Source organism: Gopherus flavomarginatus, chromosome 4, assembly GCF_025201925.1.
Source record: "Gopherus flavomarginatus isolate rGopFla2 chromosome 4, rGopFla2.mat.asm, whole genome shotgun sequence".
NCBI classification, from domain to species: Eukaryota; Metazoa; Chordata; order Testudines; family Testudinidae; genus Gopherus; species Gopherus flavomarginatus.
In genome coordinates, this window is record NC_066620.1 from 213,433,973 (window position 1) to 213,660,898 (window position 226,926).

The following is a 226,926-nucleotide window of genomic DNA, read 5'->3' on the forward strand; positions in this document are numbered from 1 at the left end:
ATGCTGTCGTTCTCCCTATTTTATTTGTTGTTTGTAGCCCTGTTATTATTCTTTCTTTTAATGCATCAGTGCTGAGGGGTAGTTATTGCCTCAAGGAAAATTGTATTAAGTCCGGACATAGAGAAAATATTTATTATTAGACAAGATGCATCTAGATGTAATGTATGTATGTAAATAGGTGTGCATAAATAGATAAAAGGGGGTTTAGTCAAAAAGCCCACCCTCCTTCTTAAATTGGTAGTGAAATAATGCCTGTGCCCATGGAAAAAATAATACAGCAGGAAAAAAGGATTGGGCCCAAACAAACGGCAACCGCAGTTTGAGGAAGTTAGAGAAAAAAAAAAGGTGTTATAAAAGTTAACTCTGTAGTTATTGGAGAAAATTAAGCAGTAAAACTAAGTACAAATGTTAAAAAAAAAGGTGTTATAAAAAATCTTGTTTTCTTTAGAATGTCTGTAAATAATCAGCACTCTTGTTGTGTATAATTTTTGTTTTATAATAATTGGTGTTTTCGGTTGTAAAAAAAAAACTTTTACCAGAACACAAAACTAAACAAGAAAACAATCCAAAGTTGTGGCTGCAACAGGGCAGTCAAGGCCAGGAGAATGGCAAAAGACTTAAATCTGTTTTGGTAATGAATAGCAGATAGAAACTGTAGTGAGTACCCCACACTAAGCCTTAAGGTGGCTCTGTGTAATCAACGGTCATGTTGCCAAAGGGAAGCCAAAATGAATTGTGTTTGCCATTTTAAATCAACGTGTTCAGAGGCAGAAGTTAAAAGAATTAAACCATTAAAACTTGACCTGCCTATAAAACAAATACAGGAAAATATGGGGAGTAATTTAAGTAATTCCTCAGTTTTGCCTACAATCAGCAAAAATATTTGTAAAAATGATTTTATTCAAATGTTTAAATGTTGTAATTGCAAGACTTGACCTTAGACAAGGTCACAGACCCCATCCCTTGGACATCAGAGACTAATGAGGCTTTCTCTCAGGTTAAGCATGTTCTGGCCCGAGCATTAGCACTGGGCCTCCCTGATTATAAGAAACCCTTTACTCTCTAAAAGCAGCAAAGAATCCTGTGGCACCAGTCTATAAGGTGCCACAGGATTCTTTGCTGCTTTTACAGATCCAGACTAACACGGCTACCCCTCTGATCCTTTACTCTCTATTGTCATGAAAAGGAGGGGATGGCCCTAGGGGTCCTCACGCAAACCCATGGAAATAAGCAGAGACCCGTTGCATATTTTAGTTCCTCTTTGGACCCAGTAGCTGATGGTTTCCCTCCTTATCTTAGGTCTGTGGCTGCTGCGGCGGCCCATGTAGAATCTTCCGCTACCCTTGTGCTGGGCAGCCCCTCGACTGCCACGGTTCCCCATGCTGTTACTGCTCTCCTCACTAAGGGGAAAACTCAACATCTCTCTAACTCCAGGCTCACTAAATACGAGATGCTTCTTTTGAATGCATCTAATGTTACCTTAACTAGGTGTCCTGTGCTTAACCCAGCCTTTTTTTTTGTTGCCCGGGGGGGGGGGGGGGGAATGGTAAACCCCATGACTCATAGACTCGATGTGACGAACTGGGAATGTTCTTAATGTTTCTCTGAATACTGTGTTGGTGCCTCAGTGTCCCCATGGCAGTTCTTAAGTATCTGGCAGAGCAAAGGGACAGTGCACCTAAATGCCTGACCCTCTGTCTCCTAGCAACTGATGGCCTGGGCCCCTCCTCTGCAAAGGTGCCAGCTGAAAGTGTTGGAGACAAAGGGATCAGGTGACCTCCTGGCCCGGGAAAGGGGCTGAGCAGAGAGGAGGGGCTGGGAGGGGTTGTTAGTCTGGAGCTGGCTGGGGTCAAGGGTGGAGGGCAGACCTGGGGGTCTGGCACACTGCCCCCCAGAATGGACCCAGCCGAGGGGTCCGGTTCGCTGTATCTACAAGCTCTGTTTTAGACCCTGTTCCTGTCATCGAATAAACCTCTGTTTTACTGGCTGGCTGAGAGTCACATCTGACTGCAAAGTGGGGGTGCAGAACCCGGTGGCTTCCCCAGGACCCCGCTGGGGTGGACTCGCTGTGGGAAGCACACGGAGGGGCAGAGGATGCTGAATGCTCCAAGGAGAGACCCAGGAGGTGAAGCCGTGTGAGCTTCTTGCCCTGAACAAGTCTGCTCCAAGGGAGAGGAGGCTCCCCAAAGTCCTGCCTGGCTTGGTGGGGAGCAGTTCCAGAGCATCGCCCGGTGACTCCGTGACACTCATAGACTCTAGGACTGGAAGGGACCTCGAGAGGTCATCGAGTCCAGTCCCCTGCCCTCATGGCAGGACCAAATACTGTCTAGACCATCCCTAATAGACATTTATCTAACCTACTCTTAAATATCTCCAGAGATGGAGATTCCACAACTTCCCTAGGCAATCTATTCCAGTGTTTAACTACCCTGACAGTTAGGAACTTTTTCCTAATGTCCAACCTAAATCTCCCTTGCTGCAGTTTAAGCCCATTGCTTCTTGTTCTATCATTGGAGGCTAAGGTGAACAAGTTTTCTCCTTCCTCCTGATGATACCCTTTTAGATACCTGAAAACTGCTATCATGTCCCCTCTCAGTCTTCTCTTTTCCAAACTAAACAAACCCAATCCCTTCAGCCTTCCTTCATAGGTCATGTTCTTAAGACCTTTAATCATTCTTGTTGCTCTTCTCTGGACCCTCTCCAATTTCTCCACATCTTTCTTGAAATGCGGTGCCCAGAACTAGACACAATACTCCAGTTGAGGCCTATCCAGCGCAGAGTAAAGCGGAAGAATGACTTCTCGTGTCTTGTTTACAACACACCTGTTAATGCATCCCAGAATCACGTTTGCTTTTTTTGCAACAGTATCACACTGTTGACTCATATTAAGCTTGTGGTCTACTATGACCCCCTAGATCTCTTTCTGCCATACTCCTTCCTAGACAGTCTCTTCCCATTCTGTATGTGTGAAACTGATTGTTCCTTCCTAAGTGGAGCACTTTGCATTTATCTTTATTGAACTTCATCCTGTTTACCTCAGACCATTTCTCCAATTTGTCCAGATCATTTTGAATTTTGACCCTGTCCTCCAAAGCAGTTGCAATCCCTCCCAGTTTGGTATCGTCCACAAACTTAATAAGCGTACTTTCTATGCCAACATCTAAATCGTTGATGAAGATATTGAACAGAGCCAGTCCCAAAACAGACCCCTGCGGAACCCCACTTGTTATACCTTTCCAGCAGGATTGGGAGCCATTAACAACTACTCTCTGAGTACGGTTATCCAGCCAGTTATGCACCCACCTTATAGTAGCCCCATCTAAATTGTACTTTCCTAGTTTAGCTATAAGAATATCATGCCAGACCGTATCAAATGCCTTACTAAAGTCTAGGTATATCACATCCACTGCTTCTCCCTTATCCACAAGGCTCGTTATCCTATCAAAGAACGTTATCAGATTAGTTTGACACAATTTGTTCTTTACAAATCCATGCTGGCTATTCCCTATCACCTTACCACCTTCCAAGTGTTTGCAGATGATTTCTTTAATTACCTGCTCCATTATGTTCCCTGGCACAGAAGTTAAACTAACTGGTCTGTAGTTTCCTGGGTTGTTTTTATTTCCCTTTTTATAGATGGGCACTATATTTGCCCCCTTCCAGTCTTCTGGGATCTCCCCCGTCTCCCATGATTTCCCAAAGATAATAGCTAGAGGCTCAGATACCTCCTCTATTAACTCCTTGAGTATTCTAGGATGCATTTCATCAGGCCCTGGTGACTTGCAGGCATCTAACTTTTCTAAGTGATTTTTTACTTGCTCTTTTTTTATTTTATCTTCTAAACCTACCCTCTTCCCGTAAGCGTTCACTATACTAGACATTCCTTCACACTTCTCAGTGAAGACCGAAACAAAGAAGTCATTAAGCATCTCTGCCATTTCCAAGTCTCCCGTTACTGTTTCCCCCTCCTCACTGAGCAGTGGGCCTATCCTGTCCTTGGTCTTCCTCTTGCTTCTAATGTATTGATAAAAAGTCTTCTTGTTTCCCTTTATTCCCATAGCTAGTTTGAGCTCATTTTGTGCCTTTGCCTTTCTAATCTTGCCCCTGCATTCCTGTGTTATTTGCCTATATTCGTCCTTTGTGATCTGACCTAGTTTCCATTTTTTATATGACGCCTTTTTATTTTGTAGGTCACACAAGATCTCGTGGTTAAGCCAAGGTGGTCTTTTGCCACATTTTCTATCTTTCCTAACCATCGGAATAGCTTGCTTTTGGGCCCTTAATAGCGTCCCTTTGAAAAACTGCCAACTCTGCTCAGTTGTTTTTCCCCTCAGTCTTGATTCCCAGGGGACCTTACCTATCAGCTCTCTGAGCTTACCAAAATCCGCCTTCCTGAAATCCATTGTCTCTATTTTGCTGTACTCCCTTCTACCCTTCCTTAGAATTGCAAACTCTATGATTTCATGATCACTTTCACCCAAGCTTCCTTCTACTTTCAAATTCTCAACGAGTTCCTCCCTATTTGTTAAAATCAAGTCTAGAACAGCTTCCCCTCTAGTAGCTTTTTCAACTTTCTGAAATAAAAAGTTGTCTGCAATGCAGTCCAAGAACTTATTGGATAATCTGTGCCCTGCGGTGTTATTTTTCCAACATATATCTGGATAGTTGAAGTCCCCAATCACCACCAAATCTTGGGCTTTGGATGATTTTGTTAGTTGTTCGAAAAAAGCCTCATCCACCTCTTGCACCTGATTAGGTGGCCTGTAGTAGACTCCCAGCACGACATCCCCCGTGTTTTTTACCCCTTTTGCCTAACCCAGAGACTCTCAACACTTCCATCTCCTATGTCCATCTCCACCTCAGTCCAAGTGTGTACATTTTTAATATATAAGGCAACACCTCCTCCCTTTTTCCCCTGTCTATCCTTGCTGAGCAAACTATACCCATCCACACCAACATTCCAGTCGTGTGTATTATCCCACCAAGTTTCAGTAATGCCAACAATGTCATAGTTGTATTTATATATTAGCACTTCCAGTTCTTCCTGCTTATTGCCCATACTTCTTGCATTTGTATATAGGTATCTAAGATACTGGTTTGATCTTGCCTCCCAGCTTTGCCCTGATCCTCCTTTCTCTCTGCCATTATAGCCCGTGCTCCCTCCTGTTTCCAACCCATCTCCCAGGTCTTGTTCCCCACTTACCTGTGGGGTTTGCTCACCTGTCCCCGTCGAACCTAGTTTAAAACCCTCCTTACTAGGTTAGCCAGTCTGTAACTTGCTGTCTGGTCACCCTACTCCTGGCCATCCTATCCCATGAGTGTCCAGTGCTCCCACTGCCTGACCAAGAAGCTGAACAAGTAAGCAAATAATGCTATAAAAAGGGGATTCACTTCACCTAGAGGTACAGGCTGTCCCGGAACAGCAGGAACCAGCCAGCTAGAGAAGGAGAAGTAGGGAAATAAGGAGAGAATGGCAGAGAAGGGTTGTGCAGTTATTGCCAGAACTGCTCAAACAGAGCGGTGACCTGTAAGCAGGCAGACTGATTGATTGATATCATGCGAGCCGGCAGGCCAGCACACAGCTTAGCCTGCATTGAGGATCTATAGCCAGCAGAGAGAGCCCACATACAACCAAAGGCGTGTGGAAGCACACAGCCAGCAGAGTGTGATCAATCCCAGGCACAGCCATAACAAAACAATTCCCCGTGGAAAAGGCGTCCAGGAGGCGTGAAGTCCAGCAGGACAGCAGTGAAATGGCACCGTTTGTGGGCACTGTTGGGGAGTTCAACAGCACCTGTGAATGAGGGGTGATTTACTGCCAGCATTTTCAGCAATTGGTAACCTGCAGCACTGTTCCAGACAGTGAGTTTCAGCCTCGCTGTCAGCAATGGGTCCCAAGGCTAGCAGACTGCTGCCTGACCTCTGGTCTCCAACTGTCCATGGCATAAGTGCCGACTTTCTAATGTGTCAGGTGGGGGGAGGGGCACCAGGCCATGCCCCCACTCCACCCCTTCCCCCAAGGCCCCACCCTGCCTCATCCCACCTCTGCTCCACCGCCACCCCACTTCTTCCTCCAATTTCCACCACCAGGCCATGCCCCCACTCCACCCCTTCCCCCAAGGCCCCACCCTGCCTCATCCCACCTCTGCTCCACCGCCACCCCACTTCTTCCTCCAATTTCCACCCCCTCTCCTGAGCATGTCCTGTCTTCATGCCTCCCACCCCAGCACCTCCTGCATGCCGCGGTACAGCTGATCCATAACGGGTGGGAGGCATTGGGGGAGGGGGAGGTTCTGATGTGCTGCCAGCGGGTGCCAAGCACCCACCATTTTTTTTCAGCACCTATTGTCCTTGGATCTGCCATGTATGCCACACTTAGTGCAGTGATACAGGGACATTTTTCTCCTATTCCATCGACGACAGCAGAACGATATCCGATTCATCGGTGACTTCAGAGAAGAAGAGAGTTGGTAGCACAGTCTGTTGCCACTTTAAGGAATTTGTAAGAGCATCGTCAGTTCAGACAAACATTAAGTGATGCCCTGCACAGCCAGTTAGTCTCTGGATTACCCAATGACCAGGTCCAGAAGAAGGCATTGACTGTATCAGCGCTTACATTCAAGAAGACTGTTGAAGTAGCAGTTGCAATGGAGACCACAGAGAAGGATTCTCTGAAATTTAGTGTGAACCAAGAAGTTCACCTCTCGTATCAGCAAGACAGAGGACCACGGGAACATAAGGAATTTCCATGTGACCATTGTGAGCAAACTACGCACTCTGAGAAGGATTGCTGGGCTCATCGGGCTATTTGCTGAAAATGCCAGAAGAAAGGACATGTCACCGTGACCTATCACACAGTTTAATGTCCAGCAATACAGGTAACCATATATCCAAGAAGACACCTCTGGGGACTAAAACTAAGAAATGATAGAAGTCAGAATTTCATAATGTGGGAAAAGATAAGAGCTCTCGTGATGCTGACCAAGACCTCACACTACACGTATTATCAGAAGCGGGAGTCAGAGATAGCATCTGGGGCAGAGATGGCAGTCGGATCTCCAGTCAGAGCTGGAGTCAGTGATGGCATCTCCTTGATTATCTTTGGAATTTGAACCTCCCATACCTATTGGTATTGTAGGCATTTTACCTTGGTGATGGCTCGTTGCCCATTACTTTCAGATTTTGGACCACATCACAAAATTCTGTCATTAGCTGCTACTTGTGTGTTGCTAGGAGACGGTAAGGTTAGGGTAGCTGCAGACTGCTCGATAAAGGGCCCTGGACTGGACCACAGAGTAGAGAGCCAGCCTGGGTCCCCTACCAACCCTTGCTGAGTGGTGCTGTTTGGGGCAGTGAACTAGAAGACTGCCTGGGTCACTGGAGGAGTGACAGGGTCAGGGCAGCAGGTGTGAGAAATGCCTGATGCCTCTTGAAGAGATGAGTCCCTGCTCCAGAAGGGAAAACCACTTAGTGACCTGGCCAGAGGGCCGAGTTACAAAGGGCCAGCAGAAGCTCCTGGAGCAAGAGAGAGGCTGCAGACTGAGAGACAGAGAGCTGGCTTGCAAACTCAGGAAGGGACGTCAGCCTCCCAGAGTTAATTCCCCAAACCACCCGGAGGTGGCACCATCCAGCAGTGAGTAGGGCACCCTCTCCCAGCATGTAAACAATAATGTCTTTGTGTTTGGAAAGCTTTTCAAAGTAGGGTGGAGGAATGTGATATCCTGTCCCTTTAAATGTTCAGGTGGCTGTGTGCTCTCCCCTGCTCCTCAGTGCAAAACCTCACTCTCCTGTTAGTGTCTGTTGTGCAACCAGAACAATAAAAGTTGGCACAGCAGACAGCTGTGTCCATTACCTCCCTCTGCGTCCATCTGTCTGCCTATCTCCTTCTCCAGTGGCTCCAGCAATAGCACTGCTCTAAACAGAAAATGTTTTCGTTATATTCTTGGGGGCAGCCAGTTTAGGAAGAAATCACTTGAGGCCAGAGAGCAGACAGCTAACAAAACTACCATTTATTTACAGACACAGAGCTCACCTAACCGGCCGAAGCTGGCTAGGCTATCCCCTAATAATCTAACTCAGTTGCCATGGGAACAAAAACCATGACCCCAAATACACAATGTATTTCTCGCCCCCTAATAAGAACATCCCCTAAATAAAACACACACTAGACTAGACAACGAGGGTAGACTGCCTCCATTCCTGGCTAAACCCTGGGGATTATTTTGCCCCATAACCGTGGGTTCGCCCTAGCGAAAGATCCAGCCGATGAGGAGGCCTTCTGTCTCTAGGTGGATTACGGAAAACTCCTGGTGTTGTTGCACCCGAAAATACCATGGGCTCAGGGTCTGCAGCATGAACAGGTGAGGAGGTGGTATCAGCTCGTGCTGGGCAAAGGGGTATCTCAGCTGCCGGCAGTAATGGAGGAGAACAGTCAGGAACAGGTGATTGGTGATTCGGTGTCTCACCAGAAGAGGTGATGTCAGACCACTCAACTGCAGATGTGTCCTGAGGACTGGCATGACCTGGCAACAGCTGATCTATATGTCGCCGCCAGGTAAGATTCTCTGCAGTCCGGACTGTGTAGGAAACAGGTCCTGTTTGAGTGATGATCGTGGCAGGGACCCATTTAGCTCTGGAAGTATAATTCCGAGCCAAAACTGGCTGTCTCGGGCTAAAGGTTCGGTCTTTTGCCCTGGGTGCCCATCTGATGACTTGATATTGCTGCTGATGTTGCACAAGTTGTCGGGGTTCAGAAGGTTTCAGCAGATCAAAGCAAGTGCGCAGCTGTCGTCCCATCATTAGAAAGGCCTGGGATGCCTGGGTCGTAGCATGAGGTGTGTTTCTGTAGGAAAGTAAGAAGGTATCCAGACGCTTTTGAATGGAGTGTTGTCCCCCTGCTGATTTCAAAGCGTGTTTCATTGTCTGCACAAATCTTTCAGCTAATCCATTGGTGGATGGATGATATGGTGCTGAAGTGATGTGGTGTATCCCATTTGCCTTCATAAAATTTTGAAACTCCTGAGAGACGAACTGCGGTCCGTTGTCGCTCACAAGTTGTTCTGGCAGACCAAAACGACTAAAGAGTCCCCGTAGTTTTTGGATAGTACTCTCTGCAGTAGTAGACTGCATTATAGAGACTTCTGGCCATTTAGAATGGGCATCTACTGCCACCAAGAACATGCTTCCTGCAAGGGGGCCAGCGAAGTCAATGTGAATACGTTGCCACGGGTTTTCAGGCCAGTCCCATGGGTGTAGAGGTGCCCACTGGTGTGATTTCCTCACACCCTGACATGACATACAAGCTTTTGCCTTCTCTTCAATAGCACTGTCCAATCCAGGCCACCAAAAATAGCTTCGTGCAAATTCCTTCATGCGCACTATTCCACAGTGACTGGAATGTAGCTGTTCTAACATCTGTGATCTCAGTGGTGGTGGAATAATGACACGTCTCCCCCACAACAAACAACCAGATTGGACCGATAACTCCGTCCTCCTGGATATGTAGGTAACAAGGTCGGGTGAGACCGGAGAGGTTTGTCGAGATTTTCCATGTATCACCAGGTCCATAACTTGGGACAATACTGGGTCAACGCGAGTTGCCTTCTTTATCTGAGTAGCAGTGATGGGTGTATTCTCTACCTGTTCAAAGTAGTGCTCAAAAGGAAATCTTCTATCTTGATGTTTGACTGGCAAAGGCAACCTTGAGAGGCCATCTGCATTGCCATGCAGAGTGGATTTCCGATATTTGATTTCATACGTGTGTGCTGAAAGTAACAATGCCCAACGTTGCATACGACTAGCAGCTAATGGGGGAATGCCTGTGTAGGGTCCAAAAATTGACGTCAGAGGTCGATGGTCTGTGAGAAGAGTAAACTTTCACCCAAACAGGTACTGATGAAACTTCCGAATTCCAAAAACAATTCCTAATGCCTCACATTCGATTTGGGCGTAGTTAGTTTCTGCTTTGCTTAGACTGCGTGAAGCAAAAGCTATAGGTCTCTCTTCTCCCGAAGGCATAATGTGTGACATGATTGCTCCCACTCCATAAAGGGAGGCATCGCAAGCCAATTGTAGGGGTAAGGATGGATCAAAGTGCGTTAGAACTTCAGAATTTAGCAATGCATCCTTAGCTTTGTTAAATGCAACGTCACAGGCTCCAGTCCACTTCCAGACCTTGTTCTGCCCCAGGAGCTCATGAAGTGGTTTTAGCAGTGTGGCTAACTGTGAGATGAACTTTCCATAATAGTTCAGTAGTCCTAGAAACGAGTGCAGCTGGCTTACATTTCGAGGTGGGGGAGCCTCCACAATAGCTTTAAATTTTGCAGGGGCCTTATGAAGACCTGCAGAATCAATGATGTGTCCCAAATATTCAGCAGAGGGCTTGAAGAATTCACACTTATCTTTGCGAACTCGTAGGCCATACTCTTCCAGTCTTTGCAGGGTAGCCTCTAAATTCTTTAAGTGATCCTCTTCATTCCTTTCAGTGACCAGGATATCATCCAGATAGCACTGAACTCCTGACAAGTCACACAAGATCTGGTCCATAGCCCTCTGGAACAGGGCGGGAGCAGACGTTATTCCTAAGGGTAGGCGACAGTATCGATAAAGCCCCTTATGAGTCACAGTAGTCAACAGCTCTTGGGACTTTTCATCGACGTGCATCTGTAAATATGCTTGACTCAGAGCAATCTTACTGAACTTTTGTCCCCCAGCCAGGCCTGCAAAGAGGTCATCGATGCGGAGAAGCGGGTATTGCTCTGCACACAACACTGGATTGACAGTGACTTTAAAATCACCGCAAAACTGGAGAGAGCCATCTTTCTTCACTATTGGAATGATAGGAGTGGCCCATGAGCTATGGGTAACTGGTATTAGGACTCCATTGGTGACCAGGCGCTCCAGGTCTGCTTCAACTTTAGGCATGATGGCATATGGCACAGTTCGGGCTTTCAGACATTTTGGTGGACTGTCAGGTTTAATGTTCAATGTCACAGTGATTCCCTTCATACTTCCCAAATACTCTCCAAAAACAGCAGCATGTTTCCTTAGTATAGGGGTTAGACTGGTTTCTTCTTTAGTCATCCGATGCACTTCTGCCCAGTTCAGCTGAATCTGCCCAAGCCAAGACCTACCCATTAAGGCTGGGTAGTTACCTCTCACCACAAACAGTGGCAATTTAGCAGCCTGTCCATTGAGCTCCACCTCAACATCAATAGTGCCCAACATGGGCACAGCTTCTCCTGTATATGTCTTCAGAACAGTTTTTGTTGTTTAAGCGGAAGATGTGGTAGCTTTTCTTTATACACAGTCTCAGAGACCAGCGAGACGGCTGCACCGGTATCCAGTTCCATGTGTACAGGTTTGCCATCCAATAACGGGGTTACCCAGTATTCATGTGAGCCCACTGCCAAAGACAAAACATGCAGTGGCACTTCCGCTTGCGATGAGGTGTCACCTTGATCATCCTGGGTCTGCTCTAGGGAATGCAGGGTTCCTCTTTTTGTCAGCCAGACCATAGGCCTCTTTTTCTTTTCTTTACAGGCACACTCAATGTGTCCCTTTTTGCCACAGTGTAGACACACCAGGTCCTTACACCAGCATTCTGCTGCCTGGTGACCCGGCTCCCCACAGCAGTAACATTCCTGACTCCCCCCAGTTTTGTGGGTAGGTTCTTGTGACACTTTTTGCACCCTAGGGGATGCACCGATGTATTGCGCCTCCGTTGTAGCCAGTTCCATGGAGACAGCAATATCAACAGCCTTCTGTAATGTAAGCTGAGCCTCTGTCAGTAGGCGCTTCCGTATAGCTTCACTGTACAGGCCACACACTAACCTGTCATGCAGGGCATCATTTAACATCTCCTTAAATTCACAGTGTTCTGCTAGCTTTTTCAAAATTGCTACAAATTGGACAACTGTTTCATCTTTTTGGTCTCTTTTGTGGAACCGATATCTTTCAGCAATTACCAGTGGTTTTGGGGAAAAATGGGACCCCAGGATTTCCACAACATCACTGTAAGATTTAGTCTCAGGCTTACCAGGGTGTAGTAAGCTGCGTAGCAGGGAGTAGGTTTTAGCCCCTACAACACTTAAGAATATTGGCACCTTCTTTGCTTCTGTAATGTCATTTGCAATAACAAAAAGCTCAAAACGCTCAGTATACACATGCCACTGCTCTATATTCTCCTCAAAAGGTTCCAGTGGCCTGGTCAGAGTAGCCATGATTTTTAGTTTCACTTTCACAGTCAGTGCAAACAAGCAGTTTTTTTGTTTGTTCTTTACCTTGACTTCTACTTCCTTCTGTGACTGGAGCAGCACCGGAATCCCATCCATCGTCGCCACTTGTTATATCCTTGGGGGCAGCCGGTTTAGGAAGAAATCACTTGAGGCCAGACAGCAGACAGCTAACAAAACTACCATTTATTTACAGACACAGAGCTTGCCTAACCGGCTGAAGCTGGCTAGGCTATCCCCAAATAATCTAACTCAGTTGCCATGGGAACAATAACCATGACCCCAAATACACAGCAGTTTTAATGACCCTCTGGGACTTCTCTGGGCCTTCTAACTGGGCTGCATCTTGAGGTCTTTGCTCAGGAAAGACTCCCATTGACTTTGTGCGAGTGTTGACTGAATAAGGACTTCACGCCATGGCCTGGTATTGTCATGGTGTTCCCTTCCCCTGTGCAGGCCTCATACCATGCAATGTGTATGCACAGACCCCTGTTCTTGCCCAAAGGCCCCCACTGAAGTTAGTGGGGGTCTGCAAGGGGGTGATGGTTTGTGCATGAACCTGTCTGCCCAGGACCTCACACTGAAGGTGAAATTCACCTCATGTAGAGATTTAGCAAAAGGCCTGTGGGTAGGTGGTGCCAGTGCTGTGTCTCTGCACAGGGTGAATTCTACTCTTAATGAGTAGGATCAGGCGAGTCGATGCAGGTCCTTTGGGCCTGACTCTGATCTGACTCTGCTATAAATCAGGGCTAGTCCCACTGAAGTAAATGGAATCATGAGGTGGCAAGAATGGCTCACCGGGGACCTAACAACTGGAGTCAGTGGAGTTACACCCTGAGAGAAATCACCATCTCTGGCCCTTTCTCTGCACCTGGGCCCAAGCCAGCTGTTTGTCTTGTTAGAAAATGGTGCAATGAAATGTGTTAGACAAATATCATACAGACACACACACAGACACAGACACACACACACACACAAATGTTGGAGGAATCAATATTGTATCAGGAAACAAAGGAATTTTTACTTTTTGTTTGTGTCTCTGCTGATGCAGCATTCCAGAACTTAACTGAAACAACTTCAGGGTTGCGTGAAACCTGGCTTGTGCATCTGACTTTGTAAAACCTTGGTGCGTGTAAACAGCCAGGTGAAATGGGGACTTGGTATCTTCAGGTGCCTCCCAAGACAACCTAACAAGCAAAACCCAAGGCCACAAAAACAGATCTGTAAGATAAGAGCAACTGGATGGACCCAGTGAAATGAACAGCGGAGAAGAGACGATAGAAGTAGACAGATAAAAATAAGTTTTCATAGGCTAAGCAATAATATATTAGTTTGGGGTTGTTATTGTGATTTATGCACAAGAAGGTTTTAGTCGGGGGGTTCGAGTAGCTAGGTGCACAGCTAAGCAAGCAAGCTGAGTCTGCGCAAAGTTACAGAATGGGGATAAAAGCCAAGTGTCTGACAAGTGGAGAGCGCAGAAGAACCGGGGTGAGGAACGCAGCAGAGATTTGGAAGGAGTCACCTGTCCTCAGAAGAGGTAATTTGGCCAATTATCTTTCTTGCCTAATCTGTTTTGGCATGTGTATGTGATTCACATAGGTAATTACATTGTTTTAAAACGAACCAAATTTTGGTAACAAGAAACCATCTTAGCCTAAATGGGAGTGGATCTAGTTTGTCACCCAACAGCATTTTGAATTCCTTTAGTCTTTCAGTAGGGCCCCTGTGCCACAAAAGTCTCATCACATTGGCCCTCTTGGGTCCAAACTCCAAAGGAAGGTGAGGAGTTAGAATAACACAGGGTGTAAGGGAAGCCGTCAGCGTCTGCACAGGGAAGGTTTGTTCCTGCCTCCCTGTTCCTGCCAGGAGCTGGCAGCTGGGGGAAAGCTGAAGTCCCTTCTACTGTTACTGCTGCATCTGGAAAGTAAGGCAGGCCCCCAGCTTCCCACTTGCCGGACAGTATTGTCTTGGTTTGCCTTGAGCGTCCTCCTGGACAACAGAAAATGATCCTCTCTCTGGAGGAGACCTCTCCACCGGGTTCTCCTGTCACAGGCACTAGTATCATCACTGAAGTATATGTATTTACTCTGTATTTACACTAGCATAACTGAGACCAGTGTCTCGGGCTGGATCCAACACCCCTTATTGGGCCTCTTCCCTTTGACGTCAGCCAGCACTGTTCAGAAACGCTGTGCTGCCTTCTAAAAGAGTCGCAAAAGAGCTCGAATTGAGACACAACTCACCCCACCTTTGTCTAGGCTGGTTCCTTCTAGACTGTGAGCACACCACACACCTCCCAGCACAGCCTACTCACCTGCCAGCAGGACTAGGAAAACCTCCCCTCAGCACTCGTAAGGCGATAGCTTGCAACACCAACACAGTTCTCAGTGCACCACAATATCTATTACCGCCCAGTACTGTCCCTTACCTCCTACCAAGGGCCCTGCTCCTGCAGACTCATGGGGGGAGACTCCAGAGGCTGGAACAAGCCAGCAGCTTCCTGCTGGCCCCAGCAGCTCCTGTACAATCCGAGCTGAGTCTCTTTTTAACTGCAGTCTTGCAGCATCATCCCACTTGACTGCAGCGTTCCCTCCTTAAGGGCCAATCACATGACTTTCCCCGCCCCCTTGGGTCCTCCCCTCCGATCAGTGCTTAGATACCAGAGTGAATGTGAATAAGGGAGGGGCTTAGCTAGGCACAGGGGTTATTGTCCTTGGGGGGGGGGGGGTGTCACTGACTGAGTTGCTTTCTGGCCTTAATCAGTCCTGTACTGGGCCCCCTGTCCACACAATCTGCTCCAGCCCACCTGCTGGCAGTCAACTCCCCTCCCCTATTGTGTAGGCATGGAAGGGGTTAAAAGCTGCATCCCAGCAGTGTGTGTGTGGCGAGGGGGTGGTGAAAGCCGCTACAGGGGTGCAGAGTAACAGGGTGTTTGGGGCAGTGGAGGTGTGGTGGAACGCTAGACCTGTAATACACAGATCAGCCACTAGGAGGCGCTGTGTGTGACATACCTTACCTGAGCCAGTAACAGCCACACCTGGCCATTCATCAAAGCAAACACACCCCTGGTATCTCTCCCCAGGATGGATGCTCTGTAGCCAGGCCAAATCTGGTACACAAGCTGAACCGCTGGGAGCAGCTCTGCAGCCTGCCGGGCATAAGGAGTTCATGACGGTGCATCGCATAGGAATCACAGAGGGGCTTGGCTGGGCCCTGCAGGATAGGTCGGGGGCATGGCTGAGTGAAGGAATCTGCTGAGCTCTGATTTCTTTAGGGGAGAGGGAGACCTGGCCCTGGTTGGGGAGGATGGGGGCTGAGTAGGCGTGGGGAGGTGAACAGCCCCATATATTGCAAAAACACTGCTGCCAGCCCTGAGCCCTAGTGGGGGTGGGGGACCCCTTCCTGTGCTCTGCCCCCCAGGAGCACATGGGCTGGGAGGACCAAGGGGCAGGTAGAGCGAGATGAGGAAGTGCTTAGTGTTGTTTGTGGTGAAACCAGCACTGGCATCTCTGGATCTGTCATCCTTGGTTCCCAAACTCAAGCTCACCGTATGCTTAACCACACTGACAGGAAGTTTTTCCTAATGTCCAACCTAACCCCCCCAGCTGCAATTTAAGCCCATTGCTTCTTGTCCTATCCTCAGAGGTTAAGAACAACAATTTTTCTCTTTCCTCCTTGTAACAACCCTTTCTGTACTTGAAAACTGTTATCATGTCTCCTCTCAGTCTTCTCTTCTCCAGACTAAACAAACCTAATTTTGTCCTTCTTCATGTTCTCTAGACCTTTAATCATCTTTGTTGATCTCCTCTAGACTTTCTCCAACTTTTCCACATCTTGCCTGAAATGTTCCTCCACTCGAGGCCTTATCAGCGCAGAGTAGAGCAGAAGAATTACATCTCGTGTCTTGCTTACAACACTCCTGCTAATACATCCCAGCATAATGTTCGCTTTTTTTGCAACAGTGTTAAAAAAAAAAAAGAAAAAAAGAAGCATTGCAAACCAACTCAATGGCAGACCCAAATCACCAGGAGGCAGGGCCAGGGTGAATAAGCCACAGGGACCACCGAGCCTCTGGTACAATGTTCTACAAGGAGAAGGCAAGGAAGACAGCCCTTCATCCTGCGCCTGGGATGTGATTGGGCAGGGCGGTAACATTGATGAGAACAGGATATCAACCAGCCATGGCTGAAGCGGGATGAGATAAGTTGCTCCAGACAGAAGATGAGCCTGGGGAGTTGAGCTTGCTCTCTCGAGAGCGTGTCCTGGTTCGGATGTAACCTCTTGTTTTCACTGTGCCTGCTCGCTGTCTCGTGAATCTCTGCCGATAACCGTGTTGTTTCCATTATAAATCTCCGTGCTGGTTGCTGACCCGGAGTGGAACCATCCAAGCTGGGGTGTGCACGACTCTCTTGGGGGCAGCAGACCTGCTGTTGCTGTGAGCGTTCAGTGGAGAAGGGGGCTGGGCACTACAGCGGAAACCTTCCAAAGGGCTCGGGGGCTGAGTGCACCGATTGTTACCCTGCACGGCAGAGCAAGGGCTGGCACAGCCCAGAGGAGAGCGCTCGGCTGACTGACAGGCACCCCAGCCTATCAGGAAGCTGACACCTGGTTCAACCCAAGACTCTCGTGTCAGGGCGGCTGAGGGTAACAAAGAGACTCATGGTCCTGGGCACCCTGAGAACCATTCCAAAGTGAGTGGGGAGGAATAGGGGAGGGGCCGTGGCCCCAGCCTGAACGGATCTGCCGGGGGTTGGCCGTTCTGGCTTGCTCTGCTGTGGGCGTAGCCAGGGATGCTTTGCAGGCTTTTCATTCTCCTGGAGGCAGTTGCTTTGGGGCTGGCCCGTGTCAGACACCAGTACCGCTCAGTGCACTCCCCCTGCAGCCGGGTGTGCGTGAGAAGCACCTTGTGCGAGGTGCGGAGCCTCTCTTGGCTTCCCAGCGCCAGCCCCACCACAGCGTGTCTGGGTGTCAATGGGGAAATGACACTCTCCTTATTTATTGGTCTAGAGGCAGCAGCCAAGCGGCCCCCATTGGAGATCAGAGCCCCTTGGAGCTCGGTGCTGGGCACGCATGGAGTGAAAGGACAAAGAGCTCCTCTTTGAAGCTGTGGCTGTCAAACAGAGGCGGCTCCCTCTCTCAGAAGGCCCCTGGAAAGCCACGCCCAGCCATGCGGCTGCATCCCTGAGATGAGGCCCTCAAGGACCCTGGTTTGTCTGACCCAGACATGAGAAATGTCCATTGGTTCACAATACGGCCAGAATCCTGGACCTCGCCTCCGTGGCCTATCCCTGTACACTGAGGTGGGTTTTCTCAGAAGAAAACGTTACACTAGCGTAACACAGAGGCTGCGTGTAGTGGGTCTTCCTTTGAATACCTGAGCTGCATAGAGGATAACAACCTACTACCAATTTTTGGAGTGGCCTCAGGTTTTTTATTTCTATAATCCAAAACGCTGTAGAAGCTGTATGACTCTGTGAGTTCCCCAGTGTAACCCAGACATTCCCGTGCAGCTGGTATGCTGCACTCTCCCCTGCCCCGTATGTTAAACAAACTCTGTTACCGAGCGTGCAAAGAACCTGTGCGTTCTCTAGCATGACTTTGCTCGGCTGTTTGCTGGGCTCTGAATGCTGCATTGTGCCCCGTACACCAGCGTATGGACAGCTTGGCTTGTGGCCACCTTTTCCCTGCAGCCCCTACCCCACTGTTTGAAAGTTGGGTATGAAACACAGACCCCTTATGATCACCCAGTACAGACGCATTCCCAGTGCGCCAGATGTGGCTAAGGCAGGATCTACTTGACAATAGACTTCAGTGCTATATTTGGTCCAGCTGTAACGACAAAGGAATTGGTGACAGGCTGTATGGATGTGGGAAAGAGCTGAGGCTGTATCCAGGGCCAGCTCCAGCTTTTTTGCCACCCCAAGCGGCAAAGCGGCAAAAAACCCAAAAAGCCCTGATGTGCGGCACTTTGGCGGCAGCTTAGCCGCACCGCTTCATTCTTCTGTGGCAATTCAGCAGCCGGTCCTTCGCTCCAATGGAGACCGAGGGACCCACCGCCGAAGAACCCGGACGTGCCGCCGCTTTCCACCGTAGCGAGGGTAAAGGTACCTGAGCCCTCCCCGCTGCCATTCTTGCCCTAAGTGCAGGGATGGGGTATCTGAGAGACTGGAGTAGCTGACATGTTCCCCGGTCACCCTGCTCACTCGGGAGAGGTTACGTTGAAGGGAGCCAGCCTCCTCTTCCCTGTTAAATCATTCTCATCCTGCTCCAAGGACTAGGAGGAAACCAAATTAAACAGCCCAGCCCCTCCCTGGGCCTCGCCTGGGCAGCTCCGTGGATCCCAGCCCTGGGGGTTTAATCCCAGAGACAATCCAGCTGGGCTTGCTGCAGCATGAGACCATCCAGAGCTGTTTGCTAAGGACAGCGAGAGCCTGCCAGTGAGGGGCTCCGTGCCAATGGCCCTATTAGCCCCGAGGCCAGGGACAGCCAGGCCTTGGCACAGCAATTCCCAGGGTGCCATGTGGCAGGGCCAGCTGCCTGTCGAGGGGCGAGGGGGGTCGGCATGGACGATGGCTCCTTTCAGCCCCCGTCCATGGCACAAGAGGGGCCCAGGAGCTGGGGGGACGATGCTGGGCAGAATGGTGTGCACCTGGGTGGGGGCAGGGCCGGCTCTAGGTTTTTTGCCCCCCCAAGCAAAAAAAGTTTTGGCTGCCCCCCGTCCCAGCCCTGGGTTGCCTCCCGCATCCCCCTGCTGCCCTAGCCCTAGGCTCTCCCCTCCTCCCTTGCTGCCCCAGCCCTGGGCTCCCCCCCCACCAGTGCCCCTCCCCCACACCTCCTGCTGCCCCAGCCCTGGGCTCTCCTCCCCCGCCACCTGCACCCTCCTTCCACCACAGCTCTGGGTCACGGGTAACTTGCTCCCAGGGCAGGTCATTCACCAGGAATTTTGGATGTGCACAAAACACAGACAGGATTGGTTCCCATATGGTTACAGAGCTGCAGTAAAGGGGAACAATTTTCAGCCTGTGTGATTGGAGGATCTCTGGATGCATATTATACGACTGTCCTCCATAAACGAGGAAAAGTTGAGGTGCCTTTATTATTCTTTTGTTTCACTCTTTCTTTCTATGGGGAATTTGCCAGTGCAATATCACTGTCTTCCTTTCAAACAAACAAAAGGCAATGGCTGTTGAAAATAGCAATTCCAGTCCTAATAATGGCTGGGAAGCATTTCTTGCTCAATTTTATCTACGTTTCCTACAGCAAGTTACAGTGGATCAGGATATTTGATTTGGGAGAAATGAAGTAACAGCTCAGCTTGAGCACTCCTGAATTTTGAGATGTTCAAAAATGGAGGGTAGGTGCTGGGGAGGGCGGGGGCTGTGGGCTCCACGGGGGAGCATGGCAGCAGCGTGTCTGGCGCTGCGCGGAGCCAGACACGCTGGTCTGAGTGGCATAGTAAGGGGGTTGGGGGGGTTGGAGAAGGGGTAAGGGGTTCCTGGGGGGCAGTCAAGGGACAGGGAGCAGGGAGGGCTGGATGGGGCGGAGGTTTGCGGGGGGCAGTCAGGGGCAGGGAGAAGGGGGGGTTAGATGGGTCAGAGGTTCAGGGGGGCAGTCAGCGGTTGGATAAGCATGGGAGTCCCAAGGGTTTGTCAGGGGACAGGTAGGGGGTGGGGTCCTGGGGGAGATTGGGGGGGTCTCAGGAGGAGGCAGTTGGGGACAAGGAGAAGGGAGGCTTAAATAGGGGGTGGGATCTTGGGGGGCAGTTGGGGCAGGGGTCCTGGGAGGGGGCAATCAGGGGACCAGGACCAGTGGTGCCTAGATAGAGGGTGGAGTCCTGGGGGGGCAGTTAGGGGCAGGGGTCCTGGGAGGGGGCAATCAGGGGACCAGGACCAGCAGTGCTTAGATAGGGGGGTGGAGTCCTGGGGGGGCAATTAGGGGCAGGAGTCCTGGGACGGGGTGATCAGAGGACGGGGGGGGAGTTGGATGGGTTGGGGTTTCTGGGGGGGGGGGCAATCAGAGGGAGTGGATGGGGACGGGGTGGGGCTTCCTTCCCCCTGGAGTGTCCTGTTTTTTGAATGTTAAAATATGGTCTCCCTACCATTCACAGCACACTGCCACATGAGGCCCCCCTCTTTCCTTTCCATCTGGTGGTGGCCAAGGGAATGCTGGGAAGTGTAGTTCTTTCCCTGCTCCAGGGCTGGCTTTATAGGCAGGGAGCTAACCAAGGAACTACAGCTCCCAGAGACCCCTGTTGGTTCTCAGCTCCCATGCCGCCCCTGCAAATGGGCTGCCCCAAGCAGGTGCTTGCTTTGCTGGTGCCTAGAGCTGCCCCTGGGTCGGGGGGGTGTGGAGCCAGCTGAGGGGGCTCTTGAATCTCAGGGGGTGGATGGGGGTTGGGTAGGAAAGAGGATCATCTGCCCCCCCCCCGTGCAATGACAATGGTACAGTAGCTGGAGGGCTGCATGGGAGCCCTTAGAGCAATGGTCCCCAAACTTTTTCCCCATTCCTCCCTTCCCCTGTCTATCCCCTCCCTGCCCCCGGAGCCAGGAGCAGGGCCACAGCAGTGGGGATGGGGTAAGGAGGCCACAGCTGGGGAGGGAGACGGAAGGGGACCTTTGGCCAGGCACAGATCCCTGGGCGCAGGGTGGGCGGCTGGGACCCCAGGTGTGGGGCCAGGAGTGAAGCTGGGGGGCGCTTCCTCCAGGTTCCCTGTGCCCCCAGATGTGCCCCCCAAATGTTACTCTGCACCCCCCTAGGGAGGCATGCCCCACAGATAGAAGACCTCTGCGTTAGAGGGAGGGAGGGGTTTCTCCCCTCTTCTCCTCCCGCTGCCAGGCACAAGGCAGCTCCTGTTCTGCTCTGAGGGGAAACAGGGCTACGTTTCTTCCCGGGAGGGCGGAGATACTCGCCTCGCTGCTCAGAAACACCGAGAGGCACCGGGGGAAACGTCTGTGCAGTGTCACAGAAACATTCACGCTTCTGCGAGGTGGGGGCTGGGGTCTGCGATTCCCGTAACCCCCACGTCTGCAGTGGGGCTACGAAGCCAGCCTGCCACTCAGTCATGATCCTCTTGTGGAGAGGGGAAATACACTGGCAAGATGTGTCACATCTTCGCTCTGTCCACACACACGCTGGTCGGCTCACTGGGGGATACCAGTCTACTACGGTTACCAGGCAATGGAGTCACTCCTTTAGCTTGGGTGCTAGAGAGCTGTGCTGTAGGTCTGAGGTTCAAACCCAGCTGAGGGCTCCACTAGGGCTAGTGCACATGGCTGGAGCTGGGTGGGGGGGGGGCTATTGCTGACTCTTCCTGCGAAGGAGGAGAGGGAGACTGAGTCAGTATTTCAGGCACTAGCTGGAGACCTGGGTTCTGTTCCCCACTCTGCTGCAGACACCCTGTATCGGTGGTTTTCAAACTGTGGTACTGGGTCACGGAACGAAAGGCGCTGGGTCACAGCAGCTCTGCCCAGCAGCTCCTACCGGGCTGTTAAACGTCCCATCAGCGGTGCAGCCTGGCTGAGGCAAGCTATTCCCTATCTGTTCTGACACCGCGCTGCACCCCGGAAGTGGCCAGCAGCAGGTCCAGCTCCTAGGTGGGGGCGGGGGGGCACTGCCCCTGCCCCAAGCACCGGCTCTGCACTCCCATTAGCCAGTTTTCAGCCAATGGGAGCTGGGGAAGGGCAGTGCCTGCGCGCGAGAGCCGCATGGAGCCGCTTGCACACCTCTGCCTAGGAGCCGAACATACTGCTGGCCACTTCCGGGGCGCAGCACAGTCCGTGGTGCCAGGACAGGCAGGCAACTTGCCTTAGCACCCCTGCTGCACCACTGATCGGGAGCCACCTGAGGTAAGCCCGAGCCCCAACCCTGTGAGCCAATCCCCTCCCCCAGCCCTGAGCCCCCCCAACCAAGAGCCCCCTCCTGCACCCCAAACCCCTCATCCCTGACCCCACCCCAGATCCTGCACCCTCAGCCCAGAGCCCTGACCCTGTCCCATACCCTAGTCCCCTGCCCCAGCCCTGAGCCCCCCCAAACCCAGAGCCCCCTCCTGCACCCCAAACCCCTCATCCCTGGCCCTACCCTGCTGTTCTCACCTATGCACCCCAACCCTCAGCCCCAGCTGCACTGAGTCATGGGCATCGACAATTTTCTTCAACTGGGTCACCAGATAAAACTACTGCCCTGTATGACCTTGGGCAAGTCACTTAGTCCCTCTGTGCCTCAGTTTCCCCTCTGCCCATTGGGGAACAGCCTTCCCCCCTGGCAGGAGGATAAAGAGGAAGGCGATTGGATACTCAGGGGACGAGAGAGCACAGCTAGGATGAGCCCCTGGCTATTTTGCTGAGGTTTTCGCCCTGTTGTGTAGCCACGATACGTTCGCACTGTAGCGTCTTGGTCACAAGAGGGCGCACAAACCCCCAACTTCAGCCTTGGCAACTCCTCCAAGAGCTACAAAAGTCTCCTGCAAGTTCAGTTCACAGCAGCCCAGCCCTGCAGCTGCCTCCGGCTCTGCGGAGCATCCTTCGGTGCCCTCTCCCCCCAGGCCTGGTGGCTGCATGCAAGAGCCTGGAAAACCTGCTCGGCTGCTGCACTGGCTGGTCCTAGAGGAGGGCTGGGGTCTCTCTCCTAACTTCTCACCCACTGGGAAGAAGCCTGGAAGGAGCCAGGAGGATTTGGGGAAGTCTCTGCATCCCCCCAGCACAACCTTGCAAAAGGCTGACCAGCCCCAGCCGACTATGGAAGAAGCTGCAGATGCTGCCTAGTTCTTTTCTTCCTTTCCTGAGTTTCTGGAGCTCTCTGTAAAGCACAAAGTTCTGTTCTCCTCCCTGGGCGATGCTGCCTCCTAGGAACTAACTGGAAAACGCCTCGTCCTTCTAGCTGCAAGATTTCAGCCTGCAGGTGAGTCACTGCGTGCAGCTTTACGTTTCAGACACAGCTTAAGCAACTTCTCCAGGGTGGCACGATTCCCACGGCAATGGGTGGGCCTGTGCACTCAGGGGGTCCCAGAGTGCGGATGAGGGTGTTGGGCATGTGTTTCAAAGCCCAGCCTGCCTCTCGAGAGGCCACTCGCTCTACTCTGGGCTTCAGGCCCTGCTCAGGAGGGCTGGGGAAAAGGTTCTGTACTGGGGTCGCTCACTGATTCCCTCTTTGCAGCGTCTTTCCCACCCAGGGCTGGGTTGCTGGACCGTTGGATGGCAGGGGACACGGGGATTTTTGGCTGCTCCTGGTAATACACTTAAAAGGTCAAGAGGGACTTGAAGGAGCCCAAAATGTTTGTACCCGGGCAGCTGGTTTAAGGAGCTGCTTGGGAAGGGATGCACCATCGAAAGAGTTGCCTGGGAAGGAACGTTATCTCTTGATGAGCGTAGGGGGCTGGGAGCCAGGACTCTTGGGTTCAATCTCTGGTTGTACGGTGTAGTGGTTAGAGCAGGGCCGGGAGCCAGGACTCTTGGGTTCTCTCTGGTTGTATGGTATAGTGGTTAGAGCAGGTGACTGAGAGCCAGGACTCTTGGGGTCTCTCTCTGGTTGTACGCTGTAGTGGTTAGAGCAGGGCTGGGAGCCAGGACTCTTGGGTTCTCTCTCTGGTTGTACGGTGTAGTGGTTAGAGCAGGGGGCTGGGAGCCAGGAGTCTTGGGTTCAATCTCTGGTTGTACGGTGTAGTGGTTAGAGCAGGGGACTGAGAGCCAGGACTCTTGGGTTCTCTCTCTGGTTGTATGGTGTAGTGGTTAGAGCAGGGGGCTTGGAGCCAGGACTCTTGGGTTCTCTCTGGTTGTATGGTGTAGTGGTTAGAACAGGGGTTTCGGGGATCCAAGAGGCTGCTACTTTTGTGACTCTGAGCAAGGTACTTAGGCTACCATTTTCCAAAGTGGCTATCAGTTTTGGGTGCTCAAATGTTGGGTCCCCAACCCGGGTCCAACCATGGCTCTCACTGTACCTGACCGTGCCCCTCTGTAAAACCGGTGCAGTGACACCTCCCTTGCCCGGTTAGTGCCTCAGTGCTGACAAGGAGCTGCCCACATGCAGCGTGTGCTGCACTGAGTCACTAGCTGCCAGCCTCAGCCCCAGCCCTGCGCAGGGGGCCCATGGGGCAGGGAGAGCCCTGCGCCCCTTAGAGAGAGCACAGGGTGGGATGGAGGGTTTCTGTCGAGGGCTGTGTATGTTCAGGAGCTCCCCCTCGCCTCCACACAGCTGGAGCAGCGGTGCCCGATGGAAATGCCCAGGGTTTCTGCGCCATGTGCCAGGCATGGCTGGTTCTGGCCTGACAGCCCGGCTGGATCTGTATTAGAGAGACTAAGGAACCCGCCAATTGCTCTGAGCGAATCTCGCTGGGGTGTGAATGCTCTGCGAGCGTTCGGTGCAGGGCTGGGTGTGTGAGAGCCGAGTGGAGCCATTTCCAACCAGGGCAGCCCTGGGGGTCCCCCAGCAGATGGAGCTGAAGCCGTTTGCCAGGGGGTCTCGGTAACTAAAACCAGAGGTGTTAGCAGGCAGCAGCTGATGGTGGCTGGAGCCAGAAGGGGCAGGGACGGGGCTTGGCGGAGCGAGCAGGCCCTTCTCCACCGCAGCCAGCGCCTGAGGGGAACACGTGAGATGAGTTTGGGCGTGCTCAGCACATTCCACCTGGCAGGCTCAGCTCATAGACTCATAGACTCTAGGACTGGAAGGGACCTCGAGAGGTCATCGAGTCCAGTCCCCTGCCCTCATGGCAGGACCAAATACTGTCTAGACCATCCCTGATAGACATTTATCTAACCTACTCTTAAATATCTCCAGAGATGGAGATTCCACAACTTCCCTGACAGAAGCAGCCCCATATTAACCCAGGGCCACCCAGAGGATTCAGGGGGTCTGGGGCCAAGCAATTTCAGGGGACCCTTCCATAAAAAAAAGCTGCAATACTATAGAATACTATATTCTTGTGGGGGCCCTTGCGGGCCCGGGTCAAATTGCCCCACTTGCTCCCTCTCCGCCCCCGGGCAGCCCTGGGAAAAATAAACATTTAAAAACCTTTCATATCTCGGCACAAACCCAGTTTTGAGAAAACTTCTTTTCAAGTCACCTTCACAAGGTATCACTGGTTCTCAGCATCAGCTGGTGCTAAAAGGCACTAAAGCTCATTAAAGAGGTTAGACAAATATTTTCCATCAAAACTTTTTTTGGATTGAAAACTAAGGGTTTTTAAAAAGCAGAAAAAAATCACGGACAATGTCTGCTTTCCTTCAAAATGTGTTGTGTTTTTTTAATTGAAAAGTTGAAATTAGTCTGCCAAAACCTGAACATGGTTTGGGGTTTCAGAAGTGTGTGACCAAATATTTGCTGCTTGCTGTGTTTGATTGCTTAAAGAAACAATAAAAAAATTCTGCTTAAAAAAAATCCACAACTTTTGAACCACCTCAGCTTGTGACCAAACGCCTGAGCCCATCCAGTCAGAGATTTTTCCAGGTTTCTGATATTCTGCTGGCTTCCTTGACTCATATCTGTCTCCATAACTTTGGGTTCATTTAACTTAGAACATAAGAACGGCCACACTGGGTCAGACCAAAGGTCCATCCAACCCAGTATCTTATCTACCAACAGTGGCCAATGCCAAGTGCCCCAGAGGGAGTGAACCTAACAGGCAACGATTAAGTGATCTCTCTCCTGCCATCCATCCCCACCCTCAGACAAACAGAGGCTAGGGACACCATTCCTTACCCATCCTGGCTAACAGCCATTAATGGATTTAACCTCCATGAATTTAGCTGTTTCCTAGAGACTGGCTCCATGGGGTCCCTCACAAACTGGAGACGGTTACTGTGGGTTTGTCTTTAGTATAGACTATGCACATACTCCACGAACTGAGCATTTGAGCTTGTTCCAGAATCTGGGATGAGTCTATGTTGTGAAAACTGAAATGCTCAAAATAGCACATGCATGTGAATGGACACAGGGTGCTAAAATTAAATTAACCCAGGGGTTCTCAAACTGGGGGTCAGGACCCCTCGGAGGTCATGAGGTTATTACTGGGGGTTGCAAACTGTCAGCCTCCACCTCAGACCCTGCTTTGCCTCCAGCATTTATAATAGTGTTATAAATTAAAAACACTTTTTTATATATTTAAGGGGGGGTTGCACTTTGTGGTTTGCTATGTGAAAGGGGTCACCAGTACAAAAGTTTGAGAACCACTGAATTTACCCCTCTGGAGCCTCGGGGAATGCAGGGGAGGGGCGTCTCCCTTGGTAGGGTTGGGAAGGAGGTAGGTGGTGTAGGATATTGCTCTTCTCATGTGATCCCCCCCCCCCCATGGCTCTCTCGGCTCTATCGCTGTTAATCTAAAGTGGCTAATTTTGAATGAGGATACCCTCCCCTGACATGAATCTCCCTATGGCACTGAAATTAAATGTAGACTGTAATTTGGCATTTGAGAAGTGAAAGGGATGGCAGCCCTAAGGGAAAAGGTAGCAGCTTGGCTCTTTGTGTTAAATAGCTGTCTGCAAGCCTCAAATTGCTGAATGAGCTTTAGGGTAGGGAAGGCTGTGCCTCCCCAAACAGCTTGGCCCTGCCCCCTATCCAACCCCCACGCACTTCCTGCCCCCCAAGACGCCCCCAACCCCCACCCCAGGACCCCACCCCCCACTAACCCCCCCTGCTCCCTGTCCCCGACTGCCCCAACCCCTATCCCCCTCCAAGTCCTGACAGACCCCTGGAACGTCCACGATCCAACCCCCTGTTCCCCGTCCCCTGACCGCCCCCCCCAACCTCTGCCCCCTCCCTGTCCCCTGACTGTCCGCAGGACTGCCTGCCCCTTATCCAGTGGCCCTGGTCCCCTTACCATGCTGCTTACCCCCACTTCCCCCTCTCCTGGAGCCTCAGTGCGTGGCATTCAGGAGCGGCCCTGGACAGTGCTGCAGCGGCCTGGCTCCATGGGACCTGAGCTCCGGCCACTCGGCTTGCAGCTCGCAGCCTCGACCCCTTAGCACGCAGCTCTGAGCGGGAGGGCTCAGGCCCCGCCCCCTTAGCACGCGGCTCTGAGCGGGAGGGCTCAGGCCCCGCCCCCTTAGCACGCGGCTCTGAGCGGGAGGGCTCAGGCCCCACCCCCTTACCACGCAGCTCTGAGCGGGAGGGCTCAGGCCCCGCCCCCTTACCACGCGACTCTGAGCGGGAGGGCTCAGGCCCCGCCCCCTTACCACGCAGCTCTGAGCGGGAGGGCTCAGGCCCCGGCCCCTTACCACGCGGCTCTGAGCGGGAGGAGCTCAGGCCCCGCCCCCTTACCACGCGGCTCTGAGCGGGAGGGCTCAGGCCCCGCCCCCTACCACGCGGCTCTGAGAGGGAGGGGCTCAGGCCCCACCTCCCTACCACATGGCTCTGAGCGGGAGGGGCTCAGGCCCCGCCCAAGCCACGCGGCTTTAGCTCTGTCCAGGGCCACTCCTGGACACGGCGCGCTGAGGTGCCGGGGATGGGGGATGGGGGAAGGCAGAGGCGGGGGGGAGAGTCCGACATTCTCATGGGGGCCCCTGCAGGGCCTGGGGCAAATTGCCCCACTTGCTCTCCCCCTGGGCGGCCCTGTATTAACCCCTCCACACTACCGCCTTTGTGGAGAGCGTGTGGGGCCTGGCCTGGCTCTCCTTGGCCAGCTGCATCGCTTCCCCCGGTGCCAGGCCAACCTAATACCCCCCCGTTCCCACCCGGCACTGCTTTACCCCCATGGTGCAGGCCAGCACCACAAGGGAAACGGCCGGTGGGGGCTGGGGCCATCAAGCCTGATTCCCCTTTCCCTGGCACCATGCTGACCCTGATATATCCCTCCGTGGAACCGACCGACTCCCACCGGGGCAGGGACTGTGGGATCAACCCCACTGGTTCCAAGAGGGCCTGGCTGGCTCTGTGTGATCCACAACGAGACAGGACCAGGACATCCTGTAAGAGGGTTTTTGGGTGGACCCAGGCAACCCAGAGTAGCCTCTCTAGGGTGCCTGGCCTCCCACATGGGGCAGGCGAAGGGCAGGGCCTGGGGGAAGAAGGGGCCCTGCATGGGGTTGCCTAATGACCCGGTTCCACCTCTCTGGCCCACGCACCCGCAGTAACCACCAAGGGTCTCTCTAGGCCTTGATCGCAGGGGAGTTAACACAGGCTGGCAGCCATGTCTGAAATCCTCGGCATGGTCTGGACACCTTGTGTTTTAATCCATGGCCAAGGAGGACCCTAGTGTGCTCCAGCTGGACCCACCTCCCCTCACGGACGGTCTGCGCCGTGAAGCGGCTTGACGTGGTTCTAACATGGCTGTTCCCCGAGACGAATCTGGGCTGTGACAGGCTTGGGCCAGAGCCGTGCTTGCATGCTTCTGGAGACCTTAGTTCAGCCCCCGCTTGGCAGCGTGAGGCCTTTCGGCTTCAGCACATCTGGCCTCTCCGAGCGCTGGACAGCTGGCTCAGGAAGATGTCAAGGCTCGCAGCATTTCCAGTCCCTGGCTGAGCTGTCAGTGTGTGCAGAATCCATGCGCTGAGGTGACCCAGATGATGGGATTTATTGGACCCTCAGCAAGTTTGCAGATGACACTAAGCTGGGGGAAGAGGTAGATATGCCGAAGGGTGGGGATAGGGTACAGAGTGACCTAGACAAATCAGAGGATTGGGCCAAAAGAAATCTGGTGAGATTCAAGACGGATGAGTACAGAGTCCTGCACTTAAGACGGAAGAATCCCATGCACAGCTACAGGCTGGAGACCAACTGGCTAAGCAGCAGTTTTGCAGAAAAGGACCTGGGGATTACAGTAGACGAGAAGCTGAATATGAGTCAGCAGTGTGCCTTTGTTGCCAAGAAGGCCACCGGTATATTGGGCTGTATTAGTAGGAGCATTGCCAGCAGATCGAGGGAAGTGATTATTCCCCTCTACTCCATGTGTGGCCTCACCAGTGCCAAATATTGTGTCCAGTTTTGGTCTCCTCACTACAGAAGGGATGTGGATAAATTGGAAAGAGTCCAGAGGAGGGCAACGAAAATGAGTAGGGGGCTGGGGCACATGACTTGAGAGGAAAGGCTGAGGAAACAGGGGTTACTTAGATTGCAGAAGAGAAGAGTGAGGCGGGATTTGATAGCTGCTTCAGCTACCTGAAGGGGGGTTCCAAAGAGGATGGATCTAGACTGTTCTCAGTGGTAGCAGATGACAGAACAAGGAGCAATGGTCTCAAGTTGCAGTGGGGGAGGTTTAGGTTGGATATTAGAAAAAAAAATTTCACTAGGAGGGTGGTGAAGCGCTGGAGTGGGTTACCTGGGGAGATGGTGGAATCTCCTTCCTTAGAGGTTTTTAAGGTCAGGCTTGACAAAGCCCTGGCTGGGATGATTTAGTTGGGGGTTGGTCCTGCTTTGAGCAGGAGGTTGGACTAGATACCTCCTGAGGTCCCTTCCAACCCTGATATTCTATGATTCTATAACCCACAAGTATCAGAGGGGTAGCCGTGTTAGTCTGGATCTGTAAAAGCAGCAGAGAATCCTGTGGCACCTTATAGACTAACAGAGGTTTTGGAGCATGAGCTTTCATGGGTGAATATAACCCACATATTCCCCCCAACCCTGCAGAGCCAGGGTGAAAACCCTGCTCCTTCAGCTCCAAACCCGGAGGCATCTACTGCATGAGCTAGCGGAGAGCTCAATTCATTGGCAGCAGTAGTAAGTGCTTTATCCTTTCTGTGGACCAGCCACTAATGTGCACCATCACGTATGGATAGACACACATGTCCAAGTGCATGCTGGGTAATGGAGCAGGAGCTAGTGGAGGCTGACCCCAGCTGTGGGTCAGGGTTACACAGAGTTACTCCAGCGGCTACAGTTACAGGGCAGAGATGGGGGTGACAGGGAGTTTCTGGTCCCATGTTGTCTGTGCCCCTCACCCCCACCCCATGCAGTCTCTCACCTGCCTGTTCTGTTTCCCCGGCAGCGAGAGGATGGAGAACAAGGCCATGTACCTGCACACCTTCAGCGAGCGGGAGAACGGCTCCATCTTTGAGGAGTCATTTGATGGAAGGAACCTGTCCAAACTGAACCTCTGTGAGGATGGTAAGTGCTGGGGGAGCCTTGCTGAGCAAGGCTCTTCAGAAAATCATTGCCCATGGAAAAATGGGCACCACTCCCACACCATGGGGGCATGAGCCCCAACAAGAGCTGATGTTAAACCTCATGGCTGCTTTGGGGTGAGTGGGAGCTCCAGATGCAATGGAACCATTCAACCGTTTCGCTCAGCGGCCATGTGCACAGAAAGATAGCAGAGAACTCGCTGTGAAACTGTTCCTTGCATCTCAGATTTTTAAGCAGATAGACAAAGGCATGGATGGACCCCTGGGCACTGAACTTGCCCTCACCTCACTAGAGAGATGAGGCACCTGGACATGGCAGCTCGGGGGACGCTCACACTGTTACTGTGTTGTACCTGGGCTGGGGATTTCAGTCCCTAGGGCTGTCAGGGCAGCACTACGCACCGAAATCCACCAACACAAATAATGCAACAGTTTCCGAGGCGACCATTGCTACGTTAAGTCTAGGGATTGCGTTTAAGGGTGCAAGTGGGCAAGGGCGCTAGTGAGAACATGAACCCCAGGCCAGATGAAGCGTGGATCTTGGCTGGATGTCAAAAGCCCCAGAGTCCTAACCATATATCCATTGCCTCTGAGATGTTTCTGGTTGGATCGAATTCTAAAAATCCCAGACAAGACAAAGCTCCTAGCATGCGCCTCAAGGGGCTTTCGGGTCCCTGCCCTCAGGAGGTTTCTTCCACTGGGTTCAAAGAGCAGAGGTTTGTAGGGACCTGTTCAAACCAGATGATCATGGAGAATCCTAGAACCATAGAAATGACAGGCTGAAAGGGACCTTGAGAGGTCATCAAGTTCTGGCCTCTGCGCTGAGGCAGGTCCAAATAAACCCAGACCAGCTCTGACAGGTGTTTGCCCAGCCTGCTCTTAAAAATCTCCCATAATGGGGATTTCACAACCTGTCATAACTGTCCTACTCAGATCTGAACCTTAGAGTTCAGAACCTGAGAAGCTAGCATGAAACCTCCAAACTTAATTACCAGCTTGGATCTGATATCGCTGCCACCAGCCAGAAAAATTCCAGTGTCTGGCTCACTCTGGCCTCCCCAAAACCTTCCCTGGGGGACGCCAACACTCAGATGTCCTGAGTCTCACCACAAAGGGAAATAACCCACTTCCCTTCTCCCTCTTCCCCTCCAGGTGTTCCCTCCCTGGGTTCCTGGAGAGATATACAGATTCAAGCTCCGTGAATCTAAACAAAGGGATTCCACCCTCCCTGCTTCAAGTCCTTGAAACACAAGTACCGAGAGATCAAATCTCTCTTCCCTCTCACCCAGAGGGTATGCAAAGTCAGGCTTAGTAAATCTAACACAAAGAGATTTCCCCCCTCCCTTCGTTTCTTAGCCTTAACCAGTGAAAAACACTTAAACAGGTCTTAAAAAGAAAGCTTTATATAAAAAGAAAGAAAAAGACATAAAATGGTCTCTGTATCAAGGTGACAATATACAGGGTCAATTGCTTAAAAGAAAAAATGAATAAACAGCCTTATCCAAAAAGAATACAATTTAACACTTTCCAGCAACTACACACATGTAAATACAAAAAAAAACAATATAAACCTACTGTCTTACTATCCTTGTACTTACAACTTGGAAACAGAAGATTAGAAAGCCTGGAGATAGAAAGATCACTCTCAGAGCCGAGAGGGTCACCGAACCAAGACAAAGAACAAAGAACTCACACCCAAACTTCCCTCCACCCAGATTTGAAAAAGTCTTGTTTCCTGATTGGTCCTCTGGTCAGCTGTTTAGTTCCCTTTGTTAACCCTTTACAGGTAAAAGAACATTAACCCTTAGCTATCTGTTTATGACACAACCTCCCTTGGACGCCTGTTCCAGAGCTTAACTCCCAAGAGAGTTGGCAAGTGTTTCCTAATATCGAACCTAACTCTCCCTTGCTGCAGATAACGCCCATTACTGCTTGTCCTACCTTCGATGGCCAAGGAGAATGGTTGATCCCCATCCTCTCTATAACAGCCAGAACATATGTGAAGACTGTTATCGGGTCTTCTTTTCTCAAGACTGCACATGTCCAGTTTTTGTTAACCTTTCCTCCAAGGTCAGGTTTTCTAAACCTTTATCCTTTTAGTTGCTCTCCTCTGGACTCTTCCCAATTTGTCCACTTCTTCCTTGAAGGGCGGTGCCCAGAACAGGAGACAGAACTGGAGCTGAGGCCTCCCCAGTGCCCAGGTCCGGCTTTAGCAAGTGCAGGTCCCGCTTCGTACTCACCCGGCGGCGCTCCGGGTCTTCGGCGGCACTTCGGCAGCAGGTCCTTCACTCGCTCTGGGTCTTCGGCGGCACTCAAGGACCCACCGCCGAAATGCCACCGAAGACCTGGAGCATCACCGGGTGAGTGAAAATTAAAAAGGTGCCAGCGTGGGGCCCGATTCCGGGGAACCGGGCGAATCGGCCTAAAGCCGGCTGTGCCAGTGTCAAGAAGAGTGGGATGATTACCTCCCCATCTTCCATACGACACTCCTGCCAATACACCCCAAAAGGATCTTAGCCTTTTTCGCAACTACACCACAGTGTTGCCTCATGTTCACATTGTGATCCACTGTAACCCTCAGACCCTTGGCAGCGGTACAATCCCCTAGCCAGTTGTTCCCCAGTTTGTAGTGGTGCATTTGATTTTTTTCCTTCCTAAGTGACATATTTTGCACTGGTCCTTGTTGAATTGCCTCTTGTTGATTTCAGACCCATTTTCCGATGTCTCAAGGTCGTTTTGAAGTCTAACCTTGTCCTCCAAAGTGCTTGCAACCCCTCTCCGCTTGGTGTCATCCACAGATTTTATGAGCGTACTCTCCACTCCATTATCCACCTCAGTAATGAAAATACTGAATAGCACCCAACCCATGGAATATGTAGTTATGGGAGAATCCTCCCTGAGGGGCTGACAGGTCCCTCCTGAACACCCAGCATCAGGCCAGGCAGTGTCCTGACGTCCTGCAGCCCAAGCGGTGCCTTGGCCAGACATGTGAAGCCTGGTTCCACGCTCCATTCTGGCTAGCCGCTGCTCTCGGGAACAGGCTGCATTGATTGACTTCACCAGGGTGTGGGCTCCCTGCGGGCCGGCCTCAGGGACCACGTCTTAGAGCTTCGGGTGGGGGATGCTCTCGGGCTTTGGGTTCAGCTTTGGATATTCTAGCATGCCCTGTTAGAGTGGGGCCAGCTGGAGCATGGACGTGGCTGCCAAGAGAGGGTGGGGCGGAAGGGGTGTGGGGCTGGGACTCGCCTCTCCATCCGGCAGCGTTGCCAAATGGGTGTGGAGAGTCCCACTGCTGGAAGGGGAACTCTGGGCCAGTCCTTCAGCTGCAGAGCTTGGGTCTTTCTGCTCACGCCCAGGCCTGGCTGTAGCTCTGGCCCTTTGGCCCAGACCTTGCTCGAGCACACGGCTGTTGCCTGCTGCTGCATAATGAGTTTGTCGCTGACAGCGTCAGTGCACACGCAGGATGCACATGGGGCCAGAGAGTGGGTTGCACGTGCAACTGTCTGTCTGGCGTTTCCTAACTTTCGAGTGCTTGACTTTGCAGCCTAAAGAGCATTCTTTGAATGTAGGTTTTTGTATGTGATTATCAATAATAATGTGTCAAAATGGCAGCTGCTTAATCAGCAGATCTCTTTTCCCCTGAGAGCCTTGCCGAGCCACCATATGACACCTCCAGTGAGGTGTCCCTTCTTGGGCATTAATTGCCCCCTAAATTACAATCCAGAACATCCGTGCAATCCTATGGACAGCAGAGCAGGTTGCTTAAGTGCAACAGACAGCATCTTGGCCCTGCAAAATGTTTATTACTGGGGATGATGCATGGGAAGGGAAGGACCCAGCTTGACTCTCAGATTCCAGGTGAATCTGCAGAGCTGGAAAAACATCACATACAAGAGCTAGGTATTATTATTTTAACTGACATGCTGATCTGAGCTGATGTGGAGTCAATGAGAGAAAATGAGCACAAGTTAGAGAGAGATTTTAAATGCTAGTTGGTGGAGGAGACTTGTTACTAGGCCATGGGGACTTTCACCCCGACAAATCCAGCCTAGGTGAGACATCAGCCAAAGCTGTTATTCACAACAAACTGGAGTCGGTCAAGAAAGAGTTAAGATTGAGTGTATTTTTCCATGGAGACCAGCTAGCGGCCCAAAATAATATTGCATTGTTTGAAACAAAATTTCTACAGCCCAACCTTGGCAAGTCTGGAAATGGCCAGTGAAAGGATCCAGCTGGTTCCCCACTGCCATATAATTCTCCATCACTGACTCCCACCCCACCCAGCCTTCCCAGCCTGAACTCTGGAAAGGAGACGGGAAACCCAGCTGACAATGGGACAGCTAGTTTCCGCCTTGAAAGATGGGCCTTTGTGACATGAGTTGGTGGGGGGGTTTCCATCTCTATCTCAGTGGACAAGCATCTGTCTGGGGGGAAAGCCCCACATTTGTGACTGTCACAAATTGGCCCCATGGTGGCAGTGGCAGTGGAGATGCCAAGAGCTGAATGGGGCATAGAGAGTCAACATCCTCACTTAACCACTTAAACCACCAACGCGCCCCGCCCCCCCCCCCCCCCCCGGGTGTGGTAAAGCTGAGATTCTAGTTAGCTCTGACTGGATACTGATGGATGGACTGGGGGCTGATAGATCGGCCTCTGACTTCCGTGGTAGCTGAGGGAAAGGTGGTTGGCAGGACAGGCTGTCTTGGTGCAGGACAGGGCAGGACTGGTGGCTTTCCTGCAGGCGGCTCCATTTTTAAGCTTTCCTAGGGGGGTGGAGTTATAGGACTGGCTCCGCCTCTTAGTTCTCCCAAGACCCACCTCCAACTAGAGAAAGTTTGTAAAAGCCTCCTTAAGTGGTGGCTGCCATGGAAGCACATTAAGATTATGTTTGTTGCAGGGGGCAGCTCTGAAGCTTTCACAGCTCTAGACTGGGCGAGCTGGGTGTGGGTTCAGAGAGACCCCTGGGCTGTCCCAGTGCATGACTCATAAAAGCATAAGAACGGCCATACTGGGTCAGACCAAGGGTCCATCCAGCCCAGTGTCCTGTCTTCTGACAGCGGCCAATGCCAGGTGCCCCAGAGGGAAAGAACAGAGCAGGGAATCATCTAGTGATCCCACTCATCCAGTCCCAACTTCTGGCAGTTGGAGGCTAGGGACACTCAGATGATGGGATTGCCTCTCTGCCCATCCTGGCTAATAGCCATTGATGGACCCATCCTCCATGAACTTATCTAGTTCTTTTTTTAACCCTGTTATAGTTTTGGCCTCCACAAGATTCTCCGGCAAGGAGTTCCCCAGGTTGGCTGTGCATTGTGAAAAAATACTTCCTTTCGTTTTTTTTAACCTATTTCCTATTAATTTCATTGGATGATCCCTAGTTCTTGTGTTATGTGAAGAAGTAACTAACATTTCCTTATTCACTTTCTCTAGACCAGTCAAGATTTTGGAGACCTCTATCATATCTCGTCTCTTTTACGAGCTGAAAAGTCTCAATCTTTTTAACCTCTCCTCATACAGAAGCTGTTCCATACCCCTAATCATTTTTCTTGCCTTTTTCTGAACCTTTTCTAATTCCAACATGATTATTTTCCTTCCTATTTTCTATCCCTTTCTTAATGATTCCCACCATTCTGTTTGCTTTTGTGACTGCTGCTGCACATTGGGTGGATGTTTCCAGAGAACTATCCACAATGACTCCAAGATCTTTCTTGAGTGGTAACAGCTAATTTAGACCCCATCACTTTATACGTATAGTTGGGATTATGTTTTCCAATTTGCATCACTTTTCATTTATCAACATTGAATTTCATCTGCCATTTTTTTGCCCTGTTGCACAGTTTAGTGAGATCCCTTTGCAACTCTTCACAATCTGCTTTGGACTTAATCAGCTTGAGTAGGTTTTCTACCATCTGCAAATTTTGCCACCTCACTGGTTACCTCTTTTTCCAGATCACTGATGGATGTGTTGAATAGGACTGGTCCCAGAACAGACCCTTCGGGGACACCACTATCTACCTCTCTGCATTCTGAAAACTGACCATTTACTCCTACCCTTTGTTTTCTATGGTTCAGCCAGTTACTGATCCATGAGAGGACCCTTCCTCTTATCCCATGACAGCTTACTTTGCTTAAGAGCCTTTGCTGAGGCACTTTGTCAAACGATTTCTGAAAGGTCCCCGTTTGCATGGGGCATTGTTTGTGGTTGCCCAGGGCACTGCTCTGTGTGTGTGTGTGTGTGTGTGTGTGTGTGTGTGTGTGTGTGCTGGGTGGAAACAGAACTGCTCAGATGTGTGTGTCAGCCTCTGTACCAGGGACAGCTTAAGCATTGGGCACCCCGAAGCACAGGATCTTTTTTTAACTGTCAGCCCCATTTGTCACACTGCATGTTAGTGGCAGATCTGAGCCCAGTCACGCAGCTCCCTATGCCAGGCTCTAACCATTAGGCCGTGCGCTGCTCCCGGAGCTTATCATGAATCTGTTGTCTCTAGACAATAGACACCATCAGCATGATATTCCTCGCACCCAAAGGGAGCTTGGACTAGAATTCTTATCCTTCTGTGACTGGCACTCAGGCCTTTGGCAGTAGTAGGTTTTGCATCCTGGGTTTGGCCCAGCCACCAGAGGGCACCCTCACTCATGCACACACTTGCAAGAGTGGTGAAAACGTAACACAGCAAACTGCTCTGCAGGGTGTAGAATTCACTGCGTCGCGAGCCGGGCGTCTTCCAAAGGAGCGTTTCTGGCCTAATAGCCCTGCCTGCCAGCAACACGTACTCCAGTGTCTGACCCAGCACAACCAGTGCAATCCCCTCAGGTCCCAATAAACCTGGTCAGCCTGGAGAATGGTTCTTCTGGCATTGCTGTGATCACTGCGCCTCTGCCAGCCTTGGCACCACGCACTGGTCTGCCCAGGCAAATGCTGATCTCCCAGGAGCTCCTTGGGGAGTTATTACAGCCAGCCATACATTTAGCCCCAGGTGCACAGAATTGGGTTGCACATTGATTGCCAACAGCTCTGCACTCTACAGGCTAGATGGCTGGGATGGTGATCTTATAAACTGCCACTGTCGTGAGGCCTGTGTGGTCTGGGGTGAGCGCACAGATCTGGGAGGCAGAGCTATTACCACAGGCTTGCACGGAAAAGTTGTAGCTACAACGAGGTGGCAACATCCAGCAGAGGCTGCCTGGGTAATGTGTGGGGCGCTGTTCCAGGGGGCAGGATTGGAAGATCCTGCTCTTTACTGATTGCAGAGGCATGTCATTTCCAGTGCTCCAAGAGTCCCGCTGGTTGGGCTACGTTGCATTGGAACATAGGGATTTGGGGTGACCTCGAATGGACAGAAGATGCCAATCTGCCTGAGAGGGTTTGTTTGAATGTTTGTACTGAGCCAAGGGCTTAATTTTTGTGTGGCTGTTACAACAGGAGATCTGATGCCAGTGTGTTTTGGAGTTGTGATCTTCCCCTCCCACTCTCTGTTAGAAACACCCAAAGTATGTTTTTTCTGATTATTCCTGGTTTGACTCGTGGAATTTCCCTTTCTTTCTTCCCCCTTCCTCATTGACGTGCAAAACTTCGACCAAACCCTCAGATCTTCCCGCATTCCTTTGACCTGCCTTCTCTAACATAACCCTAGAGCAACATGTGTCTGTCTGCCTGGGAGTAAAATCCAAAGCAAGACTCTCTCCTGCACGTGCTTTTCCCCTTGGGGGGAGGAGGAGAGAACGAACATGGGCCAGATGTTCGTCATCGTCTTCTTCCTCTTGGGCAGCCTTAGAAAAGCAGCAGGCTGGGATTCTAATTGAATCTTGCGATTCCAAAGACCCGGCATTGTGCCACCACTGCAAGCCTGACGGGGGCAGGTTGTCCACGATGTGTCGTGTGGTTTGCTCCTCGCCGCAGTCCCAAGGTGGCGATTTCGATGAGTTTCCATTTGTGGTGGAGAGATACGCGCCTTCCACGCGTTGTCTGACTGTGGTTGAGTGCAATCCACTGCCTGCGGGCAAGGCAGAATCCCGGGCCTTCTTCCGCTGGCACTTCAGTCGGGCTTGGGCCATGGAAAGCGGCCCCCGATTTGAGCCAGCGAGTGCTGGCGTCCTTGCCATTGGCCTGTAGCACTGATGTTAGTTACTCTCCTTAATGCGGGACTGGAAGGCACCCAGATACCAAGGTGATGAATGTGGGATAAGTACCTACATAGGCCAGAATAACACCAATATTAACTCTTATTGCGCATGTTTCGTTGATAGATTTCCAGGCTCTCTGCAAAGGAGAACAGTGGCTGTTATCCACACGGCACACGCAGGAGAAATTAAGGTGCACAGAGCGGAGGGACTTGCCCAAAACACACAGCAGGTCCGTCATGGTGCAAGGACTCACCCCTGCGGTGCCTCCTGCTGGTGTCCTGGGAATTAGCTCTTTTTCCAGCTCCGGGGCGCCCTCTGCAGGCCGGTGTCCCACTTGCCTCTGGTCCCCGTGTCCCTCCCGGACCCCAGTGCCCCTCTCACGCCAGGATGCTGCCCCTTGGCAGTACCCCCACAGATCTGGGTCTCCCCACTCAGGGAAACCCCCAACCCCCTAGCCCCAGCTCGCCTCAGTCTTTGGCTACTGCCAGTCACCATCGAGCCCCCGTTCGTGGGGCGGACGACACTGTAAGTGCCACTCATCATCGGCCAGGAGGGTTTGGCCCTGCTGCCTCTGTCTACCCTTGGGCTGCCCCTCTGCAACCCCAGTACCTTTTTCTGGCCTTTAACAAAGCCTGCAGCCTGGGGAGTTTCCAGGCCGGAGCTCCCCAACTCCTCTGACCTTCCCCCAGCCCTGCGCCAGTCTTGGTACCCTCTCAGCTTCCAGGCAGCCAGGCCCTTCCCTCTCTACCACTAGTGAGAGACTCTGTCTCTGGCTTCTGGCCCCAGCCCTCTTATAAGGGCCAGCTGGGCCCTCATGAAGCCAGCCTCAGTCTGATTGGGGGGTAGCCCCCATCTGAGGCTGCTTTCCCCAGTCAGCCCCACTCTTCCTTCCCTGCTACAGCCCTCTCCCTGGGCTGTTTCAAGCCTTTTAAGGCAGGGGCGGGTGCCCAGCCCGCTACAAGGTCAGTAAACAGACCCCAGGTGTCCTGACTCGCAGTCCAGTGCTCTGTTCTGTAGAACATGCTTTCTTCTGTACCGTATTTCAAAGGGAACTGAGACCGGCATGGTTCCTAGAGGGGACTGGCTCCTTCACGCCGGTGGGGTGGCAGCTCTGGGCATCTATCGCAGCAGTTTTAGTTAGCCTGGGCTGCTGGCAGGCAAACTTAGTAAAGGAGGCAGAAAGATTTGGGACGGATGCCTCAGGGCATTTCCTAATGGAAACGCTGCCACCACCCAGGGTGGTCTGGCTTGTAAAGCTGAGCTATTTGGGGGAGACACACCTGCAGCTGAAGCCGTACGATCTTTCTGCTGCTAAAAAGGCAGATGGGCCAAATTCTGCGCTCCGGGGGCTAGCAAAGCTCCCAGAGACTTCGTGGCTCAGGTCCTGTAGCTCCTCCATGCGCGCCTGGCTCAGCCCAGGTCCCGGGAGGAGGGACTCTGGAGAGAAAGTCTTGTCTAGTGGATAAGACACTCAGAAGCTCTGAGCTGAATTCCTAGCTGTGCCACAGACTCCTGCAAGATTACTGCGCTGTAGGAGTAGGACTGCGCCCTCGATCTCTCTATAAATTACTTCTGGTGGATACTTCTTCACCTCCGAGGGGGGTTGTGAGACTACCGCCACGAATCCTAGGAGCTGCTTGGACGGCATGAGGGTGGATGTTATGTGCGGCACTGCATAGACACAAAGGAAAGTTCCTGCCCCACAGCGACCGCAAGCAGAGACGTCGCACAGGGCTGGGGGGGCCTCTGGGTGCCAAACAGGCCTGTGGCGTTAATACTCTTGGGAGCTCGAGTCTGCCTGCTGGGTTTTGTTGAAGGTTGGTTGTATCAGTCGAAGCCGGGTACTGTTGACCTGAATATAGCCAGCCAGCTGCTAGCCCCATGGGCTCCACATTCTGAGTCCTTCTGCGGCACGGGACATGCCAGGGCCCTGTGAAGGAGCGCTCCATCCCTTAAGGGGCGGGCTGGGTGTAATCCAGGCTGTTGGAACAGGGCGCTGAGCTGAGGTGGGAGCAGGTCTGGCTGAGAGGCCGAGGGAAGGGCTGTGACGTCACCGAGCCTACAGGGGGTGATGCACTCACTCTCTGGCTCCTGGATTCTAGCCTGCCCAGACTCAGAGACTTTGCATGAGTTTGGGACCCCGGAGGATGCTGTGGCGAGACCCTTATGGGCGGCCTGTTGTGCTTTCTCCTTCCCTGAGACCTGCTTCCAGGCGACAGACTGGTTTAGATTAATTTGTTCTGGCTTTCCCCCTACCCAGATCCTTAATAGGGAACATTTTGACTCCCCAACTGGGTAAAAGGTTGGGGGTCACCTGCAGTTCCACACCTGGACACCAGGGGGCGGGCAGGACTGTGCACACCTTTACACTCTCCAATGTCTTTACAAACACAAACTGAACCGCGCGCTCGCGCACACACACACACGCACACACCCTTTGACATATTTCTTTTCAGATTTATTGCTAAAGTTGAAGGGTCTGTCTACACTGCAGTTAAAAGCCCATGCTTGGCCCATGCCAGCTGAATCGAGTTCATAGGACTCGGGCTAAAGGGTGTTTAATTGCCATTTGGGATGGAGTCCAAGCTCCAGGACCCCGCAAGGTGGGAGGGTCTCAGAGCCGGAACATCTATGCTGCAGTTCAACAGCCCCTTAGCCCAAGACCCATGAGACCAGTCAGCTGGCATGGGCCAGCTGCAGGTGTCTAACTGCAGTGCAGACACACCCTGAGAGTTCGTGACTGGCCTGAGGTCACGGAGCTAATTGGTGGGCCAGCTGAGGATACAACCAAGGTGTCCAGCCTGCCTGCCTCTTACTCTGACCATCAGCCCCAGCCCGTTCCCACTTCAGCGTATTCCTTCTTCACCTGTTCTCAGATGTGAGTAATTTATAACAAATTAATTCATGGGGGCTTCCTCCTTCAACCTTCGGGCCATGAGGTGGTATGATAATGAGCATCTTGCTGGTTTGAACTGTTGAAATGTCTAAAAATACTAAAATACTGTAACAAATGTGTGGCCCTGTCCGCCATCCTAGCTGTCACTAGGTGCTCAGAACTTCACAGCAGTAGGAGGGATGGAATCTGGCTCCCAAAATGGAGGCCTGAGCCATTGGAGGTAATGGCGCATCTCCGTTAGTTGTTTGCAGTATAAGGCTTATGATACACTTGAGCCCTTCTGATGCCAAAGGCAGTGGCACAAAGGCCTACACCCCAACCTGCTTGTTACAAAGTGAACACTGGAAAATGGGATAGCAGCAGCTCTGGGCAAGGCACAGTGAGGGGGCAGGAGCTGGCTGATCAGGCTGCCCCACTGGGCTGGCTAGATTGCAAAATCCTTTTTGGGGGGGAAGAGGGGAGGGAGAAATATTTGCTTTTCCCCTTGGTTACTGAGGAGAGCAAACCCTAAGCCCTGGGCTCCTTTTCGGAGGTTGTGAAAGCCCTGCTTGGACAGCTGCGATCCTTTCTCCACTTCGCGAGCAAGCGAGAAGGGAGTGGGTGGTTCGAGGGCTGAGGCCAGCTCCTCGTACGCCCTCTGAGGACCTGATCTAAGTGTTAATGTCAGAAAAATATTGCAGCTATCCTCGTTATGAACCCCCCAGCTCCATCTGTTTGGCCAGTGACAGAACGCCCTGGCCAGCAAATGGGAACCGCATGCTGCTAATGAATTGCAGATTGAGTTATGCAGGAGAGCTGGGGATGCTGCATTTCACGGCTTAATCCCTGCTCAGCATCGCCTCTTAAAACAACGTTTCCTCGAGGGATCCGGCCCCGCCTGCGGTCAGGGAGTGACCTCAGCGTTTTATCATTTCATATGCCGGCTGCAGCCCCTCGCAGCTCTACACCCAGCGTAACCCTTTGGAGGCTGCAGTCGTTTGCATCAGGATCCAAATTGCATGCAGGCTCTGGGGGATGGAGGCTGGCGTATCGCTAGCAGCTCCTCCTCCACACACTCTGTCAAGCGTGGTTTTTAGTGAGTGCTGAGCACCTGCCATTCCCTGTGAAGTCAATGGGAGCTGTGCCTGCTCAGTGCGACTACAAATCAGACTCTCACTGCTGGACGGAATCAGCACGGCCCAGTAGAGAGGCCAACTGACCACCAGGGTGCCTGGGGTCTCTTCCCATCCCTCGCTGTACGGTGCTGCACAGGGCACTCGGATCATTTCACACATGGAGACACAGAGGCTCCCGGAGTTTATGGGCCAGGCTCCCCTACGTGGCCTCTGATGCTGGGTCCCTCGCCAGAGACGCCTTGAGATTGATTGACGGACATGCTGACCATCAGCTGCTCCAGTGGACTTGATTTGCAGTTGTGGGTGCTCCGCAGCTCTGAAAAGCGGGGCTGAAGTCTCTCGAAAGGGGCAGCCCTCAAAAACTGGAGGGATCCGGAATTAGAGGCCACCTTTGGAAAACAGGAGCCTTGATCTCTTGTGCCTCAGTTTCCCCAGCTGTATAATAGGAATAACATTACTTGAGCTACCTTTGTGAAGTGCTTTCAGATAAGGTGCCGAATGCTGTTTCACAGAAGTGCTCAGCACTGTATTGTTGTTATAGCCTCCTAGGCAGTCACAGAGGGTATGGCTACACAGCACCGCAACACCTGCGGCTGGCCCATGCCAGCTGACTCAGGCTTGCCCTGCTGTTTCATTGCAGTGTAATCTTCCGGGCTCGGGCTGGAGCCCAGATTCTAGGACCTTGTGAGGTGGGATGGTCTCAGAGCTTGGGGTAGGTCTACATTGCAGTGAAACAGCTGGGCAGCCTGAGCCCTGGGAGCCCGAGTCAGCTGGCACAGGCCAGCTGCAAGTTTTTCTTTGCAGTATAGACATAGCCAGAGTTGGAAGTCTGGCAAAGCTAGAAAGGAGATTTCATTTTAAAAGAAGGATTGCTGCATCAAAATTCCAGTGGAACTGAGACATGGGAGACCTGAAGCAATTGAGAATAAGCTCTGTAAGCAGTATCTGCTTCAAATCTGGCTCAAGTAGGCGCTAGCAACCAGCAATAGTTAATATCTGATGGCAGACTTGGTAGCCATCATTAATTGGGCTAGAAGAGAGTCATGGTCTGTCTTCTAATAGGCACAGAGTCAATGTTGGGCCAAAACCTGACATTAATGCAATGTTAAGGATGGGAAAATACAGAACTAACCTTAACTCTGCCCCTTTGTGATTCTGTTTTAGGATATGCTCTTGTTTTATTTCAGTATAAAATATTTGTCAATGAATACAATAAAGGATTGGAAAACAGGCCTTAAAGTGAGAGACTCAACAAGCTCAATCTGTTTAGCTTACCACAGAGACGGTTAAGGGATGACTCGATCGCAGTCTGGAAGGACCTACATGGGGAACAAATATTTAATACTGGGCTCTTCAGTCTAGCAGAGAAAGGTCTAACATGATGCAATGGGAGGAAGTTGAAGCAGGCACATTCAGACTGGAAATAAGGCATCCACTCTTAACAGAGTAATTACCCATTGGAACAATTTCCGAGGGTCGTGGTGGATTCTCCATCACTGGCAATTTTAAAATCAAGACTGGCTGTTTTGCTAATAGAGCCACTCTAGTTCAAACCGGGATTAATTCAGGGAAGTTCTCTGGCCTGTATTATACCTGAGGTCAGACTAGATGGTACCTTCTTGCTTGGAATCTATGAATCCCCGAGGGTGGGGATAAGATGGACGTATCTCCACCCTTGGTACACATTTGAAGGAATTGGACACTCACTTCTGCTTCCTCCTATCTCTTTTTAGGAGATTACATCTGGCTAAGATATAATATCAAACTGGCTGGAGCCCTTTATGCAGCCGAGCCTCTGTTTGCCAGAAGCTGGGAATGGGCAACAGGGGATGGATCACTTGATGATCACCTGTTTGGTTCACTCCCTCTGGGCATCTGGCATTGGCCACTGTTGGCAGACAGGATGCTGGGCTGGATGGACCTTTGGTCTGACCCAGTGTGGCCATTTTCATGTTCTTATATAAAACACAATCTATTATGGTGCTATAAGTGTAGAGACATCGGTAGTGACTCCACAGTTAGGATTGTGCTGTGATTTCCATTCAGCAGGACTAAAATATAGCAAGGACTCTTCTTATCTGGTCAGCTCTGACATGGAAGGTGGCAGCTCTTAAAGTCAACAGCGATGCTCTGACATGGGCCTGGGGAGACCACATCCCGGTGAAACCGCCAGGCAAATTAGGGAGGCAGCTGTGGGGAGTCCTCTCACCCCGCTGCAGCCTCAGGGCAGCCTGTACCCCAAACCCCTCATTCCTGGCCCTACCCCAGAGCCTGCATCCCAGCTGGAGCCCCCTCCCACACCTCAAACCCCTCATTCCGAATGTGATGCTCCGTACCTCAGAGGAACACCCTGCACCCCATGTTGATGCTTGTAAAATGATTGTGTGGTAGCCAGTGCAAAGTTTGTCAGGTTGGGTGTCTTCGGAAGGCTCATGATGCATTGAGCGTAGTTGTTATAGTGATGTTATAGTAATTATTACAGTAAAGTTATAGGTTATAATTTCATGTATGTAGGTATGAGGCTGAAAAATGTGTCCTCATGGCTTAAAGCAAGCCCATGCGTGAACAGCCTGGGACTGGGGTTCTCACAGCGGAGCAGGGTAAGGCAGGCTCCCAGAGTCGAGGATTGGAGTGACCTAGCAGATCACTGGTCCAGACAACACCAGGGGAACATCCCAGTGGCGCAGTGAGCAAAGGTGTATGTACGGCTTGTTACTCCAAGTGCAGTTCACAAATGAAGCACTGATATTTGTGATTTGAAGTGAGCCTTAAGTGCAGTGGCTAAGGACAGTCAGGAGGAGCTCACAGTTTTGTTATCTTCTGTTTGCGTATTTTGGGAAAAGGGAAGTAGGAACAGAAAAGCAGGAAGTGAAAGTAATGAAGCAATTGTGAAGTTAGACTCGCAGGGATCAGCAACCTTGCAGAAGTGTTGTGCCGAGTCTTCAGTTATTCACTCTCATTTAAGCTTTCGCATGCCAGTCATACATTTTAATGTTTTGAGGTCTCTTTCTATAAGTCAATAATATAGAACTAAACTATTGTTGTATGTAAAGTAAATACAGTTTTTAAAATGTTTAACAAGCTTCATTCAAAATTAAATTAAAATGCAGAGCCCCCCCGGACCGGTGGCCAGGACCCAAACAGTGTGAGTGCCACTGAAAACCAGCTCTTGTGCCGCCTTCGGCACACGTGCTATAAGTTGCCTACCCCTGAGTTAGAGCTTTCTAGTCGTCAGTCTGCAGAAAAGGAGAGGGAGCAGCAGAGTTTATTGCAACTGAAAGAGACAGCCAGGAGTGAAGCTGCACACAGAAGAAAAAGAGAAAGAGAGGGGAGAAAGAGAGCGAGAACACCAACTGGACCTGCTAGAGAAGCAGAACCAGAACCCCCCAACCCCAACGACTCCCATCACTCCAAAAATCCACAAAGGGGAACACTGATGCCCTGCATACAGTGAAGATGATGATATTGCTGAATATCTGACTACCTTTGAAAGGCAGTGTGTGATACATGAAATCCCTGATGATAAGAGAGTTCCTACCCTGACTGCAAAATTAACAGATAAAGCTTGAAATGTATTCAGTGGAATGCCTATTGAAGATGCTTTAAACGTTTGTCAATTTAAAGATACTGTTTTGTGAAGTTTTCAGATTACCCCTGAAACATATAGAATTAAATTTAGGAATCTTAAGGGGATATTGGGATGAGTAATGGGGAATATGTAAACAAAATGAAAGATTTGTTGGGAAAATGGGTGAGGGGTAAAGATGTGGCAAGTTTTGAGGGAATGTTGAATCGTGTTGTTCAAGAGCATTTCCTAAGCGTCTGTAAGGCTGATGTGAAGCAGTGTCTGTGGGACAAAGATGTAAAGTCTGTGGATGAGGTGGCTTTTTTAGCTGATGCCTTTGAACAGAATCAGGCGTCTACAGAGGGCAGGCCAAAGAAAGGGGTTTAAAACTGGTAGGAAGAGAGGATCCCATTTTGCCCCTGGGAGGAGAGAAGGGGGTTGGGAGCCTAAACATTCTCTTACCCCAAAACATTCCTCTAACTCTCATCTCAAATCTCCCGTAAAAGCAGAAGAGCCCAAAATGTAATTCCACTGATCACCTGAGGAATAAATGCCCTGTGCTGGGAGGAAGCAGGCAACCTGTAATTCATGTTTAGTTCTTCTGACTTCAACACAGAACAACCCCCACACACACACCACCCCAAGCAATTGAAACTCATCAAATTGGCTCTGTGAGGTTAGCCTCTGCAGAACCAGATATGGAGCACGTTAAGGTTGTCCAAATTAATGGCAGGGAACACTTGGGGCAGAGGGATACAGGGGCCCACATCTCTCTGGTTAAGCAGAGTGTGGTCCCAAAGGTCAGTATGTTACCTGGCCAAATGGCAGAGATTGTGGGGGTGGGTGAAAGCAGATTCCTTGTACCGCTAGCTGAAATCCATGTGGTGTGGGAAGATTTGGAAAGTGTTTTGACTGTGGGGGTAATGGATCACCTCCTATTCGACCTGCTCCTTGGTAAAGATTTTTTCCATGTAGCTCAGGTTAAAGTATTTGCCTGTAGCATAAAGGAGTCTTATGCTGGGACCCCTGAGGGTAAGGTCTCAGGAACTGCTGAGAGAATGCGAGAGTCTCCTTGATTCTTAAGTATCAGAGGGGTAGCCGTGTTAGTCTGGATCTGTAAAAGCAGCAGAGTCCTGTGGCACCTTAGAGACTAACAGACATATTGGAGCATGAGCTTTTGTGGATGAATACCACTTCATACCACCCTCATGCAGCTGACGAAGTGGGTATTCACCCCCGAAAGCTCATGGTCCAATACGTCTGTTAGTCTATAAGGTGCCACAGGACTCTCTGCTGCTTTTTCTTGATTCTTCTGCAGCTGGGGGAAGCCACACGCTTCCAGGTGGGAGGGCGGTTGAGACCAACTCCTACACTACAGCTGGAGGCAACACCCCACCCCAGAGCCTGCACCCCCAGCTGGGGCCCTCACCCCCCTGCACCCCAACCCTCTGCCCCAGCCCTGAGCCCCTTCCCAGAGGCTAAGGGTCCAGTACAGGAGTGGGTGGGTGAGGTTCTGTAGCCTGCGATGTGCAGGAGGTCAGACCAGATGATCACAATGGTCCCTTCTGGCCTCAAAGTCTATGAGGGCTGCAGAAGCTCAGACTGAAGGCTGGAGGAGACAGCTCTGAACCTACAGGCCTGTGTCCACAGTGCAGGGTAACCCTGCCTGTCTCTTTACATGACACTCCAGGAGAGCGGCTCTGATCTGCAAAGCCGGTGATTCTCACCACTGCCTGACTAGCAGAGCGACTGTGGCCAGGTTTTGCCCACATGCAAACGCTACCACAGAGCACTAGGAAGCCAGCTGGCTGTGGAGCTCCACCTTGTAATGCGAGCTTTCCCCGGTAGAGGTAGGGTTGCCAACCTGGTAATATTTAAAAACCGGACACTCCAGCAGGAGTGCCAGAACCTCCCCAGTCCTGCCTCTTCCCCCCGCCAGGCCTGTCCTTGCCCAGCCTCTTCTCCTGAGGCTCTGCCCCATCCACTCTTGCCCCTCCGCCTCATCACTCGCTGCTTTTCCCCTCCAAGCCCCCGTGTCTGGGTCAGGAGGGACTCGGCTGCTTTGCTGCGGCTGGGAGCTGCAGCCACCTGACGCAGGTAGGAGGCGGCCCCAGCTGAGTAGGGGCTGGTGTGGTTGATGACCCAGTGCCTCCCTGCCTCCCCCGCAGCAGTAACTGGATTTTGGGTGTCGGTTCAGTAGAGCTGACTGGACACTGTCAGGTCCCCTTTTAGAACGGACTTTCTAGTTGAAAACCAGGCACCTGGCCACCCTAGGTAGAGAGGGCTCAAAAGCAGCCAGCTGTCAGACCTCCTCGATAGGTGCAAGACCTGCAACAGCTGGTGGGATAGAGGAACATCTCATCTATTGCCAGATCGACGTGCTCCTGGTACGTTTGCAGAATCCAGGTACAGCCCGATGGAGATAGGGGGTTAGCAATGGATAGAACTGTCCTCAGTAATGGGCCCCTGCTGGGATCAGGATCCTGTTGTGTTTGGTGCTGGACAGACACTTCAATAGACACGGCCCCTGCCCTGGGACGTGTCCAGTCTCATTCCAACTAAATTCCACTTGACTAGGTAAAGTTGCAGTAGCATCCTTAGGTTTTAGCAAGTCTTTGCTCACTTCCTTGTTGGTACACAAACTTTGGCAACCTCAAGGGATGTGTGTGTGGGTGTGGGTGTCTCCCAGTCCTGGGCCAGTGGTGCCATGGACTAGTGGAATGAGCACAGGGCTAGGAGCCAGGAGTTCTTGAACTCGTGTATCCATCTGGCCACTGATTCCCTCCAGAGACTTGGAGACTTAATCCCTGTACCCGTTTTCCCTTGCGTAAAAACGGTGATAATGCAGCCCCATCTCTGCTGGCCCTGTCGTGAGGCTGTACTTAGTGTTTGCAAAGGGCTAGCAAATGGCTAAGTATTGGGGCTTGGGGGAGACAGTGTGACCTAGTGGGCTCCTGGATTAGGATTTGGAGACCTGGGTTTCAATCCCAGCTGTACCAGTCACCTGCTGGGTGACTTTGGGCAAGTCATTGCACCATCTAGTACCTCAGTTTCCCCATGTGTACAATGGGGTAATGGTAGTGACCTCCTTTGTACAGAGCTTTGAGATCTAGTGATGCAAGTACCATATAAGAGCTGGGTATGATTATGATGACCACAGTCATGGGTGCATTAGAGACACTTGGATAGACCCAGCCTCTAATACATTTAAGGAAGAAAGGTGCAATGTAACAAGAGGGGCTCCCCAGTCTGTTTGTCGAATCCACTCATCTCGTGTCAGATATGTGGAGTGTCAGTTCCTGGGGGCAGGAGCTGTCTTTTTGTCTGGTGTTTAATACCTGCAGAAGGACATTCTGCATCTCCAGACAGCAGTAAACAAAGGGCTTTTTGTCGGGATTTCCCGAGCACGGGTCTTAATCAGTTTCTCCCTCTTTCTCCCCCGTTTTATCTGCGCTCCGGCCGGCCTCATGTTATTTTTGCCCTCTCGAAGGCATGCGATTGATTTGTTGCAGGGAACTTGCGTCCTAGCCTCATGTCTCAAGGCCAGGCGGTTTTGTTCCAAGCTCCCTCTCGAAGGCAGAGGCTCGTGCTGTGCCTGGCCCGGGGGTATGGCTGGTGGTCTCATGGCAGAGCTTTGGCTTGGACCGAGTCACAGCTGGCTCTGTGTGGATGGGAAAAGAGGGATCCCTGAGATCCTTCTCCTCCCTATGTCCACACAGGAGGCAGCTGCAGTTCAACTCAGGCCTGCCTTGCCCAGCCCAGACAGGAGGTGTCTGAGCAAGGCAGGGACGGTGGCGAAACCCCCCAATCCTGCCCTAGCTCCAGATATCAACAGGAGGGGAGTGGCTGTAATTGCCCTGGCCAGTTCACTGCCCCCACCCCAGGGTGCCTCATACATAGGCCTAACTCCTCTGCTCTGCTGAGCACAAGAGATGCTGAGCCATCCTCCCGCCCCGGGCTGCAGAGGCCAGAGTTTGCCCATCTGCACAGTGGGGTTCACTGCCGGGGGAGTTGCAGGGCCTCCCCCCTGGCTGGTTTTACAGTGTTCGGCATTTCCCAAGCCTTGCTAGGAGGTGGCCCTGCTAACCTTTGTTCAAAGGTTTTACAGAGATGGGCGGGGCAGGGCGGGGGAGGGGAAGAGGACCGAGTCGGCTCGTCTGCTCCTGCATTGCAATGCACTGAGACGCAACTGGCGCGACCACCCGGCTCCCTCCCTAACCCGTCGGTGGGGACGACCCTGGGAATCCCAGCTGCAGAGCTGCCCCCGCTCTGGGCCCGCTGCCGGCCGCGCTCTCCGACGCTGCTTGGTGATGACAACCTGACCGCTGCACTGGGACGGCTCTTGGCTTCTTCACAGCTCTCACCCGCCTTCTCTTTTTCATTCCTGCCTTCCACTCCCTCTCTCCTTTTCCCTCCCGCTTTCCTTTGGGCTCGCTCGTTTTCCCGGTGATTCCTGGCTCTGTCCCACAAAACCCCGATTCAGCCCCCATTGATGCTAGTGGAAGCTGGCTGGGTCCCACCCAAAGAGCCTTTACGGCCAGCCCCCAGGTTCCCACGCTTCCGCCTCACTCTGGGGCCAGCTGGTTTTCCTCCAAACTTGTTAATTCTCAGCATTGCAGAGGAGCTGGATCGGGGCCTGGTGCGTGAGGACGAGCAAGCCGAGAAGAGAGGAGAATTCTGTTCCTAACGGGTCTTTGTCCCCCCCTAGGTCCAGGCGGCAGGAGGAGGGGAACAGGGCGCTGTGGCCGGCTGGGCTCCATCACAGCTCTGAAGTACGCGGTGGTCGGACTCTACCTGCTCGTGTTCCTGATCCTCGTCGGCTTCTTCATCCTGGCAGGTAAAGGCGCCTCCGGTTTGCCTCCTGCTCCGGGGAGGAGTGGAATGAGGTGGGGAATGCCGTGTTTGTACCGGAGCCTTCACGGCCGCCTCTGGGCTGCCACCTCTTTCAGCCAGGCAGGGCTGAAAATGCTTGTGGTCTGGTAGGAGCTGCATGAGCTCACTGCAGTGTTGGGTGGTTTCGAGAAGCCAGGCTCTGGCTCCAGCAGGGATCACCGTAGGGAGGGTCTCTGGCTGTGCTATCCGGGGGAGGGTGGGGCGGGAAATGGGGGATGATCACAGTGCTCCCTTCTGGCTTTGGAATCTAGGACTCACCAAGTCACGAGTCCTCATGGCCCAAATGCCCAGCGGTGGTCGCCCTCTCCGTCTCACTCTTTCACTACGTCGTCCCTCAGGGCAGCTGTCAGCCTGCAGCCCTGGGCACTGCCTTGAGTGACCACACGTGGGACTGGTCAGGAGATGGACTACCGAGAGCTAGGGGCTATTCCTGGCCCTGCCACTGGCTTGCTGCATCATCCTGGGCAAGTCATGTTAAAAAAAAAATGTCTCTGCATCTTCAGATCTTCAGGCGCTAGAAAAAGGCAAAACGTAACGAGTGGGCCAGATCCTCCTGTGCTTTTCCGCAGCCACGTTCTTTCTCCGCCAATCGCTGCGCCTCAGAGATCTCCCTCGGCAGTCCCTTAATCCCCCCAGCATGTCTCCAGGATCCTGTGTTTACTCCACCACCCGGCGTCTTGGGTGTAATCATACCCAATGCTCAACCAGGCACAGCTTGAGTAATTCTTGGCTCCAGGGGGCTGTGGTTGCATCAGGCCGAGGTGCACCACGCGGAGGATTAATGAACAGCCTTGGCCTGCCCCGCTCCCAAGCTGATGTGTTGGTTTTGTGGGCTGAGCTGTTTCCACCCGAATGTTTTGCAAAGCCACTTCCACTGCAATCGCTCCCAACTGCCATGAGGCCAAATTGCGATGTGGTGCTTGGCGGTCTGGCCCTTTCATTTCCCGCTGACCCTTGGAAGAAACAACCCACCCGCTTCTTGTTTAGTTTGAGAGGCCTCCCACCGAGAGCAGCATGGGCCTCCCGAACCCGACACCATGGAAATCAAGTCTTGACTCCACACAGCTCTGGAGAAACGCCATCACTCTGGGCCTGTCTGAGATGCACAGAATATTTGTACAGCCCCTAGCAGAGTGCGGTGCCATTCTTGGTTGGCCCTTGCACACCACCATAATAAATGTGATTATAAATCATCATAAAGATCTGTGTGCGCGTTTCATCTGCATCTCCCAAGACTCGGACCCACAGGGTTACCCAGGATCTTGATCAATCGCACAAGTAAGCAGGACCAAGTCTACTCAGTGCTAGGATCGGAAGCCTGGAAAGGAAACCTAGGTGTCACACAGGACATGAATCTGTAGGAGGCTCTTTCCCTCTGCTAGTGCCAACTCCAGTGCACCAGACTCCCACAGGCCAGATAGTCCTTGTCAGTCTGGGACGTGAGAGACTGAGTCTAAGAACTCCCCCTGCCTGGGTCATCAGCATGGCTTAAATCCCTTGTCATCAGCACCGCTATCCTGACCTTTATCACTTGAGCTACAGGAGGAGCTCCATCAGCCAGTGGCAGTAGGCTGTTACCCCTCTAGCAGCCTAGCAGCTGTGCCAGTGAGTTTCTCGAGCACACTCCTGAACTCGGATCTCCCATGAGGCATCATGAGACCTCACTGTGAGGCCGTTGACCTGGCCTGCTGCCACATACTTCTTGGAGGAAAGTGAGCACGCAATATCTGCAGAAGGGAAAGAAACCTCCCACAGCTGGGGTGCAGTACTGGATCTGGGTTGAGTTCTTACTGCTAGAACGAGCTCAGGCCAGGGGGAAAGAATCAGGCTACCAACTGTGAGCCCCAGAAACCCTGCCCTGGACTAGGAGGCAGGCGCACTGGAAACTCCCTAAAAGTGGGGGGCCCCCGGCACCCGAAATGTGGCCCTGTCCCCCATGCCACCCCTTCCGCTGGAGGCTCTGCTCCCGTGCCAACCCTTGTCCCTAGGCCCTGCCCCCACCACATCCCTTTCCCCGAGCACCTGCCCTCGTGCAGCCCCTTCCCCCAAGATCTCACCTCCGCTCACTCCTCTCCATCCCCTCCCTGCCCTACATCACTCACTCTTATGTCTGTTAAAAAGTGATGGGACCTGTGACGAAGTGGAACTGTTCTTAATGTTTCCTCTGAATACTGTGGGAGTGCCTCAGTTTCCCCTATGCAGTTCTTAAGTCTCCAGCGTGCATAAATGGCCGACATTCTGTCTCCTGGCAACAAATGGCTGGGCCCCTTCCCCCTGCAAGGGGATGGCTAAAGGTGAACGAAGAGATCAGGTGACCTCCTGGCCCAGGAAAGAGACAAAGGCCAGAAAGGAGGGGCTGGAGGGGGTTTCAGTCTGCAGCTGCCTGGGGACGGGAAGTGAGGGCAGAGGGGGGTGTCTGGGCTCACTGCCCCCCAGAATGGACCTGGCTGAGGAGTCCGGTTCTCTGTACCTACAAGCTCTGTTTCAGACCGTGTTCCTGTCATCTAATAAACCTCTGTTTTACTGGCTGGTTAAGAGTCAGTGTCTCAGGCGGACTCGCTGTGGGAAGCACACGGAGGGGCAGAGGATGCTGAATGCTCCAAGGTCAGACCCAGGTCAGACGTGTGAGCTTCTTGCCCTGAAGATAGTCTCCAAGGGAGAGGAGGCTCCCCAAAGTCCTGGCTGGCTTTGTGAGGAGCAGTTCCAGAGCATCACCTGGGGACTCCGTGACAGAGCCATGGCCCCCTCGTCCTCCCTGTTCCAGTGCCCCTGCTAGGAGGTTGACATGGGCCTGGACTTTGAAACACCTGGCAGAGACACTGTCCCTACAAAATCCATCCTTGAATGTGAGTTCTGGGTTTCCTCGTCCTACACGGGCCACCTGTTTAGCTGCATGCATTCAGCTACTAGTTCTGGACTATAACATACAGCACCAAATCCTTGGGCACTTAGCACACAGCGGGACCTCCCAGAACTTTGCAGCAACGGGGGACATAGAAACCCGCTCCTCCTGTTTCAAAACCCCTGGCCCCTTTGGCCAAAGGAGAATCTCCACTGGGAATTCACAGTATAGGGTCACTGAGACACGTCAGCACCGGTCTCATTCAATCCAGCAGAGGGTGTGTAATAACCTTAGTCCCAGATTTGGACCTTAGCATCCAAAATATGGGGGTTAGCATGAAAACCTCCAAGCTTAGTTACCAGCTTGGACCTGGTACCTGCTGCCACCACCCAAAAAATTAGAGTGTTTTGGGGCACTCTGGTCCCTCTGAAAAACCTTCCCTGGGGACCCCAAGACCCAAATCCCTTGAGTCTCACAACAAAGGGAAATAATCCTTTTTCCCTTCCCCCCTCCAGGTGCTCCTGGAGAGATTCACAGACACAAGCTCTGTGAATCCAAACAGAGTGAATCTGCCTCTCTGTTCCCAATCCTGGAAACAAAAAGTACTTTCCTATTCCCCCAGAGGGAATGCAACATCAGGCTAGCAATCCAACACACCGATCTCCCCTTGATTTCTTCCTCCCACCAATTCCCTGGTGAGTACAGACTCAATTTCCCTGAAGTAAAGAAAAACTCCAACAGGTCTTAAAAGAAAGCTTTATATAAAAAGAAAGAAAAATAAGTACAAATGTTCTCTCTGTATTAGATGATACAACACAGGGTCAATTGCTTAAAAGAATATTGAATAAACAGCCTTATTCAAAAAGAATACAAATCAAAGCACTCCAGCACTTATATTCATGCAAATACCAAAGAAAAGAAACCATATAACTTACTATCTGATCTCTTTGTCCTTACACTTGGAAACAGAAGACTAGAAAATAGAAACTACTTCTCCAAAGCTCAGAGAAAGCAGGCAGCCAGAAAACAAAGACCTTAGACACTATAATTTTTTGGGTGGTGGCAGCAGGTACCAGGTCCAAGCTGGTAACTAAGCTTGGAGGTTTTCATGCTAACCCCCTCCCCTGGCCCCTTTGGCCAAAGGAGAATCTCCACTGGGAATTCACAGTATAGGGTCACTGAGACACGTCAGCACCGGTCTCATTCAATCCAGCAGAGGGTGTTGTTAACACATACCCTGCAGCCTGTTCACTACAGCATTTACTATGGGTGCTCAGTAGCATTGGGTACTGAAATGGAAGCAGAGCGGGAACGTGGTTCCTTCGACAGTTTACAAAAGAATCCAAGCAGTATCTTCCTTCCGCCCTCTGTTCACAGCCCCCCTGACCGGAGCATGAATTAAGAGACCATTTGGGTTGTCACTTCCAGACTGGTGTGCAAGCACGTATAGATCATCTACAGCAGAGATCGGCAACCTTTGGCACGCGGCCTGTCACGGAAAGCCGCTGGCGGGCCGGGATGGTGTGTCTACCTACAGCATCTGCTCCCACTGGCCGCGATTCGCCGCTCCAGGCCAATGGGGACTGCGGGAAGCGGCGTGGGCCAAGGGATGTGCTGGCCGCTTCATGCAGCCCCCTTGGGCAGGGATGGTGAACCACGGCCAGTGGGAGCTGCGATTGGCTGAACCTGCGGACGCTGCAGGTAAATAAACTGTCTTCCCTGATGGGCCGTGTGCCAAAGGTTGCCAATCCCTGAGCTACAGGATCTAGGTGTGACGGTGCACTCCACATGATGTTATGAAAATATGCTAATGAGTGTGAATATAATGTAACTGGAACATGCTTCATGCAAAAGGTCTCTTGTAAGGTATCATTACAAAGCTTATCATCTACTGAGTGTGGTCATCCTATTTGTATAAATGTATCATTCTTGTATCTGAAACTAGGAATATGAAATATAACTCTGAGGGCCTATTGTAATTATGCAAAGTGTGGGCCATTAATGGTGATTTGGAATCTTGATGGCTCCCATCAACCAGGACAACTGACTGTGGGTGGCTCTGTTTGCAGGCAGCCTTCCTGTGAGCCAGGCCGGGAAGAATGAAGGCTTGGGGCTTCACAGGACATGTGACCAGGTCACCTGGTACTGGAATCCATCTTTAACCTGGTGCTTTTCCATTTAGAATGGGGGGAGACCCAGAGAGGGACACAAGATTCCCACCTTGTGCAAAGCTCTATAAGGGGGTGGAACAGAACAAAGGAGGCTGCAGTCATGAGAAATCCCCTAGCTATCACCTGAGCTGGAACAAGGGCTGCACAAGGGGAAAGGATTGGGCCCAGACTAAGAAGGAGTCTAGTCTGTGATGGAAGCTTATTGGAACATCTCTGAGGGAGAGATTTGATCTGTAATCAGTTTCCTAATGTATTAGGCTTAGACTTGTGTGCTTTATTTTATTTTGTTTGGTAATTCACTTTGTTCTGTCTGTTACTGCTTGGAACCACTTAAATCCTACTTTCTGTATTTAATAAAATCACTTTTTACTTATTCATTAACCCAGAGTCTGTATTAATACCTGGGGGAGCAAACAGCTGTGCACCTCTCTCTATCAGCGTTATAGAGGATGGACAATTTTATGAGTGTATCCTGTACAAAACAGCTTTATTTTGGGTTTGGACCCCACTGGGAGTTGGGCATCGGGGTGTTGGAGACAGGAGCACTTCTTAAGCTGTTTTCAGTTAAGCCTGTAGTTTAGGGGGATGTTGTTCAGACTGGGTCTGTGTCTGCAGCAGGCTAGCGTGTCTGGATCAGACCAGGCAGGGCACTGGAGTCCCAAGCTGTCAAGAAAGCAGGGGCAGAAGTAGTCTCAACACATCAGTTGGCAGTTCCCAAGGGGTTTTCTGTGATCCAGCCCGTCACACCATGCAGCACCCGTCCATCTTCTAAACAAACCCTCTGCTTTCTCAATATTGACAGTCTTCGTACCTGGAAGCAAGACCGCCTGGAAGTGGGCCATCAGCCTGCTGTCAAAGCATAGGCTGCGCGGAGCTCCGGGGTGGGGAAGGGAACTCTTGGAAGGCAGGGTGGGCCTCATGTCAGTTCTTGGTATGTTTTTATTCTCTCCCTGCTGGGAGTAATTTAAAATGTGCAGGCAGATCATGTGAATGGAGGCAACCCAGAGCCCGCCCCCACCCCCCCGTAACACATATACACAAACACCCCAATGGAGCTTCCCTGACACCAGGTGCCTATGGAAACACCGACTCGCTCTTCCACGGTGGTAGGGAAACCGCATCGTCTGATCCCCTTCCCTGGTATTGCTCCTTTTCGCTTTGTAAAAGGGTTTAACCCACGGGACTCGAGCCAAATCTCCAAAGTCAGCATACTGTCAATAGTCACTCTCCTGGTAGGGCTGCCAACTTTCTAATTGCACAAAACTGAACACCCTAGCCCCGCCCCTTCCCCGAGGCCCTGCCGCTTCCCCGCCCCTTCCCCAAGGTGAGGGCACTGGGCTGGGGGTGCAGATTGTGGGGTAGGGCCAGGGATGTGGGATTTGGGGTGTGGGAGGGGGCTCTGGGCTGGGGCAGGAGGTTGGGGTGCAGGGGGGTGAGGGCTCTGGGATGAGGATGCAGGCTCTGGGATGGGGCCAGGGATGAAGGGATTGGGGTGCAGGAGGGGGCTCTGGGTTTGGGGGTGCTCAGGGCTGGAGCAGGGGATTTGTGGTGTGGGGAGGGCTGTGGGCTGGGGGTGCAGATTGTGGGGTAGGGCCAGGGATGTGGGATTTGGGGTGTGGGAGAGGGCTCTGGGTTTGGGGGTGCTCAGGGCTGGAGCAGGGGATTGGAGTGAGATGGCTCCCAGTTAGCAGTGCAGCGGGGGTGCTAAGGCAGGCTTCCTGCCTGTCCTGTCACCACAGACTGCGCTGCGCCCCGGAAGCAGCCAGCAGCAGGTCTGACTCCTAGGCGGAGGTTGACAGGTGGCTCTGCATGCTGCTCTCGGCACCACCTCCCAGTGTGGAGCCGGTGCTCGGGACGGGGCAGCACGTGGAGCCCCATGGCCCCCCCACCTAGGAGCCAGACCTTCTGGCCGCTTCCAGGGCACAGCACGGAGCCAGTACAGGTAGAGACTAGCCTGCCTTAGCTGGGCAGCACCACCAACCTGACTTTTAACAGCCTGGTCAGCGATGCTGACCGGAGCACCTGGGTCCCTTTTAGACCAGGTGTTCCCATTGAAAACCGGACACCTGGTCACCCCACCTCCTGGGCGTGGGCAGAACTAACCATTGGGCCCAAAGGATGCTTGGGGAGGCTGCCTGGTCAGAGAGTGACTCCACCCCAGAGTTAGGTAGCATGCAGTCGGGAGATTTATGGGTTTTGCTTTTAACTTAGTTGCAGTGGCCTTCTTACCACGTCCTGTCTAGGAAGCCTGGATCTGTTGGAATCTGAAGGGCAACCTTCCTGGGGTCAGTCCTTCCTTCTGGGTCAGACAGATGCAGGAGGACGTCAGCTGGAGCCTTTAGTCCCTTCCCCCTGCCCCTCCTGTTTTTGGTTGAATCCTGACCCTTTCCATAGACTCATAGACTCATAGACTCTAGGACTGGAAGGGGCCTCGAGAGGTCATCGAGTCCAGTCCCCTGCCCTCATGGCAGGACCAAATACTGCCTAGACCATCCCTAATAGACATTTATCTAACCTACTCTTAAATATCTCCAGAGATGGAGATTCCACAACTTCCCTAGGCAATCTATTCCAGTGTTTAACTACCCTGACAGTTAGGAACTTTTTCCTAATGTCCAGCCTAAATCTCCCTTGCTGCAGTTTAAGCCCATTGCTTCTTGTTCTATCATTGGAGGCTAAGCTGAACAAGTTTTCTCCCTCCTCCTGATGACACCCTTTTAGATACCTGAAAACTGCTATCATGTCCCCTCTCAGTTTTCTCTTTTCCAAACTAAACAAACTCAATTCCTTCAGCCTTCCTTCATAGGTCATGTTCTCAAGACCTTTAATCATTCTTGTTGCTCTTCTCTGGACCCTCTCCAATTTCTCCACATCTTTCTTGAAATGCGGTGCCCAGAACTAGACACAATACTCCAGTTGAGGCCTAACCAGCGCAGAGTAGAGCGGAAGAAGGACTTCTCGTGCCTTGCTTACAACACACCTGTTAATGCATCCCAGAATCACGTTTGCTTTTTTTGCAACAGTATCACACTGTTGACTCGTATTAAGCTTGTGGTCTACTATGACCCCTAGATCTCTTTCTGCCATACTCCTTCCTAGACAGTCTCTTCCCATTCTGTATGTGTGAAACTGATTGTTCCTTCCTAAGTGGAGCACTTTGCATTTATCTTTATTGGACTTCATCCTGTTTACCTCAGACCATTTCTCCAATTTGTCCAGATCATTTTGAATTTTGACCCTGTCCTCCAAAGCAGTTGCAATCCCTCCCAGTTTGGTGTCATCCGCAAACTTAAAAAGCGTACTTTCTGTGCCAACATCTAAATCGTTGATGAAGATATTGAACAGAGCCGGTCCCAAAACAGACCCCTAGGGAACCCCACATGTTATACCTTTCCAGCAGGATTGGGAGCCATTAATAACTACTCTCTGAGTACGGTTATCCAGCCAGTTATTCACCAACCTTATAGTAGCCCCATCTAAATTGTACTTTCCTAGTTTAGCTATAAGAATATCATGCGAGACTGTATCAAATGCCTTACTAAAGTCTAGGTATATCACATCCACCGCTTCTCCCTTATCCACAAGGCTCCTTATCCTATCAAAGAATGCTATCAGATTAGTTTGACACGATTTGTTCTTTACAAATCCATGCTGGCTGTTCCCTATCACCTTACCACCTTCCAAGTGTTTGCAGATGATTTCTTTAATTACCTGCTCCATTATCTTCCCTGGCACAGAAGTTAAACTAACTGGTCTGTAGTTTCCTGGGTTGTTTTTATTTCCCTTTTTATAGATGGGCACTATATTTGCCCCCTTCCAGTCTTCTGGAATCTCTCCCATCTCCCATGATTTCCCAAAGATAATAGCTAGAGGCTCAGATACCTCCTCTATTAACTCCTTGAGTATTCTAGGATGCATTTCATCAGGCCCTGGTGACTTGCAGGCATCTAACTTTTCTAAGTGATTTTTTACTTGCTCTTTTTTTATTTTATCTTCTAAACCTACCCTCTTCCCGTAAGCATTCACTATGTTAGACATTCCTTCAGACTTCTCAGTGAAGACCGAAACAAAGAAGTCATTAAGCATCTCTGCCATTTCCAAGTCTCCCGTTACTGTTTCCCCCTCCTCACTGAGCAGTGGGCCTACCCTGTCCTTAGTCTTCCTCTTGCTTCTAATGTATTGATAAAAAGTCTTCTTGTTTCCCTTTGTTCCCATAGCTAGTTTGAGCTCATTTTGTGCCTTTGCCTTTCTAATCTTGCCTCTGCATTCCTGTGTTATTTGCCTATATTCGTCCTTTGTAATCTGACCTAGTTTCCATTTTTTATATGACGCCTTTTTATTTTGTAGGTCACACAAGATCTCGTGGTTAAGCCTAGGTGGTCTTTTGCCACATTTTCTATCTTTCCTAACCATCGGAATAGCTTGCTTTTGGGCCCTTAATAGCGTCCCTTTGAAAAACTGCCAACTCTCCTCAGTTGTTTTTCCCCTCAGTCTTGATTCCCATGGGACCTTACCTATCAGCTCTCTGAGCTTACCAAAATCCGCCTTCCTGAAATCCATTGTCTCTATTTTGCTGTACTCCGTTCTACCCTTCCTTAGAATTGCAAACTCTATGATTTCATGATCACTTTCACCCAAGCTTCCTTCTACTTTCAAATTCTCAACGAGTTCCTCCCTATTTGTTAAAATCAAGTCTAGAACAGCTTCCCCCCTAGTAGCTTTTTCAACTTTCTGAAATAAAAAGTTGTCTGCAATGCAGTCCAGGAACTTGTTGGATAGTCTGTGCCCCACGGTGTTATTTTCCCAACATATATCTGGATAGTTGAAGTCCCCCATCACCACCAAATCTTGGGCTTTGGATGATTTTGTTAGTTGTTTGAAAAAAGCCTCATCCACCTCTTCCACCTGATTAGGTGGCCTGTAGTAGACTCCCAGCACGACATCACCCGTGTTTTTTACCCCTTTTAGCCTAACCCAGAGACTCTCAACACTTCCATCTCCTATGTCCATCTCCACCTCAGTCCAAGTGTGTACATTTTTAATATATAAGGCAACACCTCCTCCCTTTTTCCCCTGTCTATCCTTCCTGAGCAAACTATACCCATCCACACCAACATTCCAGTCGTGTGTATTATCCCACCAAGTTTCAGTAATGCCAACAATGTCATAGCTGTATTTATTTATTAGCACTTCCAGTTCTTCCTGCTTATTACCCATACTTCTTGCATTTGTATATAGGCGTCTAAGATACTGGTTTGATCTTGCCTCCCAGCTTTGCCCTGACCCTCCTTTCTCTCTGCCATTATATCCCGTGCTCCCTCCTGTTTCCAACCCATCTCCCAGGTCTTGTTCCCCACTTACCTGTGGGCTTTGCTCACCTGTCCCCGTCAAACCTAGTTTAAAGCCCTCCTTACTAGGTTAGCCAGTCTGTGCGCAAATAAGACCTTTCCCCTCCTCGAAAGGTGAACGCCATCTATGCCTAGCAGTCCTTCCTCGAATAGCATCCCGTGGTCGAGGAAGCCAAAGCCCTCCTGGCGACACCATCTTTGCAGCCAGGCATTCACCTCCACGATGCATCTGTCTCTGCCCGGGCCCCTACCTTCGACAGGAAGAATCGAAGAGAATACCACCTGCGCTTCAAACTCCTTAACCCGTACTCCCAGAGCCCTGTAGTCACTCTTGATCTGCTTAGTGTCACACCTCACAGTATCATTTGTGCCCACATGGATGAGTAGCATGGGGTAGTAGTCAGAAGGCCGGATAATCCTCGACAAACCTCTGTAACATCTCGGATACGGGCCCCTGGCAGGCAGCATACCTCCCGGGATGAACGGTCAGGGCGACAGATGGGTGTCTCCGTCCCCCTCAGCAGAGAGTCTCCAACCACCACTACCCTACGTTTCTTATCAGTGGTGGCAGCAGACCTCCCAGCCTTAGGGGTACGAGGCTTCGCCTCCTTAACTGTTGGGGGTGATTCCTTCTCTCCTGTATCAAGAAGAGCATAACGGTTATCTATTACCACAGCAGGAGGGTTCGCAGCAGGGGTGGAGCACTGCCTGCTGCCAGAAGTAACCAGCTGCCAGTGTCCACCCTGAGCCATCTCCTCCTCCACTGGTGTGTCAGTAGTCCTGTGAACTGGGACAGCTATGTTAGTTCACAGGACTACTGACACACCAGTGGAGGAGGAGATGGCTCAGGGTGGACACTGGCAGCTGGTTACTTCTCCATGCCAGGAGTTGTGAGGGATGAGGGAACTGCCCCCCTAATTCCAGGTATATTTACAATTGTCAGCACCAGAGCGGCTGCATTAGACAGGCAGCCACAGAAAATCTGTAATGTAGCCAACTCTGTCAAGAGGGTGTGCCTGTCCTGCAGCGCCCTCTGCTGAGTTAGTGCTGTGCTGCGGGTACTCTCTGCCTCAGTTTCCCTTCTCAGTAAGCCAGTAGCTCCATTCAGGCCCCTTTGATGCAAAGATACCCTCCTTGGGGCTTGTTTAACCCAAGCTTATGATTTTGGGGGACCCAGTGCATGAGTTTTGAACATTTGGAATTGGTCAGACTGAATCTGTGCCCTAAATTAATAAAAGCACCTAATTAAGACTTTTAATCTGAGGCACTCAAAGTGCTCTACAAACAGATGAATTCATTCTCAGTGAACTGGGGATCACAAGAGGGTAAGACCTCCATTTTGGCTGCCACTGTTTACTGAAGACACTTACCCACAGGCGCTTGGCTTTCAAAATTGCTGAGTACTCACCCACTTCCATTGAATTCACTGTGGGGTGCTCAGTATAATACACTGGCAAAGTATGTGTTGTGTTCCTCCATAGTGGCTGGTTTACATAGAGGATACAAACCAACTACTGCTGACAGCAAAGGGAGTTACTCCTTTAGCTCAAATGGTAGAGACCTGTGATTTGGTATGTGAAAGTCCCCAGTTCAAACACACCCAGGGAAGGTTTCTTTAGCAGCTCTAAAAATCTGTCCTCCTCCTGCTGTTTGAAATTGGGCTTCCAAAATTACAGGCTGCCTTTGAACATCTGGCCCTAGCCATGCAGTAAAACAAAATGCAGGAGTCCTGGCTTCCAACCGCTGAGTCCAGGCGAGAATCCAGAATAATAAAAATAAAGCCATGTGGGGCAGGCATTGGCTGTAGCAGCCCTCGATGTAGAGAGTCCTGCCCTGTTCAGGGGGCTCTGTGTTAGTACCTAGGGCCATGCTAGCAGATCCCACTGTTGGATGAGGGCCTATGGGTGAAATTTACTCCTGTGGACAAGACCCAGCACAAAGCCCTTAAAACAGGACATAGCCTGGCCTCTTGTGTTGGCTCCCTGTGTGAGGTGAATTTCACTCATAGCGAGCACAGGCAAGCAGCAGAAGCCCAAAGGAACTGAAACCAGATTGCTAAAGAAGTAAAAAAGGAGAGTTACAGGCACAGAGGAAGCAGATGGAAGAGAAGGAGAGTGAAATGATGCTGAAACAGCAAAAATATATATATATATATTAGGTTTTGAATACCAGTCCATCAATCCATCCTCAGCAAGATGCATTTATTAACTTAATGAAAACACCTACAAACTACAGGCCAAAACAAACAAGTTTCTACACAGCTTGAGTTCCAGTCTTCTCTCCTTTGTTTACCAGGGACCATACCCTGGCGGGAACGCTGTACTGCCCTGTGATGGGGTCTTCACCCCACACCAGCCCCCAAAAGGTGAAGGAAGCTGTGAAAGGGTTCGCTGGGTGAAATAGTTCACACATATGGGGTTAGGCTGGAGAAGCAACCTCTAATTGGAAGATGGAGGTCAGCTGAGCAGGTGTAGGCTGGGCTAGGATAAAGCCAGGAAGCTGGCCACAGAAATGACTGCTGTAAGGAAATCTGCAGCCACCCTTGTGCATTAGAGAGGCAAGGAGGGAACCCAGGGAAAGAATAGGACTGTGGGAGCCCAGCCGTGAGGGAAGGGTGTACAGGGAAGGGGGGAGCAAAGCCTGTGGGAGGTGGAGTAGGAAGCAGCTCAGGAAGAGAGGAGCAAAGTTGGGGTCTGAGCAACCCTTGGCTGCATGTTGTAGGGTCCCTGGGCTGGAACCTGGAGTAGTGTGTGGGCCTGGGTTCCCCCCAGCCACTGATGGGGGTGGGGGATGGCGTTGCCTGGACAAAGGGTCCAGTGACACTCTGTAGCCCAGAAGGGGGAACCCCATAGTGAGGTGGCTGAGTCACAAAGAGGTAGCTGTAGTTCTTGGGGTGAGAGAGGGGTCCCAGAGTGAGGGACAGGACAGCGGGGGAGAGACCACAAGGGGAGGCATTGGACCTAGAAGGGAGCTAATCCCCAGAACAGCCAGGAGGAGGCAGCACCTACGCTGAGTGTGTGCCCTGGGACAAGCCCACAGAGATATCTGATGCAGGCGTGGGCAAAGTTTTTGGCCTGAGGGCCATACTGGGGTTCCAGAATGGTGTGGAGGGCTAGGCAGGGAAGGCTATGCCTCCCCAAACAGCCTGGCCTCTGCCCCCTGACTGCCTCCCTCAGAACCTCCAACCCCCCTGCTCCTTGTCCCCTGACTGCCCCCTCCCGGGACCCCAGCCCCTATCCAACCCCCACCCTGTCCCCTGATTGCCCCCCATCAGACCCTCTGCCCCATCCAACCACTCCCTGTCCCCTGACTGCCCCCTGGTACCCCCTGCCCCTTATCCAACCTCCCCACCCCCTTACCATGCTGCTCAGAACAGCAGGACTGGCAGCCGTGCCTCTCAGTCGGAGCCAGCCAGCCACACTGCTGCACTGCACAGCAGGAGCTCACAGCCCCAGCACCCAGAGCACTAGCAGCATGGCAAGCTGAGGCTGGGGGGAGGGATAGCTGAGTGGTTTGAGCATTAGCCTGCTAAACCCAAGGTTGTGAGCTCAATCCTTGAGGGGACCAGGTGGGGATAAGTCCTGCTTTGAGCAGGGGGTTGGGCTAAATACCTCCTGAGGTCCCTTCCAACCCTGGTATTCTATGAGAGGGTTAGGGGCAAGGCAGGAAAGTCCTACCAGCCAGAGGCCATAGTTTGCCTAGTGGCTCAATAGTGTAACTCAAGTAAAGATGGCATGAAAGGGAGTGACTCCAAAGATGAGGGCCAGGAAGGAATTTTGCCCCAGGTCAGGCTGGCAGAGACCCTGGGTTTTTCCCCCCTTCCTTTGTAGTGTGGAGCATGGGTCGTTTGCTGGTTTGAACTAGAGTAAATGGTGCATTCTCTGTAATTTGAAGTATTTAGATCAAGATTTAAGGACTGCAGTAAGTCAGCCTGAGGTTATGGGCCTGTTAGAGGGGTGGGTGAGGGGCTATGGCCTACAGTGTGAAGAAGCTGCAAAAATCCATCTGCAAATATCACTTTTTGAGTAGATAAATGGTGGAGGTCTGAAAACATGAAAGGACAGCACGTGGGGCTAGCAGTCTGGCAGAGTTAATACTCCGGTGCCTTACAAGTGAGAACATTTTGCCTGCAGATGGGGCCACGGTCCCTCCCTTCTGCCTATCTTTGGCCCTGGCATCACAGGGCTATTGTTTAACTCAGCGTCCTGGCCAACGCTGGGTCTGAATGCCCCTGGCTGACTGGGAACCTGGTCCAAAGCTCATTGCTGTTCATTTCAAAGAGCTTAAGATCAAGCCCCTGTCGCCAAGTGCGCTATGGGTGTGCACCATGGCCAAGGAAAGCGGCCACGAGTTCACATCCTGCCCAGCTTGCTGGTGATCAAAAAGTGTTTCCCGTCTGATAGGCACTTGGTGATCTCAGCTCAGTTCCCCAGGGACCAGGTATCCACATTGCAAAAACCAGCATCACAGTTCGAACGAGCCTAGACGTTCCTTCCTGCAGGGGGTACGGTCCCAGCAGAGAGGCTGAGAACTGAATAGACAATGGAGCCTGAACTCCATTTGTGTGTCTCTAGGTTCAGATCGCAGCAGGGATGGATTCTTCACACAGAGATGAGATCCTGCGATAATGCGTCCTGTCACTGGACCTTTCCGAGTCACCCCGTTACACCCCCACCCAGTCTTTCCGGCTCCATTCCTTGCCCTGTTCCTTGTTGTTCCAGTGGCAATGATCCAGCCTGTCTTGTTTGTCCTCGAGCAGCTGTGTCCACTCACTGTGCCTCCCAGCTTTCCAGGAAAGCAACAGGTACTTCCATCTCTAAGGGCTTTGAACGTTTTGCTGCTGCTTCTTAGGAGCTTAAAAATGCTGAGATCTCTCTCCCAGTGACCCATTTCCCGAGCCAGGCGAGATCTGCATTTTCGAATGGTAGGATTTTATTTCCTCCTGCCCCGGCCCGGAGCACTCAGCTGGCCTTCTCTGAGGTTCCTGCACTGCCAGCATCCCTGTGAAAAATGTTCTTGTACCACCCAAATGTAAAAGTCAGATCCGGGCCCCTAGTTCCCAGCAAAGTGCCCGGCTTGTGCTAGAGGAAGCAGGACCTGGGGTGAGCAAGTCAGGGACTTACTGAAGGGGAGAAGCTTCTGTTTCTACATGAAGAGCTAAATCTCTGCCCTGCCCGTCTCCACTGAGTGCAGCAGAGATAAGGAGGCTGCAGAGGAGCTGGCTGTGCCCCTAGAGAAGCTTCAGAGCTACTGCAGGGGAGCAGGTGTGTGATGCTCTTGCAGAACCAGGAGAGAGGAAAAAGAGATGATTGGCTGGATGGGCTGTCCGTCACCCAGACAGACAGGGGAAGGACTTCTCCCCCCCCCCCCCCACAAAGGAGTAGGGTAGGGAAGCTGTCTATAAAACTCCCTGGCTTCCAGCTGGGAGTCAGGCTTGTGGGAGGATGTTTTGCCTGGAAGATTGTTGTGTTATGGAAGGTATTTCTTGTTGAGCTTTTTTAACTGAAAATAGTGGTGGTATAATATGCTCTGGTCACTCCCTCTTGTACCCATAGCCTTTACCGCCCCCCCCCCCCCCCCGCATGACTCCTTTATGCCAGGGGTGTGAGTGGGTGGCAGAAGGCAGATACGCTGGCTTTATGCCACCTGGGGAATCTTCAGCTGGTTGTTACACCAGCCATGTGGCCCCTTTGCCCCACGTTGTGGTGGGGCTCAGTTCTGAATTAAGTGAGTGGTGTGAAGTTGTGGATTGCTGGTCCTGAAGACTGCAACCCTCTAGGCAGAGAACAGCTCCAGCATAGGCAGTGATGAGGATAACCTCCCCTGCAGTTTGGCTTCCGGGTCATCTGTTCAGATGCGGCACAGTTCCCGTCTTGACCAGCCATCATCCCATGTCGCTGACCAGGTGGTGGGTCTCAGCCCAGTTCCTGGCGCACAAATACCACAGTAAACCTTTTTATCAGCCCCAGCAAAGATTGTGTGGGCATAAGAGCTGGCTGGGGATTTTCCATTGGAATGATCTTCTGACACAAAATGCCCTTTTTGCAAAATTGGAATTTTCCATGGGGAAATTTCAATTGCCCCCTCACCCCCAACAGTTGTGTGTTTTGGGTTTGTTTTTTTTCCATTGGGAGAAACTAAATGACAGCACCTCAGCTGCATGGCTGGAAGGATCTCGTCAATCTCACTTTAAAGGGAGAAAAGTAAATTGATTAGACCCTTCCAAGCAAGCAGCTAGGGAGCCAAAAAAAATATCATTTCAGTTCTCCCAAGGCAGAATTTTTTTGAATTTCTGCACCACGAACGAGTGGGGTTTTAACTTTTCATCCTGGGTCAGGACAAAAAAACATAATTCTTCCCAGGGTGGAAATTCTGTTTTCCAGCCAGCTCTGCTCCCCAGTCACCTCAGAGGTGGCTGCAGGTCAGAAAGCAGAAGCATTCCCTGTGGGAATGTTGTTAGGAAGATGATATGGCCCATAGCCTAGGCTGTAGCTCTTGTGGGGATAAATGACTTTAGTCTCCGAGGCTGCCTGGCTGGAGCCCGTCATACATTCTAAAGCCATAAAGGACCATCATGACCATCCTGACCGACCACCTGGCTATCACAGGCCAAAGAATTTCAGTTTAATTCCTCCTGAAGTGTAACAGCTTATGATTGTGCTACAGCATTCTGCAGGCACTAAAGTTGGTGCTTGGAGAAGTTGATCCTTAGTCATGACACTTTGGGTATCACCCAGGCCAGGCCATTACCACCTGCCCTGGATTGTTGGGTGCTTTAATGCTGGGTTGCGATATCTCAGAGCCCTGACCTCAGTAGCTAGCCCACAAGCACATCTCACGCTGGCTTCCACCAACCTAGTTAGTCCTTGCAGCATGACCTCCTAAGCAGCCCTTCCGGTCCCCAACTCCGTCCATCCCAAGTTCTTAGCTACCAGGCACTCGGCCTTTACCCCTCTCATTCATTCTCCCTCAATGGTGTGAAACCAGCCCCCAGGACACCAGCTTTTTATGGCACAGACACTCCACGCAGTTTGCTTGGGGTAAGACTAAATACGTTTATTTATTAGAAAAATCACAGATTCGGTGATAAAATAGTAAGGAAAAGCGAACACAAGTGACAGAAAATAAACACATGAAGATGCAACCCCCAGCTTTATGCATGCAAACCAGAGACATTTCCTATTCTAGTTCAAGTTACCTATTGCCTTTGAACAGTTTCCCAGTGTGTTTCATAGACAGCACCTGTCAAGTGACTGTCCCTCAGCTTCCAGATGAAGGCCTCACTTTCAAGCCTTATTTTTAAAGGCTTTCTCCCCTACCCCTTTTTCCCCACCCCTTTTTTTCCCCCTTCCTGGCATGGTGACTCCTGGTTTTTAAAAATAATCTGATTTTTAAAAAAGGCACCAGAGGCAATCCTGGCAATTATGGGCCAGTGAGTCTAAGTTTAGTACCAGGCAAATTGGTTGAAACTATAGTAAAGAATAGAATTTTCAAATACATAGATCTGCACAATGTGTTGGGGAATAGTCAACATGCCTTTTGGAAAAGGAAATCACACCTCACCAATCTATTAGAAGTCTTTGAGGGGGTCAATAAACATGTGGACAAGGGTGATCCAGTGGATGTACGTGGACTTTCAGAAAGCCTTTGGGACAATGTCCGTCACCAAAGGCTCTTAAGCAAAGTAAGTTGTCATGGGATAAGGGGGAAGGTCCTCTAATGGATTAGTAATTGTTTAAGAGACAGGAAACAAAGGCTAAGAATAAATTAATTTTTCAGAAAGGGGAGAGGTAAATAGAGGTGTCCCCTGAGGGTCTGTTCTGGGACCAGTCCTGTTCAACACAGAATCATAGAAAATCAGGGTTGGAAGGGACCTAAGGAGGTATCTAGTCCAACCCCCTGCTCAAAGCAGGACCAACCCCAACTAAATCATCCCAGCCAGGGCTTTGTCAAGCTTGCCCTTAAAAACCTCTAAGGAAGGAAATTCCACCACCTCCCTAGGGAACCCATTCCAGTGCTTCACCACCCTCCTAGTGAAATAGTGTTTCCTAATATCCAACCTAGACCTCCCCCACTGCAACTTGAGACCATTGTTCCTTGTTCTGTCACCTGCCACCACTGAGAACAGCCTAGATCCATCCCCTTTGGAACCCCCTTCAGGTAGTTGAAGGCTTTTGTCAAATCCCCCCTCATTCTTCTCTTCTGCAGACTAACATATTCATAAATGATTTGGAAAAAGAGGTAAACAGTGAGGTGGGAAAATTTGCAGATGATACAAAATACTCAAGATAGTTAAGTCCAAAGCAGACTGTGAAGAGCTACAAAGGGATCTCACAAAACTGGGTGACTGGACAACAAAATGGCAGACGAAATTCAACGTTGATAAATGCAGAGTAATGCACATTGGAAAACATAATCCAAACTATGCCGATAAAATGGAGTGTGAATTAGCTGTTACCACTCAAGAAGATGATCTTGGACTCATGGATAGTTCTCTGAAAATAACTCCTACATGTGCAGCAGTACTGAAAAAAGCAAACAGAATGTGAGGAGCCATGGAGAAAGGGATAGATAATGAGACAGAAACTATCATAATGCCACTATGTAAATCCATGGTATGTATAAATTCATGGTATGCGCGCAGTTTGGGTTGCCCTATCTGAAAAAAATAAATATTAGAATTAGGGGAAATTTTCGGAGAAGAACATAAAAAGTGACGAGAGGTATGGAATAGTTTCTGTATGACAGGAGATTAAAAAGACTGGTAATGTTCATCTTAGAAAAGAGACACCTAAGAGGGGATAGGATAGAAGTCTGTAAAATCATGACTGTGGAGAAAGTGAATAAGGAAGTGTTATTTACCCCTTCACATAATACAAGGAACAGAGGTCACCCAATGAAATGAATAGGCAGTGGGTTTAAAACAAACATAAGGAAGTATTTGTTCACACAACGCACAGTCAACCTGTGGGACTTGTCGCCAGAAGATGATGTGAAGGCCAAAACTATAACTGTGTTCAAAAAAGTATTAGATAAGTTCATGGTGGATAGGTCCATCAATGGCTATTAACAGAGATGCTCAGGGACACAACCCCATGCTCTGGGTGTCCCTAGTCTCTGACTGCCAGAATCTGGGACTGGACAGCAGGAGACGGATCACTCGATAATTGCCTGTTCTGTTCATTCCCTCTGAAGCACCTGCCACAGGCCACTGTCGGAAGACCAGATACTGGGCTAGATGGACCATTGGTCTGACCCAGTGTGGCTGTTCTTATGCTCATGATTATTTAGGGTGGGGGAAATTCCCTCTCGAGTTGGTGGCCAGGATGTCTCCGTGTTTTTCCATTAACTCTAACAGCCCATCATTTGATGCTAGGTGCTTGGAGCTCCTTTTTCCTGACTGGGCAGGCAGTGCCCGTCCCTGCCTGACAGCCCACTGCCCCGCTGTGAGGCAGAGCTGAATGTCACAGCACAAATATAAGCATGATTTTATATCTACACCAATACATACACCCCTAACCACAGAAGAGACAGAGGCCTGTCAAGTTCAGAATCTTACAAGCTTTCGTAAATTACCTAATAGCGGTATAGCATGATAACTTTGTATACAACTCCTTGATTCAACTGCTTAGTCTCTGGGGTTCAACCTCCCCATTCTCGGGTGTCTGGACCCTGATTGTCACAGTTGTATCGTAGCTGAACGGTGGCAGATCTGTGCAGAAGACACAACAATGTTAAGCAGCAGCATGGCGAAGTCTTAGGAAGCTGCTTTCCATTGCTTCAGAATCTATAGGGAGCTGGGCATGGCCATTGCTATCAGTCTAGTGAACCAGCTGGCTCCCAACAGCTACTCTCTGGGGGTACAGTTCTCGATAAACAAGGCACTCACTAAAAGAATCCATTGCATGTGACCTTTCCAAGTGACGGGGGCCTTGCCTTTATCTGCTTGTGATGCACCTGGCTCAGCTGTTTCATTCACACCACGTAAATAACAACAGTGTGATTTAGGCCTGAGCACAAAACAATTTGGCATCCTGGTATTTCCAAGAACATGCTGCAGATTCCCTGTTTAGGGAGAGCAACTTTCCTAACTTGGCTCGAGCTAGCATCATGTGACTCCGACTACGCTCTATGTAAAGGGACAGAAGAATGCGCAAACCACTAAAAATATCTTGAATTCCTTGGAGACTTGCAGAACAGGATGTAATAGGCTGGAGATTTAGGCTGGTTTAAAATTTGGCCTGCTTTTAATATCCTCTTTTGCAAGACTCAAGAGGTTGTGCAGTTCTTTTGGCTAATTCGTTTCTATGCACTCTTGAGGACATAAACAATCTTACTCAAGCTGTATCGGTCTGTTCTAGCCACTTGACAGAAGAGAGAGGGGAATCGTAAAAAGCACAGAAGGAAAAGAGTGAGTCAGATTTATAGAGCAAGATCCATAGACTTTAGAGCCAGAAGGATTCATTGTCTCCTTTGACCCCCTGTGGAATACAGGCCAGAGAGCCCACCCAGTGATTCCTGCTTCTAACACAACTTATCGTTGAGCCAGCCGTATTTTAGAAAGACATCAGTCTTGATGTAAAGACTCCAAGTGATGCGGAATCCATCATAGCCTTTGGTTAGCCGTTCCAGGGGCTACTCACCCGCATTGTGAAAAACGTGCATCTTTCCCGTTTGAATTTTTCTAGCTTCAGCTGCCAGCCCCTGGATCTTGTTTTGCTTTTGTCCACTAGACTAAAGAGGCCTCTAGTGTCAGACATTCCCCCATGTGTCTGTGTAGAACATGATGAAGCCATTGATGGTCTTCTTAAGAGAGAGAGCTGAGAGTCAGATCTACTGCATTCTTGACTTTGCTGCAGACTTGCTGTGTGACTTTGGGCATGTCACTTCATCACTTTGTGCTCCAGGTTTGCTCCTCTGCACACTGGAAATAACAATTTCTTACCCACGTCACATGCTTTGTGGGGTTCATGCATGAGTGCTTATAAAACACAATGAGATTCTCGGATGGAAGGGACTAGAGCAGAAATGCAGAGTATCATGTGTCTCTCTGGCCCATGCAGCACTGATGCCTGGCTTCCCCCGGCCTTTTCCCAGCCCACTTCAAAGGGCTCAGGGGAGAGCATCTCCACAACTTCCTTTTGGGGCACAAAGAATCTCCACAGTAAAGGTTTTGCCATTTGTCTGACAATGGAGAGTACTGTCCGCGAGTGAATTCTACCTGGGAGAACACTAAAGCAATGACTAGATATCCTGCTGCACTGCCCAAATCAACTCCATCTCCCTGACCATGCTATGTTCGGAGCAGCATACATCTCAGGTCGAATCATGGGTCACCAGCGGGGATTGGACCTGAGACCTTCAGTGCTAAAAGCATGGGCCTCTGCCACTTGATCTGAAGGAGTAACTTCATTAGCTGGTAACAGTAGAAGGCTCTTATCTTCTATATGGACAAACAACAAAAGGGGGACATGTTACACACATTGAGCCAGTGGCTCATATATGGCAAATTCTGCCCATAAAGAACAACAGACTCAGCTTAAGGAGGTCACTTCCCAGCAAGGATGGGGAGCAGGGTTAGCTGGCCATCAACTAACCTAAACAGTGCATAAAAGCTGCAGGTGTATCTTTGGAGGCATATGACACCTTCAGGAAAGTTCACCTGGCCTTCTCCAACAGCATTTGAATCTCAGTTCCTCTGATGCATTGGTGAGCAATTTAGCCCTGTTTCCCAGAGAGCATCTCTAAAAGCAGAATTCCCAGGACTATTCATAACAATAATAGTTCACAGTCCTATCGCACTTTGTCTTAAAGTACAGAGGGAAGAGACAGAGAACACTCTCCTACCACTGAAACGTGGCCGTCTGAGGGCTTGTCTTCACAAGGACATAAAGGTGCGCTAAAACTCACAATGTTAAACACCACTTAGTGCAGCTAGGGACAAATCCTGTTTGTTATTATGCCGGTACTTAGACCAGAGCCCTGTGCAAACCCAGAGAGGCAGACCCTGCTAAAATGCCTTCCAGTCCAGAAGGAGACGTGCCAAGCCCAAGAACACACAACACATCAGCCACAGAACCACCCCGCCTCTGACCAGCACGTCAGTGACTTGTGCAATCCCATGGCCATCGGATTTACCAGCATTCGCTGGAGAACTCTCATCCAAGCAGCCAACCAGCTCGAACCTTGCCAGAACGAATGACATCAAAGGCTAAGGATTTATGGTTGTTTGGATCTTCCAGCACCTTCCAAAGAAAATAATGTCTCCCGCTAGCTTGTATCTGAGAGGCGTTGTTTTTCCCAGATGAACAACATTCCTCCCCACCCTGCTTTATGAGAGGGTCTCTGCCTTCAAGGGACCATTCAGAGGGGATAAATCAGATTCTAACCCTTCCGGCAGCCCTTGGACAGAATGGACATTCCTTTCGTAGCTGGAACAGCCAGGATGGAGGGGCCTCCCTTTTCTCCACCTGACCAGCTTCTCCTGAAAGGAGAATGTGTTTGCTGAGACTGGGAGCTGATACACACACATCAGGTCTAGCCCTCCGAGAAAAGGGGAGGGGAACCCCAGGGCGGGCGATGCTCTGCCAGGGCTGTAGGCTGGAAGACACTTCTTAACTCCCCCGTGTTCTCTATCACAGCCCTGGTTGGGCACTCTGCCGCTTCCAGGGTGGTTCCTGCCCCAGATGGGAGCTTCCCCAAGACCTGAGCCGTCACAGAGCCAGCTTCTGCTCTCAGTTATACCAGTGTGATTCCCACTGATCTCAGTGCAGGTGCACGAGTGTGAACAGGGGGAGAATTTGACTCCTGCTAAAGTAGATTGAGAAAAGGAGACCAAAGGCTTATTTGGCCTTAACTGCATGAATGATTTATTGAAATGAACAGAGCAGTGAAAGGAGCAGAGCTCAGTTGCTCCTCCTCCAGCCCGAGGGGTGTTCGCAGCAGGCTCAGCTCAACGGTGAGAGCAAAGAGCATCAGCATCATACCAATCGCTATTCCTGTGATTTAGGGACACAAAGCCCGGGGGTGTGCCCCAATCTGAGTGTTCGGATGTGTGCATTGGTACATCCGCGTGAGTATATGTGAGACAGATGAGTGCAGATGTGTGCATGTGTCACTTTGATGTGGGTGTGTCAGAGAGGGAGATTAACGGCAAGTGTGTCAATATAACTGTAAAAATGAGCACAAACACACATGGGTGCCAGTCAGTGTGAAATGCCATGTGGCTAGCAGTGATGTGATGGTGTGTGAGGAACATGCACGTGTGTCGAGACACATGACAACGTGTGGGTGAGGATGCGCCTTTGTGCATCATGTCCATCGACATGGGAGGGAAAGGGAGTCTCTGTTCTCTGACCCTCATCCTTGCTGCTTCTGCCTCAGGGTCTCTGGACCCATCTTCACTTGGAATCTAGCTTGTATTATTTAAAATGATGTTCAACACTATCTGTCCCTTTCCACGCTGAATGCCAGGCGGTGTTTAACATCGACTCCTAAAAGTCCTGCTCTAACATGTTTTCTAGTGGATCTGAGCCCTCGGTCCTGTTCTTTCCCACCCTCTGGTCTAACCTCAGCCCTAGGCCCCACCGCCCCGAGCTCACTAGATCACCTGTCTGCAGAATGTGTGCGGGAAGGGGAGAGCCCCCATTGGGTGATTCTGTAGCTGGTTCGCCCACTTCTTGATGGATTTCAAGCCCTGCGGGTTACAGTGGCACATAGTTTTAGGGCTGTTTTCCAGGGATTTTGCGGCGGTATAACTATTTCAGTTAGGGATGTGGGTTTTGGGTTTACTAATATATAGAGCTGGTAGAAAGGTGGAATTTCCATTCCAGGAGAAATTCAGACATTCCAATGTTTGTTTTCATTCCAATTTAGAAAGCAAAAAAATATAAAAATTGAAATTTCCCATAGGTCTTGCTTACATGCTCAGTGTCTAAGTGCCAAATTTGGGCTCACGAAGGAATTATCCCCCAGGTCAGACTGGCAGGGACCTTGATTTCCTTTTTCTGCAGCATTGGATGCAGGTCTCTTTCTAGGATCAGCTGGGTGTGCCTCACTTAATCAATTCCCTGCCATTGCGGGAGGCCTCAGTCCCTCCTGTTCTCTGCCTGTGGCACTTAATAGCTTAGTGTCCTATGAGCTGCGGTCCAGTTCTGTTTGTGGAGGTTGGTGCAGGGGGGCTGGAACAATTTGTATAGTGGGGGTGCTGGGAGCCATTGAACCAAACTATAAATGGTGTATCTGATATAACCACTTCAAGTCAGGGGGTGTGGCAGCATCCTTAGTTTCAGCACCTATGAGTTGGCGTGCAGCTGCTGGGGGGGAGGGTGGTCTGTGATCTCCAGGAGATCAGATAGATGATCCGATGGTCCCTTTCTGGCCTGCAACTCTATGGCTTTATGAAATGCAAATTGTCAGAAAAATCTTGTTTCGTTCCCATTTTGACTTTTTAAAAATTCAAATTTGGAAAATGAGAATTGAAATGTTTTCTTCTGATAGCGTAGAAACGGAATGTGTTGCTGTTGTCGAAATGCTTGGTTTCCATTCTTTGCTTTAATGACACTTCATCAAAATGTTCCCGCGAAATATTTCCATGTTGGTGGACACGGCATTTTCCGACAGAAAAATGTTCCACTGGAAAACTGTCAATCAGGTTTTCCAAACTCGTTATACAAGTATAACCCCCAGTGCAGATGTGATTACACTGCAACAAAGGTGCCTTATATTGGTGTAACTTCGTTCCGCCTGTCGGGGATGATCTAGATAATACTTAGTCCTGCCATGAATGCCGGGGCCTGGACTAGATGACCTCTCATAGTCCCTTCCAATCCTACGATTCTATGAATATTGGTTGGCTTGGCAGGCTTCCTGTATGAGAAGCACCTTCATGCAGCTATAATTGCGTCCAGCCTAGCAGGCACTGTATCACTTTAACTAGACCTGTTGTCAGAGACCAGCACATGGGCTGTCATGCCTAATGGTTGGAGAAAGAGTTCAGCCTAATGGGCAGAGCAGGAATAGAAGCCCAGCATCTTTGTTTCGGTCTTCACCGAGAAGTCTGAAGGAATGCCTAACATAGTGAATGCTAACGGGAAGGGGGTAGGTTTAGAAGATAAAATAAAAAAAGAACAAGTTAAAAATCACTTAGAAAAGTTAGATGCCTGCAAGTCACCAGGGCCTGATGAAATGCATCCTAGAATACTCAAGGAGTTAATAGAGGAGGTATCTGAGCCTCTAGCTATTATCTTTGGGAAATCATGGGAGATGGAGGGGATTCCAGAAGACTGGAAGGGGGCAAATATAGTGCCCATCTATAAAAAGGGAAATAAAAATAACCCAGGAAACTACAGACCATTTAGTTTAACTTCTGTGCCAGGGAAGATAATGGAGCAAGTGGTTAAGGAAATCATCTGCAAACACTTGGAAGGTGGAAAGGTGATAGGGAATAGCCAGCATCAATTTGTAAAGAATAAATCATGTCAAACCAATCTGGTAGGTTTCTTTGATAGGATAACGAGTCTTGTGGATAAGGGAGAAGCGGTGGATGTGGTATACCTAGACTTTAGTAAGCCATTTGATACGGTCTCGCATGATATTCTTATCAATAAACTAGGGAAATGCAACTTAGATGGGGCTACCATAAGGTGGGTGCATAATTGGCTGGATAACCGTACTCAGAGAGTAGTTATTAATGGTTCCCAATCCTGCTGGAAAGGTATAACAAGTGGGGTTCCACAGGTGATCCGTTTTGGGACCAGCTCTGTTCAATATCTTCATCAACGACTTAGATATTGGCATAGTAAGTATGCATATTAAATTTACAGATGATACCAAACTGGGAGGGATTGCAACTGCTTTGGAGGATTGGATCATAATTCAAAATGATCTGGACAAATTGGAGAAATGGTCTGAGGTAAACAGGATGAAGTTTAATAAAGACAAATGCAAAGTGCTCCATTTAGGAAGGAACAATCAGTTTCACACATACAGAATGGTAAGAGACTGTCTAGGAAGGAGTACGGCAGAAAGGGATCTAGGGGTTACAGTGGACTACAAGCTAAATATGAGTCAACAGTGGGATGCTGTTGCGAAAAAAGCAAATGTGATTCGGGGATGCATTAACAGGTGTGTTGTGAGCAAGACACAAGAAGTCATTCTTCCGCTCTACTCTGCGCTGGTTAGGCCTCAACTGGAGTATTGTGTCCAGTTCTGGGCACCGCATTTCAAGAAAGATGTGGAGAAATTGGAGAGGGTCCAGAGAAGAGCAACAAGAATGATTAAAGGTCTTGAGAACATGACCTATGAAGGAAGGCTGAAAGAATTGGGGTTGTTTAGTTTGGAAAAGAGAAGACTGAGAGGGGACATGATAGCAGTTTTCAGGTATCTAAAAGGGTGTCATCAGGAGGAGGGAGAAAACCTGTTCACCTTAGCCTCTAAGGATAGAACAAGAAGCAATGGGCTTAAACTGCAGCAAGGGAGATTTAGGTTGGACATTAGGAAAAAGTTCCTAACTGTCAGGGTGGTTAAACACTGGAATAAATTGCCTAGGGAGGTTGTGGAATCTCCATCTCTGGAGATATTTAAGAGTAGGTTGGATAAATGTCTATCCGGGATGGTCTAGATAGTATTTGGCCCTGCCATGAGGGCAGGGGACTGGACTTGATGAGCTCTCGAGGTCCCTTCCGGTCCTAGAGTCTATAAGAATTAGAGCTGGATGTCCAGAATAGGAGCTGAGGGTCAGAACTGGAATCAGAGGCCAGCGCCAAGGGTCAGAGCTGAAGTCAGGAATCAGCAGCAAGGATCAGAGCCAGGTTACCTAGAGTTAGGCAAGGGCAGGGCTGGGAACAAGCAGGCGCAGGAGTGAATGGGTGAATGCTTTGAGCAGCTGCTAAGCTGCTGCTGGACTTAAGAGCCAGTCTGCTGACTCTTCTCACCTGTCAGGCAGTGCAACCAATCAGGCAGCCTACTGCAGGTCACCTGTGTTCCTTAGACACATTTGGTGGTTCTCCGTACAAAGGTGAATTTCTCCCCACAGGGGGAATGATGTTTGGTTGGCAAAAGATTTGCCAGCTTTATTTTTTAACCCTGCTTTGACAGAAACACTTTTACCAACCCTCAAAGTTTCCCCCCAAAGCTTGCTTGAAGCAGCAAAAAAATACCAGCTCAGAGATTTTTATAGCACTATCTCCCTGGGTTTAGTCACTGATTGCACAGAAGGGTGCTTTGGGCAGAGGTGGGACTTAAATGGGGCCATCGACCTCATGCTGTCTCTCTGCCCAGGGATGAATTTAAGCCACAAGTGTTTGTTGAAACCCCCCCCCCCCCCCGTCCACCCCAGCCCCCACATGCACAATGTTAAAATCTCCAATAACTCTCAGCAGAGGTTGTTGGCTTGGCTTTGGGCAAGCTATTTCCTTTCATCTTAGGCAAACCTCTTAGCACTGAGATCTGATGCAAGTTCCAGTAATCACACCCCAGGGGCTAATAACGAGTAACTGTGCTTGTAATGTCAGAATCCAGTTTGCTAACCTCAATATTTGCACTGACCTTCCATCACCTTTCATGTCTGTTTCCATTGGATTCATCTAATATACTTTGGATTGAACACAAAGGTCCATAATCTTCACACCGTTTCCTTCTCCATGGAGAAACTCGATTTGTCTTTTAAAATATTCTTGATTAAACAAGTGGATTACCAACAGACCCAGCACAGAAAAAAATGGATTGTTCCTTAATCGGCAGCTTTCAAACACTAATGCCCCATCTACACATCAAAACTATTCATATTTAAGTATAGTTTTGGCTTCACTGCGTTATAACGTGGTTTTTTTCCCCCGTTTGTGTGAAGTAAATCATCTTAAAACATCCGCAAAACTCATTATCTTCCTTGAAAATTCTCTTTTATCTTAGTCGTAGATTCCAAGGCCAGGAGGGACCATGGTGACCATCTAGTCTGACCTTCTGGATGACACAGGCCAGAGACCTGCCTCACAACAATTCCTAGAGCAGAGCTTTTAGAAAAACAGCCAGTCTTGGGTTAAAAACTGTCAGTGATGGAGAATCCGCCACAACCCTTAGGAAATTGTTCCAGTGGTTAATTATTCCTCTGTTTAAAAATTTACACTGTACTTCCAGTCTGAATTTGTCCAGCTTTAACTTCCAGCCATTGGATTGTGTTAGACCTTTCTCTGCTCGATTGAAGAGCCTATGATTAGATATTTGTTCCTCACGTACTTCTATTCTGTTGTGAGGCCTACACAAATCTTGACACGTTAGGCTGCTGGTGTTCTGGGAACACAGTCTATCACGTTGACTAGTATTGTCTCATTATTTCCTATCTGCCTGTATCCCTCTGTTGTCTCTTGTCTTATACTTAGGTTGTAAGGCCTTTGTGGCAGGGATGTGTTTGAACAGCCTCTAGCACAATGGGGTCCTGGCCTGTAATACAAACTAATAATAATAATTACTATTTTCAGTAGTGCCTAGAGGAGCAAGGGTCAGGACCTTATTTTAGGTGCTGCACATCCGTCAAATGAAATGACACTCCCTGAGCCAAACAGCTTGCAGCCTAAACTGGTGCTGAGAAGTCTGCTGGAGAAGCATGTTTTACTCACCACGATTAAAAAGTAGGGCTCGTCAAAAGGTTTCTGTTGAAACTGTCAAAGAATATTGTCTTTTTGACTAAACAGTTGAGTGTGAAAACTGTCTACTGGCCATGGAAAGTTTCAAGTCTTTGTTGAAAACCCAAATGCCCCACAACCAAAATGTTTTTGGCTGAAAATTGGAATATTTCTATCCTGAAATGCCTGTTGTAGTTTGGCTTCCTCATGCGCTCATTCTTCTCTGTGGGTTGGGCTCCCAAGCTGGACTACATCTCCCAGGATGCATCACTGCCATGAGACAGGGCCTTCCATCACCAAGAAGGGAGTCCATGATGTATCACAGGAGATGTAGTCCATTGAGGGAGCCTGGCCTATTGAGGAGAATGGGGATTATGAGGCATCAGAACTACAATTCCCAGAAGGCACTGCAGCAGCATTTCAGAATCTAAATATTTTGATTTTTGGATTTGGTTTGGTTTCAAAACTCCAAAATTTACCATGGGAAGAAAAAAATTTTTGGACCAGCTGCAGTTAAAACATGATTCTCTTCATATATTTAAAAAAAGGCCACAACCATATTGAAACGATTATTTTTGTTGTACAGGTGATGCCAAAGGGTCAGTTAACATTACAAACACAGCCAACTTCAGAGCCGCAATTTCAGGATGCTTGTTCCCAACCCTGACCCAATTAAACACAGTCCCAATATGCAGTGAAGATGAGTTTGCCAGATCACAAGCAGAGAAAAGAGAAACAGTTTAGATGAATTCAGGTACAATGTATTACCTGTAGGGAGTGTTTTCAGGTTTGTATATGGCCAGAAAAGAAATCTCTACCGCTATATATTTTTGTACTGCTAGGGCTTGATTTTTCTTTTAGCACTTTTACTCCATGCAGTCCGTGGGGTTTCTTCAGGCAGGTGTATTTCAAAAAGGAAATGTTGGTGTGACCCAGGAACAGGGCTTGGTCCCTTAGAGCCTGATCCAACACCCAGTGAAGCTGATGGAAAGAATCCCATTCGCGTCAATGGACTTTGGATCAGGCCTCTGCAGTTCTAGATGACACGTGCTGCATATTCTTAGGGCTGGGCCAAATCTCGGCAGTTGGATCCAGGTCCAGAGCATCCGGGAAGAGGCAAGGTACCAAACTCTCCTGAACGCTGAGGGCGTTCGCATCCAGCGGGTCTGATCAGAGTCAGGACATTGTAACCCACTGGAGCAGAGGTGACAGACACTTGCTGTGAATGGGTGAGGTTTGGGGCAGGGGTGTGCATGGAGGAGCCTGGGGCACAGAGTGAGCTTGGAGAGCGCCTGAGGCCCTGGCAGAGGCAGGACTGGCAGGTGGGGCAGACGCCTTGGCCTCGGAGAGGCGTAGCAAGCTGAGGAATTAGCAGGGTCCGAGTGTCTGCAGCGACATGAGGTATGGCTACACTGCAGCTGGATGGAGGCTCCCGGAGTCCAAGCCTGCTCAGCCCCATGGGTCCAGTCTCCGGCGGCCAGCCCGAACCACTAACACTGTCCACTCTGCTACCGTTAGCGTGCTAGCTACCCAGCCCGGGATGCTCACTCCCAGCTGCAGTGTAGGCATAACACATGGTGTCCCCACTCCCCACCCCAGCACCTAGAACAGCCGCCCTCCCACCCACCTGGCGCCTGGCTCCCCACCTCTGCTGCTGGCAGCATCTCCTGCCCTGGAGGGGAAACAGCTCTCCTCCCGCAATCCCCAAAATGACACCTCTCCACCAGGCTGCCCCTTCCCTGCCCAGCCTGGCTCCAGGGGTCCCCTCTCCCCAGCGCTGAGGGGGCTGGGCCAGAGGAGGCCTGGGGCCCAGGCTGCCCCTGAGTACAGAGGAAATATTGTGGTGGTGGAACCCTCAATTGCCCCACTTTCACTATTTCCTCCATCACTCCCCCTGTTCCGCCCCCTCTACGTTCAGGAAGGGTTTCGGTGCCCCCTGGACATTGACCTATTCACCCAGAGAGATCCACTCCCCTTTTGACCTGTCTAAACAACCCCCAGTCCCTTTCATCCCAGTATACGCCAGTCTCTGGAATACGAGAGCACGTCTGTCCTGGGCAAAGGTTTGTTTTCCACGACACTGAGCCCAGCCTGTTGCTTTAGCCTTGCATTTGGGCGGTGTCTGTTCACTGCGCTCCCCCCTTTCAGCTCTCTGAAACCTCTGGGGCTCGGGAACTAACCTTTGGCCTGCATATCTGGGCTAAACACCTTCTCTCTCATGTTTTCCCCAGCAAACATGATGAAAACACATGAGATCATTGGGATTTATATAGACAGGTTTGGCAGCTTCTTCCTGTATATTTGGCCTGTGGGATAGAAAGTCAAGCTAGGGCTCTCCTTCCAAGAAAGGATATTTGTTGCCTGGTTAAGCATGAGAGAAGTGTGGCCTAGTGTTCTAAGCAGAGGAGTGGGAGCCCTCTGGCTGGAGCAAGTCACTTAATCGCCCCGTGACTCAGTTTACCCACCTGTAAAATTGGAATTGTAACATTTCCCTCCCTTATTGGTGTGCCAGGAGAATGTGTAAAAGCTCAGGCTAGTACATTAGGGATTATTATTTAGGGTCCAGTTCAGAACATAAGAATGGTCATACCGGATCAGACCAATGATCCATCTAGCCCAGTATCCTGTCTTCCAACGGTGATCCATCCCCTGTCATCCAGTCCCAGCTTCTGGCAGTCAGAAGATTAGGGACACCCACATCATGCAGTTGTGTCCCTGACCATCGTGGCTAATAGCCACTGATGGACCTATCCTCCATGAACTTATCTAATTCTTTTTTGAACCTAGTTATACTTTTGGCCTTCACAACATCCTCTGACAAGGAGTTCCACAGGTTGATTGTGTGGCGTGTGTAGAAACACTTCCTTCTGTTTGTGTTAAAGGTGCTGCCTATTAATTTCATTGGATGAGCCCTGGTTCTTGTGCTATGTGAAGGGATAAATGTCACTTCCCTATCCATTTTCTCTGCACCAGTCATGATTTTATAGACCTCTAGCGTATCCCTCCTCAGTCGTCTCTTTTCCAAGCTGAACAGTCCCCGTCTTTCACTCAGGCAAAACTCCCTCAAACTACTGTATACATAATCTAGCTGCCCATTATGACAATAATGGTGCCTTGTGCTGTGGTCTTGCTTTGATCCTAATTCCAGCCCCCCTTCTTCCTCCCATCTCCTGTATCCTGAGAACCAGCCTTGCGAGCAGCTTTCATATTAAACCCAGTTTAAAACAGGTATTAGGAATAAATGAAGGTGTTAAGTTGCGCATTTCTTCAGCACAACGCAGGGAAAGATTCTCTCCCAGTGTGCTGAACGGCAAGCTGCCTCATCTACCCCCACACAGACACACACACATTCACACTCATGCACATACACTTTTGCACACTCACACTTGTGTGCACAGAGACACACACACCTATGTTCACATGCATTCACACTGTAGGTGCATGCTTACATTCATGCACACGCCTATGTGTACACACACACACACACACATGCATACACATTTGCATGTTCAAACACCCTTCTAAGCAATGCTCACATTCACACATACACATTTTTACTTTACATGTACACACATACTCACACAAACACACTTACATGTACACACACTATTCTATTCCCGATAGATTTTTATTACCACATCCATCACTGTAGTATAAGCACTTTCCAATAGTGCAATAAGCAATGTGACCACACACTGACACACACACCTGTGTGCACACTTAGAGCACACACAGACACCTATGTGCACACAACTCCCATGTGAATGGCACACGCACACAAATACACACACTCATTTGATCTGGAAACTTGCGCCTTTGAGCAGGAAATTCAGCTTGACCAGAACATAAAACTTTCTGATGGTAGCTCCCTTTCTCTCCATTGCAACACTGCGCAAGCCCACTAAACATAACACCCAGAGCGTCTGGTAGCAAAGCTCCCCTGACTGTTCATGCTTAGAGTGACCAGATGTCCTGATTTTATAGGGACAGTCCCAATTTTGGGTCTTTTTCTTATATAGGTTCCTATTATCCTCCTCGCCCCCGTCCCGATTTTTCACCTTTGCTGTCTGGTCACCCTATTCATGCTGAACACATGGGAATCGAGACATCCCAAGTTAACAATCACTTTTGAAAAATTCAGCCTGATTCCTTCCCAGGTTTCCAAGTTGAGTTATCAGTTACTCACAGGATTTTATGGCTCTGATTTTTATTTCAGCACCCGTGTCTTTAAAGATTGATTGATTGCTGACTGCGTCACAAAGACTGCATGGGGCTTCTTCACTGTGTGCTTAGGAAGGGTTCGGAGAGGAGGCTGGTCACTAAGAGTATTAAAAACCCTCGGCTGGCCCATGCCAGCTCACTCAGGCTCCCGGGTGCTGGACTCTGGGGCTGTTGAATTGCTGTGAAGATTTCCTGGCTCCCGCTGCAGCCTGAGCTCGGGGACCCTCCCACCTTGCAACGTCCTAGAGCCTGCAAGCCAGTCTGAGCCTGAACATCTACACTGACCCATGTCAGCGGGCATGGGCCAGCTGCAAGGTTTTAACTGCAGTGTAGACGTTCTTCAGGACTCCTGCGTTCTATTGCAGACTCTGTCCTGAACTCACCGGGCAAGTCGCCTCACCTCAGTTTCCCCATCTGTCAAAAGAGGATAATCGAGAGGCAAGGTGGGGGAGGTAATGTCTTTTATTGGACCAACTTCTGTTGGTGGGAGAGACACGCTTGTCTTCTGGTCTGGACCAACACGGCTATGAGAACCCCGCATACAAATGCGGCTCCCCTGCCTCCCAGTGGAGGGTGGGGGGAGGAAGACAGGAGAACAGTGGGACCGTACAAAGACAAGTGGGCTCTGGGCCTAGTCCACCAAGCAAACACCAGCTGGTAGTGCTAACTGCTCCAAACGCTCTGTCTCCTCAAAGCGCCTCTTTTAACACACCTGGATGCTGAGTGCAGCATCCTGGCCTCGCCTGAGGCCAAGGGGAAAGAACTCGACTGTGATCCGAGGGGAGAAAAACAAGCGAACAGAACAAAATGTCCCATGCTGTGTTGTTGTAGCTGAGTCAGTCCCAGGATATTAGCAAGACAAGGTGGGTGAGGTAATAGCTTTCACTGGCCCCACACCATAAGCTGGAAAGCTCATCTCTCTCCCCAGCAGACATTGGTCCAACCAGAGATATTACCTCACCCCAAATGTCCTGAACACAACAACAAGGGTAAAACTCAGCAGCCTCCCGGATCCGTTCCAGGAACGTGAGCTCCCGCTGCACTCTGCCAGCCCCGGTACGGTGCAGCTGCCTTGCTCCATGGCACTGAACTCTGGGCTGTGTGTGCCGGGTTAGTCACATCGTCGTCCACTCCCAAGCCCCCCGGGTCTGTAATTTATGCAAGGCTCCAATCCAATCCCCCAGCTCAGCCCTGCCCTGTAGTATTATGGGAGTTCCCCTCCCCCTCCCCACTGTGCTGTGCTCCCAGCTCAGGCCTGCCTTGTAGCGCTCCAAGAACTTTACTGGGGTCCCCTTGCTCCTCCAGCCCTCTGCTGTCTCCTTGGCTCATCCCTGCTCATAAGCACTAGAGGATCTCTCTGGTTCTCCCTTGTACCCTGCTGCGTTTCTGCAACTCCCATCTCCCCAGCTCAGCTCCCCATTCTATGGCATTTTCAGTGCTTTCTCCTGTCCGCTTGAGTCCTGGCGGAGAGGCTGTGATGGGTTTGTCACACAGACCCCTTGGGACTGTCACCTGATGTGCTGAAATTACCTCTGAGCCCATTTTCCCTGCCAGTTTGGGACTTCAGTACCCTGTCTTGTTGAGCCAGACACGCTAGCCGGCTGCAACACAGACCCAGGGTCTAGACTACGCTCCCAAAGCTGCAGACTTTAAGTGAAAACTACTCAGCAGGTCACCTCTGTCCAGCACCCAGATACTCAGCTCCCAATGGGATCCAAACCCCAAATAAATCCGTTTTACTCTGTATAAATTTTGTACAAGGAAAATGCATAAATTGTCTGCCCTCTGTAACACTGATAGCGAGATATGCACAGCTGTTTGCTCTCCCAGGTATTAATCACTTATTCTGGGTTTACTAATAAAAAAAAGTGATTTTATTAAGCATAAAAAGTAGGATTTAAGTGGTTTCAAGTAATAACAGACAGAACAAAGTAAGTCACCAAGCAAAATAAAGCAAAACCACAGACGTGTAAGCCTAATACATTAGGAAACTCTTTACAGGTAATATCTCACCCTCAGAGGGTTCCAATAAGCTTCTTTCACAGACTAGACTCCTTCCTAGTCTGGGCCCAGTCCTTTCCCCTGGTACAGCCCCTGTTAGTTCCAACAGACATTTGAGGTGATAAGCAGTGGCTTTCTCATGGCTGGGACCCTTTTGTCCTGCTCCACCCCCTCTTATAGCTTTGGCACAAGGCAGAAATATTTTGTCTCACTGGCTCCCCACCCTTCCTTCTAAAATGGAAAAGGAGCAGATTCAAGATGGATTCCAGGATCATGTGACATGGTCACATGTCACTGTAAGACCCCCAGCCTTCATTCTTCCAGGGCTGGCCCCCAGGTACACAGGAAGCTTTGCAAGTAAACAGAGCCATTTACAACCAATTGTCTTAGTTAATGGGAGCCATCAAGATTCTAAACCACCATTAATGGCCCACACTTTGCATAATTAAAATAGGACCTCAGAGTTATACTTCCTATTTCTAGCTTCAGATACAAGAATGATACATGCATACAAATAGGAGGAATATATTCAGTAGGTTATAACCTTTGTTACGATACCTTACAAGAGACCTTTTGCATAAAGCATATTCCAGTGACGACATATTCACACTCAAAAGCATATTTCCATAAAACATATGGAGTGCAACGTTACAGAGGCATCTGGTTTTGTTGGTCCTGGTCAAAGTGAGGCAGCAGTTTAACCCTCTTTGGATTTAAAGAGGGCTATCCTAGCCCCATTGAAGTTGGTGGAGGGTCTGCCACTGTCTTCAGTGAGGCCAGGCATTACCCACCATGCTTGGATTATTTAGTTGGCAGATTTTGTCCCCCAAACTCCCCAGATGCCGGCTGCACAACACTGGCACTCCTCTTTGCGGCTGGCTCTGGGAGTAATCAAAGCGAGTCTGCCTGGGCAGGTTTACACTGAACTGTACCACATGGCAGATTAGCCTAATGGATTTACGAGCCAGGTTGGGAACTTTACCCAGCTGCGAGCCTGTCATCGCCTCGGCCGGAGCCAGGTAATTCAGCGAGATCTGAATTCAGCTCGGGGCCAGGCTGTGTGGCGGTGAGAACAGGACACTAGCATCGCAAATGCACTGGGATCTGGTTTGCATGGGTATGATCGGTTGGGCGAATGGCTGTGAGCAGCGGGCCACAGGGGGCAGCCAGACAAGGGAATCTGCCCCAGGGGAAGATGTAGTTTGTTTGCTGATGAGACGCAATGTCCCGGCCTTCCCACCAAACCACAGAAGACCCCTGAAGACTCCTTAATCAAAACACAAAAGCTAGTGTCAGCCAGAATCCACAGTGAAAAGTGTGGTAATGATCGCTAGGTTGCCGCGGCCTCGTGTGGGATGAAATCAGAGCTGCCCCACCGCATGTCCTAGGCCTTGGGAGGTTAATAGTGCTTCTCCTTCAGCTTGCGTGGCAGGGGCCTGGCCCTTGGGGGCTGTACAGCTCTGAGTTCTAACCTCGCTATTGCTGTGATGTTTTCTGCTGTAATTCCCCAGCCTCAGAGGGCGAGAGCAGCAGAGTCAATGTAAGAACCAGAGCTGCCAGCAGGCCCTGAAGGGTGGCTCTGTTCTGGTCATGCTGCTCAGACTGTTTTTTCCACCAGTTACAGAGTGTTTTCCTTCCCTCCCTGGGTAGCATGGACAGAGAGGTGGAAAAGGACAGAGGGGTAACAGCAAAAACAGGCAAGTGGCTATCTGGGGCTCTGAGCACTAGTTTTTAGTTGAGTGCAGCCCCATGGTGGCAGTCGGAGGCAATATGTTTGCTTGGCAGCATTAACCTAGTTCTGGCTTCCCATCTAAGCAGGTTATCTGGCATAGAGCAGGGTCTATTCCTTCCATCCGGGCTTGTTCCACTCACTCTCCCTGCCCGTGAACCCACCGTATATTTTGGGGTGATGTAAAGTCTCTGTCCCCCTCCGCACTGAGAGACCCAGGTTCAAATCCTGCCGCAGCTGGCAAGAAGTTTCGTGGCCCTGAGTGCACCCTCTGGCCACCCAGTCTTGCACTCAACCCATTGACTCCCAGGGGAGATGAGGGTTTGCAGTACCAGAGAGGAAGTACTGGACTAGCAGGGTGGCATATTAAGATGCAGGCAACATTTTACATTTCTGTAGCATCTTCCAGCTCTGGGGTGGAACAGACCAGCCACGCTGAACCAGCAAGACCCCCGAGCGGCTTAGGGTAGGGTGAGCAGAGAGATTCCAGTGGAATGCAGGGGAAAAGAAAGTAATTAGCCAGTGTGGCATTTCGCTCTATGCCCAGTCCAGCCGCATCACACCGTCCTAGTGCTGTCGTGTGATGGGTAGGACTGAAAAGGGAAGGTCAGAGTGTGATGGTCTGGAATGCAAGGCGGGGGCCAGGCTACCAGATGAACACCTCTCAGCATGTGATACTGGCCTCTGGCCACGCACAGCAAAGATCTCTTTCCTACAACTCTGCCTGCTGTATCACTGATTGCCAAGGAAACAAGTTTGTTTGCTACTGACTTGGAGGGAAAAGCGCCACCTACTGAGTCACCAATGCCGCTTCCTGGGAGTTCTTTGGCAGTCTCCCATCCATGTACCAAACACACCCAAAAACTGCTTAGCCCCCAAATGAGTTCAGGACCCTCACATCCTCTTTGCAATTGATCAGAGGGTTTGGCTGTTGGGGGTTCCTTGCCAGATCTGCCTCGGCACAGCTTTGGAGAGCTCCGTCCTCCTGGCTGGGTGATCTGGGAGAGTCTGGTAGCGTGGTGTATTATGTTCTTTCTCAAAGCCTCCTGCTTGTGGCTGTGGATCTGATGCTTTTCCTCACTCCTGTTCACCTCCTCTGTCCTGCCGGATAATTCAGTCTTCACGCTGGAAATCTTCCTAGGAACTCTCTGCTCTGCTGCGGACTTCGCTTGCTCTTTGTTTTTGTTTGAGGTGGGAGATTTGCCATCGCAACTCAGAAGAGCTTATTCTTTCTCTGCAGTAAATCCCCAGCACCCTCAGAAATCTTCCCTCCGCATGCTAAACTGTAAGTGTGTTTGGTCAGCCCCACTCGCCTGTTAAAGGGACACTGGCAGGCTGAAAACAGTGGATCCTCTGGTCGCACAGAACTGCTCCCGGGTTCTGATGCAAAGCCACTGTGAATTGTTCCACTGATTCCGGTAGGAGCAGCCAGACTGGATCAGACCTGAGGTCCACCTACCCCAGGGTCCTGTCTCCAATAGTGGGCACTGCCAGCTCTTCAGAGGAGTAAGAACCCCACTGTAGCAGACGGGGGATAATCTGCCCCTCATGTAGGTCTCATCCCGACCTCTGATAACGAGCGTCTCAAGCCCTGATACATGTGCTTTGGATCAGGCCCTGATTACAGGACTGGAGGGGAAAGGCAAAAGAGGTTGTAATGCACCTCTACTCACTCCCAATCCTAATGCTAGCTAGAGACCAGTCCAGTTCCAGGCACAACTTAGAGCAGTACCAGGGCTACTCCTACATTTCATCCAGCCAACCACAGCCCCATGGGTGGGGATTGCTGGAGCCCAGCGGCACTCCTGCCAGGCCACGTGTCCACAGAAACACCCCGTGCATGAGCAGCCACTGGGCAGAGCAGCTGTTGCTGGGGATCCCATGTATTTAAAGATCCCTGCACTTCCCTCTATACGTCACTTGGCAATTGCCACCAGAAAAGAGCAGGAAACAGGGAAGATCATACTTCACAAGGGCTAATGACCTGAGGCTAGCGACCTGGTCCCACTGCTGCTGACCTACCTTACAAAGCTCCATTTGGATTTCGGAAGGATCAAGCCCCAAATGAATAAGGGGCTTTGGCTGGACAGTGCCATAAATGTGCAAAGTGTTAGGAGCCTGATTCATGCTCATTACCTGCTGGATTCTGGGGCTTGGTAATTAATAGCTCTTGCAACAGGCTGGTAGCAATGGGTTGCTGGGTTGGAAGGACCCAGCTGTTAATAGAGTGTCTTGCTATGGGAAGTATATTTAAAAGTGGTCCGGATTCAGAGGGGTAGCCATGTTAGTCTGTATTAGCAAAAACAACGAGAAGTCCTTGGGCACCTTAGAGATTAACAGATTGATTTGGGCATAAGCTTTCGTGGGCTAGAACCCACTTCATCAGACTCATGGAGTGGAAAATACAGTAGGCAGGCATAAATGCACAGCATATGAAAAGATGGGAGTTGTCTTACCAAGTGAGGAGATCATTGCTAACGAGGCCAATTCAATTAGGGTGGATGTGACCCATTTCCAACTGTTGACAAGAAGGAGTGAGTATCAACAGAGGGAAAATTACAGCCACTCCCAGTCATTATTCAGGCCTAATTTGATGGTGTTAAGTTTGCAAATTAATTCCAGTTCTGCAGTTTCTCACTGAAGTCTGTTTTTGAAGTTTTTTGTTGAGGAATTGCTACTTTAAAATCTGTTATTGAGTGTCCAGGGAGATTGAAATGCTCTCCTACTGGTTTTTGAATGTTATAATTCTTGATGTCTGATTTGTGTCCATTTATTCTTTTACGCAGAGACTGTCTGGTTTGGCCAGTGTACATAACAGAGGGGCATTGCTGGCACATAATGGCATCTATCACATTGGTAGATGTGCAGGTGAACGAGCCCCTGATGGTGTGGCTGATGTGGTTAGGTCCTATGATGGTGTCCCTTGAATAGATATGTGGACAGAGTTGGCAACGGGGTTTGTTACAGGGATTGCTTCCTGGGTTAGTGTTTCTGTGGTGTGGTGTGTAGTTGCTGGTGAGTATTTGCTTCAGATTGTGGGACTGTCTGTAAGCGAGGACTGGCCTGTCTCCCAAGGTCTGTGAAAGTGAGGGATCGTCCTTCAGGATAGGTTGTAGATCTTGATGAAGCGCTGGAGAGGTTTTAGTTGGGGGCTGTAGGTGATAGTTAGTGGCGTTTTGTTACTTTCTTTGTTGAGTATTGTAGTTTTAAGAATGCTTGTTAGAGATCCTGTAGGTGTTTGTCTCTGTTTGAGGGATTGGAGAAAATGCAGTTGTATCTTAGAGCTTGGCTGTAGACAACGGATCGTGTGATGTGGTCTGGATGAAAGCTGGAGGCAGGCAGGTAAGTATAGCGGTCAGTAGGTTTCTGGTATAGGGTGGTATTTGTGTGACCATTACTTATTTGCACAATAGTGTCTAGGAAGTGGATCTCTTGTGTGGACTGGTCCAGGCTGAGGTTGATGGTGGGGTAGAAATTGTTGAAATCCAGGTGGAATTCCTCAAAGGTCTCCTTCCCATGGGTCCAGATGATGAAGATATCATCAATCTAGCGCAAGTAGAGTAGGGACGTTAGAGGACGAGAGCTGAGGAAGTGTTGTTCTAAGTCAGCCATAAAAATGTTGGCATACTGTGGGGCCATGCAGGTACCCATAGCAGTGCCACTGATACCTTCAAGTGACCTACAAGATCTCTATCAAGCGTTGTTAAAACTACAGTACCCACCTGGAAAGTGAAGAAACAGACTGACAGAGCCAGAAGGCTACCCAGAAGTCACCTACTACAGGACAGGCCCAGCAAAGAAAGTAACAGAATGCCATAAGTCACCCCTTCTTGTCAACTGTTGGAAATCAGCCACATTCTCCCTAATTGAATTGGCCTTGTTAGCACTGCCCCCACCACTCAATAAGGCAACTCCCATCCTTTCGTGTGCTGTGCATTTGTACCAGCCTACTGTATTTTCCACTCCATGCATCTGATTAAGTGGATTTTAGCCAACAAAAGCTTATGCCCAAATAAATTTGTTACTCTCTAAGGAGCCACAGGGACTCCTCATTTTTAAAAGTGGTCCATTGAGCCTGGTATTGTGTCACCAATGTGTTGTGTTTCTGAGGAATCCCTGTAGCTCACTGACTTATGCTATAGTGTCTCATAGGAGAAATTCCTTCCTGACTCCATTGCCGATCACCTCATGCCCTGAAGCATGAGGATTATTAGCCTCTGTAGTTTTATCCCAGCAGGGGGAACTGCAGTTGCTGCTTTTATTCTGAAGAGACACTAGCCTCTGTATGGTAAAGATAAAAGCCAGTGTGATGTCCCTCTTCAAGGTCTGAAGCTAGGATCTCCATCCTTGAGGTAAAAAAATTACCCTATTAGCTATTGGTAGTAGGCTATTATCCTGTGATAGACCAGCCACTAGAGGGGCACATGACACACACTTTGCCAATGGGTTACCTAGCTTTCCAGCAGAAACCCAGTCATGACCAACTTCCACCCCCATCCCTCTGATTTAGCCAAAACTAAATCAATCCATCTGTCATTTCTCATGCATGATCCTATGCCAGGGTACATATTTTGTGGAAAGTTTGAGGCAAATGGGACAAGGCGTTTTGGAGATATGAGAGTTATTGTTTAAGAAAAAAACCATGAGGTGTTTTCATTTCTTGAAAGTTTCCCAGTGTTTTTTGGCTGGTCCTAGCATCGCAATGGTCTGGCCTGGTATCTCCTCGTTTGTTTCAGCCTGTTGGTCTCAGGCGAGTTGTGGGGTGAAGTGAGATCACGTTATTAATTGTGATGGATGTATGCCTTAGGAACGCCACGGCGTTCTTAATGAACGCATGGCACCGATACAGGCCTGGGGAAGGCTGCAGCTGGCTGCTCTGGATCTGCAAAAGCACAAGCCAGCATTTCACAGCAAGTACATATATTGTAGTGTTTGGAGCAGTGGTTCTTAGCTTGGCAGCACACAGCTGCAGCCCAGGTGACATCCTCAGAGCCACACAGGTAGTATATATGTTGTGTGGATGAGGCCGACATCACACATAGAGAGCTGCATATGTGCCCCACAATAGTAAACAGGTTGAGAGCCACTGGTTTGGGGGAAGGAGGCTCATTTTCTGGGTTTAACTTTTGTATCCTTTCCCCTACAATGTTCCAGTATGGTTGTTTTCCCTCTTAACTCTGCACCACTGATGCATGTTGTAACAAATTCGTGCCCACCTGTGACTTCATGGCGACAGTGGGATTCGAACTGCAGTTCTTCTAAGCACAGCTCTCTAAAGGCAAATCTTCATGAGCTGACTGAGGTATTGCACCTGTGACACACAGGGGGACGGTTCTGAGGCCACCTAAGAGAGGGCAGTGGTCCACTAGCTAATGCATTGCAGTTCTGATGCATTCAGTCCAATCTAAAATTTCTCTCTTTCCCTGGGAAATCATCTAAATGTCTATGAGAGGCCTGGTGGCCATTTGGGGATTGAGACAGCAAGACAAACGGACGGACAGAAAGAGACTCATTTCTAGTGAGTAACTCATTTCATGTCTCAGACACCCAACCCCTCCATCCCTGGCTTTGCTGGGTCCCTGGACCTTTAATTGTTCCTCACCTGCAAAATGGGGATGAGAATAGTTCCTTTATCTATCCTGCCTATTTTGGTGGTAAGTGTAGTACTCTGTGTGTAGCCCTAGGTGCTATGGCAATCAATGTAATAATAGTGCAACTGAATCTCAGGAGAAAGTGGGGCGTTCATAGAGTCAGTGAGATTAGAACTCAGAAACCTGGAAGTACAGGTCTCTGCCATGGAGATCATTAGAGGGTTGTATATGTTAGGATTCTCACCAAGTCTCTGCCACTCAGCTTATCCAGTGTATCTCACCAAGTTCTTGAAGCAAACTTCCTCCAGTTCTCTGGGATCTGAAAACTCAGTTCAACTCTGCTTCGTCACTCAGGTTCTGCCTTGAGGTGCGTAGCAGCTCTGTGCCAGGCCCAGAGGCAGGGGTTCAGGTACAGGGTGATACCACAATTCCAAATCATGTCACACCGTACACAGCTTATAGAATCATAAACGTGTAGGAGTGGAAGGGACCTCGAGAGGTCATCTAGTCCAGTCCCCTGCGCTCATGACAGGACTAAATATTATCTAGGTCATTCCTGACAGGTGTTTGTCTAACCTGCTCTTAAAATTCTCCCATGACAGAGATTCCACAACCTCCCTAGGTAATTTGTTCCAGTACTTAACTACCCAGACAGGAAATTTTTCCTAATGTCCAGCCTAAATTGCTCTTGCTGCAGTATAAGCCCATTACTTCGTATCTTGTCCTGTCCCAAATGAATAAGCAGAGCAATTTATTACCCAACTCTTTATAATAACCTTTTATGTACTTTAAAACTATTATCATGTCCCCCTCAGTCTTCTCCAAACCTTTTACAATCTTTCTTCACAGGTCATGTTTTCTGGAGCTTTAATCATTTTTATTGCTCTTCTCTGGAATTCCTCCAATTTGTCCACATCCTTCCTGAAATGTGGTGTCCAGAACTGGACACAATACTCCAGCTGAGGCCTAACCAATGTGGAGTAGAGCGGAAGAATTACTTCCCGAGTTTTGCTTACAACACTTCTGCTAATACATCCCAGAAAAGATGTTCACTTTTTTTGCAACACCGTTACACTGCTGACTCATATTTAGCTTGTGATCCACTATGACCCCCAGATCCCTTTCCGCAGTACTCCTTCCTAGGCAGTCATTGCCCATTCTGTATGTGTGCAACTGATTGTTCCTTCCTAAGTGGAGTACTTTGCATTTGTCCTTATTGAATTTCATCCCATTTACTTCAGACCATTTCTCCAGTGTGTCAGGATCATATTGAATTTTAATCCTATCCTCCAAAGCGCTTGCAGCCTCTCTCAGCTTGGTATCATCCACACACTTTATAAGTGTACTCTCTATCCATTATCCAAATCATTGATGAAGATACTGAATAGACCCAGTACAGGTCCCTGTGGGACCCCACTCGATATGCTTTTCTAGCCTGACTGTGACCCATTGGTAACCACTCTCTGAGAAGTTTTCCAACCAGTTGTGCATCCACCTTATAGTAGGTTCATCTAGTATTTCCCTAGTTTTCCTATGAGAAGGTCACATGAGACAGTATCAAAAGCCTTACTAAAGTCAAGATATACCACATCTACTGCTTCTGCCCTCCTCGCCCCCCACACCATCCACGATGCTTGTTAGCCTGTCAAAGGAGGACATGTATTAGGTTATATACATTTTTCCTTGCTACTACCATCTACTTCTTGAATCTAATTGGTTTTGGCATCATATGGAGCATGTAAGGATCAGTTGCTTTGCAGATCATGTAAGGCCCAATCACTGAGGTCCTCACTTCATCTACATTTCAAACTTATCACTGCAGGGGCTTCCCACTTATCTCAATTAGCCTGAAAACACCATCTGGGAGTCCAGCACGCAGCCTATCACACCCTTGGTTACGTTTAACCTGGCACTCACATCAAGCTAGATGCCAGGTTAATCACCCCAGCAAGATCTCTGCGTGCAGCATGGTCTCCTAGGAGAAGTCCCATGTCCCGGCACATGTCAGACTGGACTGGATAAGACACTGGAAAGCGTCCCATAGGGAACAGAGCTGCAATGGCAGGAAGAGACAAGAGTGGATGATGATCTAAAAAGCCTTTTTTCCATCTCTCTGCTGCCTGGGAAGATACATGACTCCTTTCTGTTATGGCAACAACCTTCCCATCCCAGAGCTGTAAACACCTCACCAAGAACTAGCCAGAGGAGTGAGTTCTGCTGGCAACTAGAATTTCAGTGGGCATCCTCCCCACCCGCTCGCCACAGACTATTATCTAAAATCCAGCCATCCTGTTCCCCTTCGAGCAATATCCTGTTCAATCAGTTCCCTACTAACCTTGCAATAAGTGTGAACTTGAGAACTTCACCCAGTGTGTTTGCTGGGGGTGGATCCAAGCCAGAAGCCCTGGAAATCTCTCTCTCTTTCTCTCTGTGTCCTCTGTATATACAGGTCCCAGTGTGTGTGTGCGTACTCACGCTCTGTATATACAGGCCCCATTGTGTGTATGTGTGTGTGTGTGCGTGCACGCGCTCTGTATATACAGACCCAACTGTGTGTGTATGTGCACGTGCGTGTGTGTGCGTGCTCTGCATATACAGGCCCCACTGTGTGTGTGCACGTCTGTGTGTGTGTGTGCGAGCTCTGCATATACAGGCCCTACTATGTGTGTGTGTGTGTGTGTGCGTGCGTGCATGCTCTGTATATACAGGCCCCACTGTGTGTGTGTGTGTGTGTGTGTTTGTGCGCACTCTGTATATACAGGCCCCACTCTGTGTGTGTGTGCACTCTGCATATACAGGCCCCACTCTGTGTGTGCGTGTGCGCGCGTGCTCTCTGTATATACAGGCCCCACTCTGTGTGTGTTTGTGCGTGCGTGCGCTCTGTATATACAGGCCCCACTCTGTGTGTGCATGTGCGTGTGTGTGTGCGTGCGCTCTGTATATACAGACCCTACTGTGTGTGTGCATGTGTGTGTGTGCGCGTGTGCGCTCTGTATATACAGGACCCGCTCTGTGTGTGTGTGTGTGTGTGCGCGCATGCTCTGTATATACAGGCCCCACTGTGTGTGTGTGGTGTGTGTTTGCGTGCGCTTTGTATATACAGGCCCCACTCTGTGTGTGTGTGTGTGTGTGTGTGTGTGTGTGCGGGCGTGCGCATGTGCGCTCTGTATATACAGGCCCCACTCTGTGTGTGTGTGTGTGCGTGTGTGCGCGCATGTGCGCTCTGTATATACCGGCCCCAATGTGTGTGTGCGTGTGTGTGTGCACTCTGTATATACAGGCCCCACTCTGTGTGTGTGTGTGTGCGTGCCTGCGCTCTGTATGTACAGGCCCCGCTCTATGTGTGCGTGTGTGTGTGCGTGTGTGCACACTCTGTATATACAGGCCTCACTCTGTGTGTGTGTGTGCACGCGTGCACTCTGTATGTACAGGCCTCACTCTGTGTGAGCGCGCGTGCGCTCGGTATATACAGGCCCCGCTCTTTGTGTGTGTGTATGTGTGTGTGTGTGTGAGCATGCACTCTGTATATACAGGCCCCACTCTGTGTGTGTGTGTGCGCGCGTGCACTCTGTATGTACAGGCCCCGCTCTATGTGTGCGTATGTGTGTGCGTGTGTGCACACTCTGTATATACAGGCCCCACTCTGTGTGTGTGTGTGCGCGCGTGCACTCTGTATGTACAGGCCCCACTCTGTAATTTGAACCAAATGTCCTCATCCTGTTTCTCCTCCTTTTTATAAACAAGAGGGTAAGTTGCTAGGCGATTCCCAGATCCGGTGGCTTTCGGCCAGGTGAATTCTAATAAAATTTTAACTGATGATGATTTTTTATTTGGATGGGTTTGGCTTTGATCCCTCACACCTCAGGCTGCACAATAAATAGAACTTGAGAGAAGGGAATGAAATCCCGAGGCGGGCCCGGATCCAAAGCACAATGTTGTCCCCCTTCCTTTCTAAATGGCTCCACCTCTCAACACAGGTTTGGGGAATCTCTGATCTTAACTGTTTCACCTGTTACTTCCAAACAGAGCTTTGAAAACAGAGTTCCTCTGGGCCTGATTTTCAGAAGGGCAGAACATGGCCAATCCTGATGGCTTGCACTGGAGTCCTGGGTGTTCAGCATCTCTAAAGATCAGGCAAACGCTGTGTCTCTGTGTGCGTGCGTGTGGGCACATGTGCCTGCTTAGCATTTGGGCACATTGCCTTAGTGGCAGTCACGTGCCTGTGGTCAGTTGCAGTTCCCAGGCGCTATTCATGGACTCATAGACTTCAAAACTGGAAGGGACAATCGGGATCATCCAGCCTGACCTCCTGCACATCGCAGGCCACAGAACCTCACCCACCCACTCCTGTACTAGATCCACAACCTCTGGCTGAGTTGCTGACATCCTCAAATCTTGATTTAAAGACTCTGAGTTACAGAGAACCCACCCTTTACACTTCAAACCGGCAAGCGACCTGTGCCCCACACTGCAGAGGAAGGTGACTTTCCGCCAGGGACTCTGCCAATCTGACCTGGGGGAAAATTCCTTCCTGATCCCATAGACTGTGTCACCTGCACAGCACTCTGCCCCCCAGTCCATCTCACCTGTGACTCATTCTAACATCCCAACCCCCCTGAGCCATTTGACACGTTTTCCATTTATTTTTAAGCAAAGCTTCTCAGAGACACATTTACTCCCTTTGTTCCCAGTTGTGAGATTTCACCCTCCAAATATGGCCCCTGGGCAGGCAAGATTCAGTGCAGGGCCAGTGTTGGGTTTAGTCCATTGGAGTCTGCGGGTTCATGCAGTTGGAAAGAGCAGATGTTGCCACCTTTTCCGGGCGGCAGTGCTTGGGGCCAGCCCTGGAAGAGCCCGAGATGTTCCACTTTGGAGACAACAGAACAGCTGCTTCAGTTTGTTTTCATAGAGCCTCCATGCTAGTGTGGCCGTGCGTTGGTGCTGGTATTGCCCGACGGTTAGCTGGACACAACTCCTGCGTTGCGGGTACAGCAAGGGTGGGATGCCGTGACCCCCTCCCCCAGAAGTGCCCTGCTCCAATAAAGGGGGCAGGAAAGGACAGGGTGTAGTGTTACATGAGTTGCACGCAAAAAGCAGCAGCTGCAGCCCAGTGTTTGTATATCGTTAGGGCACCTAGAGAGCGCCATCTACTGGCAGGTTAGAGCAGCGTCTGGAATATTGTCCCTTTGCTTGAGGGTTCAATACCGTTGCTGTTGTGTTACCCCAAGATGGTTTCTGAGTGGAGCAGCTCTTAGCCAGTGGTGCTAGGGGGATTCCTAGCTGCACTGCAGACTGGGACAACCTGCTGCTGTAAGTTAGAGCAGCCCTGGGCTGCTCTAACTTAGGCTCAGGATCATTTGAACTTCTGAAGTATTTCACCTTAGGTATGCCCCATCCCCCAGGCTCCAGGAGTCAGAGCACAGAACTGGACCCCTTGCAACCAAGGCACCTGACTCTCCCTCTGAGCCGGTGGTGAGGCCCTGCTGGCTTCCTCTTCCGCAGGGCACCTGCCTGAGCTCATTGCCATTTATCATTGCGTGTTACGGGTCCCACGCCAACAGTGCAGTGGTGGGCGAGTCTGAAAGGGCCAGATTCTGGGCCTCATTCTGCTGCTTTTGTGCAGTGCCAAGCAGCCATCAGTCTGGCCTAATCAGCTGCCTGGTGCTTTCCCAGGTGGGGGCATGGCCTGGGTGGATACGGGTGTGGTCAGGGCAGCTCTGTGCTCTGACTGCACATGTTGCACCTGGGAGTGACCTGACTAGCATCTCCAGCAGCAAAAGGCCAAGGCATTGCCTAGAGATCATAGAATCATAGAAGATTAAGGTTGGAAGAGACCTCAGGAGGTCATCTAGTCCCACCCCCAGCTCAAAGCAGGACCAACTAAATCATCCCAGCCAGGGCTTTGTCAAGCCTGACCTTAAAAACCTCTAAGGAAGGAGATTCCATCACCTCCCCAGGTAACCCATTCCAGTGCTTCACCACCCTTGTAGTGAAATAGTGTTTCCTAATATCCAACCTAGACCTCCCCCACTGCAACTTGAGACCATTGCTCCTTGTTCTGTCATCTGCTACCACTGAGAACAGCTGAGCTCCATCCTCTTTGGAACCCCCTTTCAGGTAGTTGAAGGCTGCTATCAAATCCCCCCTCACTCTTCTCTTCTGCAGACTAAATAACCCCAGTTCCCTCAGCCTCTCCTCATAAGTCACGTGCCCCAGCCCCCTCATCATTTTTGTTGCCCTCCGCTGGACTCTCTCCAATTTGTCCACATCCTTTCTGTAGTGGGGAGCCCAAAACTGGACACAGTGCTCCAGATGTGGCCTCACCAGTGTCGAATAGAGGGGAATGATCACTTCCCTCGATCTGCTGGCAGTACTCCTACTAATACAGCCCAATATGCCGTTAGCCTTTTTAGCAACAAGGGCACACTGCTGACTCATATCCAACTTCTCATTCACTGTAACCCCCAGGTCCTTTTCTGCAGAACTGCTGCTTAGCCAGTTGGTCCCCAGTCTGTAGCAGTGCATGGGATTCTTCCGTCCTAAGTGCAGGACTCTGCACTTGTCCTTGTTGAACCTCATCAGATTTCTTTTGGTCCAATCCATCTAGGGAACTCTGGACCTTATTCCTACCCTCCAGCGTATCTTCTACCACAGACAATGCAGCAGATGCAGACATGTGAGAGGCCTCCAAGGGACAGCCAAGTACTAACCCAGGAAGGGTTTAATTTATACCCTCCAGTTCCGAGTTGTCTAGTTAACCTTGACAGCCCTTTAATCTCTGCTTCCTCGTTTGACTGGTTGACAGCTCCCGGGAAACCACTCCCGGAGCCGGTGGAGCCAGGCTGCTGGTGTTAATTAGAGAGCGAAGAGCTCAATCCCAGTTCCTGGCCAGCCAGGAAACCTGACTGTGCAACAATTGCAGACTAAAAATAAAAAGCCCAGCAGGACAGCTTTTAGCACTGTTTAGGGAAGGGAAATGGACGTTTTTAGCAGTCGGAAGGTTAAATGTAGGAAAACTAAATCCAGACCAAGCCATAATCTGCTGCCCGATAGCACCCCCCCACCCCCCAGCTTTCTGGCAACGCTGACTCCCAGACCCATGCGGCACAGAACCTTGCCCCAAACCCAGGGATGTTCAAGGCACTCAGCTGAGACATAAAGCAGTGTATGGGTCTCTAGCCAGACTTCAGTGTATTCCCAGGTGTAACAATGCTAGTTCTGGCGGGACCCAACTGAGAGTGACAATTCAGGACAAATTGCTTAAAGCAGGGTAGTTAGAGCCCAAGGCTGGGATTTTTCCACCTCTGAGGCAAAGCAAACCAAACCAGACAGAGAAGACTTTAGCCTCACCCCACTGGCTAACCACAAGTCACACAAGCAATTCCCTTAGATGCTCCAGTTTCCCAGTATCACCACCAGTGCCACTCGTCCTGGGGATGAATGGTTATGAAAACCAATTCCCCAGTAAAAGAAAAAAGATTCTCTCGATCCTAAAGGACCAAGTCCCAGACCCAGGTCAATCTACAAATCAGATTTTACCCACAAATCACGCTGTTGCCAGTCCTTTAGAATCTAAAATCTAAAGGTTTATTCATAAAAGGAAAAAGATAGAGATGAGAGCTAGAATTGGTTAAATGGAATCAATTACATACAGTAATGGCAAAGTTCTTAGTTCAGGCTTGTAGCAGTGATGGAGTAAATTGCAGGTCAAATCAAGTCTCTGGAACATCCCCAGCTGGAAGGGTCATTCAGTCCTTTGTGTAGAGCTTCAGTTTGTAGCAAAGTCCCTCCAGAGGTAAGAAGCAGGATTGAAGACACGATGGAAATGAGGCATCAGCCTTTTATAGGCTTTTCCAGGTGTAAGAACACTTCTTTGTTCTTACTGTGGAAAATTACAGCAAAATTGAGTTTGGAGTCACATGGGCAAGTCCCTGCATGCTTTGCTGAGTCACAGGGTGTATCTGCCTTCTCTCAATGATTCAACTGTATAGCTGATGGTCCTTAAGCAGGCTAGGCAGAGCTGACACCAGCCTGTCTGGGATGTTACCCAGAAGCATAGCATAAGTTTGAAATACAGACAGTACAGAGCCAATATTCATAACTTCAACTACAAAAACGATACACACGTATAGACAGCATAATCATAACCAGTACATCATAATCTTCCCATAGATGCCTCACACAACAGCCTTTGTACAATATTTGCTGCAGATATATAACAGTGGTTTCAACAGTGATCTATATGGTTACAGATTCTGTCAGTAACGTCACACCAGGCAAGCTCTATGTGGCTGAAGGAGAGACCCTGTGCGTTTCCTACCCAGTTCCACACAGATCCCCACCCGTGTGGGGTCTAGGGAACAGGGACAGTGGCCGATAAGGGCTCAGATGGGATGGGTGTAGGTCTAGGCACAGACGGTCCCCCCCACACTGCTAGGGCTTGAGGCAAGAATTTGGGACTAGGCAAATGAACAAGTGCCATGTTCAGCTCCCTGTTTGCACCTGCCGGTGGCGCTATCAGCTTTGGGCCGTGCAGACCAATGGCCATATTGCATAGTGGCAGCTGTCAGGCGGGGAGGGAGGTGTGAAGAGGGTTCCTTGGGGACCGGAGCTGCCGTTACCAGCCGCTAGCGGCCTGCTCCCTCCCAACTCCCTGTGAGCGTCTCACACCTGGTTCCTCTCTTTCTCCTGCAGTCTCCAGGCCGCAGAGCTCCCCCGAGGACCTGAAGGCGCTGACGGGGAATGTGAACCGCCTGAACGAGAGCATCAGGGATATGCAGCTCAAGCTGCTGCAGCTGCCGCTCAAAGGGGACATCCTGGACCACATCTGGCGGCTCCAGGATCTGCTGCAGAATCACTCAGACTCCCTCTTCCTGATGACGGGCTCCCTGCAGAAGCTGGAGGGGTTCCTCTGGAGCCTGCAGGCCCAGGCGAGCCAAACGGACAAGGCCGTGGCCAGCCTGAGAGACAGCTTGCACCATCAGAGTGACATGGCCCAGCTGGAGACTTACAGGCTCTCAGTGGAGGGCAACAGCAGCCGGCTGCTGCTGGAGCACCACAACAGCCTCCTCACGCACCTGGCCACCCAGGTGGAGAGCCTGAGCGACCAGCTGACCGAGGTGGGCGGGGCCGTGGGCACCATCAACAGGACCTTCTCCTACGACGTGGGCATCCACCACACCCGGATACAGGACCTGCAGGTGCTGATCAGCAACGCCACGGAGGACGCCCGGCAGATGAGGCGGATCCATATTGCCATGGAGCAGCAGCTGAAGCAGGAGCTGGCCATCCTGAACAATGTGACTGAGGACCTGAGGCTGAAGGACTGGGAGCACTCCATCGCCTTGCGGAACATCTCCGTGATACGGGGTAAGGGCGCTCAACTGGCTCTCCTCTTCCTCCCCAGCCGAGGCTGATGGCGCCATGTGAACCCATCACATCACATGCACCATTGACTGTACAGCACTGCAGGGAGATAACAACCTACTACCGCAGCAAGCTGACGGATTTACTCCTTTAGCTCAACCGGTGGACGCTTCCCTTGCAACTGCCTGACTAGCTAAGGACAGGAGTATGAGGGTCTCTTAGCAGACTGCAAGCTGAAAGCATATTAATCATTTTAATGAAGGCAGTGCCTCAGGATTGCCTGAGCTTGAGGTCCCAGTGTGCTAGGAGCTGTACAGCTACAGAATAGTAGACAGTCCCTGCTCTACATAGATCGGACCAAGGTGGGGGAAAGGGATGGAACACAGAAGCCAAGCACTCAATGTGGTGACCCCCAATGGCATGTTAGTGCTATCATTTTTGCGGGGCAGGGTTGGATGTAGTTCGGAGGGGATTAGCGAAAGAGAAGGGCCAGGGAAGGGAGGAGGCGGACAGGGCAGGGGAGGGGAGCAGGTGTAGGGTGAGGCTGGAGTGAAGGTGAGGGAGCAGGTTGTCAGGGCAGAAAATGTCCGGTCAGAGTTAAGTGTCCTTAGGTCCCCGGTTGAGCTCCCTCTGGCACGGCTCTGCCCGCTTCAGTCTCTACTGGCTTCTCCCCGCAGTGGCTTGTTCACGCTTGAAATGCTACAGCAGCGTAGCTGCAGCGCTGGGGGAGGGGTTCCCCCATTTCCCTCCACACACCCTGTCATAGCATTCTTTCTCAGATCTGAACTTTAGAGTTCAGAAAATGAAATACTAGCACCTGAATCCTCTAAGCTTAATTACCAGCTTAGATCTGATAGCACTGCCACCACCCAAAAATATAGTGTTTTGGGGCACTCTGACCTCCCCAACCTTCCCTGGGGACCCCAAGAACCCAGATCCCTTGGGTTCTTAAAACAAGGAGAAATAAACCATTCCCCCACCTTCCTCCCTCTCAGAATTTCCCTCCCTGGGCTATCCTGAGAGATACTGATCCAACCCCTTAAATCACCATACAGAGAAGCATCTCCCTTCCCTTCCACAAAGAGGCAAACAGATTCAAGGAAAACAAAGAGAGATTCTATCTCTCTCCCTCCCGTCTCCCCCCCACCCGTCCTGGTGAGTTATCCCAATCCCCTGGAATAACACAAGGGAAACAAGGGAAAAAAATCAATCAGGTTCTCTAAAAAAAAGAAATCTTTTAATAAAAGAAAGGAAAAGTAAAGAATTATCTCTGTAACTTCAAGATGTAAATATTACAGGGTCCTATAGCTTACAGACACCAGAAAGAGACTTTCCCCCCAGTACCAATACAAATCAAAATATTCCCAGCAACTACACATATAAAAGTTAACCAGCCAGATCCACAATTGCAAATAGAGTAAAAACAATCAAAAAGTCTAAACCGCCTGTTTTACTTACTATATGAAAAGAACTTAGAGAGCCTGTAGTAATGTCTGGTCTCTCTCAGACCCTCCGAGAGAAGAAACCACAACGGACAAAGAACACACACAAAAGCTTCCCTCTGCCCAAATTTAAAAATATCTTGTCTTCTGGTTGGTCTTCTGGTCAGGTGTCCCGTTCCCTGCTTGTAACCCTTTACAGGTACAAGAGACATTAACCCTTAACAATCTGTTTAAGACACACCCCCACTGAGTGGCGGTAGCCAGGCTGACAGAAAAATTCTTCTGTCGACCTAGTGCTGTCTACACCAGGGGTTAGATCGCCTTAACTACGTCGCTGAGGGGTGTGGATTAAAGACACATACACCCCGAGTGACGTAACTGGGCCTACTGACCGTCTGAGTGTAGATCTGGCCCTCGCTGGAGAGGGAGGGGAGGCACCCGGGGGGTCCTAGTGCAGAGCGTCTTTCCCCCATCCCGCCCCAGTGCAGCAGCCCCTGCTTCAACTGCTGCTCCAGCTACTCTGCCATCATCAGCCTGTTTGTGCCTCCCGGCTGGGCAGAGGGGAATATTGTTGACAATCCATGGGGCTACCTGTCAAGACACTTAAATGGCTCCAAGCACTGTAGTGTCTGAGAACCTCATTGTCCCTAAGGGCTCTCAGGAGGCAGGGATGTCGATTTCGGGACTTGCCCACGGTCACAACAAGAATGGAGCTGAACACGAGAAGAAGCCCCAGGCTCTGGAGCCCCTGTCTGGTGTCTCTGGACTTCCAGCCCTACCCCATAGCCCATTCTTCTGACCTTCCTGCCACGTCCTTGCTCTCCCTGGGCTGTTCTGCCTGGGGGAGGGGCAGCAGGCTTTCACCTTCCTGCAGCCTGGGCGCAGGGCCTGCAGCAGACATCTGCGGGGGTGGCTCTGGTGCCATCGGCTGCACTTTCCAGTCAGTACTGAAAATGGAAACTTGTGTGCTGTAGGTAGGTTTGAGTCTGGGAGGTGGCACTCCCTTCCGGCCGGCGTGCTTGTGGCTCGGTTTGAACCATAATGTGTGGTTTGGGATGGCTTTAACGACCCCTCGGGGTTTAACGGCTCGCCCTCATGCTCAGCTTGTTGCAGGGAAGCAAAGAGACAGCCCGGTCTGTGGTGCAGACACATCCGTGGAGAGCGTGTGTGCAGTGGTGGTGTAGCTGTGTCAGTCCCAGGATGTTAGCGAGAGCAGGTGGGGGAGGCAATATCCTTTATTGGACCAACTTCTGTTGGTAAGAGGCAAGCTCTCAAGCCTACACAGAGGTTGTCTTCAGGTCCGGGAAAGGTAACCAGAGTGTCACAGCTAAATACAAGATGGAACAGGTTGTTTAGCAAAAGTCATTCGCACATATGTCAAAGGCCTATTTGGGTTATAGATTAGTAATAAGCCATAAATCCAGTGTCTATTCAGTCCATGATTTGTGGTGTCTAGCAAAGTTATGAATTAAAGTTCCCGTGCTGGTCTTTTGAAGGTGTCGTGCAAGTTTCCTATGAGGCTGAGGACCGAGAGGTTAGCTATGAAGTGATCGCTTTGTGAAGTGTTCACCCCAGGCAACAGGGTGTGTTCATCTTTTATTGTTTTCCTGTGCGAGTTCATTTGCGAGTGTAGCAACTGTCTCTTTTCACCCACATAGTTGTTATTGGGGCATTTAGTGCATTGGGTGAGGTACCCCACATGTAGTCACAGACATGAGTAGGACCCATGGATCTTAAAAGGTGTGTTCAATGTTGATTATTGTAGCAGTGGAGATACGTCTTCAGGTTTTGCATCTGTTGTTCTTGCAGGGTCTGATGCTGCTTTGAATTGCTGTGTCCTGGTTTGTGCAGCGCTTGCTTCTGATGATAAGCTTGGAGAGATTGAGGGGTTGTGTAAAGGCCAGAAGAGGGGGTTCCGGAAAGATTTCTTTCAGGATGGGTTGCCATTGTTTGATGATACCCCATATAGGTTCCCTTGTGGGGTGGTAGGTGACAACTAGGGGTGTGCATTCGCAGTGGGTTTTAGTTCTGTGTTGAATCAGGTTCTTTTGGGGTATTTGGATGACCTGTTCCATGATTCAATCTCCTTCTCTGATGAAGTGACCTTGTTTGGTGAAGACGGTTTTGAGTGTGTGAAGGTGCATATCCCGGACTCTCTCCTCAGATCATATTTGGTGGCATCTGAGGGCCTGGCCATAGAGAGCAGATTCAGAGAGCATAGGTTTCCCTTGAGCATGGGTGCCCTGTGCCATGAACTGTAGTTTGAGTGGCTGGAACTGAAGAGAGGAAGTTGAGCAGCTGAGAGAGGAAGCCAGGGGTTTTATAGTTACACCATTTAAAGCTCTCTGTTTGGGGGGACATTCTTTTCCATGACACCGATTTCACGCCAGTGACCAGTTGTGTCATGCTGGAGAAAGGAAGTCATTGCTAAAGGTTCCACACCCTATGTCCCTCCAATTAAACCAGTGTTTCCCCAAAGTTTGAAAGCTGAGCTCAGGCTTCCAGAAAATGAAACCAGCTGCACTAGGAGGTGTCAAAGGCCCACTCGAAATGAGCTGTCACTGCAGATCATGTAGGTCTCCTTAATCTGATTCTTCCTCTCCTTTCTTCCTTACCTTGATGAGCTGTAAAATGGTTAACAATGCGGATGTTTAAAGTATCAGCATTGGCATCCAAGTGAGCACCCACTGAAGTGACCCTGGCAGAGCTATTGTCTCAGGCTCTCTGCAGACTCAGGCAGGCATCTCTACATCAGCTTCACTCAAGTCACATTTTTAATTCTTTATTCACAATGTTGATCACTAGAGATGAACTTTTTTCAAAAAAAAAAGAAAAAAAAGAAAGAAAGAAAGGAAGCTGAAACTGGAGAGCAATTGAGAGGCTCATCTGACCTGCCGCCCCTTGCCCCAATTCTCCCCTGGCTAGTCCATCTTGTGCCCCACTCTTTGGAAAACACTGAATTCAGTGTTACAGATTGCAGCATCCATGCCGGGGAGGACCAGAGCGATGGTCCTACGGTCAAAGGACGTGTTGAAATAAAACTCTCTCATTAAAATGCACCCTCCAGGCCTTCTCTTTTCATCCAAAAAAAAAAAAAAGCAAAAATGGTTGAAGCCCAATTTTAAATAAACCTTTTGCAGGTTGCCTTTAAATATTGATATATAACCCCTGCTAGTACAGTGCAGGCCTTTGTCCTGCTCTAATGGCTTGTGAGTTAGTGACCCTGGAGCGTTAGAGGTTCATGCTTTCAGCTCCACATGCCCTGGGCTCAGTTCCCCCAGACAACCCGAGAAGGTATTTCATGGCAGATTTTAGCTGGCCAACAGCACAAGATTTCCCTGTGAACTCAGCCTGGGACTGTACTATGCCCTGGAAGGTGAGGCTCTGCATCACTGAAAGACAAAGGCCTCCTGAAAATAATCACACCATGCCCCTAGACCTGGGTATGTGCATAGGATATCAGGGTTGGAAGGAGGTCATTTAGGCCAACCCCCTCCTCAAAGCAGGACTAATCCCCCAGATAGATTTTTGCCCTAGAACCCTAACTGGCCCCTCAAGGATTGAGCTCACAATTCTGGGTTTAGCAGGCCAGTGCTCAAACCACTGAGCTATCACTCCTACCCATGAGGGCTAGCTGGCTGGCTGGCTGGCTAGCCGTGAGTAGGTTGGAGGGCATCTTCGCAGCTTTGCATTAAGCTAGGTTTATCTGTGTGTAAAATCAAGCAGACTGCATGGAAATGAAAGGTTAAATGCACAGCGGCTGAATTTGAACCCAGAAGTCACTTTCAGTTCATGGGAGGCAGATTCATAGATTCATAGAGCTGGAAGGGACCTCGAGAGGTCATTGAGTGCAGTCCCCTCAGAGAGCTGGGAGACAGAAGGGCCAGAGGATCTGGGGATAGCATTGGCCGATTATCCAAGCACAACTCTCATAATGCTGGCTTCTGCTAGCTGCAAAATGGGCCAGCTTGGGCCTCAGCTACATCAGGCCAGGGGCTGGTACCCCGGGTGAGCCAGTAGCCCGTGTTCTGAGAGGACGCAGGCACATGTCAGTGGGCTTTGTGTGCGGATGGGTGTGGTGGATGGTGTGTGGTGGATCTGGGCTTAAACATGGGTCAGTGCCCGGGTGTGCTGTGTAGACATAAGGCTGTGCACCTGCCCCTCCAGCACCACTGCAGGCCTCTCTAGGTTTGGCTTCTGCCCCCTGCCTGAGGGATTGGTGGTGGCTGAGGGCAGGCTGGAGCCTGACACACGAGGTGTGTTACTGTGATGAATACAAGCACAGCAACTCTATTCGGGTGGGCCAATCTCCGACTTGACTACCGCCGTGCTGACACGTTCTTGGCAGTCTCATCCTCCACTCCCTCTCTTTTTGGATCTCCATCTCTCCCGTGCTCTCCCTTTCCCCGTCGCTGTCGTCACCAGCGTGCTGTGAATCAGGGAATTTACGATCCCGGCGCCCTGCTTGGCCGAGCCGCCTTCCAAAAGAGCTTTCTCCCACTCCGCCTGTCCTCTGCTCAATGCAGCAATGTTCCCAGCTGGGGAAGGGGGAGTGGGAGCCCTCCTGCTTAGGTGGCTCCTTGTACCCAATACAGAGCAGAGGCTGCCTGGGGCTCTGGCATTGCCAGGCTGTTAGGAGAACAAGACAGCATCATGGGCCTGACTGCACAGCCGTTTGAAACCTCTCTTAGGATTTTTTAGTGTGTGGGTGACCGGATTCTCCCCCCATAGAACGGGTTCCTACAAAGCCCCTTGTATATTTTAAGGCTTTGAGGCTCTGACTGCTTTGGCTTATACCTTTACCTTAACAGGCAAATACTGACACCTATAGGCTGCGGGCGATATCAGCCTGGAACTCTTTACCTGTCCCACCTTCCCCTCTACGACTGCTTCCCCTTGCCAATAGTAGCGTGGTCATACACACAGCAGTGAACTGGCAGGTGTGTATGTGTGTGCACCCTCTACTGGATGGAGGCAGAACTTCCCAATCTTGTATCATAGATCCTATACTGCTGGCATCTAATAGAAGATTTTCCTTTAGTTCTGATAGCTTTTGAAGCAGGAGGCTCTGAGTTCGATCTCTGCTGCTTCTGGGATTCCTTTGTGGGCAGCCTAGTGGTCAAGGCCTCAGTACAGCATTTTTAGGAGCATCCCTTCTGTCCCCTCCCGCTCTCCAAGGCCTTTGGTCAGCTCTCATCCTGTCCACTGTCTTTGTTTTTCAGTGTCAGGAGGGCATGGGGGCACCACAGATGACCATGTGCATGGTCTTAAGACCAACTCCTGCCTTTGTGTGTGTGTGTGGGGGAGCAGTTCTGTGGGAGGGGGTCTTTGCATTGCAGGCAGACAGCTTCAGAGGGGTGCTGGCTTTCATGAGTAAGCACCCCCCCTTCTTAAAGCTGTAATTTACTGAGGCACGTTAGATTTCAGAACATTAAGGTAGTTTGATTGTCGCCCTTGGGGAGGGTCTGGAATGAAAACAAGCTGGTGGCTCTGAACACATGGAAACGGTCTTTTAACAAAACCATCCTTCCCCCCAGCACCCTGTTCTCGCTAACATGGGGGCACAGCTTGGAGAGCTTGAATCTCAGATAGTTGGGGAGGCGATGGAAGTGGATGGGGGTGGGGACCTGCTATAGGTTCTGGTGTGAAAGGGGCAACTCAGATCCGTTTTGCGATGCCCCTGGGGAAAAGTGCACACATCTCTCTTCGGCTTAAGGGAAGTCAGATGGGGCCCTGGCTCGGGTTATGTCCCCGTGTGCCTGTAATGCGAGGCCATGTGGAACTTTATGGAGCAGTTGCTGCATGAGGGACCTTGAATCCAGCCACGCTGGAGCCAGCTGAGTGCAAGAGTAAGAGCTCTTGAGCCGTGGGATTGGAGCCTTCTCTCTAGGTAGTTCCTGGCTCCCTGTGAGGTGAAGAGACTTTAACTGAAGGCCGGAAAGGGACACGCAGGTCAAATTTAGGTCCCGGTGCAGGCTCTGTGAACGCAGAAAAGGAACTTTTCTAAGAGCCCCCAGAGCAAACGGAAACGTTTCCAGGGTTGGCTTTGATTTTAAATCCGGTGAAGAGATCCCGGGTTAAACAAATGACTGGTCCCCTGCGGCGGTCACAGCCCAGATGTTGCACCACGGGGCTAGCGCAGCAGAACTGGAGAGTGAAACCGCCCACGAACCAAAGCACGGGGGACAAGTCTATGTTCAGGGCCTGTCCTGAGAGAACTAGAATAGCCAGGGGAGGGGGTAATTGTGGGTGAGACTGAGCGGCATCAGCAGCGCTGGACTTATGGAGGGAAGGGAGATTACAGGTCAGGCCCAAGGGGCATCGGCAGAGCCGTGTGTATGGAGAAGCCTCCAGAGCACCTGCTGTCATAATCTCCCTTCTCTGGGAACTTGGACAAATCACAGAGCAAGCAAGCAAAGGTCCTGCCTTCAGAGCTGCTGTTTTTTCACCTCATTGAAAAACTCTTCACCCTCCCCTTTAATGCCTGACATAGCTCCGCCCTTCATCCTCCCCTTTAATGCCTGACATAGCTCCGCCCTTCATCCTCCCCTTTAATACCTGACATAGCTCCGCCCTTCATCCTCCCCTTTAGCTCCGCCCTTCATCCTCCCCTTTAATATCTTCCACAGCTCCTGCCTCACTTGTTGCTTTGCTCTTTTCCTCTCCTTTCTCCCCCACCCAGCTCATCCCTGTGCTCCTCCTTTCTAGCAACTCTCTGCCTCCTCCCACTCTCAGCTTTGAACCGCCCTGTGTGTCCACCTCTCTGCAAATCCCACTACTGCCACCATCTCCTTTTCAGCAGCAAGCCACTCGCTTCTGGGCCCTCACCTAGTGTATCATATCCTGGCATGCAGGCCGCTCAGCATGCCAGGATATGATACACTAGGTGAGGGCCCAGTGATGCCTAGTGTATCATATCCAGCATGCCAGGATATGATACTCTATCAGCAACACCCATGTAATCTCAGCTGCCCTCTTTCCTGTGCCACATGTGCCTCCAGGAAGAAACCCAATTCCTGAGAGAAAGAGTCTGACTGTGTCCTGTGCTCTGAGTGGCTAGAGCTGAATCCTAAGTGCCCCACACAGATTTTGTTCAGTTCTTTCTCAGGCGACTGACTCTTGGTGTAAAGACTGACCACAAATGAATAAGGACCTCGGCAGCTGGCCTGATCCTTAAAGAGAATGAGTGGTTTAGCCCATGGAGGTGGGTCGTCGAGAGCCATGCCTTATAATCCCAGCTCTTCCACCAGCTCACTCTGCAACCTTGGGGCAAGATGCTTTAACCTCTGTGCCTTGGTTTCTGCAACTGCGAAATGGAGAGAACAAGACTGGCCTAGGGGGCTGGGGAGCTGTGGATTGGGTTTAATGGGTGAAATCCGTGCAGGCTGAAGGAAGACACCTGAAGAGTAGGGGGCGTTTAGAAATGAAAGCACATTCTCCATCAGTTTCTTTGGGTTAGGAGTTCACGTGTGGTGTGGCCATAGGGCCAAAGGTGATGCCAAATGAACTGGGTAGTTGCAAAAAGAGCACCGTGCTGGAGCTGATAAGTAACAGCCATCACCCTTGGTGACCCAATGGCTCAAACCTGAAGCTAGATAAATTCAGGGTAGAAATAATGGATAAAAATGGGGGAGGGCAATTAACCATTGCAGCAAATTACCAAGGGATGAGCTGGATTCTCCGTCCCTGGAGTTTTTATGTCAAAACTGCACGTCTTTCTAAAAATATATACGAGAGTTCAGTGGTTCTCAACCTTTTTGGGCTCAGGACCCGTTTGTAAATGTTTACGGCCTGTTGCGACCCAGTGAATAGTCTGTGGGTGGAGGCCCTGGGGTGGTTTCAGTTGTGTCCTGCCTCTGGGAAGGTTGGATCCATCCTGGCATTCACCCCACCATGGCGGCTCCTGCAGCTTCTGTGCTGTGGGGTGACTGGCCTTGGTTTTGGGTGTTGCAACCTCCAGGGTTGCAGCCCCGCTCAGGTTGGCCCAGCTCCCCTGACTGGACCAGGTTTGTGAAAGTGGAGTTGTGATCTGGCTCATAGGGTTGCAGTGCCACTCACTCAAATTTGGCCTATCCACATTTCCATCATCATGATGACTGGGCCAGACCTGAGTGGCGCTGGGAGCCCAGAGGTTGCAGAGCCTGGAGCAGAGAGACGAGCCCAGCCAGCCCCGTGGGACAGGAGCCACAGGAGCTGCCATGTGACCTTTTGAAACATTCTGGGGACCCAATTTTGGGTCCCGACCCCCAGGGTGAGACACCCTGACCTAGTTCAACCAGAAGACATGGGCAGAGCTGGTCATCATTTTTCAGACTAAACAGTTTTCCAGCCATCAGAAAATGCTGGTTTGACAAGATTGAAATGTGTCTCAGGAACATTTCAAGTTCATCAACTTTTTTGATGAAAATTATTAAAACGTTTGTACTTGGTAAGGTTTAGATGCTTTGGTTTGACATGCAAAACATAATAGATAAAAGCTGAAATGATAAAGTCGAAATGAGGAACTTTGACCTTATTGAAAGTAACCTCTTCAACCTTATTATTATTACAGTTACAACGTCTGGGAGTTCTAGGCATGGACCTGGACCTATTCATAGATTCTAAGGCTGGATGGGACCATTGTGGTCATCTAGTCTCACACAAGCCCTAGGACTTCCCCAGGATAGTTCCAGTTTGAACTAGAGCAGATCGCTTAGAAAAAACATCCAATCTTGATTTTAAAATTGCCAGTGACGAAGAATGCACCACGACCCTTGGTCAGTTGTTCCAGTGGGTAATCAACCTCACTGTTAAAAAAATTGTGCCTTATTTCTAGTCTGAATTTGCCTAGCTTCATCTTCCAGCCACTGGATCATGTTAGACTTTTGTCTGCTAGACTGAAGGGCCCACTATCAAATTTCTACTCCCCATGGGTATTTATAGACTGATCAGGTCACCTCTTAATCTTCTCTTGGTAAGTGAAACAGATTGAGCTCGGTGAGTCTCTCAGAATAAGGCAGGTTTTCCTGTTCTTTAATCATTTTGGTGGCTCTTCTTTTATCAACATCCTCCTTGAATTGTGGACACAATATTCCAGCAGTGGTCACATCAATGCCAAATACAATGGCAGTATAACCTCCCGAATCAAGATTCCTCTGTTTATGATTTCAAGGTTCCCATTAGCCTTTTTGGCCACAGCATTGCACTGGGAACCCACGTTCAGCTGATTATCCACCATGACCCCCAAGTCCTTTTCAGAGTTACTATTTCCCAGGATAGAGTCCCCTATCCTGTAAGAATGGCCTACGTTCTTTGCACCTAGCTGTATACATTTACATTTGGCCATAATGTGGAAAAATTGGAGACAGTCCAGCAGAAGGCAACGAAAATGACTAGGGGGCTGGGGAACATGACTTATGAGGAGAGGCTGAGGGAACTGGGATTATTTAGTCTGCAGAAGAGAAGAATGAGGGGGGATTTGATAGCAGCCTTCAACTACGTGAAGGGGGGTTCCAAAGAGGATGGAGCTCGGCTGTTCTCAGTAGTAGCAGATGACTAAACAAGGAGCAATGGTCTCAAGTTGCAGTGAGGGAGATCTAGGCTGGATATTAGGAAACGCTATTTCACTAGGAGGGTGGTGAAGCTCTGGAATGGGTTCCCTAGGGAGGTGGTGGAATCTCCTTCCTTAGAGATTTTTAAGGGCAGGCTTGACCAAGCCCTGGCTGGGATGATTTAGTTGGTGTTGGTCCTGCTTTGAGCAAGGAATTGGACTAGATACCTCCCGAGGTCTCTTCCAACCCTAATATTCTATGATTCTACAATTCTATACTAAAACATATACTGTTTGCTTGTACCCAACTTACCAAGAGATCCAGATGGTTCTGAATCAGTCACCTGTCCTCCTCATTATTTATCACTCCCTTCATCTTTGTATTGTCTGCAGACTTGATCAGTGATGACTTTATGTCTTCTCCCAAATGTTAAATAGCGTAGGGCCAAGAACTGACACCTACAGGACCCCAATGGAAACACACCCACTTGAAGATGATTCCCCATTTACAGTTACATTTTGAGACCTATCAGTTAGCCAGATTTTAATCCATTTAATATGTACCTTGTTGATTTTGTATCATTTTAATTTCTTAATCAAAATGTCTTCTGGTACCATGCCAAATGCCTTACAGAAATCTAAATATATTACATCACTATTACCTTTATCAACCAACTTTGCAATCTCATGAATAGAAGATACCAAGTTAGTCTGACACAACCTATTTTCCATAATTCCATGTTGATTGTCATTAATGATATTACCCTCCTTTAATTCTTTATTAGTTGAGTCCATATCAGCCTTTCCATTATCTTACCCTGGGATCGATGTCAGGCTGGCAGGCTGATAATTATACGCTTGGTCCCATTGACCCTTTTTAAATAATGGCACAACCTTAGCTTTCTTCCAGTCTTCTGGAACTTCCACAGTTTTCCAAGGCTTACTGAAAATCAGTACTAATGATTGGGAGAGCTCCTCAGCCAGCTCTTTTAAAACTCTTGTATGCAAGTTCTCTGGTCCTGCTGATTTTAAAATATTGAGCTTTAGTACTTGTTGTTTAACATTCTCCTGGTTGCTATTGGAATGAAAAGCATATCATAATTTGATCTGAAAACATCATAGAGCTTTTTCCCAAATACAGACCGGAAATATTTATTGAACACTTCTAACTTTACTGCATTATTAGTGTCAGTTCTGCCATTTCTGCCAGTTATGCTAGGATTCCCTTAGTTCCTAATATACTTTAAAAACTCCTTATCGTCCTTAACTCAGCTGGCCATAGATGTCTCCTTTTCCTCTTTGCTTCCCTTATCAATTTTCTCCTATTCCTAGTTTCTGATTAGAGTCATTACTGTCAGCTGTCCCATTCTTCCATTTATTATATATGAGTTTTTAAAAAAATTATACCTGCTTTCACTTTCTGCTTCTAAGTCCAGTTATTTTTTGTTGTTTTTTTTAAAGCAGTGTAATGTTCTTTCTCGATTTGTGGTTTTTGGGGCATGCATATAATATTCTTAAATAGTTCATAATTATCATTCACATTTTTCTGTTTAAATTCTTTCTCTCAACTGAATTATCTCATAATTGTTTTCAGCTTTGTGAAATTGGTGCTTTTAAATCACCAACTATATGCATTACTGGTTTATACTTTATTCTGTTTGCACATAACAAATATAATCAAATTGTGATCCCTTGTATCTAAGCTACCACTAATTTTTATTTTTGTGACCAATTCCTCTTTATCTGTTATGATGAAATCTAAGACAGGATTCCCCGGCATTGGAGGTTTTAATAGTTCCAAAACAAATTTTTTCAGAAATGTTTGCAGAAAATGATGAAATTTTGACTTTTCATTCTGATTCGGGATGGAAGGAAATTTTGACATGTCCAAATTTCTTCTGGGATGGAAATTCTGAATTTTGACCATCTCTAAACAGGAACCTCAGACAGGAATCACTTGGTGAATTTCTCTGCCCTGTGCTATCCAGAAAGTCAAATGAGATGATCATGGCCTTGAAATCCATGAATCGGGGAAGAAGGCACATGGCAAACTGCACCTCAGTCATGGCGCTTGTGTGTTTTGGGGCAGGGGCCTGCCTTTATTCCATGTCCATTAGGCACCTCCCACACTTCTGGGCATTTGCTAAATGATACTTGGCAGCGATGGGCAGAGTTGTGCATGTTTTCCATCTGCTGCTGCTACTGCTCTGCCTAAAGAGAGCCACTAACCATCTTTACGTGTCATATTTCAGGGCCTCCAGGACCAAAAGGAGACCAAGGCAATGAAGGAATGGAAGGTGAACCTGGAGTTCCTGGTTTACCTGGACTAAGAGGTAACAGATCATGTGCTAGGTGCCCACAGGAACTGCTCCAAAGCTCATTGAAGTCAATAGAAAGATTCCCGTTGACTTCACTGGGCTATGGCACGCTGTTAGCACTACACAAATAATAAATACCAGTAACACAGAGATGAGCAAGACCCATTGGGTACCATCCCTGCAGCCAATACAGGCTTGTTTCCCACAGTCGATTCTCCAGCACTTTGTCCAGTCTAGTTTTAAATGACTCAAATAATGGCATTTCCATCACATGCTTTAGGAGACTGAGCCGTAAACTAGGAGATCTCATTGTCCCCCTGTGCGCCTGATTTTTATGGTTGGCTTAATTCTATTCTGTTAGTATTACAACACATAACTACATTTGAGTGGTTTTGTAGAGGCCCAGGCCTATCAAGTGGTCTTGCAATGTGACCTAGAGGTTCGGACACCGGCTCCACAGGCAGTCAAGGGACTCCTACCCAGCTGTGCCATTGATTTGCCATGTGCCCTTGCTAACTCGCTGCCTCAGTTTCCCCACTTGTAAAACTCAGGATACAGATGCCAGCCCTCCTTGAAACAAGCACCTCGAGGAGCTCTGGATAAAACACACTACAGAAGGGCTAATTATTACCCCTAGTTATGTCCCCCTAGACAATTCCTCTCCCCCTCTTCTGCAGCATTCCAAATATTTTGGAGCAACGATCCTGTTCCCCGGGCTCCTGAGCATGCTTAGAGGCTGACTTCCAGAGATCACTGCCCTGGAGACTCAGCCCATATTACTTCTTGATCTCTTTCCCCTCTATAATCTGATCCCCTTTCTCCTTCCATTAAGTGAGGTTGGGTGGGATAGTTTGACTTCTTTTTGGTGCCCCGGCTGTATTGCCCCAACATGCCCCCATAGAGTGACCCCTGAATTAGGGCAGGCTCATGGGTGTCCATCAGCCATACCCACAGGCATCCCAGATAGGGAGGCTGCCCAGGTCCTTGAGCCGTTTTAGGAATTAGCGCTTCTGGGGTTGGAGAGGGAGTGGCACATCTGTCATCATTGGCCAGTCGCTGCTGACCAGCGCTGCGATGCCTTTGCCATACAAACATCATGATTTGGGTACGGAGCTAAATAAACTCCCTTCTTTGCATTCCTGTGGATGCCCCCACGTGCTCAGAGACGCAAGGTGAGCCCTTGTCTCTGGCAGTGCTGATGGCTTGCTGGGATATTTCCCGGGCCTGATAGTCTGGCAGGGCAAAATGTCTGTCTGCCAGCATGGTCTTTTGATATCCTCCAATGCTGCTTTCATTCACTGGAGTACCAATTTAATGTAAACACACTAAGCATCTGATTGCCTGCTCCTTTCATAGCCGCACCCTGCACGGGTCAGTGGAACTGAAGTTTGCAGCAAACCGGTAACTTCTAAGCAGATGGTTTGCAGGCAGGAAACAAAGAGTTAGTATCAGCGACAGTAAAACCAAAGGCAGCGGGAAGCAGCCGCACATGGGGTCCTGAAAGGCTGAGGAAAGGGAATTTGAGATCCTGGTGGGGCTGGGGATCTGGACCTTTCTTAGGGGCTGCGTGGAACTTTTTCAAGTTTCAGGAAACATTTTCCCCCTTCATTTAAACCATTCTTTGTCAAGGCAAATTCAATTAAAAACAAACGGAAAACATGTTTTTCTAAGTGGAAGTCTGTGTGTTAGTCAAAAGGGGCTGAGACAAACATCAGAACTCCCAGAACCAAACTGAATCAGACCACAAAAGTTCTGAGCCTCGTTTAGTGACTGGCCTGGATGGATACAAACTTCCCCAAAGTTTGGGGGTCTTTTTTTCAGCCCCTTTCTAGTTCTGATCCAAATCTAGAATTCCAGATTTGCGAGCAAGTCTTTTAAGTGGCACAACCAGTATCATAAAGCAACCTGGAGAAGTCAGATGGGGAAAAGGCCTATTTGACCATGCAGTTTATCTCCTAGGCGATGCAAGGCTGTTCCCTCCAGGGTATTCTCCAGGCCTTTGTCTAGCCAAGTGATGGAGCTTTCACACCTTCCATTGGGAGACTATTACACAGCTTCATAGACCTCCCTCCATGTGTCAGGATGCCATGGGGGAGAAGTCCTTCCACCCCCCACATCAGACAGTTTCCCATTGAGCATGTGAAGAAAAATCACTGGGTTAGGCATCTAATCCCATTTACACCCCAAGACACTGACAATATCCAAATGACTCTCCTTTCTCAACACCCTGTCAAATGGATCCTGGCAGCGCTGCTGGGGTGCAGAGAATCCCACAATCCATCAACATACACAGGGTCAGCCAACACATTCTCTGTTTCATCCCACCTCCCATCTGATGAAAGAGTCCCTCTCAGCTGGCCGTGAATACTATTCTCTCGCCTGGAGAGGACAGGCTGGGTTTGACCATGTCAGCCCCGTGCCACGTTGGCTGAGTGCATGCATTCCTGTCATTCTCTAGTGGCTGGATTCACAACAGCTGCTCCTTGCTGCTGGCCTTCCTCCTATAGCTCCGATGCTTAAAGGCATGGGGTGTGCTGCTAGAAGCCCTGTGTTCAAGCCTTGCTGAATGCTTGGGCATGCTAGGCTGGATGGTCTTGTAAGACACACTCCTCCGCCCCAAGTGGGACTGTAAAACCTGCCAAGCTGGCATAAAAACCCATCTGTTCTACTAAAGAGCTTGTCAGCAATGGCTGCCCATGTTTGCTTCATGCTCCTTGACAGATTAATGGCTGTTTTTATTTGGGTTTAATCAGCATCACAAATGGATCATCTGGCGGCTGCTGCTGCTGCTTTTTTGGTTTGTTTTTTAACTCTTTAACATTTGTTTCAATTTTGAAACTTGCGTGTACATTTCCGCCATTGCTGACTCCTTTGCCTTTCACACAGGATCAAAGAAATTCTCCCAGCCACACACCACCATGGTCTGGGGTTTAGAAAGGAATTCAGCCTGTGATGGGGTGCAGGGGAAGTATGTAAAAGGCTACCTAGCCAGCATTAATTCCCCTTGTGCATAGCACCTTCCCCCACTCAGACACCTCAGACAGCTGCAATTAATCAGATCCTGAAGCCCCACGCCTGCCCTGGGAATTATGATGTCCCTAGAATGCGGCACAGAAAGGTTTAGGGCCTAGTCGGTATCCCCTGGCATCGATGGGAAAACTCTCATTGACATGGGCTGCTAGGATGATCAGAGGAATGGAGAACCTGCCTTGTTAGAGGGACTTCAGGAGCTGGGCTTGTTTAGTCTAACCAAACAAAGGCTGAGGGGAGATGCGATTGTTCTCTATAAATACCTCAGAGGGATAAACACCAGGGAGGGAGAAGAGTTATTTCAGTTAAGGGCCAATATTGACACAAGAACAAATGGAGAGAAATTGGCCATCAAGATGTTTAGGCTTGAAATTAGGCAAAGGTTTCTCACTGTCAGAGGAGTGAAGTTCTGGAACAGCCTCCCAAGGGGAGCAGTGGAGGGCAAAAAACCTACCTGGGTTCAAGACTGAACATGATAAATTGAGAGTGTATATGTGGGGAGGGGGGAGAATGATACTATGGCATGTGACTCATCCATGACTTCTGTTAGCATCTACAATGGCCAGAGATGGGGACACTAGCTGGGGAGGGCTCTGAGTCACTACAGAGAATTCTTTCCCAGGTGTCTGGCTGGTGGGTCTTGCCCACATGCTCAGGGTCTAACTGATCATCATATTTGGGGTTGGGAAGGAATTTTCTCCCAAGTCAGATAAGCAGGGACCCTGGGGGAGTTTCACTTTCCTCTGCAGCATGGGGCATGGGTCACTTGCAGGTTTAAACTAGTGTAAATGGTGGATTCTCTGTCACTTGAAGTCTTGACATCATGATTTGAGGACTTCAGTGACTCAGCCAGAAGTTCTGGGTCTGTTACAGGAGTGGGTGGGCGAGGTTCTGTGGACTGCGAGGTGCAGGAGGTCAGACCAAATGATCATATTCCAGAAGACTGGAAAAGGGCAAATATAGTGCCCATCTATAAAAAGGGAAATAAAAACAACCCAGGAAACTACACACCAGTTAGTTTAACTTCTGTGCCAGGGAAGATAATGGAGCAAGTAATTAAAGAAATCATCTGCAAACACTTGAAAGGTGGTAAGGTGATAGGGAATAGCCAGCCTGGATTAGTAAAGAATAAATCGTGTCAGACCAATCTGATAGCTTTCTTTGATAGGATGACGAGTCTTGTGGATAAGGGAGAAGCAGTGGATGTGGTATACCTAGACTTTAGTAAGGCATTTGATACGGTCTCGCATGATATTCTTATCAATAAACTAGGCAAATATAATTTAGATGGGGCTACTATAAGGTGGGTGCATAACTGGCTGGATAACCGTACTCAGAGAGTAGTTATTAATGGCTCCCAATCCTACTGGAAAGGTATAACAAGTGGGGTTCCACAGGGGTCTGTTTTGGGACCGGCTCTGTTCAATATCTTCATCAACGACATAGATGTTGGCATAGAAAGTACGCTTATTAAGTTTGCAGATGATACCAAACTGGGAGGGATTGCAACTGCTTTGGAGGACAGGGTCAAAATTCAAAATGATCTGGACAAATTGGAGAAATGGTCTGAGGTAAACCGGATGAAGTTCAATAAAGACAAATGCAAAGTGCTCCACTTAGGAAGGAACAATCAGTTTCACACATACAGAATGGGAAGAGACTGTCTAGGAAGGAGTATGGCAGAAAGAGATCTAGGGGTCATAGTGGACCACAAGCTAAATATGAGTCAACAGTGTGATAGTGTTGCAAAAAAAGCAAACGTGATTCTGGGATGCCTTAACAGGTGTGTTGTAAACAAGACATGAGAAGTCCTTCTTCCGCTTTACTCTGCGCTGGTTAGGCCTCAACTGGAGTATTGTGTCCAGTTCTGGGCACCGCATTTCAAGAAAGATGTGGAGAAATTGGAGAGTGTCCAGAGAAGAGCAACAAGAATGATTAAAGGTCTTGAGAACATGACCTATGAAAGAGGGCAGAAAGAACTGGGTTTGTTTAGTTTGGAAAAGAGAAGACTGAGAGGGGACATGATAGCAGTTTTCAGGTATCTAAAAGGGTGTCATCAGGAGGAGGGAGAAAACTTGTTCACCTTAGCCTCTAATGATAGAACAAGAAGCAATGGGCTTAAACTGCAGCAAGGGAGATTTTGGTTGGACATTAGGAAAAATTTCCTAACTGTCAAGGTAGTTGAACACTGGAATAAATTGCCTAGGGAGGTTGTGGAATCTCCATCTCTGGAGATATTTAAGAGTAGGTTAGATAAATGTCTATCAGGATGGTGTAGACAGTATTTGGTCCTGCCATGAGGGCAGGGGACTGGACTCGATGACCTCTCAAGGTCCCTTCCAGTCCTAGAGTCTATGAATCTATGAATCTTGATGGTCCCTTCTGGCCTAAGAGTCTATGAGACTTCCCTGGCTGCAGCACTAGGCTCTGAGGGTTCACTTCACCCATGCAGAAGGACCAGCACAAGGCCCAAGTACTGCTTAAGTCCCACTGACACCCACAGATGGTGCATAGTCCTTGTACTAGCTCTCTGGGCGGGAAATACGTCACCCTGAGTGAGCTGCTGGGGGCACAGGTGGGCTTGACGGGACAGGACAGAGTCAAGATGCCATGGTTCCCAGTAACTGGCACTCTCAGAGGAGCATATTGACTAGAGTGGGAAAAGTCCTATGAGATTGAGACACGTTGCCCAGTGCTAAGTCAGTTCAGGGTTCTTTAAAGGCCCTTTAGGGACACTGTGGGACGGACCCAGGAGATCGGGGCATCCTGTGGATTCTGGAGCAGGTAGTAAGTAGCCACCCTGCTCCCATCTCATGACCTACGGGGAGGTTGCTCTTTTGCATTAGGCTGGGTCACTCTGCACCAAACCCGAGCCTCTGCGAAGGCACCTGAAGTGTTGCAACTTGAGCTGTAGATGTACCAACGGGTTCTTCACCGTGCAGGTTCAGATTAGGCTTGGGCCCAGACTAGAAGCCTCGATCCAGAGCCCCACTGAACACTGGGGAGTTAGGGATCTGTGTGTGAGCTTTCTAGTGCAGGCCCGTCTCCGGTTCTCATCTGCCAGGAGAAGTGAGGGGATTTGGTTTAGCAGGATGGCGGGATGGAGAGGGCGCGTCTGTCCTTGGTCTCACGCTGCCAGGTGGGCCCGGCAGAGCCAGTTAGCACGTTGCCAGTTTGGTTTCTTGCTGTAATAACAATACCTTGTCTCTTGTTCGTTCTCAATCCAGGGCTCCCTGGGGAGAGAGGGCCTCTGGGACCACCTGGCCTGAAAGGAGACAAAGGAGACCTCGGCCCGTACGGCCCTGCTGGGATGCGGGGATTCAAAGGTACTGTTCAGGGTTCATGCTCCAGGCACCTTGGTTCTGTCCGGGCTTCCCGAGACGTGTTGGCTTTGGTGACACCTGCTGGTCAAATGTAGAGGAGAGACGATATCTCCCAGTTGCCCATATAAGGCCTGTTAATTAGTGGTGCTGAGCCCCTGCCGCTCCTCCTTAGCTTCGGTGGGAGCTGAGAATCAGGCCATTTAGAGGCCTGGGATGAAGGAGGATAAAACAGGGCCAGGATCCACCCAAACTCTGTGCACCTGGACTTGCATCAAGCTTTTTATACGTCCCTCAGGGTGGGAGGGGAGTTCTTACGTGCACACTCACTAGTTAGCCAGATATCGGTGGGGTGGGGGGTTTCCTGCCACCTCTTTTTGGTTTCTTGTGGTTTTGAAGAGGCTCATTATATCCCAGGTTAAAAACAGGTGTGAGATCATGGAGCGTAAACAGTTATTTTGATGCCATGGTACAGCTACAGTTTATGTACCTATTTTAGCAGAGCAAATGAGTAAGTAGGCTGTCTAAAAAAATCGCATACTGTAAACATAAAAAACACCCATAAGAAATGGTTATGTTTCCAAAACACACACTTTCTGACTCAAACAACGTTTATTTTAGCTTACGGTAGCCAAGAAAGAATCAAAGTCAAGTCCCCTTAGAGGAGCACAGTGTATGTGTGTCTTTGTAACACTCTACAACAGCTCTAAAAAACAAAATGGCTGCTCTCTCTGCAGATAGGTGCTGCACTTAGAGATTTAAAGGTACAGAAAATGAAAGCATCATCATTTCAAGCCAGGTGCACCCACAGAAAGTTCCCAGTGAGGCCTGCTATTTCCTGCTTTGCATTAGAACCCCAGAGGGGTGAAGTGTGTGTATGTGGGGAGGTGGTCAGGCAGGGTTAATGGCACACAATACATGCCTTTCACACAAATAGACAACCCTTAACACATAAACACAGCAATTGCCATACAGCCCCAGTTAGTCTGATGTCTTGTCTCTAATAGAAATCAGGAAGGTGAAAGAAACCCTCCAGTGAACACTTGTGGAATAACCTGCCCTGAAGAGAACTTTCTTCCTGACCCCAGGCAGATACTGGTGTGCTTCTGCTATGAAACATGAGGGTTGATATTCCACACACATTTTTTGTCCTGTTCCTGCAGATGATAGTCATATAAATGTCTCAACTTTATAGGAATTCGACTATGCTCTTAACTTCCATAATATACTGTGGCAGTGAGTTCTCCAGGTTAACGGTGCATTGTGAAAACAAAAGTGTCTTCTTTTAACATACCTCTTGCTCTGAATCACACACACGCACCTGGTGCACCATCGGGGAAGTACCACAGAGAATGAAACCTTTCAGCTTTTCTGTACATCCATCAGAGAGGAGACTGCATTAGATGGACCTCGGGTTAGGAACTGCCAGTCTGGATCAATCTGTCTACTCCCAAATATGTACTCAAAACCACAGTAATTACCACCAGCATCATTCCAGTCCATTGAAGGGACCAGTTCCTCCGTCTGTCCCTCGTTTCACGCCACCCTTGTAAGAGGAACTATTCCAGGCTGGTACACCACTCCCCCAGATTGCAAAGCAAAGTTGCAGCCCCAGGAAGCTCTGTCCTGAAGGGAAGAGATATGGGAAGAGAGATTTATTGGTGACATCGCTAAGTGGAGAGGAAGCCACACAAAGATCTCACAGCTGCAGCCCTAGGTAAAGAAGGTGTCCTGCATATTTCGATCCTCGTAATGCAAACCAAAGAAGAGCAGATAGGGGAATGCAGTAGATGGTACTGACTAGCTCTTCTTCAGCTCTGAGGCTCTGTAGAAGAGGGAGAAATTAATTCCCTGGGGCTGGTTGTTTTGCAGCCAGGGAATGGTGGTCAGGCAGAAGAATTTCCTTGACTTCCCTCCTACAAGGGTGAGTTGGAACTGGTTGCACTCTGGGGTGGAAACAGCCCCCACCCCCGCCCCTTCCCCAATAACTCAGTATGTCTTGGTTAAGTTGGCTTGGCTTTGTTTGCCAGGTAAATATTCAGCGGTCTGCAATGGGCTAATCATGTGCAAGGTGTCCCGCTGATTTGCTCATGTCACCCTCTCATCATGGGCCACAGAGGATATAAGCCCTAATATTACTACAAATAGGAAGGATGTGGATTACAGAAAGGATGTGGACAAATTGGAGAGAGTCCAGTGGAGGGCAATATAAATGATCAGGGGGTTGGAGCACATGACTTTTGAGGAGAGGCTGAGGGAACTGGGATTATTTAGTCTGCAGAAGAGAAGAATGAGGGGGGATTTGATAGCAGCCTTCAACTACGTGAAGGGGGGTTCCAAAGAGGATGGAGCTCGGCTGTTCTCAGTGGTGGCAGATGGCAGAACAAGGAGCAATGGTCTCAAGTTGCAGTGGGGGAGGTCTAGGTTGGATATTAGGAAAAACTTTTTCACTAGGAGGGTGGTGAAGTACTGGAATGGGTTACCTAGGGAGGTGGTGGAATCTCCTTCCTTAGAGGTTTTTAAGGCCCAGCTTGTCAAAGCCCTGGCTGGGATGATTTAGTTGGTGTTGGTCCTGCTTTGAGCAGGGGGTTGGACTAGATACCTCCTGAGGTCCCTTCCAACCCTGATATTCTATGATTCTATGAACTAAGAGAAATTCTCCTTCATCTGGAGTCTCAGGGGACTGAGAGCTTGCAAGAGACAGTCCAGAGTTCTACTGCCAATCAGGGCCAGCTCTAGGTTTTTTGCTGCCTCAAGCAAAAAAAAATTTTGGTACCTCCCCTGCCCCCCGCTTTTTTTTTTTTTTTTTTTGGCTTTTACACGTTTGCACTTTGCAATGTTTTTTGTTTGTTTGTTTGGGGGTTTTTTTTGACTGTTTAAAATTTTAAAAAAAACAACACCAGATAGTAATTTTCATCTCAGCATTTTAGCCATATAACCACTGGCACCGACGCAACACGGAAATTGGTGTGAATGGCGCCGATAGGGCAGCACAGTACACACAAGTAATCGTGATTCCTGATTTAATTAATCAATAACAATTAACGTTTAGACATTTACGCACGTTCACATTATGACACGATATTTTTCACATCATGCTCCTGTCACGCTACTGGAGATTTTTTTGATCTTCATGTATTTTTTTTTCACACATTGGTGGATTTTTCCAAAAATAAAAAGGATGGCCAGAATGCCGCCCTTGGAAATGTGCCGTCCCAAGCACGTGCTTGCTTTGCTGGTGCCTAGAGCTGGTCCTGCTTCCAGTGTTGCATCTGTGCAAGTGAGCTGGTGCCTGCGATGTGTGCTTTTTCTGTATGCAGCCATGGATTCATTAAAATAAGGTAATGGGATTCCTGGTAGCTTATAGGTGAAATTCACCAGGCTGGAATAGTAGCACTTTGTTTAGCCGCATGGAGGTGTCCCGTTGACTATGCAGCACTATGCCTGTTTCATGGCCCCCGGGGTGTGCTGCAGCATACTAGCACTGGGAGGGGAGATGTTTGAAACTCATGCACCTCTGCAGAGGGGTGTGCTGTCCCTGTTGCATCCTGCAAACATGGGAGAAGAGGTGGGATTCCAGACCAAAAGGGCAGTGCCAGCAGGACGGAGAGCCCTCCTCTCTCTGTGTCAGGCAATGGCGAAACAAGGATGCAGAAGGGCTCCCGGCTCTTCCAGGCAGATCTGGGGCACCATGATTTTGCCTTGTTCCATCCGTGCCACAAACCAAATGATGCTGCTCCAGCCCCAGAAATATGTCAGGATCCTTGGATCATGATCCTCAAAATCAAAGACTGTCCTATAAGTCGTGGAATGAGTAGCAACCCCGCCCCATTATCACTTTGGCGACCACGTACCAGATCCCAACCTAGTTTGTCAAGAGGGAGAATCTGTTCTCCGCATTGACCTCCAGACGTCTTCTGTTCGGCACCATCTTGCCTTCAAAGAGTATCTGTGCTCCGAGGGCTACACTGGCTCTTCAGATCTCCCAGCTGACTAGACAATGTTTGCGCAGTGCTTGGAAGACAGAAAACACTTGACACTGTGAGTTGCTGTTATTAGCCCAGGGCTCCCTCTCGCTGGAAAAGAACAAAGGATCCGTAAGCCCTGGTATGTCTGTGCAGGGACAGGACTGGAGCCAGCTCTGGGATATGTGCAGAAAAACACAGCTAGCTTCCTTCTCAGCCTGCCCATGGCTTGATGCAGACAGGAGGTCCCTCACAAGTGTGGGCCTAGCCCTAGGAAGGATGTTGTGGTGCTGAAAGGGAGGAAGAAAGAAGAAGGGAGGATGAGAAGCTGAAGGAACGAAAGAATACAAGGGTGGGTTGCAGTAGCTCCAGTTTGTTTTCTTTGTTTTACAACCGCTGACAATTGTCCTTACTGGGATTTTTAGAGATGAGAACAGTCCCTGAGGGCATGGGGCTTCAGCATCCATGGCAGTGCCACTCAGCAGGCTTGGTAGCCATCACGCTTGCGCTCAGTCACAAGGTACAGGCTTGATGCAGGAACCACTGGCCGGTGTCCTGCAGCTGGTCAGACTAGATCAGGAGTTCTCAAACTTCCTTTTCTTTTTGCTGGGACCCCCTTTGAAAATATTTCAGGCTGTGATGACACCCGCCCCCAAAATGTGACTACCCTCCTCATACCAGGCCATCCTTACTTCTGCACTGCTGCTGGTGGCAGCACTGCCTTCAGAGCTGGGTCCTCAGTCAGCAGCCGCCCAGCCTCTGGCCGCCCAGCTCTGAAGGCAGCACAGAAGTTAGGGTGGCAAAACCGCAACCTCCCTGTAGCAGGGTGGACCCCCGCTCCTGCCCTGAAGGGTTAAAAATAGTCCGGGGAGGGGGCTGTGGCTGGAGAAAGCAGCTTTTAGGCTGGGCTGATCAGGGCAAAATGGCTGCAGCTGGGGCCGTGCCCCAAACTGAGCAATAGGGCCTTATAAGAAGGCCAGGGAAGCCAGGAGCAAGCAGTCTTCCTCTGCCTGTACAGGGAGATGGGCCTGGCTGCAGAGAGCTAGAGACAGGGTACCGGAGTGAAGCAGGGCTGGGGAAAGGCTGAGGAGCTGGGGAGCTCCACCCTGGAAAGTGCCAGGCTGCGGCCTAGCACAAGATCAAGAGGTACTGGGGGTTGCAGAGGGCAGCCCAGGGGTAGGCCAAGGCAGCAGGTCCAAACCCTCCTTGCTAGTGATGAGTAGGCTGATACTGCAGTCTGCCCCAGGGCGCAGGGCTAGACGATGGCTGGTGGTAGCCTTATACTGAGGCGAGGTGAGGATAGTGGGTGGGAATTCCCTGGGGAGGGGAGACCCTGAGAGAAAGGGGTTACGGCTGGGGGCAGCACCCCAGCTAACAGGGCACCGGGGTCCTGGGAGGGACACGGGGGCCAGAGGACAGGCGGATCACTGGCCTGCAGAGGGCGCTCTGGAGCTGGAACGAGCTAATTCCCGAGTCACCAGCAGGAGGCGCCGCAGGGGTGAGTCCGCTCGTCTACACTCCCCTACAATAGGTTTGTGACCCCCTTTGGGTTGGGACCCCTTGTTTGAGAAATGCTGGACTAGATGATCATCACAGTCCTGCGTCTTTTTCAAGAGCACTGCAATTCTTGGGGGGCAGCAGCAGCCCCGATATCACAAAGGAGCTAGCGATTTGTGGTTACAATGTGGCTGGAAGCCAATCACATCACCTGCTTTTTGGCATCCCTCAGCCAAACCCACATTATAGTTATGGTCTGTGGTTTCCTTTCCTTTCTGAGACAAGGGGACGGTAGATTTTTCTCATCGACTGTTGCCAAATAACGGCTTGACAGGCAAAGAGTATTAAGCAAAGCTGAATTAACCTTTACTTCAGTCCCGGGCAAACACCCCGCCTCTTAACCCTGGAGTATGTTATTAAATACACATGTTTCCTGCACACCCATCCCAGTGTGTGTGTGTGTGTGTGTGTGTGTGTGTGTGTGTGTGTGAGTGAGTGAGAGAGGGAATGTTTGAGTCCTCGACCCTGTAAATGTTTGTCCAACTTGATTAGACCCATTCAAGGCCAAAGTCTGCGTGAAAACAAAATTTGCCCAGCGGAAGGAGCGGCTCTGCTTTCCAAGAGTCCAATAAGGAATTGCATTCTCTGGATGGACAATGTTATTAGAGTTGCGGTTTGAACCTGCACACATAAAATAAGTACATTAAAGTGTCCTGTGTGTGACTTAACGACTTCAGCGTGGGCCTGTCGGGAAATATTACACTGGGAATCGCAGCCTATGATCCGGGAACACTGCCAAACCAGACGGGCTTTGTTTTTCTCACGGTAGGATACGCTTTTCTTGTGTTCAAGATGATGTTTGAGAAACTCCTTCAAAAGGCCTTTCCTCTTTTAGTGCCTGCCCTTCCACTCCTCATCGTACATAAGGAAGACAGTCTCAACCCCCGTCCATCATCTTTCCAGTGAACTCTGTTGTCAAGATCATTTCATTTGCTGAAACCAGTCTATAGTCATTGCTATGTGCCCTGAGCTGGGACTCACACTCTGAGTGTAAAGTCTGGCTGCTGAGTAAATAGTTTTCGTTAGCTACGTTAATTTGATGGCCAGGACATTAGGAATCAGCCTCCTTTGTGCAGAAATAAGAGAACGGGGCTTGTTCATTTTCCCCACTCATATTGGCTCGATAGATATTGATCTACTTGCTGAATGCATCTTAGACCCTAGCAGGCTATCTCCAAGGTTCGCATATCACACTAGGGCTGGGGACAGGAAGGTGACTTTTTCCAAGGTCAGGCTGGATCTCAAACATGGTTGTCAGAGCAGAGCCGCAAGCAGGGTGGGAAAAGTCATGGACTTCTCCTGTACTGCAGTAGTATCTGCCTGTCCATCCACCTAGGTACTTACATGATCTTCATCTTGGTAGAGAAGCCATGAATGGGCCACAAGGGATGGATCACTTGATGATTCCCTGTTCTGTTCATTCCCTCTGGGGCACCTGGCACTGGCCACTGGTCTGACCCAATATGGCCATTCGTATGTTCTTAGAGTCTGCTGCTTGGTTTAATGAGAGGCTAATTAGTCACTGTTGGTCTCAGGTGGGATATGTCGCTTGGCCAGCAAACCCTGGGTTTGTAGGGGCGAGACAGCACTTTTCCCACTGGGCAGTAAGTGATTAGGTTAAATTCACCTGGATCTGATTTCTGATTGTCCTGGGCTTCTGGGCAATAAGGCTGCTGGGGCCTATATGAGCAGGGGCGGCTCTCAGCATTTTGCTGCCCCAAGCATGGCAGCAGGCTGCCTTCGGTGGCTTGCCTGTGGAGGGTCCGCTGGTCCCACGGCTTCGGCGGATCCTCCGCAGGCAAGCCACAGAAGGCAGCCTGCGTGCTGCCCTTGCAGCAACTGGCAGAGCGGCCCCTGTGGCTTGCTGGCCCAAGCATGCGCTTGGTGTGCTGGGGCCTGGAGCCGCCCCTGTATATGAGATCATGAGACACAATTTATCTTGCCTCTTGCAGGTCTAGGCTTAGACTAATCGCTTGATCTGATCTGGCCCCTATAAGAGGCCCCTGGACTTTAGGTGAATGTTGCCGTCCTTGAGGTGCTGCCCTCAGGGGGTTAGAAACGACGGATTTTCTTTACCATCTAAAGTAGTGGTCCCCAACATGGTGCCCGTGGGCACCATGGCAGCTGCCGGGGCATTTATGTGTGCCCGCCTAGTGCCCAGCAGGGGAGAGAAGCTGCAGCCCCATGCCTGCCGGGGACAGAGAACTCTAGGCCTGCAGGCTGCGGGCGCCGGTGTTCTCGGTCCCTGGCAAGCACGAGGCCCGCCTGGTGCCCAGCAGGGGAGAGAAACCACGGTCCCGTGCCTGCTAGGGACAGAGAACTTCGGGGCTGCAGATGCCAGTGTTCTCTGTCCCTGGCAGGCACAAGGCCCGCCTGGTGCCCAGCAGGGGAGAGAAGCCAGGCCCCGCGCCCACCGGAGCCAGAGAACTCTGGGGTTGCAGGCTGTGGGCACCAGTGTTCTCTGTCCTCCGGACTTCTCTCCAGCTTCTCTCTGCACTGCCCAGAACTGGCGCCAAAAAACAAACAAACCCAAAACCAAAAAAACAAAAACAAACCCCCCCACTCTGACTCTGCAGAATGGATGGAATGCCGCCCCATAGCATGTGCTGCCCCAGGCACGTGCTTGCTCCATTGGTGCTTGAAGCTGGCCCTGTATGTGAGTAATTGCTGGCGCCCGCCACACTCTTCTGAAAACACGAATGTGCTACTGGCCACAAAAAGGTTGGGGACCACTGATGTAATGTGTAAGCTGGTCCCCTGGAGGGGTCACTGGTCCATGTGCAGGAGGGGATGGAGGCTGCATGACCGAGAATACCCCACGCTCTAGGGTTTAAACATTTAGAAATTTCCTCCCCGCTGTATTCATGATGGAACAACCCAGTGTTCCTGCCCACGTTCCCGCACATGGGATCCCTTGTCCTTTTTCTGACTGTCGTCCACAGATGGCCCCTCCTAGCAGTTCAGGCTCAGAGGTAGATGGGGAAGGCCTCAGCTTCCAAATCTGGGTTTCAAAACTCCCCAAGTTTCAGGGGTGTTCAGATCTGGGGCACTGGTCCAGGTCTATCTCCAATAAATGGTCAAAGACGTTGGCGGTAATTGCTGAATTTCTATGATTTATAGTCCTTGCTGTGACTTATAGGAAGCAGACACATGGGGAAGCAATACCCCAGTTCCGTGCTTTCAGTGAAGGGCTGGTTTTCTGGACTAGTAAACTTTCACTGACACAATGCTTTCTGTCTGTGCATACTCAGCATAGTCATGTCACCGCTGAAATGCAGCCACGTTTGGGGTGGAGTCCTGCACCCAGCCAGAACACTCCACACTGCACCGTGGCATCAGGAGGGGAGATTTTAGCTGTGGGCACTGGGACAAATCCCTTCTTGTTAGTAGCACCACCGGTAGAATAGATAAGACCTTGGTTTTAAGATCTCATGAAAAAAACACCCCCTACCCAATCCAAAGCCTGCCCAGAGGTCAGTTTGTCTACCTGGGAAGTACCACGCAGAGGAATTGGATGGGAACTCTAACCAGTGCAGGAGTTTGGCAGCTGTTACTAGAGCTAATTCTGATTTTTGACTTAGCCATTTCAGCAAACAGAAATGTGATATTGTTCTGGCAGGAGCCACCAAGTGGCGCTGTGACACAGAGCCTGGCCCATTGCTGTTCTTGGGGTGCATGTTATGGTCAGTCTTTGAAGAAGTGCGGTGTTGTTGTTAGCATTGTGCACGTCTATGAATAGAAGCATTGCGGCTTGCAAGCAGCAGAAAGTTAGATGCACTGGGCGATATTGGTGCCCTGCCTTAATCTCTCTCACTGGGATCAATTCGTAGGGCAGCGTTGCTCCCTGGGAACGGGGCTTGTCTGTATGTCATTTGTGACCACCTCTGCTTCAGGACTGGTGCGGTGTAAAGAAACAAGCTGCACTAGCAATATGCCCAAACTCCACATCACTGATGTCTGCTGCAGTGGGAGGCCAGCCTGAAAGGCCCTGACATCTGCTACCACTCAGCAGTGAGGTGACAATATGTGTCTCCCACAAATTCCATCCCTGCCACCCCTCTCTGGACCCCTGGGTGAATCCCCAGAACACACCCTACTACCTCTCATGCAGGGGTGCAGGAGCAATTTTTATAGTGGGAGTGCTGCTGATGGAAACCATGTATCTGGTGTTTGTTATTACTACTTCAAGCCAGGAGATGTGGCAGAACTCCCAGCACGCACAGTCCCATCATGTCAAGAGGCAAATATGCCCTGTCCCCTTTCTGGGATGGGGTAGGGGTCATTATAGCCCCGCGGTTAAGTCCATTCAACCTCGCTAAGCCTCGGGGTGGTGTGGCCTATGAGCCAAAGTCAATATGGCTGCCTTTCCCTCAGGGCTGGGTGGTGTAATAGCCAGAGTCAGTATGGGTGTCCTGAGCCTTCCGGTAGGACAAAGCTGCCAACAGTCTAGGAAGCTCAGCCCTCAAGCAAGGCGGAGCTACAAGTTGTCTAAGGATCAGGGGCTCTCTGACCCTTTATGTGGGATAGAGCAGTAGACAGTCTATCGCCTGGTGTTTTGGCTCAGGTAGGTGGCAGACAAATGCAGGCCTCTTGGCCTAAGGTGGGAAGGCTGCCGCCCTTGGGGTGGATATGGCAGCAGGGGGTAAGGAGGACCCGGGCCCACCCTACTCCACCAGGTCCCAGCCCAGGGTCCTAACAGGGCAGATGGTTCCGCCACTGGGTCAGCAGGGATCTGACTGCAACATGCTGACAGCACCCGACCCAATGGTCAGTCCCCCTGGCCACTTCCTACCCCATCTCCTAGTGTGGTGGTCTGGGTGTCCCCAGTGTCTCACGGTTCCTCGGTTCGGGCAGTTCCCAGCAGTTCCAAGCTGTCACGGGCATCCTCTTGTGTCGCAGTGGGACTGGTTTCCACAGGCTGGGGTGTCAGCAGCAACCAGGCTGGAGTTGGCTGGCTGCATCCTCCCTCTTCAATGCTCAGCCTTGACTGAGCTCCCTTTATACCTGGTGTGACGGTGCGTGCTTCATATGATGTTATGAAAATATGCTAATGAGGGAATATAATGTAACTGGAACATGCTTCGTGCAAAAGGTCTCTTGTAAGGCATCATTACAAAGCTTATAATCTACTGAGTGTGGTCATCCTATTTGTATGAATGTATCATTCTTGTATCTGAAACTAGTGAATATAACTCTGAGGGCCTATTTTAATTATGCAAAGTGTGGGCCATTAATGGTGGGTTAGAATCTTAATGGCTCCCATCAAGTAGGAGTGGGCTGGGAAGAATGAAGGCTTGGGGTCTTACAGTGACACCTGGTACTGGAATCCATCTTTAAGCTGGTGCTTTTCCATTTAGAAGGAGGGGTGGGGACCCAGAAAGACAAAAGATTCCCGCCTTGTTCCAAAGCTATACAAGGGGGTGGAACAGAACAAAGGGGGCTGCAGTCATGAGAAATCCCCTAGCTACCACCTGCGCTGGAACAAGGGCTGCACCAGGGGAAAAGATTGGGCCCAGACTAGGAAGGAGTCTAGTCTCTGATAGAAGCTTATTGGAACATCTCTGAGGATGAGATTTGATCTGTAATCAGTTTCCTAATGTATTAGGCTTAGACTTGCGTGTATTTGTTATTTTATTCTGTTTGTTATTACTTGGAACCACTTAAATCCTACTTTTTATACTTAATAAAATCACTTTTGTTTATTAATTGCCCCAGAATGAGTAATTAATACCTGGAGGAGCAAACAGCTGTGCATCTCTCTCTATCGGTGTTATAGAGGCTGGACAATTTATGAGTTTACCCTGTATTAGCTTTATACAGAGTTAAATGGATTTATTTGGAGTTTGGATCCCACTAGGAGCTGGGTGTCTGGGTGCTAGAGACAGCAGCACTTCTTAAGCTGTTTTCAGTTAAGTCTTCAGCTTTTGTGGGACATGGTTCAGACCTGGGTCTGTGTTTGCAGCAGGCTAGTGTGTCTGGCTCAACAAGACAGGGTACTGAAGTCCCAAGCTGGCAGGGAAAACAGACTCAGAGGTACTCTCAGCATATCAGATGGCAGTCCCAAGGGGGTCCCTGTGACCCAACCCGTCACACCTAGGCTGTAGTTGGAGCATGCCCAGCAGTGCTGAGAGGGCATGGCCTCCTCAGCCAATAGAGTGGGGATAACCCCTTCCAGACCAGCATGGGGCAAGAGTGCCCTGTCACGCAGCACCACTGCTGTCTTGGCAGAAAAAGGACACAACTACATTGTAATGATATCAAGGAGATTATTGCTGAGGCTGCTGGACACAGACAGACCCTGTGGTTCTCTCTGGATCTCTAGCTCCCAGACTGACTTCCAAGGCCTGTGCTGTCTAGGTGTCAGCACACAAGGGTCTGTCAGTCACAGAATGGACCACTATATGTCAAACACCTGTGTACTTCGGTATAAGATCCATGAACTTTAACAGCTAGATGAGCTAACAGAGACAGGCGGGGAAATCAGAGGTAAGAGGCTGCACTCTCTGTTCTCTGATTGAGCTGTCTCAGAGGGGGAGAAGGGCAGATAAGCCTTCCAGGAAGCCGAGGAAATAAAAGGCTGTTTATGGGTGTCATAAACAGATAGCTAAGGGTTAATGTCTCTTTCACCTGAAGCACCTGACCAGAGGACCAATCAGGAAACCGGATTTTTTCAACTTTGGGTGGAGGGAAGGTTGTGTCTGAGTCTTTGTTTTCTGTCTGCCTGCTTTCTCTGAGCTTTGGAGAAGTAGGTTCTGCTTTCTAATCTTCTGTTTCTAAGTGTAAGGACAAAGAGATCAGATAGTAAGTTATATGGTTTCTTTTCTTCGGTATTTGCATGAATGTAAGTGCTGGAGTGCTTTGATTTGTATTCTTTTTGAATAAGGCTGTTTATTCTATATTCTTTTAAGCAATTGACCCTGTATTTTGTCACCTTAATACAGAGAGACCATTTGTATGTATTTTTTCTTTCTTTTTTATATAAAGCTTTCTTTAAGACCTGTTGGAGTTTTTCTTTACTTCAGGGAAATTGAGTCTGTACTCACCAGGGAATTGGTGGGAGGAAGAAATCAGGAGGAGATCTGTGTGTGTTGGATTTGCTAGCCTGATTTTGCATTCCCTCTGGGTGAAGAGGAAAGTGCTTTTGTTTCCAGGACTGGGAACGGAGAGGGGGAGTCACTCTGTTTGGATTCACAGAGCTTGTGTCTGTGTATCTCTCCAGGAGCACCTGGAGGGGGGGGAAGGGAAAAAGGATTATTTCCCTTTGTTGTGAGACTCAAGGGATTTGGGTCTTGGGGTCCCCAGGGAAGGTTTTTCAGGGGGACGAGAGTGCCCCAAAACACTCTAATTTTTTGGGTGGTGGCAGCAAGTACCAGGTCCAAGCTGGTAACTAAGTTTGGAGGTTTTCATGCTAACCCCCATATTTTGGACGCTAAGGTCCAAATCTGGGACTAAAGTTATGATAATGGGGAGATGCCAATGCAAGCAAAGAAGGCCAAGACAAATTCTAAAATAAGCAAGTGAATCTAAGCGCATGGAGCACAATGCATTTGCCCTGGCCCTGCAGGATGAAGGACGTGGCCGAGATGGAGCTGCCGGGGAAGGGGACCGTGGAAGAGACCTATGTCCAGTGTCTCATGGATGCAGCTGCTGAGGCTCCTGTTCCTGGGCTAGTCAGCCACAGGTTCAGTTCCCTGCCTAGCGATGTGGGGGGTAGCACCATGGAGACCTCACCCCTGGTCCTTTCTTGGAGCAGCAAGGAGGATTTGGATGGGGGAGACCTTCAGCTGGTGTGAACTGGCATTGAAGTACATTTGCATCTGCCGAGATCTGGCTCAAAAAGCTGCTTCCATTAGCAAAAGGTGATGCTTAAACCTAAAGGCATCTACAAAGAGTCTGCATGCTGCATCTAAGGACAGCAATCCCAGCATCCTCCCCTTCCCAGCAGAAGGCGGGGCTTCCCTAAGCACCGCCTACCCTGTTCTGATCCCTGCCCCACCCCATGCTGGGATCGTGATGGGTAATGTGTTCATCTCCAGGATGCTCTGGAGAGAGAGACGGGGTTAAGAAGAAGAGGAATGGTCCATACAGCACCCGGGCCATATCTGCAGGGAGATGGTGGAGATGGTACCCAGGCCTTGTGCTGCTTCTCCTCCCTCTAAATGATCCAGATGAGCCAACCCAGGAGCAAAGTCCATCAATGAGGCGGCAGCAGGCGGGATGGAGATGGCTTCTGAGTGAGCCAACACGGAGTTAAGGAGAGGCAAATGGGGCTGAAAGCCGCCAAGCGGCGTGCACATGCTTGGCTTCCGGACAGAAGGAAACAGGAGCGCTGAGTCTGGGCGCAAGACGGGGCTTGAAACAGGAGTGAGTGGGGCCTGCAGCCTGACTGTCAAAGCCGTGCCGGGGCTGCGCAGGGACCCTGGCGTTCAGTGTGTCTCTTGGACTTAGCCACTACAGGGCCGGACCAGCGCCCCCCACTGAAGGAATGGGCCAGCCTGAGGCCATGGCCTAGGAGAGACTGATGTTGAGGTTATTTTCTCCATCCTCCCGATGCAGAATTTCCCCCTGGACCTTCTAATGTCTCATTTTAAATTCCCCTGCCAAATGGGGCTCCTACCTTTCCACAGCATAGCCTTTCTCCTTCCCACTTTGGATCAGATCTCACTGTTAGAGAACATTTCCAGAGATGCAGCTTGGGTTTTCCTTTACTCATTGTCACCCCATTGCTTCCAGCTCCATTTCCTCAAATTAATCCACACCGTCTCCTCCCTCCTTGGCATTTTATCCTTCAAATACTTGTACTCAGTTAGCAGCACCTCCTGTAGCTGTTATGTGGCTAACCTCTTGCCCTGCATCCCTGCACGCTGTGAAACAGGTGCTGGGTTTCTTCTCAAAGGTGGCTTCCTGGCCCTGGAGGAGGGGCATCTACACCAGCTCTAGTTAGAGAATGGAAAGTATTTTCCATGGAAAAATTAGAAAGAAATAGAAAAAAAATCTTTTTTTTTAAGTTTTCTCACAAATAAATCAACAAAATCTGGAGTTTTTGAAGGAAAGGACAATTGTGTGACTAAAAAGGCTGGATTCTGTGAAGAAAGAAGGTTTAAAGCAGCATACACAGTAAGCACGTGAAGCCCTGTAGAAAGGGGCATTTCACACTGGGCTAACACAGAGGGCATCCTGTGGATGGTGTCCAGTCTAATGGATTTGCTGTAAGCCAATCAGAGCACTGGGTTATTCAGGCAAATAAGCTTTGAGTGGACTTCGCAATCCCTCCCTCCCACAAGCCCGAAATGTGAAGGGGGCAGAGATTTGGGATGGTGGAGAACCAGTTGGTGGTTACGGGTCTATAACCAGACTTCCAGTAACATGCATTGCATGCTGGATAGCAGCATCTCTGGCCTCTCTCCTGCTGTTCTCTGTTCTGCACTCATCTGCTTTTCATCAGCAGAGCCAGCTCCAGGCAGGTTTCTTCCATTGGACACAGCTGAGGCAGCCCCTGGGAGCAATCATCTTCCCAGAGCCTCCAGGCTAAAGGGCAAGAATTTCCTGCATGGATTTTTTTTCATTGCAACTCGTGTGTGTTGTTTGTTGTTACCACGCGGAGACTAAATAGAAGGACGTGTCAAAGCCGGGCCTGGATATCGCTTGCAGCATCCGCGTTGAAGGGCTTGGGCCAGGGGCAGCTTGCAGATGGTTCGCGGAGACTACCAGCAATCATGGCAGTGCCCTTTCGTTCCTCTTCTCGCTTCCCTTCCAGTGACCTGCCAACAAGTGTGGGAGGGTGGAGAAGCAAAGGGTTTTAATAGGGGACTGCGATCCGGTCTCTGGGTGTCATGTGTACTTGCCTAGAGCAATAAATGAGTGCATTTTAAATGCATCTCAAATAGGGCAGGGTTTTGTCCTACAAGTTCCACTCAGGACATAATCTATAGGAAGCAGCATCGGCCGAGGAAGGAGCAGCCCATGCTCCGTGGCAGTTCTGGAATGGCCATACATTGCGTATGATGCAGTGTAGCTGGTAGGTTTGAGCGCAGTACGTGGAACGGATGGGAATGTATAGGAAGATGGGTACTACCATTCTCCATCTAGGCCTCTCTCATGCCTCTGATAGTAGCCAACACCAGATGCTTCAGCGGGATGCTATGCACACAAGCCTCACGCACACCATTAGTAACAGCTGTGTTTATGTAACCAGTGTCATGACACTCTTGTCTGACTCAATTACAACACCACAGATTGGTTGTGTGCACCTGGCATCATTCCTTCACCACGCAGCCATGTGTCATCTGTGTTTGTGGGTCCCCACCCATCACCCCTTCTAACCATGTTTGTTTCAGAGCATGCTGGGAAAACTCTGGGCAGCTATCCCATAGTGCCTCAGGAGTGGCCTGGGGGACATACCTAGAGAGGGATGTCCTAATGCACAGAGAGAAGAAAAAACAGCCAGTCCATTCACACAAGCACAATGAAGGGATTCGCACAGCAAATAGCAGTGTGAGGACATGATTGCTGGAAGACAGCCACGTGCAATCCAAATCACTGACAGAGATGATACACTGTTCATTATCATGGTTACTAACCATATATCAACCAGGCTCAGGAGTGGCGCCTGGGTTTTTGGCGCCCTAGGCGGGGGTTCTTCCACGCTCCCAGTCGGCGGCGGCAATTCTGCGGCTGGGGGGTGTCTTTCCGTGCTCCCGGTCTTCGGGGCACTTCAGCGGTGGGTCCCGGAGCGAGTGAAGGACCTGCCGCAGAATTGCCGACGAAGACCCGGAGCGCAGAAGGATCCCCCGCCACCGAATTGCCGCCGAGAGCAGCAAAATACCACCCCCCCAAATCCTGGCTCCCTAGGTGACTGCATAGGTCACCTAAATGGAAGCGCAGGCCCTGACCAGGCTGTGTCAGGACACAGCATTATGTTTAAAGCCAACTTGGTTACAGAGTAGAGGCCTTAATTCACCAGGAGCATGACTAGGGCTGGTCAAAAATTTTCCACCGAGACACCTTTTTTTTTTTTTTTTAACAAGAAAATGGGAGTTTGACTAACCCACGTTTTTCGTGAGATGTGCCTGCTTTCCATGGAACATCTCGATATTTGGTCAAAAAGGCAAATGCCCCAAAACCTGAAATGTTTTTGGCCAAAACATGAAATATTTCAATTCAAAATTGTGCTGCTGCACCTCATGGGAGTTGTAGTTCAGATGCCTTATGTTCACACTCTCTTCTGTGAAAAACAATGAGGAGTCCAGTGGCACCTTAAAGACTAGCAGATGTATTTGGCATAAACTTTTGTGGATAAAAAACCCACTTCTTCAGATGCATGGAGTGAAAATTACAGATGCAGGCATAGATATACTGGCACATGAAGAGAAGGGAGTTACCTTACAGGTGGAGAACCAGTGTTAACAGGGCCCGTTCAGTCAGAGCGGATGTGGTCCACTCCCAATAACTGATGAGGAGGTGTCAATACCAAGAGAAGGAAAATTGCTTTTGTAGTGAGCCAGCCATTCCCAGTCCCTATTCAAGCCCAAATTAATGGTGTTAAATTTGCAAATGAATTGCAGCTCTGCAGTTTCTCTTTGAAGTGTTTTTCTTGAAGGGTGGCTACTTTTAAATCTGTTATTGAGTGTCCAGGGAGATTGAAGTGTTCTCCTCCTGGCTTTTGTATGTTACCATTCCTGGTGTCTGATTTGTGTCCATTTATTCTTTCACGTAAAGACTGGTTTGGCCAATGTACATGGGACATTGCTGGCACATGATGGCATATATCACATTAGCAGATGTGCAGGTGAATGAGCTCTTGATGGTCTGGCTCATGTGGCTGGGTCCTCTGCTGGTGTCACTAGAGTAGATATGGGAACAGAGTAGGCAATGGGGTTTGTTACAGGGATTGGTTCCTGGGTTAGTGTTTCTGTGGTGTGTAGTTGCTAGTGAGTATTTGCTTCAGGCTGGGGGGCTGTCTGTAAGCGAGTACTGGCCTGCCTCCAAAGGTCTGGGAGAGTGAGGGATCGTTTTCCAGGAGGCATTGTAGATCACTGATGATGTGCTGGAGAGGTTTTAGCTGGGGGCTATTTGTGATGGCCAGTAGTGTTCTGTTATTTTCCTTGTTGGGCCTGTCCTGTAGTAGGTGACTTCTCGCTCTGTGGGCCAGGCTTTCTGGCTGAACTACATCTCCCATGATGCATTGCCTCCCCTTGTGGAAAAAAAAGTAATTTTAGTTTTTTCAAATTTTCTCAGAAATAAACATCTATTTTCCCACCAGTGGTAATCATGACCCTTAGATCTGGGGAGGGCAGATATTTCTGTTAGTCAGTCAGTCTGTCTGGAAACCCAGCTTAGTAGATCAGGCTGGTTCAGAGTGAGAAGGAGGAACTGAAATCTTTGTCAGCACTTTTAGATTCAACAGCAAAATTCAGATTTTTTCAACTCACCTCATCTTGGTTTTTGATCCTTCTGTCCCCAAAATGTCCATAAAACTTCCTCACTGCCCAGATTAACCGCTCTCTTCGCTCACTTGCCGACTTGTCTCACCTAACTGCTGGGTACGGCAGGGGAGCGTATGCACAGATAAAATGAACATCTGCAGCGTACATATCCCACATCTGCAGCTAGGATCCAAACCCTATATTCTCCATCACTCAGTGGCGCACCAGCCCCGTTCCTCTGAGCGGGACAACAGGGTCTCCATAAGGTTTAGATTTCTCTTGCGCACTGCGTGGCAGTTCAGAGCAAGCTTCTAGGCTCTCGCTACTCTGCAGGGCCAGGCCGGCCAACCCAGGGGAAAGGGACCCCACATGAGGGGGAGAGAAATAGCTCAGTGGTTTGTGCTGCTAAACCCAGGGTTGTGAGCTCAATCCTTGAGGGGGGAAGTAGGGCAAAAAATCTGGGGATTGGTCCAGCTTTGAGTGGGGGGTTGGACTAGATGACCTCCTGAGGTCCCTTCCAACCCTATGATTCTATGAACTTTAGAACAGTACCTTCCCTATAAACTTGGGGCTCAGATGGTGGAGGATTCAAACTGGACCTCCTTAATTATATTGTTGGGTTGCTGTGAGTTACAGCTTTCCTCCTGCCCCGCTCACCACACCTTGACTTCCACAGAGCTCTACGCGAGTGTGCACAAGGGAAACCGGTGCACCAGCCAGCAGCAGCAAAACCTTGCGTTGCTCCTCAGGAAGAGTTAGGAGCAGCAAAACAAGGGGAAAATGAGGTCCTCCATTTAGGGATGCAGAACCACACCTGCTACTCAGAGAACACAAAACCACCAAGGAGTCTGGCTACCCCCTGATCAGAGAACACAAGCAGCAAAAGAATCAGCTCCTGGCCAGAAATAGGAAATAGCCCTCTCTTGCCCATTTTGTATTTATATTCTGCCCCCCAGCAGCTTCATGCAGGTGTGTGACAGAGCAAACTGCCACAGGGTGGGAGAAAAAACCCAGCCCAGCAGCTGGCTCCAATTATCCAAACCTCTCCCAGGCTGCTGGAAGGGGCAGGGCCTGGGCCTGGGCCTGGGCCTATATAAGTCAGACTCATCTCATCCAGTGGTTCTATATCCTGGGAAATTTCCCAAAGCCTGGGAATTTTTGAGTAAAATGTTTTGAATGAAAATTCCCAATTTCATTCAAAACATTTTACTCACAAATTCCCAGGTTTGGGGAAATTTCCCAGGATATAGAAGCACGGTAAAAAAAACTTTATCTGGGAATTTTTCACCAGATTTGGGAAATTTTTAGTGCTAGGTTGGGAAAATTTGGCATCATAATATAGCAGCACTGATCTCATCCTAGAGGAGGGGCGACGCTGTGGGAAGCTGAAGGAGGGCCCTGAGGAAAAGCAGAAAGGGACAGGATCCTGGAGGAGAAGGAGAGGCAGTCACCTTGGGGGAAAAGGTTCTAAGTGTGGAGAAAGTTGGCCACAGACTAGGGTTGCTTTCCCATGAAATACTGGACTTGCCTGGGAGGTCAGAGAACATATGGGGAAATGCTGCTAAAGACTCTTGTGTTGCTGATAATAACTAAATACTGACACCCCCTTTTATAAGCACTCCTGTGGTTTCCTTTCTCCCCAATTTTTCAGAGGTGGTTAAATCATGCCAGGGAGTAAGTAGCTGGGTATTGTCATGCCCTCCAAGGGAAAGGGATGATCATTTGCTGCAGCAGCAGCAGCCACCTGGTTATAGGGTGGTGACAAGAATGGCTGTTCACTGGTGAGAAGAATGCTCTTAATCAGGAGGGAGCGGCTGAGGCATCTAAGCTTCAGGTTCAGAGCACCTAAGGTCTCTAGAACTACAGGTTGCAGTCTCGGCATGGTCAGCTCAGCCCTTCATCCTTCACAGGAAGGTAACAGGGTCCCTTGCTGTTTACTGGGTCAGATCTGGAAAGGTCTTGAGCTCCTGCCGCTTTGCACAGGCTTTGGTCCAGTGTGGGCTCATTCAGATGACCCCTCAGATGCAAGAAGCCACTTTTTCCCAACATGAGGCCCACGGTCCTCCTTTGGAATGCCCAGGTACTGCTGGTGGGCCTGCAGATTGAATCTTTGTATGTGCAGATGGGAATGGATATGTCTAGAAACCGATTTGTCTGTGCACATTGAATTGTCATAACGGCACTCACAAAGAGAGGAGACTGAGTGCAGGCAGACCTTGGGCAAAACCCACGCCCGTGCCCAGGACTAGCACAACACTGTCTGCCAGTGATGGGATTTAAACTCTGAAGGGAGGTTAGTGAGAGTCAAGTGATGCCCAGGGCTCAGGCTGCATCAGGGTGAATTTCACCCTTTATCAAGATTTGGCCCCAACAAGCCCACAGCCTATTTTGTAAGAATCCAGGATTGCCTCAGTGTCCTAGGGCATCATTTCCCCTCCCAGAGCTGTTGGGTGGTACAGGGGCTGCTGTTTGTCCGTAACTGAAAAGTTCCTTGGGAGGCAAGGTGCTGCATTACTCCTCCAGGACCCTGTTTCGAGAGTGGCTCCGACTGTGTGCTCCAGAGGAAGGTGTACATGCTGCTCCAACATTTAATACTGTGTCCCAAGGAGAAATCTCTTCCTCAGCTCAACTGGCAATCGGTTTCGGACCTCCTCATACCTTATGCTGTCATTTGCATCCTCAGATAGTGTTCTTCTCCATAGAAACGTCAAATCCTTTTTAATCTTAGTAATCTATTTGCTTCCATCATATCCTGCAGTGGTGAGTTCCACAGGTTATTTTTAAGAGTGAGTGAGTGAGTGAGTGAGTGTGTGTGTGTGTGTGTGTGTGTGTGTGTGTGTGTGTGTGTGTGTGTGTGTGTGTGATGAAAGAAATAAAGCACTGGGTTTTATCCATTTGGCACTGGTTGCCAAACAGGAAACCGCTTGTGAAATTAACACATCCTGAATGTTGTCTCCCCCACAGTTTTCTGGCTTTATCTCCATTTGGTTCCTGAGCCAGAGATATTTTAGCAGATCTGAAGCTTATCCACTTTCTTGCACTGTGATGCATTTAGTCCGTCACCACCTGATATGATCTTTTTCTCATTTCTCAGGTGATCGAGGCCAGAAAGGAGAGAAGGGAGACAGAGGTGGCGAAACAGGTAAGCAGCTGCTATCGTGAGTGGTAATCGCTGTTGCACTTCTCCCAAGGAGGTGTGATAGGCTCTGCTGTTGGTCTATTGCAGATACTGCAATGGGCACGGGGGTGAAGAATTGCTTCTTTATTCTCCCCCAGCACGTAAGTGGCTAGTCTGTGCCCTGTAGAATTAGATGGGATTCCCACTTGCATGTCTTTGTGTCGCTTGTAGCTGCAGATGTTCTGCTCATCACATGATTAACTCCTCCTTAACAATATTCTGCCGTTCTCTCTGGACCTGCCCTGTGCGTAACACTGACATTTATACGTGGCCTGTGTTTATCCCTCCCTGTTGGTATTCTTCAGTGTTCTCCTTCCGTATCCCTCCAGCTTAGTGTCCATTCCAGCTCTGCCCTCCCCGCTCTGAGGAGACCAAATTCCTCCAGCTTAGTGTCCATTCCAGCTCTGCCCCGTCCGCTCTGAGGAGACTGTATCCCTCCAGCTTAGTGTCCATTCCAGCTCTGCCCTCTCCGCTCTGAGGAGACCGTATCCCTCCAGCTTAGTGTCCATTCCAGCTCTGCCCCGTCCGCTCTGAGGAGACCATATCCCTCCAGCTTAGTGTCCATTCCAGCTCTGCCCTCCCCGCTCTGAGGAGACCGTATCCCTACAGCTTAGTGTCCATTCCAGCTCTGCCCTCCCCGCTCTGAGGAGACCATATCCCTCCAGCTTAGTGTCCATTCCAGCTCTGCCCTCTCCGCTCTGAGGAGACCATATTCCTCCAGCTTAGTGTCCATTCCAGCTCTGCCCTCCCCGCTCTGAAGAGACCGTATCCCTCCAGCTTAGTGTCCATTCCAGCTCTGCCCTCCCCGCTCTGAGGAGACCGTATCCCTCCAGCTTAGTGTCCATTCCAGCTCTGCCCCCTCCGCTCTGAGGAGACCGTATCCCTCCAGCTTAGTGTCCATTCCAGCTCTGCCCTCCCCGCTCTGAGGAGACCGTATCCCTCCAGCTTAGTGTCCATTCCAGCTCTGCCCTCTCCGCTCTGAGGAGACCATATTCCTCCAGCTTAGTGTCCATTCCAGCTCTGCCCTCCCCGCTCTGAAGAGACCGTATCCCTCCAGCTTAGTGTCCATTCCAGCTCTGCCCTCCCCGCTCTGAGGAGACCAAATTCCTCCAGCTTAGTGTCCATTCCAGCTCTGCCCTCTCCGCTCTGAGGAGACCGTATCCCTCCAGCTTAGTGTCCATTCCAGCTCTGCCCCGTCCGCTCTGAAGAGACCAAATTCCTCCAGCTTAGTGTCCATTCCAGCTCTGCCCCATCCGCTCTGAGGAGACCGTATCCCTCCAGCTTAGTGTCCATTCCAGCTCTGCCCCCTCCGCTCTGAGGAGACCGTATCCCTCCAGCTTAGTGTCCATTCCAGCTCTGCCCTCCCCGCTCTGAGGAGACCGTATCCCTACAGCTTAGTGTCCATTCCAGCTCTGCCCTCCCCGCTCTGAGGAGACCATATCCCTCCAGCTTAGTGTCCATTCCAGCTCTGCCCCGTCCGCTCTGAGGAGACAATATCCCTCCAGCTTAGTGACCATTCCAGCTCTGCCCTCCCCGCTCTGAGGAGACCATATCCCTCCAGCTTAGTGTCCATTCCAGCTCTGCCCCATCTGCTCTGAGGAGACCATATCCCTCCAGCTTAGTGTCCATTCCAGCTCTGCCCTCCCCGCTCTGAGGAGACCATATCCCTCCAGCTTAGTGTCCATTCCAGCTCTGCCCCATCTGCTCTGAGGAGACCGTATCCCTCCAGCTTAGTGTCCATTCCAGCTCTGCCCTCCCCGCTCTGAGGAGACCAAATTCCTCCAGCTTAGTGTCCATTCCAGCTCTGCCCTCTCCGCTCTGAGGAGACCGTATCCCTCCAGCTTAGTGTCCATTCCAGCTCTGCCCCGTCCGCTCTGAAGAGACCAAATTCCTCCAGCTTAGTGTCCATTCCAGCTCTGCCCCATCCGCTCTGAGGAGACCGTATCCCTCCAGCTTAGTGTCCATTCCAGCTCTGCCCCCTCCGCTCTGAGGAGACCGTATCCCTCCAGCTTAGTGTCCATTCCAGCTCTGCCCTCCCCGCTCTGAGGAGACCGTATCCCTACAGCTTAGTGTCCATTCCAGCTCTGCCCTCCCCGCTCTGAGGAGACCATATCCCTCCAGCTTAGTGTCCATTCCAGCTCTGCCCCGTCCGCTCTGAGGAGACAATATCCCTCCAGCTTAGTGACCATTCCAGCTCTGCCCTCCCCGCTCTGAGGAGACCATATCCCTCCAGCTTAGTGTCCATTCCAGCTCTGCCCCATCTGCTCTGAGGAGACCATATCCCTCCAGCTTAGTGTCCATTCCAGCTCTGCCCTCCCCGCTCTGAGGAGACCATATCCCTCCAGCTTAGTGTCCATTCCAGCTCTGCCCCATCTGCTCTGAGGAGACCGTATCCCTCCAGCTTAGTGTCCATTCCAGCTCTGCCCTCCCCGCTCTGAGGAGACCATATTCCTCCAGCTTAGTGTCCATTCCAGCTCTGCCCTCCCCGCTCTGAGGAGACCATATTCCTCCAGCTTAGTGTCCATTCCAGCTCTGCCCTCTCCGCTCTGAGGAGACCGTATCCCTCCAGCTTAGTGTCCATTCCAGCTCTGCCCTCCCCGCTCTGAGGAGACCATATTCCTCCAGCTTAGTGTCCATTCCAGCTCTGCCCTCTCCGCTCTGAGAAGACCGTATCCCTCCAGTTTCCCATCTGCTCTGAGGAGACCGTATCCCTCCAGCTTAGTGTCCATTCCGGCTCTGCCTCCTCTGCTCTGAGGAGACCGTGTCTACACCTGTGAAATGCTCCCTAGCTTGAGTGTGGCTGAGACACAACTTCCTGGAGCCGGGGCTCTTGGCTAGCCTGCGAAAACAAGCTGCATGATCAGAGAGGTTTTAAGGCAAAGGTTGTTCTTAAGAGCAGTTCTCCTGAACCTTCTGTGCACTAAGGGCTTGCCTACATAAACAATTAGGCTGTGGCAAGCTGGGGTGTGACTCTAGCCTGTAACTAGTGTTAACCGTTTGTCAGAGCACCTTGAAGCGGGGTGAGCTCCGATCACATTAACGAACGGTTCACATGCGTCAGCAGGGCGCACACGGACAATTTAGTCCGTGGCAGGCTCGTGCTGGATTGAGTCACGCCCCAGCATGCTGCGATCTAATGGTTCATGTGGACAAAGATCTAAAACAATTTGGACCTGTGATGCTCCACTGACGCAGCTCCACTGGTGGTAGCAGGGGCGGAGTCTACCCTTTGCCACTGTGGAGTCGAAGCCTCTTCGAGCTGTTAAGGAAGCTAAGTAGTCGTGAGGTGAGAGAAAAAGATTTAGTTGGGTTTGGTCCTGTTTTGAGCAGGGGGTTGGACTAGGTACCTCCTGAGGTCCCTTCCAACCCTGATATTCTATGATTCTACTGTCACGGATCAGGAAGGAACTGAGACGGAGAACAAAATGTAGGAGCAAATCATTCATCGTCATCATGGCCAGAGGTTAACGGCGGCTACACAAGGCTCTGTACGAAGACCAGTGTTGTTTACTAGTAATCTGGAAAAAGGGGAGGATAAAGTGGCAATATCTGCAGATGACACACAATGAACTGGGTTTGACTCATTGAGTCTACAAGACTATGAGGCCACGTCTACTCTACAACGACGCAGCTGCAGCTGTGCCGCCACGGTGCCGGAGCGTGGCCATTTCCTACATCGATGGAAGACGTTTTTCCATTCTGTGGGCAATCCACCTCTCCGAGAGGTGGTAGATAGGACACCTCAGTGTGTCTACGCTGGGGATTGTCTCCCTAACTACACTGCCCAAGCTTGACATTTTTCACAGTCCCGAGTGATGTAGTTAGGTTGATCTAGTTTTTACACGTAGACCAGGCTCCATGCCAGCTGAAATTCAGCACTGACAAATGCCACGGTAATGCACCTTGGAAGACATAATTCGGAGTGCTGGTTTGCAGCGCTGAGTCTTCCAGCATGGAGGAGAAGAATTCTGCATGCTTGGGGACTGAGGTGGGAGGTAGACATATTTATTACCATACTTGTGTACCGATAGTGAGGCAGTTCCAGCATAACCTTTATTCCACTGCCCAGCATCTCTTATTAAGACTATTGGAATATCCAGAGCAAAATCTTCCGGCGCTGTTAAACAAAACATGTCCAGGCTGGTTCTGCTGCAGCAAAGGCTCTTGGCAGGAGAGGATTGGCTCCATCAAGGCTAATTGGGATCAGGATGTTGATACCTGCAGCTGAGTTTGACTTTCTGCCTCCCGGTTCTTCCCTGGAAATAAACAGGGTTGGTGAATCAAGTTCAAATCTGCGAATTCATTTGGCCATGCACATTTATTTATTTTACTGGCAAATTAAGCTCGTTGCCTCTAAACTGGCTGTAGAGTGCCAGAGTTATGACCTTGTTCCTTCCCGGGCATATCCCTTCCAGAGCAGCCTGTCTTCAGGCTCCGTCAGTAATGAACACCAGACTAGCACTAGGGTGTTCTTTCACCAGGACAGCATAAGCACAGGGATGGGGCTCTGGGCTGACCTAAGGCTAACAGAATCAGGTGGTGACATGTCCTGGAAGGGTCCCCTTTATAATCTGGGCTAGGACTCTGGAACAACCACAGATCCCAGCCGAGCCATCCCAGGTTTTAGGTGAATATGCGGTGGGACCTGGGATCAGATGTTAGGGGGAGTGTTTAGCCACTCGTGCACAGCTCTCCAGCCCAGCTGGATGTACTCAATAAAGCTGCTAGGTCTTTGCCTTAGCTAGCCATGGTGTATTCAATATAGGCTGGGATGCAGCATTGGCAGAAGCCAGTGGCCTGGTGAGCTACCAGTTAGTAGGTTGTAATACCATGGGGGAGGAGGCAGGGTTTTGTTCCTTTCCCCAGATCAGCAGCAGTTGGCCAGGTCAATCCAGGAGAGGCTGCGTCCAGTCTTCTTTCACCAGGATGGTTGCAGCCATAACCTGAAGATGGAGGAAACAATAGGGAAAAGGATCTGGGGGGCAGGGCTTGATGGGCTCACAGAACCCAGGCCCTGAAAAACACCAGGATGCTGATCCAGACTCTGGATTCTTCCACCTCTGGATCCTGCCTCCTATGACATCTGTGCTGCACCAGAGCCAGGAAACAGCCGAGAACTTTCCCAGGGGCTGGACCTAGACTGTGGAACTCACTGCCACAAGAGACAACTCTACCCACTAAATGCAAGACTCATCCCTTTGACTTAGCTTTCCCACCCTAAGTGCTTCATGCAGACACGCACGGACGACAGACTCTCTTCAACCCAAGCTCTTTCTCCTGCCACTGGGAAAGGAAGCAGAGCAAGAAATTGTTGTTCCTATATTTCTTTTGAACTCCTCAGGAAGTGCTCAGACCTGGCACGGATGGGCCCGCTGAGCAGACAGAGTGTGAGCTGGGGCACTGGCAGGGAAGAAAGCCTTCTCTGAAAGCATGAAATCACTACTTCCAGGAATACGTGATCCCTCCCCTGCAAGCTGGGGACACACTGAACTCTCAAATAGCCTCCTCGTGCCTTTCCAGGAATCTCTGCCCTGCAGAGGCTGGCCTGGAAGAGGGACCAGCCAGAGAGTCCTCTTCTGGGAAATGGGAAATCCCAGAGAGTAACCAGTTCCCTGAAGCTGTTTGTTTTTATTCCGGGTGTGGGAGAGGGACCAGAGGGTAAGTCGTGACATTATCTATGGGGCAGAGATCCTGGAGGAGTAAACAGAGCCCAGGGAGTGACACGCTCTCATCCCCTGTGTATGCTTCTGCAGGGATGGGAGGAGTGCACGGCAGAGGGGACGGCACTGGGAAATAGAGGCTGACAGGGGCAGCAGGACCACCCGGAGAACAGAAGGCTCAATGGGCAGGAGGCAGTTAGCGCATCAAAAATAAAGGAGCCAGGCCGAGTCTGTGGGTGCTCTGAGACTCAAGCACCCACAGAAAAAAAATAGGGGGTGCTCAGCACCCATCAATCACAGCTGTTCAGCGGGGGCCACTGATCAGCTGTTTGGCTGCTGGCAGGAGGCACTCGGAGGAGTGCGGAGGGCAGGCGGGGCGCCTGGGGGGAGGGGGCAAAGCGGAGGCAGGAAGAGGTGGAGCGAGGGCAGGGCGTCAGGGGAAGGGGTGGAGTAGGGGCGGGGCTGCGGGGCGGAGCGGGGGTGGAGCACGCACCTGGAAAAATACAAGTCCGCACCTGTGAGCCAGGCAATGAAAGGAGGTTACAGGGTCGGGGTGAAGGGCAGCAGGATGCGGCCAAGCAATGGGGAGTGGAAAGCCCGAGGCATAGAGGGAAGGAGGTCGATGGAGGAGGGGAGCCAGCAGGAAGGAGCAGGGCTGAGCTGGCCCAAGATGACCAAGTGGGCCACACCTGGGGGCCATCCAGTGCACCAGGTGGGGGCTCTGGAGTTAAAGTAATGAAGCAGCTGAGCAAGGAAGAGGCCGCTCGCAGCAGTGGAAAGGAGGTTGCTGCTGAGAAGAAAAGGAGTTCTCCCTAGAACTGACGCTGGGAGCAACCCCAGGGTAGAGCAGGCCTCAGCGGCGGGGCAAGCCTGGGTGAGCCCCAAGAGACTGCCCGGTTTAGGGCTGCCAGGCGGCCGGTTTTCTACCAGAACACCTGGTCGAACAGGGACCCTGGTGGCTCCAGTCAGCGCAGCTGATGGGGCCATTAGAAGTCTGGTTGGCGGCGCAGCAGGGCTAAGGCAGGATCCCTGATGCCACACGGCTCCCAGAAGCAGCTGGCATGTCTGGCTCCTAGGTGCAGGGGCGGCCATGGGGGCTTTGTGCACTGCCCCCACCCCAAGCGCCAGCTCTTCAGATCCCATTGGCCGGGAAACACGGCCAATGGGAGCTGCAGGGGCGGCACCATTGGGCACAGGCGGTGCACAGAGCCCCCTGAGCCCTCTGCCTAGGAGCCAGAGGGACATGCTGGCCACTTCCAGGAACCATGCGGAGCCAGCTGCGCTGCCAACTGGGAGCCACATGAGGTAAGTGCCGCCTGCCCGGAGCCCGCACCTCAACCCCCTCCTGCACCCCAACCCCTGCCCCAGCCCTGAGCCCCCTCCCACACTCCAAGCCCCTCAGCCTCAGCCTGGAGCCCACTCCTGCATCTCAAACCCCCTCATCCCTGGCCCACCCCAGGGCCTGCATCCCTGGCTGGAGCCCTCGCCCCTTCCCACACCCCAACCTCTGTCCCAGCCCGGTGAAAGCCAGTGAGGGTGGAGAAGAGTGAGCGACAAAGGGAGGGGGGATGGAGTGAGTGGGGGTGGGGTCTTGGAGAAGGAGGGAGGGCATGGGTGGGGCCTCGGGGAAAGGACGGGGCCAGGCAGGGCCAGGGTGTTCAGTTTTGTGCGATTAGAAAGTTGCCAACCCTCGCCAGACTCCCTGGGGAAGGGAGACAGTGAGGGGAGCTCAGAGAAGGGAGCCGGCATAGGTCTCTGGACCAGAGCATCCTACAGCTGTGACTGACGGTGGTCCTAGCGATCCCTGATTGGCTCCTTGAGCCTATGTAAAACCATGAAGTGGGCATACCAGGAAGAGTTCAGGCAAGAATGTGGATCTCTAGCTCTTTTTTCCGAGGCTCCCAGTGCTGACTCCCTGGAATGCCATCATGGACCCTGATACCTGGTATTGCCCCTCAGCCTAATGCCCGACTCTGCCTCTGGGTCGGACCTTTGGCCTAACTCCTGACTTTGACACTGGCTCTGACCACTGGCTCACTCCGGCTAGCCCAAGCACCTGGCACTAGTCCTGCCTGCCTTTTCCCAGGATCCTGACACCTTGCGCCTCCCATCCGAGTGCTAGCCTGGCTCAAAGTGGCTCAGCGCTAACCAGAGCGCTGACCAATATGGAATCCTAGCCACTTAGGGCTGGAAGGGACCTTGAGAGGTCATCTAGTCCAGTCCCCCACGCTGAGGCAGGGCTAAGTAAACGTAGACCATCCCTGATGAGTGTTCGTCTGACCTGTTCTTAAAAACCTCCAAGGGGGATCCCACAGCCTCTCTTGATAACCTGGTCCAGAGCTTAACAACCCTTCTCAAAAGGAAGTTTTCCCTAATATCTAGCTTAAATCTTCCATGCTGCAAACCAAGGCAATTCTTCTTGTCCTGGCCTTGGTGGACATGGCGTGCAAATAATCGCCGTCCTCTCGGTAACAACCTTTTTCTGTATTTAATGACTCTTATCATGTTCCCACCATCTGAGCTGTCTTTTCACAAGACTAACCAGGCCCAGTGTTTTTAACCTTTCCTCAGAGGTCAGGTTTGCTAAACCTTTGATCATTTTTATTGCTCTTTTCTGGACTCTCTCCAATTTGTCCACATCTAAAAGTGTGGTGCCCGGAACTGGCCACAATACAGCAGCAGAGGCCTCACCAGTGCCTAGCCAGGCGGGATGGTCACCTGCTGTGTCTTATGTTCAACCTGCCTGTCATGTGCAGCATTTGAGAGCACTACAGTAAGAGGCAATCGAAGATGCTGTGGGAATTGCTGACACACAAAAACTCGCTCTGTTGCCAGAGGCTCAGCCTGTTTCCATGTGTCCCCTCCTCACATGCGAGTGGCATTACAGCCTCCGTATCAAAGAGCAAACTGTGACCTGCGGACAAGACCGATGGCGGCTTTGAGACATTCTGCAGAAAGCCTTCCTCCAGCAGACATGAACTCTTCTGTTCTGAGGCATCAGTTCTGCTCCACTTCCTTACCGAGCAGATGGTCCCAATTATCCAGAAGACGATGATATCTTGGTGCAGCTGTAGAGAATCAGGCCCTTGTTTTCTTAGCCACTCGGGTTTATTTCGCTTCTAAAACATTTCCTTTCTTGTTTTTCTTTCTGAGATGGGAGGGGAGCCGGGGTTGGAAGTAATTGACGCAGTAAAAACAAACGTGAAAGGAATGGTGATCTCAGGGTTTTATTGGGTTTGGTGCAGAAGGAACAAATAATCCCCCATGGGCTGGGGAGTTGTTCCAAAAGAGACAGGGCCAGACCATTTTGCAGGCTGTAGCTGACCTGGGAGCAGAGAGCACCGACTGCAATGCAAAAGGCTGTATTTTCTTCGTATTAGCTGGTGCCTGCAGGACCCTCCAGCGCTGGGTGCAGCGCAGAACAAAGGGAACACCTACACTGCCACCGGGACTGTGATTGCGGTATGGGCTTCTTCACCCCTACTAGCTTCGAACGAGCAAGTGTGACTAAAAATAAACCTGGTGCCAGCTGGCCCTGACAGTACACACCCAGCGGCCCAGGTGTGTCTGTGTGTGTGTGTACAGCCCACACCAAGCCTGTGGTGAAGCATCTTCGCTGCTATGTTCAGTCTTGAGACAAGAAGACTAAAGGAGGAGGACCAATAGTCTTCAAATTAGATCAGGTCTGTCATAAAGAGGACAGGGATCAATTGTTCTGCACGTCCACTGAAGGTCAGACAATGGCTTAGTCTGCAGGAAGAGAGAGTTAGGTTCAATATTAGGAAACACTTTCTAACTCTAAGGGATCTAAGCTCTGCCAAAGGCTACCAAATCCCCATCACTGGAGGCTTTTAAGAACAGGGATGATCTGGGTTTACTTGGTCCCGACTCAGCACAGGGGGCTGGACTTGATGACTTCTTGAGGCCCCTTAAAGACCGACAGTTCTATGACCCTCTTTTAGTCCCACTAGTTAGATTCAAGCTAGCGCAGGGCTGTGTGCCTGAGCTGCAATCACCCGTCCAGCTGCAGTGCAGACAGACCCATAGCGAGGGGCAGCTCCTGCTCTGAGCCGCTCACCATCTAAGCAACTGAGGAGGATAAAGAGCTTCATTTTACAGATGGGGAATGAAGGCCTAGAGAAGGCCCAGGCAGGAATTGAACCTACAGCTCCTATGTCCTAGTCCAGAGCCCCAAGGCCAGTCACTTACTGCAGGAAGGGCGTCCTCAGCCACTTGGCTTTTCCTGCCCCTGCACTGATGATATAATGATACTTTGCAGTAGGGAGGCAGAGATGGGGTGTCTATGCATCTGGGTTTAGACTCTCAGCTTTTTAAATCGTAAGTTCTTCAGTGCATGTGCCCTGCTTTGCTAGGCGCTCGTACAGCTCCGCGCACACTGCTGGCCCTGGTGTCGGGTGGCCTTGCGGGTGAGACGCTGGATGGCGTGTTCCATCCCTCAAGAGCCGGGGCTGCTGTGAGCCTAGACCAGTTTGTTATCGTAGGGTTGCTCATTTGGGCTAGGCTGGGAACCCTGGTTTGTGGTTGCGGGGCAGCTTGTCAGAACGGGCTCGCTGGCGTTGGTGTGGTGGGGAGGGCAAGAAAGGGAATTTGGGTTTGGTTTCCTTAACCCTATGACTGATGTCCTGGATCTCGCCCACCGACAGAGCGGAAGAGGGTTCTCTCATGCTCCCATGTGTTATCTGCCCTCACCCTAAGGCTTAATGGGAATGTCCCCTTCCCAGCAGCCTGTCCTTGAGTGCTTACCACCTCCCTGGCCTGCCCTGGGGAGGGCACAGTGAGCGCTCTGCTTTAGTGCAGAGCAAGCTTTGAGGAGGCTTATTCCCAGCCAAGCCCCATCCCCTGCACACGGCATGGAGCTTTAATAAACCCCCCAAACGGGAGAGAGGAGCCGGCCACCGGAGAGACCCCCGCCTGGTGCCTCACTGAGTGATACGAGATCTCTCCTCGGCGCTGTCGGGGGCCCCGTCGGGGGGCGGGGAAGGGGCATACTATGGCCGGCCTTGAAGTGAGAGGGCATGTGATGGTGCATCTGAACAGCCCAGATCTCCTTGTCTGGAGCCCCCAGGCTCCCCCTCTGTCAAAGCAAAACTCAGTTTGCAAAGCTGAGCTCAGCGGGGATGGCTTGGGCACTAAGTGCCCTGGAGTGGGTCTGCTCCCCTGGGAAATACAGACCTGGGACCAAGTCAGATCATGGCAGTCTGGAGTCCTGGGCGTGCCACAGTGCAGGGACCTCTGGCTCCACTGGGGCTCCCCTTGGGAACTGCAAAACTTCTTTCTTCACCCAGACCCCCAGAGAAGCAACGGTGTCACCAGCTCCTCGCAGCAGCTGGAGCGTTTCTGATTGAGGGCTGAGTCAGGCAGGCAGCATTCTTCTTTTGCCAGCCTGGTGTTGGTGCAGGGCCCCTGGAGCACTGGCTTTTGGGAGCCAGCACCCCCCTGAGATGCATGGGGCAGTTCCTCTCCTCTCAGAGCCATTGCTTTGGGATCTCTGCAGACTAAAGCTATGTCTGCCCTACATGGTAAGAGAGTGATTCCCCTGCTCAAATACTCACACTAGCTCCCATCCAGCCAGTACAAGTATAAACAGCAGTGCAGCCACGCTAGCACGGGTAGCAGAAGTGGAGGCACAGTCGAGTGGTGCTGCGTACAAACCTGCCTGCAACCAGTGGGTACAGAATTGACATGGCTAAGCCATGCCACCGCTGCTCGTGCTGCCGCAGCTACACGCCAGCTCAGTGTGAGCATGTTCACACAAGCAGGGGAATCCCATGCCTAGCTTGGAGTCTTGATGTAGCCTCGGGCAGGCGTCACTGCGTTGGTGACACACCAGGCACATTTGCAACTGCGATGGTTAGAAACTTGCTTTCCATTAAACTTTCTTTTTAAATTAAATGATGCGACTCCAGGCTTTTGGGGGCCTGTAGTGTCTATGGCTGAATCCAGCTGCTGGACATACCAAATACCTCAGGACGTGCCATTAATGTATACACAGCCGCGCCATCTCTGGAGTGAAAGGGTTACACGGTAGTGAAAATGTGCTGAAGGTTAAAAGCACGAGCCTACTTAGGTATTTGGTTCTCAGTCGCTTCCTAGTAACAGTCACAGATGTGATGCAACAACTCCAGGGGAAAGATCCTCTTTTCTGGCCAGGAGTTTCTTCTCAATAGGACACAAGGCCATATCCAGCCAGCACTCCCCAGAGCCACAGCCTCTCCAGGTATCCTCAGAGCAGACGTGTGAATGGTTTCAAGATGTCTCAGGCCCACTGTATTCCACAGGAAGCACAGACCTCACCAAGCGTGACAGGCAATGACTGGTCACAGAACTTGCTTATACACACCAGATGTGTCCATCATAAGATCCTTTAATGCTCTGCCAGGTATGGGTGAGGTTAGCTGAAATAAGGTATTTACACTACCACGCTGTCTTTGAAGTCCAGTAAAGATCGGTCTGTTAAGTGTCTCTGCATCGTACTGTTTTGCTAATTGCCCAACCCAAACATGTAACAACATGGTCATCTGGCTGTCCATTAGTTACAACAACAAACCGTGGTTGGGTTGGAATTTTTGAGTCGTCGTCTTGTTCTGCATCTGCTATCAGTAGAGTTTGCTCTGTTGATTGTTCTTTCTGTGGAACAAACTGTAGATGTTGATGGTTTCTATTGAACTCTCCATTGTTGGTCTCGATTACACATGATCTGGGTGCTGAATTCCTTCTCTTTATGACAGCTGGAATTGTCCATCCTTTTTCTCCATCCAGTTTGGCATGAACACGGTCACCAGGTTCTAGACCTGACAGTTCTTTGAGTGACATAGGTTGTAAAAGTGTTCGTTAGCTCTTGTAGCCTTTTTATTCAATTTGGAAGCTCTTCTCATGTCTGCCCACTTTGGAGAGAGAATCTTTTCCAAAAGTTGGAACAGTAATTTTGAGTTGTCTTCCCATCAGGATTTATACTGGACTATATCCAGGAGCCACTATTGGTATGGATCTGTGACTCAGAAGAATGGGAATGGATCTTCCCACTGTATGATTTTCTTGGCTGTCCGTACAGCTCAATCTCTCCGTTTGTGTGTGGGGAATGTGGGCTGCTAGTAATATGATCAAAATCATATTTCATTCAGAATGACTTAAATTCTGCTGCAGTGACTTCTGGTCTGTTGCCATCACTAATTGTCCTGAAATACCAAAGTGAGCAGACGGTCACTTCAGTTTCCCAGTAAAACTGATACGTTATATAATTCCAGTACATTATTTCTGTATACTTGGAAAAATAGTCCACTGTGGCCAGGTAATGCTGTCCTCTGACTTTGTGTAAATCTGCAACTCCTCTTTTTCAAGGTCTCTCTGGTAAGGGTGTTTGTACACTCGATGGTGCAGCATTGTCTCAGAAGTTCATTTGTACTCTATCGCCTTGCAAAAGTCCAATATCATCAAATACTCCGTTGAGTTCTTCCACCTTTCTCATTAGGCTCATCCTGGCTGCCATGCTGTCACTGAGCAAGCTGTTCATCTGTGGTCCTTTGATCACATTAACCCTGAATGCAAAGCATTTGTTTTTGTAAGTTGTTTCTGTGATGACCTGGCCCAAGCAGTTCAGAATCCCTGCAGGGCTAGTCAGAGCTGTGTCAGGTGACTGCAGCTCTGGGCGGGGTGGAAGGTGATTATAAGCCTTTTTCTCAGGTAACTGTGATGTCAGCATGGATTCACCAAGGGCAAGTCATGCCTGACTAACCTAATTGCCTTCTATGAGGAGATAACTAGTTCTGTGGATGAGGGGAAAGCAGTGGACGTGTTATTTCTGGACTTTAGCAAAGCTTTTGATATGGTCTCCTATAGTATTCTTGCCAGCAAGTTAAAGAAGTAAGGGCTGGATGAATGGACTATAAGGTGGATAGAAAGCTGGCTAGATCGTCAGGATCAACGAATAGTGACCAATGGCTCCATGTCTAGTTGGCAGCCAGTATCAAGCGGAGTGCCCCAAGGGTCGGTCCTGGGACCAGTTTTGTTCAATATCTTCATTAACAATCTGGAGGATGGCATGGACTGCACCCTCAGCAAGTTTGCAGATGACACTAAACTGGGAGGAATGGTAGATATGCTGGAAAGTAAGGATATAGGAAACAGAGGGACCTAGACAAATTAGAGGATTGGGCCAAAAGAAATCTAATGAGGTTCAACAAGGACAAGTGCAGAGTCCTGCACTTAAGATGAAAGAATCCCATGCACTGCTACAGACTAAGGACCGAGTGGCTAGGCAGTAGTTCTGCAGAAAAGGACCTAGGGGTTACAGTGAACGAGAAGCTGGATATGAGTCAACAGTGTGCCCTTGTTGCCAAGAAGGCTAGTGGCAATTTGGGCTGTATAAGTAGGGGCATTGCCAGCAGATCGAGGGATGTGATCATTCCCCTCTATTCGACATTGGTGAGGCCTCATCTGGAGTACTGTGTCCAGTTTGGGGTCCCACACTACAAGAAGGATGTGGAAAACTTGGAAAGAGTCCAACAGAGGGCAACAAAAAAGATCAGGGGGCTGGAGCACATGACTTATAAGGAGAGGCTGAGGGAACTGGGTTTGTTTAGTCTGCAGACAAGAAGAATGAGGGGGGATTTGATAGCTGCTTTCCCCTACCTGAAAGGGAGTTCCAAAGAGGATGGAGCTCGGCTGTTCTCAGTGGTGGCAGATGACAGAACAAGGAGTAATGGTCTCAAGTTGCAGTGGAGGAGGTTTAAGTTGGATATTAGGAAAAACTTTTTCACTAGGAGAGTGGTGAAGCATTGGAATGGGTTCCCTAGGGAGGTGGTGGAATCTCCTTCCTCAGAGGTTTTTAAGGGCAGGCTTGTCAAAGCCCTGGCCGGGAAGATTTAGTTGGGGTTGGTCCTGCTTTGAGCAGGGGGTTGGATAGATACCTCCTGAGGTCCCTTCCAACCCTGATATTCTATGATTCTGTGTTGATGGGATCCTGCAGTCTGTGTTGCTGTTTTCCTTCTGGTTCTGTTCTTAGTTTACGCCTGACTCGATGTCATGCTCCTGTACCAGGTAAGGGCTGGCTGCAGAGATTGCTTATACACACCAGATGTGTTCATCATCATCCTTTAATGCTCTGCCAGATATGGCTGAAGTTAGTTTAAATAAGGTCTTTTATACACAGCCTCTCCTAGTGGCTGAGCTGTATAATACAGTTTAGCATTCTGTTACAGCTTAATGGGTAGGGTTCACGGATCACATGGGAGTATGGCTTTGGAGTCTGGAAGTTCCTGACACGTCGCTTCCAGTCTCAGCCTGAGACGCGGAGGTTTAGGACAAAGGGGAGTGTTCAGAATGTTTGTATCTTGGGTTTCTCTGGCACAATCCGCTGCTGCTCATTTAAAGTGGTGAGCCTACTTGGATCAGGGAGTTGGGAATCTGGATTTGTTTGCTAACAAGGTAAATGAGTGTTGAATGGGATACCAAATTTGGACTGGATTGAGCCAATTACCTGGAAACTTTAAACTATGATCACAATAACAACGAACTGTTGGATACAGAAGAGTCACTTCACCCAGTACCAAAATGCCACCATCTCTGGAGTGGAACGCAGCAGCTGTTTAGCTATGCAAGGCAATTTAGGGCAGGAAGTGATAAAGAATCCCATACCCAATTGCAAAAGACTGTTCACCAACACACCTTTGGGATGATTTGCATAATTCACTTGTGGCTTCTCCACTCATGAGTAATCAGAGAAATGTCGGGCTGAAAGGGACCTCGAGAGGTCATCGAGTCCAGTTCCCTGTGCTGAGGCAGGACCAAGTAAACCTAGACCATCGATGACAGGTGTTTGTCCCGTCTGTTCTTAAAAATCTCCAGTGGTGACAATTCCACAACCTCCCTTGGACACCTGTTCCAGAGCTTAACTCACCTCAGAGTGAGAGCATTTTCCCTAGTATCTAAATGTCTCTTGCTGCAGATTAAGCCCTACCTTCAGTGGCCATGGAGAACAACTGATCACCATCTTTATAATAGTCATTCACATATGTGCAGATGATTATCAGGTCCCCCCTCAGTCTTCTTTTCTCAAGACTAAACAGGCCCAGGTTTTTTTCAATCTCTCCTCCCAGATCAGGTTTTCTAAACCTTTGCTCATTTTTGTTGCTCTCCTCCGGAATCTCTCCAATTTGTCCACTTCTTTCCTAAAGTGCAGCACCCAGAACGGGACACAGTACCCAGCTGAGCCCTCCCCAGTGCTGAGCAGAGTGGGATAATTACCTCCCGTGTCTGACACACACCACTTCTGTTCATACACCCCAGTATATTAGCCTATTTTTTTCAGCTGCATCACATTGACTTATATTCATTTTCTGATCCACTATATTCCCGGATCCTCTTCAGCAGTGCTACCACCTAGCCAGTTATTCCCCATTTTGTGGTTGTGCATTTGATTATTTTTTCCTTCCTAGGTGAAGTACGTTGGTGCGGATCTATACTGACTTTCATCTGTTGAATTCAGACCAAATGTCCAGTTAATGTTGCCATCCCGCACTCAGACCAATGAAATATCTGTGCCACACAACAACATTATTATGTACCCTTTATATTGAGACAGAGCAACTAGTGTAATTTGGACATTTCCAAATGGTCAGATCCAAGGGTTCTGGAACGGGGAGAGGGGTGGGTCAGGGGGCCATGGTCCCATCACTTTTTACCAGCCTTAAGGGCAAGTGATGGGGTGAGGGGGCAGAGAGGAGCAAGTGGGAGTGGAGCCTCAAAGGGAGGGGCTGAGCAAGGGCAGGTCCATGGTTCAGATGCCCGTGCCCCCCCCCCCCACTTCTAGTGAGCTTCCAGTCAGATCCCAACCCCACTGAGCCTATCAGAAATTGGAGACTGTGTCCTTCTACATTTACAGCAAGATGAGGTGTTTGCAATGGAATCGAAAGCCATATTGAAACTTCCCTGTTTCCCAGCATCATTACATACCTGAAACTCAGCCCAGGTCTAGCAAAAGGTTCTCAGAGATTCTTAATTTGAGTGAATTTGAGCCCAGTTTCCAGTGGACCCTGGAGTCAGTCGATGGTCTCGCGTCAAAACCAGGTGGAGATGATTGTTTTAGTGCAAAACCAGGTGAAACATGGTTCTGTCCAGAGACGCCATGTGAGCGGATACGTGGGGTCACGTACCCACCCCAGCCCAGATTTGCTGCTTGGCTTGTACTGAGCATGCTAGGTAACATCTGCTGAAGCAGCTGCCCTCACCCTGTACCCCCCTCCCCACTGTCGTCAGGTATGGATCCTCTCTGGCTTGGTCAAATGCGTTCTCTTGGTTCTTGTGGGGTCAACTCAAAGTGACAACGGAAGGGGTACAAACCCAGGAGTGCAAAACCACCACCGGCTTTAGCACAAGCCCCAGCCAACCCTGCATTGCCAATTCTTATGCCTCTCTACCGCGTGCTCTCGGATTCACTACGTGACCGGGATGTAATGCTAAGGCAGCAATCCCTGTGCCAGTTCCCCTCTTCTGCCTCCTCACAATGGTGCTTTACAGTGAAACATGCCTTAAGCCACACCCCAAGGGCCCCGCAAAAAGGTGGAGCCTTCAGGTGGATCTTAACGAGGTGTCAAACAAATTGGGGTTGGAACCTTTGGGGCTATTTTAAAATGGTCGCTTAAGGCCAGGGCCACCTGTTTGGTCCTGGGAGCCCCTTCACTGCCTACCTCAGTGATACGCCGACTGCGGCTCGCGAACCACAAGTGGCTCTTAATGTGTGTCCCGTGACTCTTTGCAGCACATGCTATTAAAACACAGTGTGATTTAATTATTAGCCAGTCTAGGTTATTAACTAACCAGGAGGTTTTTACTATGTTATTGGCCAATTGTAGTTGATAAAATAATAATACTTGATCAGTCCTTTTGCTGTGAGAATAATATATATATAAACAAAATATTTCCCTGTCATGCTGTTTAAATATGACTGTCTAGTACTACAGTAAATGAAACAATGGATTAATCCAACTGTGGCTCTTTTGGGTAATGTTGATCGCTAATTTGGCTCCTGAACCACTGAGGTTTGAGTATCATTGGCCTACGAGGTTTACATTAGTGGAAATGTGGCAGTTTAACACAACGCCCTTGCATGGGTTATCTGCACTAGGGATTCAACCTAGGATCACTGGATCAAAAATCACGAGTCTTTAATAGCAGAGCTAAAAGAGCCAGCTGTGTTAGTGTAAAGCCATTGGCCGGTTCAGTAACCTCGGTGTGGCCCAGCCGCATGAGGGAGCCATTGCATGAGTGAGGATTGTGTAGCCAGGCAGATTAGAGCAGGCTGGGAACTGTTTTCGTTTGAAAAAAATTGATGAAAACTAAATACTCCTGAGTACTTTCATCTAATTGTTTCTACATTTTTTTCCCCAGATTTTCATTGAAAACTTGGAAACTGAACAAAAATTAATTTTGGAAAATTGAACATTTTTTTTGCATATTTTTCAGGGGTTTCTTGCGACAGAAAAACCAAAATAAGTAGGCCAGTTGGACAAAATTGTCAAGTCTTACTGAAAACTTTTGGAATCTGAAATTGTTTTTGGCTGAAAAATGACTTTAAAAAAAAAAGAAATCGCTTTTTCAGCCAAAAACCTCAACACTGTCAGCATTTCCATTTTGACAAAGCTGTCTACATGGAAAAAAAGTAGGTTTCAAGTGAAAAAAACTAACCAGCTGTGATTTAAAAGAAAAAAACCAATCTCCCTTTCCTTCTTTCCGGGGCCCACTAATTGCATCCTCAGAATCAAGTGCAGATGAGAGTCACAGAGCAAATCCAGCAGGCTGGAGCCTCTTTTCTGTCATCCAGATACAATTAATTTCTAACCCCAGATAATGGGATTTGGGGGGTGTTTATTTCATCTTATCTTAGTGGTGCAGGAGGCTTAGCTTAAGAGTGTCTCCTCTTTGGCCTGATTTCTCTGCTGTGTTCCTCAGTCCTTCCCCAGCCAAATAGGCTGCAGTTGCCCCAGGCTTCTCCACTCCCAAAAGAGAAGGAAGGTCATATCCGATGGGAGTGGAGAGGAAAGGAGGGGAGGCAGGGAGGAGGGGGGATCAAAGAAGGGAAAAGACCTGCAAGGGCTGAAATCCCGACCCCATTAAAGTGGTTGGAAGTTCTGCCTTTGACTTCAGTGGAGCCGACATTCCACTCTTGATTGATGACGAAGAGCCGGACGGATGCACCGCGGAGGTCAAGGCCATTGAGTTGAGTGGGAGAAGGATCCAGTTGATAGGAGCAGGCTCTGGTTCCCCGGTGGAGGCTGTGCCAGACGATGTACTTGGTACTGTAGGCGCTGTAAGCTCGGGGGGCTGGAAGGACGGGGGTGTGCTGGTCTGGGGCAGGTAAGAAAAGGGGAGGGGTTGAGATCGGTGCTTGGAGGATCTCCTGGCACTCTCTGTAGGGAGGGATGGCCCTGAAGGAGACGCTCACCATCTGCTCTGTGTGTCTCTCCTCCTGACAGCTGCTGCCGAGGAGGGGCTGATCCGGCTGGTGAACGGCTCTGTCCCCCACGAGGGGCGGGTGGAGGTGTTCCATGACCGGCACTGGGGGACGGTGTGCGATGACAGCTGGGACAAAAAGGACGGGGACGTGGCCTGCAGGATGCTGGGTTTCCGAGGCGCTCAGGAGGTGTACAGGATGGCCAGGTTCGGGCAAGGTAAGATGGCAAACTGACCACCACCCAGCCTGGGGGCTTCCTTCTCTCAGCTAGAGGCTGGGGGCAGATACCAGGCCCTGCCAGCGTCCCTCACCCTGACCGGCAGCCACCATCACTAAGGGGAGTTTGATCTCCACGGCCAATTCAGCCCTTGGCTTCTCTACCGAGGCTGCCAGTGACAGTGGGGGTTATGAGCTGTCCAGGACTGCGCTCCTTCGCTCACCACGCAGAGGCAATGAAACAGCCCAATTTTCAGTCACTCCAGACTCCCAGTGGCAGCTTAAAGGCTCCCCTCCACCCCCCCAATCTCCTGATCCGTTCAGTCCCTAGGCTACTTTGCTTTGCTATGCCCGAGCTGGGAGGCCATGTGCCAACCAAGATCTCCCAGACACAGGAGGAAATGCACAGAGAAGCAGCAGAGAAAATAAACCAAACCTGTCTCCAAATAAACCCTGCTGAGCATTGGTGACTCCCCTGCCAGAGGGACACAGGATGCTCTGGTGGTCTGAACTGTTGTCTTGTTGGGTTGGCTCCCGCTCCTTCCTCGCCCCCGGCCTTGGGTGTCTGCAAATATTTTGACGTTTGCCTGAAGGATTGTGTGAAAACAGATCCCTGGCTCTTCTCCAGCCCAGCCCTTTCCCCGGCGCTTGCTTTTCTCTCACGCATACACCCCAACCCTGCTTGTCGAAAGACTCTGCCCTGGAAACAGTGCTCTGGGGACATTCCCAGCTCCGAAAGCCGATACTGGCTGCTGCTTCCCCTTCTTGCTTCCCAGCCTTTGTCACCGAAACCTCCAGCTCAGCAAGATAAAACAACATAGATCATTAGCAGGAATGAGCCACACGTACCCTCCTGCTTAGCGGGTTTTTGCACCCCATAAATCAGTCGGTTTGGGAGAGGAAATATTAGTTAGGCTGGTGCCAGCTCTCAGTGGCCTGCTCTGGCTGGACTGGTGTGTGATTGACTGGGATTCTCGCGGGAGCTCTTGATTTGCGATCAGCCCCCTCCGGGACTGATGTATTGATGTTCAGATGGTCTCTGTGGAGCAAGCCCTCTGTTGTGCCACTGTGGCTCCTTAGGACCCTTTGCAGGAGGGACATTTGCACTGGGATTTTCAGTGGATCCCAGAGGAGGTAGTTGCCTGCTTCCATATGAATATCTCTCAGTGCACATGGGCTACCAAACTCCCACGGACGCCTCTGAAAATCACCACCTTCTGCTGTAGAGCGGTCAGGCCTAACCACACAGAGCCTACTGCTCATAGGATTCGTATGTTCTAAGAGCCTTTACCATACACGGAGACCCAGCCACAAACCCTGCCCATTTATCTGGAGCAGAAGCAGAATATAGTCCGAAGGAAATAGGCAGCAGGTTTAAAACAAATGAAAGGAAGTTCTTCTTCACGCAGCACACAGACAACTTGTGGAACTCCTTGCCTGAGGAGGTTGTGAAGGCTGGGACTATAACAGCGTTTAAAAGAGAACTGGATAAATTCATGGAGGTTAAGTTCATTAATGGCTATTAGCCAGGATGGGTAAGGAATGGTGTCCCTAATCTCTGTTTGTCAGAGGGTGGAGATGGATGGCAGGAGAGAGATCACTTGATCATTGCCTGTTAGGTCCACTCCCTTTGGGGCACCTGGCAATGGCCACTGTCGGTAGACAGGATACTGGGCTAGATGGACCTTTGGTCTGACCCAGTGTGGCCGTTCTTATGTTCTAAATATTGAAATACTCATTTCTGGATCCGTAAACCACTGCTCCAGAGATGGACAAAACCAGAGGGCAGTTTAATTTTGCAATGCTTTGCCAGTGAATCACAAAACTCAGACCTGGGATGGTTTTGATCCACATCCCATTTTATCCAACTCTCCCACAGCTCAGTGCAGGGGCCTTTCAGCCCTGCCCACCCCTGTGAGCCAGGGCAGTGCTATTATCCACATTGGATGGATGGGGAAACTGAGGCACACCAGGACTTGAACCTAGGTTCCCAGCTGGTGCCCTAACCAATGGGCCACGCTTCCTCTCCCACAAGCCATGCTAACGCTCATGCTGCTAGGCATACAAGCTCCGTACTCCCACATCCACTCCAAATATGACACCTTCTGCACCCCTACCCAAACTCCCCCAACACACACACAGCCCATATACATAGTTACCCCCGGACCCACCGGCACAACCCCATCTACACACAACCCCTGCCACACACGTACACAGACTCTGCTCCTAATACCACAGAAATGGAAAGGACTGAGGCAGGACCAAGTGAACCCAGACCATCCCTGACAGGGCTTCCTCATGCCTCTTCTTAAAAACTGCTCAGTGACGGGGATTCCACAACCTGCCTATACACACATACTCAAGCACCATCAGCTCCCATACACACAAACGTGTATAGACACAGCTGCCCCTTATGCACAGCCCCATAACTCCAGCACACACACACACACACACACACACACACACACACACACACACACACACACACACACACACACACACACACACACACACACACACACAGAGGTGTGCAGCTCCAGCTTATCTTGCTTCCTGGCTGGCGCCCCGTCTCTTGACCAGTCGAGTGTGCCTCTGGCCTGGCACAGACAAAGGCCATGAAATGGTTTCCAGCAGGAACAATAAACAGCTGGGGCTCACCCGCTGGCGAACACACAGCCCTGGTTTGGAGGGAGCCAGCCACGCGACCGTCTCCTGTGTCGGTGTTTTGGCCAGAGTGAGATCCAAGAGCCAGTTAGCTGTTAAGACCCTCAGCAGAAGTGGGAAGTTAGATTGCAGGGAGTGCTTGGCCTGTGGTGCTTTCAGCAGACACTGAAACAAATGAGGTGAAACAGAGGGGAAAGTACACAGAGAGGCAGCGTTTTCCAATGGGTAGAGCACTGGGCTGAACCCCCCACGATATGGCCTCCTTTCCTGCCTCCGCCACTGACCTGTTACGTGACCTTGGGTGAGTCACTTTCTACCGTGCCTATTTAGATTGTAAACCATTTAGGGCAAGGACTGCCCTCACTTGCGGGGTATGGGGGGGAAGGGCCTTGATCTTAGCTGGAGCCTGTAGGTGCTACTGCTATAATAATACTGAGTTCTGGGTTTGTTTTCCACAGCCTGAGGTCTGGCCCACGGGCTGGATCTAAAGCTCGCTGAAGTCAGTGCAAGTTTTTCCACCAACTTTGGAAGTGGAGGGTTTGACCCACGAAGGGTATGTCCGGCCCCTGGTCATCGCTTCCAACCGACCCAGGCCTATATGCAGGCATAGTCTGTGCCAAAGGCCCAAAATAAGGGACACTAAAAAATTATCCACTTAGGGAACTGAAATGTGCCTCTGGATTCCTTCCATCAGTAACTCTCTCCAGCCTCAGGCCTGTGTCTCTTTATGTGTGAGGGCGCGGCCAACGGAGCGAGAATACAGAAAGTATCCCATGCACAAAGCCAGTAGATGATGGCAGGATTTCGCCAGCCCTGGAACACCCTGGGGAGAGAGGTAAATAACATTATCCCCATTTTCCAGGGAAGAAAGGTATTGACATCTGACTCCCATTGAAATCAGAACAGCTGGGACCTATGCAAGGTGACAGAACAAGTCATGGGATGAAAGCACAGGAGCTCCTACGCCCTCCCCCCTCCCCCCCCCAAGGATGCATGCAGGCCACTGGACCTCAATTCATCTTGCTTTTGCCATCCTTTCCCCACCACACACACCTGTAGCGTCCCCCTAGCAAAGTGCCCCAGCCTATCGGCATTTATCAAATCGAGCTGCGGCAAGCTAATCCCAAACATCTGGCAAAACTCATGGTGATTTATTGTGGCATGTAGGGAATTTTTCCTCTTGACGCGATCGTAAAGCCCCAAAACCCATGCGGAGGGGAAGGCCAGCTCGCTCGCCGGCCAGCTGTTGTTTTAGCCCAGAGGTGATTTCGTGGCCAAAGCAAACTCATCTCTCCCGTTAATGCCATCCATTTCCTTTCGTAGAAGGGTTTTATCAGCTGCCCTTCCCTCTTGGGGGGGAGGCTAAAACAAAGGCAAAGAAAGCAGAGGACGTTTTCCCCGATCTGTTTTAATAAAAGAACAGTTGCATCCTGGCCCCTAATTCTAGGAAATACCCCACTGAGGCTGTCCAAACATTTCGTGACTTAGCGGGTTTGTCTTGAACAGCCTCCATTGTCAGAGACCTTACTTGCCACTTAAAGAGGCAGCGTCCCTCTGCTGAGGTGGCTGAATTTACCTTCCTTGATGTGTGTTTCTCCTCTGTTAAGTGACTATATGGATATGGCATTGGAGAGGCCCGTCTTTCTGGCGTCTCCATGTTCCCCAGATCAAACCTGCTCCATTTCCAAGTACAGACCTGTTCACTGCCAGCCCTGCAAATGCGGCCTGGGATCTGAGAGTCAAGCTGGAAAGAGTCCACAATTAAGACTCAGTTATCAAGTGGCTTGATGACACGCGGGCCAGGAAAGAATGCAGCTTGCTCTTCTGCAGGGCGAGTGGGCATAAAACAGTAAAAGCTTAGCACTGAGGGCCTGATTCTGCTACTCTTACTCACTTAGAGTAGCTCCTTAGGGCCTGAGCCAAAGTCTGGGAACCAATCCATGGGTTTTGGATTGGGCCCTTCTGCCCCCTGCAATCAATGGGCTCATAGGCACCAACTTTTCCAGGTGCCGGTGGGTGCTCAACCCCCCCGGCCCCCCCCGACTCCACCCCTGCCCCGCCCCTCCGATTCCTGCCCTGCCCCCATTCCAGCCCTTTCCCCAAAGTTCCCGCCCCAACTCCACCCCCCTCCCTGCCCCATTGGACTCCTTCCCCAAATGCCCTCCCTGGCCCCGCCTCTTCCCCAAGCGCACCACGTTCCCCCTCCTTCCTGCCCCCCCCCCAGTGCTTGCCACCACGAAGCGCTGGGAGCTAGGGGGAGAAGCGGGTCACGGAGGTGGAGGTGGAGCGGAGGCAGAGATGAGCTGGAGCGGGGGGGACGGGGAACTGCCGGTGGGTGCAGAATACCCACCGATTTGTCCCTGTGGGTGCTCCAGTCACTTTTCTGAGTAGAAACACACTTAAAAGGAGGGAGGTAAATCTACAAGAAGAACAAAGACAGCAAGAGCCAATCACAATGAGGAAGGACAGAGCATGGATTCCTGGCAGATGGAGCTGCTCCCCTGGGGAGGTATCCACCAGGAGGCAATGTGCCAGACCGGCTTTGTGCCTTTCTGTGCCGTCAGGCTGAATCTGAGTCTGACACTTTAGCAGAGCTGTACGGGCAATGGATTTTCAATCCCCTGGGAAATCCAGACATTTGGAATTTGTTTTTCTTTTGAGTTGGGATGAAAAATCAAAATGTCCAAATTATTCACAAAGTGGACTGTCAGTTTCAGAAACATCAAGACATTGCATCATATACGATCATATCCAACATCACGTACGCCATAGCAGCTAGTACTATTAAAGCTCATAGGATACTCTCATATAAAAGTAAAAAAAATAATAGACAGAACGTCCAAGTCCAAATGAACCATTTTTACCTGACAGCAATGAAATGTTTTAACATTATCACACCAATTTGGTTCAATGGATTCCGCTCTGGGGGTGGATAGGAGATGGTCCCAACAGCAGGTCCCCGCGCTGTCCGCCAAGGGAGAGCCTTTTTAGACTGCTGGGGACTCCAGATCATAGAATCATAGAATCTCAAGGTTGGAAGGGACCTCAGGAGGTCATCTAGTCCAACCCCTTGCTCAAAGCAGGATCAATCCCCAACTAAATCATCTCAGCCAGGACTTTTTCAAGCCTGACCTTAAAAGCCTCTAAGGAAGGCGAGTCCACCACCTCCCTAGGGAACCCATTCCAGTGCTTCACTACCCTCCCAGTGAAAAAGTTCTTCCTAATATCCAACCTAAACCTCCCCCACTGCAACTTGAAACCATTACTCCTTGTTCTGTCATCAGGTACCACTGAGAACAGTCTAGATCCATCCTCTTTGGAACCCCCTTTCAGGTAGGGGAAAGCTGCTATCAAATCCCCCCTCACTCTTCTCTTCTGCAGACTAAACAATCCCAGTTCCTTCAGCCTCTCCTCATAAGTCATGTGCTCCAGCTGGCATTTTTGTTGCCTTCCACTGGACTCTTTCCAATTTTTCACATCCTTCCTGTAGTGTGGGGCCCCAAACTGGACACAGTACTCCAGATGAGGCATTGCCAATGTCAAATAGAGGGGAATGATCACGTCCCTCGATCTGCTGTTAATGTCCCTACTTATACAGCCCAAAAATGCCATTAGCCTTCTTGGCAACAAGGGCACACTGTTGACTCATATCCAGCTTCTTGTCCACTGTAACCCCTAGGTCCTTTTCTGCAGAACTACTGCCCAGCCACTTGGTCCCTAGTCTGTAGCAGTGAATGGGATTCTTCCATCCTAAGTGCAGGACTCTGCACTTGTCTTTGTTGAACCTCATCAGGTTTCTTTTGGCCCAGTCTTCTAATTTATCTAGGTCCCTCTGTATCCTATCCCGACCCTCCAGCGTATCTACCACTCCTCCCAGTTTAGTGTCATCTGCAAACTTGCTGAGAGTGCAGTCCATGCCATCCTCCAGATCATTACTGAAGATATTGAACAAAACTGGTCCCAGGACCGACCCTTAGGGCACTCCGCTTGATACTGGCTGCCAACTGGATATGGAGCCATTGATCACTACCCACTGAGCCTGACAATCTAACCAGCTTTCTATCCATCTTATAGTCCAATCATCCAGCCCATACTTCTTTAACAGTTGTCGTGGTTTGAGATGTGTCGTGGGCTCTGAAGAGCTCCCCTTCCTAGGCCTCACAGCCCGAGCTGCCACCTAAATTGCAACTTCAAAGCACAGTCTCTGCAGCTATTTTTAGCACAGGAGCATGGGCCTCAGCCTGTTGAGCCAGATTTGGAGGCTTGCTGCCACTTGCTGTGTAGATGTTCCTTATAACACCAGACCGTCCACTGTCTCCATAGCTGTGCCCTCAGCACTGCTCCCCTGCAGCCAGCGCCCCCTTGGCCCATGTTCATGTGCTGGTCGGACCTGCCAGCTCTCGGGGCTGTGCGATCTGCACGTAGGACTCCACCCCGCCAGCTCTGGGAGAAGCTGGTGCTCAGGGCGAGATGGCTCCTTCTCAGTCTCTCTTATGGGGGTCACGGGGCATCGCAAACAGAATGACAAACACGGAGGCCTTGCGAGGCAGGTTAACATCCCTGTGCAAGCCAGTTCCTCTGAGCTAACGGCTGGGCCAAGAGAGAAATGACTCTCATTTTTTTCCAGAAGCCCTAACTAAAGACCAGTGGTCTCCTCTCTGAGGAGACACCTGCTTGCTGAATACCGCGTGTACACACCCTCCTGCCCTGCGCCGTACGAAGAGCTTGGCCTGAGCTCGGTGTCTCGTGCTCCATACTGGGCAGCCAGCAATGGGCATTGGTGCTTCTCCTTGTGGTGCTGTCATCTCCGGGGGGGGGGTGCGAAGCGGGGCTTCATGCCAGGAAATGTCTGTTCTTAGGTGCCAAGAGACCAAAGCTAATTCCTTTAGCTGTGTCAGGCTGCTGTAGTCACTGAGACCAGCCACCAGAGAGAGACATGCACACATGTGCTAAGCCAGCATGTGCACAGGGCAGAATGGTCTATTTATTCCCCCACCGATTTCACGCTCCCTAGGCTATGCCCACTGCACCAGTTTGCACCTATTATTTTCAGTATTTGACTATGGGTCCCAGCAGCAAAGTCTAGGCCCGTGTCTGAACATCCCCAGCCTTCGTCTGGACTTGGGCATCTCCAGCCTGTAACAGAGAAGCGAATGAGCACAGGCGACGGTCGCTCCACTGCGTTTAACCATGCGGGACGCCAATGTCATTTTGATCTCTCTGCTCTGTAATCAGATCCTGCCGCGCAGTATGCGGCTCATCATCAGGCTGCCTCTGATACCGACCAGCCCTGTTCCCAGGAACGGGGGGGCCAAGAGGCCCTGACCCATACAAGCTAAAAGGAACAGTTGGCTGTGGGACCCCCCCACCCCACCATTCCATTCCAGTCAAGAAAGAGATCTTGGCATCACTGTGGATAGTTCTCTGCAAACATCCACTCAATGTGCAGCGCCTGTCAAAAAAGCAAACAGAATGTTGGGAATCATCAAGAAAGGGATAGATAATAAGACAGAAAATATCATGTTGCCTCTATATAAATCCATGGTACACCCACATCTTGAATATTACGTGCAGATGTGGTCTCCCCATTTCAAAAAAGATATATTGGAATTGGAAAAGGTTCAAAAAAGGACAACAAAAATGATGAGGGGTCTGGAACAGCTTCCATATGAGGAGAGATTAATAAGACTGGGACTTTTCAGATTGGAAAAGAGATGACTAAGGGGGGATAATATGGAGGTCTATAAAATCATGACTGGTAAAATACATAAATAAGGAAGTGTTATTTACTACTCATAACACAAGAACTAGGGGTCACCAAATGAAATGAATAGGCAGCAGGTTTAAAACAAAGAAAAGTCAATCTGTGGAACCCTTTGCCAAAGGATGTTGTGAAGGCCAAGACTATAACATGTTTCCAAAAAGAGCTAGATAAATTCATGGAGGATAGGACTATCAATGGCTATTAGCCAGGATGGGCAGGGATGGTGTCCCTAGCATCTGTTTGCCAGAAGCTGGGAATGGGTGATGGGGGGTGGATCACTTGATGATTCCCTGTCCTGTTCATTCCCTCTGGGGCACCTGGCATTGGGCCACAATCAGCAGACAGGATACTGGGCTAGATGGACCTTTGGTCTGACCTAGTATGGCCATTCTTATGATCTGGTTACCAACCAAGGCAGGAGTGTTTAACCCTGACAGGGGAGAGCCGAGCCTAGCCTAGCCTAGCCTCTCTGGGATTCTCTCTGTGCCCAAAGATGCTGAATTCATCCTCCTGGTTTTAATGAGAAATGGGCTATGGGCACAATGCCAGATCTGAACACCTCTGAATTCTGTGAGGAATCAGATCATAGTCGGGTCATTTCTTGAGAACTGGCCAACATAAAACCCTGGATCCCATTCCCTTATAGCAGAGTTTTGTGTCTTGGTCTCATCAGTAGATTTACTCTCAGAGTTAGAGAAATTTGAGTTTAAGCACAGCTCCAGTATGGTTTGCATCTTAGAGTTTCACATAGCTCGTAATTGGACTGTGGAACTCACTGCCACTGGATATGTTGTTGAGGCCCAGAGTTGAATGTTGAGCAAGACGCAAACAGAAACTGGACATTTAATAGGTTACAAGACTATTCTGAGCTATCCTAGTTAATGCTAGCAACATTTTGGAAGAGATATAAAACCTCATGCTTCAGGGTTTATGCCAGTCGCTATTAGGGATTAGGATGAGATCTTCACAGGGGAAAGGTTATTCCACATTTGCCTTCTGCAGGATTTCTTGCTCTTTGTCCTGAAGCTTCTGGTGCCATCACTGTCAGAGACGGGACATGGCACTAGATGGACCCTAGTCTGATCCAATCTGGCAAAGCCTATGTTCCTGTGAACCTATGAAATGGAAAGGGGGATGCTTCTTTAGGATGGATGATGAAGGCCAGAAAGGTCTCATTTTTGCCCTTCAAATAAAATAAGAACATAAGAACAGTCAGATTGGGTCAGAGCAAAGGTCCATCTAGCCCAGTGCCCTGTCTGCTGACAGTGGCCAGTGCCAGATGCTTCAGAGGGAATGAGCCATCTTAACTACTATCCATTAAAGGGGGTTGGATCATTCTACCTGTTCTTTACATTAGAAATTCAGCCCCTGGCAAACTCGGTGGATAACTAGGGATCTGGGAGGCTAGCGTGGAAATTAAAGCTGATTAAGTCAGAGGGGAAGTGAATTTTATTCAGATCATTAAAAACTCTTTGCTTTCTGCTTGATTTTGTTTAACACTTATGTAGCTCAAACACTACAGAGAAAAGCCCTCTTTGTTAAAGACATGCCAGCCCTGCCCTTTTAACTAAAGGCCTAGCTAGCTCCAATTGCATGTAGAATCATAGGACTGGAAGGGACCTTGAGAGGTCGTCTAGTCCAGGCCATTACACTCAAGGCAGGGCTAAGTACTATCTAGACCACCCTGTGGCTGTCAGCGAGCCCTCCAACAAACACATTCTGGACATTCGGGCTCTTAAATTAAAGAGGAAGCAGGAAACAGCTTTTGAAAAGGCCATCCAGGCTCTCTTAGTACATCAGAAAGAAGCAAACCTGCCAATTCTCCCCCCGCAGCGGTATCTCAGAGGTGGCTGCCTGTCAGTGGTGGGTGAGACGAACTTTGCACGCCAGCGACGTGATGCTGCTGCAGGAAAGCTGCTGGGTTTGAAGGTTTAAGCATTATCCCAGAATAAGACCAGGCGGTTACCGAAGGGGGCCGCCCCCTGGAGGCAGCTTAGCACTGCAGCTAATGTTGCTGTCCCAATGTTTCTGCAGGTATAGGGCGGATCTGGATGGACGACGTCGCCTGCAAAGGCACAGAGGACAGTCTGTTTCAGTGCACCTTCTCCAGCTGGGGGAAGAGCAACTGCGGCCACGCCGAGGACGCTGGAGTGAAGTGCCTCACGCAGTGACCTCAAGGACAAGCCACCAGCGGGAAGCCAGATTATCCCATCAAGAGGGGGCTGTGCCGAGAGAGAGGGACACACTGAGAAATGCTGCAGCAACCATCCGTATATCCTTAGCCCAGCCGCCTGCTCCAGGGTGACTGAGCATGTGCCTTTTGCCTCCGGGCTCACTGCCGAGTCTGTCGTCTTCTGATCTACTGAGACTCCTCTCCCGTGTGTCCCACCGTCCTGGATAATATTAGCACTTCCTGTAGCCCTCCCCCTCCTTGCCTTTTCTGTCTCTTGCTCTCGCTTCTAGATCAAAGTTAAGGCTGCAAAGCCATTATCCCTGTCCACCCCTTCTCCTTTCCCCAGCCCTGTAATATACATGGGTATTTTAACAGCCGCTGAGACTCATCATCTTGCCGCGGGCTAGTAGGACTGGACTGTGAGACCGGTGCCGTGCCCGCAAAGACTCTGAGGTAGATACAACAAGGAGCAACTGCACTTAGGCTGGCTGGAGAGGGACGTATTCTCCTGTTTAGCTTAGCAAGCCAGCGAACCAGCCCCAGCCTATACGTCCTCAAACATTTTAGTAGAGAAATAAATGTCTTTTTACTCTTCCCGACTTCCCCACATTGCACTACTTGGAAAGCGGAAGGCAGATGACTGGGGCCCACGGGGAGTCGCCAGGCGCCAGTCACAAAAGCCGATGCAAGCGAAGCCGTTGCTGAGAGAGATTCCTTACTCCTTACACCTGGTGGGTGCAGAGGCTGCATCAGTCTCTTTAAACCCAGTAATGTCTGACCGTGCTCTATTTTTTTATAGCTAGTTGTGGCCACGTATATAAAGATACCAGAGTTGCTTCAGCTAAAGGTGTGACTCAATGACCTGGTTAAGTAGCAAGCTGTTATAAACGGGGTGGTCAGCCACTAGGGGCGGACACACTCACACACACTAAGCCACTGTATTAGGTGCCCAGGTTAATAGTGTTACCTGCCACGGTCCTGCCATTCACCAGCTTGCAACGCAGCTGCCACGCTGCTTTCATCCTTGCCGTGGGATCCCATGCCCACCCAAAGGAGGGAAGTGCCACAGCACGGTTGGCCAGTGGCAGGCAGCCTAGAAGCGACCTCATGGACCATTCCATAGACAATGTGCTGAAAGGAGCTGGCAGCCCAGTAAAAGAGCCGTGCAGAAAGGCACCAAGCCCTTTGTACCGCTCACCTTAATAAGGCTTGGACCGTCTGTCTCAGGTCAGCTTAGCCATGGTCTCTACTCCAGCTGAGCGCAATGTGGTCTCGGCTGGTCTCTATCCTGCATGGTCAGAGGGAACATCAGCTAACTCCAGGGGTATAAGTTTGTCTTTATGGCCCGGTCCATCCATGGCATCTCTGCTGGGACTGTCCCAAGGTGCCTGATTCACGTTCATGTCGCTCCTGTGTTTTTGAAATCGGCCGTGACTCTGATGAGCAATCGGAGTGAGGCGGGCCCACGGCTAAGTCATGCCCATTGGGAAGGTGGTCTTTGTGGAACGGACACCGGTTCCGTGTGGGAACTGGAGAGAGACCAGCTACACTCCTTTCCTGTAGGCTGCCAACAATTTCTGGTGATAGCTGGCAGAGGACAGATTCAAACCAGCGACTTATAGGTGAAAGGGCTCACGATAAACTGGTGAGATTGCATCTCTATTCCCAGCTGTAGATGAGTAAACACATTGCGTCTCTGCAGTCCCCACTCTCCATCCTCCGGAAAGGGCCTAGCATGCACACAAGCATAAGGACATCACTGACCCTTTGGGAGGACTGCACAGGTCTTGTCTTTCCCAGAGCAGTGAGCCAGGATCAGATGGTAAGAGCAAGATGACGTACCACACATGATTAAGGTTCTGTAATGTTCTGCAGGGGGCGGTGCATCTGGAATCATCCTGTCTTCAGTGTAATTCAATGGCTATTGTCAGTAGAAGCTACTGATTTTGACCCTGTACCTTTATGTTCCATCATGATGAGGCTGCATATACCACTGGATGCTCATGCAACACAGCCACCCACCTCCCAGGAACATTCAGAGGGGCCCTTACACACGCGCACACACACATACCACAACAACACACAACCCCCTCGCCCGTTTCACCGCTAGAGGGATGGTTTGTGGTGACCTCTCATGTTAGTTCTGTGAATCTTCTTCTGACATCGAAATGTTCCCTAAGAGCCATGCACTATGGAACCAAGCCCAAGCCCACTGAAATCAGTGAAAGACCCTCATTGACCCTCAGAGACCCTCATTGGCTTTGGGGTCAGGCCTCCAATCTGCCTGGTAATCTAGAGAAATAAAACACATGGGGCTATTGAGAGACGTAAGACATGGATCCTAACTTCAATGATCATAGAGATAGAGAGTTTCAGGCCAGACAGAACCACCCGATCATCTAGACTGACCTGTCTATCTCAGGCCACCAACGCCAAGCCCAGTGGTGAATGGTTCATTATAAAGGTGTGGATTGGATTAACCTGGGCGAGAGGCTAAAGATGCAACACATTCTTAGCCCAGCCTGGATGTTAGCAGCCACCCTGCAAGCCCTACCCGAGCTAGCGTCCTCACTGGCTCTGGGACTTTGGGAGGGGCACATCCTGAGCCGCTCTACGATTTATCCCAGTGATTGATGGGAGAACTTGTCTGTCCTTCAGGGCACGCGGGGGGAATTGTGGGACAACATCAGAGCACTCCCAGCACCAGAGTGGCTGAGCCTGGCAGGCTCCAACCCACCTGCCCCCAGCCGGGCCGGCAAGCCCAGGGTGACAGCACCAGTGAACCTGTGTGAGAGGCTTTTGTGTACTGATGGGAGCGGGGTTAGGGGCAACGCCCGGGTAATAGCTGCGGTGAAGACAGACCCAGACAGTGTAATGCCCCTGGCTAGCGATTGTTCCCTGGGCTGTTTGTTTCAGGGTAAGGCATAAAAACGCCGACATGGTTCTGAATGCTCCATTACACGTTTTGCACCGTGGTCACTTCCCCCAAAGGCTCTGGTGGGTGGGTTGTTTTTTCTTGTTTTAATTTTCGCTCTGCTTTTCATTCAGCGATTCAGAGAGTTTCAGACCAGGTGGCCCATGAGATCATCTGACCTGGCTGCCTGTAGATCACAGGCCAGCAAATTTCAGGCGGTGACTCCTGTGTTGAGCCCAATAACTTGTGTTTGACGAAAGCATCTCCCAGAGAGGCAGCCAGTCTGGCTCAGAAGAGATGGAGGATCCACAGTTCCTTGGGTCGGTCGTTCCAGTGGCTGATCACCCTCACGGCCAAACATTTATGCCTTATTTCTAATGTGAATGTGTCTGGTTTCACTTCCAGGCGGTAGGTCTTGGCCTGCCCTTTGCCAATGGACTCAAGGCTTTCGTACACTTGAAATGCCAGCATGGCAGACCTGTGCCGCCGTAGCACTTCAGTGGAGACGCTCTGTTTGCTAACAGGAAGGGTTCTCCGGTCAGTGTTGTTAATCCTGAGACGTGGGAGCTGGACTGATGGAAGAATATTGCGTGGTCTATACCGGGGATCGGTCCAATGTAGCTCCATCTCTCAGGGGTGCAGATTTTCACACCCATGCGAGCTGTAGCTATGCCCATGTCAGCTCCCAGTATAAACCAGCCCCAAAGAGCCCTCTGAGACCTGGTATTTTCTCCTTGTGATGATCCTTAAACACTTTAGTCAAGTCATGCTGCACTCAGGGCATAATATGCACAGCAGGCAGTTCCCCCCCTCCCCCATATTTTCTGAAATGACATCCCTGTGCTCAGCCTGCTTGGTGATCAGCTACACAGTGCGTCCTTCCGCCTCGCCCTGGCAGGTGGTTGCTTCAGCCCGCAAATCATTTCTGGGGCTCTCCCCTGCACCCTCTCCTGTTTCAAAGTGTCTGAGCAACAGGCTGGGATCCAGCAGGTCCCTGGGGCCGCAGCGCGGGGCAGCTCCCTGGGGACACGGTGGTTAAATGCTGAGCGTGACGCGTCAAGTGCCTTGATCCTGCTCCAGGGCTCTGTGCTGTTCCTGGTGAAGGGTGCCAACACTCCAGGGTTGTCCTGGAGTCTCCAGGAATTAAAGATTAATCTTTAATTAAAGAGTATGTCATGTGCTGACAGCTCCAGGAATACCCCCCAACCTAGGGTGACCAGACAGCAAATGTGAAAAATTGGGACGGGGGTGGGGGGTAATAGGAACCTAGATAAGAAAAAGACCCAAAAATCGGGACTGTCCCTATAAAATTGGGACATCTGGTCACCCTACCCCAACCAGAACTGGCAACACTATTCCTGGCTTTGCTAGGGACTTGTCAATCGGCACTTGGGGCAGCTCCTGGCCCTTCTGTGCCTTGGTTTCTCCATCTAGAATAATCCCCACCACTGAGGTGTGTCGGGAGGCAGGAACCCAGAATGGCAGCCACAGAAAGGCGGAGTATGACCAGCACAGTGAGGGCTGGCTACACTTAGCAATTTACCAAACGAGCTCTTCCAGCTTATTCTGGGTAGGTCTCTCAGCGTACGCCCCCATGTGGACACACTTACTCCAGACTAGCTAGTTCAGTAACTATTGCCTGGTCTGTCCCCTCCCCGCAGGCACCTACGCCGGTTTGCTCCTTGCAGCTTATTTTCTGTAGCTCTGGCTAGTTTTAACCGGCTCTGCAAGTGCTCAGGCTCCTACCCCCTTCTCTTCAACCGAAAGTTCCCTTGGTTAATGCCACTGTCAGGCCATACAGCAAGTCAACTCTCTTCAGGAGAGCTGTATGGGGTGGGGGTGGGGTTAGATTATTAATAATGATTAATTAATTATTTAATTTATTTAATTTATTTATTTAAAATATTTAATTAATTATTTACCATAGCACCTAGGAGCCCCAGTCCTGTGATGGCTGCTTTGCAAACGCAGAACCAAAAGACAGAACCTACCCAAGAACACCCCCTGTCCAACCTACCTTACGAGCCAAGGTGGGGACAGGGGAGCATGTGCATGCATGCGTGTGTGTGTGTGTGTGCATTTGTGCATCCGTGCATGTTGATGTGGTTGTGTGTATAACTGTTGCTCTGTGGGGAGGGCATGCGTGTGTGAGTGTGGAAACAGCCAATGGGAATGCAGAGCCAGTGCTCGGAGCAGGGGCAGTGCACAGCATCCCACAGCCCCCACACCTAGGACCCGACCAGACTTTTAATGGTCCAATCAGCTGTGCTGATCGGAGCCGCCAGGGCCCCTTTTTGACCAGGTCTTCCAGTTGGAAACTGGACACCTGGTCACTCTAGCTCAGTCTGGGGCAAGGTAGGGCCAGTGGCAATCCTGGGCCAGGACCTCATAGACTCATAGACTCTAGGACTGGAAGGGACCTCGAGAGGTCATCAAGTCCAGTCCCCTGCCCTCATGGCAGGACCAAATATTGTCTAGACCATCCCTAACAAACATTTATCTAACCTACTCTTAAATATCTCCAGAGATGGAGATTCCACAACTTCCCTAGGCAATCTATTCCAGTGTTTAACTACCCTGACAGTTAGGAACTTTTTCCTAATGTCCAACCTAAATCTCCCTTGCTGCAGTTTAAGCCCATTGCTTCTTGTTCTCGGCTGGTGTCAATCAGCCCATCGATGACTTCAGCGCAATGACGTTGATTGACGCCAGCTAAGGATCTGGCCCACTGGGCCAGGATCGAAGGATTGGGTCTGCTGGGGTGTACACCTACCCTGCAGTCACCTGCCATGTCTGAAGAGGCCGTATGGACCGTGCTGTCATGCCCAAAACGTCCCCTAGTGCACTTGATCTGGCACTCAAGGCAAGAAGGGACTGCCTGGTCACCTAGTCTGACCTCCCGGATTTCCCAGCCACCAACACCTGCACACCAAATCCAGCCACTGACATTAACCTGCAATACTGCAGCTCATAGGAGACTAGGCTCTTGTGTGCCACAGGCAGTGAACGGGAGGGATTCTGAGATGGGAATACATCAGCGTGTGCATGCTAGGGACCTTTTAGTGCGTAGCAGCAGGGTCCACACAGACACTTAGAGCGGGGTAGATTTACACCCCAGCTCGCCAGGAACTAAGTTTTCCTACAGAAACATCCTCTGTCCTTTGCATGGGCAGCAGGTGTCCCAGCTGCTCACCCGTGTCTCCCTCTAGTGCCATAGCAGCGGGGTAGCTTCCCCTACTGTCCCCAAGGAGATGGGCGCTCAGAGACACCCTTCATTGCAGCTGGAGTCTGTCACAGCCCTGCTGAGTCCCGACACACCAGAGCAGGGAAGCCGGCCGCCAGGCAGATGTTATGTCTCAATGACTAAGGAGACGGTCACCCAGGAGACAACCCCGTGTAGCTGCTCTTTTGGGCACACCTGCCGGGGCTCGAGGCTTCATCAGGAGCCCCAATCCCGCTCAGGCACCTCTCACTGGGCTGAAGCCCTGAGCCCTGGCCACCGGCAGGCGCCCCGCTGGCTCTCCAACGTCTGAAGATTGTCATAGGCAGCTCAGAGGGGCAGTAAGTTTGGCTGGCCTTGGTGTAGACAAAGCCTGTGTCGCTCAGGGCTGTGGATTTTTCCCACCCCATAACGACACAGCTAGGTCAAGCTAACTGTTCAGTGTCGAGCTGGCCTAAGGGGCTGTATGACATAACACCTCAGCGAGCTGAAGAATGGACGCAGCCACCAGGAAGGGGAATTCTTCTGGGTCATTAAATTAAGGGTTGATTGCCAGGGTGGACTTCCAGACCATGATGTGTTCATGGGCTCAGCTCCCAGGGGCACTGGTACATTTACAACTGGGCAGACCAGAATATGAGAAAACATTCTGTAGGCAGCAAACTGCATGGGCAAGGTGATGGACTAGATAGGCCTTGAGCCAGGGGGGCAGGAACAGGGGGGCTAGAGGGCCATGGCCCCATCACTTTTTACCAGCCAAAAAGATGAGCAATGAGGAAGGTGTCTGAGAGGAGGGAGCAGGTGGCAGGGCCTTGGGGGAAGAGGTGGTGCAGAGGTGGAGCCTGGAGGGAAGAGGCGGTGCAAGGAGAGGCTCAGGGAGAAGAGGTGATTTGGGAGAGGAGCCTGGAGGGAAGAGGCGGTGCAAGGAGGATCTCAGGGAGAAGAGGTGGTGTGGGAGCAGAGTCTGGAGGGAAGAAGCGGTGCAAGGAGGGGGCTCAGGGAGAAGAGGTGATGTGGGGGTAGAGCCTGGAGGGAAGAGGTGGTGCAAGGATGGGTGTCAGGGAGAAGAGGTGGTGTGGGGGTGGAGCCTGGAGGGAAGAGGCGGTGCAAGGAGGGGACTCGGGGAGAAGAGGTGGGGTGGGGGCGGAGCCTGGAGGGAAGAGGCGGGGCAAGGAGGGTCTCAGGGAGAAGAGGTGATGTGGGGGCAGAGCCTGGAGGGAAGAGGCGGTGCAAGGAGGGGACTCGGGGAGAAGAGGTGGGGTGGGAGTGGAGCCTGGAGGGAAGAGGCGGTGCAAGGAGGGGCTCAGGGAGAAGAGGTGGAGTGGGGGCGGAGCCTGGAGGGAAGAGGCGGTGCAAGGAGGGGACTCGGGGAGAAGAGGTGATGTGGGGGCGGAGCCTGGAGGGAAGAGGCGGTGCAAGGAGCGGGCTCAGGGAGAAGAGGTGATGTGGGGGTAGAGCCTGGAGGGAAGAGGCGGTGCAAGGAGGGGGCTCAGGGAGAAGACGTGATGTGGGGGCGGAGCCTGGAGGGAAGAGGCGGTGCAAGGAGGATCTCAGGGAGAAGAGGTGGTGTGGGAGCAGAGTCTGGAGGGAAGAAGCGGTGCAAGGAGGGGGCTCAGGGAGAAGAGGTGATGTGGGGGTAGAGCCTGGAGGGAAGAGGCGGTGCAAGGAGGGGGCTCAGGGAGAAGACGTGATGTGGGGGCGGAGCCTGGAGGGAAGAGGCGGTGCAAGGAGGGGCTCAGGGAGAAGAGGTGGGGTGGGGGCAGAGCCTGGAGGGAAGAGGCGGGGCAAGGAGGGTCTCAGGGAGAAGAGGTGATGTGGGGGCAGAGCCTGGAGGGAAGAGGCGGTGCAAGGAGGGGGCTCAGGGAGAAGAGGTGGGATGCGGGCGGAGCCTGGAGGGAAGAGGCGGGGCAAGGAGGGTCTCAGGGAGAAGAGGTGATGTGGGGGCAGAGCCTGGAGGGAAGAGGCGGTGCAAGGAGGGGACTCGGGGAGAAGAGGTGGGGTGGGAGTGGAGCCTGGAGGGAAGAGGCGGTGCAAGGAGGGGCTCAGGGAGAAGAGGTGGAGTGGGGGCGGAGCCTGGAGGGAAGAGGCGGTGCAAGGAGGGGACTCGGGGAGAAGAGGTGATGTGGGGGCGGAGCCTGGAGGGAAGAGGCGGTGCAAGGAGGGGGCTCAGGGAGAAGACGTGATGTGGGGGTGGAGCCTGGAGGGAAGAGGCGGTGCAAGGAGGGGCTCAGGGAGAAGAGGTGATGTGGGGGCGGAGCCTGGAGGGAAGAGGCGGTGCAAGGAGAGGCTCAGGGAGAATAGGTGATGTAGGGGTGGAGCCTGGAGGGAAGAGGCGGTGCAAGGAGGGGGCTCAGGGAGAAGAGGTGGGGTGGGGACAGAGCCTGGAGGGAAGAGGCGGTGCAAGGAGGGGGCTCAGGGAGAAGACGTGATGTGGGGGCGGAGCCTGGAGGGAAGAGGCGGTGCAAGGAGGGGCTCAGGGAGAAGAGGTGGGGTGGGGGCAGAGCCTGGAGGGAAGAGGCGGTGCAAGGAGGGGGCTCAGGGAGAAGAGGTGATGTGGGGGCAGAGCCTGGAGGGAAGAGGCGGTGCAAGGAGGGGGCTCAGGGAGAAGAGGTATTGTGGAGGCGGAGCCTGGAGGGAAGAGGCGGTGCAAGGAGGGGCTCAGGGAGAAGAGGTGGGGTGGGGACGGAGCCTGGAGGGAAGAGGCGATGCAAGGAGAGGCTCAGGGAGAAGAGGTGATGTGGGGGTGGAGCCTGGAGGGAAGAGGCGGTGCAAGGAGGGGGCTCAGGGAGAAGAGGTGAGGTGGGGGCGGAGCCTGGAGGGAAGAGGCGATGCAAGGAGGGGGCTCAGGGAGAAGAGGTGGCGTGGGGTGAGACCTCAGGGGAAGGGGTTGTGCAGGGGGGCAGGGCCACATTTCGGGCACCACTGGAACCCTCACTTTTAGGGAGCTTCTACTGCTCCTGCTTTGAGCAAGGTGAACAGCTCTGGTTCAAACCCCAGAGGAGCAAGCAGGAGAGACAGAGGTGGAAAGAGATTCACGGATGTGAAGGGCAGAAGGGATCATTACGACCACCCAGTTGGATTTTCTGTGTAGTGCAGACAACACATTCCCGCCCAATTCCTGCACCACGTCCAGAATTTTGGAGTGAGCCAGAGCAGAACTTTTAGAAAGAGATTCCTGGTCTTGATTAAAGACATCAAATGATGGAGAATCCACCACTGAATAAAGTGTTCCAATAGTTAATTACCATCACAGTTAAAAAGTTGCACCTTATTTCCAGTCTGAACGTGTCCATCTTCAGCTTCCAAGCGGTGGCTCTTGTTGCACCTTTTCCTGTTCGAGTGACGCGATCTCTTCCCCCCACAGGGATTTGGAGACTGGGATCAAGCCACCTCTTAACCTTCTCTGCCTTAAACTAATCAGGTGAAGCTCTTTGAGTCTCTTACTCTACAGCAGCTTTCCCAGATCTTGAAACATTCTTCTTGCTACTGCCTGAACCCTTTCCAATTTGTCCCCCTCCTTGCTGAAGTGTGGACACCACAACTGCACAGTGTCCAGTAAGGGAGAGAGAGAAAAATGCCACGTGAGCCACTTCATGTTGCCGTGTTTGGTTTTCCACCAACACCTCTTCCAGCTACTGAAAGGGAAAACACAGCCCGTGCACAAGGTGTTAATGTAGCCAGAGTTAATGTAATTTACAGGAAACATACCTCTCTTTTCAGTTCCCATTCTCTCTCAGCATCTCCTCCAGCTAGAGAAAACACGACAAACTACTCATGACGCAGTCATCACAGAACCGGTACAATCACCATATCACCCATCCAGTCCCCGTAACACCAGACTGATCATAACAACAAGTGAAAAAACACCACAGCAACTGCATAGTCACTGTAGCAGCAAAAGTCGACAAAATCACCAAAGCACCTGCATAATAACCATAGGAAGCAGCAATAACAACTTTTTATAAAATCATGACTGGTGTGGAGAAAGTGTATTGGAAAGTGTTATTCACTCCTCATAACACAAGAACTAGCAGCCATCCAATGAAATTAATAAGCAGCAGGTTTAAAACAAACAAAATGAAGTATTTCTTCACACAATGCACAGTGAACCTGTGGAACTCTTTGCCAGAGGATGTCAGGAAAGCCAAGACTATAAAAAGGGTTCAAAAAAAAAAAAGAACTAGATAAATTCATGGAGGATAGGTCCATCAGTGGCTATTAGCCATGATGGGCAGGGATGGTGCCTCTAGCCTCTGTTTGCCAGAAGCTGCGAATAGGCGACAGGTGATGGATCACTTGATGATTCCCTGCTCTGTTCATTCCCTCTGGGGCACCTGTCATTGGCCACTGTCGGAAGACAGGATACTGGGCTAGAAGGACCTTTGGTCTGACCCAGTATGGCCATTCTTATTTCTTTTGTAATAAAAACTCAATTGTCCAATAATGGTCATCAGATGTGCTCAAAGAGATATGGGCAAAGGAGATCCATCCATCCATCTGATCACTATTGTATCTGCCATATAGATCAGTCACTCTGTCTAGCTGCAAAATATTATCATTCATAACATCATACGGATTAGAGGCAGGTAAGACCTGTTGGCTCATCCCACGCAGCCCTATCCACATACAGGGTTTTTCCTGCAGCACATTTTCTGGAGCTTTGTCCAACCTATTCTTATAAGTCTCAAGCAATGCGGCTCCCACCCCTTCCCTTGGGGAGAAGCAGTCGCAGCCTATCAGATCTCTCTGTCAGCAAGGTTTGCTGGAGACTCAGCTTGGGTTTTATGGAGCAACTGCTTTCAGTCTCTGAGACTTGAAACTGAGCTCTTCAGCACGAAGAGCCCAGACCTCTACCACTTGAGCTAAAGGAGTAACTCCATTAGCTGGTAGCAATAGTAAGCTCTTATCCTCTTATGTGAACCAACCACAAGTGGGGGTCATAACACAAAGTGAATCCAAGGATTAATTTTAAACACTTCAGATATCTAGCAGGTATCATGTTCCACCCCTTTAGGGGTCACAGAAGACTACTCACAGTTAGCTGATTTTCAGTTAATCCCCCATAGGCCCTAGGAACATTTTTTTTTCTCTCTTTCTGTCCGTGCTGTGCCCAGAATGTACTACAATGTTCTAGGGGTGGGCACAGCAGAATGACAGAGAGAAGGATGGCGGCCTTCCTTTCTGCTTTGTGCTATGAAGCCCCTCTGGAGCTCAAAATTGCACCGGCCTCTGGTTTAGTAGGCAAGAGCAAAGCATTCTTATCATATCCAGGTGAGTGGCTGGGTCCCACGGGATAACCACAGGAGCGGAGAGGCTCTGGGTTAACCTAGCTAGGTGAGCGCATACAGCTAGGGCCAGCACTCACTTGACAAGTCAGACAGCTGCTTTGGGACTTGATGTAATCCAGCTCCAGAACCTGCATTTGAAAGTGAGGGAAGCAGAGTCGACCCCTCGGAGCTGTGCAGCTAAATCCCCTAGTTGGCTTTGAAAATCTCAACCTAATGCTTTGATCCAACTACAGAACATGGTTACAGTCCCATCTGTACTGTACGTTGTTACCAGGGAAGGGAAAAATCACCTTGTAACAACATCCCCTAACTTGATTGTACTTGCTGCATAGCCAGCATGACAGACGTGATGCATAGTCAGCATGACAGACTATGATCTCAGCCTATCCCTTAGGACATAAGCTTATTGAGACTACAGATTATCAGAAACAATAGCAGTAAGAAAAGCATTCTTCCCAACTGGGGTGTTGACTCTGAAACCTAGTGATGACAAAGTATCAGTATCGTGAAGTATTTAACTGCTGATCGGATCAGTCGAAATGCCCAACAGCTGGGGTGCTGTGGCCTGAGAGGTTGCAGTCATCTGAAGAGAGAGAAAATCTGGGAGGATTGGGACAGCAGGATCTGCAGGAGATGGGGAGGGGAATGATAGAGCTAAGGATGGTAGAAGAGAGATTATTTTGAGAATTCAGGTTGTCAGATTCTTGTTAGGGAGACGGGGATGAATCTGGAATTAGAGTCTGCAAACCCATGCCCATTGAAAGCAATGGAAGAACATCTCTCAGTGCCTTCACCCATTATAGAATCATAGAACCATAGAATATCAGGGTTGGAAGGGACCTCAGGAGGTATCTAGTCCAATTCCTTGCTAAAAGCAGGATCAATTCCCAACTAAATCATCCCAGCCAGGGCTTTGTCAAGCCTGACCTTAAAAACCTCTAAGGATGGAGATTCCACCACCTTCCTAGGGAACCCATTCCAGTGCTTCACCACCCGCCTAGTGAAAAAGTTTTTCCTAATATCCAACCTAAATCTCCCCCTCTGCAACTTGAGACCATTATTCCTTGTTCTGTGATCCGCTACCACTGAGAACAGTCTAGATCCATCCTCTTTGGAACCCCTTTTCAGGTAGTTGAAAGCAGCTATCAAATCCTCCCACATTATTCTTTTCTGCAGACTAAACAATCCCAGTTCCCTCAGCCTCTCCTCATAAGTCATGTGCTCCAGCCCCTCATCATTTTTGTTGCCCTCCATTGGACTCTTTCCAATTTTTCCACATCCTTCTTGTTGTGTAGGGCTCAAAACTGGACACAGTACTCCAGGTGTGGCCTCATCAATGTTGAATAGAGGGGAATGATCACATCCCTCGATCTGCTGGCAATGCCCCTACTTATACAGCACCAGATGCCATTAGCCTTCTTGGCAACAAGGGCACACTGTCGATTCATATTCAGCTTCTCGTCCACTGTAACCCCTAGGTCCCTTTCTGTAGAACTGCTGCCTAGCCGCTCGGTCTCTAGTCTGTAGCAGTGCATGGGATTCTTCTGCCCTAAGTGCAGGACTCTGCACTTGTCCTTGTTGAACCTCATCAGATTTCTTTTGGCCCAATCCTCTAATTTGTCTAGGTCCCTCTGTATCCTATCCCTACCCTCCAGCGTATCTGCCACTCCTCCCAGTTTAGTGTCATCTGCAAACTTGCTGAGGGTGCAGCCCACGCCATCCTGCAGATCAGGGGTCGGCAACCTTTCAGAAGTGCTGTGCCGAATCTTCATTTATTCACTCTGATTTAAGGTTTCGCTTGCCTGTCATACATTTTAACGTTTTTAGAAGGTCTCTCTCTATACATGTATACTATAGAACTAAACCATTGTTATATGTAAAGTACATAAGGTTTTTAAAATGTTTAAGAAGCTTAATTTAAAATTAAATTAAAATGCAGAGCCCCCCAGACCGGTGGCCAAGACTCGGGTAGTGTGAGTGCCACTGAAATTCAGCTCGCGTGCCGCCTTCAGCATGCATGCCATAGGTTGCCTACCCCGGCTCCAGATCTTTAGCTTGCTGGCAAGAATACTGTGGGAGCCAGTATCAAAAGCTTTCCTAAAGTCAAGGAATAACACGTCCACTGCTTTTCCCTCTTCCACAGAGCCAGTTATCTCCTCACAGAAGGCAGTTAAGTTAGTCAGGCATGACTTCCCCTTGGTGAATCCATGCTGACTGTTCCTGATCACTTTCCTCTCCTCTGAGTGCTTCAGAATTGATTCCTTGAGGACCTGCTCCATGATTTCCCACTTCGTCACACACACCCATTGAAAACAATGGAAGAACATCTCTCAGGGGCTTCAGCCATTACTAGAACCAGAACCAGCCCATGTGTTCTGAAGGTTCGGTTTCATTTTCACCCATCACTTGTCATTTGCACCACAGACCTGGTCAGGGCTAGAGTGGGAAGCAATGATGCTGCTTATGTAGCTGGTTACAGCCAGTAACGAATCAGTCCTCACCTCACCTGTGTGAGGCAGAGAGCTCACAGACCCATAGCAAAGTAGGGCTGGAAAGGCCCTCAAGAGTTCACCAAATCCAGCCCGGTTCAGCTGCGCCGCTGTAGCACTGGACGTGAAGACAAGCCCTGAGTCTGAAGATAAAAACCTACCTGACTGGGAAATGGGCTAGGCCAGGGAGCAGTCTTCTTGCTTTTGAAAGTGACATGTTTTATGGCATATCGTACACGCACCCAGCAGCATTGTATCTGGCACAGTTCATATTTACTAAAGAGTCTGTTTCCAATTCGGCAAGTTGGATGCTTTGCGCTACACAGATCTTTTACTGCTCATTCAAATCAAAACGTGCTGCACAACGAAGGCAGCGCTTTCCATATGCGCTGCGGTGATTGCTCACCGGCTGCAAGTCAGAGTAACGGCTCACAGCACAAGAGTCCCAGTTAAAAATATACTGTAATCATTTCCCACTGGGTAATGCAATGAAAATCAAGAGCCAGGTTCAAAGCTAGTTGTCAGGAAGTGTGGGGGATTCACCATGACTCTCAGCCAGCCAGTAAAACAGAAGGTTTATTAGACGACAGGAACACAGTCCAAGACAGGTCTTGCAGGTACAGACAACAGGACTAGGGCGACTAGATGTCCCAATTTTATAGGGACAGTCCCAATTTTGGGGTCTTTTTCTTATATAGGCTCATATTACCCCCCTCCCCTGTCCCCATTTTTCACATTTGCTGTCTGGTCACCCTAAACAGGACCCCCTCAGTCAGGGAGCTTGGACATCGACCCCAGGTCTCTCTCTGTTTCCCCAGCCAGCTCCCAACTGAAACCCTCTCCAGAAGTCTCCTCCTGCCACAGCCCCCGGCTCCTCCTCCAGCCTTTGTCCAGTTTCCCAGGCAGAAGGTGTCACCTGGCCCCAACCCCCTCCTGGCTCAGGTTACGTACTCAGGTATCATCCCTCAAGTACCATCACACCCTGATATCCCATCACCAATGCAGACAGTACCTGCAAAACTCCCCCGCAACATCCCCAGGTCAATCCTCCCCACTCCCTGCTCCGTCACACTGCCACAAAGAATCAGCTCGTAATTCCCCAAGATCAGATCAGGACACATAAGACCCACGTGGTTCAAGGAGTGGAAACTCAGAAATTCCCTCCGTTCCCTTTATAGCCCTCAAGAGCCCAGAAGATCTGGGAGGAAACACAAAACCAGCGCTCATAGAGTTTGCAGGAGACACACAAATTGGAGGAGTGGCAAATAACAACAAGGACAGATTACTGACTCAGAGCGATCTAGATTGCTTGCAGCAAAGAGTCCTGTGGCACCTTATAGACTAACAGACGTATTGGAGCATGAGCTTTCGTGGGTGAATACCCACTTCATCGGATGCATGACAAAGATTGCTTGGTAAACTAGGTGCAAGCAAATAAATATGTGCTTTAATATGGCTAAATGTAAATGTATACAGTACATCTGGGAACAAAAGATGCTGGCCGTACTTACAGGATGAGAGACTCTATCCTGGGAAGCCGGGACTCTTACAAAGATTTGGGGGTTATTGTAGATAATCAGCTGAACAGGAGCTCCCAGTGAGATGCTGTGGCCAAAAGAGAGAATGTGATCCCGGGATGCATAAACGGGGAGAGTAGAGAAGTTATTTGGCACTCTGTGTATGGCGACCACTGCTTCTTTTGGCCCAATCCTCCAATTTATCTAGGTCACTCTGGACCCTATCCCTACCCTCCAGCATATCTACCTCTCTCCACAGCTTAGTGTCATTTGTGAACTTGCTAAGGGTGCAATCCATCCCATCCTCCAGATCATTAATGAAGATGTTGAACAAAACCAGCCCCAGGACCGACCCTTGAGACACTCCACTAGATACTAGCAATGAACTCGTCCAGGAGCTAAGGCCCATCCCAAACCATCTTTGAACATAAATACAGAACACTCTGGTGTGTGTCTATATTATACTCAAAAAAATCCAAACCAACCCACTCCGCCCCACACAGACACACAACAGACGTATGGTCACATTGCTTCCCGTACGATGGGAAGACGCCCAGCCCCTATGGTGAGGAGCGTGGTATTAGATCTGATGCAGAATAGAATAGAAGTGGGTCTTTAACACCGTTACAGCAATTTTTTTTTGTCCACACACACAAGAAAACTTACCGTTTTCTTCAGCCAGGGTTCCTTTTACAGCACAAACTGGGCTTGAAGCTAATGTGTTGTCACACAGCATGTGTGTGAGAGAGAAAGCATTGGGAGAGGAGAGACCAATAATGTGATTTTTCAGCCATTGTTAAAAAAAGTTATAAAGCTGTTTCTGCAGCCTTCAGACAAATCCAGGGTCACTTCGCTACCTCATAACCAGAACGTGGAGGCATGTAGGGCTGTGACTATGCGTTTGGCTAGGGAAAATATTTTGTAAAACCTCTCAGGTGGGTCCAGCCAGGGGCCAGGAGGGCTGGGGCAAGGTTTAAAAAATGGAACTATATGGCCTATAAAATCTTAGGAAACAGCTCCAGCTGCTCCCTCTGCTGCCTGTAATTACGTCCGGCAGCCTCTTGGTTGCTCATTAAAAGGAAACCCTTCATTTAAACAGGTATTTTTAAAAAATAGGGATCAACAAGGTTATTTTAAAAAGTGCGACGTTTGTTTGACTGCCAAGTGTTGCGTTTATTGGCTTTCAAGCTATTTTTTATTGCTAAAGAAACAAATCATTTGGAATTTCTACTGCATACATAGAGCTTTTGCCATTTTCATCATGCCCAGCACATAAAATCTCTGGGTTGGACGGGACCTCAGGAGGCATCTAGTCCAACCCCCTGCTCAGAGCAGGACCAGTCCCCAGACAGATTTTTGGCCTAGATCCCTAAATGGCCCCCTTCAGGGATTGAGCTCACAACCCTGAGTTTAGGAAGCCAATGCTCAAACCACTGAGCTATCCTGCCTGAAAAACCCTGGTCTTAATAATGACAGATTAAGTCCTGCTGGTCTTGTTAAGTTTATATGAGGAAGGTTTGGAGAAGGATGGTCCAGTGGTTAGGGCACTAGCCTGCATTGTGGGAGACTCAGTTTCAAGCCCCCTCTCTGCTACAGACTCCCTGTGTGACCTTGGGCATGTCACTTATGCCATGCCTCAGTTTCCCATCTGTGCAATGAGGATAATTGCCCTGCCTCACAGGGGAGTTGTGAGGCTAAATCCATTACAGACTGGGAGGTGCTCCAGTGTCAGATAGACAGTGACCATGAGGCCATCAGGAATCAATCATGAAGGAGATTCTTACTGGCACTGGACTGTATTGTACCTTTGGGGCAAAATTCAGATGTGGTGTAAGGGGTGCAGCTCCCAGTGAAGTCTATGGATTTGGTGTCAGGAGTTTCAGAACTGATTTAACTTCCTGACTTTTCTGTCAATGTTGCTTATTAGCGATGGACCCAAAGCTTTTAACGGGAACATCTGCACTTTGTTGGTTCTGATCAAAGGGAACTTGGATTTACTAGTCCCATCTCCACTTCTTATGGACTGTCTTGTTTAGCAGAGCTTGGGTCAGTCAGGAATCTCTCCACTTTTACCATTCGTCAGTGTTTGCTCTTATGGAGAGGAGACTTCCCCTCAGCTCAAGGGGGCACAGTCTATGGGAGTGATAGTGATATCAAGCACTTCTCATCCTCACAGAGCAAACCACTGCACAATGGTGGATATCACCATCCTCATCGCACACCTGAGGGAAACTGAGGCACAGAAAGGAGATGTGATTTGCCAAAAGTCATGCAAGAAGTCATATTAAGAAAGGTGCCCTGGTTTTCCACTTTGAACTTCTGATCACCCTACCAGTAAAACCCAATTATACAAAGGAGACTGTCCATTAGATGTAAGCAGCATAAGTCTTACGACACACAGCTGGGCAGTTCTGATTCCATTCAGTGTTAGGCACTGGGTGTACACACACTCACATAAATACTGACCAGCTCAATATAACTTCTAATGTACAATAACTATAAAGCAGAACTTGCTCAAAACGGGGGAAGAACAGTTCATGTGCAATGTATCACATCAGTGGAGAGTAACTTACCTCTTGCAACCCTTCAGACTGGAAGTTTTCTCTGTAAAGGCAAATGGTTCCATCAGTAACAACTGAACCTCTCATGCTTCGCACAGGCCCCTAGACAGCAGCCCACTGCAGAGACACTAACATCCCTGACCAAGGACATCTAGCTGAGCATTAACCTGCTGGGGTGTGTGATGGCAGCATGTGGGAGCAGCATTCAGGAGATGGGGGAAAGGTTAATACCCCGTGAGGTTATTTAAATTCCATTCCTCCCAGTCCTTGTGCTAAAATTACCCCCTGCCCCCATCACCAGGAATCCCCTGTACATTCCTGCAATCAGCTGATTACCTGCTATTATCGAATACATGGGGAAACAAGCAAATGTCTTCATTAATTTGGAAACAGAGGATGCGTTGCAGACAATACATGTGAAGGCCTTACTTCATTATAGCACCCCCAGTGGCTCAGGAGTGGGGCTCTAGTTTCAGGTCGAATCCACAGCTATCAGGGATTTGTTTTCTGATTAACATGGATCCTGCACCCCAGAAAAACTGAGAGAGAGATTCCATCTTGATCCTTCACATTAGGAGACAAAGGAACCTACGTGATTTAATTTCTGTGATGGGTCCTGGCCAGGCCAGCCAGCGAAGCTGGAAAGGAGACTGGGGGTGAGAGAAACCATCTTGAACCAAGACTGTATCTTGTGATGTTAAGTTTTAATCATTTAGATTGGTGTTTCCACTTTTATTTGCTTGTAACTATCTCAACCTTTACTCTTCTTACTTAATCCAGGCTCTTCTGTTAATAAACTTATTTTACTTTCACTATAAACCAGCTCAAGGCTGTGTTTGAAGAGAAGGGTTACTTAGCCAAGTTAAATTAATAAGCTGTGATGTACCTACTCTTTAACAGAGCAGTGATATCTTCTGTGACTGTCCAGTGATAAGGGCTGTGCATGGCAGAGAAACATCTTTGAGGAGCTTGGGGGCTGGAGTTCCCTGCTCGTTACCTGCTAAGCAAGGTTTGGGCCAGGAGAGCCCTGAGGAGCATAGACATATCTAGACAAATGGTTTCTGATCAAGGACAGGCAAATACTGGGATCCCCATGTCTCAGTTCAGAGCTCAGAATCCCCCCCAAATTTGAGGATCTCAGAACTCAGAATTTAGGGGAGCTGCAAAAACCGTATTGGGCCAACTGGAGTTTTAAAAGCTCCCCTAAGAGTGCAGGTGTGATATAGTCTGTCCAGTGCAGTGGAACTGTCAGAGAAAGAGACTGCGTACCAGAGAATGCACCCCTGGTTTTACACAGAGCCCAGCGCATGCGGCTGGGACAGAACTTCGGGAGTGTAGTTAGCCCTGGGCAGATGCCCATGTTGTGCAGACAGGACCAGTCAAGCTCCTTCTTGCATGACACACTCCTGAGGCTCAGGGCCAGATTCATTGATGGCTACAAAGCTGCCCTAAGCCCACCGCTGGGGAACACCCCTGACATAGGGCGCTTCCCAGGCAAGCTCAAAGGGATCTGTACTGGCTTGGAGAGCCTGGCAGGGGGACAACCAGGGCTGGAAGGAGGCTTGTCCCACTTCCCGGTATCACCCTGGAAGCCACAAAACCCTGAAGGCTGCCCTAACTGTGCCAGGAGAAATGTATTATCTCGAGTGCACTTTGTGTCATGCTTTACAAACCTCCCTAGAAACCCAAAGTCTCTGCCCCAAGGAGCCATCAGGCTAACTCAGTCTGGTACCATATTCAGATCATCAGAAAGCAAGAGGAGGAGACCTCATGAAACACTGGAAACTGAATAATAGCACTGGTCAAAAAATGGAATGTCTGTCTCACATAAAATTCTGAGATTTTGAAATCTGATGTTGTCCCAAATAGGGAAGAAAAGTTGAAACCTTGGAAATTGTCCTAAACTATTACAAACTATTTCCTTTCAACTGTTTTGCTTCAACTTTCTCTTCTCAACTTTCTCGTAATATAAGAATGTCCAAACAATAAAGTCAGCACAAAGCATCTCAACCTTATTGAAATCCACTGGTTTTTTCAACCTTATTGGACTGAAATGCTTTGATAATTCCACATCTAAAATTTCGACTGACTCGATAACACTCTCACAAAATGGCTCCATTTAGTCAATTTGGTGTTTTTCCGACAGAAAACTGTTTCCCGTCAGAAAATTTTCAACCAGCTTCCCTGAATAACACTGAAAAAATGAAATTAGCAAATTAGACAGAACCACAGGTGCCAACTTTGTCCTTTCCCAGGGGGTGCTCAACCCCTACTTCACCCCAGGCCCTGCCTCCACTCCACCACTTCCCCCAAGCCCGCTTCCCTGCCCAGCCTCTTCCTGCTCCTGCCCTGCCTCTTCCCCAGGGCCGGCTCTAGCCATTTTGCCGCCCCAAGCACGGCGGCACGCCGCGGGGGGCGCTCTGCCGCTTGCCAATCCCACTGCTCCGGTGGACCTCCCGCAGGTGTGGCTGAGGAGGGTCCGCTGGTCCCGCGGCTCCGGTGGATCTCCCGCAGGCATGGCTGAGGAGGGTCCGCTGGTCCCGCGGCTCCGGTGGATCTCCCGCAGGTGTGGCTGAGGAGGGTCCGCTGGTCCCGTGGCTCCGGTGGACCTCCCGCAGGTGTGGCTGAGGAGGGTTCGCTGGTCCCGCGGCTCCGGTGGATCTCCTGCAGGCGTGGCTGAGGAGGGTCCGCTGGTCCCACAGCTCTGGTGGATCTCCCGCAGGCATGGCTGAGGAGGGTCTGCTGGTCCCGCGGCTCCGGTGGATCTCCCGCAGGCGTGCCTGCGGATGCTCCGCGAACCCACGGGACCAGCGGACCCTCCGCAGGCACACCTGCGGGAGATCCACTGGAGCCACCAGCCGCCATCCCAGTGACTGGCAGAGCGCCCCCCGCAGCATGCCGCCCCAAGCACACACTTGGCGCACTGTGGCCTGGAGCCAGCCCTGCTCTTCCCTCCCCGTTCCGCCCCGTCCCCTGAGCGCTGAGTGCTTGCTCCTCCCTCCCCCCGCCAGCACCTCCTGCATGCCACTAAACAGCTGATCTGCAGCGGGAGGGAGGCACAGGAGCAGCGGTGGATTGACAGGGCTCCCAGCGGGCGGGAAGCACTGGGAGGGAGGGAGAGATGCTAATCATGGGAGGCTGTTGGTGGGTGCTGAGCACCCATTCTTTTTTTCTCATGAGTGCTCCAGCCCTGAAACACCCACAGAGTCAGCGCCTATGGACAGAACACCTGTTTTGTAGGTGAGCACATAGGAGAGCCAATAAGGTCATTTTACCCAAGGATCCAGATTGCTTCCTGTTCCGACTTCAGATCCCTCAATCCCTGCCTTAAAATCCAGATGGCCCAGCTGGGAGTTCTGTTCTGCCAGTTTATGATGCCACACCAGCAACATCCTTGGAAAAATCATGGAGCAGGGTCTCAAGGAATCAATTCTGAAGCACTTAGAGGAGAGGAAAGTGATCAGGAACAGTCAGCATGGATTCACCAAGGGCAAGTCATGCCTGACTAACCTAACTGCCTTCTATGATGATCTGGTGGATGGCATGGACTGCACCCTCTGCAAGTTTGCAGATGACACTAAGCTGGGAGGAGAGGTAGATACATTGGAGGGTAGGGATAGGATACAGAGGGACCTAGACAAATTGGAGGATTGGGCCAAAAGAAATCTGATGAGGTTCAACAAGGACAAGTGCAGAGTCCTGCACTTAGGATGGAAGAATCCTATGCACAGCTACAGACTAGGGACTGAATGGCTAGGCAGCAGTTCTGCAGAAAAGGACCTAGGGGTTATAGTGGACAAAAATCTGGATACAAGTCAGCAGTGTGCCCTTGTTGCTAAGAAGGTTAATGGCTTTTTGAGCTGTATAAGTAGGGGCATTGCCAGCAGATCGAGGGACGTGATCATTCCCTCTTTTCAACACTGACGAGGCCTCATCTGGAGTACTGTGTCCAGTTTTGGGCCTCATACTACAAGAAGGATGTGGAAAAATTGGAAAGAGTCCAATGGAGGGCAACAAAAATGATGAGGGGGCTTGCGCACATGACTTATGAGGAGAGGCTGAGGGAACTGGGATTGTTTAGTCTGCAGAAGAGAAGAGTGAGGGGGGTTTGATAGCTGCTTTCAACTATTTCACTAGGAGGGTGGTGAAGCACTGGAATGGGTTCCCTAGGGAGGTGGTGGAATCTCCTTCCTTAGAGGTTTTTAAGGCCCAGCTTGACAAAGCCATGACTGGGATGATTTAGTTGGGGATTGGTCCTGCTTTGAACAGGAGGCCAACCAACTAGATGACCTCCTGAGGTCCCTTCCAAACCTGATCTTCTATGATTCTATGAACACAAGAAGATGGAGGCAGCGGGGCCAGGACTGGAAGACAGATAGCTGACATCAAACAATACGTCTCAAGGAGCCACCTCTATGGATTGGAATTGTAACCCTGTGGTTACCGGGCTGCAGTACAGTCCATAGGTCACCTTGAAGATGGCATCTATAAGGAACATGTCAAAGTGCCTCCTGGGTTGTCTGTCACACACTGACCCACACCTGGAAGGCTCCGCAGATGGCCTGTTGCTCTGTAAAGGAGCCTCAGTATATCTGTAGGTGCAATGTGTTTGAGGCAGATACTGTCTTGTGTGGACTGCAGGGAGAGCTCAAGAATCGATCATCATCAGTGTGCATGGTCCGACTGACCAGATGGAGAACTCCTATGGAGAGGGTGACCTATGCTGGGAATGGCCAATTTTGCATAGTGACTGTTAAGATAAGTTCCTGTCTGCATCCTAAAAACTTGCCCATACCGGTATTGCCCTGGCCTCTTCCTTTGTCATTCAGTGTTAAACGCATTCTAAACTATATGCATTTCCTCACCTTTTGGGGGCAAAGCCAGACTTTTAGGCACCTGCTCCCCTACTTGGTGTAAACTTTGCTTGTACCAATCAGAAACGAACACACACAGTTTTTGGGCCCCGTCCCCTATGACACTTCTATGATGTCATAGTGGGTATTTTAGGCTGGTCTGCCATGTGCAGGCAGAAGAGGAGAAAGAAAAACGAATCCTGTGTACCTTGTGCACACCCGTAACCGAGCCTGATCACCTCGAAGCCTCTCTCAGCTCACGTGTTTTAAGCAGAGTTTCTACGTTTGCCAGTCGTTATGAGTTGGTTTGTATTCGTAAGTATTGGTTATTACTAAATGCTGCATCTGTGTTTATAAATATTGTTTACTGCATCTTTGTTTATAAATATTGTTTGATAGTAAATACTTTAGCCATTGTATGTTTTAAGTTCCATTAACCCTATTAGCTAATCATACGCTGCTCCCCTACCCCTTGTAACTATCCCCAATAAAACTTTAAATTAATTAATTTTAGTTGTGTGCGTGCCTGCAGTTTGCATCGTGACCCATACCCTCCTTGCATCCCTTACCTATACAGTCTATTGCCACGTGCAGCCTGGTAAATAACAGGTCTGCATTTTTCTTTCACCCCTAAAAGTATGTGGCAATCTACAGTGACTAACCAGGAAAGGTTTCTATATGGTTCCTTAAAGTGTCAGGTCACAGATCCAAATTTCTGTTTTACTCCAAAGCAGTTTACTTCAATTGGACATCAAGTGATTTCCCCTGTTCCTGCCTTTGAAAACATGACCGGTATTTTATCTAATCCCTTTTATCAGAACTTAACTGTCCAAAACACTCCAAACTTTTTGGTATATTCCCCCTCTGGGACTACAATTCAAACAGTTATTGATTCGAAAGGAACCTCCCCTCATTGAAATGACGAATGACGTGGATAAGGCTAAACAAGCCCTTGTCCTATTATTAAATGGGGAAGATCAGGCAGTAAATGAGCCCTGGAAAGAAGTTGGATTCAAGGGGTGGATTATTGTCCAAGGTATTGCAATAGGAATTATTTCCATCACTTTAGCATGCGGGCAATGTAAGATCAGCAAGTTACAGGAAAAAGAGCAATTGCCTGTATAGCCAACAAATATCAATGCTGGTAAATATGTACCCATAATGCCTATGGTAAAAATCTATCAGGAGGTAGATCATTATGATATCCTGCCTGGCTGCCTCTACCCCGAGGGGTGAAAAGTAATGTGGAACCTGCTTCCACACATCCACTATATGGATATATGTCATAACATGTTAGCCTAGAGAGTAAGTGCACCTGAAGGTTTATGTGGGTGAGGAAATAAGATTTGGGCATCAGAGGTTGGGCCTAGATTCCCGCATTGGGCAGTACCGGGACCCTACAAGAGGGCAAAGAACCATGCAAAGGGGTCGCTTTTCCCTATCTTCTATCAAGCTACCAGCTCAGCTTCGCAATGCAGCCCAGCTGCTCAACGTTCGAACCCAATCCCTGCCCACTTGGGAAGCCTGGACCATCAGTTCCTCAGGCCTGCCAGAGATGAGGCTGCTCCCCTGTCTCTCACTACCAGCTCTCCAGGGAAGGGTGGGAGTGTGCTAGCTTAAGGAGTGTTTTAGAATAGAAATGTTACCACCAGAGGTCATAGAATTGTATCACTTCTTTGTGACTCTGTTTTGTAATGTTTATTCTTCTTTCATTCATTTTAATAAAGATCTTAATACGTCGGTATTGTCCTCAGTATAAATGTCCTTGTCACATACCCCGAGAGTCCTCTCCCGATACTGAACTCGCTGTGTTCTCTATCCCTGTAGCCTGAATTAGGACAAGATCCTAAAATATCTTCTTATCAGATCAGTGGCGAGCCACAATAAACTAGCCCATAAATTCAGGTCAACAGTCTAAACCCCAGAGAGGGACAGGGATTCTGCAGGGTGATCTGAAGGGGCAAGGGAGGGTGAGCAATGGGGTGAAACTGAGGACAGGGAAATGGAGGATGAATATCAGGGAAATCATCCTGACCATGTGGCAGTGAAATAGTCTGTAGAGGGGAAGACATGGGAGCCCTGTCATTCAGGACATTCAGAACGGGACTGAACAAAGTCCCAGAAAATATGGCACCAGTCGGGGCACTGGCAGCCCACTCACTTCCCTGCAGCGAGAATAGAACTAGTGACCACTTGGGTGCACCTGAAACTCCTTTTCCAGAAGCCTCCCCTGCCCCCTCTCATGACAATCGGCTTCCTAATTGTCACAGAACCACCCAGGTTCCCACGTTCCATCTGAGAGACCTTCCCGAATGCCTTTCCTCCTTTTGACAGGTGTGCTATTCTTTCCCTCTATCCCACTGGGGAAGCAGCACCCGAGGTTTGCTAACCAAAGGAGAGATGGTGGCTACCCATAATGAAGGACTGAGCCCAATTTCTAGGCTGAACCTGACCCGCTGCAGTCACACGCAACAGACTGGTCACCTTTCAGAGATCTGGGATTCTCCTGCATCCAGTTGCAAGGTTCCAGTTCACAGAATCATGTTAGTCACTTAAGACCTGTTTTAGGGACATTGGCCGGGGAGGGCCATGGCTCTCAGGAGGCACCGAGTGTTCTCTTACTCTGGTGCTTGGCTGGGTGCTTCTTGCTCACGGGCTCAGGGTCTAGCTGCTTGCCATGTGTGGGGTCAGGAAGGAATTTCCCCCAGGTCGGATTGGCAAATCCTTGGTGTGTGGGGGGGTTCACCTTCCTTGGCAGCGTGCGGGTGTGGGTCACGTGCCGGTATCGGCAGTTTGGCTGGGGAGAAGAGTGACAGGTCAAAATCCCCCTGCCTCCACCCCTGGCAGACCCAGGCTGTTGTAACAACCCCTCAGGCTGCTCCGACATACCCCAGGCAGACACAGTCCGCTCAGGATTGGGATAGCATGAAGGGGTTTCTAATTTCTCCTCCTTCCCAGGGCCCCAGACAAGTCTGCTGCCCCTCTATGGGCCTCTCATTCTGCTCGATCCTTTGTGTGTGGCCAGATGGGGGCTCCACCCTCACACCCAGCTCAGAGGTGCCCCCCTTCCCAGCCCTACACCATGCCACCTTCCCCCTCACCATCCCAGGGCTCGGTGATTATACCCTGCATCCGTCTCCTCACCCACCTGGCCCCTGGTTGTGCTGCTCCTCCTGCAGTGGCAGGGGGGGCAGGTGAATCTCTCCACAGGACCCCCCACCAGATGCTGTCTCAGCTGGAGGGGTTAGAGACATGACCCCCGATGTCTCCTCTGATGCCCCCTGATATCCATCCCCCCTCCCTGTCAGCCCTCTCCCCACACAGACAGAGCCTGTACCTGCCTGCAGTGGAAACAGCTGCTCCTGCTGGGTGGGCTGTGGCTGACACCCAGGGCCTTTCTGTAGCATAGCCCCTGAAGGAATCATTGGTTATAGCAGGCTCCAAAGAGATCAGCTGTGACCCACATCAGCGGGAGGAAGGCTGCCCTTGAAGACATGCTGCAGGCTTGCTTGTCTGCAGCCAGCGAGTTCTAACCCAGCCGCTGTTGCTATTGCATGGGATGTGGTATCGCTGTGCAGCCTTTGCACAGAAAACATCCCTATCCCTGGGACTTTGTTCCATGTGCAGAGCTCAGAGCCTGGGGAGATTCTCTGCCAAGGAGCCTCCCTGTTTGTCTCAAAGCTGCGGCAGGAATCTAGCTATTGTCTTGTTCCTGTTCTGTTGTCTCCAGCAGTGATCCCCAACCAGGGATATGTGTACCTCTGGGGGCACACAGAGCTCTTCCAGCAGGCACATCAACTCACTTAGATATTTGCCTAGTTTTACAATGGGCTACAGAAAAAGTCCTAGCGAAGTCAGTACAAACTGAAATTTCATGCAGACAATGACTTGTTTGTACTGCTCTATATACTATACGCTGGAATATAAGTACAGTATTTATATTATAATTGATGTATTTTGTAATTATATAGTAAAAATGAAAAGTCAGCATTTTTCAGTAATAGTGTGCTAGGACACTTCGTATTTTTATGTCAAATTTTGTAAGCAAATAGCTTTTAAGTGAGGTGAAGCTTGGGAGTACGTAAGACAAATCAGACTCCTGAAAGGGGGATGGGAGTTTGGGAAGGTTGAGAGCCATTGGTCTACAGCATGGGACTTGGTTAAAGACGGGAGCTTGCTTTCCAGATGTCCATTTTGTTAGGTGCCCCCACCCAGAGCCAAAATGTCCTCTTGAAAACTAATCAAATTGATCAGATGGGTTGAGATGAAAGAATAGTGAGGAAACATTTAGTATCGCCATCCCCACACGTTCAAAAATCATGAGTGAGAACCCCCAAAATCAGGAGATTGGCTAAAAAATCACGAGTTTTTCCTTCTTTGCCCTCTGTTTTCTGAGCCCGTTGGGGGTCACATTTTCCAGCTTTTTTCTGCAACCAGAAGGACTAGAAACTTTGGATGCGGGGGTAAATGAAAGCTGAAATTCTCACATGAACCGCGCTGGGGCTTTAAAGAAAACACACTGGAGGCTTGTGACTAAAATAGAGCTGCCAACACTCGTGAGCATTCTAGGGCTGTTTTCCTTTTTCAAAGAACACTTTAAACGTTCTCTCAGACATCTATTAAGAGACTCTACATATTTTTAAATAGAAACTTTCCCTCCCACACACAAAGCTGAAACTCTGCAGATCCGAGGAGGCTGCCTGTTGGGTCTTTTCACTATATATATATATAGGTGATAGGCGCGCTCTGTTGCTGCCACTGATGCCTTTCAGCTGCGCTGTAAAGCTTTATATACCATAGCACTGATATCGTGAACAAATTCCAGTGCTGGAAATGAAATTCTGTCTGCCTCAAATTTCACTAGGGATGGAATCTCTTCACATCCCATCCCAAACTGTTGCTGTGAACTGACTGCTCTGCTCCACCCCAGAGGTGGCTGCTTTTACAGTGCTGGATGAAGTGAGTCTGAGAACATTCAGAAAGCACTCTCCGAATCTCCCTGGATCAAAGGAGCTAGAGAAAAGGAAGGTGTCTGGTCCTGCAGCAGAGTGATTTCTCAGGCTGATTGTGGATTGAAAGAACCGGACCACATGTTAGTGACAGTCAAGGTGAAAAAATGAACAGAAAACACCAAAACTGTAGAGATTCCAGCTCTGTTTGAGGTTCCTCTCAGTGGCTGGAAACTGGTAGCTGCAGCTGTGATCTCCAGGCACAGAAGTGACCCTGATGCTCTCGAAATAGCCACTTATTAGGAAAACTGGAAACAATTGGCTAGTTTGTACAAATTTCTCTTGACTAAATTCCAACTTTCTCCAGCCTAATAATAATAATAATTAATCCACATCAACATAGCACCGTTCATCCCCAAAGCACTCTGCAACGGAGGGGCTGGCGGTCAGTTGGAACCAAAACCTTAAACAAGTTTGCTCAGAGGCCTGCCTGTGCAGCTGTACAGCCCTGAACAATTAACCTTCCCAGACAGTAATCAGGCAAGACAGAGGAATCTGGGCTTCATCTGTACAGTATTTAAAAGTGAGGTTTTAGGGAAGGAAGGAACCATGGTCTAGCAGTTAGAGCAAATGACTGGGTGCCTGGAGAGCTGGATTCTATCCTTAGCTCTGAAACTGATGTACTGAAAAACCCCCAGAAAAATCCCTTAAACTTGCCTGCTATGTCATCACCCTTTGGAGCAGGGACTGGCCCTAAACCATGCATCTGTACAGTTCCTAGCGCAGTGGGGCCCTGATCTCAATTCGGTCCTCTAGATTGCACTGCAGTACTACTCAGCAAGGACATTACTTTCATAAAATGACAGCTCCAGTAGCTGCTGTTGCAAAGCAACCCATGGGCTTTGCTGGAGGAGGAGGTTAGTGGAGGTTTTAAGAACGTAGAGACTAATCCAAAGACTCCCATTGACGTCAATGGATTCTGGATCATGCCAACCTGTGTAAATGGCTTTAGTCACCATCAATTTAAAAAAAAATCCTCACTTTTAAATATAAAACACGTTGAAACTCCAGAAGCCGCGTTACTCTGTTGTGACATTTAAAGCAGCGCATTTAATAAGAAAGGATTTGAGGTTTTTTTATGCACTCTTACCCACCACTGAACTGCTGTTTGAAAACCCGATTTTTATTTGGCCATCTGGGTTTGCAGATAATCATTTTATTGATGGCTGTTTCCAAACCCTATTAAAGACCCAATTTGAAAAGCATTGCCACCATCTGTGCACAGGACCAGGTTTTGTAGATTTTCAGCTGAGTTGGCCTAAGAGAGTCAAAGAAAATAATCTATTTTTCCCCTTAAAGGAGAACTCCAAAGACGTATGAAAACAGAGATACGGAATTTGCTTTATCTCTAAGCAAACTGGCTATTGTCCCAGGTAGGTGTCATCTGGGGACTGGGTAATTATGTATTATGGGGCAAAATGCAAGTGTTTTGGGCTCTGGGAAAAGACCAAGGAGCACTGGGTTCTCCAGAGATCTGTTGGATCTTGCAGAGCACAGCTGAGGTGATTCTAGAGGCATCTAGGTGTTGAGTCAAGCAGAATAAGCTGCAGACATGACAACTTGGAGGATGGATTGTTCCAAACAGTCACAAGGACAGATCCCAAGTCTGATTCCCTAGTTCCTGAGCTGGGAGAGTCCAGGGCATGTGAGGTGTAAAACTCTCAAGCATTAGAGATCTCATGACAGGTAGAGTCTTTATTCCCACTACTGGTAGGGCCGTTTGATAAACTGTTTTTGGTCACTTTTAAAACTGACTCAGAATGGTGAACTGAAAAATGTCTCCAAAGCATTATAGTATGTGCTGCATCCACCCACAATATTTCTATGTGCCTCTCAGTGTCATATCTAGTGCTGTGGTCGTTCAGAAAACGGAAATGGGAAAAGAGCTGGCATGCTGGATTGAATGCAAGAGAAGAGGGGAGATGCTGTGGGTGGATGAAATATCTTGGGGTCTGCATTGAGAAGCACGTTGCAGCACAAAAGATGGGGTACATTGGATAATGTCAAAGCAGGTTGGACTGGATGGGAGGTGAAGTGTCAGGTGGCCTTTTCCTGTTCCTAAAGTAATGTATAGTCTTCTGATTTCCGCTCTCCCCTCTAATCCACTGCCCATCTCTGAGACAAGCCATGAGAGTGTCAGTGGAACTTTCCACCCACACATACTGCCTGTCTGACACTAGGATGTTAACTAATAGTCGGATATTAGCTAGGGGGTTAGCTTACACCATCTCATGCAGAACAAAGTACAACAGGAAGACATGGAAATATCATCAACATGGCTTTGAAAGTTGCTTTATAAATTTGATTCCAACTCCCACAACAGATGAGATGGGATCTTTCCAGATTTATAATTCCTCTGAAAACACTCCCGCCGCCCAGCCTGCTTTCCATGGAAGAAAAATCAAGCCGTATTTCTTTTGGCACACTGGGTGTTTCATCCCTGCCGTTTGTCAAGTTCCCAGGCACACTAGGCAGAACAGTTTAGTTTTTCTAGAAGTGAAGGACAAGCTAACAAGACCCTAGTGGACCTCAGGGAAGCACACCCTAGTAAATGCTCCAATTTACCCCTACCAAATGCCTTACTAGACAATCAGCCATGTGGCCAAAATGCCAGTGATGAGTTTAAGCTAACTGCTGAAGGTTTTTGCACAGCATGTCTGTGTGTGTGTGTGTGTGTGTGTGTGTGTGAGTGAGAGAGAGAGAGACAGACAGACAGAATGACTAATAAAGAACATCAACCCCGCTATTTTTTCCACTTAAGCTTCTTTTACATTGCTACTGCCAAATAAATAAACACACAATACTGACCTCTTCTAGGGTGTTTTTCTTCTTCAAAAGCACTTTACAAGCAACAACTAATTCATCCTGTATGTTACGAGCATTAAAAATAGCCCCGCAATCACCTTATTTCTAGCCTGATCCCAGCAACTCCAATGGACTTTGGAACTGGAGCCCACACAATTGCAAATAAGAACATAAGAACAGCCACACTGGCTCAGACCAAAGGTCCATCTTGCCCAGTGTCCGGTCTTCCCACAGTGGCCAATACCAGGTGCCCCAGAGGGAATGAACAGAACAGGGAATCACCAAGTGATCCATCTCCTGTCACTCATTCCCAGTTTCTGGCAAACAGAGGCTAGGGACACCATCCCTGCCCATCCTGGCTAATACCCACTGATGGACCTATCCTCCATGAACTTATCCAATTATGTTTTGAACCCTGTTATAGTCTTGGCCTTCACAACATCCTCTGGCAAGGCTGACATTGTTGAATGACATTGTACAGAATTAAAATCAGTTCAGTGAAGATACAGGAATGTGAAATGTTAACTATTGAAATAGAAACTTCTTATCTCGTTTGAGATTTTTTAACATCATGTATAGTTAACCCCTGGAACTCACTGGGGTAGGATATTATTAAGGCCAAGAGCTTAGCAAGGTTTTAATAGGATTAGATATCTTTATGAATAAGAATAGCAACGGCAGTTACACAAGCTAGGATCAAAATTACAAGGTCTTTCATCCCTCATGCTTCATATTGCAATAACAGGAAATTGCATGTTTTTTTCCATAACTCCATAACTGTTCTGTGGCACCTTATAGACTAACAAACGTATTGGATCATGAGCTTTCATGGGTGAATACCCACTTTGTCGGATGCGTGCTTCAATACGTTTGTTAGTCTATAAGTTGCCACAAGATTCTTTGCTGCTTTTACAGATCCAGACTAACATGGCTACCCCTCTGATATTTGACTTCATAACTGTGTGTCCCTTGTGCAGTGTTTCCAGCTCTTGTGGATTTATTGCAAATCTCACCATATTTGATGTTTTTTCTTCAAGCCCCAGCTCCTGGAATCATGTGATTAGGTTAGCATGGCAGCTTTCATTGAAATAAAAAGTAAGTGTCTAGCCCTCATGTTTGCAGAGAATGGTTGAAAACAAACAAAAAGAACTTCGTCATCCAACACACAGTCAACCTGTGGAACTCCTTGGCAGGAGATGTTGTGAAGGCCAAAAGTGTAACTGGGCTCATAAAAAGAACTGGATAAGTTCATGGAGGATGGGTCCATCAATGGCTATTAGCCAAGATGGTCAGAGACACAACCCCATGCTCTGGGTATCCCTAAACCTCTGACTGCCAGAACCTGGGACTGGACGACAGGGGATGGATCACTTGATAAATTGCCCTGTTTTGTTCATCCCCTGTGAAGCAGCCAGCATTGGCTATCATTGGAAGACAGGAGCTGGGCTAGATGGACCATTGCTCTGAAGCAGTGTGGCCGTTCTTATGTGATCCACACGCGCTAAAAGCCTTAAAAACTAAAAGGCAAATGAAAAGAACCCAAAATCTATCTCATGATTTTTTGACCTGACTCATCATTTCTGAACACTTCGGGTTGGCAATACTGCTTATGGCAGAGAAGTATCAAGGCTCGGTTGTAACAAACATAACAGGGATTCTTTATGGAGGCTATTGGATACAGGACAATCCTACGGTTCTCTCTGGCTCTCCAGCTCCCAAACTGCATAACCGAAATCCTGACCTGGCCTATGCAGTCAAGGAAAAGACAGCTGACTGTCTACAATAACCAGAGTCCCAAATTGTTCCGCAGCCAAGCCCCTTGATTTCGGTGGCATGATGCTACTGAAATCTGTGGCATACTAGCAGTGGTGTAGCCAGGTGAAGTGAACAGAGGGAGTGATAAATAAAAAGGCGCCACCCACTGCGGTGCTTTTACTCAGCCAGTGGCGCTCTGGGTCTTTTGGTGGCTGGCCCTTCACTCACTCCTGGTGTCTTCGGCAGCACTAAAGGACCTGCCGCTGGAACGCCACTTAAGACCCACGGAACGAGTGAAGGTCCCGCCTTTGAAGTGCCTCCAAAGACCCGGAGCGCCGCCGGGTGAGTAAAAGCGCCGCAGCGGGTGGCACCTCTTTTTTTTTTTGATTGAGCCTCCTGTTTCCTCCAGGTGACTAAAAATTAAAAAGGAGCCAAGAAATTGACAAGATGCCACTTGTGCTCAGTGGGGGAGCAGCCGTTGCCCCACTCCCCCCTTAGGTACGCTACTGCTTGCTAGGCATACCGTGGCTACCTGAGGCACACCCTAAATTAAATTATATGCAACAGTACTGACTCTGTTATTCATTGGGATCAAAATCCCAAAGCCCTTAATTTTGTCCTAACTCAGGCAAGCAGCCGTGGGTGAAGGAAGCTGGTGGCAATAAGGGGGAGGAGGAAGTGTAGGGTCCTTATTCAGATGGCAGTGGGTGAAAAGCAGGTGCACCGACACTACAGTGATAAGCATGGTCTGAGAACCTACATAGAACAGAAGATAGAGTGTGAGATAAAGAGAATTTCTGCTGGGGGTTCATCACATGGAAGCAAAAGAGGAGGAAAAAGACCTGGGTGTGCGCTTCGATCACAGGATAACTACACACTGCCAAGGTGATGCAGTTGTGAAAAAAGCCTGCGATCCTAGGATGCATTCCACCAGGCATTCCCAGCAGAGAAATATGAATGCCATTGCACAAGGTGTTGGTAAGATCTCATTTGGAACACTGTGTACAATCCTGAGCACCCTTGGGCAAGAAAGATGAATTTAAACTGCAACAGGTGCAGAGAAGAGCTACTAGGATGATCAGGGGAGTGGACAGCCTATCTTACGAGAGAACAGTGGAAAGCTTGGCTTGTTTGGCCTGGCAAAAAGAAGACTGAGAGGGGATGATTGTTCTCTCTAAATACATTAGGGGGGTCAATACCACAGAGGGTGAAGAGCTACGTAAGCTGTTGGCACAAGAATAAACGGAAATAACCTGGCCACGAACAAATTCAGGCTGGAATTTAGAGGAAGGTTTCTAATCACCAGAAGGGTGAGGTTCTGGCACAGCCTCCAAATAGGAGTTGAGGGGCAAAAACTCAGTTTTAAGAGAGAGCTGGACACATGTTGAGTGCAAATGTCTGATGGGGCTGCTTGTGATGGCAGGGTCAGGGCACAACGGCCATGGAGTTCACTGTTACTGCTTCCCCTCGCCCTTCCCTTGGTTCGTGTCACACAGACAGAAAGCAGAAAACAGGCAATGCAATGTTTATTGGGTTAATCAAGCAAACAGATCCAGAGTTCTGCACACCAGCAGAGCTTTATCCTGTCCCTAGTCCCCCTCTTATTTCTTAGCAGGCATAACTATACCTGCAGCGCATGCCCTGGCAACAGCTCTTACAATGTATGGTCATGTTCCATTTTGGAGGGTCGTGGGTCTGGGGGCTTCGGTACCACCTCTTTTGTACCCCATGGGAGGGGTAAGGAGTGAGGTTGTGTCTTGGCCAGGGTCACCGTTTCTTTGGCTGTTTAGTGTTTCTTATGCCTCCCTCCATCTCCCCTTGCCCCTCCCAACTGGTTGCTTGACTTTGCCTTGAGACAGGAGTCAAGGCAGTTGTATATTAAACTCCAACCAAAACCCAGCAATGCTTTAGCTCTGTTCCTTATCTCTTCTCGTTATACTAACAAACCCAGCTGGTTGGGCAGAAGTAGCACACGGCGTCTTTGTTCTTTCTTCACACATGTAAGCAGGGGCTGAATGATATGAGTATGGATATAAGAATATCATAAGTCTGATGGGCAAACAAACCCCCAAATTCTATCTCAGGCAAACATACAGGCCTGAACGCTATATTAACATTGCTAACATTCATGTCTGGTTTATGTCCCTGTCTGGAGACAGAACATTGGCCAGGGTGGGCCAGAGCTGGGAGGTGGCACGAAGCCTTCTCTCACTAAGGCGCTAAGCTGGCTGGTTCTTGCTCATAGGCTCAGGGTCTAGTTGATCTCACTACGTGGAGTCAGGAGGGAATTTTCCTGCAGCTCTGATTGGAAGCAACCTTTTGTTTACTTTCCTCTGCAGCACATGGGTGTGGGTCACTTGCCAGGATTATGTAGGAGTATCTCAATCATTTCCCTGTCATGGCAGAGGCTGATGGTCCTTCTTTGTCTCTGCCTCTGACACATATTAGTCTAGTCTTCTGTGGGTTTCATTGACTTTGATCCAGTCTCGTTTGTTGGGTTTAGTGCACAGGTGTCTGTGGCCTGTGATATACAGCAGGTCAGACAGATGATCTGGCGGTTCGTTGGGACATTAAAGTCTAGGGCTATGAGTCTATGAGAAAGAGGGCTGGGCATGCAAACGAGGCAGCATCGGAGCAACGTGGAGGGAGAAAAGGGAGTCTGCTGTCACTTGGAAGGGAAGGATCAGAAAGGCAGCAGGGAACATGGTCTGATTTGTGGCCTTGAGCATGCAAGGGGTGGAGATAGGGATCTACAATCTTATTCCCAGTGTCCAGTGAAAAGACGCCGGGCTGGATAACATTTTATCCTCCAGGAGCCGGCTTAGTGTCTAGCTGGATTACACTGAAAGCAGCTAAACCGCTCCCCTGTGATGGGGAGCAAGAGGCAGGCAGAGAGAATTTCTCCAGGGAGCAGGCTTCAGCTGGGAGCTAAAACAGAATAAATAATCATCCCTGGCTGTTATATAGCACCTTTTCTTCCACAGATCTCACAGTACTTTACAAAGGAGATCAGCATCATTATCCCAATTTAACAGTGGGGAAACTGAGGCACGGGGGGGAAAGTGACGTGCCCCAGGTCACCCAACAGCCAGTCACAGAGCTGGAAACTGATCTGAGCTCTCATGGGTGCCTGCCCCAAGCCCTATCCACTAGGTCACACAGCCTCACCCCATAAAGGCCGATCGATTCCCCGCCCCCGCCCCCGTGGCTCCGCCCACCCCAATGGGCCCGCCCCCTCGGGCTCCGCGCCCCGCCCCTCCTGTCGCAAGCTCCCGACCGACTCTATTTGGGCCGCGCGGCCGCCGTAGCCGCTCGGGGAGGCGGGGTCTGGCTCGGGCAGCAGCGCGCGCGGATTCAAATGGCGGCGGTTGGCAGCGGCCGGAGCCGGGGCAGGTAACGGGCGGGAGTTCAACGCCCCCTCCCCCACCCGAGCCGGGGGGGGGACCCAGGAGTCCTGTGCGCTCCGCCCCTCCCCCACCCGAGCCGGGGGGGGACCCAGGAGTCCTGTGCGCTCCGCCCCTCCCCCCACCCGAGCCGGAGGGGACCCAGGAGTCCTGTGCGCTCCGCCCCTCCCCCCACCCGAGCCGGGGGGGGCCCAGGAGTCCTGTGCGCTCCGCCCCTCCCCCACCCGAGCCGGGGGGGACCCAGGAGTCCTGTGCGCTCCCCCCCTCCCCCTCCCGAGCCGGGGGGGGACCCAGGAGTCCTGTGCGCTCCGCCCCCTCCCCCTCCTGAGCCGGGGGGGACCCAGGAGTCCTGTGCGCTCCGCCCCTCCCCCACCCGAGCCGGGGGGGACCCAGGAGTCCTGTGCGCTCCCCCCCTCCCCCTCCCGAGCCGCGGGGGACCCAGGAGTCCTGTGCGCTCCCCCCCTCCCCCTCCCGAGCCGCGGGGGACCCAGGAGTCCTGTGCGCTCCCCCCCTCCCCCTCCCGAGCCGCGGGGGACCCAGGAGTCCTGTGCGCTCCCCCCCTCCCCCTCCCGAGCCGCGGGGGACCCAGGAGTCCTGTGCGCTCCCCCCCTCCCCCACCCGAGCCGGGGGGGGGGACCCAGGAGTCCTGTGCGCTCCCCCCCTCCCCCACCCGAGCCGGGGGGGGGGACCCAGGAGTCCTGTGCGCTCCCCCCCTCCCCCACCCGAGCCGGGGGGGGGGACCCAGGAGTCCTGTGCGCTCCGCCCCTCCCCCACCCGAGCCGGGGGGGGGGACCCAGGAGTCCTGTGCGCTCCGCCCCTCCCCCACCCGAGCCGGGGGGGACCCAGGAGTCCTGTGCACTTCCCCCTCCTCCACCCGAGCCGGAGGGGACCCAGGAGTCCTGTGCGCTCCGCCCCTCCCCCCACCCGAGCCGGGGGGGGCCCAGGAGTCCTGTGCGCTCCGCCCCTCCCCCCACCCGAGCGGGGGGGGACCCAGGAGTCCTGTGCGCTCCGCCCCTCCCCCCACCCGAGCCGGGGGGGGGACCCAGGAGTCCTGTGCACTCCCCCCACTCCACCTGAGCCGGGGGAGGGGACCCAGGAGTCCTGTGCGCTTTCCCCTGTCTCCCCATCCACTCAAGCCAGGGAGCGTGCCCCAGGAATCCTGCATCCCCTCTGATCCACCCGAGCCTGGGAGAGATCTATGTAAGCTCCCAAGCTTGTCTCGCTCACCAACAGAAGCTGATCCGATAAACGCTGTTACCTCACCCACCTTGTCTCTCTAATATCCTGGGACCCGCACAGCTACAACAACACTGCAAACAACAACTTGTTACGGCAGCTAGAAAGCTCTGACCTGGGTTGCAGTGTCAGCTCAGGGTTCCGTTAATCTACAGCACACGTTTATAGAATGTTCCAATAGTATGAATTATGGAATGTGCTTAAAGATACGCTGTGAGCTTTATATATAAACCAGTAAATGTTCTGCACTGGAGAAATACATTGCAAGCCAATCTGATATAACTCTCTTGTGTCTTAAAGCTCAGGACAATTATCCACAATGGAAACAGCAACTGCATTCAAGACTCCTAACAAAATAAGTAATAGGAAGAAATCTGGTAAGTTGTATTCAAATATGGCCTGTTGTTAACTATTGTAGAATAGGGTTAATTTATCCCCTATCACGCTTCCACTGAAGTGTAATCAATACTGAAGTTTTCTAATCAGATTATCTCTGGGCCCAGTGTTTCACAAGATGAAGCTAGTGGTGGTGTGGTAGTAGTTGCCTGATAAACGAGATAGTGCTGATCATGTCCTGTTAGAATGACTGTTTATAAACACAATCGTTACAATGTGGATTTGAAAGTGAGAGGAAAATAAGTTTCAGAGTAGCAGCTGTGTTCGTCTGTATCAGCTAAAAGAACAGGAATATCTGTGGCACCTTAGAGACTAACAAATTTATTTGAGCATAAGCTTTCATGGGCTAAAACCCACTTCATCTGATGCATGCAGTAGAAAATACAGTAGGAAGATATATATATACACAGAGAACATGAAAAAATGGGTGTTGACAGTTTGTTTTGAGATCAGACTTTAAATTACTGGGAAAATAAAACTCCACCTGAGGTTTTGTTAAAGATTTCCATTGAGATGTACACCAAGGAGGGTATGGTGCATACGTATTTGGATGGTTTCCTGAAGTCTAATCAAAGAAAAGGAGGTTTATGGAGAGCTTTTTAAAAAAACTTAAACTCCTCAACCTCTCTTCCATACAAAGCTCCAAGTACAGTTGTAGTAAAAAAAAAAAAAAAAAAACTCTTGAAATGCTTGTAGCAAAAGCTTTGAGATCTTCAGATGGAAGAGGATATAAAAATGGAATGATTTTTTTCTTGTTTTTTGTTTTTAGAGAACGGGCCATCTGGACCTTCAGCTTCTGTAATTATTCCAGCCTCTCCTTTCATGCAGAAGCTTGGTTATGGAACTGGGGTAAATGTTTACCTTATGAAAAGGTAAGTGCAAGAACATAAACAGGAGAGGGTGGCCATTACTTGAGACTTTCGATCACATACTGCTAGGATTGATTTTTAGAGACGTCTGTGCTGATGAAAGATGCTGGCTTGACTGTCTTGGAAACTGAAATCTCTCCACAGCTTGTGTACAATGCAGGCAGTGGCAGTGCAAGATGCCCCACACGGCCTTATCAGTGTGCCTTAAACCTAAATTGGTGTCATCACCACTAGCTCAGTCTTCATGGCTCATTAATTCTTGGAGACTTTGCTGGGATTATCCCACACTGCTGGAGTTCCTCTGAGGTTGACTATAACAGAAGACTGTAGTAGAAATTCAAACGCAGTGCTGTGCAGTGTCTGATTTATTATTTAGTTGGCAAATTTAGTTTTAGAGTTTTAGCTTTACTGTTTAATTCCACAAATTAATTTTATATCCATCATTATGTTAATAATATTCTTGGCCAACACTGAATAGATGCCTATGATGGATCTTCCATTACTGATGTCAGGTATGGATGGGACGATGCTGTATTTTCTAACAGAGTGAATTTTTCCAAACAGGTCTCCTAAAGGCTTGTCTCATTCCCCATGGGCTGTGAAGAAAATTAATCCAAAATGTGACAATAAGCAGCAAAATATATATCAACAGAGACTGAATGAAGAAGCCAAGATTCTGAAAAACCTTCAGCACCCAAACATTGTAGGTAAGTTTCAGACCCAACTTAAGATGCTTAATTTGCAAATATAACTATTGAAGCCATCTCTGAGGCTTAATAAGGCAGGTTTCTCCTTCCTGATGTTACCTTCCCAGAGCCACGCTGGGCCAGGTGTGCGGGGGGGCCACAAATGGCCCTTGACCTTGTTTGAGCAGCAGAGAGTATATGTGCATATCCCCTGACCCCTACATTCCATAGTCAGAGAGTACAAATGCACTCTCCCTTCATTCCTCTCTATCCACCAGCTGGCATGGTCGCAATGCAACGAGTTCCTTCCTTCATCGTGTATAACCTTAGCCTTGTATAGAGTTCCAAATTTATCGATTTGTCTTAACAGATCGTGTTACTCTCTGTAACATTAAGGGTAACCTTAAAATATCTAATTCTGGCCAGCATACTGGTGCTGCCATGAAGGAGAATTCAGAAATACCTCAATATCCCTCTTCTAGCATGTCGGTTGTCAAGGCATTGTAGAGTTGCTCTCTTTCTGTCCCCACAGGAGAGGAATGAACCAGAGATTTATTTGCAGGCATGCTAGGCTTATCCCAGAGCAGCCTTGCAAAGCTTTAGATTGCAGTACAGGCAAGTCGCATCTTAGGTGCATTTAACATGCGTGGATTCAGCTTTGCACGGTCAGTAAAAACAAGGGGAAAAACAAAAAATAATAATATCAAAACTGCATCTGTAGTGCAGGTAATTCCGACCGCCATTCAACTCAATGAGTGTTTCACTATACGCGGTTTTCGCTTTACGCGCTAACCATGGAACGGAACCCCTGTGTAAGATGAGACTTGCCAGTATTTGGGCACTGAAGGAGGTCTACAGGATGCCAGCAGGCAAACACTTGCACAAGTTTAACTTTACTGTATGGGTCCTGCCTCAGCACAAGAGACTGGACTAGATGACCTCTCAATGTCCTTTCCAGCCCTACACTTGTATGATTTTTTCCCACTGACTACAATTAGACTTCTCACATGCACAAAATTAAGTATGTGCCAGGATTTCTAGGTTCAAGGCCTGAGGGGGAATAGTGACAACATATTAGAACGTGTCCAGTGTAGGGTGCTAGAAATCTTTTATTGATATCTGGAGTGGTGTCATTAGCACACACTGAATAAAATGCCAAACTTGACCTTTTGAAAAACAGACAAACAGAAGTAAGCACAGCATCATGTGCGAAGAGTGGTTATTGCCAAAGATTGCTCTCTAAATACTTTGTAAGTAGACACATGTATTCTGGTAGCTTGTTCAGTCCTGCTCTTTACTGGATCTTTGATGCTGTGCGCTCCATAATAATAATAAAATGAATTAATGTATGCAGAATAAGCCAGTTCCTGAGTTATGAAAAGTCTTGAAAGCAGCTTCTGTAAAAATTCTTGACTTTCAAAGTTAGTAATAGTTTGTGAAACCATGGTATATTCAGTGAAGTTTTGGTTAATACTGTAATATATCTCATTAATCCTTGGGATTATTACCTTTGTCACTGAAATCAGCAATTGGTTTAGCTTTTTTCTTTACTATACATTTAAAACAAATCAAGATGTTTTCATTTTTGCTAGAAATACCGTATGTGCTCCATGAGAATTTTACCAATTTATATTCCCCACATCAAATGATGGATGTTCTCCCTTCTCAGCAAGAATTCAATGGCCAAAACCATCGTATTGAGGTTTCATATTGCAAAAATTTCATTTCTTTTGCAAAATGTACTACAGAACACGCACACGATTATTCATCCATGTTATACAATGGGAAAAATCATGCAAAAACTCAAGTGTCATCTTTTTAGTTTGGGAGACGTTTGCAAAGTCATAACACGATATGTTCATATCAGGGAGTTTGTCCTGAGAAATTACATGATGTCAACTTATTATCCTGTAATTTACAATAAAATAGTCTACACCATTTATTAAATGCTGAAGCCATTTTAAAACCCCATGTGCCACTCTGTTGAATGTAGTCAAATGCTAGCACTGGCTAGGGTGACAAATATCATGGCCAAGACTGTCAAAAGGGGCTGGTGATTTTTGCGTGCCTCAAGTTTTAGATGTCCAGTTCGAGACACTGTAAATGAGTCTGATTTCAGTGCAGAGGCACTCAGCACTTTCTGAAAATTAGACCCCTCTTCCTAAAATGTCTCAAGTTGGGCACCCATTTCTGGAAATCTTGGCCTGTGGCTTTATTTGGAAAAACCTGAAGGGCAGTCTGTGCTGTGAAAATGTTCCCAAACACTCTTAACTTGTTTTCCCAGGTCAGTTAATCTGAATTTTAAATGGGTTGGAGCTGTAATGTAGAGAAGACTCCACATGGCCTAAACCAGTTTCAAATGGTCCAGGCTGCCTGAAACCCGGCCTATATTACAGCTCCAAATGGTTTTTAAATTGCTTTTGTTGAACTGTTGTTAAAACCAGTTAGAATTTTTGGGGAGAAACCCGAGCGCCGATTAAGCTAATGGTGTCACAGAGGTTGTGGTCACAGTTACGACTGTATAACTAATGAACACTTTGATATTGTTTGTTTACTTATTCACAAAATTCCATAATGATGGGCGGCCTAAATAGCGTTGTGAATTAGCGAGACTCTGCTGTCAAATTGTGCTACTGAGCATACGCGTAAAATGCCTTTTCTATAGATACTGCCTCTTCTAGTCCCCTCAAAACAATTGACATCTCTGATTGTTTTAAGGATACCGTGCGTTTACTCAGGCCAGTGATGGAAGCATGTGCCTTGCTATGGAATATGGAGGAGAAAAATCTCTCAATGACTTAATTGAAGAGAGAAATACAAAACATCAGGGCCCTTTTCCTGCTGCTACGATTCTCAGTGTTGCCTTGAACATGGCAAGAGGGTTGAAGGTATGTTTTCTGGTGATATTAGTTGTTCCATGCCAGAGCTGTGTACAGGGGTGATACTGGGAAAATAAAGTAACTCAGCCTGAGAGAATCTAAAGGATCCTGCACTAGTGTTGGCACATGGGTTGCAGATGCCACAAGTCCTTGTTAAGGTGCCACTCTGATTTCACGGAACCAAAGAGACCACAATCCCATTGTGCGAGGTGCTGTACGAACACAGGACAGAACGATGGTCCCTGCCCCAAACAGCTGACAATGAAAGTAACCCAATAAGTGATACAACTTTTGTTTTTGTTAATACTGGCCCCCACTGCCTTACTCACACTTTTCCATTCCTTTGGGAATCACTTACTTTTCCTCCTTACTAGCTGCTAGAGTCCACCCTCAGCCTCATGCTGGCAGCCAATAAAGGAGATCTGGCACCAGCAGAGGTTGTGGGTAGGTGGGATGGGCAGATAATCTGACCTGGGAGGCTGAAGGGTTTGGTTCTGAAGATATTGGAGGGGTACTCCGAGAGAGGCCAGAGGCATAAGAAAAAAAACAAAACAAAAAAACGCCGGGTTGCCCTCTCCCACCACCTGCCTGACCCCCGGGCAGCCCCCGCCAAGTTTTATTCACTGATATTTTTAGTAAAAGTCACGGACAGATCACAGGCCGTGAATTTTAGTTTACTGCCCGTGGCCTGTCTGTTACGTTTACTAAAGATACCTGTTGTCTAAAACAGCCTTAGTTATAAGCCATGAAAATAGAAGGTTGCGTGGAACAGCCTTTTCAGTGATAGTTCTCGTATTGCTACTGTGATACTAACAACAACGTAAAAACCTTGGGCTAGATTCTCAGCTCATGTAAATCCGCATCACTCCATTGAAGGCTGCTTGTTTGTTTCATTCATCTGATATGTTATGTCTTCTAGATGAGTAGATCCTTTGGGGCAGGGACTGTTGAACCTAGCACAACTGAAGCCGTAAGATGACTCTGCAGTATGAATGTTAAATAATATGATGATGCTTCACTGCCCAAACCTGTTATAAAATAGCCTCTTTCTCTATTTGTTGCTTCTCATCTGTAGGTGGGATCCTAATTGTTCCTTTTTCTGCCTTGTAGTATCTGCATAACGATAAAAAACTGCTCCATGGAGACATCAAGTCTTCTAACATTGTCATTAAAGGTGACTTTGAGTCGATAAAAATCTGTGATGTGGGAGTGTCCCTGCCACTGGATGAGAACATGACTGGTATGTGGGGCTGTCAGCTTGGACTGCTTCAGTCATCTGGACACTATGGGTGTCCAGGACCACAAAACTTTAAAGCTAGCTTTTGACCTGGAAGGGGCAAGGATGGTCTAAACTGAGGTGGTGTCTGTTCTGTAGACATAAAAGATCCCATTTGTGTTTTCATAATAGGAGTTTGCTGTGCAAGGATGCAGTTTCTGTCCCTGGATTTATGCCATGTGGTTGCTATTCTTCACCCCAGAGATGGCTGCATTTCAGTGGAGGTGGTTCTTATAGTTTAAATGCTGTGTGATCCTTCCAGGTGAATAGTGCTGCATAATTGCAAGAAACTTCCACGTTACTCCAAAGGGCTAACCGAACTCACCTTAACATGCATAGGAGTTCCAGTGTACAAGGAACACTGGATTAGGCCTAGCAGATTTTGAACTGGCATCTGGCTGTGGGGAAACCTTAACTCCTGCTTGAGAGTTAAGTAAATTAACCTTCTATTTCGTAGTTCTGGAGACCAGCCTGAGCCAATTGTGAAAATTATAAATGTTTTACTTAACTACTACAAGAAGCAGATGTCTAATGGCCTGCTGGTACAGCTGTCTAAAGCAGGAATGTGTTTTGGTTAATTGCAAAATCACTTTTCTCTGCTGTTTCTTTCCACAGCGCTTGGGTTTGCAACAGCTGACTGATTTATGAAGCTGCAGGATTAGATTTTTATTAGTAACTGTTTCATTTTATACGGGAAGAGAATGGAATGCTGCCGTGACAAAATGGGCTTTGGAGTCCGGGGGTGTAGGGCCACAGGAATGATCTGCAAATGAGGAGGGTAGTTAAACATATTAAATTATAGAGTGACTACAAAGTACAAGCCCTCTCAATTAGAAGAACCTTCAGCCCAGTTCTGAGTGAAGTCTTGTGGTGTGTCACATGGAGACAATATCCAACTGGCCAAAAAAGGATACTGAGTCCTTATCCATAGGTAAAGCTGCACATTTGTCATGGAAATCACAGATTCCAGAACCTCCATGACTTCTGCAGTGGCTGGCCCAGAGGCCGCCTGAGCAGCTCAGGCAGCCCCTGGGCCAGCCGCACGGGCCACTTCTGGGGCAGTCTTGGGCCACCTTGCCCCCCACCCCACACCCCTGCCAGCAGCAGCAGGAGTTTGGGTGTGGGAGGAGGCTCAGGGCTGGAGGTGAGGGCTCTGGGTGGCGCTTACTTTGGGGGGCTCCCTAGAAGCAGCCACATGTCCCTCCCTCAACTCCTAGCAAATGTCTCCACGTGCTGCCTCCACCCACAGGCACTGACCCCACAGCTCCTGTTGGCCAGGTTCCTGGCCAGTGGGAGCTGCAGAGCGAGCGCTCAGCGCAGAAGCAGTGTGTGGAGCCGTCTGGCCATGCCTCTGCTTCGCGGGGAGCTGCGAGGAGCCAAGTAGGGGGCCTGCCAGCCCTGCCAATCCCCTCCTCCCCGGCAGCACCAGCAGGGGTCCTGGATTGCTCCCCCCAGGGCACCTGTGGTGCCCATGGGCCATTCCCCCCAGAGCACCCAGGCTGCTTACCTTCCCCCACCCCCTAATTTAGTTAGGGGTATATAGTACAAGTCATGGGCCGCCAATTTTTGTTTACTGCCCATGACTTGTCCTTGACTTTTACTAAAAATACCCGTAGCCTTAGCCATGGGACATCCAAGGATTGAAGAATGATGGTCTACAAAGTGTTAAGAATTCTAACATTCATTTCTCATTAGTGCCAGATACTTTTGAAGATCAGCACAAGAGCAGTGTTTCTCGAACAGCTGTGAGCCTTCTGATAGCTCAGTGAATTATTAGGCAATGGGGAAAGTGTGCCGCCGCCACTGCTTGCCAGAGCGTATGCATACAGCTCAGCATGCTGGCTTCACTAGAAAGCAACCTGCTGTGCCAAAATCTCTTCTGCAGGAGTGATTGGGCATCAAGTCCGTGACTGGGTTTCCTTTTTCAGTCAGATACAGACGTTTTTTCGACTCTTAACTAGGAGATCTTGGAGACTTTAAAAACATACTGACCAGTAATAAACCTTTGCTGGATTAAAGAAAGGTAAATCATTTTCTTGCTAGCAGCAGGTCATCTAGCATGATGTAAATTCATCCCTCCATCCCAGCCACCTTCAGACAACAGCTGGGAAAGGGACTCTATCAGAGGCTTTGCCCTCTGGCTTTAATAGAACTCTTGTTGATTGACTGGGAGAGGTAGAGTTGATTCATCAGTGTAATAGATTGCAGGTGCTGTGTCTCAGGATCATATTCCAGTCCAGGCCTCTCTGCCAGCATAACATTCCCACAAATCACAAAGGTGAGAGATGGTAACAGCCTACTAGATCCATCACTTTGTCGTTGCAGGATTTTTCCCTATTCGATTTGCATAGATTCCAAGGCCAGAAGGGACCATTGTGATCATCTAGTCTGAGCACTTCCCGCACAATCATTCCTACAGCAGATCTTTTAGAAAAACATCCAATCCTGATTTTAAAATTGTCCTTATTTCCAGTCTTAATTTGTCTAGCTTCAACTTCCAGCCATTGGATCCTGTTAAACCTTTCTCTGCTAGATTGGAGAGCCCATCCATGATTAGATAGATATTTGTTCCCCATGTAGATACTTATAGACTGGAATCAAGTCACCCCTTAAACTTCTCTTTTGTTAAGATAAATCATTTGGGCTCTTGAGGCTGTCATTACAAGGCGGGTTTCTAATCCTTTGATCATTCTCGTGGCTCTTTTCTGACCCCTCTCCAGTGTATCAACATCCTTGAATTGTGAGCACCAGAACTGGACACAGGATTCAGCAGCGGTTGCACCAGTGCCAAATACAGAGGTTGAATAACCTCTCTGCTCCTGCTAGAGATTCTCCTGTTTTATGCATCCCAGGATCACATTAGCTCTTTTGGCCACGATGTCACAGCGGGAGCTCCTATTCAGCTGATTATCCACCAGGACCCCCAAATCTTTGTCAGAGTCACTGCTTCCCAGTATAGGAGTCCCCCATCGTGGAAGTGTGGCCTGCAGTCTTGGTTCTGTGGGGTACACATTTACATTTAGCCATTTTAAAACACACATTGTTTGCTCATGTTCATTATCGGTGACCTGTGATCATTTACCACTTCCCTGACTTTGGTGCATGCATCCGACGAAGTGGGTGTTCACCCACGAAAGCTCATGCTCCTAAATGTCTGTTAGTCTATAAGGTGCCACAGGAGTCTTTGCTGCTTTTACTGACTTTGGTTGTGTCACCTGCAAACTTTATCAGTGATGATTTTGTTTTCTTCCAGGTCATTGATAAAAATGTCAAATAGCACAGGGCCAAGAACCGATCCCTGAGCTGTTCCACTAGAAACACATCCATTCAGTGATGATTCCCTGTTCACAATTACATGTTGAGACCTATCAGTTAGCCAGTTTTTTAATATTTAATATGTGCCATGTTCCATTTAATCCAAATCCATTTAATACGTGCCATGTTCATTTTATATGCTAGTGTTTTAATCAAAATTTTGTGTGATAACAAGTCAAATGCCTTACAGAAGCCTAAGTGTATTACATCGGCACTGTTACCTTTATCAAGTCATCAAAGAAAGATATCAGATTAGTTTGATAACTATGGTTTTTCCATAAATCCATGTTGATTTGTATTAATTACATTACTCTTCTTATTAAAGAACTATTGGAGTCCTGTATCCGCTGCTCTATCATCTTGCCCAGGATTGATGTCAGGCTGACAGGTCTATAATTACCTGGGTCTTCCTCCTTACCCTTTTTAAAAAACTGGCACAATATTAGCTTTCTTCTGGAACTTCCCCAGGATTTATTGAAAGTCAACAATAATGCTCCAGCAAGATCCTCAGCCAGCTCGCTGAAAACTCTTGGGTGTGTTATCTGGATCTGATGATTTTAAAATGTTTATCTTTAGTATTTGCTGTTTAAGATCCTCTAGAGATACTAGTGGAATGAAAAGAGTTATCACCATATGATGAGACTACATCATCTCTTCCCCCTCCTCCCCCAGCCCCCCTCCCCCCGGAACAGAAATGTTTATTGAACACTTCTGCTTTTCTACATTATTATGGATGATTCTGCTATTTCTGTCTATTGTTAGGATACTATTGTTAGGTTTCTTTTTGTTCCTAATATATTTTAAAACTCCTTATTGTTCTTCACTGTGCTGGTCATAGATTTCTCCTTGCGTCCCTTTGCTTCCCTTATCAATTTTCTCCAATTCCTGACTTCTGATTTATGGTCATTACTATCAACTTCCATTTTCTTCCATTTGTTATTTATTTATGTATTTATGTATTTATATTTTATAGCTGCCTTCACTTGTCTCTAAAGCAGATCAGTTTTTTAACCAGTACAATTTTCTTCCTTGATTGTTGCTTTTTGAGCATCTTTCAAAGTGTTCTTAAATGATCCCCTACTGTCATTCAGATTCAGAACATGTTTGTTAGTCATGCTGTTCAAGCAGACTAAATGCTCACTCCTCAGCATATTAAATCCTTAACTGGAGCTTCTAGTATTCTGTTGATCTTAAGGCCCATGCCTCATAGCACCAAGCAGGCAAACTTTGCAGTGGAATCTATTTGTGGTGTCCTGTGCTGTTCCTAAAATGTGCATGATTTTAGCAGAAGTGTCTATTCAATGCTTATTATCCTTGACTTAAATCTGCAGCACAGAACTGGATATCTGCATGACGGAATACAGGCCCTGCACTGGTGCAAAATGTTACCCTTTCTACAGTATGTAGCTTCGTCCCCCTGCGCTCTTTGGATGTGAATAATCACTGGGTGTTGAGACACACCCCAAACTTGATTCTTTCCATTTATTTTTAAGGCCTGTTCTAAAGTAAGGGGCGAACGTGTTTTTAATAGTTAATGCACTGTGTTAAAATCCTAATGTGGACAAGTCAAGCCACAGTTTTAACACACATTAGCTGGTCAGGTTGACCTCTCGCTTACTCCTAGAAGTTACTTCGCCCAGCTGACAGATCTTCAAATCCTAGTGTAGACGAGGCAGTTATAGTGTAACACGTTAAGTACACCGTTTTTCCTAATGTGGACCTGGCTTGAGTCATGTATTGTTTCTCTGCAGTGAGTGACCCGGAGGCACTTTACATTGGCACAGAGCCGTGGAAACCTAAGGAAGCTCTGGAGGATGGTGGTGTTATCACTGATAAGGCGGACATCTTTGCTTTTGGACTGACTCTGTGGGAGATGATGACCCTCTCCATACCTCATCTGAACCTGCCTGAAGATGATGATGACAACGACGACGAAGGTCAGCTTTTATTTCTTACAGTCCCAACTCTTCAAATCAAGCAGCTCTTGCAGGAAGCTGCCCTTAAAGATGGATTTACCCAATAGTGGAACTGACTGTTGAACATTTGTATGTGCAGGGGATGCCTTAGGGCTTGTCTACACTACCGAGCTTACACTTGCACTGCTGTAAGATTGCTCGTGTAGCCCCTCTGTGCCGACGGAAGAGTTCTCCCATTGACGACATAAAACCACCCCACAAGCGGCAACAGCTGTTTTGTCAGGAGAAGCTGTCCTGCTGACATAGGGCTGTCCACATTGGTGCTTCTGTCGGGGTAACTTACATCACCCAGGGGTGGTTTGTTTGTTTTTCACACCCCTGAGCGACATAACTTATACTGACAAAAGTGGCAGTGTAGACAAGCCTTTAGTGTTTCTTTATCGCACATCCACTAGCGAAAACACATTTGAATCATGATCTGCTACTAATACAACTAGAAAAAAAATTAAGCTGTCTTGTGTTCATCCACATAAATAGCCTACTGGAGGAGGACATAAGGAAATAGTGCAGGGAAAGGTTAGCCAAGACCTTTCTCTGCTCACTGATTGTTTTTTTTAACCCTTTCTCTTGCTTCCAAGAACTGGTTTGTTCCCAGTACTCTCTCACCTCGCCTGGAGCGTCTTGAAGCATAGAAGAGGCTCAAAGCTACTCAGGGGGGCTTACTGCAAAACACGTGCCTGGCTGTGCACAATGTTTTTGCAGGTGGCTGAGCTGCTTTAAAGTTTGTTTGGGTTTTTAGATCCAAATGAGGAGTTGATAAATGTGCCTAATTAATCATTTTAAATACTGACGTGCCCCATAAGCAGTCCAGCTGCTTGTTAAACTGCTGCAGGAGAGTTCTCCCTTGAAATTCTGCTGCTCATCAAATTCCTCTCAACACTAAACTTGGCATGAGAGCCAAGTTACAACTGGATAGTCCCACAGCCTGGTTCCCATTGTGTAGTGTAGCTAGGACCAAAGCATGTTTCTGAATCATGCTACAGCCCTGCTAAAAGCCAAGTGAAGGTGCTTAGACTATGATTCTGGTCCATCTATATTGCAAGACTGAGTCGTGTTTTAACTGTATTGGGGAAGGGATCTACCATGGTGGTAGCTGCAGTTTAACTAGGACCAAAGTGATGTGGTCAGCATGACAGTCAAAGGATAACAACATAATTCTTCTCCAGCCCAGCTAACTGAGCTCAACAAAGCGTCAGAGGCAACTGGACTACTCGGACTCGGAAGCCAAAGTAGATGCATAAGCTAGTCGAACAGTGTGAATGGGTCCCTAGGATCTCTAGATCTGAAAGCATCAGCTTCTACTGCTTGAACTAAAAGTCCAGCTCCTAGACTTAGGCCTGGTCAACAATGGGGGCGGAGACTGATCTAAGATATGCAACTTCAGCTACTAGAATAGCATAGCTGAAGTCAATGTATCTTAAATCCACTTAGATTGACTTACGTCGTGTCCTCGCGGCACAGGATCGACGGCCTCCGCTTCCGCCTCTTGTCCTGGTGGAGTTCCGGAGTCGACAGGGAGCGTGTTTGGGGATCGATGTATCGCGCCTCGTCTAGACACAATACAATCGACCCCTGATAGATTGATCACTACCCGCTGATCTGGCGGCTAGTGTAGACGTACCCTTAGTCCTTGCAGATGGCCCAGCCAGTGCATTATTATAGGAGCATTTAAATAGCTCCTGGCTTTAGTGTTTTGGGACAGGGCTTATATTTTAATAGCGAAGTGCTATTTCCATTTCCTCGTTAAAAGGCCAGTGCTGCTCCAGTTCTGTCACCATTTCTCTGCTGTACAAAAGCAGGAGAGCCTCGCTAATCTGTGACTGCTGTTTTAGATGCTGGCTGGCCCAAGTACCAGGGCTGTCCTCCCACCAAACAGTGCTCCTCAAACAGAACAAAACTTTCAAAGGAGGCACTAGATGGCACAGGTGATCGAGGATAGAATCTGTAGGGTCATAATGGGATAACCTCAGCTCGCTAGATTGTCACCTTAGTTCTTGTCAAGGCCAGAGGTGAACAAAAGTTGGCCCTTAATTATGTGGCCTTTTTGGTGGGTTATGTGAAGAGGGTTGGGTGGTCTCAGGCAGATCTATAGACATAGATATGCATGTTGCCAAATGCCCCCACCGCCTGTACTGACACTGAAACTTTTTGGCTGACTAGACAGACCAAAGAGAGAGGAGGTTCTGGAGACACCCTCCTCCTGCCTTTAGAAGTGGTCCTGCCAGGTTACTTTGAGGTACGCTGGCAGACTGGAAGGAGCGTATGCTGTTGACTGCCTTTGCCGTGTCTGTGCTGGATACATGGAGGTTTCAGTCGCTAGGGCTGTCAAACCAGCACTGAATTCACTTTTTTTTTTTTAAGACGAGTGGTAACTTTGGCCTTATTTATATTGATTTTTTGGATAATGTAATTTGAATCCTAAAACTATCATTCTAGGTAGAAACTCCTCCCAAACTAAGGCTGGTAGAGAAGACTCCCTTTGCTCTGGCCTTCAAACAAGCTGGCCAGTCCAGCAGCAAACCTAGAGCTTTCTTTGTTCATCTAACTCAAGCCCCAGCATCTCCACAAAGTGCCAGGGCATTCACATGTATTGACATACAAATATGCACAGATAGCATCTCGCTGACCTTCCTAATCCCCACATCCAACACCCCTCTTTTAAGCTGGAGTAGGGTTTGCCTAGGCCCGGTGTGCGACCAAGACACTCACCCTGTTGAAAGTAGTGAAGTATAGGACTTTAAAGTTAACAGCTGGAAAACTAGTAATTTTTTTTTTTTTATAAACTTTCACCTTAATTAACAGAAAATTCATTCAGGGTAGAATCTGATCCTAATGAAGCTGATTGCTGTATTGCAACTGACTTCAGTGGGATAAGATTAAACAAGGAAATTACAAATTGGTATTTAAAATTCTCTGGAAATACTTCAGAATCTCCCTGGCTATAAACCATGCAGCTGTGTAATCGCTGGGGGGGCTCCTGTTTTAATGAGATTCCAGCAGAAAACATGGCTTGCTGGCAAGTACCGAAATGTGGTAACTGCAGGGAGGGTTTTGCATTTGTCCCAGTGGTCTGCAGTTGGCGCTTTTTCTGAGGGGTCTAGAAAACCAAATGATTGATTATAGGTTGAAGTGGTAGATTGGTTTTCTGATGCGGTCCCTTTGCATTTACAAAGTGGCAGAGGCCCAACTGCTTCTGAAGCATTTCTGCGTGAGATGATAGATGGGCTTGTAAGCAAAACAAACACGATCTAAGGTAGCACTTGCTGAACTCTGGCTCTAGATTGGCAAGCAACTCCTTCAAGGACCAGATTGGTGGTTCTTACAGAGCGGCCTTTCTCCTGCTCCCTACCCTTCAAACCCCCATTTGGAGGAGGAAAAGACTGCCTGGGGTTGAATGGATGACGGCCCTTGGGAAGGTGGCATTCATTTTCCAACACACGACACCTAAGGCAATTGAGACTGCCAGTTACTGCTGCTGACTTGTTTTAAATGTTCTTTGCCAGAGACTACATTTGATGAAGATGACTTTGATGATGAGGCGTATTATGCAGCTCTGGGCACCAGGCCACCACTGAACATGGAGGAGCTGGACCAGTCATACCAGAAAGCGATTGAAATGTTTTCCATCTGCACGTGTGAGGACCCGAAGCAGCGTCCCTCTGCTGCACACATTGTTGCAGTCTTGGAGGAAGACATGCATCCCCAGTAACTGACTACATCTCTCTGCATTCTGATGGGGAGGCTTCTACATGTAATTTCAGTATTTCTCCTTGTTCGCTGATAGTTATGCAAGAATCCAGTGTAACCTAAATTATTGGTATTATTGGCTTCTTGAGATGATCAGCAGTGAGACAATGCCACCCAGAAGGTTAGCTTTAGATACACATTGCGAAAACTTGGTTTTGTAAGTACCATCAGAAACTCTTTAAGAGCATATAAACTTACCCAAATGTCCTCTGGTATTTACAACTTTTTCATAAGTTATAGGCAATTCTTTAATGACCTGTGCACTGGATGAGTTTATAGCATTCTGTAGCTTTAAACAAATATTAAGCATTTGAGAAAAGCCTAGCAATTCCTTAAAACAGATAGTTCTGATGTGAATTTGAATTAATAAAATATTGGCTTGTAACAAGATAGCTGTGTTTGACCTAAGCACTTAAATCTTTTTAAATAGCATGTGCTTGTCTCAGTTACACTTCAGGCATTTTTGTAAAGAATAAGATAACCACTTAACTCCATGACTTCCTACAGGGCTGAGAGCTCAGTGCTGTCCAAAACTTTTTTGAACCATATTTTGATAAGTGTTATTGCCATCAGGTATACGGAGTTGGAGCTCTGACTTTTCTAACTGTCCAGTATGTGCTGAGATCTCATCAGTTATGTAGGCCTGGAGTTTCCCATTTGTAAACTGAGGACAGGACGGATACTACTTTGTAAAGTGCTTTATGAACTCCTGTTAGTGCTTAGGTGTTTAATTGCTATAGACTGTTATGGATGGTTGGAATTGGTGGTAATGAGGTGGAGCTAGCTCTGGCCTTTACCTACAGCACCCCGTGTTACTGGAACTGGGCAAAAAACAGCAAAAGGGTATTCAGACAAGGTGAGACTGAGGGGCCGCAAGAGACTCAGGGAAGAGGGACATAGACGCCTCATTTAGAGGCTACTGATAAAAGATTTGGGGGAGTGGCTCATCTTTTCCAGCTAAGAGGCCATCATACTTAAACCACCATGAGCAGTAAGACATCGCTTTACCAGGTGCTCTATTTACCACTGGTTCTTAATGGGGGTTGATCGCTGCCTGGGGGGCTGTGAGCAGGTTTTAGGGAGTCTCGGAAGCAGGGCTGGCATTAAGCTCCCTGGGGCCCAGGAAGAAAGCCACAGCCTGAGCCTCAGAGCTTTGTAGGGCTCCCTGTTGCATGGGGCCAGGGGCAAGTGCCCTGCTTGCTACTCTGTAATGCCAGCCTCAGGTTTTATAGGAAGAAAAACAGTTGTGGCACAGGTGGGCCT

General features: G+C 49.7%; 2 protein-coding genes across 5 annotated transcripts; both read left to right on the forward strand.

The window, feature by feature from the left end:
• The first annotated feature begins 17,244 nt into the window (after positions 1-17,244).
• Positions 17,245-174,062, forward strand: SCARA5 (scavenger receptor class A member 5). 3 transcript variants are annotated; one of them, XM_050948851.1, is made up of 9 exons: positions 17,245-17,533; positions 30,142-30,260; positions 50,686-50,814; positions 102,088-102,762; positions 115,983-116,063; positions 122,306-122,404; positions 143,440-143,487; positions 162,674-162,868; positions 173,330-174,062. In XM_050948851.1, the coding sequence occupies exons 2-9, from the start codon at positions 30,149-30,151 to the stop codon at positions 173,464-173,466; spliced, it is 1,476 nt and encodes a 491-aa protein (XP_050804808.1). In that variant the 5' UTR covers positions 17,245-17,533; positions 30,142-30,148; the 3' UTR covers positions 173,467-174,062. The 3 variants fall into 3 exon arrangements, with proteins under 3 accessions (XP_050804808.1, XP_050804806.1, XP_050804807.1); XM_050948849.1 differs by lacking the exon at positions 17,245-17,533 and adding an exon at positions 21,394-23,129; XM_050948850.1 differs by lacking the exon at positions 17,245-17,533 and adding an exon at positions 21,394-23,128 and having other exon boundaries at positions 30,138-30,260.
• Positions 174,063-209,162: 35,100 nt separating this feature from the next.
• PBK (PDZ binding kinase) lies at positions 209,163-226,053 on the forward strand. 2 transcript variants are annotated; one of them, XM_050948913.1, is made up of 8 exons: positions 209,163-209,272; positions 210,820-210,896; positions 211,685-211,787; positions 212,349-212,491; positions 215,189-215,358; positions 216,460-216,589; positions 221,692-221,877; positions 225,420-226,053. In XM_050948913.1, the coding sequence occupies exons 1-8, from the start codon at positions 209,238-209,240 to the stop codon at positions 225,623-225,625; spliced, it is 1,050 nt and encodes a 349-aa protein (XP_050804870.1). In that variant the 5' UTR covers positions 209,163-209,237; the 3' UTR covers positions 225,626-226,053. The 2 variants fall into 2 exon arrangements, with proteins under 2 accessions (XP_050804870.1, XP_050804871.1); XM_050948914.1 differs by having other exon boundaries at positions 209,201-209,268.
• Positions 226,054-226,926: the final 873 nt, after the last annotated feature.

Coding starts and splice junctions, on each gene's coding strand:
- PBK (XM_050948913.1), top strand. CDS start 209,238: ATGGCGGCGGTTGGCAGCGGCCGGAGCCGGGGCAG. Junction 210,897..211,684: donor AAGTAATAGGAAGAAATCTG/GTAAGTTGTATT, acceptor TTTTGTTTTTAG/AGAACGGGCCATCTGGACCT. Junction 215,359..216,459: donor ACATGGCAAGAGGGTTGAAG/GTATGTTTTCTG, acceptor TCTGCCTTGTAG/TATCTGCATAACGATAAAAA.
- SCARA5 (XM_050948851.1), top strand. CDS start 30,149: ATGGAGAACAAGGCCATGTACCTGCACACCTTCAGCGAGCGGGAGAAC. Junction 50,815..102,087: donor CGGCTTCTTCATCCTGGCAG/GTAAAGGCGCCT, acceptor TTTCTCCTGCAG/TCTCCAGGCCGCAGAGCTCC. Junction 162,869..173,329: donor GATGGCCAGGTTCGGGCAAG/GTAAGATGGCAA, acceptor ATGTTTCTGCAG/GTATAGGGCGGATCTGGATG.